The sequence below is a fragment of the Eupeodes corollae genome, chromosome 1, assembly GCF_945859685.1.
Source record: "Eupeodes corollae chromosome 1, idEupCoro1.1, whole genome shotgun sequence".
In the NCBI taxonomy this organism is placed as follows: domain Eukaryota; kingdom Metazoa; phylum Arthropoda; class Insecta; order Diptera; family Syrphidae; genus Eupeodes; species Eupeodes corollae.
In genome coordinates, this window is record NC_079147.1 from 238,484,119 (window position 1) to 238,698,577 (window position 214,459).

The window sequence follows — 214,459 nt, forward strand, 5'->3', positions numbered from 1 at the left end:
AGAGAGGCAGTTTAGACCGTGTTTCCGTTTATGTAAATTTTACGATAAAACACACAAACGTGGTCTGGTCGGGTCTGGTCTGGTATTGTGGTGGCATCGAATTGTTAATTTTATTGCATGGAAAGTCTTCTACTTGGATAAACTTTACCTTACCTTTCAAGCCTGCCCATATCATCCAAAAAGCAAGAAGTTTTGCTTTAGTTGACGGCAACGAACGAACGATGGTTCACGTTTGAATTGGGTTTCTTGAACGGCCAAGGAAAGAGAAATGCGCCAAGTATAAATAAAGTGATGGAAGTTTATATACCTAAATGTTTTTTTTAGCAGAGGGCAGGGAACCTATAAAATAGAATCAAAGACGAATACGATATGACGATGACGAGTGCCTCTTTGGGAAACTTTTTAATTACATTCGGAACTCGTGCTTAGGTTTAAGTTTATCTGGGTTAATTAGTTGAATCTTGAAAGGAAATGAACGTGGTACCTGCATATATCGTGCAAGGAAGCGATGTTTCTTTTATATTTAAAAAGTTAAGAACTCGTTTTTTTGGTATTATTGTGTTCAGGGCATAAATTATGGTGCAGCTCAGCAATATTGTTTTTACTTTGCTTAATATTTTGATTGCGTTGGTAAAAAAATATCGAATTGAAATTATTTTGTCAAACATTGTAAACCATAATACTCTTTCATTTTATTATATAAAGATGTACATATATCTGCCATAAAACTAATGTTGCTATAATTTATACTGACTGCAAACAGAACAAACAAACCCTGTCATAATTTTTTGACATTACATTGTGTTGTCAGTTGTAAACTTTTTGTATACATATATAAAATCACTAACTGCGAAACTTTAGGTTGCAATTTACGAAAATCAAGACGATTTTATTATAAAATGAATGAGAAAGTTGTAATTTAGCATTCAAACCTTCGTAAAATACAAAAATTTATAAGTTGGTAATTATTATCAAAAATCATAATTCGAGCTTGTTAAAATCAAAGTAAATTACAACTTTCGAGTCGCAATCTACTTCTTCAGCGGAATAATTTAATTTGACTACTCATTAATCTTGTTTTGCGAAATTTATAGAGTGATTTAATTTTTTCGTCTTACAGTAACACGATAAAAATTGTATTTCGGCAACGCTGGTGTCACCCGTTCTAGCATCATAAAACAAAACGGTTGTACAACACACGCAATTGCATTGTAGTGTATACACACTTATACAATCTTAGCATTTACAGCTATTTGACTTGCTTTGCACTTGGCTTCTGAATTGAAATTCCATATCAGTCGATTCGTTCGTAAGACAGTCGCGCGTGCGTTATTATATTGTGTTTGTGATCAGTGGTGTACAAAAATATAAAAAGTGATACAGAAAAGAAATTAATTGTTCTCCATTTAATTATTTGTTTGATTTTCTCGAACAAACCAAAGGTAATATAATTGTTTAGAAAAAAAGATTATGTTAAAAAAACTAAAACTACAAAGTGTTTGTGTACTATAATGAGTTCACTTGAAAAGGAAGGCTACTATCGACTTATAAAACCTTAGACCTGTCCCCATCTGACAACAAACAGTGGTTAAAAACACACTCCACGCAATTAGCCACCTTGGAAAACAAGTGGAAGACCACACAAAAGGAACTTGCTGAAGAAAAAGCCTTGAAAACAAAGGACATTTTAGGTTTAATTCAAGACTGGCCAGATTATAAAACCTCAGAAGTACCGCGATTGGTAATACCTACTAAAAATAAATAAAACTAGTATAATATATTTTAATTTTAAGTTTATAATTTTGTATTTCTAGAAATAAGTTTAAGAAAATAGAAATCTTTCAAATGTGTCTTTCTTTCATATATTTTGGATTTTATAAATTATATACATTCTAGATATGCGCGCACGCCCCTACAGAAGAGAAAGACTACAACACCAAAGATATGTTCTTCGAGCTCCTAGACAAAACATATGAGCAGTGCCCTAGCTACGATATTAAAATAGTCCTGGGCGATTTTAATGCCAAGCTAGGAAGGGAAGACATCTTCGGTGGAATAATCGGGAAGAACAGCCTGCACGACAACACTTCAGACAATGGATTCAGGCTCATAGATTTTGCTGCGGGGCGAAACGTCATGGTAGCCAGTACGCGTTTTCCACACCTCAACATCCACAAAGGAACTTGGACTTCTCCACATCAATCTACCGTCAACCAGATTGACCATATTGCGATCGACGCCAGACACGTTTCCAGCATTATATATGTACGAACTTTCCGAGGAGCTAACATCGACTCGGATCACTACCTCGTTGTAGCCAAGGTAGCACTTCGGATTTCCAGACCCAAGGCAAAAACAGGGAGGTGCTGGGAGAAGGTACTACGTCGAACGGCTACAATCGCAAGAGATCGCCAAATCCTTTTCCGACCGAGTAACAAGTAACCTCTCTCGAAGTTCTCTGCCGCCAACACAATGTATCGAAAATCAGTGGCAACATTGCAAAGATGCTTTCAGACAATCCGCCTCTGATGTGCTGGGCCAGCCAACAACAAGACAAGGAACCCCTGGTTTGATCAGGAATGTCGCACGCAAGGCGGTGCTGCATAAAAGGACGAGAGCTGCTCATGAGTTCTATGAGCAGAAGAGGCGAGAGGAACATCGACTTAATAAGAAGCGTGCGATCGAAGATGTTGAGAGGTTTCAAAGCAGGAATGAAGTTCGAAAATTGTATGAACAGGTGAAACCTAAAACCGAAGGCTGCAAAGAAGAAAGTGCAAACATCGAATCGGAACCGCAGTCAATGCTGAGGATATGGAAGGACCAGTTCTACAGGCTGTATAACGGCTACTACGAGCCAAACCAAATTCCACTGTCAGGCGGGATGATCCATTCAACATAGACGACGAAAACCAACAATCCCGTCCTCCCGACTTAGACGAAGTAAAAATTGCCATATCTAAGCTCAAATTTAATAAAGCCGCTGGAGCGGATGGCTTGAATGCCAAGCTCTTTAAAGCAGCTGGAGATAAGTTGGTTAGGAGCATGCACTAACGTATCTGTAAGATATGGTCGGAAGAAAGCATGCCCGATAAATGGAACCTCAGTATTGTTTGCCCGATCCTGAAAAAAGGAGACACTCTAAACTGCACCAACTATAGAGGAATAAGTCTACTTAACATCGCCTATAAAATCTTCTCTGTCGTAATATGTGAACGTCTAAAGCCCATCGTCAACAACCTGATAGGTCCTTATCAGTGTGGTTTTAGACCAGGAAAGTAGACAGTTGATCAAATATTCACACTACCGCAGATCGTGGAAAAAACCCAAGAACACCAAATCGACACCCACCATCTTTTCATCGATTTCAAGGCCACATGTGACAACATCTACAAGGACGAGCTGTATAGAGCCTTGTCATGCGATTTTTTTAACATCGTGCTTGAAAGAATAGTGCGAAGCTCACACGTCAACACTAGAGGCACTATCTTTCAAAATTCTGTCCAATTACTAGCATATGTTGATGGCTTTGACATAATCGGAAGAACTCAGCGTTATGTCAATGGGGCTTTTGTGAGTATTGAGGCAGAGGCGGCAAAAATGGGTTTAGCGGTTAATGAGGCGAAACAAAGTACATGCGGTTGTCAAGAAAGGATATACAACATCGACGTCTTGGTCAAAACATCACCATCGACGGACGTAACTTTGAGGTAGTCAAGGACTTCGTCTACCTAGGCACCGCTGTAATCGCAGAAAACAACACCAGCGCTGAGATCAAACGCAGAATAACTCTTGCTAACCGCTGTTTCTTTGGACTAAGAAAGCAATTGAGTGGTAAAGTCCTCTCTCGAGGGAACAAAGTGTTGCTATATAAGACCGTTATCATCCCCGTCCTGCTATACGGTGCAGATGCATGGGCCATGACAAAAGCGGATGAATGCACCTTGGGTCGCTTCGAGAGAAAAGTTCTTCGTGTGATCTACGGTCCCGCATGCATCGAAGGGGAGTAGAGGAGAAGATGGAACGACGAACTGTACGGGCTGTACAGCGACGTAGACTTAGCCAGAAAGGTATAAGTCCAACGACTAAGATGGCTGGGTCACGTAGAGCGCATGGAAACCAATGCTCCGGCCCGGAAAGTCTTCGAATCCGTACCCACAGGACAGCGCAGTAGAGAAAGACCGCGGATCAGGTGGCGCGCACAAGTGGAAGGTGACCTCACCCAACTTGGAGCGCAAAACTGGAGACATCTAGCAAGGGACCGAGCTAGATGGAGAGTTTGTTGGGTGAGGCCCTAGTTCACACAGGGCCCTTATTATGAATTACGAAACGAACGGCAGAAAAAAAGAATTTCGAAGAAACGAAAGTCATGGTGAAGAGCGATTATAAGATACGAAAATAGAAAGCAAAAAAAGTTGCCAGGCAAAAACGAAAAATGATAATTTTTTAAAGGAGCAACTAACTTCACTCCTATTAACAAATGTCAAAATATAAATAAAGTCTAGGAAGTTTCAAAAATAAATGTAATTTGCATAAATTCTATAAAATGTTTTTTTCACTACGATAATTTCCTTGAAAGCGAAGATGAATCCCAAAGAGGAAATGCGTATAAAAAGAAGAGAATTGGCAACGTGCAACCGTTTTGATAAATGTTCGATCAGCGTATTTAAGTCAGTCTTATTTGGGCAAGAAATTAAAGAGATTTCAGATATCAACTGAGGAGCAATGTCAAATTCTTTTCAGAAGTCGATACTCATCAGATACAGTTTCTGCTTCAAACATCTATTGCAATTTAAAGCGTATGGGAAGAGTGTCAAAAATAAGAAAAATACTTATCAACTCCCCATTCTTTAAGGAACACGCAGAAGACAGTTAAATATTCTTCTTTTAAACTTGTATTTTTTTATTTCTAAAGATAAACAATTTTTTGAATTAAAGGAAAAACATGTTCTAAGAACTAAAAATCTTTAATTTAAGAATCGAAATAATACCTTTTGACAAAGAGGACATGCCAATTAAATGGTAGTTCACGGAAGATAACAAAACGAAGCATTCATAAAAGTTCCAAAAGAATATCGTTTCCATAATACAGTACACTTATAAAGGGCCTTTAAAAGCGAACATTTCTGAAAACGAATAGTTTGTACTCTCTATTTTTGAAAGTGAAAGTGGACTCTTACTACGGATGGGCTTTTGACATTTATACGAGTCTCGAATGGATTTTATGTGATTTAGTTCTCAAATGTTGGTACGATTGATATTGCATTTATATCTCGATGGCTGTGTTCGTTGAGTTGTTGTGCATTTGAAATTATGTATGTGTTCCATTGGAGAAAAAATCAATCAATACTGTTGATATTATTTAGTTGTGTTGTAATGAAAATGGACTAACTGTGCTTATTTTGCAAGGGAAAACGATAGAAAAGATAATTGAGTTTTGGTAAGTTTCCACCAAAGGTTTATTTAAATAAATCTTTTTGGTGTTTCCACCGCAGAAGAAGATTTGAAATTGATTAAGTTTGACAGCACTTTCTAAAATACAAATGGTGTTTCGATGTTTCTTATGAAGAGTAAGTGAGATAGTAAAACAAAACTATATTTTTGTATACAAACATGCAAAAAAGACCATTATGCATTATCTGTAAAACAAACTCCTCCACACAGGGTTTTCTTCACAAATTTTGACTCCACTCCGATGTCCGACTGGAATCGAGTCGAATCAAGCTTATTTCAATTATATTTAGGTATATTAAGAATTGAGGCGAGCTTCAAGTTCGCTTTAACACCACAAGTTAATGTAGCAGTCTAGGAACAAATCCCCTTATTGAAGTTTTTATTTTATGTCAAAGCTGCAATTGTTACATGAACTTTTTTTTATAGAATCTCAAATTTCAGATGTTTTCTTACCATTTCTTTTTGAAAATTGTTCATTTTATAATATAATATAATATAATATAATATAATATAATATAATATAATATAATATAATATAATATAATATAATATAATATAATATAATATAATATAATATAATATAATATAATATAATATAATATAATATAATATAATATAATATAATATAATATAATATAATATAATATAATATAATATAATATAATATAATATAATATAATATAATATAATATAATATAATATAATATAATATAATATAATATAATATAATATAATATAATATAATATAATATAATATAATATAATATAATATAATATAATATAATATAATATAATATAATATAATATAATATAATATAATATAATATAATATAATATAATATAATATAATATAATATAATATAATATAATATAATATAATATAATATAATATAATATAATATAATATAATATAATATAATATAATATAATATAATATAATATAATATAATATAATATAATATAATATAATATAATATAATATAATATAATATAATATAATATAATATAATATAATATAATATAATATAATATAATATAATATAATATAATATAATATAATAATCCATATTATCCAGTGCATTGGAAGACCGCTGTGGTTCTCCCGAAAAAGGGAAAGGACAACTCCAACCCGTCAAATCTTCGGTCGATAAGTCTTCTTCCGAGCATCAGCAAAGTTTTCGAAAAAATCATTAATAGGGCTCTGACTAAGTGGGCTGCGGACAACAAAATAATTCCGGATAAACAGTTCGGGTTCAAGGCGGGTCATGTCACAATTCATGCTGCGTCTAAACTCGTTTCTGATATCCAATGGAATAAATCAAAACAACAATGCACAGGTGCTGTTCTGGTTGATTTGGAAAAGGCCTTTGACACCGTATGGTTAGAGGGTCTTTACCTAAAACTGAGCAGGCTTGGCATTAGCAAGCCATTGTTGTATATACTTTATGATATGCTTAACGGTAGAAACTAGAAAGTTTGTTGTCAAAAGTGGCAATGTAACTTCTACCACAACATTCTCAATTAAAAATGGTCTTCAACAGGGAGCGGTGAATTCGCCGATTCTCTTCAGCATTTACACCAGCGATCTGATAGGTAGTCTTACAAAGGCAATTGCGTACGCCGACGATCTAATTGCGTACAGAACGGCCCGAAAGGTTGAGGTTATTAGAATTCTCTTGCAGCGTGATTTCGACAAGATTCAGCGATATTGCGACGACTGGAAACTGAAAATAAATGTCCAGAAGTCAGAGACAATTCTGTTCCGGACTCCGTTGGCTGGGGCCACGAGGGATACGTGTAAGAATTGGCGCAAGATGGTCATCGTTGATCTTCACGGGCAGCCATTAGCGAGCAAAAGTGTAGTGAAGTACCTCGGTATCTGATTAGATCAGTATTTATATTTCGACAGACATGTAAATGCTGCTCTGACCAGGGCCAGAGGAGCCTTCGCTCTGACGAAACGTCTGTTTTTTAGCAGTCGGCTTGACCCCAGAGTGAAGGTAATTTGCTACATGGCCCTCATACGGCCAATGATCGTTTATGGTTGTCCTGTGTGGTTCAACGTAGCCCCTTCCCAGATGGAGAAGTTTCGGGTGTTCGAGCGGCAGTGTTTACGACGCTGTACCGGCTTATTTCGAACAGCCGAGTCTTCTTATGTGCATTACTATTCCAACGAGGTCCTATACAACGGGGCACGAATCAATACAATTGACAATTTCGTGATAAACTCGTTCGAGGTCACATTCCAAGAGCTATGTCTTCGACCAACAATTTAATTTTCGGGGCGTTCTATCCGAACGACGAGTATTTTCAAAGTGCACGCTTGAGCGACTTCATTCCACCAGAGGCATTCCTCTTTTTAGACAAATGCGGTCTCATACAGTATAGATTGTCAGTTCCGTTAAACTACCACGTCAGACGAAGAACCGTGAATAGACGACTCCCGTACAATCGAGACGTCATGGCACAGGGCTGTGCCCGAATGGGACCGAACTGATAGGGTGAAGCAGGAGAACCAGTTTTGGTTGCTTCAATCGGCACTTGATATTGGGTAGTCGGGATGGTTTTTTAAGCCTTGGCCGGCTTAAACACTTGTTTTATAGTTTTAGGGTTTAGTTTTAAGTACGAGTAGAATAGGCATGGTGGCACAAAAAATAATAAAAAATAAAAAAAACAAACATGGAATATAAAAAAAGAATATTAAAAAAAAACATAGAAAAAAAAGACAATAAAATACGAAAACAAAAAACGTTAGATTTGCATCTGTGGTTGTTCTAGTTTTAAGTAGTTTATAGGTAGAATAGGTAGTTTAAGTTAGTTTTAAGTTTTATATTAGGGACATTATTTTAAGTAGTTTTTAAGTAAAAATAAAAAGGATATTGATATTATTTTTTTAATTTTCTAATTAATACAAAAATGAAATAAAATTTAAATGAAGTAAAATAGATCTTAGGGCCGAAAGGCATTAGTTTTAAGTGTTATAGTTTAACTTAGAGTGTCCGTATGGGACCATTAGGTTAGTTGTAAGTTATGGATAATTTGGCTAGTTTTATGAATTTTTGTCTAGCTTTAAGATAGGTTTAAGAATGAATTAATAAAAATGAATTTAAAAAAAAAATTGTTCATTTTATTAGTTTTAGTTATTTTTTTTTTGCTGAAGTTAATTTTAACTTTTAATTTTGACGAAACTTTGTTCCATTTGTGTTTTTTTTATTATTATTCTGACAGGTCTACTTTCAGTTGTACCAATTTTTAAATACAAAAATGTGGCTACTGCCGATGGGTTTTCTTGAGAATTTTCTACTATACTATTTATACTATTTATAGAGCCCCAAAAAACACAGATAATGTTTGCTTTCCGTCCGTGCTTGTTTTGCTTCATAATTTGACACATCTTATACTAAATATTTCGAGACTCGAAATGAATAATCCGTAAATGGAAAAGTGTGGATTACTATCTTCCCCCAATTCGAAAATTGTAAGCAAATCCAATTTAAAATCAGAACGAAAAAAGAACAATTACAAAGAACGAATCCGACAAACAATTACACGAAATAAATCAAATATTATGGAAATGTGTGCTGAAGTTTATTGTTGAAAAACACTCATGACACTTTTTAACTCTTATTTTAATTGCCTTTATTTTGTCTTTTTTTATTTCTCTGCAAATTAATTTATTTGCTGAAATATTTATTTCTCCTTACATTAAGGTTTTATCCGTTCATATTTAATTCCGTTTTTAAATTATATGTAGAAACAAATTTTCCGTTTTAGAAAGTTTTTGGCATTCGGATAAGAGTTCCCAGGTACGAACAATCCACTTTCGGAGCTGTCATTTCGAAAGTACTAGATTTCATTCCGCTTACGGAAATGAGAAAATGTTCACTTTTGAAACAAATACAGACTCAATTTTCTGTACTCTTCAGAAACTATAAATATTAGTTACCGAATTCTTTTTAGTCCGCATTTATTGCATATCATTAGTCCAAAGGACAATATTTAAAAAGATCAAGATTCAACTCACAGTGTTTAAAAAAACTTAAGGTCTCTGTATGTCTGATATGGTTTATATCTGAATATCGCATTTAATCATCATTTAATTAAGATAAAAATCTAAATATTCCAACAAACTTATGTCAAACAGATTTCAACAAATTTCACAGACAATTAGTAACACTTCTTGCCTACGCCAAATTTAAAATTTTTCAATTCCCTAAAAATTAACAAACATTTTATTCATAAATAATACAACAAAACCATTAAAACAAAACAATAAAATCTTCTTTAGTATTTCTACATATAATTTCTAATCTTCATCTACCTAATTTAATTCAAGACTTTAGCTACGAGTATAATAATAATCAAACGCCCACTTACCGAAAATCAAAATTTATAATATTGCATCAGGTATTTAGAGGGGATATATGCTGTCCAATATATTTATGATGTAGTCTTGATTTTGTTCTTCAATAAAACACCTGCGGCACTGGTTTGCTTTAAAAAAGATTGGATTTACTTCTTTTGATGATGGAAAATTTAAATTTCTCTTAATAATTTTGTTTTATTTTTTAATAAAAAAAAAAACCGAATGACACAAAGTCGTACACTATTGGAATTTTAGAAAATGATTTTTTTATAAACTTTGTAGGTTTTTATTTTTGTTTTTACATATTTTTTCTTAACTCTTAATTTATTGTCTTTATTGCAGAAAAAAACCAAAGATTTCTTATAAAAACTTGTGGAGAGAGTTGTTTTTTTATGACACACAGAAGAAAATGTCATAAATATATCAACAATTATTTGACACTTTCAAGGAATTTTCAAAGTTGTTGCACATAGAAAATGTTTTAAATTATTTTTATTTTGTGTGTTTTTATATGATTTTTGCACCGAAATAGCGGTGTACTTCGCTCGACAACCGGTAAATAACTGAATGATAGTGTTTCGAAATCCGAAAAAGACAAGGTTTTTTCTTCTATACAATAATTGAAAAATGTAAGGTCGGCCTTAGGGGTTTGTTTCTTTTTTCACCAAATACAACAACAACAAAAATAAGCACTGCACTACACAACACTCAAAAAGTTTTCACATAAAATTATCATGAAGAAGGGGGGTAATGTTAATGCTCGAGAGGGGGTGATAGTAGTAGTTTTTTAAATTTACATTAATTTTTTTGTTTAAGTTTTAACTAAAACTTAGGCTTTTCTACAGGTAAAGTTAACGGTAAATACAGTTATTCTGTGTTATGTCTTTTGCTCTTTGTTATACCTTTTAACGTTCTTTATTCACGCGGGACTGAAAGTCTAATGAATATATTTTTGAGAAACATCTTTATGGTAAGTTTACACGCAATATATGTGTACTATTCATAAGTTCGGAAGAGAGAGGCCTATAGAGTTTTTACGGTTATTATCCTTTGAGCTGTATACACAATACTCTTGTAATATACATAGTTAAAAATAAAAGTGTGGTGAGTTTGTTTGGCTTTTCACCACTATAACTTTTGAGCTTTACTAATCCCTAGAATTAAGGTGGGTAGAAAAAATATTGTGCAAATAATTTGTTTTCAAAACATTTATCAACAACTATATTGATGTCACTGTCACCAGGTGCACTGCAATAATTTTGTATTTTTCATATTTATCTCTACGAACACTGCCAATCGAGTAAATGTGTATAGTTGTTTTTTTGTTCACATGGGATGTATGTACATTCAACTTAAATATATTCAATTACAAGTTAGTTTGTTAGGATATCTTACATTAGCTGTATTTTTTTGGGATTCCATACTCAACGATCCGCAGAAGTGCGTTTTTTTTTTATTTGAAAGTTGGTAGAATTGAGAATTGTAAAATTGTATGTTAAGATATTATAAGGAATAATTTTTATTTAATAAGTTTCTTATGTTTTCAATTTTGTAAATCGAAGCTGAAATGAAGAAGAGGAGTTCGTTCGTAGATTACGGTCTAAAGTACTTTTCACATGAGAGCGACCAACGAACAACGAATGAACGAACAAATGGGATTTAAAACGTTCCTATGCCAAAATTCTGCATAATATTCAGAAAAAACGATAAAAACCTTATTTATTTAAATGTAAAGTTAATAAAATAAGCATTTAAATTTTTAAAATCAGAGAAATTTGATAAATAAAATTATTCGTCGCTAATTTCAATTTTTTGTTACGAATTTTCAAACTCTATTCGCGTTCCACATACCATCCACACTGCAGCGAATGAATTGTTCGCCCGTGTTTAACCTCAAATTACTCTTCTTTTTGTTTTCTTCGTGGTTGGTCATGGCTGAAGAAAATATGGAAAAAAAGTAAATATAAATTGAAATACATGTATTAAAATAAATTTAATAATTCTAGGAATTTGACGAAAGATTGATAATGGAGGTTGACGCAAATCCATCAAATTATAGCAAGGCTGAGCGGTCCTATTCAGATAGATATAAAAAGGAGAATGTGTGGCAAAATATTGCATTTATTTTAAATACCGATGGTATATAAACAAAAATGTGTTAATAATTGCATCCAGTATTAAATTGAGTTTTCAGTGAAAATATGCAAGGAACGTTGGAAGAAGTTGCGGGATACTTTTGGAAAGTACTACAAAAGGGACAAAAATGTACCCAGTGGGTCGGAGGCACTTCCGAAGAAGAGACCCTGGCCTTATTTTAAAATATTGAAGTACCAAAGTAATAATGAAAAATATTCACCCTTATTGCGATAGTCGTTTTACTAAAACGCCAATTGTCGTTTTTGTAGTCGTGTCGTTTTTAAATCGGTACTGCGTAGCTTAAACGCCAGACTCCTCGTCGCTATTAAGTTCCAAATGCGATCCACTTAAACAGCTGACATTTTGACACAGACATTTTAATTAATTTAATTTTGTTTTTGTTATTTTGTGAAATTTTTGTTTACAAATACAAATTCTTAAAAGAATGTATAGTGTGGCCAGCTATTTTTCATGGAGCAGCAGAGAGGACGACGAGCAGCGAGAGGAAAAACGAAGAAAGAAAGATTTAGTTTTGCAGAGACGATGGATTCGATCCACAGCTAACCCAATGGATTTGCCTAATTCAAAGTACTAGTAGTTGTGCTCACAAAATTTTTACTGGAACTTCAATATTTAAAATATTTTCCAGGTTTAAAATATATTTCCGACTCAATAAAGAAGCCTTTCTATATATTTTAAACTTGATGGAAAGTAATTTTCCTGAGAGACGTTCTGTCTCAAATATTTTAAAATTAGCAGCCACCTTAAGGTTTCTTGCTGAGGGAGGTTACCAAAAAGGCGTTGGGAATGATTTTAATTTGGGACTAGCACAGCCTACATTTAGCATCATTCTCAAGGAAGTGATAAATTTTCTTGAGGAATATCTGTGCCCATTATGGATAAAGATGGAACTCTCTGAGGAAGAAAAAATTGAAGCTAAATTACACTTTTTCCAGCAGGCTGGAATTCCTGGTATTATTGGCGCAGTCGATGGGACCCATATCAAAATTTTGGCACCGAAAAAAGCAGATCAACATATGTACTACAACAGAAAAGGATATTTTAGTCTTAACGTTATGCTAGTAAGCTTGTAATTTTGTCACACCTAAACTTAAAAATATTTAAGATTTGTAATCATCGGATGCGCATAAGATACGCAGATGCAAGACATGCTGGAGCAAGTCATGACTGACTGGTTTGGAACTCAAGTGAGCTAAGGGGTACTTTGCAAAGGAAATATGACGGGGGAGAAAGAAGAACATGGCTACTGGGTATGTCATAATGTGATAATAATTTACAAGGGAAACTTGTTTTACTACATTTTAGGTGATGCGGGGTACCCTCTGGAGCTATTCCTCATTACTCCTTTTAGATCACCAGAAGTAGGTAGCAGGCAAAGTCTTTTCAACACCAAACACTCAAAAACTAGAAATATCATCGAAAGATCGATAGGAGTGTTGAAAAATCGATTCCGCTGTCTCCTCGCTGCAAGACAATTACACTATTCTCCGCAAAAAGCAACGCAGATTGTGAACACCTGTGCAGCTTTGCACAACATTTGTATTTATTACAAATTGGAGCTTCCTAGAGATCTAGTACTGATTGATGCTGAGCCTTCTCTAAGTCTAGATGAAGATAATTCACTTTACAATGATGACCAAACTGCTGTTCGAATACGAAACCAAATTTTGAATTGCATTTCATAAATTTTATTGTAGCGAACGATCTTAAAAATACTCTACTTCAATAAAATTTAAATAATTTATTAATAGTAATAACGAAATTGAATTTAATTGTTGTTTGTTTCCATAAGATTAATTTTTCTTTCCTCTGTATCCAGTTGTCTCTTCCGAATTTCCATATCCATAATTTTTAAACTATTTTCCTGAAGGCGTTGTTTTTCATCCCGCTCCATTTGAAGTCTCAACATCTCTAACTGCTTCTCTTTTAAATTGAAAAGTTTCCTTTGAAATCTGGCACTCTCTTTCAAATGGTCATTCATATTTTTCATAGAATTCTTTATTTCTTTAGATGAATTAACATTTTCTGTAAGTTTGATTTCTATGTTGTTCAAAGAATTTCTTATATCTGTGAACAATTTCTCTTGAACCACAGTTTGTTTTTCCAAAAGCTTTTGGAAAACATTTTCTTTTGGTGCGTTTGGTGTTTTTTGTCTCACATCTCTTAAGTCCTCTTCAATGTTTACATGTGGTGATGGAGGTGCAGAAAGTTGAGCAGCTTTGGGCGTTTCATTTAGAATTTCAGCCAGCTCCCCCGAAATTAGATCGTCGGCGTCGTTTAAAGTTGAAGCGATGATTCCTTTGGTTGGTGTGGACGAACAGACAACAAGTTTATGAGGCGCAAAATCATATGAACCACCTGCCACATATCCGGTTGGATTAACAATATCATTCAACGACAAAAGCCTTGCAATCGCTTCCTCAACGTCATTCAAACATTTTTGTTTGAAACCTCCTCCACCTGTGGCTTCGATTTCTTTTTTGTTGAATATCAGCTTTTGTTTGACCTTGAATTTGGCGTCAAACCAAACCTAAAAAAGCATTTTAATTCTTTAATCAAAAGTTTAACAATTTCTTACTTTCTGCCATTCCTTTCCATTTCGTGTGGGTGGTCCAATGCAATTTAGCTCCTTTGCCAAATCCTCCCACCCCAACTTTGTCCCTTGATTTGCGATTGCACCTCTTTTAAAATTTTTTGCGAGGTTTTCATTTGCCTCCATCAGCTCAACAAGGCGTTTCATTTGTTTTTGACTCGTAACTTTTACCCTAAAAAAACTTTGTATAACAATTATAAAAAACAAAAGAAGAAAACCTACATTTTGAGATTAATTTAAGCTCCGTGTCGTTTGCAATTTTGTCAACTTCGAAATTTGGCGTTTTAAGAGACGTTGTTGTTTTCAAAACGACTTACATAATACGAAAAATAACTGTATTAAGACAAACGTCACTAAATGATGCATTCCACATAAACAAAAACGCCAATTGACGTTAAACGCCATACGTAATTTCAAATTCTTTTGTCGTTTTTTGATACGTCGTTCAACGACTACCGCAATAAGGGTGATTATCTTTATTAATTGTTTTGTATTCATGTTTTTGTTGTTTTGTTTTATAGAACTCTCGGAAACATGTTAAATGAAAAAGAGAACGTTGCCATTGATCTCTCTGACAAAGAAGAAACTGATGAAGCACCAACATCCTCAAATAAGAGACTGAACGAGTCAATCCAGGCACCACAACCTACACCTTCGAAGAAAAAGAAGAATTCCGATTCAGATACCGATAGATTTTTGGCGGCACTGACGGAACTTAATGAACCTGACTCAGCACCATTGGAGAAGTTTTTCATGGAAAATGCAAATTCCTGAAGCCGAAAAAATGGAAATGCGGACACTTCAACTGTTTCATGACATTGAATTCGAAGATGAATAATTTTAAAGTGTGAGATCATTGTGCTGATCCTTTTTGGCTGTTTTTTTGCTCTGGACAATCTGCACAAATTATATAAAAAAAATACATTGGTAACAAATGTTACTATTATGTAAGTATTGTTGAACCTGTAGTTAAAAATTCTCTCCCGGTTTGAAAGTTTGTGCCCTGGGAACGGCCTTAGAATGATTGACTTTAATGCGAAACCCTCATCTCCTTTAATCACATAGGGTAATTTAGTTTTTGTTCCCAGAAGGGCTGAATTATCTGGAATATTTAATTTCTTAGGATTTGTAAGCCAAGCGTTTCCAAAAGGACTGCTGCTGAAAACACTCGAGTCGGCATTGCGTCCACCACAGCCATCAGGTTGTAGGAAAATGATTTTTTAAAATTAAAAAACAAACTTCCACTATTTTTTGGGGCAAATGTAAGGACATGTTTGCCGTCAACAGCCCCTAGACAATTTGGAAAGTTCCAGCGCATTAAAAAGTCCAAGGAAATCTGTTTTAAATCTTCTTTCGAAAGAGTGTTTGGGATAGCAATTTTTAAGCAATTGGAGATGACAGCCTGGATCGTTGTATCAACTATTTTTTTTGCTGTTGAAACTCCCATACGAAACATGTACCTATGCTAAATCAACGAAACTTGCACCAGTAGCAAGGAACCTAGAGAAAATAAATTAGGTAAAAAAAGTATAACGCAGCAAGAGAAATACATGTATCTTACCGTAGCGATAAAACAAACTTTCCTTTGAACAGAATATATCTTTTCTGAAGCTTGAAGGTTCCGGAACCAATTTTTTTTTTAACCATTTTAAATATGATATCAAATTTTTCCTTTGAAATCCTAAAATATTGGTACAATTTTGTAGGATATTCTCCTTCCATCTTTCGTGTTTTGTTAAGTGGGTGCACATGAAGTCTTTTTTTTATTTTTTTCATTTTTAAAAACAGCAAAATTCTTTTTTTTTAATAAATATTGTTTTGATCTCATTCTATAACACTCACTTTGAATACAAAATAATTTCTGTCGTTTGACAATTCTCATTTGTGTCATTCGTGAGAGTTCGCGACGAATAAAAAAAAGTCCATGTGAAAGAAATGTCAAAATGGACGAATGTTCGTTCATTCGTCGTTCGTTGGTCGCTCTCATGTGAAAAATAGTTAAGACACCTTTCACATGAGAGCAAACAGCGAATGAACGAAAGAACGAACAAACGTGATTTTACACATTTCAAAAAGTCAATTCCAAACAAAAACACATTTAAATTATAAGAAACCAATTGGCACTAAAGTTAGAATAATAAAATTTGCAATTTGTTCCCTAAAATAAGAAAATTTTGTAAAAACTATTTGGTAGTAACGAATTGCACTGACGTTGCTACGAACTGTCAAACTCTATTCGATTCGCGTTCCACATACCATCCACACTGCAACGAATAAATTGCTAGCGCGCAACATAACCTCAAAATTATACCACTTTGTTTTGTTTTTGTGTGAAATTCAATTTGCCGCTGTCTGCGAATAGAAATAAAGCCCATGTGAAAGAAAAGTCAAATTATGCGAAGATCGTCGCAGTTTCGTAGCTCATGTGCTAAAGCTCATGTTTTGGTTTTTATTCTGAAAAGTAGGCGTACTGATGTTGATGCGGAGTTGTCACAAGTTTTGAAAAAAATATACACAAATTGAAAAATGAAAGTGTCGCATGGAACCATGGGTTAATAAAATTAGACAGGTAATGAAACTTATAAACGTTGTCTTCTGGGATATTATGATTCTATGCAGCGCTATTTTTCAAAAAATGTCGACAAAGTTTTTAATTCCGTCGAGTTTTTGTGTGGAGTTTGGTTGGAGGGAAAACATATAATCTCAAAAATAGCAAACAGCAAATCAAACTATTTGTCATAAGTCATAATTACAGAAGCTTTACCATAACCTGCTTTGGTATCTCCAAAGACACAAGAGAGATCCATTGCACTAATATTTGTATTCGAGGCTCGAGCAAAAGTCAAACGTCAATTAACTAATGGACTCCTAAATGTTAAACCTTTCCTTATGTTTTTGCGATTTAACAAATTGACTATTCAATTTTATTAAAAAACTGACAACCCAACTGAAGGTTGCAACTGCAGAATTTACCATTTCCATCCACTGCTCTTTAAGATTAATTGTATAGATGTCACATGAAAAGTTAAATTAACCATTCCATGATTTTTAAAGCTACTAGGATGTTAAAATTGCTTAAAAAACTGAGCACATGTGACCGAGCCAATTTAAAAATTAGTAATTCACCGAGCCAAATTGACACAGAGTTGATCGGATACTAATCACTTGGTAGTGTGTGATCGACTTAATAAAACAAGCGATAACGATGAAGTAAGGTTAATAGTTGGACGACTGTCAAAATTTAAACGTGCCTATTCTACGAAGAATATTTTAATGGATTACGAAAAACAAACGATGATTTTATTTGGATGTGTCAACTTGCAGCAAAATATCTGTCATGTTTGGTGATTTTGACGTTTAGAGTGGTGGGTTATTTGACGAAAATAAAACGATTATATTTAACAAATTAGAAGCTACTTGATGTAATATTTATGTAGACAAAATTGAAACACTGGAATTCAATCAGTAAATAAAATTACTGTACATAATCGACTGACATTATTGTAGGTATAGGTTCTATAAGACTTAGCAGGGTTGTAGATTAAATCTAAGTAATAAAATAGAAAAAACAGAAAAAAAGGAAACTGAAGAAACAATAAAAATGTGTTGGAAATCGGGGGGGGGGGGGGGGGGCGGTTGACATAATATGAATGTGGTTATTATATTTTTATAATTGCCTTTTTTTATTACAGTTATTATGGTTTGTGTTAAGGGTGACTTTTTTTTGTAATATGCTTACCCCCAAGTTATATCTAATTAATTATATGAATCCATATGTTGGAAATGTTTGGTCTACATTCAAAAACATACATATACCACACTTGGTCTATACATAACACATCAAGTGAATGTCACGCGAACTAACGTCAAAATGTTCTTGTTGTAGTAAAATATGTATATGTACCTCTTTAGTATATTTGACAAGATGGGGTGAAGAAGTTCTGAAAATATATGACAAATGTTTAAACCCATTAAATGAGGGTAAATTTTCTTTTCTTTCATTCTATCTCTCTCCTTCTCTCTCTTAGGACACTAAACTTTTGATCAATATATAATACCGTTACATTCCATTTTTGACTTATGAATGAATTGTCAAAATGTGTTTTATTAGAGTGAGGGTGTTTTGTATGGTTTGTTATCTAAATTGAAAGAGTTAAACTAGAAATTAAGATATCATTGATTTATTAATCAATTACGTTAAACTGTTTTTTGATAATAAGGGTGGGCTTATTGAATGTTTGTATTTCTTATGAAATTAAACTATCTATACTTGATAGTGAAGTAGTTATATACTCGTAGATTATTTATAATTGTTTCTCACCTGTCACAGTCAAAGTCTTATTTGTTATTTGATTTGGAGTGATGGTAACGATCGTATTTATTTCTTCTCTGGGAATTCCATAAAGTGACCCCATATTGCATGATTTTCTCAAAATTTGATATAGATTGAATATCGAGAAATGGTGCCTGAGTAACCACTTAAATTTTGAACAAAATTTGATCCATCAGGCTTGTCTGGCTTGTCCGGCACTCGAAGTGTAACCGGTTTAAGACCGTTGTCACATCTGTCACTGTGGCATCAGCTATTTGGGAATTAATAAAATTTGTGTGACAAGTGACATTTTTAAGTATTGTTTACAAAAGTACTGATTATTTTTTTATGGTTTTACACTGGAGCAGCACCAATTTCCGAACATCGTGTTTTCTGACGAGAATGTTTTTTAAATTAAGAAACTTGTAAACTCAAAAGAATTTACTTAAAGAAACGTGTGTCATCAGTCTGTAACCAGTTGGCACCCGTAACAATTAATGGTTCGGTCCGCTGTGACAGTGGAAGGAAGCTCTCCAAATGTTAACATTGATGCTGGCGTTAAAGTAAATGTGACATTTTATAGGGAAAATAGCTTTCAGGCTGATTTGAAGTGTTGTGCAGACAAACACTTCAGTGGCAGACCTTGAACCAAATCACAAGGGAACCAAGAATTGTTGAAAAACAATGTTCCGATTCGTGTTTTGACCGTCTCCAAGTTATATTTGGGGTAAAAGGAGGACATTTTGGGCCGAAGTGAATAGATTCTGAATTTTTTATTATTTTTACGAATTCTGTTGATTGAAATAAATACAAATTATTTTTCAAACCCCATTTATGGACTTTTGAATAGGTTATACCTACTTCGAGTTCCGGACCATATTTTTTTTTGGTAAATACTAACTATGTCCTACTATATTAACATTGACCTAAACGTTCAAGGAAAAATGGTACACACATTTTTTAATAATGTTCGTTTCGGATACGTTGTTCAAGCATAAAATTGCTAATTTTGTTCTGCCATAGTTTGTTACTGACTTTCCATTGAAATTTCGAGAGGTTACAGCTGTCAGTGTCAAAATCATCTACTATATATAAAAACAAACCATCAAATGGACCACCCAGTACGTTCTAATATGAACAAAAAATAAAGTTTTTAAAATCAAACCATGTTTTTTTTTTATAAATTTTGTGTAGTAAGAATCTCGTAGCGATAGATTTTTAAATAGCGTCAAGAGAACCAAATGGTAGACATGTGCATTCAAGAGGACACAAACGTACACAGGTTTTTCTCAAAACCCACCTCTGTCTATCAACTCCTACTCTCACCTCCCCGAGGTGAACATCCTGTGCCTAGTGCCTCAACTGGAGATTGGGTTCTAACCCCAGTGGAAAGTTGTTGGGGGCAGCAAACGAGAGAGGGGGGAGAGGTGTTTCCACTATTACCACCTCTTCTTATCAAGACGGCAGCGGAGGAATTCCCGAGATGGAATCAACTGTTGCGTCTACAGTTCCAGTAAGGTTTAACTACCTAGTGATTCTTCGATTTATTCGGAGCCCAAGCCTATAAGGAGCGGTTTTATCCGGCTGCCCATCCTTGGAGTTATATTTAGGATCTGGACCTCCAGGTTAGGGGTTGTGCCGTCAGGGTGACTTCATAGTTGCGAAGCACCAACAAGCCTCGGATACGGACGGATTTACTGTTGACAACCAACGCAAACGAATAAAGGACAACGAACTTCAGATATGCACGTGGAATGTTAGGTCCCTTAACAGACCACGTGCGGCCGAAGAATTAGCGGAGTCCCTAGACCGCTATAAAGCAGACATTACCGCCATCCAGGAAATACGATGAGATGGGCCGGGCAAAAAGAGGATGAAAAACTGCGATATTTATTATGGTGACCAACAGCGCTTATCTGGATGCGGCTTTGTCATTGGAGCCAGACTTAAGCAAGAAGTCTTGAGCTATAGGTGCATAAAAGAGCGCCTCATGACCATACGAATCAAAGCTAAATTCGGCAACATTAGCCTGATATGCGCGCACTCCTCCACAGAAGAGAAGGATCACAACAACAAGGATATGTTCTTCGAGCTCTTAAACAAAACATATGAGCAGTGTCTTAGCTACGATATTAAAATTGTCCTTGGCGATTTTAAGGCTTAGATAGGAAGGGAAGACATTTTTGGTGTAATAATCGGCAAAAACAACCTGCACGACAACACTTCCGAGAACGGATTCAGGCTCATAGATTTTGTTACGAGTTGAAACGTCATGGTAGCCAGTACGCGTTTTCCACACCTCAAGATCCACAAAGGAACTTGGACTTCTCCAGATCAATCTACCGTCAGCCAGATTGACCATATTGCAATCGGCGCCAGAGACGTTTCCAGCATCATGGATGTCCGAACTTTTCGCGGAGCTAACATCGACTCGGACCACTACCTCGTTGTAGCCAAGATAGCACTTCGGGTTTCCAGACCCAATGCAAAAGAGGGAGATGCTGGGAGAAGGTACAACGTCGAACGGCTACAATCGCAAGAGATTGCAAAATCCTTTTCGACCGAGTTGCAAGTAAGCTCTCTCGAAGTTCTCTGCCGCCAACACAATGTATCGAAAATCAGTGGCAACATTGCAAAGATGCTTTCAGAGATGCAAGCAGCCAACAACAAGGAACCCCTGGTTTGATCAGGAATGTCGCACGCAAAGCGGCGCTGCATAAAAGGACGAGAGCTGCTCATGAGTTCTATGAGCAGAAGAGGCGAGAGGAACACCGACTTAATAAGAAGCGTGCGGTCGAAGATGTTGAGAGGTTTAAAAGATGAAACCTAAAACCGAAGGCTGCAAAGACGAAAGTGGAAACATCGTAGTGGAACAGCAGTCAATGCTGAGGATATGGAAGGACCACTTCTACAGACTGTATAACGGCTGCGACGAACCGAACCGAATTCCACTGTCAGGCGGGATGATCCATTCAACATAGACGACGAAAGCCAACAATCCCATCTTCCCGACTTAGACGAAGTAAAGATTGCCATATCTAAGCTGAAGTCTAATATCTAAAGCCGCTGGAGCAGACGGCTTGAATGCCAAGCTCTTTAAAGCAGCTGGAGATAAGTTGGTTAGGAGCATGCACCAACTCTGCAATTAGATATGGTCGAAAGAAAGCATGCCCGATGAATGGACCCTCAGTGGACAGTATCCTGAAAAAGGAGACCCTCTAAACTGCACCAACTATAGAGGAATCAGTCTACTTAACATCGCCTATACAATCTTTTCTGACGCTATATGTGAACGTCTAAAGCCCATCGTCAACAAACTGATAGGTCCTTATCAGTGTGGTTTTAGACCAGGAAAGTGCACAGTCGATCAATAAACACATTACGGCAGATCCTTGGAAAAACCCAAGAACACCAAATCGACACCCACCATCTTTTCATCGATTTCAAGACCGCATATGACAGCATCTACATGGTCGAGCTATATCGAACCATGTATAGTCTTGGCATCCCCGCCAAACTTGTCCGCTTATGCACGATGACCATGGAAAATTAACGGTAAGAAACAACTTAACAGAACCTTTCGAAGTCAAAAAAGGTTTTAGACAAGGTGATGCGCTGTCATGTGATTTTCTTAACATCGTGCTTGAAAGAATAGTGCACAGCTCACACGTCAACACTAGAGGCATTATCTTTCAAAAGTCTGTCCAATTACTGGCATATGCTGATGACATTGACATAATCGGAAGAACTCAGCGTGATGTCAATGACGTAACTTTTAGGTGGTCAAGGACTTCGTCTATCTAGGCTCCGCTGTAAACGCAGAAAGCAAGCAACACCAGCACTGAGATCAAACTCAGAATTACTCTTGCTAACCGCTGTTTCTCTGGGCTAAGAAAGCATTTGAGTGGTAAAGTCGTCTCTCGAGGGACCAATGTGTTGCTATATAAGACCCTCATCATCCCCGTCCTGCTATACGGTGCAGAAGCATGGACTATGACGAAAGCACCTTGTGTCGGTTCGAGAGAAAAGTTTTTCGTGTGATCTACGGTCCCGTATGCATCGAAGGGGAGTGGAGGAGAAGATGGAACGACGAGCTGTACAGCGACGTAGACTTAACCAGAAAGGTAAAAGTCCAACGACTAAGATGGCTGGGTCACGTAGAGCGCATGGAAACCAATGCTCCGACCCAGAAAGTCTTCGAATCCACACCCACAGGACAGCGCAGTAGAGGAAGACCGCGTGGAAGAGGAAGGTGACCTCACCCAACTTGGAGCGCGAAACTGGAGCCATCTAGCTAGGGACCGACCTAGATGTAGAAGTTTGTTGGGTGAGGCCCTAGTTCACACCGGACTATAGCCCCACCTTAAGAAAGTAAGTAAGTAAGAGGACCAAGTGCTGTCAAATCCTACAAATTAGTGTTACCAATTTAAAGTTCTCGAGTTGTTTATAAAAACACGAATCAAAAACAATGTTTTGATATGTCATTCTTTGACAAGAACAAAATTAATTTTAAAAAATACAATATTTTGGCAAAGAAATACACTCATATGAATACAACAGGTCTTTAATATGCAAGAGGAATAGGTACGTTATGCAAATAACGTCAACTTGTAAACTAAAGAGTCCCGAAAATTTCTATTCATGTTTAATAATTCACTGACGCAATAAATTACCCGCTGTTAAAACACTAATTCGGAACAAAAGAACCACTTTCAAATACCTAATAGTACGGAATAAGTCATTTCTCTAACATGTTTTAATTTATTATGAGAATTTTAGGCGTGAAAAACAATTTATTAAAACTACATCCTTTCACTGTTGGATCCGCTTCTTATATGTATTAGTTCCCTTTTGTATTAACCACTACCTATTAATAACCCTCTTGTACCCATGATTCCTATTTTCCTATATAAGTCCAAAGCGTATAAGCTCACCCCTTCTCTATAAAACACCCACCAATAAAAGCTATTATGACTTACAATGCCGCAAATAACCTATTATTAGCTTTATAACTCCAGTCGCAAAGTTCAAGGAAGTTCAAATTGTTTCTTAAAGGCTTAGAGAACAAACAAAAAATTGAAAATTATTTTTAATACCAATAAAAAAACGCCTTACATTTTCTAACGACCTTCACTCGTGAAAAGTTCTCACGAAATCACCATCATACCCGTTCCATACACCTCTAATCAAACCTACCTTTGGAAAACCCTTAAAAGTACAACAAGTCCGTCACGCTCAAAAGTCTCTATAATATCTTTAGAATGGTGTTTTAAAATTAATACTCTTATCCTGCTAATGTTTTTTTTTTAAATTGTTTTTAGTTCTGAGAAAAACAGAAAAATGTTGAAAAACTTTTGCAGAAATTTTAAACCGCTTCATAATATTCATATCCATAGAAATTTGCCAATAGATATAACTGCCTCTATACCATAACTTTAGCATAGCATTTAAGCAGAGTTGAGTGACACACCCTTGTATTGAAGAGAAAGGGGAATGTAACGGATGCGCTGTATATCATTTGCCTTCTTGTCATTTTTATTGACCATTGTCGTGCAAATGGTGTATAGCGTAGTAGCTTAATATTTCAACCCTCATGTAACCCCTATCACCCACAACTTCCTTTCAAACACCATCAGCAACCATCCCCTTTGAGTCTTAACAGTCCCTTATGTCGTGAGAACTAGCGCCGGCGCTTTTCTGCCTCAGTTGCTTTTTTCCTTTCCACAACATCGCATACTCATAAAGGGTATGAAAATCTTAACTTTAAAAATACCTCATGCAGAAAAGTGGCGCCAAACACATTTTTCAACTGCCCGCTGACACTTCGAATCCGGCTCACCACACCGCACCGTATCCCTTGAGCGTGGTGAAAAGCTTTTAATGAACACAGTCATAGTTTTCCATTTTCATATCATTCATACTTATTTAGGGGTGAGATTTACCCTAAAACTTTTGGGTGGGGCTTATACTGTGTAAATAAAAGAAGGAACAGAAAAAATAATAATTAAATGTAAGCAGCCTCAAGACAAGAAAAAATACTGTATGCATGATAGAAAACAATGATAAGTGAACCCTAATCTCGTTAGAATAAACTTTTTTGAAGAAAGGCTTTACATATAAATCTTAGTAAATATGTATGTATATATTTTTTCTATTGTACACATTGTGTTCAGGTACATGACGTAAAATGTATCACATACGGTAAAATTCGATATTACATATATTACCCGTGTTTTGTTGGAAAATCTATCAATAGTATAGTAGGATTTTATACGATTAACGAAAACAATATCCGCAGTATGAATACTAAAGATAAAAGTTAAAGTAGAATCTTACTACGGATGGGTTTTTGACATTTATACGAGTCTCGAATGGATCTAATGTGATTTCCTTCATGTTGGTACGATTGATATTGCATTTGTATCTCGATGGCTGTGTTCGTTGAGTAGATGTGCATTTGAAATCATGTGTGTTTTCCATTGGGGAATCTTTTACTGCTGATATTATTTAGTTTTGTTAGTGAAAATGGACTAACTGGGCTTATTTTCCACGAGAAACAAATAGAAGAGATAATAAAGTTTTGCTATGTTTCCACTAAAGGTTAATCTGAGTTTAGATTAAATAAATCTTTTTGGTGTTTCCACCGCAAAAGAAGATTTAAAAATGATTAAGTTTGACAGCACTTTCTAAAATGCAAATAGTGTTTCGATGTTGTCGATGTGTGAAGTGCAAGTGAGATAGTTTGATTCGTGATAAACAATGAAGAACTAATTAGTTCAGCACCATATAAGAATAACTACTCCATGTCCATTTTTTTTTGTAATTTGATTAAAACCAAATTATATTTTTTGCGCACAAACATGCAAATAAACAGACCATAATGCATTATCTGTAAAACAACCTCCTCCATACAGGTTTTTCTTCACAAATGTTGACTTGACTCCGATCCCCGACGGGATTCGAGTCGAATCAAGCTCATTTCAACTCGATTCAGATATATAAAGAATTGAGACGAGTTTTAAGCTCATTTCAACACCATATGTTAATTTAGTAGTCTACGAACAAACCCCCTCCTTGAAGCAATTGTTAAATGAACTTTTTTTTATAGAATCTCACTTACCAGATGTTTTCTTACCATTTATTCCTGAAAATTGTCAATTTTATTAGTTTTAGTTAGTTTTTTTGCTAAGTTAATTTTAACTTTTGATTTTCACAAAACTTTCTTTGCTTGTGTGTTTTTTTTTATCATTATTCTGACAGATCTTCTTTCAGTTGTACCGATTTTTAAATACTAAAATCTGGCACTGCGGATCGTTTTGTTGGCAATTTCTCACTGTACTTTATATGGAATTCCAAAAAAACCCAAAAATACTCCATTTACCAAGATCGGAATCTTTCGTACGTTTCACTCTCCAAAACCCGTTTCTTTACATTGTTGTATTTGTAATTTTGACAGTCCACGAATAGATGTGAAAACAAACGAAAAAAACGATGCCGTGGGTTAGCGGCACTTTGCAAAGCAAAAACAAAATGTGGAGGTTAATAAGTTTTTTTTTCAGATTTTTATTTTTACTTTTTTCGATAAATAACTCAGTTTTAAGCTTTAGTTTTGCAGTCATTTTGTTGATAGCGAACCAATGTACATTTTTGTCTTAAAAAAACATGTTCAACATCAGTTTATTATAATTTATTCACTCATTTACAGCAATCACTACGAAATTCTTTAAATTTCATAATTAACTTCGGATTATTGTATCAAAGATGCGTTCGAAGAACCATCAAGTTAAGGGGGTGAGCGCAATATATTGAATTCAAATATTTTTTTGCAAGTAATTAAAATGTGTATCAATTTATTTAATCCAAGTATATTAATAGTTTGTTTTTAATGGCTTAAGCTTGCAACTATTTTTCAATTCCATTTTGATTAATAAATATTAAATTTAAAAAAGAGAGCATCCTTGATTGATGGAAGCATGCATGTATTTGCTCTCAAAAAAAAACTATATGCATCAAAGAAACACCAATGTTTTAAAAAAATAATCAGAACGATTATAGAGAACCTGTTGAATAAATGCAGAGCAAATAAAAAGCAAATGTTGACGTTTATCACAAAACGAAAACGTCAACAAATCGTTCTGAATTGCACAACTCATTCAATAGATCATGTAATCCACATGAATGTTTATTGTTGACGTACAGAACTTTCTTTTATTGAATTCCCACAGTTTAACGCAAAATACAATTTTCATTCATTCATTAAAAATGTTTAGTTACCAAAGTTCAAGTTTACTTATTATTGTTTGGAGGGTATGTTTAGTAAAAATGATTCCAAAATCTAACTACAAACTAAATTCTAACTCTAACATAGTCCCTCAAAAAGAAATTTTCAGGAATATTTCTGCAACAAACAAAACTAAAGTTTGGTCTTGCAATTTCCGAACTGCTTAAATGAAAAAATACTTATCTAATTGAGGAATCTGAACTAGCTAAAGTTGGCGATGGAACTTCACAAGTATTCTTCTCGTAGCATTGTCTGTACAAAAAAAATACGGAGGCAACCGCGTATTGTTTCCACCTGAACTTCTAACTTCGCTAAAAAAAATCCTATTAGCTGCTATAAGCTGCTCCAAGCAAACTACACCTGAAAAATTGTTCTGTTTTGTAGTTTTACAAAGTATTGAGTTACACTTATGTCCAAAATAATTTAAGTAAACAAAATACAGCACTGATAAATCATTAAATATTTATTTGGTCAATCTTATTTTATTTAATATACATTTACAACATTTATATTGATTGAAATAAAAAAGCTATACAAATATTCCAATTTAAGACCATGTCAGCACTTCCGATTCTGTTGGTTTGGATTGTTTCGTTTTTGAACGAAGGCCAAAATCAAGCATTTAGATGTGCCTAGGGACTAAAATGAAGTATATTGATGGGCCGAAACACTTAATGTGAGAATGTGTTTGGTTTTTGCATCATTTCACGCACACTTCCTTGCATTTAGTGTGCAGTTAGCTTGTAGGCAAACCGAAAAATCATTCTGAGATTCCTATCTTGGTAATGGAGTATTTTTGTTTCCAAGTAAGTTTTTGTCTATGTACCAACTTATTGACATTCTTAACGGGCTGAGAGGTTAGACGAATCTGTTTAAATTTTGCAAACATGCTTAAGCTTATAGAAGTAGCTTTTAAGCGGTTATGTATCCATTTATGGCGATTGCGAATTTAATATTGAACTTGTTTTTATCTACTAAAAAAGTTTATTTTAAAGATTTTGTGGTTCACTGCAAAATTAATGTTTTAAGTCTCGAATCTCTCGAATGTAAAAACGAAAATAAAAGATAAAGAAAAAAAAATAGAGCTATTTAAACTCATATTTTTTAAAGATTATTAAATCGTGCATAACTTCCCGTTTAGTTCTTCTTAAATTGTCGAAGTCATCTGCATATGCAAGATATTGTGTGAATTTTTGAAAGATGGTGCCATTAGTGTTGACGTTTATGTTTTGCACCATTCTCTCAAGGACATTAATGAAGCAGCTACATGACAGCGCATATCCTTGTGGAAGTCTTCTGATGGTTTCAAAGGCTCGGTCGAGTCTCTACCAATTTTGACACAGCAACGAAAATATATATACAATAATGTCGACCAAACACTGACTAAACCGATAGACGTAAAGATTCGTGTTGATTTAAATAAAATTAAATATTGTTAAAGAGTTATCAAACTGCAGAATATTAAATTCACTTTTTGCCTGAAACTGAAATTGTTTTTTAATTTTTTCTGTAAAAGTCTACAGGGTTTGTCTTTTAATTAATTTTTATTTTCAGATTAGATTTGATTTATATTTTTCATAAATTAATTACTATGCGTGACTTTATATCCGTCTGCCAGGATATACTGTATACATTTTTCTTATTCGTAGTATATCTGATTTTGAACGCCTAGTTTATTATTATGTCTGTAATAATAACGGGCGGTTTTTTAAGAGGTTAAGAACTTTAAGTTGGCAACACTATTTAAACTGTGGCAGCCATTTTATAAGGTGTCAAATGATTTATCGCTAGTTTCGTTTGACATTTCAACTTGAATATACTGAAACCTGAGTAACACTTCCAACTTGAGAACATTTATTTTAAAAATCGTGGTTCTGTTAGATAGTTATAGATCTATGATTACTGACTTGTTCTTTCATCAATTTTACAACTTTGATTAGCAGGAGCTGTGGTTTCAACGTGTCACACAACTCGAGCCAGAATTGAAGTAAACGTTTGGTAATCCCCATAGGTTCAAGTTACGGACCCGTGAATCGGCCTCCAAAATCGTGAGACTTAACACCAGTTGACTATTTATGTATTAGGGATATGTGAAGTTGCTTATCTTTGCTAATAAGCCCGAAACGATTGACCAAATATTGTAGTGCGTAGGTCATGTAGATCGGATGGACATCAACGCTCCAGCCCGGAAGGTCTTTGAATCCAATCCCGAGCGACGGTGCAGTAGAGGAAGACCGTGACTCAGATGGCGCACCCAGGTGGGAGAGGACCTTAACCAACTTGGCGTGCGAAACTGGAGACAGCTAGCTAGGGACCGAGCTGGCTGGAGACGCTTGTTGGTTGAGGCCCAGGTCCACCCCGGACTGAAGCGCCACCTTAAGTAAGTAAGTAACCAATACAAATTGATTTTAACGTAAAACTAGCTCGCCTCGAAGAAGAGTTTCAACTGAAGTTCTGGGGACAAGTACAACAAACTGTAACAATAAAAAACAAAACTGTAACAATAAAAAATAATTTTATTTAAAACATTTTGTTCTTCTTTCACAACAAATTTAATTCTAAATACAGAACTTATGACTATTGCTTCTGCAACTTATTTGCGGGGTTGAGAAGTTTCTGAACGGTTTCGTGTAGGAGCAAAAAGGGTCAATTCCTTGTTCCAGATTCGTACAAAATCACACTCATCAAGAGCAATCACTGAAGCTGATGGGCTGCAATTTCTTCATGACTATCTCTTTGGCTTCTTCCTTTGAGGACTCGCCTGACTTGTCCAAAGTACTGAGGATTATGTTGATGTTGGCATCGCTGTTCATATTTTCTTTCATTCCTATTCTCCTCTACAAATGAACTTATCGCCTTTCTTATATCTCCCAAATTCTTGTGATTAAACGAAGTTACCGGAAAGTCTTTCTCCAGGTAGTAACATAATTTGTGGTTACGAGTTCGTAGACGTATCCCTTGGAAACGACATTACGAACTATTGTGAATTCCGGTTCCTTGCTTATTAAAAAGCGTTTGAAACTCTGGAGGATCATAAAAGAACCACCAGTGCCAAAAATAGTCACTGGGCTTTTATTCTAGATGTTGCGTTGACAAATTTTACCGCAATTTTTTCTGCTGCCACGCAGCTCCCCTAAAGTTTCCTTTTTTTTCTCTCTTCCATATTCTGTAAATAAAAAACAAAAAACAATAATTCTTATTTTGTAAGGAATTTGTATAAATAATAATACTTACCACGACCAAATTTTTATTCAGAATGATATATTTGTTTTGACAGCAGCCAACAACTGTTTTGTTTACATTAATTTGATTGCTGAATGTTTCGAAAGGTTTGTTTGTTAAGTTCAACTTTGGATTGCTACTAGTTTTTGAGAGGTTTTATATAAAACTTGTGGTTTACGAAAACTTGTGGTTTACCAAAAATGTATGGAAAAAATTGAGTTTTCGATGTAGGCTTCGGGGAAAACCTGGTTTTGGACTTGGTGTGAAAAACCTATTAGAAACTGATCTATGTATGTACAAAAAATATTATAGAAATACAACTTTTTAAACAAGTATAAGTCAGTTAAAAAGTTAGTTCATTAAGGTTTTAGATTTCTTTTAATATTCATGCGTACTTAGCCTTATGATGGTATCAACTTCACTACTAAACAGACCCATAAGTGTCCGTTCACATGAAATTTATTTCAATTCTTTCTTTACGTTTATCTGTCAATTTGTATTCTCACACAATACTGCAAATTAAAACATGAAGTTATAAGAAAAATTACTTGACATTTATTCTAGAATTTCAATCACTACAAACAGGTTCAAAATCCACGGAATAACTCTGAAGTTAGGAAAAAATAGAGCTGTCAAATTTATGCCCCAACTTTGATACAGATTTGTTCAGACTTCTATTCTTTAGAACCCGTAACGTGTGCAGGACTTTCATGCTATAGATCTTTCGCTCTCTAGCTGTACCACCTAAAGCTTTTAAGCGAGCACTGCTTCTTGAGAGGAATTCAACCATCCAAGAGTAATTCTTGTTAGGAAAAGTAGTTTTTCAAATAAGCCAAACGATTTTTATTCGAATATTGTCAATTAAAAAAAAAGTGTTTTTAACCGTTTCTAAAAAATACACCCTTTAGTTTGACTTCAACCGAACTGTTGCTTCTTTAACTTTCATGGATTAAATTTCCAACATTTGAAAGAAGCTTCAACTATAAAAGTTATTCATATGTTCAGTTCATACATACATATGTGTGTAGGTCCTGTAGCACCCTAGCTTATCTCATAATATCAAGGCACATGCACTGAACATTATAAATGATTTCCTCAAGGATATAAATGAATAGTTCTCCTTTGGCTTGTTATTATTCTGTTGTTCTTTTGTTTTTATATTTCTTCCTTTAAACGTGTATTTTTAGAAGCATAAAATTACATATCTACTCTTCTTAGTTTTCCCTTCCGCTTTTATTAAAAGGGTGTGAATGATTGTAGAACAGTGATGGCTTTGGAAAATATTCGGGCCCAAAGTCATAAAGTACGTTTTTTTCATAGAATTATTTCAATTCAAAACTCGCAGCCAAGAAAGGAATTAAGTCTTAAGCTAAGATGTAGGATATTTCTTATGAGGAACGTCATATATTATTTCTTACAGAGGAGACAAATAAATACAATTTGGCAAGCGTGCGAAATGAAAGTTGAGACATTGGCAATCTTCGAAAGCACTAACTTGAAAACAACTAACGACGAAGAAATAATATCGCGTGACTCACTTTATCAATCATCATGCAACTTTCACTCAAAACATTAAGCGCCTAAAAATGAATTTTATGCCTCCATATTGAAGAAAATCCAGTCCTGAATGCAGACACAGTTTATTTATGTACATCATATCTCCACACAATTAGTGTAATGAAAGCCCTCAATATAGTTTGTCAGCCCTAGTGTTCAGTTCATGTCCTAGTTCGTTTTGGTTATCCCTTTCCTTTTTGTTCTCTAAACTCATTGTGACATAAATGACATTATCTAATTAGCACCCAAAATAACAGAATAAAGTAACATTAGAATAGTATATACAGTAGCGAGCAAAAAAAATGCAAACAGTCACACCAAAATCAATTATTATTGCTTTATCTTTCGTAACGGTAAAATTTTGTTTTCCGTTTCGGATATGTGTACTCATTGTGTAGGCATTCTGTTTATAATAGCAATATGTAATTGGTCTCTCTCTAGTGTTGTCAAATTTACATTTAGTTAGAAAAACATAATTTTACTGAGAGCAAAAAAAATGCAAATGGCAAATATGACTAGGAAGTTAGGTACATAAAATTTATTCTTTGGTTTCAATTAATTAGAATATGCAATTAATAGAAGCAACTATCGATTGGATGCAAAAAAGCAATAATTAACGCTGCTAACAACGGAAGATTGATGCAGGATATCGCTTTGGAGTTTTGTGTAGCAACATCAACAATATCGCGTATTATATCCCGATATCGGGAACAAGGGGACATCAATCGCAAAGTGGGAAGTGGCCGTCCACGCAAAACAACTTCCAGATTAGATCGTGAGATCATAAGGCAGGTTAAAGTTAATCCCTTTAAAACTGCAGTGGAAGTTACTCAGGACATGAATGAACATTTTGATGTTAACGTAGGGGTACACACAGTAAGGCGACGATTAGTGGAGTCAAAACTGTATGCAAGACGACCAGCTAGAAAACCATACATCAGTTCCATCAATAGAAAGAAACGGCTAGATTTTGCAAAGCGCCATATGCATTGGACAAGTGAGCAATGGACAAGAGTTTTATGGAGTGATGAGAGCAAGTTCAACTTGTTCTCGTCAGATGGCATTAGGTACGTGCGAAGGCCCCCGGGACAAAGGTACAGCCCTAGATATCAAGTTCCGACAATTAAACATGGAGGAGGGTCAGTAATGGTGTGGGGTAAGCAATTTTAAATATTTATGAAATCAAATTTGTAGTTGGGCTTTTTCAAAGGCTCATTTTCTCGTCAAGGCGTGGGCCCTATTTGTCAAGTAAGCGGCCGGATGAATGCCCAAATGTATAAGGGCATTTTGGAAGACCATATGCTTCCACATTTGCTGACGAATATGCCTGAAAACAGCTTATTTCAACACGACAACGACCCAAAACACACCAGCCGTTTGGTAAGAAACTTCTTAGAAGAGAAGAGGGTTCATGTTTTGAACTGGCCAGCACAATCTCCCGACCTCAATCCCATAGAGAATTTATGGGATCGTGTAGATCGGGAGATAAGAAAGCGAAATCATTCAAATTGTACCGAGTTGATGGAACAAATAAGGACTGAATGGGAACAAATACCTGCGAGCTATTTGGTGTCGTTGATTGACTCAATGCCTAAAAGGTTACGCGCCGTTATTGCCAATAAAGGTTTCGCAACAAAATATTAAAATATTTAAGTACAAAATTTCTTCAAATAAGATGAATAAATCCGTTATTTTTAAAATTTTCCACGAATTTTCATTTTTTTTGCTTGGCTTAAGATCCAAGTTTAGGAACATTTTTTACAATAACTATTTTCATGGAGTAAGATTGGGTAAAATTCAAATCTGTTTAAGGAAAAAAATTAATTTGAACATTTTATGCTAAATTTCAAAGTATTATAATTTAAAATAACTTAGTTCTTGCTAAAGATTGTACCATACTTTTTCGGTTGCATTTTTTTTGCTCGGTACTGTATGTACACATGTATATACTGTACATGTATATGTACCTAATGAGGTCCTTGAGTAGTAATAATTTGCGTTTTCAAAACTTTAATGGGCGCAATGTGAGCGGAGTCAACTTAAAATTTAACTACTTTTATGTAGGTGCAGCTTGAGTACTTTAAGGAGTTATAAATATAATTTTAAGTTGGCTATTTATATGAACTATCAAGATAGTTCATTTCCAAAATTTGCGAAGATTACTCAAACGCAAAGTGCACGTTTTTGCAGCTGATGTATTTTGACGTTTCAAGGTCCCTTGAATCTAAATCTAGATGTGTGTATGAGCGTGTGTACGTACGTTAGGGATACTTTTTTGCTATTGTCATATCTCAAGAACCGGTAGGGATATCCGATCCAAAATGATTTTGTTTTACAGATGTTAACATTAAAAGATTCAGAAATGATCTTGTGGAAGTGAAAGACTATATTATATTAGTATGTTTCAGATTGTGTTTAGATTGTTATAGAATAATTCTCCTAGTTAGGTCTTTTGTTTTTAAGCTAGAGCAGGGCACATACAGAGGAAGTGATGAACTGTTTCTTCATCTTCCTCTTCCATACAGCTTCTGCAAACGTCATTTGAGAATACGCCTAGCCGCGTAGCATGCTTTCCTATAGGCAGTGTACGATTATGACACCGATTATCGAGCATATATGCAGTCCGCTAAGAGATATACAATACGAGTCATAATTTTAAGCGTCCAGATTACAGCCCTAAACTAACCAACGGTTTAGGATATCAATAAAATTCTTTATTCCTGTAAAAGTACATTGGATGCCATTATGTATGGAACTAGATTTCTTTTGCATGGCCACCACGGGCACGCTTGCATAGGTCCAGACGCTAAACCCAATTTTGTACGGTTTTCAAGAATAAATCGGCTGACACTGCTGCAGTTTCACGTTCGATATTCTAACGAAGTTCATCAATCGTCGCTGGCTTGTTGCCATAGACCATAGACTTGACGCAGCCCCACAGGAAATAGTTTTACTGGACCATTTTTTAAGATAACACGTTCTCCAAGCTTGATTTCCAATAAATTAATTGTGACATTCGCTGTGTGGTTTATGGCACCACATCATCTAATTGGGGTAAAAAATATTCGGTTATGTTCATCACGGAAGAAGTAGCTTCAGTTCTTCAAATGGTGTGGCGCAACAGTCCGTTGTGAACCAGGGCCTAGTGACTTACAACTCTCAACCATTCCTGTGTGCGAGTACTGTTGTCAGGAATGGAAGGGACCTACAATTTTAGGCCGAATCCGAACGGCTAGTTTGAGAAAGCACTTTTTCATGACAAGAATTACTCTTGAAGGATTTGTCAATTCCTCGCAAGAGGCAGTACCCGCGAAAATTATTTTTTTTAAATTAAGGTGGCACAGGCAGGGATTGAACCCAAGACCCCTTGCATGACAGTCCAACGCACTAACTATCATGCTACGGGTACTACAGTTCTTGTGTCAATTTAATATTGTAAGGATGTAGACCAACATCTTTTCGCAAAAAATCGCCACAACGACGTCACATAGATTCCCAACGCTTCAGATCGTTGTGTGAGAGACACATTTGGGCTTTCTGCAACTCAAGCCTCAGCGGCTATAATATTCTTTCTTTGTCTATCTAACCATCATGAAATGGCAAACCTTACTAAAGAGAAATGTAAAAAGAGCGGCAAGAAATATGGCGTCGTTTGCTGTCCCTGTAGCTCTATTTTTCTAGCGTCTCTGAACAACCCTGTACCTATAATATGCAAAACTAAAGATCGGTAAGTAATACCCGTGGCATGATAATTAGTGCGTTGGACTAATGGTCTTCAACAGGGAGCGGTGAATTCACCGATTCTCTTCAGCATTTACACCAGCGATCTGATAGGTAGTCTTACAAAGGCAATTGCGTACGCCGACGATCTAATTGCGTACAAAACGGCCCGAAAGGTTGAGGTTATTAGAATTCTCTTGCAGCGTGATTTCGACAAGATTCTGCGATATTGCGACGACTGGAAACTGCTACATGGCCCTTAAACGGCCAATGATCGTTTATGGTTGTCCTATGTGGTTCAACGTTGCCCCTTCCCAGATGGAGAAGTTTCGGGTGTTCGAGCGGCAGTGCTTACGACGCTGTACCGGCTTATATCGAACAGCCGAATCTTCTTATGTGCATTACTATTCCAACGAGGTCCTATACTACGGGGCTCGAATCAACAGAATTGACAGTTTCGTGATAAAACTCGTTCGAGGTCACATTGCAAGAGCTATGTCTTCGACCAACAATTTAATTTTCGGGGCGTTCTATCCGAACGACGAGTATTTTGAAAGTGCACGCTTGAGCGGGTTCATTCCACCAGAGGCATTCCTCTTTTTAGACAATTGCGGTCTGATACAGGATAGATTGGCAGTTCCGTTAATCTACCACGTCAGACGAAGAACCGTGCATAGGAGACTTCCGTACAGTCGGGACGTCATGGCACAAGGCGGAGCGGAGCTCCTTCGGTTCAGTAGGGCTGTGTCCGAACGGGACCGAACTGATAGGGTGAAGCAGGAGAACCAGTTTTGGTGGCTTCAATCGGCACTTGATATTGGGTAGTCGGGATTGGGTTTTAAGCCTTGGCCGGCTTACATACTTGTTTAATAGTATAAGGGTTAAGTTTTAAGTAGAATAGGAATGGTGGCACGACAAAAAAAATACAAAAAGTTCTAGTTTTCTAGTTCTGTTCTAGTTTTAGTGGTTTTAAGTGGTTTACAGGTAGAATAGGTAGTTTAAGTTAGTTTTAAGTTTTATTTAAGGACCTAATTTTAAGTAGTTTGTAAGTAAAAATAAAAAAGGATATAGTTAAATGTATATCAAATATCAAACCTAAGTCCGATATGAAATATAAACATCCGACTGTGATCAATGCTATCTGATGGATACATTCTCACGATTGAGTGTTTACATTTCAAAGTGATGACTTAGTATTTTTACTCTAGATTTTAAGTCACATAGAATATTTTTCAGTTTGTATAAGTTAGTTCTTAAGATCCGATACTCCGGCTAACATCTAGTTAGCTGTTAAAATTAATAAACTTTTTTTAAAAATTAAATCGTAAAACATTTAATTTAACTATATATTAGTTTTTTTTTAAATTTTCTAATAAATACAAAAATAAATAAAATTTAAATGTAGTAAAATAGATCTTAGGGCCGCAAGGCATTAGTTTTAAGTGTTATAGTTTAACTAAGAGTGTCCGTATGGGACCATTAAGTTAGTTGTAAGTTTTGGATAAGTAGGTTAGTTTTATAAATTTTTGTCTAGCTTTAAAATAGGTTTAAGAATGAATTAATAAAAATGAATTAAAAAAAAAGTGCGTTGGGTTCTATCCCTGCCTATACCACCTTAATTTTTTTTCACAGGTACTGCCTCTTGCGAGGAATTGACAAATTCTCCAAGAGTAATTCTTGTCATGAAAAGTGCTTTTACAAATTTGCCGTTCGGATTCGGCTTAAAACTGTAGGTCCCTTCCATCCCTGACAACAGTACTCGCATACAGGAATGGTTGAGAGTTGTCAGTCACTAGGCCCTAGTTCTCAGACGGACTGTTGTGCCATACAATTTATTTATTTTTTAAAGATTGGTAAAAATTGGGTTTAACGAAAATATCTCGGGAACAAAAACAAATATCGAAATCAAACTTACGTATGTATGTATCTCATGTGCAAAATATTGTTGCTATCTTTTAGTTAATTTTTCGAAAAGATCCAGATGAAAACTTTTGTAACAACCAATTGAAAACCTACAAAAACAGCTTAAAACTTATAAAAAATGGTTTTCTACTGAAGTAAGTCCTTATTTTTGGAATTCCATATATAGTACAGTGAGAAGTTGCCAATAAAACCATCCGCAGTATCCAAATTTTTGTATTTAAAATTTGGTACAACTGGAAGAAATCTGTAACAATAATAATAAAAAAAAACACTTGAATAGAAGAAAGTTTTGTGAAAATCAAAAGTTAAAATTAACTAAGCAAAAAAACTAACTAAAACTAATAAAATTGACAATTTTCAAGAGAAATGGTAAGAAAACATCCGGAAAGTGAGATTCTATAAAAATAAAGTTAATTTTACAAGGTGGGGGTTTGTTCGTAGACTACTACATTAACATGTGTTGTTGAAGCGAGCTTGAAGCTATTTATATATATGAATCGAGTTGAAATGATCTTGATTCAACTCGATTCCGGTCGAGGATCGGAGTCGAGTCAAAATTTGTGAAGAAAAACCTGTATGGAGGAGTTGGTTTTACAGATAATGCATTATGGTCTGTTTATTTGCATGTTTGGGTACAAAAAATATAATTTTGTTATAATCAAATTACAAAAACAAAAATGGATATGGAGCAGGTATTCTATATGGTGCTGAACTAATTAGTTCTTCATTGTTTAACATGAATCAAACTATCTCACTTGCACTTCACACCTCGAAAACATCGAAACACCATTTGCATTTAGAAATTGAAAAACGCCAAAAAGATTTATTTAATCTAAACTGAGATAAACCTTTGGCGGAAACATAGCAAAACTTAATTATCTTTTTTATTGTTTTCCCTTGTAAAATAAGCCCAGTTAGTCAAAAATTAATAATATCAACAGTAACAGATTGATTTTTTATTTGAAGTCGACAACTCTTCAATTTGCGAAAATCTGATGTGGAATAAGCCAAGGTGCAAAAAATTACAGTCAAACAAGTCAAATTTTATCTATGCACAGCATTTTCTCCGTTAAAAATAAGCAAAGTATAGGAGTAGTAGTATTTTGTAATTGGATTTTGTATCTAACAAGGAACTTGACAACTTTAAATTTAATTTGTGAACACACCCTTTTACTAATCATCGAACTGTCATATTTAATTTATTAAGTAAACTCAACATTTGTGTCACTACACGAACGAGCAACATCTGACAACTTAAAGAACCAGTGACACGGCGTGTTGGTCTAATAAGTCTCCGATACTTCCGTTTGAGCGGCCTAATTTTGCCTAAGGATCTTGGTTTGCAACCATACCAGATCAAGTCGCTATTCAAAAATTGAATCCAATGGACCATTTAAACCGAAAGCAAGAAATCAAATCACTCAGATAGTTTTGCAGCATACACATTCCAATTGATTCTCTTAAAACTTTTTAACTAAGCTACTTTTATAAATTATCCAAACTGCAAGCTTGTTCCAAAGCAAATGTTTCCAATGAGTGAAATAGTCCCCAAAATTAATCAAAGCTGTTGCATGTTAACAATTAAATGGAGAATGTTTATGGGGGTCCGCCCATAAACCTATAACTTAACTGTCAAATTTACCACCAAAATGTAGACTGTGATGACAGGTTTAGGGGCACCTTTCATCAAAAAATTGTCTTGTCTTCCTCAACGGTCAAAATACGCTGATGATCACGTGAACACAATCATGTGCTTTAAGACACAATACTTCATTCTCAAACGACTGGAAGATCCGATACAATATTAATTTGAACGTCACATACCCATTAAAATTAAATTCCTAACTCTTAAAGACTCGTGACAAAAATAAGTTTATTTTATTTTATGAAAGATAAACCTTTACACGCATACTTCTAAAAAAAACTATTTTGCATTTAATAATTATAATTTAAGTTCTTTATATTTTAACCGAAGGCCTTATATTACCTATATAATCATTTTGTATCTATTTCAATCTTTTCAACAAGCTATCAAAAAGAAGAGTCATGCAAGGACATTAATATATATTATATATGTATAATATCTGCAGTTTGTATAGTCTTTAAAAACAAGAACTCATGGTTTTTATCAACAAATTATTCGCCAAATTTGGTAAAAACGTTGCATTGCAACAAAAAAACATCATACAAACATGCAAACGCGTTAAATGACGTTAATAAACCCTTAATTACCTCACTAAAATTGATTAGACTTATAATGACACTAGCAGTTAATGTGACAGTGGGTGACTTTTTTTGGCATGGGGACACCAGCGTTCTATTTTACATACTCTAAGTGCGTACTCATATGTTAAGTGACACACCTTTTTCTTCTTCAAAAATATACCCTAGTGTCACTTTAGTTTATACTTAGAAAAAACTTACATGTTTAAATGTTAACTACGTTTAGCACGCTCAAAATGATGACGAAAAAAAACAAGGAGAGTGAAATTGTTGTTAATAAGACTTGAAGAATCACCAAATAACTAACCTTTAAGTACACCTACATTTATTTATACCTACCTACGATAGACCTCCTGACAACAGGAAAGAACATTGCGGAAAAATGTTTGTCGTTGTATAACTTAAGCCACGTTATTGTCAATGATGTATATCTGAAAGTCCCAGAGGTAGTTTCAAATGAACTTAGCAAATAAATCGTGGGCCCTATTAGCCTAATTGTATATAAGCCTAGTTGTGGCTTGTGGGTTTTATTTACTGGAGCATTCAAAGTATATGGAATATAACATGACATTACATAAACAGGTGTGACTTTGAGAAATCCCCAAACAAATCAACACATTTGAATGTTAATGGTCTTTAAGAGTTTTCAAGAATTTTGACAGCTCTTTCTTAAACTATTTTTTATCTTTTAAGGTATATATATATATATTTTTCAAAAATCTCTTTTATAGTTAAATCTTAACTAATTTCGCCATCTTCTCATAATATCACCCTTAAAATTCCATCGAAAACCAACCAGCATCACTCACCGGATAAAATTAATCTCATTGGTTCAAAATCAAATGTAGACATTGGCAAAAATATGAACCCTACGAAATTATCTTCAGCATCCCTTTAAATTGGTGATTGCGCGTCTTGCGAAAATTCATCAGCCACCCATTTTGTCGGACTTTTATTTTAGGGTGTGATGTCAATTTGAAAACAAATGGTTTCCCAAGTTTGAGTATGGCTCCTTATACGAATACTTCTGACTTCGTTATTTAGCTACGCTCAGAACTTAGGTAATTTAAAACTTGAGAATTAAGAGTTTTCTACGTATAGTTTTTTACATCGCTCAATAAACTGTAATTATATAACTTGATATAACTCAAAATGTTAACGAAGCAGCAGAAATATTCATATTATGATGCATTCTGTAAAAAGTTTCATATTAATGACATAAATAATGACTTTACGCATTGGAAGAATATATGCACGTGTTTTGTTGTAACGTTCTCAGTTCTATTGGTTTTGTAATTGAGATTTGACAGTTTTGAATTTAATTTGTGAACGCTCCCTTTAACAAACTATCAAATAGTTATTGTGAAATTATTATATCATTTTTAAGCACACCAATTAGTGATGTCTTCAAATTATAACAATTGTAACTCCGATTTTGGGTCGTTCTTCACGCCCTAAAGCGTCTTGCACATGAGCTACGAACTGCGAACTGTGGATGTTCGCATATTTTGACTTTTCTTTCACATGAGCTTTATTTCTATTCGCAGACAGCGACGAGTTGCCTATTTATAATTACCCTTTTTAATAAACAAAACAAGAGTGGTATAATTTTGAGGTTAAGTTGAGCGCGAACAATTTATTCGTTGCAGTGTGGATGGTATGTGGAACGCGAACAGAGTTTGAAAGTTCGTAGCAACCACACTGCAATTCGTTACTACCAAATTTTTTTTACAAAATTGTCTTGTTTTAGAAAACAAAATGAAAATTTTATTATTCTAACATAAGTGACAATTAAATAAAATAAATTGGGTGGCGCAACAGTCCGAATCCGAACGGCTAGTTTGAGAAAGCACTTTTTCATGACAAGAATTACTCTTGAAGGACTTGTCAATTCCTCGCAAGAGGCAGTACCCGCGAAAATTATTTTGTTTTTAAATTAAGGTGGCACAGGCAGGGATTGGACCCAAGACCCCTTGCATGACAGTCCAACGCACTTTTTTCTTAAATTCATTTTTGTTAATGCATTCTTAAACCTATCTTAAAGCTAGACAAAAATTCATATAACTAGCCTAATTATCCATAACTTACTACTAACTTAATGGTCCCATACGGACACTCTAAGTTAAAGTATAACACTAACTACTAATGCCTTTCGGCCCTAAGATCTATTTTAACTTCAATTCAATTTCAATTATTTTTGTATTAATTAGAAAATTTAAAAAACTAATATCAATATCCTTTTTATTTTTACTTAAAAACTACTTAAAATAATGTCCCTAATATAAAACTTAAAACTAACTTAAACTACCTATTCTACCTATAAACTACTTAAAACTAGAACAACTACAGCAGTAAATCTAACGTTTTTTGTTTTCATATTTTATTGTCTTTTTTTTCTATGTTTTTTTAATATTCTTTTTTTATATTCCATATTTTTTTTTATTTTTTTTTGTGCCACCATGCCAGTTCTACTTAAAACTAAATCCTAAAACTATAAAAGAAGTATGTAAGCCGGCCAAGGCTTAAAACCCCATCCCGACTGCCCACTATCAAGTTCCGATTGAAGCCACCAAAACTGGTTATCCTGCTTTACCCTATCAGTTCGGTCCCGTTCGGACACAGCCCTACTGAACCAAAGGAGCTCTGCTCCGCCTTGTGCCATGACGTCCCGACTGTACGGGAGTCGCCTATCCACGGTTCTTCGTCTGACGTGGTAGATTAACGGAACTGCCAATCTATCCTGTATCAGACCGCATTTGTCTAAAAAGAGGAATGCCTCTGGTGGAATAAAACCGCTCAAGCGTGCACTTTCAAAATACTCGTCGTTCGGATAGAACGCCCCGAAAATTAAATTGTTGGTCGAAGACATAGCTCTTGCAATGTGACCTCGAACGAGTTTTATCACGAAATTGTCAATTCTGTTGATTCGAGCCCCGTAGTATAGGACCTCGTTGGAATAGTAATGCACATAAGAAGATTCGGCTGTTCGATATAAGCCGGTACAGCGTCGTAAGCACTGCCGCTCGAACACCCGAAACTTCTCCATCTGGGAAGGGGCAACGTTGAACCACATAGGACAACCATAAACGATCATTGGCCGTATAAGGGCCATGTAGCAGTTTCCAGTCGTCACAATACCGCTGAATCTTGTCAAAATCATGCTGCAAGAGAATTCTAATAACCTCAACCTTTCGGGCTGTTCTGTACGCAATTAGATCGTCGGCGTATGCAATTGCCTTTGTAAGACTACCTATCAGATCGCTGGTGTAAATGCGAATCGGCGAATTTACCGATTTACCCTATTGAAGACCATTTTTAATTGAGAATGTTGTGGTAGAAGTTACAATGTCACTTTTGACAACAAACTTTCTACCGTTAAGCATATCATAAAGTATATACAACAATGGCTTGCTTATGTCAAGCCTGCTCAGTTTTAGGTAAAGACCCTCTAACCATATGGTGTCAAAGGCCTTTTCCAAATCAACCAGAACAGCACCTGTGCATTGTCGTTTTGATTTATTCCATTGGATATCAGAAACTAGTTTAGACGCAGCATGAATTGTGTCACTACCCGCCTTGAACCCGAACTGTTTATCCGGAATTATTCTGTTGTCCGCAACCAACTATTAATGAGAGAGCCCTATTAATGATCTTTTCGAAAACTTTGCTGATGCTCGGAAGAAGACTTATCGACAGAAGATTTGACAGGTTGGAGTTGTCCTTTCCCTTTTTCGGGAGAGGATGAACCACAGCGGTCTTCCAATGCACTGGATAGTATGCATTATTCAGTGCATTATTGAAGAGTGTGGTGTTAATGTCAATTGCTTCCATCGGTAAATGTCTTAGTACAACTTTGGATATACCATCGACACCTGCTGACTTTTTCTTTTTGATTGAATTGAAGATGAGCTGAAGCTCAACCTTCGTCACTAACAAGGAACCGCATGAAACCGCGGTTCTCAGATCGCCATTGTGTCATATCATTTCGAAGGTAAAAGTGATTAAGTAGGGCTCTGTTTTCCAGGCCGTGGTTGGGGCGAATGCTAACATTCACCTTGTACACTTGCTGAAAAGCAGCTCCCACCGCCTCCACTTTTTCCTGCGGATCTTCAATTATGTAAAAGTCATCGTCAAAGATGGCTTCCTCTGGATCTATTTGCGCTGTCATGAGTACGTCTCTGTTCTCTTCAGTTCTTTGGAGTTTAAGACACGGAAGGTCATTGTCGTTCTTTTTCCTGAAAATATTGTTGATTTCGGGGAACATACTAGGTTCATTGGAATTAACTGACCGGATCTTACGGTCCCAGTACGTGTTAATTGATAGCCTGTAGTTCTCCTTAATCAACAGATTGACATATTTTATTGACGACTTCAGTGTCCTAATCTGCAGTCCAACGCACTAACCATCATGCCACGGGTATTACCATAAGTGCCAATTGGTTTCTTATAATTTAAATGTGTTTTTGTTTGTATTTGACTTTTTGAAATGTGTAAAATCCCGTTGTTCGTTCATTCATTGTTCGCTCTCATGTGCAAGGCAATAACAATTTTTGTGTAAAAGTTTTAGTTCACATATTCGTTGTTTGATGTTGTTGGTCGAAATGTGAAGAATATTGCTGTCGTTCAGGCGTTCGAAGCAAACGATCAAAATCAGTCAATTCCACTGCAGCGTTAACAAGAATTGTACACCGCCCAGACCACATTATGGCGCATTTGCATAAGGATCTTGGTTTACACCCAACAATCAATAAAACGAGTCACTGCCCTAGCGTTCAGCTACGTCAAAAAGAAATCCGACAGCTTTTGGAGTTTTATTGGGCAGACAACATAAGGGACTTCATTTGCAGTCAACTTCATTCTTTGAACGTATATTTTGACCAAGGCACCTAGTTATTTTATCAAGTGTCATGAATTTCAAATTCAGAACTTTACTTCGCAAACCGTTACTTTAAGTTCAAAGTACAAAAACTACCAAAAACAATATTGTCTACAAAACACTCCTTTGGAAAGCTACAAGTACATCACTACTTTTATTTTGCATTATAAAGAAATTGACAAGAAACCCCCTTACAAAAAGCATTAAATGACGTTGTGCAAAAAATAAATAAACCATAGAGTCATAAAGTTCAGTTTTGAGTTGAATACAGACAAAATAGAAGTTGACTTGACTGATAGTTAGGGAGATTCTTCTTGACTAACTTTCCAGTCAACTTTCCATTGAAGTAATTTTTTGGAAGCTGGCCAATCAAATACTAGAAACTTTCCTAACTTTCAAGGCTCTTATGTCTGAACCTGCTCATTAACCTTGTTCTAAAAATCATGGCAACTCTTATTTTATTACCTTTCTTATGACGATTATAGTGAACAATGGCAGCAACAAAATTAGCAGCTGCAAGAAGAAAGAACGCAGTCTTGATTCAAAACAAACAACGAAAGTTTCTTTTGAATTTATAAAGTTGAAACATATGAGTTTAAGTTGACAATTATTCATCGCTTTATTTCTATTTTGACCGTTGTATTCTTTTTACAAATATGCATCTTCAATTTGCCTACGCCTTCCATTTTTTAACCCCTAGACTTGATTGCGTTCTGTTTAAACAACAACATATAATTCTATAGACGTCAGGGAACACGTCGGGGAAAATTGTTTCTCCTTCGGTGGGACCGTGTTCTATTTGACCAGGAAAGCCAATGGTATCAGTTTATATTTTTCGGATTTTATCCTTTTTGAGTTGTGTCTAAGGGAATTCTTGAGAAATCGTATCATAAACATTCTGTTCTCAGATTGCTGACAGAAAAAATGTAGAAAATAAACTAGCCAAAACAATTCTACTCAAAAATTGTAAAAACAGATTTTTGACTCGAATATCTCGTTAATAGATTGACTTTAAGATTATTTCATTCTATCAAAAATATTGTAATAAACACAAGCTAATTTCAATGAAAAAGTAAATACAATCGGTATTTTACTTATAAGAAATAAATACCTTCAATAAATGTCACTAAAAATTGGTAAAAAATTAGTTTTCGACTAAAATAACTTATTTTATCGTACGAAAAATGTTTTTATAAACTTTTTGATAATTATTGTAAACAAATCCAACAGGCAACTTTTTCTTATAGAAAACAAAAAACCTACAAAATAACTAGAAACTCATTCAAAATGGTTTTTGACTCAAGTATCTCGAGAACAAATAAATATATTCAAACTTTTTATATTTTACACAAAGTGTTGTAATTAGAATTTTGTAAAACTTTTAAAAATATAGACAGACGAGCACGAACGGGAAGTTATCAGTGTGGGTTGCTTAACAACCTTTTTTAACATTGGGTTTGTCAAATCCTCAGAACTTACAAAACACGGACGATTATAATTTTCTGCATTTGATAACTTCAAATTTCTTACAATGCACACTATTATTGGAATTTTTGAGAATCTAGTTTTTAAAATTCATTACATTGTTTTTCTTTAGCCTGGCAACCAAAGGCTGCCTTAAAGTTTGCTGGGAACAGTTACCAACTTAAGTTGCTTTTCATCAACTTCTTTGTCACTAACTTCGAACAAATTTCTGTTTTATTTCCTCATAAAATTAACAGAGTAGTATATATATAAGACATTAGTTGATTTGTGGCTATACTGTATTGTCAGATCTTTCAGTTAAGTATAATCTTTGACATTTCATGCAACTGTCGTGGAAGAAACTGCTCATACCGATTAATTGAAAATTCGATTCTGTGTTTGATGTTAATATTGCGTTGACTTTTGTCAGCTTATTTATTTTATGTACATAAAATGATATGTCAATTAGATTACCACATTCACCATAGCAAACAGAAATTCCATTTTGGTATTTTTGGAAATGATATTTTTTCTACAGCAAAGTTGCACGCCAAAAGGAAGTAGTTCTCTCTAAATAGTTGCTCAGAGTTTACGGCAACGAAATTCCACGAATACTTTCAAGCTACTTAAATTTACCAAAATACAATCTTATGTGCTTAAGTGGCAGCAAAAATATCGTTTCTTTTTAAATATGTTGAGATAAATGGGTCGAGATAAGCCCATTAAACGTCAAACTTAGCCTCCAGAACAGAGTCCAATTGAAAAATAGTGTAAATAACGAGTTATTTCAACCTATTGTCTGCTCAAATAGGAATAATCTAAATTTTACTGTAACAATCTTAATTTCTACAAAAATTATCGACATCCATGCAAATATCTTAAAATTTGAGAGATAAATAGTTGATAGTGCATCACTGCATCGAGCAATATTTTTCGTGAAAATCAAATGGACACTTTTATTTGCATTTCTATTTAAAAATATTAAGACAATACTTGCCTTTTTACCATTATATGTATATTAGAATGTGCAACAATATTACTTTTACTTTACCTACATATATTCTTGTCTCCATTTCTCCAGAAATTTATTAAAATTTCGCTTAAATAATTAAATGGACACATACTTTATAATTAATATAATAATTTTGTATTTCATTGTCAGATTGATGGCGCAACAACAGCAAATCGACATGAACATCTTCTTTATTATAAGTGCAAACAGCCTCTAAGGAATCTATTTTTCTGTCACGGCAACGCAAAATCTCGCTGTCATTTCCTTCGTTGACAGCTTTGTTTGTTATCTGTCACTGTCTCGATTCTCTGTCATTGGACATTTTTGTTTTGCTGTGTTTTCGAATCAAGAAAAAATTGTTTTCCATTGAAATAATAACATTTAAAAATTAATAAAATCAAATATTGCTAAAATGGATGATCCACTAAGACCCAAGGCAATTCCATTAGCCGCTGAAACAGTTCTATGGTTTGAATTCCTCCTCGATCCAAATTTATTAACAAAACATCTTCGCAAACCTAATGCCGGTAATTTTAATACAACATTAAATTGTAAATATTTATTTAATATAAACTATTTTTGCTCATTTTAGAACCCAGTCCAATGGACCTTATCAATCAATTCATTGCAATGTCACCAGAAATGCAACAAATATCTCAAATAGATCTCGTCGGAGATTCCACTGACATACTCCGTGGAATTCCAATTACTCCTGGTACAGGAAGTGTTATCCCATCGGTAGACACTATTCGTCTCACAAGGAAACAGTTTGCTTTAAAGATACTTACCTTAAAAGTTGCTACATTCCTTCGATGGGATTTGGGTAAAGTTTTATTGCAAGGGTTTTGTTATCTTTTTCTGAACTCGTTTTTGTCCATAGATCTCTTTGAAAAAAACCTCACAAACATCAAGCAAGTTTCTCTCCTGAGAGATTTATGCACTATAAGCTTCGGAAAGCCAGTTCCAATACCCATTCCTTCAGATTTTAACACAACAGTTGGTAAGTGCTTTAGGATGGAATGCAATAAGATTTTGAAGTTTCATTTGTTTTTCTTTTTGCCAACAGCCCCGGAAGGCAATGAAAAAGCAGCAAAGTTTGCTCTGGCAATCTACCATCGTTGGGTTCTTCGTCTGCAAATCATCAAAGACATTGCAAATAAGGCCTTGAGACCACAACTCCACAACAAGTAAGTTAATTAAAATATCATAAGTATGAATTCAATTTGTAGAGCATACAACTTTTATGTCAGTTTTGTTCCCATTGAGCCAATGCATCCTCATTTCGGAGCAGACATTCCAACCGAACCCAGCATCGAATATCTGAAACAACTATGTCAATCTTCCGAGTCATTCTATGTCTGTACCCATGACACCTTCGTTCTGATTCATCCCAATTCCGAGACCAATTCTCAGAATTTTGAAGGAATGAAACAAATCTCCCCAGCTGAGCTGAGAACTCAAATCTTCTTTGACTTTGTCAACTTCTATCTATACACAAAACAATATCGCAAAGCCCAAGAAGCAGTTATTGAGTGTCGGAAGAATCTCTTGGAGATGAAGTCCGAATACAATAAAAGGGCAAAAGCCGAGTTTATTTTTTGTCATTTAGATGAAACCGAATTGGAGGGATATCTGATGGCTTGTGGAGTCAGTGATCGGCTAGTATCGCTAATGGAAAAGTTTAGTGCTTCAATATTGAATAACTATAAGGTAAAGACAAAATAGATCCTATCTTATCTCTATGGAAACGAACAAAAGCATTTGTGTCTCTTTTCTTGCAGGACATCATTGAAATCCTTAAGGCTGATAATAAGTTTCGAGAAATTCCCATTGTCAATCGAAGAATTCTGGAGTTGGACATTGAAGGAGCAATTTCGCAAGGTCTTCTCAAAGAAACTCGTGAATTGGAGATGAAAGTTGCAGCTCTTAATGTCGTTCGATGTATTTTTGAGGATGGAAATATTTTTGGCAGTGTAGATTTCTTTGATAAATACAGAAACTTTAATTGCTTTACAGCTTTAGCTGATGTAAGGATAACCAAACAAAGAAGGACTTCTTAAATGCGACTTCGTTGATTATTTTTTCTTTGCAGGGAATTTTTGACATCCTCCCTCACTGTTCCCTCGGAGATCGAAATAAAGTCAAAGAATTTCTAGTTGACTGCATTTTGAAACATGCCAATGGAAAACATCTGCTTCAAATCGTCGAATCCATTGGTTTGTTCTCGAATTTGGAAATTGAAGATCTCAAGAGGCAGATAACAGAGGAAGAAATCTTCGTACCAATGCTGGCCATACAAACCGATTGGAAGATAACAGCCAGAAGTTAGTAGAATGTTTAAAATTGTCATTATATTTTTTGTATTTATTTGTGTTTGTTTGTTTATTTTTTGAAGACCGAGTGGACCCTGCAGCAGTGGATCGTATTGAAGTTGGGTCGTTAGAGAGACAATTGATATCCTGTTCAAATGCGAATGCAGTCCGCAAGATATTAGTCAAACTTGCTGCCACAAATCCAACGAAACCGCTGTTCACTGTGAATCCAAGCTGGCAAATACCAACTCCTATAAATTCTCTCCTCATGTCGATGCCAAGAGGATTTCTACAAGATTTTGCTTATGTTCTACTTGGAAAAGCCCGAGAAATGGCTGCAAAGAATGTACTTTTTCTACTATCATATCTTTGCACCATTTTTAAGGAACAATTGACTTTTTATCTTCTAGGACTACGTAGGAGCTGTCTCTATGTTGAGTGTCCTCAAATCAGAGACTCAACGTCAAGAACTATCAAACACATCGTCTGTTGCAAAGTTAGGCAAACTTGTAAATTGGGAAATTCTTCTTATACAAATCTGTCAGTGCCTAGAGGAGTGGAACAAGAAGACCTTGGACCTGCAATCTCTTGGTAATCGATGCAAACAATGCTTGAGTTCTTTACAGAGTGGCGATAACATTATACCCAGGATAGAAGTATAAAATATCTCTTTCACATTCTCAAGCTATTCTCATTCATGCGACTTTTTTGCTATAGATCATTGACCATTGCGCCATAATGCTTCTAAATCTCAGTGAATGGTCAGCCCTGATGTTCCTAGACAAACGATTGCCTCACCTCGAACTGCCACTAGCATTTGCCACAACTTTCCTTGACATGGAAAAAATGAAGGGAACAAAGAAGGCTTGTCGAGATGCTTGGGATATTGTGCTGCCGATGTTTAGCAATCAAAACAAACGAGGAGGTGGTGGTAATTCAAGGAACTCTCCCAATCTCGCAGTCAATTCCGGACTGCAACCATTTTTGAAAAGAATTCGAGATCAGGGCTTATTTTCGTTGGTTATTTCATTGCTTGGTAAGATTCACAATATACTCAAAGACGATGCTAACTATGAGCTGAATGGAGAGTACATACAATTGTGGCCAACAAGTATTAGCAAGTAGGTTCAGTTTTTTTAGAGAAGGTACAAGATTTGTTTCACGTCCTCTTTGTCTTTCTTGCAGTCCTCTGGGTTATAGCATCCGTTCAGTATCGGAAACACTCAATTGGCTCCTCAAAGAAGCTCTCAAATACTATCCACAAGCGATCACGTGGTTAAAGATGAAAGGTGATGTAGAATTGGGTAAGCGTAGGGTCTTTTTTTTAGTTTTAAATAAATTCAAATGATTTTAATTTGCGGTTCTCGTTCAAGCGATTGGTAACAATGAAGCAGCAATGAGGTGCTATGTGAATGCTCTGATCACCGGAACTGAATATTGTACATTGCCGTTGCAACGAATGATCGCTGATGATTTTGTGATACGGAAAATGATCAGATGTTGTTCAAATCTGGGTTGTTATATGCAAGCGGCTGTGTTGTGTCAGGTAAACGCATCTATCTAACAAATCAAAAGTTTGTGATTTTTTCTTTTTTTTTAAATTTTGTAGTTCCTTGATGAAATCGATTATAGTTTGGCATTTAAGAATCTTACTGAGAAATCATCGAATTTCACTGATGCCATGGATGCTTATTATGGTTGTATATGGGATACAACGCTGTTGGAGTTTATTGTGAACTTACATGCAAAGAAGGGCGAAAATACGAGAAAACTCGAAGCGGTAAGTAAATTTAATAAAATCTAGTTTAGTGAACCTGGAGGATGAAAAACTGCGATCAATACTATGGTGACTACTAGCGATAAAAACCAAGAACGCCTTTTTCGATGCGGCTTTTTCATTGGAGCCAGGTTAGGTTAGGTTAGGTTAAAGTGGCTGTCCGTGATGGAATAGGACACACTTAGGTTAGTATAATGGCCCATTGTGATACCACATGAATCTTGAGGCTTCCTCCTTACACAGCGTGAGAGGTTGATTATGCTAATATGATTTAGATCGTTAAAGAATTCTCCTAGGTAATTCTTGCGTTTTTGAGCTAGAGCAGTGCATGTACAGAGAAGCTGAAGAACTGTTTTCTTATCTTCCTCGTCCATACAGCTTCTGCAAGTCATTCGAGAACACGCCTAACCACTTGGCGTGCTTTCCTATTAGACAGTGTCCTGTTATGACACCTATTATCGAGCTTATATGCGATCTGCAAGCACCTTAATCGACACTTGGTGATGTTGTTCCACCTGGTGTTTGCCTTCTTCATAGTCATAGCGTCCTGCTTTAGCAATGTTTTACGAGTAGCGATTGGTATGCCAGCATTTGCGAAACGTGGTTTTTGCTGTACCGTTCCTAGCGAGTTCATCTGTCTTACAGTTACCTGGAATGTCTCTATAGCCCGGCATCCAGCAAATGTGAATATTAAACTGTGTCGTCATCTCCATTAGAGATGATCTACAGTAATGGACTGTTATAAAATTTGTAGAGACAGAGTCCAGGGATTTGATAGCGGCCTGACTATCTGAGAAGATGCGGATAAGAGATATTGATATCACGTTTTCTTTAGGCCAAGAAAAACTTCTTTTAATCGAAGGTAGAATGAGAGACATAATTTCACTAATTGGAGCCAGACTAAGGCAGCAAGTCTGTAGCTATAGTTGCATCAATTAGCGCCTCATGACCATTCGCATAAAGGCTAAGTTCGACAACATTAGTCTAATACGCGTACACCCTCCCACAGAAGAGAAAAATGACAACACCAAAGATATGTTCTTATAGCTCTTGAAGAAGATAGGAACACCAACTTTTCAGAAGCATGAGAAGCGTGCGGTCAAAGATGTCGAGAGGTTCAGGACTAGAAACGAAGCTCGAAAGTTTTATAAGCAGTTAAAACGAAATCCATAAACGTCGAATCGGAAGGCTACAAAGACGAAATTGTAGAACAACAGTCAATGCTGAAAATATGAAAGTATCACTTAGCAGACGAACAGAATTCCGCTGTTAAGCTGGTTGGTCCATTCAATATAGACAATCCCGTTTTCCAGACTTGGACAAAGTAAAGATTGCCAAATCTAAACTGAAGTCTAACAACGCCGATGGAGCAGATGTCCTGAATGCCGAGCTTTTCACATCAGCTGGAGATATTTACGCTAGGAGTATGCACCACCTTATCTGTAAACTATAATCGGAAGAAAGTATCCCGATAAATGGAACCTCAGTACTTTTTGCCCGCGAATACTAAAACAAAAGACCCTTTTAACTGCAACAACTAAAAAGGTCTAAGGCCCAACGTCAACAACCTGATAGGTCCTTATCAGTGTGGTTTTAGACCAAGAAAGTCCACAATCCATTATATATTCACATTGAATATCCAAATCCTGAAAATAAAAACCAAGAAAAACAAATCGACACCCACCATCTCTAAATCGATTTCAAGGCTGCATATGACAGCATCTATAGGACGAATTGTATAAAGCCATGTCTAGTTTTGTATCCTGCGAAACTCTCTCACTGATTATGTGATATCAAATTCCAAATACGGCAAAAATTGAAAATAAGTGACCACGAAACCTTTCGATTTGAAATTACTTTAAAAAACAATAACCAAACAAAAATTAATGCAAAGTATAAGGTTTTAAACTATGATAAAGATATTTTTTTCTCAAGTCTTTTAGCGAGTGATCTAATTGGTGTGGATATTGTCAACAGAAGTATTGATGTATTGGCTGATTTGTTGTGTGATGAATTGGATATAATTGTGAAAGGAATGATTGTTGAGAAAAACGTTAATAATGAAACATCAGTGGTTTAATAGAAAATTAAAACAAAATAAAATTTTAAAATATGAACAGTTCACGTTTGGCAACCAAAATTCGGTAAGGGATGAATATATTTTAGCAAGAAACATTTATAAAAGGGAACTTCGATTAGGAAAAGCTAACTTAATTCAAAAAAAGATTGACACATCGGGAAATTCACAAAAATAATGGAAAAACATAGAAAATCTAGTTTTAAATAAGAACCATTGTGTGACCCTGTCTTTTTGGGTTTCAAGAGGGCCTTCGAGATTGTTGATCGTAAGATACTTCTTGAAAAGCTCTCAAAATATGGTATCAAAAAAAATGAGTCGAAATGGTTTGAGTCATATTTAAATGCTCGAACACAGGTGCACCTCAGGGCTCGGTATTGGGGTGTTCTTGTTCCTATTATATATAAATGATATAAACTTGGCAGTTAAATGTTTTAAATTATGTATGTATGTTTGCTGATGACGCCCTTCTCTTTATTTCTGGGAAAGATATGCATGAACGTACGGAGAAACTTAATAATGACTTGCGATCCAGAAGTGAACGGCTGATTATTAATAAGTTAAAACTGAATGTGAAGAAAACAAAGTGGATGTATATCAATGGTTGTGCGGAACTGAATGTAATATTAAAAAAATTAATGGAGAAAATATAAATCGTTTTGATGAACTTAAGTACTTAGGAGTAGTAATTGAAAATAAAATAAACCTTCAACTTAAAGCTAATACCAAGTATGTTTGCAAGAAACTTTTGGCAAAAATATACTTTCTTGGCAGGATTAGAAAAAAATGTCAATTAATACTGCAATTAAAATTTATAACGCGATTGTTAAACCTTATTTTCAATATTGTTCTACCATTTTATTTTTATCTTCTCAAGGAGATTTGTCTCGCCTCCAAAAACTGCAAAATAGAGCTATGAGAATAATCTTAAAATGTGCGCGTCTTACCCATATAAGAACTATGTTGCAGAAACTTAACTGGCTTAGTATAACTCAGCTAATTAAACTGAATGTTTTATTGTTTGTATTTAAAATGAAAAACAATATGCTTCCAAAGTACTTAAGCAATAATTTAAAATATATCTGTGATTCCCAACCAAGAAGTGCTCAAAACTTTAGACTTGACAAGAAAGCAACCTCTAGAATGCAGAACACAATGATGTTTAAAGGGCTCCAATTATATAATAATCTAGTGAAATTAAATCTTTAAAAAAAAAAAGTAATTAAATATTTGAAATCGGATAATTAATAAGATCTATTAAAATTTATTGGACCAAATGGCTTTTTAGCCAAATCACAAAAAAAAAAAACAAAAATAAAGAATAAGCTTTAGACAAGGTGATGAGCTTTCAATTGAATTCTTTAACATCGCCCTTATATAACGTCAATAAAACAGTTGATCTCAAGCAACTAAAGTGTCGTTATATAATGCCCTAATCATAAGCGTCCTGCTATACGGTGCATAAGCTTGGAATAAGGCAAAAGAGGGTAAAATCGAAGAACTTTTCTCTCGAAACGACCCAAGGCATGATTTATGGTTCCATATGCTTAGAATCTGAATAGAGATTTAATTATGAGCTGTACAGCGATGTAGACTTATGCAAAAGTATAAAATTCTAACACCTGAGATGACTGCGTCACGCAGAGCGCACACAAAACCGATGTAGGTCTATTCTCGTCGAAACATAAAATTTCAGATACTTACTAAATATCTGGGTCTCTTCTTAGACAGAAAACTAGATTGGAAACGTTAAATAGAAAAAAGATCCAAGAAAGCTACAGTGGCTTCTTTTCCCTGCTAAACAGCCATTAGTAACAAATGGGAATATACTCAGCAAACAAATAGCTGCTATCGCCTTCCAACTTCACTACAATGTACTTGGGCACTCCGTAATTCTTATTCTTTAGAATCAATTCAAAATACCCAGACTACACTATCCGCAAACTACAGTCCGATACAAACTTCGAGATTTCCATGCCTTCCAGAACACTCTGGAACTCTTTGGGTATTCCTGGAAAAGAGTCAATCCACTTCTATATAGATGGATCAAAAACTAATGAGGAAGTCTAGCGTGTTCCAGGTTGAACTTATAGTGTTAATAGAATTCTTGTCTTGGCTTAAAGAAAACGTGATATTCATATCGGAAATCCGGACTTTCTCACATAGACACTGTCTAAAAGTAGAGCACTCCAAGGAGCGAGGCGTATTCTTAAATGCCTTTTGCAAAAGCTGTATGGAGGAGGAAAAAGAAGAAGTAGGTAGAAATATCTACCTAGGAGAATTCTTCTATAACGATCTCAAACACACTTTGAGGTCTTTCACGATTCATAAGAAAATCCAATTAAAACATTCTCCCATAACCGGACCCTGATATGAGAATCATTGTCTCCAGTATTCGGTTATGAGAGAGTGTACTGTATTTCAGTCCGTTTAAAGAACTGTCGACTGAGAGTCACATCAAGAGTTCATTGTTATCGTAAATATTATCGATTACATTGACTTAAATAACGTGCTTAAAATGTTTTGAAATGAAGTTCAAATGCAAAGCAAAGAGATGCACTTGAATACAAATTTATTATTTATTCATTGTATAAATATTTCTTCCTACATTGATTTTAAATTGAATGTATTTAGGTCAAGTATAAACTTTGTCATTTAAAATTTCAAGTGCCCGGCTAGCTCAGTCGGTAGAGCATGAGACTCTTAATCTCAGGGTCGTGGGTTCGAGCCCCACGTTGGGCGAAATATCCTTTTTTTTAAAATAAAAATAATTATAAATGGTTTTGTTTTAATTTCAGATAGCGGTTATGAGTACACTAGAACTAAATGCCAACAATAATGACGAAATTAAGAGGGAAGCAGCTGCCATCAGGAAATCAAAGTTTCTAAGGGCTCTTGCAAAGCAGTATTTGCTTTAAATAATTTTAATAGCGTATAGGTACTTATTGTTAGATGTTTTACTATTTTGCTTTAAGAAATAAACTAACAAAACAAAATTGAAAATTTTTCATTAAACTAACCGACCAGTCCGACTGGGCATGAATGGACAAGCCGAGACCCTAAAGTTGGTAATTTTACCGAGCAATTAGGAGCTAACTGGGCTGCCAAATTGTTGATAATCAAATTAGTTTGACTGAGTTCTTGCATGTTTATGAATATGTAGTGTCTGAAAATAGCCTTAGATCCACATGGCCCGTTCTTATATGGCCAATTTTAATGAAGCAATTCTCCAAAGCACCTCTTGGCGAACCCATTTTCTAGGGGCAATAATTATAAACAAATATTATCAATGTTAAATTGATGAGCATTCCTGGAAGTGCGAGTACTGTGGCTGAATTTGTGAAATGGGCAATTCTATAGAACATTAATTTGTAAAAATACGGGTAAAACAACGAAATACAAGAAACACCAGAAACACTGGCGCGGTGTTACACTGATGTAAATATTTTATATACAGTTCCATCGCCTATAATTTTTAAAGCTCTATTTTGGATTCTATCTAAGAGGCTTAAATTTGTTTCATGGGCGCTTGCTAAATATGCGAGTTATATTCAAGTTTTGAACGAATAATTTGTAAATTACAGATCATAAGGTGTGTTAATGTCCATTCGCTCTACATGACCCAGCCATCTAAGACGTTCTTTTAACCAGGTCAGTTCACTTAAAAAAAATAGTAGCTAAATATTTAGTAGGGCCTCCTTTATTTTTGATAACTTCTCCAATCTGTTTCTCATCGAAGAGACAAGCTTGGCGTTCGTATCTCGAGAAATTTTGTTCCATACGTCAAGTATGGTCATTCTTGTTGGCGATTGTATGCTGAAGAATCTTTTTTTCTAGGTGTTCAATAGGATTAAGATCTGGAGACTGAGCGTGGTGCTTCACATGCGTACTAACATTGGACAGCAACCAATTATTTACCACCTTGGCCGTATGTTTAGGATCATTGTCCTGTTAAAAAGTAAAGTTGCTGCCAAGACCCAATTTTTGGGCAATTGAATGTAGGCGTCCATCTGAACCAAAGATGTTAAATTTATTTTCGTCAGTAAATATAACCTGGTCCCAAAACGTACTTGCCTGCGTGAAACTGCATACTCCAGCCTAGCTTTTTTATTAGCCTTTCGAAGGAATGGCTTCTTACGCCACAATCTACCATTAAATTTCTCATTAATAGGTTTCTAATTTCTTTAGGGCGAGACATCAATCAATTTAACTTTCCTGCTAAAACTGGGGCACTTTGCTTGGGATCCTCTGCTATACTCCTCAACAATCTTCTCTCCGTACGATGATAAATCTTTTTTGGACGACTTGATCTAAGTTGGTTTGCGATTGTTTTCGTTTTTTTTTTAATAATTGTCTAATACATATTGGATTGAAGACCATGGTCTTTTGAGTACTTTTGAGAAATTTCACCCAAAGATGTTCCCTCATTTCACAAGTCAATGGGCAGGTTTAGGCATCATAAGGGACTTCATTTGAAGTCAACTTCGTTCTTTGAACGTACATTTTGACCAAGGCAACTAGTTAGTTATTAAAGTGTCATGAATTTGAAATTTAGAACTTTATTTCACAAACCTTTACTTTAAGTTCATAGTACAAAAAGTACCAACAAAATTATTATCTACAAGCACTCCTCAGGCAAGCTACAAGTCCATCACGATTTGTATTTTTTATTGTAAAGAAATACTAATTATTTCTTTTTCAAATTGACAAAGAAAGCCTTCTACAGAAAGCATAAAATGAAGTTGTGCAGATGCAAAATAAATAAATCAGAGATTAATAAAGTTCAGCTTTCTATTGAATGAAAAAACAAGATCAATTGTCATTCCGACATAAGTTGACTTGACTTGATAGTTAGGGAGATATTTCTTGACTAACTTTTCATTCAACTTTCCATTAAATTTGCCTTAATTGGAAGGTAATTTTGTGGCAGCTTGTCAGGTACTAGAAACTTGCCTTACTTTCAAGTCCCTTATAGATGCTGTCATACGCTTCTTTAAAATCGAGAAAGAGATGGTGGGTATCGATTTTGGAAGTTCCTGGGTTTTTTTACAAGATCTGCCGTAATGTGAAAATATTTTTTCAAGAAGCTACACTGATAAGGACCTAGGACTGAGGTTATTGACGAACGGCTTCAGACGTTCACATAATACGGCAGAAAAAAAAAATCTTATATGCAATGTTTATGAGATTGATGCCTCTGTAGTAGGCGCAATTTAGAGGGTCTCCTTTCTTGTGTATTTGGTAAACTATGCTGGGATTCCACTCATCGGGCTTGCTTTCTTCCGACCATATTTTGCAGATGAGTTGGTGCATGCTCTTTACCAAGTCATCGACTGCCGATTTGAGTAATTCGGCGTAAATGTAGACATTAAGAAGCGTTTTTTAACAGCTCCGTGGCATTGAGTTTTCGCAATATCAAAGTCTGTACAATATATTATCCTCCATTAAACAGTGTTGTTACGTTCAAAATTGAAAAGTCTATAATTTGATGCCGCGGAAAATGATCGAAATGAAAATTAACCCAAGAAAATCCAATCTCATGATTCCTGATATTGATATTGTAATATTGGTGCCAGGTGATTTTTGTTTCATTAAATATTTTCTGCATTTGAACCAAATCCACATCGTTTGGGAGCAGTTTTTAATACTACAGCGTTATTATTTAAATCAGTTTTTGTTCAAAAAAGTGTTTGAATCAAATATTGTACGTCATATTTATAATGACTCAATCAAAAAGAAGCATATACATAAATATAAAGAAGCAATAAAATACACAATTTTTCTTTGTAGTTAAGTTTTTGTATTTTAAAGAGTTATAACAAAAGTTTAAATTTCATCACATTTATCATAGAAAATATGACTTAGTTAAAAAATAAATATGTATCTCAAATATCTTAGATTATATTATTTCAAGAACATAATTATTTGAAATATTGAAAGAGTAAAAAGAAACTGTTTCCGATATTTTTACTTTGGCTTCCTTCCGCGTGGTGTTGAGGTTTTTGCTTTCTTGGCAGAACCCTTCTTTATATCTTCACCTTTTCGCTTTGGTGTTGCCATAGTTGATGGAAGAACCTTCAAAGACAAAAATATATAAGTAATAAAAAAGATTTATAAGAACAATTTTTCTTACTTTAAAAAAACTGTCAAGTCTGCCTTGAGTAGAGGTATTTTTCGATTTCAGAATCTTTTTCGCTCCTGTTCGAACACGATCTTCACTAAATTGCCGGTCTCCACACATGAACTTAACTAAACCTTCTTCATCGGGGTCTACCCATTTGAGCTAAAAATAATAATAAAAAATATCTTATCAATTACTTTGTTCTTTTATACAAAATCAATTGAACTTACATCAAGCTCCTCGGGATTTTTGACATCTGGGGTGATAAATAACTGCCTTGCAACCTCATAATTCCAATCCTCGGGAATTGTGTACTTTTTTCTATCGATATTCTCCAGAATTGTTTCGATATTTCTGTACGTATTGATCATCTCAATGGCGCGCTTTGGACCAACGCCCTTGATACTATCGCAGTAATCGCATCCAAGCAGAATGCAGAGATCTATAAACTGAGGAAACAAAAATAAGTAATGTTTTTGGCGGCATAAAAACGTGCCATTACCTCCTTCGAAGATAACTCAAAGCCTTTGAGAATTTTCTCATAGTTGTACTCCTTCACAGGCATCTTCCGTGCTTCACTGAAAGTCAAATGTCGCAGCATTACAGACGACCCAAAGGTCAAGGCATCCATATCCTCGGTAGCTGTAGCATAGACTTTTCCAGCTTTCACCATGGCCGCACACTGTGCCTCAGCTTCACATGGTGCATCTACATAGGGAACTCCCATTAGTTTCAAGAGTTGTTTTGCTTCGGCAGCGTGTTCCTTCGTCACGCGAACTAATCTCCTGTTGAATTTGTCCATATCAGCTTCATCGCCAGCTTCGGTTGCCTTATCAAGGGCTTTTTGTGCTTCTTCACGTCGTTCAGCACGTTTAGCCAGCTCTCCAGACTTTAGATCTGGTGGCTTGCCATCGAATACATATACCGGCTTAATTCCATTTTCTAGGAGACGAATAGTCCGATAGAACATTCCCATCAAATGAGACGTTGTCTCGCCATCGACTGTAGTCAACTGAGCACCTAAAAAGAAGCGTTTTGTCATGTTAAATATAATTCGATAGAATTTGTTTAATTTGCCTTCACTCATTTACCTTCACTTCGGACAGCAATTAGGAACTGATACAAGCACATAGAAGCATCGATGGCTATTTTACGACCTATTATTGAAATATAAACAATTCAAGACATTAATTAAAGTTTATTTTATTAAAGTTTTTGAGTATTTTTCTCTCATGTTGGAACTTACCAAAGAAATTCTTTATTTCACCTTCTTTTATGGCAAAGGGAGCTACGTCTGCTATAAGTTTCGATAGACCTAGAATTCCCATAGCGATTATTGTTTTCTTTTACGAATTAATTTTTAATAATAAAACTAAATAAAAAAATTAAAGACGGATGTATATTAATTTTCGTGTAACTAATTTATAAATAAACCGCCAAATGCCGAATGCGCTCTCAAAAAGGTGAGTTTGGTAATTTATATATATTAATTTTGACAGACAACATTTGGTAGGTTTCAAACAGACCTGAGGTCCTTTTAAGGGTGTCCACACACGTGTGTAGATTTCTTTTGGAATTACACCTGACACTTTACTTTGGGTCTGGGAATTTAGGATCGATATAAGTACAGAAGGAGAAATCTGCAAAAACATTTAATAACATTCTATTAAGCTATGGTAGTCTATTTTGCAAAAAAGTGACAAATTGTCTCTTATCCGAATGAAAAATACAGTGAATTTTTTCCAATTAAAACAAAAAACATTTACTGCAAATTTTCAAGCGGGATGATCGTTACCAATCTGTCTTTTGCACCTGATTAAAATTATGGCAGTCAATATTACAAAACATGGGTTTGCATGTTACTTTATTATTTCGCCTATTTCTGTAGTTAGGGTAAGCTTTAACCGAGGTTTAAATATTAATTTTTAATACATACGAATAATATGCGTATTTATTCAATCAAATTTAATGACTTTAATTAGATACAAATTAAACTTGCATTGAGAATCTGTCAAACGATTTGCAGTAGAGATTATGATAAAAAAAAGAACAAATTAGCCGAAAGATCACAGCGCCAGATCACCATCTGACGATTTACCAAACGTTTTCTGGTAGGTAAATAATCGAGGATTACTATAATCTACAATGAACATAGAGTGACACTCAGAACCATAAACATACTAACATACTAAGTAAGGGGAATTGTCGTGTATACTTATAACCAAAAACAAACACGTCTTATTTTTTGTTTAATATAATAACTACTAAATTCGCTGTCAAAATTATATATATATATATCAATTAACATCAGCAATAAATTGTAAAAATAAGCACTAATTTGAACATTTTACTCAAACAAAATAATGCAAGAAGGCTAAAAGCGTATAACAAAAAATTCAGCGTCTCTATCTATTTCTTATTTGTGACGCCTTCAATTCGAAAACACTTGTACTTTTTCTAGATTATAACTTTCGATTTCTATGAGTTGTTATTATTCAGCATGGAATCTATATATTATATCCGCAATCGTTCTAGATGTTTAAACCAGCAGCTCCTTCATTTTTGTCGTCTAATTTGCCGATCTGCTTTTTTTTTACAAGTTCCTTTTCAGCCATTTAAAAAAATGTGATTATTATTTAATTGGTTAATGGTGTGTCCAAATATTTAGAGCCCAGTTAATTAAATAATTCCTTAATTTTTATTGTTCGTAATGTCTTTTAAAAAAAGTTCCAAAATATATCTCCATATTTCCGCTGAATCTAAAAAGTAGGCTAATAGCGTTAATGAACAGATCTTAAGTTTGAATATCAAATGAAATGTGAAGGGAATTTTCCTTCAAGATGTAGTTTTAATACATTAATTGTTCAAGTGAAAAGAAACAAACTTATTGTACTATTTTCTCTTCTTACTTACCCTTCGGTATTTTAATTGTGTTATAATGAATCATACGCTGCGATCTTTATGTTGAGTGTTAATAGTTGTAAGAACTAAAACCGATTGGATGCATTTTGTAAACGAACAACACTTTTATAATAAAGCTCTATTATCTGTTTTTGAACTTTCCTTAATTGTTAAGTTAGCTGTGTTTGTTTAAAAATACATTAGACATTACGCTTCAGGGAAAATATGGAGGAACTTTTGTACTTAATTTTTGTATTTTGTTTATTTCATCAAACTTCATAATAATAGGCTTCCATTGTTTCTTTGACAAAAAAAAAATAAATGAAGCAAAGAAACAACCAATGTCGTTTGAAAATATTTTTAATTTTTTTTTGTATGACAATTAGTTTCCACTAACAGCCCAAACAGATTTGTATGTATGTCAATGACATTAGGTATTGTAGCTAGTTTTGATAAAAATATTGGTTACTGAAAAATTCGTGTTTTGAGATTTATTTTACCTCAAAATTATTTTATTGTTTCTGTTTTGAATTGGAAAAACTTCAAGACTATCTAAATACACACAAATTTTTGCGGTCTTGATGCTGGCTTTCTGAAGAATACGTTATATTACAGCAATTGACATCTATATAATTTTACTTTTGCAACAAGTTTGGCATGGATTTAAGCGCTACAGAAGCTTAAAACGTTTAGAGTTTAAATAGAGCTAGCAATTGTACCCACAATTGAAATTGAAAAACAATCAAAATAAAAGGTTTGAATGATTTAAATCGAGTTGTATCAACTCCAAGAAGGGTGAAAGTATGTAAAACAAAATGGATTTCAATGAGCTGAAAAAAGGATATACACGACTTAACCAATTCACTCAGAGACATTTGAACCGGTCCAATTGGACACGATCCAAATTTGCACAGCATACAAGACCAAAACACAACCATTTTGACAGATTGATTGTTTTATTTTTCATTAAAACACTAACAAATATATATTTCTGGATAATAATCAACTTAAAAAAGGGTTTTTATAAAATAAATTAAACATTTCCAGACGTTAGTTCAGAAAAATATCTTAAGATTAACATGGCCGGAAATAGCAAAACCATAAAAAGAGGAAAGCGGTCATTAAGAATTTGTATCCTTGAATTTTTGTATGAAATAGACTGAGATATTAGATAATTTTAATGCATCATTGATTTTTTACAAACGTCAGGGAAAAGCTTTGGTTCTTTAGCTTAGGCTAGTTGATTTGAGAACTAAAACATAAATCTAGATTTTCGAAAGAAAGTTAAATAGTAGTATAAAAGGGTAAGGTTAAATCCCTTAAGATATTCAATTTTTGGCTGCTGCTTACTAATGGTTTATTAACATGTACTTTCATATGAATTCTACAAAAAAGGGATGCTGCATATAAAACTAATGTTTGTGAGATAGAGAGAAAAGACCAAAGTGCATAAAATATTCCTATAAGTAGAATTAAAAATTATAATGAAGACAAACACGTTCGTCTTATAGCATTTTCACCTACATCAGTATTACTATAATTTTGGAAGTGTAACAACAGCTTTACACTTCTACTTTATTTTTAATTTGTTTTATTATGTTACATTTTGTTACAACGTTATTTTTATTAATGTCATTTAAATTTCTTTTTGATTGTGAGGTTCATACAACTAAATTTTAATCAAATAAATATTTTATTTTGTTTATTAACACATTTAACACCATTTTAATACTATGTCTTTGACAGCAAATGTAGAAGATAATGTAATAATAAAATCTAACATGCGTAAACGTTTCTTTAGTTATTTACTATTGTTAAGGCCAAATGACTGCATTACTGTAATAAAAGGAAAATGTTTTAAAAATTCGGTTTTATGCAGTTACATAGAGACTGTATAAATCCTTATGCACTCTCTAGTTATTCATTCATTTAGCCAACTATATTAAATAAATGAATGAAAAGAATAAAAATGAAAATTACTCATTTCTACATAATTTTAAACACTTCAAGGTGCAGCTGCATCGTTTAAAAAACCAATCAATGCAATCCTCCCACAAAATGTCCCTTTTTCGACCAATCAACCAAATATCCTCCCAATCAGCATTGCCCGTATTAAATTTTTCAATTTGCGTGTCAATTTTGGTCGCCATTACTGTTTTACTAGAAATTTCCCTGATACACTGGACAAATACAAGTTTTCGTTAACCATGTCGGCTGATGGAGAAAAAGACAAATCCATTGAAAATATGGTATGTAATTTAATAAAAAGTGTTTAAATGTCATAAATAATAACTAATGCGTGTTTGTGATGAGAAGTTTTATGAAATATCAACCGATTTTAGGCCAAAGAAACGAAAAATAATGTTCGAGCGCGTCACAGAACTACCATAAACATGGCGTCAGTTTGTGTTGTCAAAAAAAGTTCACGTATATTTTTCGAAGCGAAAAAAATTCCCAACTATTCGATTGAGCGAGAGCGAAATATAACATAACTTAACTGACGAAGACGATTTGGTTTTAACGCGGTTTTTTTCTTAAATAAATTTATCAAAAGTATTTTGTGTTAAAATAAAATCATTTGCAAATTTTAATTGCCAATTGCATTGATTGCGATTTTGAGTGGACAGCGGAGGTGCAACGTAGATTTTTGCTCACGAGTATTTCTTTTTTGTTTTTGGTTTCAGGAAAAAGAGAAAGCAGCAGGAGGAGAAGACTCAGCAACGGGAACGGATTCTGCAGAAGCATCCGCGGCGGCGGCGGCCACAGCAACAGCTAAACCTGATGCCGATGATAAGTCGGAGAACGAGAAGAAATCAACGGCAAGTGATTCGGCGGCGGAAGACAAAAAATTAGATGCCGATGGCGATGCCGAGGAATCAGGTAACTAGAGCAAAATCAAATAAGTTGCATTTTGTAATTTGCATTAGAAGGAAAAATGCTAATTGTGTTTTTGTACATTTTTGGTTTGAATTTGCATTGAAATGTGGTAAGTGCCGGTTTGGTGCTGGGCGTCTGAGGCTTGGGTGATTTTGCGATTTGACTCGAGTGATTGAGAGGTCCCCAGTTCGATTCCCGAATTTGTCACAGAATTTTAATTTCAATGTTTATATTTCTTCTCTTCTTTCCCTTGAATTGTTCAAAGTAAACCTGTATTTATAGGTTTAGTTTAGTAATGTTCAAGGAATAGCGAAAATTATCTCAAGTTTTTCATAGTTAAATTGTTATTTGTGTGACAATTCAACATTCCAGACTTGTGAACAAAATAATATTTTACAACTTAATTCTATATCGAAAAAGAAAACAAGTTATTGTCGTTTCCAATTAGTGAAGTGCCATAGGATTGTTTGTTATATGGAAATATTTCAAAGTTGTGGACAAAAAAGAGGAGAGGATTTTATTCAAACATCAAAAATACCTAAACATAAGATTTTCTTCCCATGTAAATAGATCTTTGCATTTTTCTGTGCATATATTTCAATTTGTATGAGCATATATTTTAAATTAATAAATTGGCAAGTACCCATACAAAATAATTTTTCATATTATAAATAATAATCAATTATAATTGTATTATTTTCATTTGTTGCAGTTTTCTAATAAGAAAACATAATTTCTTGTAAAAGAAAATAAATCCTAATTATGAAAACCATACAAATGCAATACCGGCTGCCGAGAATAGATCAATTTTCATTTTTTTTAAATGTCAAAGGGAAACATTATTAATAATAATTAATTTAATTTTCACAAAACAATTTAAGAAAATTTACTTGAAATACAATTGTTAAGCAAAGTATAAATAATTTAAAGTATCAAACAATCTGAAAGTGTACTTCCAATACCCTCTCTGGATCCTGATAGTTTTCATTGCTTATCTTTTCGAATTCGCACAAGTTTTAAAAATTAAGGAATAGGTATAACTACTTCTTTGGAAAGAGGTTTTGTTAAAATGTCAGATCTGATTTTATTCGATGGACAGAATTTTAATTGAGTGATCTTTTTCTAGTATCTTCTTCCAGGCGACAGATCTGTTGGTGTCCAAACTTGAAGCTCGTTCATTGACTTGATTTCCTCTTACATAGCTTCAATTGCGCTTCCCGACAAGTGGTCAATGCAATACTTACTCCCAGAATTCTGGTTTCGCGAAATTAAACGAACGAACTTTGAACGAAAGACATGCGAAATGGCTTTATTTGAACGATTTAACTTTCGATGTTCTTGATTTTCAATCTGTTTTCAATATCTTCACCTCCTTGGGGTACTGACTGTTTTTCTAAAACAAGGGGTTCATCTTCTTGTCGAAAAACTTGCTCTTAAGATCAGGTTTCCACATATGAACAACTCAAGTGGTGTCTTCTCAAGACTGGCTCTGGATAACCTATTCTGCAAATAGATTGCTGTTAACAGAGCTTCTCCGCAAAACGATTTGGAAGTTTGGCATTAAGTAGCATACACTTTGCTGCTTAAGTTAGGGTTTGGTTCTTGCGTTCTGCTACATCGTTTTGTTATGGTGTGTATGGATGATTAACGCCTTCTCTCTTCAATAATTATTCCAAGTCCTTAGATACATATTCCTTTCCATTTTCGAATTGTAAAGGTTGCTTTTGTATATTTTGCTTCGTAGGGAACCTAGACTGTGCCAGCTAGCCTTTAATGCAATAAGCACTTTATAAGATAAATGCCAGTTGCAAGATCTTTCACAAAGCTCTCGATAGCTACCGGATCTCTATGACCAAGTCGACGATGCCACTTTCACGGGACAGCTCGGTAGATTTTCCTGGGGGGTTATTATGAAAAACGAAACTCGCTCAAAATAACGCTTATTCGTTAAATTGCGATTAGAAAAAACGATTGTAGTGGCACTAAATCGTCAAATTGCGATTAAGAAAAACGAGAATCGTAAAAATGACGATACTCGTATTTTTATTTACGAGTGCCTTCAGCTCTCGTTCAGCTTTCGTTTTGTCAAATGTCATTTTGTTTTTGTTTGGTTGGTTTTTGTTTTGTTAAGTGAAAAAAATGTAAGTAAATAATAAATAAAATTGTCAAAAACATACAAATAAGTTATTTCTAACCTCTAGACCTACAAACAATTCTAAGCAGTTGGATTTGCTGGTAGCTTTTATGGAAACCAATCCAAACATAGCAAAAAATTACTTGCCGACGAGCCAAGCCAAAGCCAAATCCAAAATTATTTGGAAGGCTTTGACTGATAAGCTAAATGCATGCGGTCATCCAGAGAAACCAATGGATGGTTGGAAAAGTGTAGGTTTCCTTAAAACAAAACTTTGCGTTTATGATTAATTCTGTTCTTCGTTAGGTATGGAAAGATTTTGGGTACAATCTTAAGGGCAAAATGCGTGGAAATTTGCTTACTTACGTTGAACTTGGAAGGCTCATTGGGTTCGATGAATCTCTTAAAACTCTTCTTTTTATACGCATTTCCTCTTCTTTGTTAGTTTGGGATTCATCTTCGCTTTCAAGGAAATAGTCGCAGTGAAAAAACATTTTATAGAATTTATGCAAATTACATTTATTTTTGAAACTTCCTCGACTTTATTTATATTTTGACATTTTTTAATAGGAGTGAAGTTAGTTGCTCCTTTAAAAAATTATCATTTTTCGTTTTTGCTTGGCAACTTTTTTTGCTTTCTATTTTCGTATCTTATAATCGCTCTTCACCATGACTTTCGTTTCTTCGAGTTTCGTTTTTTCTGCCGTTCGTTTCGTAATTCATAATAAGGGCCCAGTTTCCAACTTCTAAAGACTGTAATTTCGATTTGACCACATAGCAACTTCTTCATTTTTATCTTCATTGCTTTCAAACCGTCGTTCATATTCGTCTAACATCTTACCAGTGACGTATTTAATCGTCAAATCGGCTGTATCACGAGCCTAGAATATGTTTCTAACAAAACTTCAACAAATTCTCCTTTTTCCAGAAGCTCTCTCTATATGCTATATAATTGTCTTCTTAATTAAAGGCTTCTTCCAAAAGTTGACCTCTCATACTTGTTAGAGAAAACTTCCCAAATATTGAATGCATCATCTAGATGAGCAATATGCATCAGTTGACCATCCTCGACGCTCAACGTCAGATAAGCTTTCGCTTTATTATTTTTTGTATGCATTGATCATTGATTTCTGCTGATCTCGGTTTGACTATAACATCCCAAAGTTCATCCCTTCTAAGGACAGCTTCAATTTTTGTTTTAAAAAAAAATATAATTTACTCCAGTTAAAAGATAAACATAACCATTTGTGATTAGTGAAAGGCTGAAAAAATTAAGAGAAAGGCTTTGGAAGTTAATGGCAAATTGGTATTGTAAATCTTTGGTTTGACGTATACCCGTGAAAAAAATCGCAGGATGTGAGGTCTGGCGACTGAGGCGGGTGCTGCATGGCCCTGGAATATCTCCGTACTTGCTGATCAGTTTTTTCGAAAAAAAGTCCTTAGTCTTTATACGACACACTAGCTTTGTGCAGAATGGTTGTTATTCCTTGAATGCAGCTGTTACAAAACTTGCGGTTATAAAATATCATCAATCATACGACAATACACCGGAGAAGAGACTCTCTCACCTTGGTAATTTTGTTTGTTAAAACATCTATCAACTGTGCTTCGTCACTATGTAAAATGATTCCAAGCGAAAGTGCTGTCCAAAAACGTTCCAGCATTTTTCTTGTGAAGAATATTCACTTTTGTTGAGATGATGATTAATTTGTATGTTGTACGGGTGGAGATTTAATTTCTTTTTCAAAATAACACATGTATTGTTGATTGTTTTATTCCTGTGGAGGCCGCAGTCTTCGTTGTCGATTAATCTGGATTTCGAATAATTTATTTTCGAACTTGAGACACATGTTCTGGCTTTGTTGCTGATTTTGATGGTTTAGGTAGGATAGCTCTATTGACCATTGTGCCTTTTTGCCTAAATCTATGTTTCCACGACTTGATCATCATTTAGTTGTCGAATATTAAAATGAGCACAAAAAGCGCGACGGACATGTACAAATAATTAAGCGCACTTCAAATATTTGCTCCAACTCAAACGTGTTGTGCATTACCCAAAGGAATTTCGATAATGGCAATTTAAACATGAAAAAGTGCCGTTGGACACCCTTTACTTCCTCTATCCTCTGGGTTCAGCGGTGTAAAATCTCATGATCTTGGTGCTCAGTTGATGTCGCTACGACGAGAAATAACGCGGCCAGGAAATGTCTCTTGCAATAAGCCGTATTTGCTCGAGTTGTGGGGCATGTGGCACCGTCATATTCTCTAAGTGTTGAAACCACATATTCTCTATGTCGTATTCTATAATAGCAGGAAAAAGGAAATTTTGTTTGAGTTCATCGCCTGTTGTTCAAGCGCCCATTCGATGAATCTACGACTTTGTGAACGGTCAGCTGGCTCCAGTTGTCGTGTGAGCCCGACCTTATATGGATTTAGGTGTAGATCCAAATGCAAAATACGCCATAATGTGCCATAGGACAGTCCTACTTCCCGAGAACAACGAGAAATCGACACATTTGTGTTTTCGGCAACATGTTCACTTACAAAAGCGATATTTTAGTGGTACGAGCGAAATGATGATGCCTTACAATATGGCTAACCAATCCTTTTTAAATTCTTCATAATTTTGCCAATTGATTGCGTAGTTGGATAATTATGTAAACCATAAACTCCTCTTAAAGCACGATGTGTGGCTGTGGCTGAATCACAATTTTTTTAGTAGGTTTCAATAATTTGCATCCGTTGTGTGATAGTTAAACCATCCATTTTGGCAAATGTCAGACTTTTAACTGAACAAACACATATAACAACTTAGTTTGACAGTATGTAGAGAAATATAGAAAGTTCGGCTTATGGATACTTTGTTGTAATACGATGGTTGTTACTTATACTTCCAGCCTAGGTAAATCTAAATGTTGCCAGGCGCCATCTGACATTTTCAACGGAAAGTTTGACATTCTTAACCATAAGCTTCTCTAGAACATGTTTCATTTGAGTGCGATTTGTGTTGTTGACAGTAACTTCAAAAATTCATTTCGGGCAAAAAATGCCATTAACTCGTGAACATTTTCGTGCGATTTTTTCTCATAACTTTCGATGTGGATTATCAAGACAAGAGTGCAGCGATGACCTTAGTTCTTTCTACAGCGATAAAGCACCATTTTAAAGCACTGTAAAAAACTCGTATAACGAATTCGATCATGGTCGTCGTTCTCTCCAGAACGAATTTCTTGAAGGTCGTTTAAAATCCAATGCTGTGAATGAACTGATAAAGCAAGATCGACATATTACATATCGTGAGATAGAGGCATCTTTGGGCTTTAGTATGACTAGCATCAATAAGATATTACATGGTTGCTGTTTATTCGGCATTACCGGTCACGTGGCGAAAGTAGTGTTAGAGCAACGCAAATCGGTCAATTCTGAATGGTATACGACCATTTGTTTGCTAGAAGTAATCGGAGAAATTTGAAAAAAGCAGAAGAAGAGGCGAAACATTCTTCATCACGACAATTCAAGCCCTCACATATGGACTCAAACAAAGGAATTTTTGACCAGCCATCCAACGGGTCATCCGCCGTACAGTCCTGATTTGGCCCCCAATGACTTCTTTTTATTCCCGGATGAAAAAAATGCGCGGACAACATTTTTCGACCTATGAAAAAGCTGTTGATGCATTCAAAAACTATGTTTTGAAGGTACCTCAATCGGAGTGGAAAAAGTGATACGAAAATTGGTACAAACGCATGCAAAAGTGTATTGCTCTTCATGGAGAATATTTTGAAAAACAACAAAAACCAATTTTAATCGTAGTTCTTTGTTTTTTCATTATTAGGCCAGTAGTAAGTAGCAACCCTCGGCAGTACTTTAATTGATACATCAACAATTTAAACGCCATGCATATTAAAAATGATTATCAAACTTAGGTCATATACCGTCCGTAAAGTATATGACCTCCGCTACTGTAACGCGTCATCGTGTACGGTTTCTGTAAATATAGCTCAGCTCTTTTTAAGTTAGTCATCATGATTCCTATTCGCCCGTTTTTCGTCAAGCACTTCTAGGCCAGCTCACTTGTCTACCATTCTTTGTGAGCGCTTGATCTGTTTTCGAATGAAGCTTAGCGGCTGAGCCAAGATGTTTTGAAGACATCTGTTTAAAAACGTTTGCAGCTTTCTTGTGATAGTGTCTATGGCTCTCAATTGTTTTAGAAAATATGACAATTGTTTCCAGCAGAAAAGAATTTTTCTCTGACCAAATCATTTTTATTAACAATTTTCTGGTTCTGTTGCTACTTAGTTCTAAACATGGGCTCTTTAGGAGTTTTTTAATAGCGGAAAGCAAAAGAGGCTATGGAAGATGTGAATAAATTGCGTATTCAAAGAAAAGAGTGTATATTTTTGTTTACCATTTTTGAATTGTATTTAATAATTTTTGTTAATAAGGTGTATACAATTATTTCCGCTGTCTAAAGAAGCATTTTTTTTAAATAATCCGAAAACTACACCAAGGGCTTTTAAAGCTTTTTGAAGGAATGATAGTTAGTTGGAAAGAGTTTAAATGGGAAGCAAATCGCTTTTGAGAATAAGACAACATAAATCCGCAATTAAAAGCGATCCATCGCGATACTAATACTGCAGTTTACGTCCCGCTCAGCTTCTTCATTTTTATAGACAATACTAACATATTGGAGATCTTCTACTGTATCTAACGGTTATACAGAATTATTTACATAGTCTAATAAGAAACTACCAAGGCTGATTAATTTTGTTTTTGCTGAGTTGAACACAATTGATTCGAGATGTTTGAGTTCGTACAGTCCATTGAATGCTCCCTTTTCCATTGGAGTTGTTGTTTGCATTTTTGGAAATCATAATCCAATTTCAGTGCTTCGCACTACTGATTTTGTTCTGCCGAACGATTCAGCGTCATTTATTGTAAAATATAATTTAAACACAACTTTTTATGACATCGTGTGTTATTTCAGGGGATGACGATAAAGTAGATGGACCAAGCGCATCAAAGAAAGATTCAACGTCTAACAATAAGGACAAAAAAGGTGCAGAAGACGATGACGCCGATGATGATGCAGAAGACGGTGTTGAGGCTAAACCTAAAAAAGATGACGAAAAAAAAAATAAAAGCGATGCTGAACCTGAAGACGATGATGAAGACGAAGAGATGAAGGATGAAGATGACAAAAAAGATGCTAAAAAAGAAGTAGTCAAAAAAGACGCAAAGAAAGAAACTAAAAAATCTGATGCTAAAGAAGAAAACGGAACCGACAACGCCACCGATGACAAAAAGAAAGCCAAGGACGATAAAAATGATGACGAAGAAAAAGAAGATGATGAAAATGACGAGAATTTGGTTTCATTAGCAGATTTTCCTAGAATCTTTGATAATATAAACAAAACAAGAGTTGATGGCTTACAGACGTTGCATATGGTAAAATGATGACAAATATATTTATATCGATGGAATAGACAACAAACAAATATATTTTTCTTTTTAGATTTGTTTTGGCAAACAGGGAAAAAATAATGTTGTAAAGAAGAACATTCGATCATTTGCTGGTTTTGAATTCGAAGCTGATTCAAGTGAATACAAAAAGAAGTTTGAAACGATTAAGAAAGTCGACACAAAGACACTTAAGAGTATTTGTGACATTCTTTCATTAGATCGTAAAGGTTTGTTTTGTTTTGTTTCGTTTTTTTTTTTGGTAACGCAACATATAATTAAAATATTATTCTTAAAACAAAAAGGAACTAAAGATGAAATCGCAGAGAGAACATTGAAATTCCTTTTGGAACCAAATGCCGATTTAATTGTTGAACCTGCTGAAGATGAAGAAGAAGAAGAGGACGAGGAGGAGGAAGAAGTTGCCGAAGAAGAGGAAGAAGAAGTCAGTGAGGAAGAAGATAAGCGCAAACGTAAACGACCAAACCAACGAGGTGCTAAAAATTCAACCAGACGTCCCAGACGTGCAACTGCTGGCAAAAGTAAATAAAAACAACGTACATTTTCTTCATTTTTGATAACTCCTTCCGTTAAATTCTCAGAAACTTCGGCTTATGTGGACTTTTCAAGCTCCGAGGAGAGCGTTAAAAAGGCTCCCGTCTCAAAACGCCGACGAAGGAATGACGATTCCGAATCTGGTTCAGATGTAAATTTAAATAAAACAAAGCTTTTATTCAAAAACTTTTTATTTAAATTGATTCTATCTTTTAGTATAATCCATCCGGTGCTAATTCTGAATCTGATGGTGGGCGCAAACGTCAAGGAGCTCGTCAAAGTGGGCGGGGACGACCATCGGCAACAAGAAAGGGCTCAATAAGATGGTTAAATTCTGATGAAGAACAAGATTTAGATTTAACCGATGGTGATAGTGATGTAAGTTTATTAAAACAATTCCTTTTTATTGATACTAAATTGTTTGAATCGTTTTTAATTTGAACTTATAGGCGGCACCCAAAAAGAAGCGCCCTGCAGCAGGTACACCTAAAGCTGGACGAGGTAGACCACCAGCTAGAGGTGGAAAGCGTGGTTCCACAAAGAAGCGTAATGATTCCGAAAGTGAAGAAGAACCTTCAGATGAAGAATTATCGGATGCCATTAGTGATAAAAGTGAGGTAAGAGTAAATCCAAAAAATGAATAAAAGCATTAAAAAAGAAACAGCAATTAATTGATTAAATATTGTCCTATGAATTTGTATTTTAGGATGATTCAAAGAAGAAGAAACCTGTCAAAAAACCATCAACGCCCGTATCAGCAGCGAAAAATAGCAAAACAAATAATAAATCCAAGACACCCTCAAAACGTAATTAAATTAGTTTGATAAACAATTCGATTTAACGTCTAAACTTTTTATTTTTAGCTTCTTTGGCTGCAGCTAAGCCGAAAAAATCGAAGAAAAATTCATCGGGTGATGAAAAAGATGAATCCGAAGATGAACCGCTGACAAAGAAAGGAAAATCAGCTTTCCCAACGGTAAGTACTTATGTTCTCTTCATCTGCAAAGTAGATGTGTTAATATTTAAATTAGAAATTGGAAGTCTTTAACATTGGTTCCGTAGTTTGAGGGGTCGATAATCGGCTGATATTACAAAAAAAAGAGTATTTTCCAAACAAAACTGGTTTGCTATTTCCTTTAGAATTTGTTTGGTATGCAAAACTGTGGATGGTTTCAGATTAGAAAAGATTGAGTTTCCTTCAAGACACACAAAATTAACATTCTACAATCCTGAAACCAATGTGTGGTATAGGTTAGGTTAATGAATTTCCCTAAAAGTGAGTAATTAAAGCTAAGGTATTTATGGATTTCCTTATTAGAGGCTTTGATGATGCCTTATGAGCTGATTCCTTTAGCATCTTCGAGTTTGTCAAGGCCTTGGAAGGAGTGTCTGCCTAAAGAATTATTATGGCAAAGCGTTGTCTCCTTTTTCTTGCTCAGCACTGCATCCTCTGCACATATCATTGGTGGTAATCTTTTTCTGATGATACAACAGGTTGCGACCTGTTATTATGCTTGCAAATAGTCGTAAAGATTTGTTGCATTACCGAGTAGTATTTTGTTTTGTCGAACTTGCGCAATTTAATCTTGCTCGGCTATCAATGAATAAGGTGATATAGGCTTGTGATAGCCCCATCATTGAGACTTGTTTTGTAGCGTATGTAAAAAGAAACCTGCTTATACTCCAGCTGTCACTATATATACATATATGTGGTGTGGATATTGTCGACTTATTATTTGTGAAACGAAACGTTGTCCAACCATTCATTCCTATAAGGAAGGATACTATTGAAGTTTAGACATAGTATTATGTAGCCTGTAGTTACATGTTCTCTATGCACTTTATTAATCTTTAAATTATTTTAATATACATTTTATCCACACGTCCTGACCAATGGTCTAAACCATCTCTCAAACGTTAGTATAGTTTCTTTCGCTGCGGTTACTTCAATTAAATGTTCTCTAAACTTCGACTTTTATTGTCTTCGCTAAGAAAAGCTGGCTGAAACACAAACACGCTTCGTCTCCATTACGATAGGCCTGCTTCGAGGTTGCTTTAGTGACATTTCTAAAATGAGAGACGTTGGAGTTCTTCAATCTATGAGGAATTTTTGGAAACTCATTCTCTGTTCTACAAAAATAAAAAGTTTTCAAGAAAAAAATGTATAATTATTCTATGATATTTCAATAATTTACCTTTTAATTTTTTCTAATAAATAATAGTTATCCCTCCAAATGCAAATGTATTTTGTTTGTTGACTTCTTTATAGCTGTTTAGCTTTCAGATAAAGCAAATGTTCAGCAAATTTGAAACGTGAGGTCAAAGCTTCATTAAGAAAGCATGCATTGAATTCCTATGGCTGAACTCGTAAACGTCAGGCAAAGCCGAAGCTGAAGAGTGTTTGTGTTTCAGCCATATAGATATTGATTCTTAAAATTGAAAATGACACAAAATTTCAAACAGTTCTGGTTTAAATTTGTCTTAATTTTAAACATTTTGAGCAACTCTTTTAACTAATGAAGGTTTTATCGTGACCTAGCGCATTTGTATGGTTTTATATGAGCTTATGTAGAGCATTCTATTGCAGATCGAAAGGACTTTGGTTCAAATCCGGGTATCCCCTTAAAAATTTAATTTTTTTTTAAAGACCTTTTTTCCTTTTTTTTTAACTGACTTTAAGCCAATTCACTTTTTCAACGAAGATTATAGATGATTTCGTGAGCATAAAATGATTTTGCGCGACATGGTAGGCCAACACTATGTACCACATTCGTTTTTGTTGGGCGGTCGGCCCAATGGAAGTTTGTTGAAATAATATATGGCTCAAAGTCACCAAGGTTGCAAATTTCAAGATTCTATCTGTCTGGTTCTATGACAAAAAAAAAATTGCAAGCTAAAATGATTACTTTTAGCTTATACTGTTTTAAATTTTGATATTGTTAAACTTTGACAGGGCAGCGCACAGAATTCTATACTTTATTAGAAATATTTTTTAGTATTAAATATCTTATAGAAACCATCAATTCGGGAACGTTTTTCTAAGTTTGATAAAATCAACAAAAACAAAACTAAGCACATAATTTAAGCTTTGATTTATAACATGGGTGTATTATGTATGTATATTAAATAAGCAATAATGAAAACAGTACATTCAAAATCTTCTACAAGGAAAATACGTCAATTGATTATTATATATTGATTATCAATGACGATTTCAAATAAGAGCGTCCTTTGATTATACGGCGGCCATCTTAAATACATATTTGTGTTTCTTTGTTTCGAGTCGTAAAAAGAGTTTTATCAATAATTAAATGTAATAAATACGTTCACGGAATGACGGACTATTGTTGTACGCTTTACGAATAATGAATTGAGAGGTACTTAACATTTAGATATAATTTAATTGGTGAAAAATACTCTGACAGCCGGCTTTGTTATTGTTCTCTTCCTCGACTGACGTTTGACACCGAATGGCTGGATTTACTTAAAATTATTTTTGATCGATTATCGATATGTTCACTGAAATCACTTGTGCGGTATTGGACAAACTATTTTAGCATTTTTTGAGTTAAAAATAAATAAAATTTTAGTATCCATTTCTAAAACTACTATTTGTATAAAAAATACGGTGTATTGAGTACTGACCTTACATTTTTCACTTATATTTTGGATTTGTTGTTGAAGATTGTAAATTAGGACGCGTTCCCGAAATGATTTTCTACACGTGTGTATTGATTTCATTTAAAATTCACCTTATTAATAAATTATATTGTTTGATGGACACAGAAAACAAGTTAGCTTTAGTATTTTATTCATTTTTTTTTTTTCAATTAAGTCAAGATTTAAGGCATTAAATTGCTAGTAAAGCCTATTCTGCAACTTGGTGATTTTGAGCCATATATCTATTGTATCAAGGGGTGGTTTAAAAGCTCAATATCTTAAAAACATATTTTTCTATAAATTTTAAAATTAAAAACATCTAATGGATAAAGTATACTTTAAAAAAATTAAAGAAGTATTTTACTGACTTTAATGTTAGGCGATTGCTTTAGCGTTAAAGTGTACTTTATATCGTTTAAAATTATAAAAGAATCAACCCTTATTCTAAAATTCATTTTTAAAGAAGGTTGTAAATATTTAAAAATTTGCGACAGTACCTTTTAAAGCAGGTAATGTAAAATTCGTGATTGCAAATGATGGCCAATGTATGTACATTCAAACTTCTTGAAATGTATGTATAAGTGTGTATCTACACTTATATTTCAATTTCACTTCAATTAAAACTAAGAGACAGGTTTGTTTAAAAAAAAACATACAGTATGAACTCCTCAGCAACCACATTGTGGTTTTCTTCGGAAGTACCACATTTCTTAAAACGGCTAAATGAGTAACATCATCCCATGCCTTTTTAAGCCAACTTCAAGCATCTAAAACATTAATTTTATCTGCTAACTCCGATACATTATTGGCTTCATCTATGTTTAAAACGAATATCTTTGATGTTGCCTTGATCCAATGGCTGGAGATGAGAAGTTTTGTTTAGAGGGAAAATCTTCAGCTCGACATTTTTTAACCACCTTCCACAAGGGAAGCCGCATTATCTGCAAAAAGAGGAAAACCTCGATTTTGCTTTTGAATTTTTTTTTGTCAAAACTCGTTACCGACTCCTGAAACAGAAAGTAGTTCATCCAAGCCTTTTTATTGCTTCTCTAGGTTATTTCAATTTTTAAAAGCTCTGGGCATAGCAGCTCGACCAGTTGGGCAAATAAAGTTAAATTCTGTAAAATTGATCATAAAAAAATATTTTCCAATGACCAATACTGTACTGCTGCAAAGCAATGCTACTATCAATCTTGCCTTTAAAAGCTCGAAACCACTGCATTCTTCATTTTTGAGTTGGAGTGACTTTGAAGGTGTTGCTTTAAAAAAAAATTGCGGTGTCATCCAAGTTAAAAATGCTTTTGGTTCATAACAAGTACAAATGGTTTTAAAGTTTTCTTAAAATCATCACAAGTAACAATGTCAATATCTGCGTCTTTTTCACTCAGGATTTTAAACAAAATGTTGTGTCGCTAAGCAAACCCACTTAAATGTCAAAGCATCGATTTCGACAAAAGATACACCTGAATTTATTCCTTTCCTTTTTTCAACCCAATACATTTTTCAGAAGATGATTTTATAGACTCCTTCGAGTATAAAATTTTCTGGGGCGTGATTATGAGGTGCGGATTGTTTTCAATTCGACGTATTTTCTTATTAACGAATTCGCGGCGGAACGAAAATAGTTCTTCCTATATTCCAGTGCTTTGACACTTTTGGTTTGACAGCTTTCCACAAATTTTGTTTTGTTTTGATTGAATTTGTTGCAATACTTTAATCTTCTGCATAAACTTGACGAGAGGCGAAAATTGATGTTGATTTGTTTGCTTGTTTTTATCGTTCCTTGAATGAATTTTAAAATTTTACTAGATTTTACCCGCGACTTTGCATTAGATAGTTTCTTTTGGATAGTAGTTTAAAAAAACCTGAGCTGTACTTTTTTGTACGTATGTTTGAATTGTGCCGAGATTGGATGAGGCCATACTAAGTGTGATTGTTAGGTTAAGTGACGAATCGAGTAAATCATTAATTATTAAACGATCAAATTTACATGACAAATAAAATATTTGCAGGATTTCTCATGCGTCAGACAACGGCGTGTGCCCGTTCGGGGAGATCCACTCAGTGATGTCCTCCCCTCTCTCCGCACTAACACTGCCACTACCTGCCTCGTCCACCGTGTGCGACCCGCGCACTCGCCAAGCGCCTCAGCCGAAACAGAATTATCAGAAGTGCAAGACAGACCCTGTGAATTATTTGTTGTACCTACATGGCTCGTGTTTGGCGATGAAAGGTTGAGCATAGCAAAGTTTAGGTTTAAAATTATTATTTGTGGAACTTGGTGGGAGCCACAGTTTGCTTCTAACATTGGGGGCTTTAGGTACGTGGCGCTCGAAGCCCGCGTTAATATACGTGTATGATAAGTTTAACATCTTCAACAACTTATTTCATGGGTTGGGAATGCGTTGTTTTTGTTTGTAATACCAATTTTATTTATTTTATTTTTTTGGTAATTTAGGAGTAAAAGCGATCAGATTCCCCGGAAAGTAATTTTTCCCATGGGAATGCGTTGTTTTCCCGAGGCCCAAAGTAACTCATGTCCTTTCTTATGTCTCAAACTATCTCCTATTTAAATCTGTTCTGCAGTTTGGGCTACAAAGCGATTGGCCCACCTGAATTTTTCCATGGGAATGCGTCATACCGGGGTAAAAAGTAGCCTTCCTTTTTCAGGTATCAAAATATCTACATACCAAATTTCATACAAATTGGTTTAGTAGTTAAGGCGTGATTGAGTAACAGATATAATTCGCCTTCGAATTCGTTAATTGTTCGAATTCAAAACGTGTCCCGATTAGCAGGTTTTACTGTATTGCAATTTTAAAAATAAGACAACCATTTTATATCAAGATATGGATATCTTGAGCAACAAGTCCTTAAAGTTTTGAAGCAGAATTATTTATGGTACGACTAAGTATATTGCCAAGTACATAACCTTGTTGACTTTGAACAGTGTAATTTTACGCAAACAAGTTATTATGATTGTTTCTATCGATAACATAATAACGGACTTTCTATCAACACGACAAAATCCAAAATAATGGTATTTACCCGTACACAAAGCGCTTATAATGGAAGAATATGGAAATATAATGGTACGCAATTGGAGGTAGCAAAAGAGATCAAATATCTAGGCTTGAAATTAAATCCAACATTAAATTTCAAAATTCATATATCGGAGAAAGCCCAAAGCTCACAAAGTTTGTTAAATTTAACATGGAAAAATATCTTTTCTAACAAACAAATTAATTTATCTACTCTCTTGTATGCTGCTCCTCAGGTTTGGGGATCAGTAGAATATGAAAATTTTTATAGTAATTTTATAAAGAAACTTTTCAACCTACCTTTGAATACGCCTAGTTATGCCATATATTTAGAAACAGGACTTCCAAAACTTCTAACAAGCACCTTGATTAAAGTCTTTCGAAAAAAAAACTTCTTTTATATGAGTTGAGAAACAAGGGCTGGTGGTTTGTAAGATGGCAATGAGTGTGTAGTGAGATTGGATGATGATTTCAGCAATTTAAATCATGTGAAAGCATGATGTACAATATCATAGAGAAAAATGAGGACATAATGAGGCATTCACTGGTAGAAGAAGCTCAAGACTCATTTAGTAGAATAATCTACAGTCAGCTCAGCTATATTGTTGGCGCAAGAAATTATTTCAAGGACTCATTGAGTTATAAAGAGATATCCCTAATCTTTTAAGCAAGATGTGAAGTTCTCAACTTAAATGGAAGTCCTTATAATGGTACTTTTAACGAATTCTGTACGCTGTGCAACTTAAAATCAACATTTCATTGGTATCTGTCCAATATTCAAAACTCAAAGACGCTACTTTTTCGAGAAAAATACTCTTACCCTACTAGAGAGACTATAAACATCCATAACGAGCATGATTGGAAAACATTAAGTACATTTTTAAAAGATATTTAAAAGTATAGATTGTTATTAATAACAGAATTCTATTAAATTCAAAAACTACACAAATTTAAATATTCTTAATTTGTTTGGCAACCTGGCTGACGGTATAGCCATAGCATCTAAATTCAAAAATTGTATTAAATTTTCGTAAATTAATGTAAATAAATGAATTATTTAGTTACTTACTTACTACTTACTAATAACGGTTTTGAGAAACCTCATTTACAATTCTCTTTCAAGATAACTTTGTTTAAAACCAACCTTTCCCTTTTATTCTTCTTCTTAGGATGATCAAATTAAAAATTATGTGAAAGAAATTCTAGACAAAGCCAATTTAGAGGAAATCACAATGAAAACGGTATGCAAGCAAGTGTATGCCAAATATCCAGATTTCGATTTAACAGAAAAGAAAGATTTCATCAAGTCCACTGTCAAAGCGGTAGGTTTTATTTCGTAAACCATTTTACTTTAATTTTAACAAAATAATATTTTTTCTTCTTCCAGTTGATTGCGGCATAAAATCAAACGTAATGTGTTTTTATTTAAAAAAAAACTTCCTTTTTCTATGTTTTATTATATATATATATAAACAAATGTTTCTTTGAACTGTACACACACACACATTATTAACAAACAAAATTAAGCGACACCAACATTTATATTTAAAAAACAAAACAAAAAATCTCGTTTCGATAAAATATTCTAACTATTATTTTTCTCTGGCTAGTACAAACAAAAAGTAAACGTAACGGTTAAATATAATACAAAAATATATTTTTAATATTTCGACACGCGCCAGAGATAAACAAAAACAAAACAAACAAAAAAAAAGAAGCGTATAAGAATAATTATTTTCTTTTTGTATGGTTTTAAAGAATTTATAAATTATTGATAACAAAACAAAAAACATACAAACTTTGTTTAGTTAAAAAGAAGAATCACATTTAAATAGACAAAACAAAATTAAATCTAAAATAAACATTAGATATTTATATATAACAAGAAACATTAATGATAATAGACTAGTTTTAATGTTAAAACAAGGAAAATGGTGTTTTAAAAAACAAAATTAAATTAATATCTTAAAATCAATGTGTAATATATATATATATATACTATGCATACGATATGCCGATAACATGCAAAACAAAAAGAAAAGTAAAACACAAAAATACTATAAACTAGTAATTAACTAGACCCACACAATAAACAAATAATAATCTTGCATTTTTCCCTCCCCTTTCTTTCTCGCTTCTCTCATTTATGTTTTTTGATTTTTAACATTTTCCTTGTTGTTTATTTTGGTAAAAGTATTTCTTTTTTCTATAGTTCATTTATGTTTAAAACGAAATATGATTGAATAAGAGAATAAAAACAAAAGAGAACGCTTCTTGGTGGTGCTCCCTCTCTTCAGTGTGTCAGCAGATAAGAAGTTTTTATTTTTTCTTTAATTTTATTAGTCTTACAACTTAGGTTTAAATTTATAATTATTTTCTTAAAATATTCTTTTTCAATTGCAATAGATTATTGTATAAAGAAATAAAAATAATTCCCGAATGAGTGTATGCAGTTTATCAATAAAACAAAAAACATACACACATAAATATTTGTAAAAGAAAAATAATAAAAAATAAAATATTTTGAATGAGAATGGATCAATGTCCTATAAATACAAACTTTTTCTCGTTGATGATTCTTTGTTTATTTTTAAAAGAAAGAAAATTTTCGATAAAAAAATGTCTTCGTATGGACTTAAAATTTATATATACTTTAAAAAAAAAAAAAAAAACAAAAATTATGCATAATTAAATGAAACAAAAAGAAGGTTTTTTTTTTCATTAATTTTAAATTAGTGATGTAAACATCGGATACAATTTGTTTTTAAGAAGTAATCCCTTATGTTTCTCTGAAATAAAATGGATATTATAATATTTATTTATTTATATTGCTTGCAGTCATCAATAACGGTTTAGAAATAAACTTATTTGAAGCAGGGAAGAACTGAACAACCAGCACAATTTAATTAATATCGATCTCTTGAAGTGAGAGATCTAAAAGAAAGAAGCGTAAGTATTTTATAAAAGCGATTTTGAATTATTCAATGAATACCTTTCTAACCGTTTGACACAATTTGTATCCCTAGTTAGATGTCTCCAGTTTCGCGCTCCAAGTTGGGTGATGTCACTTTGCACTTTTGCACGCCACCTGCTCCGTGGTTTTCGCTGAAGGATTTCAGACCAATAAACTTAACATCTTTTGTGCTTAAAATCTTGGAGCACATTCTTGATTACCATATTAGAGAAATCCTAGTTGGACGACCTCTCGAAAGCTCTCAGCGTGCTTATCTTAAGGGTAAATCTACGGAGAACAAACAATCCATTATAAAGAATTTACTCTTGTCACCTTCCTAGACATATAAGGTGCTTTAAACAACGTCCTTACAGAATCCATAGAAGAATCGCTCGTAAAGTTCGGGGTAGAAGACTTCATTCGAGAATGGATTTTTTCCATGTTCAGTGGTAGGAAGATTCGAGCCACTCTAGGCAATACAATCGCAACAAAACACGTGAGTAGGAGAACACCCCAGGTTGGTGTCCTTTCGCCTCTTCTATAGCTTCTGGTCATGGATACAATTCTCGTTAAATTAGAGAGATGTGGAGTGAAGGCGGTAGCCTACGCGGATGATTTGGTGCTATTGGTGTCAGGAAAGTACACCTCTGTGATTAGTGAAATCACGGAGTCAGCTTTAAGAAAGTTAGCAACTGGGCCACGAGTTGTGGACTAGGAGTTAACCAAAGTAAAACTGAACTGTTGCTCTTTACCACCAAAACTAAAGTACCGCCCTTCACGCTACCTCGACTCAACGGTCAAATCCTATCATTGTCTTCCAGTGCAAAATATTTGGATGTTATACTCGACCCTAAACTAAACTGGAAACAAAATATTTAAGTACGGGTTTAGAAGGCCTGTGTTGCCTTCTACGCCTGCAGCAAAACTTTCGGCAAAAAGTGGGACTTCAGTCGAAGATGATTTTATGGACGTACACAGCCGTAGTACGCCCAATCTTAAAATATGGTTCGATTGTGTGGTGGCCTGCTCTTAGCAAAGCCTATAATATTAATAAGCTAAAGAAGGTTCAGAGAACAGCTTGAGTGGGCACCACAGGGGCCATGCTTACTTGCCAAACGGACGCCTTAAACGTTATTTTGGATCTTCTACCAATCGACCTTTTTATTAAATACATAGTTTCCTGCAGCGCTATTAGGCTAAAGGAATCAAATAGCTGGTTGTCAAAACCTTATGGTCACAGCAACACTACGAAATTAATTCCCTCAGATATTATCTCGGTAGACACTGACTACTGCACTCCTACTTTGAACCTTAGTAAGAGTTTTTAGGTTATTTTACCATCGAGAGAAGATTGGGGAATGACATCGTGTCGATAGGTTTCGCCATTTCTACCTACCTACAGCTCGTCGTTCCATCTACTCGTACACTCCCCTTATACAGTGTTGTAAGTCTTTTTTTTATAATAAACGGGCACTCAAGGTGTTATTAATACCCTTAGCATGTTTAAAGGATTAAAGAGGAGATACCGATGCACATTCGTCTTAAAGTTTTGAATATCAAAATGATAGGGAAAAACAGAACTGGGTAAAGCATTCCGCATTCTCGATACGTCCGAAATTGATACTCAGACTTGTTTTAGGGGCACGTGATCAAATATACGAGTTATATTCAAGTTTTGGACGAATGAAGGCTTTGTAAATTACAGCCAGATCAGAAGGGGTGAAAAATGTCTTGCACCGTCGGAGAAATCCTAAGCACCTAGCAGCATTTTTGGCAATATCGAATATGTGATCATTCCATAAGAGTTGATTGGTTTTCTGCTAATGGATAGAGGCATCGGGGTGGGTTACGCTTTAACGATGTAAAGATTTGTTCCACTATTCGGTGAGATAAACCATGAGATCACCAGTGGACCTATTGCTACATAAGTCATACTGCCGTGCCGGTCATTAAAAAGCTTCCGTTCTTCAAGATATTTCTTAAGCTGATAATTAATCAGGGTTTCCATGACCTTGGGAAGAAGGAGCGGGAGGGTGACCAGACATTTTTACTACCTTTAGGACATTTTAGTATTTTTGCCTTAATTTCTGGTCATGCAAAAATTTTGTTCGTCGAATATGGCCGTTACAAGTCTTGTTTGTTTGAACTTATTCCGGTTTTCCTCAGTGGGGTTGGCTTTATGAATCCGGAAGCTTACATCTCTGATCCTAATTACCTCTTAACAGCTCGAACCAAACCATGAGTTCTCTATAGGTTTGATAAATTTTACCCTATTCGGGATAAAATGTCTCATTCCACAAAGAATTAAATTTGTAACCATATCTGCGCTGGAATCTACGTCACTATCAAGGAAGCATAGTGACCAGTTAAAGTTCCTGAAGAATTCATTGAGACCGTCCCAGTTGGCTTTCTAATATTGCCAAACGATTCTCATGGGGGTTTTTTATTTGACTGGGTTTTTTACACATGAGAAATTTGCATCTACGATACAGTGGTCTGATGTACCTAAGGGCGGTAATACACTGATTGTGTATTTATTAGGATCAGAAGTAAGAAACAAGTCTAGGGTGTTGGCGGATTGACCTGCAACGTCAGGGATTCGAGTTAGCTCGTCGACAAGCTGAGTTAATTGATTTAACTCAGCAAAGACCTCAACATCCGGTGTTGACTGGCCAGAATAACGAAGCCAAGAATAATTGTGTACATTGAAATCGCCCGCAATGACGATTTCTTTACGACAGCATGTATTTTGTTTTGTCCTCATTAAACGTTAAACCCATTTTTGCCACCTCATCCTCAATACTCACAGAAGCTCTATTGACATCACGCTGAGTTCTTTCGCTAATTTACTGTCATCAGCATACGCCAGTAATACCCGTGGCATGATGTGCGATGGACTGTCATGCGAGAGGTCTTGGGTTCGATCCCTGCCTATGCCACCTAAAGTTTTTTTCACGGGTACTGCCTCATGCGAGGAATTGACAAATTCTCATGAAAAGTGCTTTCTCAAATTTGCCGTTCGGGTTCGGCATAAAATTGTAGTTCCCTTCCATCCCTGAAAACAGTAATCGCAAACAGGAATGGTTGAGAGTTGTCAGTCACTAGGCCTTAGTTCTCAAACGGACTGTTGCGTCGCCCAATTTATTTTTATACGCCAGTAATTGGACAGACTTTAGAAATATAGTGCTTCTAGTGTTGACGAGTCAGCTCTGCACTATTCTTTCAAGTACGATGCTAAAAAATCGCAGGTCAAGAACTATCCGGTTGCCTTGGTCACAATTTACATTAATTGTTGTTGTTTATGAGCGCCTTCAAGCGCTGGACATTTTAAATCAACCCCTAGTGTTTCATTCAATTCCTGGTCTAAAATTTTGAAAAAATAGGTAGACAATGTTTCAAAATCTTTAATCGGTTTGCTAAGAGATCAACACTTAGCTGGACGTGCAATAGCTGAAGTTTAATTGGCTTTTATTCTTAGCTTAAAAATAAAGATTCTAACAGAAAAGACTTGGAAGAAGGTAAAACAACAATTTGGAAGCTATTAAAAACAACGTTATTATTGACGATGAATGAAATGTTTGCTATAAAAGTTTTCAAGACTTCTCAATGAGTTGGAGAAAGATTGGTGTAACTTGTTTTAAGGCGAAAAATAGTTTAATTTTGATTGCCCCGATGAGACCAACTTAAGAAAATAAAAAGGTTTTTAAAGAATCCTCAAAGAGTCGTTATGAGAGCTGTCTGTTATTGGGCCCTCTTTTTTTAACAACAATTACTCTGGCAAGAGCCAGTACCCTTCAAAAAATAACTTGTTAGTAGCACTGGAAGGGATTGAACCTCATGAAAGTCTTACGCACCTACCCATCACCCCACGGGGTAAAAATTATACATATTCTGTTTATGTCGCTCGGAACAAGTAGATCACTTCTGTGTACATAGTAGAATCCTTCAGTTTGAGCTGGGCAAAGTTATGAAAATAAGGCCAGACAATACTATTAGCTTCTAATGCCTGAGCGAAATACTAACTAAGCATTGCTTCAAGGACAAATTTTAATTAAACACAGCTAATTAAAAGTATCAATTCTCTTCACTAAAAAACTTCGGCTTTCTTAATTCTTTGCCTCCTATTCCATTCTTCTTGGGCATGAATGTACTCCCAATTATGCCATGGTCTAAATGTGTGAACATCATTCTTCCTTGGTGGTAGATAAGAAAAAAATACATTTCTTGGTGGTCCTTTCGTACAATGATATGGTCTTATAGCCACATAATAAGTACGTGCATCATTAAGAAGACTTTCTTTGAAATTATCTTCATAGATGGCCCTCAAGTAATTCGTCTGGAACAAAACCAATATACGAACTTTGTTAAGATTTTAAAGTAAAAAGTAACCAAAATATACCTTTTTAATAAGATACTCCCTGCAGCCATAGGAAACTATGCGTTTTTCAGACAGATCATTCACATGTGGTATTCGAACACGAAGTGTATTATTTCGTAAGACTTGAAAGACTCTTTTCGTTCGCTGAAAAGCCTTTCGTTTCTCTTCCCTTGTGTATGCCATTCCATAGCGTTTTCTAACCCATTCTCTGAGAGTTGGATATTTATGGGCATCGGGAAGAGAAGCTAAAACAAATTTCTTATTTTTCTTAATTTCGTTTAAAGCTTTTAAAAGTATCGATTGTATAAGTTTATTATCACGAGGATCAATGTGACGCGGGGTCTGATCGAATAGAATTTTGTCTTCTTTTATTTCAACCTGATCTGATTTTTGATCTTTCTTGTATTTGTCATTAAAATTCTTAACTGCCTGAGCCCACATAGCTTTGCAACATTTTTTTATTGCTCGGTTGTGTTCCATTGAAATGTTTCCGCTGCTATTTGCATCCAAGGCCAATTCTACTGCATCTTTGATAGGATTTTTAACTCCATAATCGAATATTTTATGATAATTGAATTTATATGGTTTATTTGTTTTGGGACCTTTGAAGTAAATGCATTTCGAGCTTATGGCAGCATCATGTCCAAAATTATATAAACTCAAGTTTTCGTCGTTGGCTTCTTGTGGAACTTGATCTTTTTCAGGGACATCAATACCTCCTCCAACCTGTTGTTTGCTATTTTCCAAATCTTCAGCAGTTTTGTTAATTTCAGAGTTGAGATCTTCAATAACCCTTTTATAGGATAACTATGTAAATACAAGACCCTGATTAGATAAGCTTCAGGTAGCTACAAAGGAGTTTTGTTTTTTACTTACATTTTTGAAATGTCGCTTAACATCAAAGTATTTTTCACAAGCCTTTCTTTTAGCGACAATTTGTTCATTTGCCAAAGTCTCTTTAATTGCTTGAACGGTCTTATGATGCTCACATAGACTTAATTTATGATCTTTTTGATGTTCTTGGGATCTCTCCTCCTCGAAGATAGTATCAATTTCATTATTTATAATCCCCTTAGCAATTCTTTCACTCTTCCCGAGTTCATATTTAGCAAACCAACGATTGGCTTCATTGGAAACTGTATAGTGTGGATCAAGATAATTTCCCAACTCCGAAAAATTTGTAACAGTATCAAGCTCATTCAAAATAAGACTCTTGCCATACAAATGGGGTCTTGGTTGCTTTTGAAAATAAGGAATCCCTAATAAGGTCGTTGATTTTCTCTTTCTCAAAGAAAACCTCTTCTTTTTTTTAGTTTTTGTTTCTAGGTTCTTTGGAAGCAATTTATCTAATTCTCTTAATGTTGTTACCGTATCCAGATAAGCTATAACAGTGATGATAATTTGTTCATTAACCGAATATTTCTTTCCATTACAATTAAACCGTTCACTGCGATAGTACATCTCCATTAGAAACCATAAGAATGCTATATCATTTCCACCGCAAAGTTCGAAGATGAACTTAATTTCTGAATATCCAACTAGGGGTTCGATACCGATTCTTCGAAGGGTATCCCATACTCGATGGGAAGTTGCTTGTTCACAATCATCTCGAATACAATGGAACAGGGAATCAGCAGCTTTTCGTTGAAATTCGGACAGGCCCCGAAACCAATCTGGAAGATCTATTTCTTTCATAAATTTTTCAACTATTTCTAGATCTTTATCTTTCTTCATTTTTGATTTTGAAGTAAGTTTTTCAATTAAATTGAATTCAAAATTTTAATTTAAAAATAAACTAAAAATTTAAAAATATTTTAAAATAAAATAAGGAAAGAAAAATCTGAAGTAAAGAAGAAGTGAAGTGAAAGGATGACTAAATTATTTTTATTTAAATATTTTAATGAGAAAACAAATTCGTTTTTATTTCTATATACATATACTCTAAAGATATTTTTAAACTTTGTTACCGAAACTTATCAAAATGTTACCTTTACATAGTTCGCAGAAGACTTATTGCATATATGACTTAAGAAGGCTTATGAATGAAACCTTGAGACATCCTCATACATTTTTACTTTAAAGAGAGGGGGTGAACAATTTAAAATACAAATAAACAAACAACAGGGCAAGTGTTTTGTTCGGCTCTGCTTGTAGGATCTATACCTTTAATCTGAAAAGGACTGTCCTACGAACGATACAGATTGTAAATAAAACAAGAATATGGTACAAAATTCATTTTTATTTTATTCTTGTAGGTATTATAATACAAAAATCAATGACAATTATATGTGAAAAAAATATCGGCTAAATGCTGGCTAAAGAATCTTGCACATGAGCTACGAACTGTGATCTGTGGATGTTCGCATATTTTAACTTTTATTTCACAGACAGCGACGAATTGTCAATTTACATTTACCCTTTTTTCCATATTTTTCTCAGCCATGGTCTTCACACAAAAATAACACAAGCTTGGTACAATTTCGAGGTTAAGTTGCGCGCGAACTATTTATTCGTTGCAGTGTGGATGGTATGTGGAACGCGAACAGAGGTTGACGAACTGTGTAGCAACCACACTGCTATTCGTTACTACCAAATTGTTTTAACAAGATTTTCTTGTTTTAGAGAACAAAATGCAAATTTGTTTGTTCTCATGTGCAAGGCCCTTAACTCTTAAGGCTTCTTTCCAATGGTCCATCTCCATATTTTCAATGACGATGGGGCATTATTTAAATTCAATGTCGTTAATATGATGAATTATCTTATTTTGCAGGTTCCGACGACATATAGGACTAAAAAGTAAGGCAATTTTTTATTACTTGATTGACCAGCTGCAAAAAAATTGCCTTATAATTAAAGTAACTTTATTGGAAAGATGACTGGAAAGTTAGTAATGAAAAATCTCTCTAGCTATCAAATCAAGTATGGTAAAAGCCATTGGACGAATTCACTTATGGGGTTACTTTGTAGTCAAAATTCAACTAGCTTTAGGTTTGTTGTTCAATAAGATTTATAACAGTTAAGAGTAGTGTAATGCATTGGAAGTTCATGAAAACGAAAACGACAAAATCTGTATACTACTTTGCAGGGCCAAATTTCAACTCATTTTGTAGTTGTATGTAGTAAGAACGACTTGACTTCATGACAATATAACCCAATGATACCACCAGACCACAAAGCATGCATAAAGTAGTCATTCTTTGTTGATGCAATGGCTTTTCAACAATTACTTACTTAATAATTAAAAATGTATTTCTACTTGCAGAATAAAATAAGGTTGATGAAGGCAGGTATTTGTCGAAGTACTAAAGTGGTAGAAAATACACCAGAGTGATAATTAGTTGTTTAGTTCTATAAAGCAATAGGACTTTATGGCAGTTAAACTTTTTCTGATTTATCCGTGTCGTGATGAATAGTGCGTAGGGCTGTCATCCGAGAAGTCTTGGCTTGGATTCAATCCCGTTGCCGCCTTAATTTTTTTCACAGGTTCTGCGTTTTGCTAGAATTTTACATATCCCGCAAGAGTAGTTCTTGTCATGAAAAGTGTTTCCTCAAATTAAATAAAAAACCATTCCATTCTTTTACCAACGTTTCGTAAGAATTCCGTACTTCTTCAGGGGATTTTTTTGTTCTTTATTCAATACTTGTATTAAATCACATTATAATTGTTAAAAACTCCGTATTGCATTCTTCCGACAGCACTGGCACAAATTTGAAATAAATAACAAATACAATATAAAATAAAACAAGCAAAAAAAATAAATTATTAAACTAGAAGAGAAAGACATTTATATCACAGCTTAATTTTGAGGTACTTGATGTTAAAATTATTAATGTCTCAGCATTTATAAAATAATCTATTGCTAAATTCAAATTAAAAGACAAACTATTTTAAATGATTATAATGTCACTATTTATTTACTGTGTAATCTACCAAAGAAAGCATTAAGCACCTTATAAAATGTTTTCCGCTGTCGGTTGAATGCATTCATTTTAATATCAAATTACTGTCACTTTTTGACAGTTGTCAGTGTCAAATCAACAGAAAAAAAAACGGCAACCGTACAGAAGAAAGACGAAGACCAAACGCAAAACAATTTCACAAGATTTTTCTAAATATTCCAAAAAACTATCTCAAAATATGGATACTGTAAGTCAAAACTAAACAAACCCTCATTCAAAAATAATCCTTAACAATTTATAATCTAGGAACTTCGTGGCAAAATTGAAGCCTGCTGTAACACAGCTGAAGAATTCACAAAACTTTACTACAAAAGTTTCGACAAAAGCCGACATGTGAGTATTTTTTTAAAAATGTGTTCCTTTCCCTTGTAATGTTTATTTTTTGATTTTTATAACCAGCAAATGAATCGCCTCTACCTTGACACTGGAGTCTTTGTTTGGAATGGCAGTGGGGCAATAGGCAAGGACAATATACAAAAACTTCAAATTGAACTGCCATCGTCCGAGCACAATCTGTACACTCTGGACGCTCAACCGATTATCGATGATGCTGTTGCCGGACAACTAACGTACGCCATCCAAACTGGAGGAACCGTGAAGTACATGGACAACCCAGTCAAACAATTCCAACAGACATTCATCATCACTGCCCAAGGTGATAAATGGAAAATTGCAAGCGACAGTTATCGCCTGCAAGATGCTATCGCAACTGCGGATAAATGATTTCAAACACCAAAGTAAAGTTGTTTCTTTTTTATTTATTTATTTCTACATAAAATGTGGTTCTTTATTCGGTCTTGGGCTTCTTAGCATCTGGTTCCTCAGAGAAAATTGGCTTTGGCTGCGTTTTGTTGTACGCCGGAGCAACCCAGTAGGGGTTCTCTGCTGCGTCCTTGGCATACTTCAAAATGGCTTCACGGGGATCCTGATCATCGTCGACTCTCTTGCTCAAACCTAGATTCCTAATGACATAGGAACTTAGCGTGCCGCCCGAAGAAGCAACACGACCACCCTGGCCGGAGGTGATTGGCAAATCTGGTCGCTTTGATTTGACTGGATCGAGTCGATCCTTCTCCAGCTTCTTGCGACTGGACTTGGACTTCTCCTGTCGGAACATTGGCAATGCATGTGGGGTGATGATCTGTGTGACGCCAATCATCTCAGTGTGCTTCTTCTTGCGATAAGTCTTCACCACGCAGAGTTTAGCTCCTCGGAAGCTTCTTCTTTCGTCGTAGTAACACTTGACCACCCCATTTCCGCAACCTACGAAAATCTGATTCAGCTTCGGATGCCACAGGGTCTTGATTATGTGTGATGTGGTAACGGGAATAGTTTTCACGCTCTGGAACGTCTGAGTATCAAAGAAATGAAGATTCGCCTCGTTCTGGCCTTTGGGGAGCGATTCACCAGTGACCAGCATTCGGTCGTCCGGACTGAAGCAACAGTCGGTGGTGTCGTAGCGGGAAAATAACCCCTCCCAGGCGTGAAGGCATGTCTTGAGCGAACGCAGATCCCACAGCTTCATAGTTTCGTCACATGATCGAGTGGCAATCTGGTGACCGAGATATGAGAACACAATCGAGGATATTTCGCTTCCTTTCTGGTGGGCGTTCCTTGCGCAATGTGTGGTATTGACAAACATCTTACGTGTGTCCCATGTTTGGATGGATCCATCGACACATCCAGCGGCAATCAGCGTCGCATCTCGGTTGTAAGTGCATGAAGATGGAATGGTCTTGAGTCCGCCTTGAGCCCGAGTCTTGATGACGATTTTTTGTTCTTTGGATCGGAAATTGTTCCAGATCCGAAGTGTGGCATCCATGGAACTCGTGAGGAACTCTTCACGAGTGAAGGGGTGCCAGCAGCCGGCGGTCAATTGGGCTGTGTGTCCCTTCGTCTTGGTCATGTCGGTTATGTATTGGTCGCCTTTGACGCACTCCATCTTCTCGAACCCGTCGCGATCGAGGATCTTTGCCTGTGAATTTCCGGACACCACCAAAATCATGTCTCCCGTCACGGAGTAGTGCAGAGCACGAATGGGGTAGTTTTCGCAAGGCTGTATTGTGCGGAAGCTCCTCATCGACGAATCCATTCCGGCGAAGTCCCAGAAACACATATCGTAGTCTATCGATCCAGAGACCACGCGTCCACCGGAGGGGTCTCCGGCAAGCGCGAGAACGGCTTTAGTGCCGTGTTGCATCTGCACTTCGTGTGTGTCTGGGATTTTGTTCTCGAGGTTGTCGTCCTCGTCCTCAGAATCATCGTCATCTTCTTCCCCATCCGAATTGGGCTTTTGTTTGGTCGAATCAGTCGGAGGAAGAGGGCCAATAGTGCCATCGTCATCATCGTTGTTGCCTTCTTGGCTCTTATCATCGCTGGCGTCGGGCTTAGCAGGGGCACTTTTGCGTGCTCTTTCAATCTCCGCCTGAAAATCAAGTTGAACAAATGAGAGTAAACTAAATTGGAAACTATCACTGGGAAGTTACTTACATTGATGTCAAATGTCTTGGCCTTCCGACCAAATCCAGAAATACCCATAACGTCTTTTAAATGCTGCGACTCTAGATCATCGGTAACGTTCTCGATGTTCCGTTGCATTTCATCTTTGCCGATCTTTTTGAAGCCACCTGAAAGGGAAAAGGCGACAATTTTTGGTCCATTTTGTTGGGTTTAGGTCGTTTGTGGGGTTTCGATCATCGCTCATGTTCAGAGAATCTTCTAAATTCAATTTTAGGAATTGCTCTTTTTGTATGTACCTTGAATTGATGCTGGTTGATCATTTTCAGTTTGGTTTGTTGAGGAAGGTTGTGCTTTGTTAAGATTTAAGTTTATCTTGCCAAAAGATATTTTAGGGCGGTTCATGATTGGTTTTTTGATTTTTCTTTTCACACAATTAATAACATTTCCAAAAACGATGGAATATGTTTGGGTCTGCTTTTTATTTGGAAGAAATGTTGCTTGTTTTTGATTTTAATTCGGTGAGGATGACAGAGCTCGATTTGTCATTTGCATTTGAGCCGCTGTATTGGTTTTGGTAAAAACAAGAAAAGCTTTTTTTTTATGGGTTTACATTATGCAGTAAATGTATGAGAACCAAAACTATCTCCGGTGGCCATCAAGATAAATAACCTCACAAACCATATTCAGTTTTGTTTTAAATACGGTGCAATGATTTTACAGTGTTTGGTATTTTAGAGTAGTCCGCAGCTTGTGATTAAATTTAGTTCACGTTGTGTGGAAAATGCAATTGATCTTGTAGAAACTATCCTCCAAGTTCCAAATTGAGGGATGTTGTCTCTCTAGCATTACGAAACTCTTTTTCTCGTCAGAACTCAAATTAGCCTAATCATCCAAAATAATGATCTGTCAAAATTTATCTCGTAATAATTGCACCGAGAAATAAAACGATACATTTTATCTTGACAAAAGTGGCAACTGTCACTAAAGTTTAGTTTGCTTTTTTTAAATAGTGCAAAGTAGTTTAATTTATTAAAGAAATAAATAGAAATAATGCAAGTATAATAAATTAAACTTACGGTTTTTAAATTCTTCGGTTGCGCTTGTCAAACGCCCAACCGAACTAACGCGTTGTTGTACTTTTGCTGAAAGACCAAAAATTTGCAAACAAATTAAAATCATTTTAATTTTAATAAATTTAAATGAAAACAAAATTTTTAATATTTCGAGTCTGGTACTTTAATGAATGTCTATAAATTTAAATTTAACTTTAAGGTCCTATTCCTCAAGTATGAGTCAACGATGTGCAATGGGTGCTTCAATTGGTTCAAAACTTGTTTTTAAAAAAAAACATAATGTCTTGGCTAAACATCTGCTTACACTTTGGAAGTTAGTTGTTAACAATTTTGTAACGTTGTTTAGCTTAAAGTGACTGATTTCGTTATAATATTAACTTTCTATCAAAATTTTGACCGGGAAACAGTTGTCAGAGTCAAAATAACTTGTGGCTTAAAAAGAAACCTCTAGATGGCCCACCACATTTGTTTAATAGAATCCAATGTATGTTAGATACTGTCACACCTTTCTGAAACTAACGCTTTAGTTGATGACTGATGGGTTTACCTGGGCATCTAAAATCAAACCGTTTAAAATAACTTTTCATGAAAAGAAAAAACAACATTTTCCAATATAGATCAGATTAGATAAAGTAAAAAAAAAGAAATACGTCCCATTATTATGTAGGCCCTAAATACCGTCTAAGTGCTTTTAGCGTAAAACTTCATACACACTTTCTGCCCTTAAGGAGCCATTTTAACTTTACGTAGCAAGTTTTATAAATAGAACAACTACATTTTGTTCGATTTCACAAGTCACAGGAATAAAAGTGTACATTTTTCAAGAAAACGTATACAGAAACTCAAAGTAAGGAAACAGGCCTTTTAAAAATGGAAACCGGAAAAAAGCTTTAAGAGCTTTTCCACTGCTTCTCCAACATGTTTGTTTGAAAAGCAAATGCAAAAAGCAAAAGGTAAAATCCAAAATTCCAAAACCACAAAACCAGAGAGAAACAAAACGTAGCCAGACTTAAAATCGTGCAGTCGTGTCCAAAAAAATCTTATAAGAACAAAAAAGAACTTTTCTGATTTTTTCCTAATCATCAGATTTTATAAATAAATTGATAAGACTCATTAATATTATAAAAATCACTAACAATGGCAGATGAACAGCCAAATCTCCTCGCAGGTCATCCTCCAGCAGGTAAAATATTTAAATTATTTATTATTATTTCTTTTTTACAACAATAAAAACAAATTTCACATCACATTTGGTGGAGTCATATTTCTCGTCGTAGCGTCGTGCGTCGTCGGTTTTAATTCGAAGTTCCAAGAACCCTCACGGCCAACGATGGAGAACAAGAAAACCTCAAACCTGCACGACGCAATAAAATTGGAATTGGTCAATTTGTATGCAGGTGTGAGAATTCCATAACAAAAAGTGGCGTCATCGCATTACCCTTTATTTGTCTTCTATTTTAAAGTTGTACCTAATTTTTAAATACATTTGGAGGTGGTGAATGGTGTCTTAAAGTACACACCTTTGATCTATTTTAGATCAGGATATTTCTATACACTTTGATACACACCACCATTCTCCCACGAACTAAATAAATCTTCGTTTGCTCCAATTATCGTTCTCCAAGAACTATTTTTGGAAACTTCTGATATACCTAGTTGTTCCCGTTTGGGGTCGTCCTAATAATTTTATTCCTCCATCGCCTATGCAATTGTTTGAGGTTGTTGACATTTCTGTAGGTACTTGCATAGAATTCCATTAGACACTAGACAGAAGACGGATTCATAGAATTCAGAAGCTTAACCGGTTACAGATAGAAGTTGGGCCCCTAGCAAAACAAGCAATTAAACAGTCTCTAATAGTCATAATCATAAGTAACCTGTTCAGGAATAATATTTTATTTTGTTCTTCTCCAATTTATGTATGATATCAAACAAAAAACAAAAAACAACTATCGATTTTTAATCTTTTTAGATTAAACTTCTTTGTTCTGCTTTTGTTTTTAAATTAAAATAATAAAATGATATTTTTTGTGAATAACAACACATTTTTTAACATTTTGTGTGTGGAATCTATTTTTGTTGTTATTAAAAAACAATTTCTGTTTCCCGCAGCTTTGTAAACAAGATAAAAAACGACTATCTCTAAAATATGGTTTGTTTCTCTCGGCATAATTATGTTTAAATGTATAAGTAGGTAGGTTAGGTACGTGCTTTTATTTTGTTGTTTCTGTTTAGTTCTTTTTATATCTTTTTGTTTGCTTTTGTTGTTTTTTTTTTATGTTATACCTCTTCTTAGGAAGGTGGGACTTTTTTGCCGAAAAATTTCCATTGGCAATTGAAATAGTTTAATCAAATTGATCAAGTTTAATCTGTATGATTATTTAATGTGAAGCATATCTTTTTTTGACTGCATTGCCACGCTTACCAATGATTGATTTAATCAAAGTTGAAATTGATCGAAGTTGCTCGTTCTTTTTTTATTGTTGATAAGAATGAAAGATTGATAAGAAACTGAACTGAAAATAAAATGTTAAACATCAATGATTAAAAACAGCAACTCTGATTTTTAATACTCATGATGTTTTAATTTAGAAACTTATAAAAGGACACGCATTTTTTGAACTACGATATTAATAAATTTACCATACTTTGTTTTTTTTGTTTTATACACATATTGTGCGCCTTCAAGTTATGAATACTCTTTTAATAATAAGCTATTGCAATGAGTGGAATATATAGAACCTGGTAAAGCATTTTACATTCGTGTAGTGTGTCTAAAAAAAAATAATCTTTGCACGTATCAGTACGTCCGAAATTGGTAACTGATGAGAATTCTAGAAGTACGAGTATTAGGTTTCAGTAGAGCATTCTTTAAAAAAATATCGATGAACAATGATAGGCATTAGATATTGCCCCTGTGTTCAAGAAAAATAAATGTGAGAGAACGATAGGGTGCCAGCCTAAATACGAGAATTGTGCTCGATTTCTTTGCAAGTTGTAGCCAGATCAAAAGGCACATCGTCGGAGAAAACCTTAATTGCTCAAACACAAACACTCTTCAGCTTCGGTTTGCCTGACGTTTACGAGTTCAGCCATAGGAATTTAATGCAAGGTATCACAATGAAGGTTCGACCTCACGATTCAATTGACAATCGTAAGAAAATAACGTAATATGACTCTAAACGGAAGCTCTACTTCAAATTTGCTGAACATTTGCTTTGTCTGACAGCTCAACAGTTGTAAAAAAGTTAACAAACAAAATTTGGAGGAATTCCCATTGTTATTATTGGCTGTGTAAGCTTCCGATATAATTTTAATTTTTTCGTTTTCAAAACTCAATTTTTTTTATTTTGAGAAAAATAACATCTGCTAATGACAGAAGTGCCATTTTAGAAATGTCATATTGGAAGAACGGTTATCAACCAAAAAAAATTTGTTGTCCAAATTTGAAAATAAAAATGACCACTTGTAGGTAAAAATGACGAACATAATTAGGTAATCCAAGTCCAAAAATTTGTAAGCACACATTAATGAATTCTTCAAATTTTTCTTAACATGTTTTCCATGTTATGCAGATGACATTTATTTTTTAATTACGTACAAATAAACTTCAAAATCCCTAACAAACTTAATTAAATTAGATTGGCCCATTCCATTACTTCATCTTTGGGATGACCCTGAACCAAGTTAGAAAAAAAAATGAATTAAAGATGAAATTGAAATTTCGAAATCCGACAAAAAACTTTTTGGAGTTATTTTGGTTACATTTCTTAAATTATTATTACTAAGGTTTAATTTAAATAACTAGTAGCAGTCTTTTTGAAAATTCTATATACATACAGCTGTCAACAAAATAATAGCAGCGCTAGTTTTTTCTCATTTCTTTTTATTATATTTTTTTTGCTATTGCTTTTTTCTCTCTCAACTTATGGTTTTTCTGAAACTCTTATTCTAAGCTTTCATTATCACCATCAATCATATCAATATGCACTATATCAATAAAATAACGGCACTTTGTTTAAAAAATTGCAAATTTTGGATACACAAAATAATAGCAGCGTTAATGCAAAAAATAGTTAAAATCAATAAAGTAAAGTATATTTCAACTAAAATCGCCAACAAACAGTAAGTATCTTCTGCAAATATCATTGTTTATTATTTTGCATGTTTTTTTTTGTTAAATTTATTAAACAGTGGGACGAGAACAATGTTTTGCGGTCAAGAGCTAGGCCAAATGTGGAGCGCCGGATAATCCTACAGGGAAATCCAAACAAATTTTAACGTTTCTGCAAACATGATCCATAATTCCATATATTTTGTGGAAAAAGTGGAAACCAGAAGTCAAAAACGCAAATTGGAGGACGGGGACCATAGGCCAATAGTCAAAATGTTAAAGAAAGACCCCTTTAAATCAGCTGTGGATATAAAAAAAAAAACTAGAGCTCAATGTGAGCGATGAGACAGTGCTTCGCACTATTCGCACAGCTTATTTGAAGGCATGCCACCCAAGAAAAAAGCTACTCCTCTCCAAACGTCATCTGGTTCAACGCCTCGCTTTTGCAAAAAAGTATGGTGGTTGAACACGAGAGAAGTGGCGGAACGTCTTGTTTTCAGACGAAAGCAAAATCATTCTTTTTGGTGGCACTGGGTCTAGAAATTTTGTTTGGCGTCCACCGAACACAGAGTTTCAGCTAAAATACACCATGAAAACAGTTAAGCTTGGAGGCAGCAAATTAATGGAAGTGATGCTGCCTTACGCTGCAGAACACATGCCTTTCAGATGGGTCTTCCAGCAAGACAATGACCCAAAGCACACAAGCCGTAGTGCGAAAGAGTGGTTCTCGCGTAAGGATATACAGCTTTTAGATTGGCCAGCGCAATCTCCAGACCTGAATCCCATTGAGCATTTGTGGGGGATGTTAAACGTGGCGTTGGCAAGCACAACCCCAAAATCAGGCATAATTGTGGACGACTGTACAAAGTGTGTGGAGGGGAATACCCATAAAGCAGTGCAATAAACTGGTGGATTCAATACCAAGAAGATGTGATGATGTTTTGAAAGTGAAGGGTTTTTGTACAAAATGTTAATGTGTTAAATAAATTATATAAATTATAAAAATTGATGAAATAATTGAATAAATGTCAATTTTTTGAATATTTATAAAACTGCTGCTATTATTTTGTGTGTCCAAAATTTGCAATTTTTTAAACAAAGTGCCGTTATTTTATTGATATAATGCATATTGATATGATTGATGGTGATAATGAAAGCTTAGAATAAGAGTTTCAGAAAAACCATAAGTTAGAGAGAAAAAAGCAATAATAAAGAAGATATAATAAAAAGAAATGAGAAAAAACTAGCGCTGTTATTATTTTGTTGACAGCTGTATGTATGTACATAAATAAAAATGTAAAGCGTTTGTTTTTACAATAATTGTATTAAAAGTAGAAAGGTATTTTGAGAATTTTTCCGGCTTATGTAATAAGTAGATCATTTTTTCTGTTCCCTAAGTCCAAATCAGTTTAAGAGTTTATATTTTTAATAAAGTTTGTATGGACACAAAGTAGCTTAAATAAGTGTTACCGTTGTTACTGTTTAGCCAAGTAAGTATATTAGAGAACGTTTTCGTTATTCTAATTGTGGAGCTTCTTTTTTCACCACTTCACCAAGTGAAAAAATAATAACAAAATTTGGTCACAGATGACCAATGTGGAAAGAAAATTTTGTAAAAACAGTTTGGTACTAACTAATTGCAGTGTGGTTGCTTTTAACTGTCAAACTCTATTCGCGTTCCAAATACCATACACACTGCAACGAATAAATTGTTCGCGCGCAACATAACCTCAAAATTGTACCGCTCTTATTTTTGTGTGAAAGATCATGTTCGAGGAAAATGTGAAGAAAAGAGTAAGCAGCTGATTGTGAAACGTCAAAACCAGTGTGCACTAACTTTGTAGCCGAAAAAAACTACTTCATAGGGGAAATTTCAACTACTTTTGTAGTAAGATTTAGCCAATCAGAATCCCTTGACTACGTAGCCACTAGCTTTGTGAATGCGACCATTCATATTCGATTGATCGCTGTCTGCGAACAGAAATTAAGTTCATGTAAAAAAAATTCAAAATATACGAATATCCACAGTTCGCAGTTCGTAGTTCGTAGCTCATGTGCAAGATGCTTTAGAAGCATTTTTGGGAAATGGCACGATTGGGTTGTACGACCTTGTTCATAAAGTCCGTGGCCATATTAGTAGACGCACTTTAGATTTTTTGCAAAATCTCAATTTTCAGCTATTTTAATCAGGTTTTCGAGTATTAATATGCATTTAAATTATTTTCTAAGTAGAATATAAACTATTTCCTACTTTTTTTATAAAAATAAAACAACTAATTTATAGATTTTATTTTTTATAATATTCAAAAATATTGCGTATAAATTAATAGTTATACAACTTCTGCAGTGCGTCTAATAACATGGCTAGGGGCTGTATATCCAAAGAGTCCCTTTAAAAATATTTCCTGTATTTTAATATTTAAAAATGCACCGACAAAAAAAGTTTGTTATCAAACATTTGATATCCCAAAAAAACCTCAATTTGTCCAACATTTTATATGTCGCAAGTAAGAAGTACAAGTTATACTCGAGAATATTGGTGGCTTCTCCATGTAACTTTTATAAATTCATTGTTTTTTTGTGTAAAGTTTTGAATTTTAAAATATTTATGGCTCGCATATGCAGAACAAAAAATGCCTAAAGCGGTCCTGCGAGTGAAACTGAAGTTGAAAGAACACTTATTTTAGAATGTATCGACGTGCCTGCGACTCTGCTGGCTTTGTAGAACATAAAGATCGAATACTACATGTATGTATATCAAATTTCGAAATAAAATTTTAAAATTCATTGGTTTTTGAGAAAACTGAAATCAAAATAACGTTTATATAGAAATATCCTTCTGGAGCAATACAAAAATATTTTTTTTATATTTAAAAAATCCATATTAAGAATATAAATGTTAGTAAGAATTTAAAAAAATCTATCGGTTTGTTTTTGAGAAGGTTCGAATTTTCTATTTTTGACCAAAAAATGTATAGACCCCATATACATTTTATCTGTTATCTGTAGGCTTAAACAAATTAAAGAAATGTTCAACGCGAATCGCCTCAAAACCTTAATTTCCAAGTTTGTCAATCGATCAAAAGTTTGGGCGATTGACAAATCGAGTTCAAATTTTGTTTACAAATTTATTACTAGTCATGTTGTTCCTATACATACATATGTCGCAAGTAAAAAGTGAATAATATGAAAAATTACTTTCAAAATACAGGGAAAGAGATCCCGAAGCTAATAAACAGAAAGTAATGCAGAAAATTAATTCTTTGCTCATCAATTATAAAAAATAAATTTAACAAAATTCGGATTCTGAAAAAAGTGTTGTGGTTGGCATAGGGAGTGTTATTTTGATGCGATGCAGTTTCTTAGAAACTTAGAGTAACAATTCACTTTGCAAAGCAGCATCGATAAAGATAGCATCACTCAGTATGTTGTCTACAATACAAAAGTATCAGCTTTCAGCTAAATTATTGTATAAATTATTGAATCGTCTGGTACACCTAGCCAATAAAGTTTCGCACCAATTAACGAAGCAAACAAAAAAATACTTCTGCTTTTAATTGCAAACAACGGTTGCTTTAATTCCCGTAACCGACCATTTGAAATTTTTCGCATGTTGTTTTTTTTGTCATCTAAGAATATTAACTTACCATATCCATTCTTTTAATCGAAAACTAATTAAATTTATTGGACCCATTTAGGACACATTTTATATCATTTCAAAGTCAAAGTCATCCATATTCCGTTTATAAAACAGTTCTACAAATCTATCTCTTGGAACATTTAAAAAAGTGTATTTGATAAAAAATCCTTTTAAAAGGATTCACTTTAAAAAACATACTTTTAGGCCAAATTAATAGACAGATTTGAATATTTTTCAATTTGGATAGCGTTCTAACACCATTGAAAACTATAATCTTTTTTCTAGTCAAAGCTGGTGGCATGAGAATCACGCAGCATAAGGCACCCAATACAGAGCGTCCAGCAAAAGATGCCGAAGATTGCACTGGATTGACTGTAAATATTAAATAAACAACATTTTATGCTAACAAAATTAAAATAACTATTTCTTATTGACTTTAAGCAACCTGTGAGCGTTAATAGTATGTCTGTAAGTGGTGCTCCTGTAAAGGGTAATTCCGATTACTCACCTCAAGCAGCTCAAGTTGCTCATTCACCAAAGCCCCCAGACAATTTTGCTGTTAAACAATCAATACAAATTCATCAACCAAGGAAATAGAGAGTTAAATATAAAGTTTAATAACAATATTACAAACAACAACAACAACACTAACAGCAGAAACAACAACATCAACAACAACAAACAAAAAAACATGAAATTAAACAATTCAAATATTTTTATACATCGCACAATAGGACCCTAAAAAAAAAACTTGTTAAAAAATTACTTTATTCAATTAATATTATTGTTCTATTGTTGACAACTAATTATTTGCATTCCTTTAACTGTATTTACTTTGAACATTGTTATAATTATTATAATTATATAATCTCAGTAAAATGAAATGAAAAAAAAAATAAAAATGATAAGATACAAAATATTACCGCATTCAAATTGTCTTTAAAAAATGAATAATTAAACGTGACTTAAATAAATATTTTTTTTAATTTAAAATAAAAAAAATAATTTCAGTTAATTTGATTTATTCTTAAAATAATAATAGGAACGTAAAAGATAGTATTTTTGTTTTTAATCGCACTCAACTTCAACACATCATCATATTCTTATAGTATTAACAATCAAAACTGCAAGCAACAGTGAAATTGAAACGGATATTTTTGAGTCATCACGAACTGGGTATGTAATTAATTTTTTTTTTTTAAATCTCTCTTTGGTACACGAAAGAATTGCGTTTACTGCGTAACAAAAGAAAAAAGGCATAAACAACTTACCTCAAAACTCAGTCTCCAATCAATCTTCTATTTCTAATTTTGTATACGCTAGTTAATTTACTGATATGAGCAACTCTTTAAAGGAGATCCCTAACAAATTTTGGAAACTTGGAAACTTAAAAACAAGAACCTTTCATTAAAAAAATGTTTATATCTGTAACGCTTTCGCAACCGTAAGTCATTTGTTAATAGCCCTGAAGTAAATTTTCATAATCTTCTCTCCTTTTCGCAAACTGACCGTAGTCATATCCCTGTGCTACAGAGTACGGTCCTAGATATTTTATTCGTGTTGAATGATGACTGCTTAGCCAGTCCTGATGGTATTCAGCCAATAGTATTAAAAGAGTTGGAAATGTTTTAGTTGAACCCCTTCATATTCAACCTTTCTGTAAAAACAGGCAAAATTTCTCAGTATATGAAAGAAGTTATTTCTCGTACCAATTTTTAAGAAAGGCAACAAGGTGGACATAACAACCAGCAGGCCCTTGCTTTCTTGCATTCCCAAATTGTTTTCGAAAGTGTAGCCTTTTTTAGTAAGAATCTCATTCGCGAACAACAACTAGGTTTTGTGAAAAAAGGTCAATCGTTTTAAATCTTGCATTTGAAGTTGACTGTGTATACACTTACTTTTCTAAAGGTTTTGACCAACTTATCTTATTTTATTTAAACTTAAAGCTTTTGGTTTTCCAACATTTTTCAAATCATACCTTAAAAACACATCCTATAAGGTAAAATTTCGAAATTGTCATTCAAAACCTTTTGTTGCTCAATCTGGTGTTCACCAAGGAAACCATCTTGGTTCTTTTCTGTTTATCATGTCTAATAACGACGTAACGTCAGATCTGCGCTCAAGTGAAGTTTTCATTTTTGCTGATGACATGAATATTTTTAAAATAATAAAGTCGACATTTCACACTTTGTGTGTGGAAAAAATAACCCTGCCCTTAACCCTTTAAAATGTCAGACGATAACTTTTACTAAAGAATGAATCGGAAGTGTATTTGATTATTTTTTTATTTGTACAATCGCCATTTTCGTCCTTATCTTGAATATGCTTGGCGAGTATGGGCTACCTATTACGAAATGCATAGAAAACGTAATGAATTATTTCAACATAATTTTATTTGCTTTTCCCTAAAGGTTTTCCTTGGGATGATCCTTATGATCTGCCACCCTCTGAACATCGTATTCAGCTTCTTCAAATGCGATCACTTCATCAAACACGTATTAATAGTGACTTAACATTTGTTCGTCAACTTAAATGGTGAAGTTAATGTACCTTATTTGCTATCTTGTGTACATTTGACTTAACTAGGCGGAACTCATCACATGCGTAAATTTGATTTTATATATGTATATAGACTTCCATAGAACTAACTATGTTAAGAATGAAGCTTTAAGTTGAATGGCCATTTTAGATAGATAGATAGAGAAATTTCTTCATTACAATATATAAGTTTTACATTCTATTAAAACTAAGAACATAAGGACATGGCAAAGCTGCCGTCTGCCTGATAGATATTCTTTTAAACTAAAATACATATAAGTAAAATATAAATGTTTTTTAATCTTTAATAAACAGTTTTTTATATTTTGTATTTATTTTATCAACTTATTTGACTTTTAAAAAGAAAATTGTTAAAGAAAAAGCGAATTGCAGAGAGTACAGATTTGTGATAAATCGGATCTATAAGCCACAAAGTTTAGACCATTTTATATAACTTAAACTGTTCATCGATAGATTTAAATCTAAGTAAGGTGGGATTTAAATCATTGTTTAGAACCAGTGCTTTTTGTTAAATCTTTTATATAGCGCGTTTAATTGTAAACAGCACTGTTTTGTAGGATTAATATGTCCTGAGCCTCGCCCTCAAAGTTTTCTATCATATGTATAAAGTTTTCAAAATATTCCCCTCTAAAAATGTTAAAAGCAATCAAAAAAAGGCTTTTTAAGGCTAAGGTAAAACACAAACATGTCACTTAACAACTTATTTTGTGTTAATTTTGCAAAGTATAAATCGTTGTCTTCTACAATGTAAACCATTTAAGCATCTCACTTAGTTTTTGGAAATTTGCATTAGTTTTGATTTTGAGTCTTGATTTGACTCTATATGAAGTTTTGAGTAAACCTTAAATTTATTGCTTAGGCCGCAAATTCACGACACAAAATAACTGCGCAAACCCCCGTTTGTTGTGAATGGGGTTGTTTGAGCGGTTTGTGCAGTTAACTGTGTAAAAATTAAAACAATTTTGATATTTTTGCTCAAGTCTTAAATTTGTGTCGTAAATGTCAAAAACTGTGCAACAGCTCAGTATAAAAATTGTATTTACGCCAGTATACATTGTTTTTTTTTTTTTTATAATGGCTGATGAACAAAAGTTCTGGAGCGAGTTCCTCGAACTTTATAAAGAACATCCGGCTCTATGGAAAGTAAAAAGCCCGGAATATAGCAACATGTTCAACGAACGAAAACTTTTTTAAACTGAGAACTGTGCAGCACTTGCATCGTGTTTTGCACAAACCGACTTGAGTAAAATTTCAGTTTGCGCAGTTATTTTGTGTGGTGAATTGGCGGCCTTAGTTTTGAAAAATACGTTTTAGAGTTTATATTTTGTGCTGATTTTGAGTGGAAGCCTTTTTCAGTATTATTTTTTAATATATTTCAGATTTGTTTTAGACAGATGCTTTAAAAGAACAAAATTTACTTTCAGACGGTTTTACCTTTTTCTGTTAAAAACAGTTTTAGTTAGGCTAGTGTTAACGGCGTTCACCCTCTTTACATTCTTTATATTGCCACTTGATCGAAAAAAAGTTAAATGATTAAAGTTTTAAACTGTCCCCTATGTTGGGAGTCAAACTGACTTACGTGTAGATGCAGAAATGCTATATGCCATGTCTGTAATCTGAATGAAAGCAGTGCTTACTTGCACCTCCACGTGGGGGCTCCCGGGGAGCAAGTTGTAGAAATCAGTGTAGCTCTATGATGAATGATACTGATCAATTCATAATTATTGAAAAAGGCACAGCTTAGAACTGCACTGACAAAATTCTCAACTTGTGAGCGAACGCAAGAAGCTATGGTTTGCTTCCTTCCTAAAATTAAATTTTACGATGGATGGTAAACACAGGACTGTCGTCCTTCCCTTGGGCCAGGGGTTGACTAACTGATAAAAATTGTACAAACCCAACAAGTATCAGTATTATACAAATTGATTGACTAAGTGCCATTGATATTTAATCGAAGTTTAAAAAAGTCTGGAGTAGAATTACAAATTTTTAGGAATGATGTACATTGTAGATAAAGCTAGGGTATTGATTTTACTTAACTCAAAAAATCAATATATAGATGGACAAAGCCAATACCAAAGGTTAACAAAGAAGTGAATTTGTTATGTCTTGGTAGCTTAGAAAGAGGAACTCACTGGAAGCACTTTGCCAAATAAGAGAGAGTAAATCTTTGCGTAAATCCTTTTGGTTAACTTTAAAAACTAAGTGATTATACGATGCGAGGGGCAACAAGTGTAAAAACTTGCCGTCAAATTAAGGCTCATAGCCAGATGTTGATGTTGTAAGCAATTATTCTCCATTATGTTTGACTTTTTATAGCAAAAATGTGCGAATAGACAACTTTTTTTATAATACCCATTCACTCCCGAAACATTCCTAGAATTGTCTTTTTTTCTACCTTTTGATCGCCTTGTTAAAAATCTGTCTTCTTAATCTTTGATGCAATCGGTAAAAAACTTCTTTATTTACATGTAAAATTTGAGTATCTTATTGATATAGTTCACAGTATTTTATTCGTTAACATTCTCATCACATCAAAGTCTTTTGTAGTCAAATTGCCCTACTGAGCTTCGGTGGTCCGGGGTGCAAGCTTCAAACTTGTAGTCGATTAACGTCGAAGTGGTTCGATTCCACCTGTAGGGCGAAATATAGGATTTTTCTTTATACATACATTTTGTATATAAATATGCGTACTTTATTTCCATTGTGAATAGTATTTTTAAATTATATGTATCGGTAGGTTGAAACAAATTAAATATAATATAATTTTAGGACCAAATCTATTACGAATTATAGAGCCAGATTAATAAAGCATCTGTTCTTTTAATACCCATATATAAGTATAACACTAATAAAGGGTGTCCAGCATCGTTCAACTTTAAATTGCGGCTATCGAAATAGTGGCTATTTGAGGTAAGCGGAAAGGGAAATTGCTATTCGTACGTGGGCGTCGCGCTTTTTGTTCTCACTTAATATTTCTTGACTAAGTGATAGGCTGACTATACTTTGCGAGAATCTTTCACAAGAACAATGCTGGAACGTTTTCAGACAACATTTACACTTAAATTAATTTTATTCAGTAACAAAGCAATTTCCATTTTTTTTTTAAATTCATTTTTATTAATTCAATCTTAAACCTATCTTAAAGCTAGACAAAAATTCATATAACTAGGCTAATTATCCATAACTTACAACTAACTTAATGGTCCCATACGGACACTCTAAGTTAAACTATAACACTAACTACTTATGCCTTTCGGCCCTAAGATCTATTTTAACTTCAATTCAATTTTATTTATTTTTGTATTCATTAGAAAATTTAAAAAACTAATATCAGTTTCCTTTTTATATTTACTTAAAAACTACTTACAATTAGGGACTAAAATAAAACTTAAAGCTAACTTAAACTACCTATTCTACCTATAAACTACTTAAAACTAGAACAACCCCATCAGCAAATCTAACTATCTAACTTTTTTGTTTTTCATATTTTGTTGTCTTTTGTTTAGTTTTTTTATTCCATGTTTTTTCAATTTTTTTTTTTAATGTTGTTTTTTTTTTATTTTTTTTCTGTTTTGTATTTTTTTCTATTTCTTTTTGTGCCACCATGCCTATTCTACTTAAAACTAAACCCTAAAACTATAAAACAAGTATGTAAGCCGGCCAAGGCTTAAAACACCATCCTGACTACCCAGTATCAAGTGCCGATTGAAGCCACCAAAACTGGTTCTCCTGCTTCACCCTATCAGTTCGGTCCCGTTCGGACACAGCCCTACTGAACCGAAGGAGCTCTGCTCCGCCTTGTGCCATGATGTCCCGATTGTATGGGAGTCGCCTATCCACGGTTCTCCGTCTGACGTGGTAGATTAACGGAACTGCCAAAAAAAGAGGAATGCCTCTGGTGGAATGAAGCCGCTCAAGCGTGCACTTTCAAAATACTCGTCGTTCGGATAGAACGCCCCGAAAATTAAATTGTTGGTCGAAGACATAACTCTTGCAATGTGACCTCGAACGAGTTTTATCACGAAATTGTCAATTCTGTTGATTCGAGCCCCGTTGTATAGGACCTCGTTGGAATAGTAATGCACATAAGAAGATTCGGCTGTTCGATATAAGCCGGTACAGCGTCGTAAACACTGCCGCTCGAACACCCGAAACTTCTCCATCTGGGAAGGGGCAACGTTGAACCACACAGGACAACCATAAACGATCATCGGCCGTATGAGGGCCATGTAGCAAATTACCTTCACTCTGGGGTCAAGCCGACTGCTAAAAAACAGTCGTTTCGTCAGAGCGAAGGCTCCTCTGGCCCTGGTCAGAGCAGCATTTATATGTCTGTCGAAATATAAATACTGATCTAACCAGATACCGAGGTATTTTCACTACACTTTTGTTCGCCAATGGCTGCCCGTGAAGATCAGCGATGACCATCTTGCGCCAATTCTTGCACGTATCCCTCGTGGCCCCAGCCAACGAAATCCAGAACAGAATTGTCTCCGACTTCTGGACATTTATTTTCAGTTTCCAGTCGTCGCAATATCGCTGAATCTTGTCGAAATCACACTGCAAGAGAATTCTAATAACCTTAACCTTTCGGGCCGTCCTGTACGCAATTAGATCGTCGGCGTACGAATTGCCTTTGTAAGACTACCTATCAGATCGCTGGTGTAAATGCTGAAGAGAATCGGCGAATTCACCGCTACCTGTTGAAGACCATTTTTAATTGAGAATGTTGTGGTAGAAGTTACATTGCCACTTTTGACAACAAACTTTCTAGTTTCTACCATATCAGCATATAAGCATATCATAAAGTATATACAACAATGGCTTGCTAATGCCAAGCCTGCTCAGTTTTAGGTAAAGACCCTCTAACCATACGGTGTCAAAGGCCTTTTCCAAATCAACCAGAACAGCACCTGTCCATTGTTGTTTTGATTTATTCCATTGGATATCAGAAACGAGTTTAGACGCAGCATGAATTGTGTCATGACCCGCCTTGAACCCGAACTGTTTATCCGGAATTATTTTGTTGTCCGCAGCCCATTTAGTCAGAGCCCTATTAATGATTCTTTCGAAAACTTTTCTGATGCTCGGAAGAAGACTTATCGACCGAAGATTTGACGGTATGGAGTTGTCCTTTCCCTTTTTCGGGAGAGGATGAACCACAGCGGTCTTCCAATGCATTGGATAATATGCGTTATTCAGTGCATTGTTGAAGAGTGTGGTGTAAATGTCAATTGCTTTCATCGGTAAATGGCTTAGTACAACGTTGGATATACCATCGACACCTGCTGACTTTTTATTTTTTATTGAATTGAAGATGAGCTGAAGCTCAACTTTCGTCACTAACAGGGGACTTGCTCCCGTTTGCTCGGAAAGCAATTTCCATATTGATGGATACATATATGAAAAAAAAAAAAACGAAATATACGGGCGTTAATTTTCTAACCAAGGTGAGACAGTCAATGCTCCGGTGTATTTCCGTATGTTTGACGAGTTTCTGTTACAGCAATTGAAGCCTTATTCATGGTATACAACAACCGAACAAATTTTTAACAGGAGGTTGCCACTCCGCTAGGGATGGAAAAGCAAATGACATTTTTTCTGAATAAACTGATCAGCAAGAACGGAGTCATTTTTTGGCCGCCTCGTTCGCCAGGCATCAAATCTTTCGATTTTTTTTATGGGGATACCTTCAATACTCTGCAGGAAAATATCGCCATACAATTTAAAGAATTACTCCATTGCTTTACCGTCGCGTAATCGAAAAAGAAAGGTTGCGCTTTCAAGAGTGCATTCAAAAATCGTTTTCAAAAAAATTGATACTCTGCAAAATTGAATTAAAAACAATGCAAGTTTTTTGTTTTTAATTTTATAGTTGAAAACATTCTGCTGCAGGGATGTGAATATAAAAGCACTATCATAAACAAAACCAATAACTTGATTAAAAAGAGATAATATATAAAAACAAAATTTGAAAAAGTATCGGACATAGAACAGGGTCCTGCGGCACATCAGAATTTATATTGAAGGCTTCTTAATTGAATCCTTACAAAATATCTTTTGTTGAAGGGTTTTAAAGAAGATTTCTAACCCAACGATGAAGAGATTCGTCGCCACCGTAAGCACCCATTTTCGATAAAGGAGCAAGATGCTAAACTATTCAGTGTTTTCTATAATATCAAGTGCAATGTAAAAACTTGTTTCACTGTTCATATGAACCATAAAGATAAACCACCAGCGAGAATGTTGCTGCGAAAGCCGATCTACGCTAAGATAAGCTTTCGTTCTTTAAGATATTTTTTAAGGGAGCTGATATTTAAACAGAGTTTCCATGACTTTAAACAGAAGAGACATTAGTCTCGAGCAAAATGTCTCAACACTCGTGTGCTTGGGATCTTACGACCAATTTAAATTTCCGAAGTGCTGAAAATCCAGATACCTTGAAAATTAGAAATCCACCCAGCGCAATCGGTTTCGAATGGTTTAGAGGCAAATTACTCGTGTTTTATTTCTACTATCAAATTACCAATTACGTGATTTTCATAATACAATTTTCAAATGTAGTGGAGTATTTTGGGTCATAGTTACAGAAGTAACTATGACTAGCCCTACCAAACAATGAAAGACTACACTATCTGTCTTATTTTTGTTTGTGCGCACAGAAAATGGGAAAACACAAATTCACTTTACTTTAAGCAAAATGAAAGTCAAACAAGGCTTACTCTTATAAATCATTCTATCGACCAAACAAAATAATTAATATACCTACTTCAAAAAATTATATACATACCTCACAATTATTTTCCTTCGAGAAAAACGACAACGAGTACCTGAAGATAATTCTTTTTTATTGTTCTTATTTATTAAACATAAAATTAAAAAAAATGTCAAGTTCTTTGCCAATAAGCGTAGAAGATTTAAATAATCTTCAAGAAGAGTGCCTCGGTCGTCTACAGAGTGATGAACTACATCATTTGCGAAATGATGCAAAGCTGCGAGCGGTTTGTACGAGCAAATCGTACGATGAATTCAAGTAAGAATGTAACAATTCTAAATTTTAATTTGTTTTGAAAAAAAAAATAGTGATTTTAGAAATTATTTAATAATTTTAAATGTTTAACTCTTTTCTATGTGAAGAGACATTGTGGATGCAGCTCATTTAACTCCCATCACACGTAAAGATAAGTCTGATGCCACAACCCGATCCAGGCTTTGGAATTCAGCTGCAAAAGAGACTTAAGAAGTGTTATTTGAGTATTTTGTGTGTTGTAAAAGAAAAACACATGCAAAATTATAAAAAAATTGAAATACGAATAAAAATGAAAATAATACTTCGACATGAATTCATTTATTTATCGGTTAATACTTTCGCCATACCTTTATGTGGGATAGACTTGAATCAGTTATGTTATTTTGTTATTTTGGTGATAAGCGAAGTGGTTGTGTTTTTAATCACTGAGCTAATATGCAGTAATTAAAGGCAAGCGCCACTTTTAAGAGTTTATTTGAAAACCGTCTCCTGATGGAATCATTTGGTTGGCATTTAATTTAACATCGATTTGTATTGCCAATGAAAATTGGTTAAACAAAATTGATTTGTTTTCGTAATTCGTAAATAAAGGACATTTTGATTTGTGGAGACTTGTATGTACGAGGTCTGTTCAAAAAATACTCGGAATTTTCGTTTTTTTCAAAAAAATATTTACTTTTTCGTTTACATTGATGTGGTCCCCTTCAAAGCACTCCCCCAAATAAAATACACTTATGCCAGCGCTTTTTCCAATCTTCGGAGCACTCTTGATATTCAGTTTTCGATATGTCCTTGAGCATTCTCAGCGATGCGGCCCTTATTTCTTCAATCTAGGAAAAACACCGTCCTTTCATGGGTCTCTTCAACTTTGGAAAAAGGAAAAAGTTACAGGGAGCCATATTTGGTGAATATGGAATTACGAATAAACAAGCATCGAAGAAAACAGTAAGCAAAACCTTCACATTTGATAGAACTTGACGTGCTTTTTTCGCTCTTGGTGACGTTGGATGCTTCCAAGTGGAAGTGATCATGCTTCGGTTTCGACATCATAGCCCTACACCCATGTTTCATCACCAGTTATGACCCTTTCAAGCAAACTTGGATCGTTGTTGACGTCATTTAACAGCTCCTGAGTGATGCTCATGCGATTGTTTTTTTTTGGTCAAAATTCACCAGTTTTGGAATGAATTTTGCTGCCACTCGTTTCTTGCCCAAAACATTTGAAAAAATGTTATGAGATGAGTAAATTGATATACCAACTTCATCAGCAATTGCTATAATTTTTTTCCGCTTTTTTCACATTTTCATCGATTATTAACGTGCTGGGTCGACCGGACCGTTCGTCATCTTCAACGTGTTCGCGGCCATCTTGGAATCGCTTAAACCACTCGTAAACACATGTTTTTTTTTTCATAGTAGACTCACCATAGGCTTTTTGTAGCATTTTACACACTTTGTTACAATTTATTTCATTTAAAACGCAAAATTTAATACAAATTCTTTGACTATTCAATTCTTCTATTTTTTAAACAAGCAAAAATCGCCAAGCTTATATGGAGCGAAGTATGGAAGATTTAACGGGGCGTCAAGCGAGGTGGGGGAAACCATTTTCTTTTGAGTATGGGTTGCATCGACTTGTTGCGAGATGCCATTTATTCAGTAACCATGGAGCCACAGTCGTGCTGTTATGATATGATTATGAAGTGGGTGAATAGCTCTTTGAGACCAGTAACTGCACTAAGAAAGGCTCGAACGGTAAGGAATCCAGAAAATATTAAAAGAGTGCGTCAAGCAGTTGAAGCCAGCCGTCGTCGTCGTCCATCGGCTGTATGTCATACTCAGGCTCTTTCCGAAACTGAAAAACGACGTATGTAACAACTTGATTATTGTATGGTTTCGACATTGACTACTTGCCATACATCAAGATTAACAATGGGTTTGTTAAGCGAACAATTCCCTGGACGTCTGATTTAATTGCGACGGTATGTGGAATGGGAATTCCGATTTTTGGAGTTGTCAACATGTGATTACTTTTTATGGGACTATCTCAAAGCACGAATATACCTTCCAAAACCACGTACATTCGAAGCCCTAACTGATACAATAACCCATGACATTTGAACAGTTGCACCTCAAACGCTTCAGAGGGTTATGCAGAACTTCTGCAGGTGTATTTTGACAAAAATGGACAGCACTTGACTGATGTGATTTTCATACCTCGCTGTCGGACCTTGTGCCCGATATATGAGTTTTTTCTTCTACTACTGTAATTTTTCGTTTTTATACTGATGAAAGTTTTCAGAGATCGGCTTCGGGGTCATTCTAGCGAAGAGTACCAATGGTTGACAGGCAACGATTGCTGATACTGTTTTTCACAAAGCACATTATCAAAAATAGCTTTGGAAACAACAAATATTTTGGAAGGGAAGTTATTATCCGCTGTGGATAAAATGGAGGCTTTCTAGAAAAAGTTGGAAATAAAGAAATGATTTTATCAAAAATATACAATACAAATAGGTTAATATAACGAATATTAAGAAAAATCATAAATTACAAATAGTTATTTTTTTCCAAGACGGAATTGGGTTTATACTTATTGGCTAAGAAAGGATGCTCAACTATAAATTTTATATAGACTTGCAACTTATTTTGTCCTATGCATGTGTTTATATTAAAATTAAATGAATAAAATTACAATAATATTAGGCATCATTAGCTAACATTTTGAAATTCTGACTATATCGTCGGCGGCAGCAAAAACTATAAACACAAAATAATTGGTATGTTTGTTAACATTAAATTTCATGCAAAGTTTTTTAAACTTGGTTACTTTTTCAAGTTATCGAGCAAGCATTATTTTTCATTTTGACATTTTAGTTACAGTATCAGAGTAGTAAAAATAACTTTAATGATAATCGTTTTAACAGTGCGCATCTGCAGTAGAGTGCTTTTTTTGTCAAAGTGATTCTTATTACATATGATTTTTTCTCTTTATTTGTTGAAAGTTACCGTTAAGATGTGAGTAGTGGTTTGGGGAGTCAACGGTTCTTATTTTTCCCAAAGAACGGCGAACGCTACAGACAGCTGTTAAACGAGTTTTTGCGGCCAGAATTGGTTCGTCAGAGGAAACTAAAACGTACCTAGATCCATCAAGACGATGCGACGTGCCATACGGCCGGCAAAATCATGAATTGTTTACGCAAAATGTTTGGCAACTAATTAATTTCGCGTAGCACAGAAATCGTCGTCGCAATTTGAAGTATTTAAGCGACTTTTTTGTATTAGGCTTTTTAAAGTCCAAAGTGCTTCAATTTGACAACATTCTGCTTACATTTTAACTGTTATGTTTAGGAAAGTCTTTATAAATGATTAAAAAACACTGGTAGGCAAGGTTTTCTTTCTGCCAATAAAATTACACTTTTTTTCAATGGGTTTCGATTGCCTCAATTTAAATCTGACTTTAAAAATAATTTATTTCGTCAGATTTTTGAAATACAAGCTCATTCCAATTACAGGGCCTCGGATATGAGTCCTGTATTGTTATTTTTCGTCACTACCTCCCGAACTGGGAGTGGTTTACGCGCCTACTGCCTTCCTTAGATGTGGTAGCCGTTTCTCAGGCCCCCTCTCCGGAATCGAACCCTGATTTCCGTTACCCGTAGCAACCATGGTAGTCCTAGATACTACCATCAATAGTTGATAGGGCAGACATTTGAAAGATCTGTCGTCGGTGCGAGACCATACGATCGGCAAATTATCTAGAGTTCAACCATTATAACGATTTCCGAAAAAAACGCTTGGTTTTAGCCTAATAAAAGCACACGTTCCATAAGGTCTACCAAATAACGTTTTTTTTTTAATGCTATAAAAACATAGAGTGTAGCTTCGGCTGTGTGGCACGTAGCGTCGTCCTGTTGAAACCAAATGTTGCCAATATCCTCCTCTTCAATTTTTTTTTAACAAAAATTCGTTCAACAGGCTCTATACCGATCGCTATTCTCTAAACCAATATCCGTACCAAATAGATAATTTTTTGGTAAAATCCGCATCTTCACTAAGTGGTGTTCCCAGCGTTGTTCAAGCTTATGCACAACCATATTCGTTCAGCGGAAGGATAAAACTAATAATCTGTCAAATCGAACATGAGCTACATATGTATGTATGTATGTACATAATGTGTGTAAGTGTTACCATTCACGAAATAAGCACTAGTTAAAAAAAAACGTTAGATGGCGGACCTTATATTACAACGCGTATATACTGTGGCTCACAGCTTATATGACCCACTCCTTATTAATACATTCAACTGAGTATACTTCCTAAACAATAAAATGTATTAAAAAAGTACAAACGCAGGAACTTAAATTAAGATTTAATTTTTAAAATAACCATTTAACCAACTTATTTTATTTTGAAATACTAAATTTTACCTAAGAAAAACGAAATAATTAGATTTTCCAATGCCACAGCTTCTTTGACCCACTGTGTTTAAGGAGCAACTGCTCAATAAAAAACATGGGAATATCGGTATTTTTTGTGTCAGTCTCTAAGTTGTTATATTTTTTTCAAATAAAATTATTATAAGTTTCAGTTATTTTTCATAAAGACAGCACGTTTTTTAAACATGGGAAGCAAACAACTATTGAACAACGTGAAATTGTTCTCTTTCATCATGGACTTTCTCGGAGAAAAATAGCGGAAATTGTCAATATTCCAGACGGCACGGTCAAGGCCATAATCCACCGTTTTGTTTTTGAAAACCGTGTGGAAAATAAGGGAAGAAATGCTCCGAACAAAATATTTACTGCGTCAGATGAAAGATACATTGTGCGCAAAGTGAAGCTAAACCCCAAGTTATCGCCACCAAAACTGACTAGTGAGGTGGAAAACGAGCTCGGAAAGTCTTGCTCTCCCGAAACCATAACATTAACAAGAAAAACCGAGATAGTCGTTTAAGGTTAGGAAAAGAACACATTAAAAAAGATGCTAGCTTTTGGGACCAAGTTATATTTGCGGACGAGTCAAAGTTCAACATTTTCGGATGCGAGGGGCGATCTTATGTAGGGCGCAAACCAAATACAGAGACAAAAGTTTCAGAGCAACTGTAAAGCATGGAGGTGGTTATGTCATGGTTTGGGCCTGCATGTCAGCAGCCGGAGTTGGGAAGCTAGAGTTCATTGAGAGTACAATAGATAAAATGGTGTACCTCAATATCCTCAAAAAAGAATTTGCTCCAAAGTGTAGAACAATTGGGAAAAAGACGCTCGTTTTGGTTTTATCAAGACAACGACCCGAAACATACTTCAGGAATTGTCCAAACATGGCTGATTTATAACTGTCCCCACGTCATAAAACCCGCAGCACAGTCTCCAGATTTTAATGTTATAGAAAACCTGTGGTCCATCAATCATCATACAATTTTTATTGTTCAAAGATATTTTGAGTTGTAACTTAGGCTTAAAAACCCCGTTTCTATTTTAACATTTTTTAAGGGTGAAAATTAAAAAAAAACTAATGTGATAGAAAAAATGTAAAGGCGCTATTCGAATTAAGGACACCTGAATCATTTAAAAAAGTATTGTTTTGTTGGTGGGACAGTACAAAAACATAATTTTGTCGATCAGTGAAATCAGGACCGTATCTGAATGACTTTATTTTAATAACCTACAACCTTTCGAAATAAATAATTAAATTTAAAAACCAATGATTCTTCTCAGTTTTCAATGCAGCAAAATTTGTTTTTCTAATTCCATTTGAAATTGAGTTATGATTTTTTGTAAATTCTCTGATGCACCCTTTTATCCGTTGGTCCAATGGAAAATGCAAAATGTTATTTAACAGTTAAAAATTATTTCCTATTCCTACAGAATCATAAAAAAAGGCTGGAATGCAACCCACACTGATATCTTCCCATTACGTCTGTCTATTTGATTTGCTTAAAAGTTTGTAGGTTTTCGTGTTGGGTTAAAAAAGTTATTAGTTGAATTATTCTTACAAGTTTTAAAATTAACAACAATATTTTTCATATAAAGAAATAGTTTAGTTTTAAAATCTAGTTTTGTTTAATAGATTTTTAGTCGAAAAATTTGTTTAACAATTTTAGTAGCATTTCTTAAATTTGTATAAATTAGGTAAATGAAATTATTTTAAGAGATATCAACAACCGAACATTAATTTTTACTAAATTTGCGTACTTTTTTGTAGATTTTGTTTTTTTTTTATGAAAAAACGGACTGTTGGACTTTAAAACAGATTTTCCTCAACATTTTACTGAGTGTTGAAAACCAATATTTTTTAAAAGATAAAGTAGTTTTAAGCTAATATCTCACAGTTTTGAAAAGATATTTAACCGAAAATGAATTTTAATTTGTAGATTTTTATTTTTTGTAAAACAATAGATTTTCCTCAAAACTGTACTGAGTGCTGACAATAAAATTTCTTAAAAGATAAACGTAGTTTAAAGCCAATATATTAAAGTTTTAAAAAGAGATTTAAGTCGAATTTTTACCAACTTTTGCTAAATTTTCTTTTTAGTTTTTTTTTTTTTTTTTTTTTGTAAAAAAACTGCCAATTTGATATTTCTTAAACATTTTTCGAATGTTGAAAACAATATTTCTTATACGTTGAAATTAGTTGGAAACCATAATCTCAAATTTTTGAAAAGACATTTGAGTCGAAAATGAATTTTTACCAACTTTTGTTAAATTTTCTTTTAGTTTTTATTTTTTGTAAAAAAAAACTGGCGATTCGATTTTCTCAAAATTTCATTGAATATTGACAACAATATTTTTTGATAGATAAAAGTAGTGTAAAGCCAATATCTCAAAGTTTTGAAAAGATATTTGAGCCGAAAATTAATTTTTACCAACTTTTATTATTTTTTTTTGAAAACTGTCGATTAGATTTTTCTCAAAATTTCTTAAAATATTGAAAAACAATATTTCTTAAAAGTTAAAATTAGTTGAAAGCCATAATTTCAAATTTTTGAAAAGATATTTGAGTCGAAATTCAACTTTTACCAACTTCGAGTAATGTTTTTACAGGTTTTTATTTTTTATAAAAAACACTGTCAAATTCGATTTTTCTTAAAATCTTACCAGATATTAAAAACTTTATTTTTCGTTGCACAAAATTGTTTTGGAGATAAAATCATTTTGTATTTTTCGAGGGGCAACACTTTTTTCCAGTTTTTTTTGATTTATAAAAAAAATGTAATTGGATTTTTTTCATATATATACTTGATTGGTATCACGTTAAAATATATTATATACAATTTAATTCAAGTCTCTAGCGTTTTTGGTTCTTAACATATTTAGGGTTAACCAAAATGTTCAAGTTTTTCATGTTCACGCAACTTTCTTGAGAGCTCTTTCTGCATCTTTCTGCTTTATTATCTGTGTAAGAAAATTCATTCGATACCTCTTCTGTTCTTGAACTATGGACGACGAAAGAAATGTTCCGAACTTGCAAACGCATGCACAGACATCTTTCTAAAAATCTTTTATTTCGACTCTAGGGACCTTATAACGTCGAGAAACGTCAAAATTTTCAATTTGACAAATCGGACCCATTACAATAACTTTCTATGGGAAGTTAATAATCTCAAACATAAATTTAATTAAAAACAATGTTTAACAATATTTGTGTTTTTAAACTTATCACATAAAAATAGTTAAAGGTTGCCTCAGGTGCATTTCAAAAAAACTATTTTTGTTTGCAACCATCGAATAATTGACTCACTGTATATCAATCTACATTCAACTTACAGTTTTCAAGCGCAGAAAGGTATCATTTAAAAATAAATCTACCACCATACCGACACCACCCACTACACTTTCCTGATTGGCGCCTGGTATAATTTCTCTTGACATTAGAATTTAAGGTTTTTCTTAATTTGAATTTCTTTTCATCATAACTCAGCTCAGTTTCTAGCAGCACACAAACCTACATATCTATGCATCTACATACTTTTTGGCTGGCGTGAGAAATCGATTTTTCAATTATGACGGGAAATTCTAGAGTAAACTTGAAGGAAAAACCAAAACCGAATTTAAATTTAAACAATTTGTTATTCAAAATAAATAACACGAATACCAAATTGTCATCATCGATTTAGAACTTTTCTAAGTATTTTTGAAAAGTTCAATACCTCCTCTCTCTTCGTTCTATGTTCTTTATTACCTACCAACATGTTGTGTACATTAATTTTTGCATAGCTAAACCAAAAATAGTCTTATTCAAACATAAAATCTATTGCGATTTCAAATCAAATCGAATCGAATCAAAATCAAAGACCAACACAACAAAAAAAAAAAACAAAAAAGCTCACAAAACTGCCGGCAACACTAAATTCAAATGTAACATAGGGTAGGTAGTACGAGTAAGCTTGAGCTATATTCTAGTTAATTCACTTTTTTCCTATATTAGGTACTACATGGTTAGGATATGTTTAGACACAACCAACACCAACTATGTACCTTTTACCTAGAGAGCAACTTTTAGGTGCATTTTCGGTTCTTTTTCAATTTTTCAACCGAAAAATCAAAGAGAAACTTTTCTGATACAACAAAATAACGACAACAACAACAACTTTCTATTTCTTCTTCTTCGCAAACTCAAACTTTTAGCAACCCTTAGATAGAATATACAAAGCGCCACACATGGGCACACATTGCGCTTGTCAAGAGAAATATTGGAACTTCATGAGAAAAACTTAGCAATTCATATTTTAGTCCACTACGGAATGTTCTAAAAAACGGTCGTGAAAATTTATTCATACGCATATACAAAGTTTTGAAAAACAAGGCAAAAGAAAAAAAACTGTGTGTTTTCTACTATTACTTTTTTTCCTTATATAAAACAAATGAAAACTTCAACCTTAAATATACGAAATATCCTACACCTTCGTCCTTTTTTGTCTCCCTTTTGAATTTAAATTATTGCGTCTTCCTTTTTAAGGATTAAATAATAAAACAAAAATTTGAAATTGATAAAAAGAAATAAATAATTTTCCATTGAACATTGAATTTTAAATCTGCACATTTTACATTTTATCGTGAATTTATTTATACCTCAACTGTTTGCAAAGTTCACATAGAACATTGTACCTAAAGAAATCCTTGAAATTACAAAACTTCTTCTTTTTTTTTTGATGAAAATAATGATTTTGTTTCCTGTTGAAAATTCAGGCTAATTCATTTTTGGGTGGATGGGACAGGACTACAGAAACCTATATGTTTCCCTATGTACATTGTACGTAGAAGCCCAACCACCTTCTGTACTAACTACATAATGTACTTGAGCTTCACATTCAAACTTTGTTTATCGATCCACTTTTTAAAGGATAACATTTTCTGTCTTATATTTTTGGGGGTGGTTTTTCGTCGTGTCGTCGTCGCTCGTAGTTCGTCGTGATGATGATGATGGTGATGATAAAAGGTGGTACAAACAATTAAATCGGAAATTTAAAGGAAGGGCTTTTGATAAAAAAACAACTAAATTTAAATAATTAAAAAGTGAATTTAAACAACAATGGATACGGAATTCGTTGTTAAAAACAATTAGTGTCAGAAGTTAAAAGTTTTGGTGTTCTTTTCTTTTTTTTTGCTTTTCATGTAAAATCCGCTTTGCGCAAGGGATATAATGGAAAAGTGTTTTTGAAATCGGTCAAATTGGCTTATATAACCGAAGACCGACCGACCAAATTTACACAAGACTTTTGTCCATAGAAGGTTCTGAAGTACAACAAATTTCCTCATGTCATATCCAATAATAATTCAAGTGATCTTTCTTTTTCGGGATTTTGCCAAAAAATAACTCACGATTTTCCTTTAAAAAAAGAAAAACGAATTTCAATGTGACGGCACTGCTGTTGTAGATAAATTATTTACATACGTCACGAAATTATTTATACCTAGAGATACATAAATCTTTGCACATAGAAAACATTCGTGAGAATGTTTAATAAAAATAAAAAGAAAAGAAAACAAAAATTGAAATAACATAAACTGCTTATGTACTATGACGCAAGTTTAAGACCCGTACGTAGCATAGGAAAGTGATTCCTTGCAAAGATTCAAAAATTACAAATGAATCATTCATTAAAGTTTTTTTTTTTTAATTTCATTTGTGTAAAAGATAAAGGTTCAGATAAATAGATACATTTAGTATCTTTGAAGCCAAATATTACGGCATTTTTCGGTGTGTCGGTAATTTGTTTAAATTACAAGCAAATATTGATCAAACAAGAATTATATACCTTTTTACATACTACATGCTTCTGTAGATACTTTGTATATGCAAAAAACATTTAACGACAAGTCATTAGGTTCAAATGCTGAATAATGAAACTTAAGGTTGCAATTGAAGAATTTTAAAGCTTTTAACAGTTTACGTTTAGGAAATTCCATGATTTCTTTTTGATGTTTTATTTTCGTGGATGAAAAATGTGAAATGTGCAGATTCGACACGAATGGGAAATAAAAATTATAGGAACAAAAAAAACTCACGTTTCGCGGTGTGTCAAGTATTTTTTGTTTGTGTTCTTTCTAAAGAAACAAACAATTAATAACAAAAAAATAAAAAAAAATATTTTTTCCCATAACAGAGAGCTCAACCAAAACAAAAGTGCAAACAACATCAAATTGTTAATCAATTTTAAATAAATTATATGTACAATACGTATAAATAAATAAATTTTGAAAAAAGAAAAAAAAAACAAGAACTTTTGATGGCCGCAACGAAAATTATAGACGTCCCTAGTGGGCCTAGAAATGGCCATGAAATGGCACCTCTTAATACCCGAGCACGAGGTGATGGTACCCATGGTGTTACAATTGTCCTTACTGCTCCACAAAGAAATTCTGTCAGTTCAGTGGATATACCGGGTGAACCGGAGAGGGCGGCATGGTCTGGAAAAATGCAATTCTTTCTTAGCATTATTGGATATTCAGTAGGATTGGGAAACATATGGAGATTTCCGTATTTATGCCAACAGAATGGGGGTGGTAAGTAAATATACATAAATACCTTTACTTTACTTTACCTATGTATATACATATAGACCTTATGTACATATATGTATACCATATTGACATTGAATTGCAACATTTTAATCTAACAAAAAATAAATAAAGAAAAATGCAATAAAAACAAAACCGATACAACAAATTTATACTTTTTCTCTCAACGCATGACTGATTTTTTAAAAATTTATTTTAGTTGTTTTTTTATAAATTATTCTATTTTTGAATTTTTGTTTGTTGTCTTTTGTAGCATTTTACATTATTTCTACCTTTCTGATGCTATATAGCGAAAATTGTTTAAAATAAATCTATTAAGCACGTGATTGGCGCCTGTAAGCTTTAATGCTTAAAATGGAATTTCCAATTAAGTAATAAAAATATTTACAGCGCAACACACAATATACCTAAAAAGCAGCATCAGATATTCCAAGATGCATCTCTTATTTAATGTTATGAAATCCTTGGTATATGTTGGTATATATTTATATCTAGATATGTATATGCAATTTTATTAAAATATATCTTTGTAAAAAGGTATGAAGTTTCGATACGATTGATCTCAGTTGACTTATCGTCATTGCACTTGATTGTCGTTCTCAATGTTCAATTCACTTTATGCATTGATTGAGCGCTAGAAGAAAATGTCCAGGAGCGTATTTGTGCTTTGTAAAAGAAAATTATATGGGCTCTATCGATTTAGGTTTTGATTTGAAATAAAATGTAATTTTAATTATTTCAAATACTTCCAGAAAAGATTGTATTTCTTAGTTTCAGTCCAATGTAATTTTAACCACTTTTAAGTATAAATGACATAAAATCGCCATTAGCAATAAAATAATCAGGCCTCTTCTGCTATTCATCGGGGGGATTCACTAATCATTATTTTGCTATTCATTCGTAATGAATCTGTGTATGTCGGTAACGTCGGTAATACTGCGCGGTATTCTTCTATTCACGTGAAAGCATTCATTCTTTACAATTAAGATCCGATGATGTCTGGTTTGTTAATTTTTTGTAAGCAAAATGTAAGTGAATACTAATTTATTGCTAAATTTAAAATATTTGTTTTATAAATAAAAGAATATTAACATTTTTAAGGGGAAGGAAGACACTTTTTCACATTTGTCCAAAGCTCTCTGTTTGAGGATTCTCTTATTCCACTGCTTACAATTGGAATAAAAAGTCCAATACTGTCCATTTTCAAAAGTACACAAATTATTGTGTTTAGGTGGATTAATTAAACTTAATTTTTGTATGAATCAAAAGAATTTGTCCAACATTCACAAGATTTTTACATGAACAACTGTTTATTTGAATGTCAAATTTGTTTGGGATAATGTAGTTCACCCGATGGATAGCAGAATGCAAAGGCAGTGTGAAAGGGAATCGAATGGATGTTTCAAATATACGATCCACGTGAAAAGGAGAATAGGGCTGATTAACTTAAAAAATAACTGTTTTTGGTTTATTAAATTAATTCTTAAATGCCTTGTTGTAAAGTTGTCCAATTCAATTTTTTTGGGAAAATGTGTACTAAAAACTTAAAACTCCAAAGTGTCCTTCCCCCTTAAACAAGTTCAAGGGCAAGCGCTTTAAAAGTAAGGGATGTACTTTTAGATCTATTACGTAGATCGAGTTCCAAAAAAAATTGGGAATGCAACAAAATTGATTTAAGATTTAAAGTTCGCATATTTTGGAGATGACTAGATCATTATTAACTTTATCTTATGTTGTTTTTTGTTGGCAAATGTGCTTCTGGCAAAATGAATGTTATTGCATTGAAGTACATTGACATTTCCGACCGATTGACTTGAGTAAAAACAAATTTGAAACACCATTTAAATAAAAGTGAATTGATTTAGTAGCGTTTAAAATTAATTTTATTTGCTTTAAAGTTTTTTAATTTCCAGAGAATAACCAAAGACTTATGTATATTAGTTATCCTATGAACAAAAAAAAAAAACGATTTAGATCGAAGGCAACAACTTTCATACAATTTTTTTTCTAATGTTTGGTTACTTGTTAAACGTTAACTGTCGCTTACCTACCATTCACAACACAAACTAGTTATCTCATTTTTTTTTTTTAAATTCAGTTTTATTAATTCAATTTTAAACCTATCTTAAAGCTAGACAAAAATTCATAAAACTAGCCTAATTATCCATAACTTACAGCTAACTTACTGGTCCCATAAGAACACTCTAAGTTAAAATAAAACACTTAATACTAATGCCTTTCGGCCCTAAGATCTAATTTACTTCAATTCAATTTTATTTATTTTTGTATTTATTAGAAATCTTGAAAAAAAACTAATATTAATAAAGTAGACACTTAAAGCACTATTCACATGAGCACGACCAACGAATGAACGAATTTTCATCGATTTTGACATTTGTTTCACATGAGAATTCTTAATTCGTAGCGAACGAACACCATTCACCACCGACACCAAAACAAGAATGATTTTTTTAGGTTAAGTACGCGCGATTATTTTATTCGTTGCGAGTTTGGATAATGTGGAACGCGAATAAAGTTTGACAGTTCGTATCAACTTCAATTTTTTTCGAGACAAATAAATTTGTTTTCTTAAATTTATTAATATATGATAATGAAAAGTAAAAGTATGCATCATAAAACAAATAGAAACTATATTGCTATCGTTTTGTTAAGAATTTGTGCGAAAATATGTCTTTAAACGTATAAAAACTCACATTTTGTAATTCATTCGTCGTTTGTTAGTCGCGCTCATGTGAATACTGCTTAACTGCTATAATGAAAACTAAGTTTAAGGTTTCAGAAATTAAACCAGAGTCATTTCGTTTTCTAATTTCTTTGATTTCAATGTTCGACAAGGTTTTCTTACTTAGCAAAGAGATTGCACTTTTACAATGGAATTTGATGGCTTCAATTCAAATTCGACTTCAAAATTAATATATCACGTCAGAATTTTGATATATTACTTTTTAAAATTTGAAAAACGGCTTTTTGTAGTTTTTTTTTTTTCAATAAAATTGGTGATGGTTTTCCGTATCTTTAATCCCTTTCTTCAATTTTCAAATAAATTGATTCTTGTTTTTAAAATTAAATTCAAAATCAACACTACAAATTATCTCAAAAATTATGAAAGTATTAAGGTTTGCTCAAAACTTCATATAGAATCAAATAACTAATGCGAATTTCCAAAAACTATGTAAGATATTAAAATGATTTAGATTGTATCTAGAAAAAAAAGATTTGTACTTTTCAAAATCATTATTCAATTTACTATTAAGAGATATTTTGAGTTTTAACTAAGTTTTAAAAACCTAGTTTTTGATTGTTTTTAGCATTTTTAAAATTAACATATTTTAAAAACCTGTCGGATAGTAAAATATAAAGGCGAGATTAAAATAGGACATCTTAATTCATTAAAAAGTATTGCTTGGTTTGTGCTCCCGAAAGAAACCTTATTTTATCGACCAGTGTTTTCTATTGGTTCAAAACGCTTATTACGCCCTTTTAAATGAAAAAGGAACATAGTTCTAAGCAGGTAGATATGGTGGTTGTGTAATGGTATACATCGAGTTTTTGAGGAAATACTCACTGAAGAAATTGTGCCTTTTTAGCACCAAACTAGATCTTACTTTTCTTAAGTCCAAATAATTTTTATTGAAAATTTCAATATTCAAAGTAAGGTTACGGTTTGTCAATTGACGATTTTGTAGGTCAAATTCTTTGATTTTGGTGACGTGTAGCTTGTTTAAGGCTTTTTGCAATATTTTCACATTAAATTTTATTTTACACACATAATAACAATGTAACTACGTTGTTGAATAGCATAAGAATCGTTTCGTGTATCTGAAATACTAATGAATATTTTGAGGTATAGTGTAAAGAATTTAGTTGAAGAAGTCTCAAGATAAAAAAAAATTCAACAAAATGTGATTCATTTTCAATTTAAATTCATAAAATTTAAGCAAATTATAAAAAGGGCCCTATTCCGATGAAAACAAACCCGCACCTGGCGATGGCAGTCCTTGCATTAGTTAATGCAGCCCTGACTTTAGTACACTACAAATAATGAAATGATACAAATTACATTCTACGTACGTATACATATACATGTATGTACATTGCACATATCTTTAGAAAATATCAAAGAGAACATATTGTTTGACGCGTGCTCAATGATTTGTTTGGTATGGCAGTCTAGTTTATAAATCAAACACAAAAATGTGAGTCGATTGTAGGTAAATATCTGTGTTGATGTTTTGTTTTCAAATTGAAATCAATTTATTGTTTAATAGATTTCTATATAGCAAACAAATTAGTTTCGCAAAAAAAAAAAGTAACACAGGTTTGTCCTTATAAGATTTATGACTGCGATTTTAATGTCAAATAATATATACATTTGCACAAGATGGTCGTATGAACTTGCCCTTAGCTATCAGTCAATCCTTTCCCAACTAGTTTTAAACATTGTCACTTATTTAAAACTGTTCATCTGAACACGCTTAAATATTGACAGTTTATGAAAAAAAACCAAAGCAAACAACATCAATCTGTCAAACAGGCCTATTAATTCTTTTAGCCATTGACTTATTAGGTCTGTTCCCAACAAGAAATTTCTTTGGAGAGAAATTGTTCCTCTGTCAAATGTCATATTGTTTTACGGGTAAATTGACTTCCTGTCCAAAAATCTTGATGGTCGTCTGTCCATTTTCAAATGTTATACAAAAACACTTAAAATAAAAAACAAATATCATTTTTCATCGTTTTTTCATTATCAAGTGATTGCAGATGTCACTACATTCTATGTCAGTAAAAGCTTATGACAACTAAAGACTTGTTGTTGTCGTTTCGAATCGAGGAGCTAGTATAGATAAAATACAGTTGGATCTTGTCCATTTTGTAAAATATAAGAACCATAAATTGTCTAAAATTAAGAAAATCAAAGCTAACATTACTAACTAAATCGTTTGAAATGTTCAACCAATTACTTGTTATCTCCAATACTTTAAGCCGAACCAATAAATAACCTTTATTTCTAGTTGGTTGCAAGTTGCAACCGTTTTGTAATTTAAATACCTAGTTTATGTTTTGAAGTAATTATTTTTTCAAACTACACTTCAAATAAAGCAATTTGTTATCGACTTGCAAATAACTTTGGATCTAACACGTTTCTTTTTATTTTTAACAATACATTAAACTTTAAAACGGTGTTCTACCGTATATTGGTTTATTTTTATTTTAATGAACAAGTTATTCATTTAAATAATAAGAAAACATAAAATAAAACTATGAAATGCACATTTTTTCACACATAAATGCATTTCATAAGAATAAGTTAGATTATGCTAACAATTTTGAGATGATATCGATATTTCTTTAAGTTTTATATAATATTAATAAGAATAACAATATTTTGTGAAAGATACACACATTTTCTTTGTTCTCAAGATTCCTTAGTTGAAACCCATTTCTTAGATGTTTTTGTAGGTTTTAGCGTTAGTTTTTAGTAAAAGAAATAGTCAATAAGATTTTTCGAAAAAAAAATAACTTTAAGTTAACACACAATTGTTTCATATGATAAAACAAGTTCGACCTCAATGTCTGTTAATGTCCAAGATTTTTTTTAGAAAACTATCAATGGACTTCAAAATTTTAAATCTTTCTTTTCATTTTGCTAACTAGTAAATTGCTTATTGCCTTTTATTAAAAAGCGAGCATCCAAACATGTCTAAAAAGTGACAGTTTGTGAAAATAAAAAAAGCAAATAAACTTAAACGGACCTATTAATTGGAGTTCGCATTTGTAGACTGCGCCATTCCATGCTTAAAGTTAAAGTAGCAATTTTAACCAATAAATTGCTAAAAATGGCTTTAATATTTCACTTAACCGGTTTCCTATGAAAATTTAAAAACGATTGCATAATTATTTGACGTTAAGCAAAAAGGACTCTAGTCAGAAACTGGTAACGAATTTTTTAACTGAATTTTTTGACTTAACACATTTTTAGTTTTTAACTAACGTAAAATAATTTAAAAAAGAAAAACAGAGAAGCACTTAATTCTTAAGATCATGCAAACGTAATTTTCACCAAAAAGTCCGTTCATGTCCGATCTTTCCGACAAATAAAAGATTTATAGCGTTGTAGGCGACATTTAAATGTTAATTTTGTATACATGTTCCAATGGCTGCGTTCAATCTCAGACAGATAGGCTATCCGGATACCTTTTTGTTAGTGTTTTACGTGTAAAATAACAGCTGATCAAAAACAGCTGAGATGTCAAAAAAGGAATCCAAAGGTATCCAGGAATTTCTAGGGTATGTGGGTATCTGACAGAACAGATGATGGTTGAATTTCAAGAAACTTGACAACTGATTTCAGCCTTTTGTATTTTTTGGTAAACAAAAAGATACAAAATGTTAGTTGAAGTTGTATTTGAGGATGTTCTGTACATAATTGACGATGAAGAAGCTATTCACCTCCGAATTTTAGAAGGTAATTATGATCTATTTTTTTTAACTTCAAAATTGACTTATTTTGTTCTCGTTTTATAGATGACCAATTTGCTAGGTTGTTTTTATTTTTTGACAACAATCCTAATACAGCTATCCAACTTGTTCAACAAGGAATCTAAAAATCCACCTATCCAATACGAGATTGACCACAGCAAATGTGAAATGGATTCCTTGTTGAACTCCTTAAACTCTTTTGAAGCGACTTATATTGCCTTATTTATTTTGCTCCCAAAATTTGTATTTTTAAACAAAAAATTACTGTCCACTTTGCCACTTTTTGACGCTGAAATGTGAAGGAGATATTATTATTTTCGAGATGTCAAAATAAGCCGCCTCAAACAAGCCCGATCTGGAAACCGTTAATAAAAGTTAAGTTTTTCATTCATTTGATGGCAAAACATTTAGAAAGTTTAATCTCTTCAAAAAAGAAAATATATAAAAAGAACATTGTCTTTGAATTTATGTAATGTGTATTTTTTATGTGTTTTCTTTGCTTATGACTGAATATATAAAAATATTTTATTTATTAAAGAATCCGTAGTATTCGTTAAGGAAACGAATCCGTTGACATTGGGCAGGTTCAGGCGACATAAGGGACTTGAAAGTAAGGAAAGTTTCTTGCATCTGATTGGCTAGCTGCCAAAAAATTGCCTTCCAATTAATGCAACTTTATTGTAAAGTTGAGTTTAAAGTAAGTCAAGGGAAATTTCCCTAACTATCAAGTCAATTCCACTTGTGTCAAAATGACAGCTAATCATAGTTTCTAATTCAAGTGAGAGCTGAACTTTATTTCTCTATGATTTATTTATTTTCTTAAAGGGTTCTTTGTCAAATTGAAAAAGGAATTAGTAATATTTCCTTTAAATACAAAATTCAGGTCGAGATGGAATTGTAACTTGTTTGAGAGGTGTTTTGTAGACAATTAAGTTGTTGGTAGTTTTTGCACGGTAAATTGGAGGTAGAGGTTGGTAAAGTAAAGTTCCGTGTTTGAAGTTTTTGACACCACTTTCAAAACTAACTAGTTGCCTTTTTACTTATTTTGCAAAATGACAATAAATAGAATAAAAGACATTTTTACAAAATTGTTCAATTGAATTTAATTTTTAATTTTCAAGAAATAATAAATCAAATCAATCGATGTCAAACTGATAAAAATCGACAAAAACTTTATTAAAATATTGAATACCAAAAACACAAAATCATTCTAATGCTTCATATATATGAAGATTTTCAAATCTTAAATCCCACAAAAGATATTTTCAAATGCAAAAACCAAAAAAAAAAACAAAACCATAGATGTATTCATTTTAATTTGACAGAAATATTAATATACATATTTTATTTTTAGAATTTTACATTTTTACAAAGCTTTCCCCTACTCCAAGACCAATATTAATTTTTACATAGTGTAATTATACAATTTGCGCATTTAATAAACATTTAAAAGCATTTCGATTCTGCGTTTCGAGGAATGTTAATTTATAATATTTCTATATCAAAGTATTTGAGAGCCATCCAAACCAAATAAATTATAATTTTAAAGGAAATATTAGAGAAGGTCAATTTTATTCCAAAATCTATTTGTATAATTTTTCTTTTTTTTTTTAGTTTGTTTTTGGACACTCTCTGGCAATAGTTTTGACTCATAGAAACATTTCTGATTTATTTATTTTTTAAGCATTTTTTTGATACAAAGTTTTGGAATTTGAAATTTAATTTTGTTTAAATTTTGTACCATATCTTTATTTAAATCACTTTCTTTCTTTCACCTCATTCCATTAAATTGGTTCTTAGTTTTTAGAACAGTTTAGAATTTTGAACGATTTAGTAAAATGTTACAGCCATTTTTTAGCAATTTACTATAATCTTAAAAGATGAATTACCAAATTTTAAACGATTTTATCTTCTTACTATTTTTTAACAATTTGCTAAAGTTAAATCACAGAATGGCTGCCTGAACTTAAAGTAATTAGCCAATGCCATATGGCTTCTGTCATTTTACTTTAAGAGTTTAATTGTTTGTTTTAAGTAATCCGTTAGCTGCAATTGCAATTAAAAAAATGTTTTCGAAACATAAAGGTTTCGAAACATTTGAGCCTTTTGCTTTGTGGAAAAAAGTGTTTTTAGTCCCGAGTAAAGTAGTATTCACATGAGCGTGACTAACGAACGACGAATGAATTACAAAATGTGATTTATATACGTTTGAAGACATATTTCCACACAAATTCTTAACAAAATGATAGCAATATAGCTTCTAAATATTTGATTTACGATACATACTTTTACTTTTCAATATAATATATTAATAAATTTAAGAAAAAAAATGTATTCCTCGCGAAAAACATTATAGTTGATACGAACTGTCAAACTTTATTCGCGTTCCACATCATCCACACCCACAACGAATAAAATAATCGCGCGTACTTAACCTAAAAAATCATTCTTGTTTTGGTTTCGGTGGTGAATGGTGTTCTACTGTGGCTTTATTCGCAACGAATTAAAAAAACTCTCATGTGAAAGAAACGTCAAAATCGACGAATATTCGTTCATTCGTTGGTCGTTGGTCGTTGGTCGTGCTCATATGAATAGTGCTTAAGTCCTTTCGAGAAGTTGGATGACAGAGAATTTCACTCTGGATATAAATTTGACAGTTCGGTTCTTGGTTAAAAACCTAAACACTAAAAACAAATTTACAAATCGTAGGTTGTAGCCATGTTCAATTAATCGTGTAAGAACATTCTTAAGTTTTGAATGTCAGTTAATAGGTCTGTTCAAATTTGTTCGCTTTGTTTATTTTCACGAACTGTCACTGCCATCTGTTTTTTAATAAAAGAAAATTATTATTTTACTAGAAAGCAAAAGAAAAAGAAAGGTTAGTAAATTGTTAAAAAACTAAGGAAATTGCGTCTTTGAAAATGTTAAGGCCTTAAAAATAGTTAAAGCTTAAATGTTTAAAAAAAAAACTTAAAATGTTATAGTTGTATATCTTTGCTTCAAACTTTTGACAGAGGGTGTAATGTATATATGTTAAATATGAACCATTTATAATTGCATTAGACATTTTGTGTTGATGAAGAAAGGGTGATTTTAAAAAGTGTATGACGTTTGTGTTGTTGAATCATAACTTGGGAATAAGCTTATAGTATTCGTACTATATGACTATGGACTTGTATAATTTTCCTACACCAAACCGTCGCTTGACAGTTCCTATTTCTACACATAACCTTTGTCAATAAGAGATTTTTGAATGAATATAAGGGTGACACATTGTACAACACACCGGCTATTTTTCAAATTTCATATGTACATACGAATAATAAATGTAAATATGCTTTTAGAATTTTCTAAGTGGTCTAAAAATAAGCAATTAGTGTAATGTTTTTCCATTTTACACCCCAACAAAGAGTAATTGTTTTGAAAGAAGGGTGACTAAGTTTAAATAGAGCTTTTGACATTAAGTTTTTTTTTTTTGTATGACCATCAATTTCAGCTGTTTTCTTCGTATTGTATTATGTATCTTCAACTTTGACATCACGGTCAATAAGGTACACGAACGCGTTACAAAAAATACCATTTGACGTTATTTATGTCACACGAGGTGCGTTTTTCTTTCGTTTAATGACAAAACATATATTTAGAAAGTATAAAAAAAGAAATTAAATAAAAATAACATTGTCTTTGAGTTTATGTAATGCTTTTTTTTGTATGTGTTTTCTTTGCTTATAACTTAAAATATAAAAATATGTTATTTATTAAAGAATCCGTAGTATTCGTTGAGGAAACGAATCCGTTGACATTGGGCAGGTTCAGGCGACATAAGATACTTTAAAGTAAGGAAAGTTTCTAGCCAAAAAATTACCTTCCAATTATTGCAACTTTATTGTAAAGTTGAGTGGAAAGTAAGTCAAGGGAAATTTCCCTAACTATCAAGTCAATTCCACTTGTGTCAAAATGACAGCTAATCATAGTTTTTAATTCAACTGAGAACTGAACTTTATTTCTCTGCGATTTATATATTTTCTGCACAATTCTGAAATTGTTAAAGGGTTCTTTGTCAAATTTGAAAAGGAATAAGTAACATTACCTTTAAATACAAAATTCAAGTCGAGATGGAATTGTAGCTTGCCTGAGAAGTTACTGGTAGTTTTTGTACATACAACTGAAGATATTGGTTGAAGAAGTAAAGTTCCTAGTTTGAAGTTTATGACACTTTCAAAACTTCCTTGTTGCCTTTTTATTAATTTGCGTTCAAAGAACGCAGTTGCCTGCAAATGAAATTCTTTATGTTGTCTGAACCTACCCATTGATGTTCGAAACGGATTGGGGAGACCCAATTTTTACGCTGTTTCGACATCTTAATTCAAATTACTTACAAAAACTTGGTCTGTTCAATTTCTAGAACCCAGTGCGTACTGATTGATTTCAGAGCATTTTATAAAACTGATAAAATCTTTACTTTATATTTTGTTTTTGTTTGCTAGATTAAAAAAAAACTGCCATCATAAAACTGTCAAAATAATTTACAAAATGTAAAAATAATGAACAAGACCATTTTCGTAGTTTTTTTCAATAATTTTAGTTTTAGCCTTTAGTGCGTTTTCTTTTTGTTCAATTGCGTTTGATTTTAAAGTGACAGACGATATTTTCTCATTTGTACAAATTTAATACACTCTATTCGATGAGAAGGAAATTAAAAAAAAATTAAAATCCTCTCGTATAAAACCTTCAATCCACGTTATTCATAAAAACATGCAAAACAGTAGAAAGTGGACTTTTAAATGCATAGACTGGTTAAAACTAAACTGGAATGAACAAACCTCATCCAAACCAGTTCGAAGAACAGCGATGCACCAAGTTTACGAACATGCCTATCATTGACAACTGATGTCAACGTAACTGCTGGAGAAAAGTTCAGCTACTTTTTGAGTTGGGTCCGGTAAATTAGTTGCTTATGGGCCGCTTCTGATAAGAACCCGCTTAATTAATTGAGCTGTCAGTTGTATAAGATGCCGCAACTAAAGAGTGGGATCCTTTATTTGTTTTACTTTTCACTCTATCGCCACAGGTTTTGGAAATATTACCGCGACTGGTTTTAGAAATATTACTTTTAAATAAATGTAAAGATTTAAGAGGCTAACTAAAACTATTAATAATATTATAATCCTTACAGTCTTCCAGTTAAATTTAACCTGTCTGACATAAAAATAATAGAAACGCTGAAAAAGCATTTATGCAAAAACGGTTTTGAACAGGAAAAAACAAAACGATTTGAAATTAATGTTTGTGTTTGAAACAAATCTATCCTCTTAACAAGGCTACAAAATCAAGTTTTTGAAATATGTTGCACAAATATGTATAAAAAAAATGAAAACGTATATTTAAAAAAAAAAACAAGTTACTTAAAAATGTACAGTGAACCAAAAAAAAATGTATATAGTCAATTTTTTTTTTGTTAAAATGCAATTACATATCTATGGATTTAATTGCAATAAAAAAACAAAATGCTTACCAAAAATAGGGTTTTTTTAACCTCCAGATTAAGTAAAACACATTTTTTTAAATCAATTATTTTAATAAAAAAACAATGAATAAAGTCAGTTTTATGAAACCAAAAAAAACTTGTTCACTTTATAGTTACAATACTGTATAGAACCGTTATCCAGTAGGCTTTATCAGATCATCTCTGTTTTGAAAGGTTCAGTTTTTTCATGTTAAATTAAAAAAAGGGGAAAACGAACAAACTTTACTTGTTACAAAAAAACTTATTGTTAAGTTGTGGGACGAACAGAAAAGTCTAAGACAAATCGCTGATATTGCGAAAAAGCCACATTCCCCAGTACAGTATGTTATTAAATCTTAAAAAAAACGAATTTTTAAAAAGACCAAGTGGAAGTGGGAGACCGAGAAAGATTGATACTAAACAAACCAAGAGACGTATAGAAAGAATTGTAAAAATTAACCCCAAAATTTCAGTGAAATAGCGGAACACCTTAATAGAATCAAAGTTGTCCAAGTTCATCCATAAAGGGAAAGCAATTTTTTACATTCGGAAGAGTTTAGAGGTTTTACGCCTCGAAACAAGCAACTTTTATCCGTCATAAATGTAAAGAAGCGCCTACAATATGCCAACGAGTATATAAATAAGCCGATAGAGTTTTGGTATTCCGTTATTTATACCGACGAATCCAAATTCAACATTTTTGGATTCCATAGTCGACGTTTTGTTTGGAGAAAAAGGGGTTCAGCGTTAGATCCGAAGAATGTAAATAGCACAGTAAAACATGGCGGTGGCAGCTTTATGGTGTGGGATGCGATGGGAGCAAATGGAGTTGGAAATTTTCAATTTCTGGAAGGGACAATGAATAAGTTTGATTACCTGAATATCTTGAAAATAATTTAAGAAGTATTTTCCAAAACTAATAATCAAATCAAGCATAAACATCAACTTGGTCAAAATTATAAATCATTGCAAAACTAATAAAGCTTCATATTCAAGATTTCTCAAAACTTCATATACAGTCAAATGTAGACTCATAACTGATGAGAATTTTTAAAAACTAAGTAAAGTACTTAAATAACTTTAACTAAATCTAGAATCTTTATAAAATAAATATGCAGTTTATTGTTTAGGGAAATACCGTTTTTGGTTGTATTAATCATATTTTAAAACCTGGGGCCTATTTCCTCAAACTCCTCTCACTTTGCAACTTTGCAAACAAAATTAATATCCTTCAAAGTAAAAGTGCAAAGTGAAAAATTGCGAGGCTATGTCTGAACCATTTTGTGTCCAGCAAAATGGTGTTAGAGATAAATTCTTTAATGACACTCCTTGAACTTTGTTCCCAAGTCAATGTAGTGTACACAAAAGTTGTTACAAGGGCCTTAATTACATATCCCTTTGGTTTTCAAATTGTGGTTTATTTCAATGTAAGGCAAAACAAACTTGATGGTGCTTTTTGTTAATCGAAAATTTCCTTTTCTTGAAAAATCATTTCCGATATCAATGTTGATTCTTAGTTTCACTAGTTTTCGGTCATTATTATTAACTTCTCCGTCTTCAAAATTAATCTCATTTTTATAAATTATTTTACTGCAGCTTTTCAGAAGAAACGTTTTTTTGCTTTAAACTGTCAAATTCCATTATAGGATGGCTACGATATCGATGGATTCCACAAAAAAAATACAAAATCAGACATTTTTGAAATTGAGATCAGTCAACGGGTTAACCCTAAAATTCAAAATTCATATATTTTTGTTATTAGTTTTCAATAAAAATTGCAAATAAAACTTTCTCTTTGCATAATACTGAAAAGTTTTTGAACTTTCTAAATATAATTTGCGAAGTTAATTGTTTGGTAAAACAGTACTTTGCAAAATAACAACATTTTTCAATTTCCAGAAAATTCAAGTTTGATTTTGCTGAAACTTATTTTGCAAAGAGGAACAATTTTCAATTTAATTTCCAAAATTTGCGTTTGGTGAAACGTAATTTGCAAAGTTGCAAGAAGACAATTCTTCAGTAAAATAGGTCCCTGGTAAAATCTAAGAAACGGTTTTTTTTTTCAGAAATGAAAACCAAAAAAACATTGCTTAACAAATTGGTAGAAACTGTCTTTCGATTCGAATATTTCGAGAATGGATGAAGATACTGACTTTATGATAGATAGATACTTTATTTTTCATAGATAAGGCTTTACAAAAATTTGCACAGAGATTCGATATTTAAAATATATCTTACAACTAAAAAATGTTATGAAAGTTAATAAATACATTTGAATTAAGAAAAACTACATTTGAAGGAAAACTATGATAAAAAACCTTCATTCGATATATTTTATTATAATAAAAAAAATGGCTGCATTAAACTTACAAACTAAAGGAACTGGCTAGTTGGTATAAAGTTATTTTATAATTGAATTATACAATAATACTATTTAAGAAAAATGGTCAAACAAAAACAAGTTAACTAGTTATTATAATTGATATTAATTTAATAAATAAATATATAAATAAACAAATAATTAAATAACTAAATAAACAAATAAATAAAAGAATATGTACATAGATAAATAAATAAACAAATAAATAATTATAGTTTCGATTTTACAAACATTGTTATTACTGACTTACTAAATTTTGTATTAACATATTATTTGAATCACTACATCTTATATAAAATCTTTGATGAACTCCAGTTTGATAGTGTAAAAGTTGCCAAGGTAAATTTGCTATCATTTTTAATGTTTTGCTCTGAGAAACTTGTGATTTTTTTTAAGTTCCCCATAATGGGCATGTATAAACATTAATTGCTTTACAGATAATAATCTTATTGAACTTACTGAGCCGTGATTTCCTACATATACATAAGTGTGTATAGAATTTTAGTGGCAATATTTATTTTGATAAGGGTATTTGAAATATGGTCCCTAAAAGTTGATGTCTTGTCTAAATATACACCAACATATTTGACAGAATCAACCCACGGAATATCACAGTTATTTTTCTTTAACAGATTAAGTAGTAAAGCACAGGCTTTTCTTTTCCCGGTGAAAAAGATTGCCTGTGTTTTTTCAGCATTTAGATTTTTTTTTTAATTGTGCGCGCACTCAAGGGAATATGAATGCCCTTATAATGATTATGCACAGTGCGAGCAATTAGGAAGGGAGGACAGGATTGGAAAGGAGATACCGATGCACATTGGTTTTGAATGCCTGCACATTGTATTGAGTGGGAAATATTGAGTCTGGTAAAGCATTCCACATTCGTGAAGTGCTACTAAAAAAATAATCTCTGTACTTTACTGTACGTCCTAAAATTCCTAAAAGAACGGGTATAAAGGTTAAATTGTTTGAGGGGATGAATGCAACTGGTTATTTCACTAGAACATTGTTTAAGAAAATAGCTATAAAATAACGACAGACTACAGACATGAAACCTTACGGCGCGCGACGCGGCGGTGTCCAAGAGATATAAAAGCTTTAGTTAAACAATGGTCACCTATGAATTTTAAAGCTCTTTTTTTTTTTAATTCTGTCCAAGAGACTCAAATGTGTTATTGGAGCACCTTCCCATATGTGAGAATTGTACTCGAGTTTCGGACGAATATAAGCTTTATAGATTGTAACCAGATTAGAAGGGATAAAAAACTTCTTGCATCTTCGGAGAAAACCTTAACACTTAGCAGCATTTTTGGCGATGTCAAATATGTGATCACTCCACAACAAGTGTTTTGTAATGCACATACCTAAGACTGAAAGCTGTTAAGTCTCCTCAATGCAAGTACCAATCATGGATAGCGGCATTGGAAAGGCTTACGATTGTGTGACAGTAGACAGCATTGAGTTTTCAAAGCATTAAATTCTACACGGTTTTTGATTCCTAATTGGACAATGCTGTCAAGATAAGAATTTAATGAGCTTATCATACGCTGCCGTTGAAAGTTTAAAAACGAATATGAGAAGCTGAGGGCACTGTTATCAGCAAAACAATTAGGTGGGTTAGAAGATTCAGACAAAAAATCATTTATAAAAATAAGGAAAAGTGTCGGAGACAAAACGGAGCCCTGGGGCACACCCGTCCAATACTACTTGAATTGAACGGTCCGAAAGGTAATTTCTAACCCAACGAAAAAGGGATTCATCAATACCAAATGCACGCATTTTCGATAAGAGAGCTTGGTGCCTTTTTTAGGAACAGGCTGGACAAATGCAGTTTTCCATCAAAGAGACCTGTAGAATAGGACAGATGAAAAAGCTTACGAAGTGGTTTTGTCAGCGTTGAAGAACACCTCTTCAGAACAATAGCGGGGATACTATCGGGGCCAGCGGATTTGTGTATGTTAAGATTGTCATTAAAAACAAGCGTCGGAACCGATGAAGACGTAGTGTTACGCACATTTTTTACAAATGACCAGACATTTTTACTACCTTTGAGACATTGTAGTATTTTTTGCCGTAATTTCTAGTCATGCAAAAATTAAGAACGTCGTATATGTCCGTTACAGGTCTTTCTAGCTTGTTTGAACTTATTCCGGTTTTCCTCGGTTGGGTTGGCATTGTAATTCCGGAAACTTACATTTTGATCCTTATAACGTCTTTACAGCTCGAATCAAACCATGAGTTTTCTTTAGGCTTGATAGATTTTACCCTATTCGGGATAAAATTTCTCATTCCACAAAAAGTTAAGTTTGTAATCATATCTGCACTGGAATCCATGTCACTATCGAGGAATAATAGTGACCAGTTAAAGTTCCTGAAGAATTCATTGAGACCGTCCCAGTTGGCTTTCTCATATTGCCAAACGGTTCTCGTAATGGTTTTAACTTTAACTGGCGTTTTTTGGCAGGAGAAATTTGCAGATATGACACAATGGTCTGATGTGCCTAGAGGCGATAATACACCGACAGTATATTTATTGGGATAAGAGGTAAGTAACAAGTCTAGAGTGTTGGCGGATCGACCTGCGACGTCAGAAGTCCGAGTTGGCTCGTTAACTTAATTAGCCAGGTGGTTTAACTCAGCAAAAATCTCGACATACCTTCCTTCGGATGTTGTCTGACCATTGAAATCGCCCGTAACAACGATCTCACTGTGCGGAAAATGGGATACAATTCTCTATATAGGGCGGATAGTGCATAGAATTCGTCTAAAGTCGAATTACTTTCCAAACTTGTTTTGCGAAAAAATAAAACAAGTATGAATGATGCGCCTTTGAACAGTAAATTTGAACCATATATAATTAAAATTTCTATTAATACATTGGCCATACCGTGGCAGAAGCTGGTAGGCAACATCATTACGAACGTAAATGGCTAGACCATGGTGATAAAAGAATAATGCCACAAAGCTATAACCATGAAGGCTAAACTCCGTATCCTGGATTTCACTTAGTGCCAGAACAGCTGGCCTGTTTAAAACAGTTAGAACTTGCTTTCCATGTTATGAAATAATCATGAATTTTATTTAGAGCAAATTGCAAGTCATTTTTAATTTCATACCCAATTCTACTTGATCGGCAAACATTGCTATTCTCCAGTTCCATACTTCTGGAAAAACAGCAACATACGTAATGTATAATAATGGACCTAATACTGACCCTTGAGGTACCTGCGATGTTATATTTTTAACGGAAGAGTGTATTATATTTTATTAATTTACTTGAAACTGCCTGTTTCTAAGGAATTTTTTTATTCGTTTTATTATATATAAAGGACAAACGAATAATTTTTGTTTATGAAGTAGACCATCATGCCATATGCCTTTTTAAAATCCCGAAGGATAAGACCCGTTCATTCTTTTGCATTCATTTTGTCTTTAACCTTGCCTGAATCCAAACTTTTGGTTTGGCACAATATTGGAAGACTCGAGAAAATCAAGGAGTTTATTTTTAATAATTTGTTCTAGTATTTTGCTAAAACTGCTAAGTAGGCTTATTGGTCGATAACTATCAGGTATGTTTGGTGGTTTTCCTGCCTTGAGGATGGGTGTGATTTTCGCAGTTTTCCATTTGCTTGGAAAGTTTTTTATCTTTAGACAAGGGTTAACAATTAAATATATAAAAGATACACCATATCTTTTTCCCGAGTATCTACTCCTGGTGTATTATGTGTTATTCCTTTAACATCATTGTTTGTGACAAAAATATCTACTGTATTGACTTTAAAATTATTTAAAAATATGCAAAATACTGTTGCTAATGGTAAATAATAGTAAGAAACAAAAACTTCTAAAAAATGCTGCTGAAATTGATAAAAATTAGTTTAAAAATATCGGGAAAGAAAACAGATATTGAAATCAAACTTATTCGAAATATATGTGTCTAATAACTTTTTTTATTTTTTAAGAAAAAATCAAATTTTTACAATAAACGAACACCTACAAAACAACAACAAAAAAACGGATAAGAAATTATTTTCTGTTCAATTCAATATTATGGAACAAAAAAAGATATTGACTTCGAATTTTGTATCTCCCCGAAACTTTGTTATTAATATTTTGTTAAAATTTTAGAAAAATCGATATTCGTTCCCATATGGGAAGTTATATGGTTATAGTTATAAAAGTGTGTCCCGCATCCCTTCTTCTTCTTTTGTTTTTGAATCAGCCTATTGTGCATATGTATGTACATTATTAGTTGCTTTTTAAAAAATCTATTGTTTCCATCTGGCTTTTTTTTATATGTTTACTTAGCCTCTAAAGTCAAAACTTTCTTTTCCCAAATGTGAAATTGCCTCATTTGTAACCTACAAGAATTCTTTCTTATAATTAATTGATGTTTGTTTTTAAAGCCAAAACAACAATTAATCACAAAACCGCTCTTGTTTTCGATGCCTTTTTTTTATATACCAGTACATAAAATAAAAACCATACGGTGCCAAACTTATGCAGAACTTACTTAGGTAGGTATTTCCTTTTCCCCACACATGGCCTCTGATGGATGTTGCGTAAAAGTTTCATACATTTCGAAGTAAATGTCTAAAGCGTATCCTTCACGAAGTGGAAGTGGGTCAACAGCAATATCGATAGGTCAAAATATTTCGGTATACTTAAGGTTATTTTATATTAAGCAATCAACGAAGAAAATACACATAGATCCTTTTTCAATGTCTTGCTTTTAAAATTGAACTTTAAAGGTCAGCAACCTGCAAAATTTCTTTCTAGAATGAGTAACTTTTTTGTATTCATGTTATTGATAAAAATATCCCTGGAATCAGGATATTAAAATTACATCGCAAAGTAAATTCAAAACAACAAAATCCTCGATGAACACTCAAGACTATAGGTATTCATTTATTCAATTATTTGTTTCAAGGACAACAATCTAAAGCACGATATGATGTTTCTTATTCTATACCAAAAAGCAAAAGCACTCCCAATAGAACAAACAACCTTAGTTTCCTTATTCTATGGTTACAAGAGTACAATCGCAACAACAACAAAAAAGAATGTCTGTATGTTACCATTCAACCCCATTTCCTTTTATAAATGAAAGTCTTTTTTTATTCCAAGGGACATTATGTAATTCTACCCTTAAACGAAAAATGTGTTCTCTAAGGAAAATACAACTACAACACAACCAAAAACAACAATTCCCTTCGATTTTTTCTTTCTTTTCAAATATTTTTGGTGAGGTTTTGAAACCGAACAACATATACACCATTAATTCTACAAGCTCTAGCTATGGGTAAGGTATTCCCCTTTAACTTCTGAAAAGGTGAATTCAGGTATCATAAAAATAAGCATCAGGATGTTATGCAACAAATGCGTAGATAGTTCGCAGTACCTATAAATACAGGGCAGATGTTTTGTATTTTTTTTTTGTTACTGCTGGGTTATGTAATTTTTAAAAATTTTCCACTCCTAGCAGGTTTTTTTTTTGAAGTCCTTAAAATATTTGTGTTTGCAGAAAAAGAGAGATAGATGGATAAAAGGGTTTCTATATAAGTGTTATTGAAATTGGAATAAATCAAGGGATTCTCTTTGTTGAATTGGAAAAAAAAGAAAAAAAATGGCAACTAAAGTAGTTCAAAACCAAAAAAGGATGAAAAAGATTTTTAACAGCTTTCCAATAGGTTATCCCAAATATTTCACTTGACAAAATATGGTGTGATATATAAAGGGAGAGAAAAAAGTAGGTTACAGCGTTATACAACAACTTTTGTAAAACTCTTATTTACCATAGAAATATAACGTAGGTGGGTGTACTATTTATGGGCACAAGTTTTGTCTAACTCAAAAAAAATGTACGACGTTGAGATTGAAATTAACTACCCATGACATTCCGATGAAAATAAGGACTTTTTTTTTGTCTGGCCTAAAAGGCTGTATGAATGTTCCTACGTAATGTTGATGTTGATTACTGCTTCATCCTTTGCAAATGACTGTGCTTACTTTTTTCCTTTTATGATTCCGGAATTGTGAATCAAATTTTTCTGAAAACTTAGTTAAGTGAAGGTGGGTAGTTAATTTTGAGTTTACTTCCGCAACATTGAATTGCATTTGAAGTCGAATTAGCTTATTAAAGCCGCGGTAATTGGTGTATGACTTTTTAACAGGAATGGCATGCTAAGGGTGGTAATAAACACGTTATTTTGAACAATTACTGGTTGTTTTTTAAGTTGATTTAATTATTTTGCAATAACTTTTTTCCCATTGATTCTTTTTATTAATCATAATTTAGTTTTATTTTTTTTAAAAATAGTAATTACTAAGTCACATTCTATTTAAGAAATGAATTATTGACACCCTAAGGGGTTCAATTAAGAATTTACTACAGAAATAGATTTCATTCAATGCTATGTGGGTAATCACAGCTGATGTAGTTCAGTATGAATAAATGTGCTTATTTAAGGACAAATTATATATTTTTAGAAGAAATAAAAAACAGTTTATAAATGCTTAATGTATCAGACGTCACTGACATTTTATACACTAGGGACTTAAATTCTGTGCATATTGATTTTTTATAGAGAAGTTGAAAAATTATCCACGATGTCCTTTGCTTTAATTGGGTTTCCAAGTTTTTAGTTCTATCAAAAATTCGATCTACAGTGAATCCAAAAAGTATTGGAAATTGCATTTTTACTTGCGACATAAAGGAACTAGGCAAGTTTTGCATTCGTGCAAAATTTCGAACTCGAGATTTTAATCAAAAGTGGGTCCCGCGATTCCGTCCGGTCTGTTTTGTATGTCTGTCCACGCTCCTACAGCCTAAACCATTGGGTCGATTGAGTTCAAACTTGGGAGGTAAGGTTTTGAGCAGATTTGCGTTAGGCGTTTTTTAATTTTTTTTAAAGATCAAAACTAACCCCATCTAATTTTTTTGGTCAAAACACGAAAATTCGAACTTTCTCAAAAACAAACCGATAGTTTTTTTTAATTTTCTCTAAAATTTTATTTTTTAACTTGGTTTCTTTTAATAAGAAAAACATATTTTTGTATTGCTCAGGACAGGTACCGTTGATAGAACAGTTAATTTGTTATTTAATTTTCTCTGCAACTTATGAACTGATTTCAATTTTTTTCGAATAAGCTCTTATATTGCCTTAACAATATTTGATAAAGTGCAATTTGTTATTGTTTGGATTTTTAAAAAAAATATTGAATTTTTTTTTCAAAAATTCACGTAAAATTTATTTCACGTAAAATTTTGAATCTTAAACTAGTTTTTTTTTTTAATTATTTTAGCTGTGTTAAATCTAACCCTCTCCTATCTCGCCAAATCGAATCCTGTGCATGAGCCCAAAAGAGCGCATTATTTTAACAAAATTTTAATTACATTTCTATCTTTTAATCAAATTAATGCATTTGGTACATATTTATGTATTTTTATAATTATAACTATTTTTAATGCCAAAGATGACCGTCTAGCGCCACTGCATCGGAATAATGAATATGATATATTTAATCAAGAATCTATTTTAAAGTGTCTATCAAGAAAAATTATCCTTTTTCCTTTGTATATATGATTTTAAAATATTATTTTCTAAGAATAATGTTGTTTTACACATATTTAACTTGCCTTCGCCTATATAAAAGAATAAATACTTAGTACAAGTTAAAGAAACGGGCCAGAAAGAGTATATGTATTTTCTATCAGAATCACTTGTAGGAAAGAAGGAATGTAATTGGATTGAATTAAGTACCTTCTACCTACCAATAACATTCCATCATTATCATCATAAACATGTCATTATCTATCTATCTGCATAAAGCTGAGCATGCTAATGAACTATTCTTTATCCGTTTTAGAGACCTAACTAACTACACAGCCAATAGGCCATCGCTTTACAATTTAAAAATACATACATGTTCTGCCTCTTTCTTATCTTCAGATAATTTATTTTCCATCCTGTTTCTTCTAATATGAAATTCAAATAAAGCTTCGAACGAACTAGTTGAATACACAAACAATTGTTTTCGTTAAGTATTTTTACAAGTATTTTTCATTCCGGGATGAGTTGTGTCTTGGGATGAAACTAGCTTACCGACAAAAAATGGTGTATATTCGATAAGTTCATTCAAATACACAAACCATTTCCCCTAACATAAAATTTTCCGAGTATTTCATATTTTTAAGAAAAAATGGAATATTTGTATATATGAAAAAATTAATTTAAATAAAACCGTTGAAATTAAAACATTGAGTTTTTTTGACATATCAAATGGTATTATATAACTTTTAAGACAAACTTATTTTACAGGTATATTTTTAAATCTTATATAAGTACTTTTCTAAACAGACTCTTTACATAAAGAAGTTAGTTCGTGCGGGTTGGGTTTCAAATTTTAATTATATCAAAAATTTGATCTTCAGTGAATCAAAAAGGTATTGGCAATTTGCATTTTTCCAAATTGTTTGCAATTGTTAAAGGAGTTTTTTATAAACAAAATGTATATATACTCGTACATTTTGCGGTTTTAAAAGTTAACGTAAATAAAACACATGCAATATTTTTGTTCATGATATTTCTTTTTTATTATAAAGTTTGAACATTTTCAATATGTTTGAAACAACACATCATTTAAATGTTCATTACGCGAATTATTGCAAGCGTCGATTCTTTTGTGGTAGTTTAAGACCACTTATGTGTCAAAAAATTATAAATAAAATAATAGGCACTATCTCAGCCATAACTTGACGAATGTTGGTTTTTAAGTGCTTAAAAGTTAAAGGTCTATCTGCATATATACGACCTTTTGCGTAAAAATAACGTGGCCACAAAATGTCTCTTGCAATTAAACCATGTTTGCTCGCGTTGTGCATTTGGCACCGTCTTGTTGAAACCACATACATTTTCTGCATAGATAGCTGCGTTGCTTTGTTTTTGTGTATTGTGATGGTAAGTTTTGTGTCGAATATAGCAACATTCGGGGGCTAAGAAAAAATCTTTGTTCTGTACACGTCCATATTGTTTTATACAGGCCAGCTGTTATGGCACTAAGTGAAACCCAGGTTGGCGAAAGCACCGATCATAAGGAGTTTAACCTTCATGGTTATATATTAGTGCCATTATTCTTTTCTCCTGTTGCCTACCAGCTTCTTCCACAGTATGGCCAATATAATTATGCAAATTTTAAATACATGTGGTTCAAATTTACTGTTCAAAGGCTCATCATTCATATTTGTTTTATTTATCGCAGCCCAAGTTTTGATAGTAATTCGACTTCAAACCAATTTGATGCACTGTTCGACTCTATCCAGAGAATTGTATACCACTTTCCGCACAGTGACATTCACAATTCTTCGTGGCTGCGCTATTCTGGTCAGATAAAATCCGAAGGAAGGTATGTCGAGGTATTTGTTGAGTTAAACCACCTGACTCAGTTAGTTGACGAGCCGACTCGGATTCCTGACGGTGCAGGTCAATCCGCCATACACTCTAGACTTGTTTCTTACCTCTGATCCCAATAAATATACTGCCAATGTCGCCTCTAGGCATATCAGACCATTGTGCCATATCTCCAAATTTCTCATGCCAAAAAAAAAACGGCAGTTAAAGTTAAAACTTCTACGAGAACCGTTTGGCAATATGAGAAAGCCAACTGGAACGGTCTTAATGAATTCTTTAGGGACTTTAACTGGTCACTATGCTTCCTCGGTAGTGACATGGATTCCAGTGCAGATATGATTACAAACTAAATTTTTTGTGGAATAAGAAATTTTATTCTGAATAGGGTAAAATCTATCAAACCCAAAGAAAACTCATGGTCTGATTCGAGCTGTAAAGAAGTTATTAGGATCAAAAACGTAATTTTCCGGAATTTAAAAGCCAACCCAACTGAGGAAAACCGGAATAAGTTCAAACAAGCTGTAACGGACATATACGACGCATTTAGTTTTTGCATGACTAGAAATTACGGCAAAAAATACTACAATGTCTCAAAGGTAGTTCAAATTTCTGGTCATTTGTACAAAATATGAGTAACACTACGTCTTCATCGGTTCCGACGCTTGTTTTTAATGACACTTCTTTTGTAAGGAGTACTAGAGTACTTAAAAATCTTAAGATGCACAAATCCGCTGGCCCGAGTAATGTCCCCGCTATTGTTCTGAAAAGGTGTTCTTCAACGCTGGCAAAGCCACTGCGTAAGCTTTTCCATCTGTCCTATTCTACAGGTCTCTTCCCAAGTGAATGGAAAACTCCATTTGTCCAGCCTGTTTCTAAAAAATGCTAATCCTCCTCACCATCTAACTATCGTCCAATCGCACTTACGTCCCTTCTTTCCAAGGTCATGGAAACGCTGATCAATTGTCAGCCTAAGAAATATCTTGAAGAAAGGAAGCTTCTTAATGACAGTATGACTTTCGTTGCAATAGATCCACTGGTGATCACTGGTGATCTCATGGTTTATCTCATCGAACAGTGAAACAAATATTTATTTACATCGTTTTGGTGAAAGTAAGATTATTCCACATGATATTTCAAAGGCATTTGATAGAGTTTTGCACCAAGCTCTCTTATCGAAAATGCGTGTATTTGGTATTGATGAATCCCTTCTTCCTTGGGTTAGAAATTACCTTTCGGATGTTTCAATTCAAGTAGTATTGGACGGGTTCAAATCTGATAGTTACAAAATAAACGCTAGTGTTTTTTATAAATGATCTTTTGTCTGAATCTTCTAACCCGCTAAATTGTTTTACTGATGACAGCTTCTCATATTCGTTTTTAGATTCGCATCCTTGTGCTTCGGATGTGGACTTCTAATGGCAGGGTATGATAAGCTCATTGAATTCTGATCTTGACAGCATTGTCCAATGGGGAATTAAAAACCGTGTAGAATTGAATAGTTCGAAAACTCAATGCTGTCTACTGTCACTAAAGCGTAACCCTCCCCCAATGCGACTATCCATGAGTGGTACTTACATCGAGGATACTGAACAGCTTTCAGGTTATGTTCACTAAAAAACACATGTTGTGGAGTGATCTTATATTTGACATCGCCATTTAGGACGTACAGTAAAGTACAGAGATTATTTTTTTAGTCGCACTTCACAAATGTGGAATGCTTTACCAGAATCAATATTTCCCACTCATTACAATGTGCAGGCATTAAAAACCAATGTTCATCGGTATCTACTTTCCAATTTTATCCTCCCTTGCTAATTTCTCGCGCTGTGTATAATCATTATAAGGGTATTCATATTCCCTTGAGTGCGTGCACAATATAAAAAAACATATTCTCCAAGCATCGTATTCTTCAATAGCAGGAAAAAAAAAGCTCCGAATTGACGGTGACAGTCTTTCCATTCTCGTTTTCGAAGAAGTAAGGTCCAATTAAACCTCCGGACCAAAGGGCGCACCAAACAGTGAATTTTTGTGGATGTAATGGCCCACGTACCGTACATACCCACCGAATGAGATATGTGCTTTTTTGCTGAAGAAAAGATTGTTCAAAAAACCGCCGTCCACCGCCTATTGTTCAAGCACCCATTCGACGTATCTACGATACGTTGTAAATGGTCAGCTGCCTCAAAAGTTGTTTGAGCTGGACAGAATCGTTTTAATGAATAAAAGGTCAATTACTAATTACTTGTGAGATTAAAATGAAAGTTGAAATAAATTACGAACATTTTTCTCTATTTCCCAACTTTGATTTGTATCATTTTTTCTTAAAAGTACAAGTAAATAACATACGATACAAAATTATAAATAATTAACAGTTTACTGATCGTCAAGAAACTGATGCCGATACTTTGGGCAAAAATAGTCTTTGAATGTAGAACAATTTTCTTTTCAATCTTTTGATGACAAATTTATTCATAACGTATAATCATAAATTGAAAAATTTTGAGGTCGTTAAGGAAGTCCAAGCGAGATAATAATAGAGTTTAAATGAACCAACTTGTGGCTAGGAAAGATCAGTGTCACAAGTCACACGGTCCGAAAAATAAGACACGTTTGCTGGTCATTGATCCTTTCTATATTAAAATCTAGGTCTACATAGAAAATATTAAAATCTATTGTAAAACAATACGTTTTAAAAACAAAGCTACGTTTAATTTTTGAGCTTACTTAAAACTGACTATGAAAATATTGAAGACCTAATTTAATGCTTTTATCTTTGAAACTATCGATCTTTGGCTAAGAAGATTGAAATTGAAAATCTTATTTTTTTGAAGCCGCAAAAATAATTTTCTGATAATTTTCTTCGAACTACTCCGGAATATTATTAAGTAGTTTACAGAAAGAAAAATTAAAAAATGGCCAATTTTGTTTTAAAACCATTTCCTTCAGGGTTGAAAAAAACCTTTATTTTGTGTGACTCGTGGTGGGGATCGAATGTTGGCAAGTGGTTGTTTTGTCTTTAAAAGGTTGTTAATCAATTCTGAAAATTTTAAACTATAAGTGAGTTTTTTTCTATATTTGATTTCGCGTTATCATTTCTTATTTTCGTAAACTGTTTTGTTTTCCACAAAACTTACACATATGTAACATTGTAAACTTTGTGAATTCGTAACTCAGTGTAGAATGATGATTGTTTGAAATTCTTGATTAAAAACCTTGAGTCATTTTCCACACGAAACACATAACCTGTCATAATATTATGAGAGGAATTTATATAAGAGCCGTAAGTCATAAAATCATCCGTATTCCTCGCCCACAAATCCCTCGACATAACTTAAGTAGCTGATGCACTCGTCTGGATAATTATAATTCCTAATCCAATACCACTTTAAAAGCGACACATTCTTAAATGACATATATTTATATGTACAGCACACATATGTACATATGTACATTTTATTAGACTGATTCAAAAAAACTAAAATTACTTAATTTGTTGATCCTGACATGCTTTTTTATTCGTGTACTTGTTTTGAAGTTATTAGGGCCCATTTACAACTATCATTGGTTTTCATTGTTGAGACCAATCATTGAAATATTTTTGACAGTTTGTTTGGTTAGTTTTCGTCTGTCATTGATCACAAATTTCCAGATTGGAATCAAGCACTTGAGGTTAGAGTTTATCATTTGAAGTAAAACTGACAGGTTGGAATACAAAGAAAATATAAGGCTTTCAGTAGAACGATTATGTTCCGAAATGTGAAATCAACAATTAGCTGTTCATTTCATCATTGAAAACAAACATTGAAATTTTTTGACAGGTCGGTTATAGCTATATCATTAAAAATTTCTGTCATTGAAACAAATTTCCTGATTGAAATCCACCGAAAAATGTCTACAGTAATCTGTCATTGGAATTGTGTGAAAATGGAACGCAAATCAGGGGAACTCTTGATTTCACTTTTGGACATAAAAGTATCAGCTGTTCAGGAAAATGAATTTCCGTCCGGAAAATAGAAAAATACATTTTTAGAGAAAAATAAATGCACAATTATACTTAATATTTTTAAAAAAATTCTTTGTGTGATTTCCGATCAATTAGTTATATAATTTTCATTTCTTATCAAAGGCAAACACCGTCAAATATCGATTCAAAAATTGGTCCGGATCGATTTCAATGATAGCTTTAACTGGTCCCTATATCATTGACTAAAAGAAAGGCTCTGGGTTAAACCAGTCACTTTTTTTTAGTAAAACCAATACTACAACTCATTACCTTCAGTTTAATACCAAACAAAAAATAGTTAACTTTACTAATAGATTTTACAAAATTTTAAGTAAAATATACAATGGTGAATACCATGCCCTTTAAGGTTTAAATTAAAATCCTACAAATTTTCAGCTAAAACATACCATATTTTTGAAATGAAAATATTTATTAAAAGGTAACACTTGCCCATTGGACAAGCTTGTCAAAGAATACAATCGTTTTGTCTGGCTTCAATATAAAGATTGTATTCATTCATTCACTCATTGCAAAAATTTAAGTCCCATTATTTAGGTAAATACTTAATGTTGCGACTTACATTTTTGCAATCACCAAACATTTCACCTTAAAAAGACTGCAATAATATTTTCAGCAATCATTTCACTGCAATCAATCGGTTACAATCATTTGAGAATTCATTCGTTCTTTGCATCCACTCGCGGGGTTATCGTGAATACAATTTCCCCTCGGAATGTTTTGCTCTTTCGAACATTAGGAACCAATAATACTTAAAAGTTTCCCTCGGAACTACTTGCTATCGGGAAACAAATTTCAGGGAATTCGATCTGTTGTTGCACAGAATTTTTGTTCAAGAGAAAATTATTTCCAGAGAGATTCCCAAATAAAGGAAACAAATCCGTGGAACAAAACATTCCGAGGGAAATAAAATTTCCAGAAAGATTCGCGATAGGTCCCTGGAAGTCTTTGCATCACTTGAAGTCTTAAGGTGAAATCAATAAGTGCAATCTTTAAGTTGAATTCATTAAATGATTTCTAATGGTTGCATTCCCAAAAGATTGCATTCTTTTACAATCCTGTTCTCGGAGCGATTTTTATGAAAGATTAGCTTTTTTCTTAAAAGTGAACAAAAAAACTAGAAAAATTGATGTTTTTATTTTCTGTTCATTTTTCAAATTGTTTTGACGCTTTTTCTAAAACAAAAATTGGTTTGAAAAGTAAGTTTTATATTTCGCAAAATATTTGTGTTTCATGAAGTTGCAACGAAGAAGTAAAACGGCCAAAAGCTCCCAAACAATTTGTAGGAATATTGAATATAGAAAAACGCTATAAGCGACCTCTAAATATCAATCTCACCAAGCTCTAACTTAAAAACTTTTTCCATTGAAAATCGAAGACATTTTAAAGTTTTTGTTTGAGTCAGTCTCATGTATAATATTCTAAGTGTAACCTTTAAGCCTTTAAGTTGTTAGCTTAACTATACACAATTATTTCGTCGTTAAGGACACACTTAAGTTGTCTTTTTTTTTCTTATTTTTAATATTTTTGTGTGTTCGTTGTTTATTTTGAAGTACATAATGGTAACATGATATCTTTTTAGAAGGGCTTTTTATTTCGCAGAAGGATAAGGCTATGCAAATTCCCATTAGATCTATACAGAAAATGGGTTTCAACTGCACAAATCTACACACCCACGACGCTCTTTCTGAAGCCATTCACTAAAAATTGCTTAAGAGATTTGATGTAAATTAAAATTTTATATATGTTTTCATATAATAGATATCTAGATTATAAAATAGAATATTATACTAAAGTTTATAGTATGTTTCTATATATGGATGCAGATATGTACCTCCAATTTAGCTTGACATTAAGAATTTATGCGAGTAGAAATACCTATCTAATAAAACTGACATAAATTGAATAAGTTTCCTCTTGTAAGTTGGAAGTATGTACGAATAAGAAGAAAATTCCCAACCAACTGAACTGGATGGACTTGAAATTATTATTTTTATCTTCAACAGTTCTCTCCTTGTAATGATGGTTGTGTGCTCTGCTGTAATGACATACAATTGCGAGAAAAGAATTTGATTTCCCTTGTCCATTTCATTGGAGCGCTGCTGTCACATTTTCAACGGATTAGATAACATTATATTAGGTAAATAAATATGTATGCTCTAATCTGCTCAGGGCCAAGCGGAAGCCGAATAACATAGGGTATACGGATACGGATACGCCTTCTGTATGTTGTTGGCGCATCATCACAAGTCATTTCCGCATAATCCATAGTAGAAGGAGTGAATTTTAAACCATTTTGGACGTTATAATTTTCTTGATGCGGGTTTCGTCATATTTACATATCTGTTCCTCAAAATACGATAAGAACAGTACAACTTTTTAGCAAGTAATTTTGCTTGAAATAATTATAGAGCGAAAAAAAGGAAAATCAACGCCTGTTAATTTGAATAAAATTAAAACTGGCAGCAGAATAAGCAATAAAAAATCTAGAGATGAATTTATTGAGAAGAGATACATTAAGTAAAGGGTGATTTTTTAAAAGCTATAGTAAAGTTAAAAAAAAAACACATAAAATTCAGAAAAAAAATCATGAAATCTTTATTTGAATCCATAGTACGGTCCATATAATTTAATGTTTGAAGATTCTTTCATGCAAATGTTGACCTTGACTGCGCCTCAAATGGTCCATCCGATTAGTCCAATTTTGGCATGCTCTTTCCAACATTTCGGCCGGTATCTCACGAATATATGATTCAATGTTGTCTTCCAATGTGTCAATTGAAGCGGGCTTGTCCTTATAGACATGAGCTTCAACATAGCCCCACAGAAATTAGTCTAAAAGCTTTAAATTGCATGATCCAGGCAGCCAATTGACCGGTCCCGAACGAGAAAGAAGATGTTCACCGAACTCGCCTCTCAATAATTCCATTGTTGCTGTGTAGCATGTATCACCTTCTTGTTGAAAACAAATGTTATGCTAGCCAAGCTCTTGCATTTTCGGCAAAAAAAAGTTGGATATCATCAGACGGTAGCGCTCACCATTCACAGTTACGTTACGATTCGCATCATCTTTGAAGAAGTACGGTTCATTGATGCCACCAGCCTATGAACCGCACTGAAGTGTGTCTTTTTCTGGATGCATTGGTAGCTCTTGCAATGCTTCTGGCTGATTATCGTTCCAAAATCGACAGTTCTGCTTATTAACGTACCCTGACCATATTTAAAAAAGAGACCCTCTAAATTGCGCCAACTACAGAGGCATCAGTCTCGTTAACATTGGATATAAGATCCTCTCTGCCGTATTATGTGAACGTTTGAAGCCATTCGTTAACAACCTGATAGGTCCTTATCAGTTGTAGCTTTAGACCCGGAAAGTCCACTATAGACCAAATATTCACACTACGGCAGATCTTGGATAAACCCAGAAACTTCAAATCGATACCAACCATTTTTTTATCGATTTTAAAGCCGCGTGTGACAGCGTCGATAGAAAAGAACTCTACTGAGCAATGTCTTCTTTTGGTATCTCTGTCAAACTTATCCGTTTGTGCAGAATGACGATGGATAATGCACGCTACTCTATCAAGGTCGGAAAAGATCTCACCGATACATTTGATGTCAAAAAAGGTTTTAGACAAGGCGATGCATTGTCTTCAATTTCGTTCTGGAAAGAATTCTGCAGAACTCAACCGTCAACAGTAGATTCACAATCGTCCAAAGGTCCATCCAATTACTCGGATACGCAGATGATATTGACATAATTAAAAGATCAAAGAGTAATGTCAGTGGAGCGTTTTTGAGCATTGCGACGGAGGCGAAAAAGATGGGTTTAGTGGCCAATGAGGGCAAGACCAAGTATACGCTGTCAGCAAAATAGGACATTGAATAACGACGTCTTGGACAAAACGTCACCATGGACAGCTATAACTTTGAGGTAGTTAAGGACTTTGTCTACCTAGGCACCGCTATTAATGCAGACAACGACACCAGCGCTGAAATCAAACGAAGAATAACTCTTGCAAATCGCTGCTTCTTTGGACTTAGAAGGCAATTGAGAAGTAAAGTCCTCTCTCGAGCATGTAAAATCACCATCTATAAGACACTCATCATCCCGGTTCTCATTTATGGCGCTGAGGCCTGGGCACTGTCAAAGAAAGATGAGAGCGTCTTAGGATGCTTTGAGTGAAAAATTCTCCAAGTGATTTTTGGTCCCGTATGCATAGTTGGAGAATGGAGGAGAAGATATAACGATGAACTGTAAGGATTGTACAGCGACACAGACCTAGTTAACAAAATTAAAGTAAAAGGGATTAGGTCATGTAAAGCGAATGGACATCAAAGCTCCAGCCCGGAAGGTCTTCGAATCCAATTCCGCAGTACAGAAAGACCGCGACTCAGGTGGCGCACGCAGGTGGTTGAAGACCTCAACCAACTTGGCGTGCGAGACAGCTAGCTAGGAACCGAGCTGGCTGGAGAGTCATGTTGAAGTCCATAAAATCCAAGGATGCTTTAGTAGGAAACAGGCGCGGAGTTTTTAAAAAAAAAACATCAGCGAATCATCCACGAAACTTATTAAAATTTCAATACAAAATAATGCGAATCCATTAAAAAACGGTTTTAATTTCAACAGAAATTGGTTACAATTCAACACTCAAATAATTGATTTCGAAGAATTAATTCCGATACAAAATTAATAGGATAATACGATAAGTGGAAAGAATATAATGATTTTTGATACCATAAAACAGTGATGATATGGTTGCATAATTATAATTTAAATGTTACTAAGTGAATATATATTTATTTATCTATTAAATAAAAATTTAAGTCGAATAAAGTATAATTATTTAATATGTCTATCCAACATCGATTCCTTTAAAACCTTAATTGGTTTTGTTTATGCAAGTCATATTATAATGTATCAATATTTCGATTGTCAACTATCACTTAGTTTAGTTCAGTTTTATTGGATCATTAGGATCTCGTAGGTACGAGTCCCGCTTCCCGTGGTATTTTTTTTTTTATTATTTTTAATTTAAATACATTTTTATCTATATTTTTTTTAACACTCCTTCGGAAATATGGATTGCTACAATAAAAACTGCTAAGAGGGTGCTAATAATAATCCTCTATTTGCCTGTTTCGGACCCTGTGGTAATCTTTACCATGCAAAATGCGTTGGTTCAACCAACGCTTTCATTGAAAAAATTACCAATTCGAAATTTGCATACTGGTACTGGTACGACTGCCGTAAGCTCTCTGTATATCAACTAGCTTTTAAAATGTCTTCTTTTAAGGATGAAATTTTAAGACTTTCTAAAGATTTTGAAGAGCTACTGAAGTCTTTCAACACTGCAGTTTGCAAATTAAATGCATACTCTGTAACCAACATCATGGTCGATAGTTCTACTTCCACTAATGATTTGGCACAGTCTATTCCCACTACTTTCTCTTCTACATGTGAAGATATTCTCGCGCAATCAGGTTCTGGTATTAATAACGCCGAAAGTGTACCTGAAAAACAAAAGAAAAAGTCTAAGAAAAGAAGCCGAGAAAACTCAGAACTTGCTAGAAATTCTACCCCACCATTAAAAAGAACAAATATCAACATCACCCCAATACCTACAGATCCCACCGGAACTCCCAATATACCTCAAATTGTTGCCTCAGATTTAGATTCCAATAGTGACACCGTTACAGGAACTGTAATAAACGTCATCCCTATCAAAGCTGTCTCGAAACCAAAAATAATTTTTATATCTCGTCTGGACCCAGTTACTACGCCAGAAGATAGAACTTCCCAATTAGTATCTACCAAGAGTATACCTTCCAGCTCATCTATCAGGTGCACTAAGATCAGTAAACCAAAAAGCTTTGTTTCCTCTTTTAAATTAATAGCAAATCCCACTTACTTTGATTCTATTTGCAACCCAAATATATGGCCCGCAGAGACTTTAGTCAAAGAATTTACTCAAAGTCAAAAGCAGGGTGTTTCTTTGAAAAACAAATCAAAAAACTTAACAGGCTTGCGCTCTTCTACCAAAACGTAAGGGGACTTCGTAGCAAGACTACTGACATTTTTCTTAACTCCCAATCATTTCCACACGACGTATTCGTTTTGACAGAAATGTGGCTTAATTCAAGCTTTTCGGACACAGAACTTTTTAGTCAAGAGTTCGAAGTTTACAGAAACGATTGTTATGTTGGTAATGCAAAGGATTTAGGTGGAGGTGTTCTCATAGCGGTAAAAAATACATATTTCTCTTCTTCTGTATCTTTTCCATTTGTATTATCAATTGAACTTATATATATTTTTTTCATTTTAAACGTTTGCATTCCTCCAAAAAGTTTGGAGTCTGCTTATAACGATCTCTCCTTGGCATTAGACTATCTTATAATTTTGTCCAGCTCTGACACCAATATCTTACTTCTAGGTGACTTTAATTTACCACACATTGACTGGATTGCACCCGAAGATGAATCCTGCCTTGAAGCCTCTCCTTCTTCTTCACAAATGGAACTATCTCTTCTCGATAAAGTCCTTCTTACTGACTTCCAGCAAACAAGCTGTATTAAAAACTCAAAAAATCGAATTCTTGATTTAGTCTTTTCTTCTAACGCTATTAGTACTCTTGTTCTAGAATCTAGATCAGGAATTACTAATATTGACAAATACCACCCCTTTTGGACATTTTTTTTGACTTAAGTATTCACCTTACTAATCACAGTAATTCTTTTGATTGCTTATATAAAACAGGACGACGCGACGGCCGGCGTTCTCCTCCACCCAATAAGAAGTTTAAAGAGCTTTGTAAGACTAAAAAAAGTTATACGCTGAAAAGCAAGCAATCTGATTAGCATCTTGTAAAAACTCCGCTGATTTTTGGAAACTGGCTAAATCTTAAAAATCCTGAAATAACACCAAAAAAGTGGCAATTCGCAGCACTTGGATTTGTAGTCGTCTTTCTGGACTGTGCAGTGTGCATTTCCATTTAGCGTGTTGGAAGAAACGCTGGAGACGCTTAAAGATGGAGAAACAGCCGGATCGAATGATATGCCAGTGGAATTTTTTAAGTACGGGACTGTCGTGCTCAAAGAACACCTTTTAAAACTTTTTAAATACAGTTTTGGGGGAGAATTGTCGCCGATCGTTATTTGATGCAGCTAACTACAGAGGGATTTCTTTTTTAAATGCATCTTACAATGTATTTACAACGATGATGCATAAGCGTCTTGTTAGTTGGATTGGAACCGGAAGCTTGCTAAGGGAGTTCCAGACTGGATTAAGGCCAGGGTATTCAGCAATAGATAACTATTTTATATTCAGGAGCTTTGCAGAGAATTTTTTGAAACAAAGGAAAAAGCTTTATGTATTTTTTATCGGTTTCAAAGCAGCTTTTGATACAATCGGTAGAGATGCACTAATCTATAAGCTGTATAGCCTTGGAATATCATTGAAGTTTGGTCGCGTTCTTGAGCACCTATATAAAGGAACAAGGGCGTCTGTATAGACAGGTGAAGAACTCTCGCACTGGTTTGAAACCTCATCGGGAGCGAGACAAGGTTGTGCATTACGCCCTACTTTATTTGCGCTATTAATAGATGACCTTTTAGACTTCTTATATATATATATTAAAAGCGGTGGTGGACGTAAACGTAATGCATCAAATAAAAAATGGAGCTTTAATCGCGAAAATATTGAATAAGTGCGAGACTACAAATACTTTGGCATTACTATTACAAATAATTTAAATATGAAAAAACACTTGAAGGAGAAATTGGTTAAGGCAAACCTGCTATTTATATGACCTGGAAACAATGCGTCATGAATAAGTGTATAGCACATAGGAGCAAGTTTAAAGTATTTGAGGCAGTAGCTGAGAGCATACTTTTATATAGATCGCAGGTATGGGGATGTAAAAAGTACTATTCAGTTGAAGAACTCCTAGCGCACTTTATAAAAAGCATATTTCATTTGCCAAAAAATACGCCGAACTACGTAATAATGCTGGAAACGGGTCTTTCTCCTTTGTTTATAAAAACATTGCTGTTGCAAGCAGACTCCTTGCATGACGTTTTTAAATGAATGATTCACGGATCGTCAAAAGAGTGGCCATAAAAGCCATAAAAGTTTAAAACAGGTGGTATCGATAATGGCAAGATCTTGCTGATTAATGTCAAATTAATTTTAATTTACCATCAAATATATGACAACGGCTAAAAACATCTTTTATGAAGTTATTTTAAAGATTGATGAGAAATGTAAAGCTGAATATATTGCTGAAGCATCTAATTCCTTGTACAGAACAACTTACAGCAGATTTAATCATAACCTTACAAAGAACAACTATTTTAAGGATTCCAATAATGTTCGTTTGATTTCTATGATGGTCAGGCTACGTAGTGAAGCAATGGATTTGAATTTCATTTCACACAGACCTGATTAACCCCTAGAGTGTAATATGTGCAACCTATCTGAAAAAGACGATACTGTCAACTTCTTGGGAAAATGCCCCATTCTCAGATAAACCAGAAGGAATGTATTTAGAAAAGACTTTTTTGTTTCATATTTTCTTCAGAAATTCTTCCAGTTTTGGTTTAAGGGTATTCACGTGCTCTTTAGCTGTAGCCACCATATTGACTCCACATTCCGACACCAGTTTATTGCATTCTTAAACACATCCTCCTTCATTTGACATTAAGTGCATCAATACTATTTTTGGTATTTTCTGCTGATTTATAGCTATATAGATCAACAGTCCCAGATATTTGTACTCCTTGACAATTTCTAGATCCTCTCCTTAAAACGCCAACTTTTCGATTCGTTAGTTTTTGCCTTCACTGAGTCTTAGGATCATCATTTTCGATTTGTCCAGGTTATCAGATAGATTCCAACTTTTACAATACCTTTCTAATTTGTTTATCATTTCATAACTGTCTCTTCGAGGAAAACTATGTCATCTGCATATAGTAAGCCTGAAATTTTTGACCGAAGGAGCTTAATTCCTCCTCTATCTATAATATCGTTTATATATATGTAGGTAAAGTGTAAATAAAAGTGTACGAAGAACACACCCTTGTCGTACTCAAACTGTTGTTTCGAAATCTTCGGAGAGACATTTTCCGTCCCAGATACGAGCTGTTTTATTATGGTACAAAGCCTTCAATACATTCAAAATTTTTGAAGACATTCCAAATGAATATAATTTGTAGAAGAGAGCTTCTCGCGGTATAGAGTCAAAGGCTGGTTGAAAATCTACAAGGAAAGCATAAAGCTTTTTGTTCTTGTTTTTATTGATCTTTGCTTAGCTTACCAATGAAATAGTAATAGTCGAATATCCTCTCCTGAATCCAGAAATAAATTGATTGATATTTCAACATATGGTAAAATTTTGAGAAAAATCGAATTGACAGTTTTTTTTACAAAAAATAAAAACCTAAAAAAAGTGAATAAAAGTTAGTAAAAATTGATTTTCGATTTAATTAACTTTTCAAAACTTTGAGACATTGGCTTTAAACTAATTTTATTTTTTAAAAATTGTTGTTGTCAAAATTAAGTGCTTTTTTGAGAAAAATCGTGGCATTTTTTTTACAAACAATTAAAAACCTAAAAATAATTAACAAAAGTAGGTAAAAATTGATTTTTGATTTAAATATCTTTTCAAAATTTTGAGATTTTTGCTTGAATGCAATTTAATCTCATGAGAAATATTGTTTTAAACATTGGGTAAAATTTTTTGAAAAATCAAATTAAAAGTTTTTTATCAAAAAATAAAAACCTAAAAAATGCATTTCTAAAAGTTGGTTAAAATTGATTTTCGACTCAAATGTCTTATCAAAAATTAAAAATGCTAGTTTTAAACTTCTTTTATCTCACATAAAATATTGTTTTCGACATTCAGTACATTTTTGATAAAAATCCAACAGTCCGTTTTTTCGTAGAAAATTAAATCTATAAAAAACAGTACTAACATTTGGTAAAAATGATGTTCGGTTCTCGATATCACGCGAACAATAGAAGGTTTTGACTTTAAATTATTATCATTCATCCAATTTGAATTTGTTTGTATAAGAAATAAAAACTTTTAAGAAATGCTACTAAAATTGTTAAAAATTGGTTAAGACTAAAAAATCTCGTTAACAAAAACAGATTTCAAATCAAACTATTTCATCATATGCATCATATTTTTTAGAATAATTCAATTGACAACTTGTTTAACAAAACACGAAAACCTACAAACTTTTAAGCAAGACAAATCGACAGACAGGATGGGAAGTCATAAATGTGGGTTGCATCCCAGCCGCTTTTTTTTGTTGTAAATTGTAACTACTTTAAAAAAGATAAGTTCTCAAAAGAGAATTATTCACATCCATGACCTTAAAGTCTGCTTCACTGCATATGTATACTATATTTAAAAAAAACTAAGGAATACCTTGAGTCCGAGATAAGGTACAGGTTGGTTTATGCAATCATTTTAATATGCCTCCATTTTCCACCGAAAAATAAAAATAAAGAATAAATGTAGAGGGTCCTTCTGTTATAAATCAAAGCGATTTGAACTGTCAAATTCTAGAATAATCCAAGGGCGGATCCAGACTTTTCATCAGGGGGGGGGGGGGGGTGTTCACACACTTAGATGAGTTTTTACTCTCCCCTTATAAATGTTCTTTAATGTTTTGTAAAGGAGGCTAACAAAATTTAAGTAACATAATGTGTACAAGTATATTAACCTAACCTATACACATTTTAATTGCTAAAATGATAACTTTACCTATCAAATTATTTTAGAACACTGTTGTCCAGCAAAGTATGGTCTAACTATTTAATGTGTATGACTCCCTACATATGAAAGCATTCCCAGATTCCAAAAAATTTCTAAATATGCCATATTTAAGAGCTATAACACAATAGTTTAGAGGGTTTTTGTTGCATTTTACGCAGAAATTTTTTTGCAACGTAGCTTTTTTTCCAAAAATAAATATACTGTTTCTATTTATGCTAAGAACGCTAAAAAAAATCAAAAATCCAGAAAGTGAGAGAGGATCTGATATGAAGGCTTTTTTGACGAAGTTTTTTTCGAACTCTATTTTCGGGAGTCTATTATCACTATCGCTATCAGTCTGCTAACTCGTATTTTGATCTTTAAAGAGTCAACAAAACTTAAAAATTTTAGAGAGAAAAATATTTGGTTCTTGAATTTAAGTAAATAAATTAAAAAAATTTAATCAAAACAAATTGAAGTAAACAAATAAGTTGCAAAGAAATGTTTGTGTGGCACTCGCAAATTACACGTTTCAGAATCTCTTTTCACTTTAAATCTCAAGAGATTCAAAGCTTGTATATCAATAGATAAGACCCGTGTATTATGTTTTTCAATTAGCCATTAGTTAAACAAAAGTTTCACTTTTGCTGTTTTTGGGACATTTATATTATTGAATTTCGTGTTTAAATATTAGTTCTAGAGCATCCAAAGCAAATCCACTTCAAAAGTAGATTTATTTAATTTTTTTAAATCTTTTAAGATCTTTTGTATTCAACAGAAAACCAATTTTGAAATAAATAAAATGCACGCTATAACTTGCTAATTTCTTCCAAAAAGTCGTCTGTTTAAAAACATTCCCTATATTTTAAGATATAAAATGTACCTGCAAAATAAGTTTTTCTCAAACATTTAAATGCCATTTTATTTTTCAAAAAATCTAGATTACTTTATTTTTTTTCGAAAATCATTATTTAAATTTTGTCTTAAAAATAGTTTTGCTAAGCACTAAATAAAGAGCTTATAAATACATGTACATTTTACATTTAAATTTCGTCAAAAAAAAATACATTTTTGATCATAAAAATCATCATAAATTTGATCATCAAAAAGAGCTTGCACAGAAAGAGAAAATTATTGAAATCGGTCCATTAGTTCTTGAGAAAATTTAAACATTTTATTTGTTTTTGACAGAAAACCACTTTTTGGTAAATGTCATTAAATTACTTATAAATCTATAGATGAAATTTTTACTTATACATGACCCTACGGAACCCCCCCCCCCCATGGATCCGCCATTGGAATAATCCTTTATTTTTCAATACTTGCTCATTATATAAATAGACCAATTCTTATATCCAAATGGCTAGTGTTTTTGTCACCATAACAGTATTTAGTTGGAACTAAACAGAAATATTGTATTTCGATTGGTAAACTAGAAAGAAATATCCATACATAGGTATAGATATTTCTTTCTTCTTAATATTTGAAAAACTGCAAACAATTAATACTTTTTGGTAAACTGCCAAATATAAATATTTTTTCCGATGCACTTACAATTGAACCATATGCATTGCAAAGTTGCAGCATATATATTTAGGGAGGTTTTTAAATAAACAAAATTTAAATGCTTGTCAAATTTGAATAGCTTAAAAAATACCTTGAACTACAAACCCGCCAAAGAATAGTAAAACAGTATTTGTCCCATGGTCTGTTTATTTAGTTGAGTATTTTTGCTCATTCCCAAAGCGTCTAAGAACATAATATTTGTGTATGTAACATTATTGGGAAAACAGAAACACTATAAATGACGTTTCTCAGTGAAGCTAACATGAAAAGGTGAAACAGTAACGTGGAAAAAAGTTTCAACACCATTGAGTTAAACAAATGTCAAATGTCATACCAAAAATCAAGACTTCTTGGTTACTCACCCAAAACTAAATAAGTTTCGTTGTTCATAAGTTTTATACAGCAAAACCTATTTATAAAAAAAAGTCAACTTGTTAAAGTCTTTTTTCTTTAAAATAGTTTTTCACATTAATAAAAATCCACAATAAGAAATTCAAATGTCAAATTCGTTGTGAAAATTTGTTGAAAGTGGAAAATGGAAAAGAAAAGAAAACGTTCAGCGAATTGTTTGTTCTTTTCGGTTTGATTTTTTTTACATTCAAGGAAAAATATAAAATGTAAATGAAAATATGAATCAGGTGTCCAGGTTTTTAATTTAAGCAAAATGTTTAATAGGTTTTTCAAACCAAACGCATACCTGAGATTTCGGGTTCAAAAAAACTCGGGTATCGTTCACACTGAACATTAACATGTTTTCGTTTGACATTTCAATGTTTGCAACATCGAGTGTCAAATTTTGTATTGATGCTAAATTTGTAAGTAAAAGTTTAGCCATTCAATTTTTATTTTCAAAAATAAAATGTATTCTGACTAATTCAATTTGAACAAAATTTGAAAATTAAAAGATAAGATGAGTGGAATCTCAGCATAGTGTGCCCTATACATAAGAAAGGAGACCCTCTAAACTGCGCCAACTACAGATGCATCAGTCTCCTTAACATTGCGTATAAGATCCTCTCTGCCGTATTATGTGAACGACTGAAGCCATTCGTCAACAACCTGATGGGTCCTTATCAGTCTGGCTTCAGACCAGGAAAGTCCACTATCGACCAAATATTCACACTACGGCAGATCTTGGAAAAAACCCAGGAACTTCAAATCGATACCCACGACCTCTTTATCGATTTTAAAGCGTATGACAGCATCTATAGAGAAGAGCTCTACAGAGCAATGTTTAGTTTTGGCATCCCTGTCAAACTTATCCTTTTGTGCAGAACGACGATGGAGAATGCACGCTGCTCGATCAAGGTCGGAAAAGATCTTACCGATTCATTTGATGTCAAAAAAGGTTTTAGACAAGACGATGCACTGTCATGCGACTTCTTCAACATCGTTCTGGAAAGAATTGTGCAAAACTCAACCGTCAACAATAGAGGCACAATCTTCCAAAGGTCCATCCAATTACTCGGATACGCAGATGATATTGACATAATTGGAAGATCAAAGCGTAATGTCAATGGAGCGTTTTTGAGCATTGCGACGCAAGCGAAGAAGATGGGTTTAGTGGTCAATGAGGGCAAGACCAAGTATATGCTGTCATCAAAAAAGGACACTGAACGAAGACGTCTTGGACAAAACGTCACCATGGACAGCTTTAACTTTGAGGTAGTTAAGGACTTTGTCTACCTAGGCACCGCTATTAATGCAGACAACGACACCAGCGCTGAAATCAAACGAAGAATAACTCTTGCAAATCGCTGCTTCTTTGGACTTAGAAGGCAATTGAGAAGTAAAGTCCTCTCTCGAGCATGTAAAATCACCATCTATAAGACACTCATCATCCAGGTTCTCTTTTATGGCGCTGAGGCCTGGACCCTGTCAAAGATAGATGAGAGCGTCTTAGGATGCTTCGAGAGAAAAATTCTTCGGGTGATTTTTGGTCCCGTACGCATAGATGGAGAATGGAGGAGAAGATATAACGACGAATTGTACGGGCTGTATAGCGACACTGACCTAGTTAGAAGAATTAAAGTCCAACGGCTTAGATGGCTGATCATGTAGAGCGGATGGACATCAACGCTCCAGCCCGGAAGGTCTTCCAATCCAATCCCGAGGGACAGTAGAAGAAGACCGCGACTCAGATGGTGCACCCAGGTGGGAGAGGTTCTCAACCAACTTGGCGTGCGAAACTGGAGACAGCTAGCTAGGGACCGAGCTGGCTGGAGGCGTATGTTGGTTGAGGCCCAGGTCCAGCCCGGACTGTAGCGCCGCCTTAAGTAAGTAAGTAAGTAAATAAAAGATAAGAAAAGCTTTAATTAAAGCAATTGGAAATCATAATCGACAAAGAAATATGTATGCGGAAAAAGGTTAAGAAAGTTAAATTAACTACACTCTTTTATTTATATTTTAACCTCTGATGTTGTTGAATACTTCTTTTAACAGCAGGCATTAGCTGTTAGTTTACATTTAATCGAGCGCTGAACATTTGGAAAGGTTGGTTTGATTATTTTATCTTTGAATTGCAACTAGTTTTTGACAGGTTTTATATAAAACTTGTGGCTTACGAAACTTGTTGCTTACAATTAAACTTTAGTTTGCGAGGTAGGTTTTCGCAAGAACCATGTTTCGGATTTGACGTGAAAAGTCTATAAAAGAATAAAAAAAAAGTGTTTCAAATAAGGGAATTTTTCTACAAGCCCTAATGTTGAAGATGTAGTACCCGTGGTATGATGGTTAGTGCGTTGGAGTGGCATGCCAAAAGTCTTGGGTTTAAACCCGGCCATCTAAAATTTTTTTTCACGGGTACTGCCTCTTGAAAAAACCTCCAAGAGTAATTCTTGTCATGAAAAGAGCTTTCTCAAATAAGACGTTCGGATTCGGCTTAAAAATTGTAAGTGCCCTAAATACCTGACCAAAAGTACTCGCACACAGGAGTGGTTTAGAGTTGTAAGTCATTAGGCCCTATTTATCAACGGTCTGTTGCTTCAGGTGGCGCTACAGTCCTGTGTGAACTAGGCCCTCACAAAAAAAGCTTCTCCGTCTAGCTTGGTCCCTAGCCAGATGTCTCATGTTCCGCACTCCAAGTTGGGTCGGGCCACTTTCCACTTTTGAGCGCCTCCTGATCCGCAGTCATCTTCTACTGCTCTGTCCTGTGGGTGTGGATTCGAAGACTTTCCGCACCGGAGCATTGGTTTCCATGCGCTCTACGTGTCACAGCCATTTTGGTAGTTATACTTTTACCCTTCTTGCTAAGTCTACGTCGCTGTACAGCCCGTACATCTCGTCGTTCCATTTTCTCCTCCACTTCCCTTCTATACATAAGGGACCGTAGATCACACGAAGAATCTTTCTCTCGAAACAACCCAAGGCGCTTTTATCCGCTTTTGTTATACTCCATGATTCTGCACCGTATAGCAGGGCGGGGATGATGAGGGTCTTATATAGCGACACTCTGGTCCCTCGAGAGAGGGCTTTGCTACTCAATTGCTTTCTTAGCCCAAAAAAACAGCAGTAAGCGGATGAGGTTTTTTCCAGGATATGCCATTATGTGAATATTTGGGCTTTCCTGGCTAAAACCACACTGATAAGGGCCTATTAGGTTGTTGACAATGGGCTTTAGGCGTTCAAATATAACGGCAGACAATATTTTGTAAGCGCGATGTTAAGTAGACTTATGCCTCTATAGTTGGTGCAGTTTAAAGGGTCTCCTTTTTCCGCAAACGGATTGTTGCGCCATCTAATTTATTTGTTTTAAAGTCCGAGATGAACTTCGACTTTAATTAGAGGGATTTTCAAGCAATCTTTGTGTCCCCACTTTCATGTATCCTGAAGTCATCACCTACGACCGTAGATGATCAAGAGAATTTGGGTCAAAATAGCGTAAAGTCGAGAAGGCTTTGGGATGAGTAATAGCACCAGAAGTCTGTAGGTTCGTAATTCCTATATGATGACTTGACTATTCCGTGCTATTAAATTTTGCTGACAGTTTCTAAGAAATCTTTAAGAAATCTCTAGAACATTACAAATATTTAATTTCCTTTAAGATTGTACATTTTTCAAGTTAATATTTTCTTTTCTTCTTTTATTTCAGGTGCATTTCTAATTCCCTTCATGGTCATGTTGATTTTAGAAGGAGTACCGCTGTTTCTCATTGAATTGGGGATCGGTCAGAGGATGAGACTAGGAGCCCTTGGTGTCTGGAACACTATTCATCCGTGGTTGGGTGGAATCGGAATATCATCGTGTATTGTAACGTTGTTTGTAGCATTATATTACAATGTTATAATAACTTGGGTTTTCTTTTATTTATTTAACAGCTTTCGGGTAAGTTAGCCTCAATCTATCAAGTTACTGCATTCCAAAACTAAACGAATTCATTTTTTTCCCATTTAACAATAATATTATAGTATCCATTGCCTTGGGCATCATGTCCCGGAAATGAAACATACGAAGTTGAAGAATGTGCCCGTTCTTCGGAAACAGCATACTTCTGGTATCGCACAACACTCGATGCCGCACCGTCCATGGATGAACCTGGAGGCCTAAAATGGTGGATCGTCTTATGCCTGATGTTGTCATGGACAATTGTCTTCTTCATCGTTATGAAGGGTATTCAGAGTTCTGGAAAAGTTGTCTATTTCACATCATTGTTTCCCTATGTTGTCTTAACTATTTTCTTCATTCGTGGAATCACACTGCGTGGTGCTAGTGCCGGACTGATGCATATGTATACGCCAAAAGTTGAAAAACTAGCCGATCCAACGGTTTGGCTAGATGCTGCCACACAAGTATTCTATTCGTTTGGTCTGGCCTTTGGATCTTTAATTGCCTTCGGAAGTTATAATACGCCGAAAAATAATTGTGTTCGAGATGTGATATTGGTGTCGGTTTGCAATGCTATAACGGCAATTTATGCCAGTGTTGTTATATTTGCCATTCTTGGTTTCAAAGCAACTGTCAATGTTGATCGATGTATTGAAGTGTAAGTAAAATAAAATAAATTCCGACGACGTATTCGGTGAAAATTGAAAAGCCTATAATTCGAAATTTTCCGAAAATGATCTGTAAGTTTAAAAGTGCGTACAACGTACGCTTATCCCGTGAATCTCAATAAAGTTTAGCAACTAACATAGACAATATGAATTGACAATAATTAACGCCTGTGATAGTTAAAACTTTTCAAGTTTCATCGAAACGGTATACAAAATTAAGAATATTTGAATAGTGTAGGCAATCCTTTAAATTTAAATGGGAAACGCTTTCCTTTGATTTATTTATTTATAAATAAGATTTAGAGGATTTATTAATAAGATGCTTCATTTTAAATAGGCCACTGGCGCCATTTAGGCAGGTGTCACTTTTGAAGCTGCCATCTTTAGACATTTAACAACTAAGTATAGGGTCTGTCGTATAACGCTTTTTTTCACCTAGTGCTTATTTCGTGAATGGTAACAATTAGCTCTTGTCTGATTTGACTGATAATTAGTTTTCCCCCGAACGAATGTGGTTGTGTTTACGCTTTTTTTTACATGAAGCTCATTTTGATCTTGGCATACCCGTAAACAAGCAAAATTGTCGCATTTGGGGTACAGAAAACCCGCAAGTATACATTGAAAAGCCAATACACCCAAAACGGGTCACTGTTGGTGGGGATTTTGGTGGCCGTTACCGTCAATGGCGATCGGTATCGGGCCATATTGGACGAATTTTTGTTCACAAAAAGAGGAGGAGGATATTGGCAACACTTGGTTTCAATAGGACGGCGCTACGTGCCCCACAGCCGAAGCTACACTCGATGTTTTTATATAGCCTTTTTCAAAAAAAATTGGCGGTACCTTTACTACTCCATTACTAAAAATGGAGCTATTTAACCGCTTAACAATGCATAAGTAAGTGAAGTACTTTGGGCGGCAATCCTGCATTGATAAGTCTCAATATACCCTCGGAGGTTACGTTAATAAGCGAAAAAGTAGGATTTGTAGCTTAGAAAATCCAAGAGTGAGCGTTGGAAAGTCTCTTCATACTCAACGTTTCACTGTTTGGTGCTGTTTTTAGGCTGGTGGTGTGAATGTAACTTTTTCTTTCGTAAATGAGTATGACGAAATTCTAACGGGTGACGGATTGCCACGCTGAATCGCGTGAATTCGAAAACTTTGCGGACCAGAGCATTGGTTTTCATGCGCTCTATGAGACCCAGTAATCTCAATCGTTGGATTTTTATCCTTTTGGCAAAGTCTATCTTGCTGTACATCCCGTTCATCTCGTCGTTCCTTTTTGATCCATTGACCTTTTTGAACACAAATTTTTCGTTTGATCTCAGGACTATTGTCAAATTCTGCACTCAAATCCCAGATGGACAAGGCCCTTAACTACATTAAAGTAACGTCTATCAATGGTAGCGTTTTGACCGAGACATCGATGATATTTGTGGTCCTTTCTTCATGACTTCGTGTATGTACTTCGTTTTCCCTTAGTTACCGTTAAACCTATTTTAGCCGTCTTGATGTTAAAGAAATCGCATGACATCTAATCACTTTGTCTCAAGCTTTTGTTTTTTTTAGAAGGCTCGGTTTTTGGAGCAGCACGGATTCTCTAATACTTCACAAACTGACGAGAACCTTTTGGCAATACTAGAAAGCCAACTAGGACGGTCTCAATAATTATATTTTAGGATCTTTAACTGGTTACTATGTTTCCTCGGTAGTGACGTTGACGCCAGCGCTAATATGACCTCAAGTTTAATTCTGAGAGCTTTTATCCCGAACAGGGTTAAAAGCAGTCCTAAGGAAAACACATAGTTTGATGCGAGCTGTAAAGAGGTTATTAGGGCCAAAGTGGTAAGTTTCCATTACCTTAAAGCCAACCCTTCTGAGGAAAGCCGGAAAAAGTTCAAACAAGCCAGGAAGGCCTGCAACGTCCATATTCGACGGACCAAATTCATACATGACCAAAAATTACGGCAAAAAATACTGCAATGTCCCAATGGCAGTACAAATTTTTGGTCATTTGTAAAAAACATGAGGAATTCTTCCTCTTCCTCGGTTCCGACGCTCGTTGTCACTGAGACTCCTTTTGTTAGCTCTTTAGAGTCAGCTAATCTCTTTGTTAGGCAGGTCGCTAATTTAACGCTGCCAGAGAGTGTTACGACTCCGCCTATACTTGAGCGAGTTATTGATTCTTTGGGACCAATCTTTTTTCGCACTCGTACTGTGGCAAGAGATCTTAAAGATCCAACATTCATAAATCCGCTCGTCCTGATGGTATCCCCGCTATTCTTCTGAAGAGGTGTTCTTCAACGCTGGCAAAACCACTGCGTAAGATTTTTCATCTGTCCTACTCCCAGGGCTCGTTACGAGCGGATGGAAAACTGCATTTGACCAATCTTTTTTCGCACTCGTACTGTGGCAAGAGATCTTAAAGATCCAACATTCATAAATCCGCTCGTCCTGATGGTATCCCCGCTATTCTTCTGAAGAGGTGTTCTTCAACGCTGGCAAAACCACTGCGTAAGATTTTTCATCTGTCCTACTCCCAGGGCTCGTTACGAGCGGATGGAAAACTGCATTTGTCCAGCCCATTCCCAAAAAAGGCCAATCTTCCTAAACTTCTAATGACCGACCGATTGCACTTACGTCTCTTCTTTACAAGGTCATGAAAACGCTGATAAATTATCAGCCCAAGAAATATGTTGAAGATCAAAAGCTTCTTAATGACCGTAAGTACGGCTTTCGAAGCAATAGGTCTACTGGTGATCTCATCGAACAGTGGAGCAAATCTTTACATCGCTTTGGAAAAAGTAAGATTATTGCACTAGATATTTCAAAAGCATTTCATAGGCTTTGGCATTAAGCTCTCTTATCGAAAATGTGTGTTTTCGGTTTTCATGAGTCCCTGCTTTATTGGATTAGTAATTACCTTTCTAACCTTTCAATACAAGTAGTATTGGATGGATTCAAGTCTGGAAACCTCAAAATAAATGCTGGTGCGCCCCAGGACTCTGTTCTATCTCCAACACTCTTTCTCATTTTTATTAATAATCTTCTGTCTGCAGCTTCTAATCCAATACATTGTTTCGCTGACGATATTACTCTTAGCTTTTCATATTCGTTTTCAGAATCGCATTCCTCACCTTCGGACGTGGATCTGCAGTGACAAAATAGGATAAGCTCATTAAATTCTGACCTAAACAGCATTGTACAATGGGAATTAAAATACCGGGTGGAATTTAATGCTTTGAAAACCTAATGCTGTTTTGTATCGTTAAAGCGAGATATACCCCCCTTGCCATTATCCATAGATGGCACTTGCATCGATGAGACTGAACATCTCGGTATTCTCGGTATGTGTGTCACCAACCACCTCTTGTGGAACGATCACATACGCGATGTTGTCAAAAATGCCGGAAGATGTTTGGGTCTTGTAAGGCGATGCAAGAAGTTTTTCTCCCCCTCTGATCTGGCTGTTATTTACAAGACTCTTATACGTCCAAAGAGCTTGAGTATAATTCCCATATCTGGGCTGGTGGTCCTGCAACTTACTTAATCCTCTTGGACAGTATTGAACGTAGAGCATGCAGATTGATTGGTAATAATACCATCATATGATCATTATCGTCGTATCACCCTCTTTTATTGTTATTTTAACGGTTTATGTTCTAGAGAAATATCCAGCTGTATTCCTAACCTTAAACAATTCAACAGTTCGCGTTTCTAGGAATGCTCATCAGTATACCCTCGAGTCCAACTTCAGTCGTACCGTCAAGTACAGAGATTCGTTCTTTAGCCGTACTACGCGAATGTGGAATGCCTTACCACACTCTGTTTTTCCAAGTCTTTGCAATATTCAGGAATTCAAAACCTTTTTTTTGTAAATACTGTTTTACAATTTTAATAAGAGTAAACTTAAAAAATCTTTCGAACAAGTCCGCATCAATGTTTAGAATTTCAAACAGACCATTGTTTACTTAAAAATTCAGAGTTGTTAAAAGGGTTGTTCCTTGCGGTACACCGTCTTTAATTCCCTTAAGTTCTGTTTTGGTTTAAAATTCATCGTTTTTTATTCACTATACTAGCAATTTCTTGCCAATCTTTGTTTCTATTTTCTAAAACTCTTAAGTAAGTTTTTAAGTCTAAAACTCTTAAGTATTCCGTTTTTCAAAATTATTCTCTTAACTTAAACGCATGTTTTTGTTGGAACTTTTAAAATATATAACTAAAAAAACAAAAAGAGTCTCTCAACATCCTCGTGTTGATTTATGGAAAATTAAATACACATTAAATAACCTTTACCCTCCACATATGAACGATACGCACTTTCCACAAAAGTCCATTTACAAACAAAACAAAAAAAGAAGTCAAAAACTCTTTACAAACAAACTTTCCAAGTCTTGAATATTATATTATGTAGGTAGGTAGGTACTTTTGGACATAATAGGTATACATATACATAAGCTGTTATGTATGTACATCTTTTAAAGGATTAAAATTAAATTTCTCCTTATATGCCTACCCATGCACACTTAAAAGTTTTAAAAGTAACTTTTTTGATCCTTTTTTTTTAATTCAACTTAATTTTGAAATAGAATAATTTGTAAGTCTTCAACTTTCCCTTATGCCTTCAATATAACACGTTCATATATTAGCATACTTTTTGTGTGCTCACTTTTGAAAAAAGAACATAGGTTTTTTTTCCGCGTGCTTGGAGATCCATTTGGGAGTTTTCTAGGCTAAACGATAACATAATAAAAGCAACAACAAGTAATTAACCAAGCGGAAATGATTCCGGTTGCAAAAACTTAAGCGTGGGTAAGAACAAGAACTCACGGTGGGGCTTTTTACTCCCAGTGTCCTTGATTTCGTTGAATATTTTATTCGAGCTTGCAAAAAAACACTGCTTCTGAATTAGATTCATTTAAAAAACACAGCAATCATACATAAGTGAACACATACAACAATATCGAAAAAGCATCTAGATCTAAAACAAAAACATCTCTTTCCTTTCAAAAAACAAAAAGCTTAAACATCCTCTTTATGATGTGTTTTATATTTTCAGAAATAAGGAAATTCTTTTTAAACATTCATACTTGCCATTCAAAAACGTAACTACGGAAGAATACGAAGCAACCATGCATAAAATCAGTGCTAACGTCTCTAAAAGTCTAGAATTGGAAGAATGCAGTCTATCAACTATGTTAGATAATGTAAGTTATGTTTTTGATAGAATTACAAAACGAAAATTTATGAATTTTTGAATTTCAGGCTGCCGAAGGTACAGGACTTGCATTTATTGTCTTCACACAGGCCATTGTGGAATTACCAGGTGCTCCATTCTGGGCGGTTCTGTTCTTTACGATGTTACTCTCGCTGGGTCTAGGCTCACAAATTGGTATTCTCGAAGGAATGCTTTGTACACTGTTTGATATTGATATAGTTAAAAGGGTCAAGAAACAGCACGTAACCGGTGTGGTTTGCCTATTCTGCTTCTTAGTAGGATTTGTCTTCTGTACAGGAGCTGGTGAATACTGGTTGAAAATGTTTGATTCATTTGCTGGAACTATTGGATTGGTTGTTGTGGCGCTTATGGAAATGATATCAGTTGTCTATATTTATGGACATGCAAGGTAAGTCGAAATGAATGTGTTCATAAAAGCTTTACCTTTACTAATTTATCGATGTTTAATATTTACATAGGTTCACAGAAGATATCTATCAAATGACTGGATATCGACCAGGATGGTACTGGCAAGTGACGTGGCGATACATTGGACCTGCTATCATGGCTTGTATTCTGGTGTCGTCAGTGATTTTCATGGTTATCAAAAATCCCACATATGGTGCATGGAATAAGGAATTGGTATTAAAAAAAATATGATCTTTACTTCAAAAGTCTGGAAATTTCATCTTAAACATTTTTATTCATTCAGGGAATGGTTAAAGAGGCAAATTATCCAAACTGGGTCATGGCTATTGCGCTGGCAATGATATTGGCCGGAGTTCTGCCTATGCCAGTGGTATTCCTTATGAGAAGCTTCCAATGCCTTAAGGTTGACTTTGACATTCATCAAGGCTCAATTCGACGAAATGAGACTACAGCATCAACTAAGGAAATGATCGATGATGATGATGTAAGTTGTAAATTATTTTTATTCAATTGTCTTGTATAATTTCTTTAGTTTATTTTTAAGTTGATTTACTTTAATATTAAAAATATAGATATACAAAATTTTAAATTAATTTAAATCATTGCTGTTTGATGGTTTGAAATGTTGTATAATAAGATTTCTTATAAATTAACAAAACAAAGATTATATTAAAATGTATTTATTAATTGTAAACTTATAAAGTACATAATATACATACATTTATTTTTTATGTTCTATGTTTGCACTTCTTTTTGTAGAAACAATTAATATTGTATTTAAATATTTTTGTTGTTTTTTTATTATTTTTGTATTATTGCAAATTAACTAACATAAATCAACATTATTATATATAATAACTTGTATATTTACCTAACCAACTAACAACTACAATCTACAACAATGCTAACATCTTGTTTTGAAAAATAATAACTAATTAAGGCTATGAGCCCGGATTTACCGCCACAAGATTCATTAGCAGCAACACGCTTTACAATTGGAGATTTCGATGTAAGTTGATTTTTGCTTTTCTGATTTAATTTTTATTATTTTGTTGATGTTAATCGTAAGCACATAAAATTTATAATAAAATATATTTTATTTATTTTATACAAAATTAATCGATTACGGATGGTTTTTTAAAAAACAAATGAAAATTGTTGGTAATTTATTAAAATCTAAAAAAAACGCTTTAACAGAAACGATGAAGAAGCTTTAACTATTTAGGGAATTTTAAAAATCTTGGTCTACTAGCATGATGGATTTTTGAATAATGTTTTTTTTTTTAGAGTTCCTGATGCAAAACAAACAGAAGTCACATTAGTTTTTGTTTAACACTTTAAGAGAAATCAAATGGTCTTGTATATTTTTTTAAAACATGGCTACAGGAAAAGCACAATTTTGAGGCATCGTTATCCTTAAGAACATTATTTTAGGGTTTTTATTTTTGACTGGAATTTGGAAATTTCTTTTATCTTGGAATTGTTTCTTTTTTAATAATAGAATCATTTTTATCGCTTATCGTTAAGGATTATATTCTTAGATGCTGCACGATGTTCATATTTTATTTATCTGTAGATTTATCTTTTTTAATTGGATTTTTGACTCAGGAATGAATTAGACTTCAAAAAGAAAAAAGAATTAATCTTCCCTTGCTTGCTCAGGTTGCTTTTAGATATTTTTCTCACCTATTTAAAAAAAAATGACAGGCAATTGGAAAAAAAATAAACATAAATGTTAAGGAATAGCTTTCCTTGAACAAGTAGCATATAATTTTTATCAAATTGGACAATTACATAAGTGCCACTAAATCCGAATAGTTTAAAAACTGTAGGTATCAAAACTAAATAGATATAAATACTTATTTTCTATATGAATTTCGAGCAAGTAAATGCGTTGCTTATTTTTTAGTAGAGTACATCTTCACGAAATATCACAATTTGAATGTTATGTGTGGCATGTGGCACAGTCTTGTTGAAACCACATGTCATGCAAGTACAGCTCTTGCATTTTGGGCAAACAAAAGTTGGATATCATCTCACGATAGCGCTCACCATTCACAGTTTCGTTACGATTCGCATCATCTTTGAAGAAGTACGGTCCAATGATGCCAGCCCATAAACTGCCGCAAACTGTGACTTTTTCTGGATGCAAGCTCTTGCAATGCTTCTGGCTGATATTCACTCCAAAATCGAAAATTCTGCTTATTTAAGTACCTATTGAGACAAAAATGGGCTTCGTTGCTGAACACAATTTTTTGGTAAAAAAAAGTAGATCTTCGGCCAACTTTCCAAGAGCCCATTCACCAAAAATGTTACTTTGCAGTAGATCGTTCTACTTCAATTCTTGCACCAGCTGTATTTTGCAAGGCATCACACCTAAATCCTTCCCCAAAATTTTCCACGTTGTTGAGTTACAGAGGCCTACTACCTACTTTACAAAAAAAGGTGTTTCAATCTTTATTTGTACAATTATATCAGCTCTAGAATATGAGCCATTATACATACAAGGTTTTTTAGGAAGACCTATTATAATGTATTCATTCACTGTATTTCTAAAATACCATCTTGCTAACTAATATGCTAAGTACGTATCCTGTATTCATTCAATTGTTGCTATGACATTCTGTTATACACTTTATACATACACATAAATCTATGAAAATCTGTTATATACATTACACATACGACGTACACTCATTATTGCTAGTTTTTCAGTTCATCGTCGTCTGTGAAAGAGGTTGGCCGTTTTTTCAATTAGAATATTTTCCATAAAGAATTTTCTCGAATATTAAATAATAATATGTATTTTCTTTCAATTTAAATTGTATGCATTATAAATAAAACATAACATTTTGGCGACGAGATAAAAGCCGAATTATGGACGCTGCACAATTTAGCCAGTTTCTCCAGGCTATGAGAGATATGATGAGCTTACAAAACAACGTTGGTGCTGCTGCACATGATTCCAGTTCAATTTCAACGACGATTATCGCTTCGAATTTTGAGGTTTTCAATCCAGATAATGAAAATTTTCTACAATATATAGAGAGATTCGAGAACTTTTGTGCTTTGCAGAATTTAACCGACCCAGTTATTCAGAAAAGGACATTCTTGAATTCAATCGGACCTAATCTCTACGACAAATGTAAGCATTTTCTAGCACCAAGAACCATTGAAGAATCCAGCTATACAGACATTGTCAAAGTTCTCAAAGTGAAGCTCGCACCTTCTGTTAATGTTCTCGTGGGTCAGCATCGCCTCTTGATGAGAGTTCAACAACCTAACGAAAGTTGTTCTGAGTACGTGGCTGCATTGCAAAAACTAGCCATCGATTGTCAATTGAACTGCTCATGTGGGTTATCCGTCACTGACTTGTTTTTGAGAGGACATTTTATTCGAGGACTTAGAGACAATAGCATTCGAGAGAAACTTTTAGAGACCGATTTGGATTTCAGTGCAGTGGTAACAAAAACTTTAGCTTATGAGACAGCTAAGATTAATGCCAACGAGGTTGCTCAATCTTATACTTCAATCAATTCAGCACAGACGAACATCAACTTAATTTCAAAATCCAGACGTGAATCCTCAAAGAAAGCCGGGTCACGAACACATTCCAGAAGAAGAAACACTTCCAGCAAAAGAAATGCCAATTACAGAGTTAATTTTAGAGAAATCGGAATTGATGATCTGTGTATCAGATGTGGTAGGAACAATCACATGTCAACAGATTGTAGGGTAGCGCCTGACAAACTGAGATGTGGTTCCTGTCACAAACAAGGGCACGTGTCAAAAGTGTGCATATCTACGCTTGTCAAGAATAAAAATCACCAGTCAACATCCAGAACTGTATCAAACATCACAGATTACGCTGATTTCCAATCAAATTTTGATCAGAGCGATCTAAATCTCAACCATATGGAAGTCGTTGATTTGTTTTCCACAAATTTAACAACACAGAAATATGAAGTTGAAGTATTTATAGCCAACAAAGCCGTGAAGTTTGAAGTTGACTCGGGTTCCGGATATACCCTGATTCCCATTAATAAATTCGAACAGCTGAAGTTGAATATCAAACTCCAGCCATGCTCTTTGAAGTTCAGAACGTACGACGCCGGTATTGTGTCACCTCTAGGAGTCATCGACGTTCCAGTGAAATTCAACAACATCGAATCTGTTGAACAACTGTTCATTGTACCGGAGGGGTTTTCATCATTGATTGGTCGAACGTGGATTCGGCGTCTGCATATAAGCCTTCAAGAAATAGACAAAGTCATCAATCAGTCAATCAAAAATAATATTCAAGATGTTTTCCAGGTAAAATCAGTTGACCAATTTGTGAAATTATTTCCAAAAATTTTCGAGCAGTCAGTAGGCAAGATTCCAGGTGTCAAGTGCTCTTTACAGCTAAGAAGTAATGCAAGGCCAGTTTTCATCAAAGCAAGAACCATACCGTTTGCTATTCGTGACAAAGTCGAACGTGAGCTTTCCATGCTGGAGAAAGACAACATAATCACAGCCATCGACAAAAGTGATTGGGGATCACCCATAGTAGCTGTGCCAAAACCAGATGGAAACGTTAGGTTATGCTTTGACTATAAAGTTGCTGTCAACAAACAGCTCACAGACGCGCACTACCCGATTCCCCGAATTGACGAAATAGTGAACAACCTCAGGAATTCAAGATACTTCTGTAAATTAGATCTATACAAAGCATACCTTCATATTGAAGTAGATGAAGTAAGTGCGATGGTTCAAACAATTTCGACGCACAAAGGCACATTCAAAATGAACCGCTTAAGCTTTGGCATCAAATCAGCTCCGAGTGAATTTCATCGAATCTTGGACCAAATTTTAAACGGCCTAACCGGAGTTGTTTCATACTTCGACGATATCATCGTACATGGCGAATCCCTAAGAGAATGCGAAGATAATCTATTGAAATGCTTCCAGAGACTTCAAGACAATGACTTGCATATAAATAGATCAAAATGTAAATTTTTTGCAACCAAGATATCGTACCTTGGTTACCTTATATCGTTCAAGACAATTGCTAAAGATCCAAAGAAAGTTGAAGCTATTCTCGATGCACGAAGACCAACTAATGAGAAGGAAGTAAAACAATTTCTTGGACTAGTGACTTACTATAGTAAATTCATCCCCAACCATTCAACTATCACAGCCCCGATTCGCGAGCTACTCTGTAAGGATTCCGGTTTTTTCTGGTCAGCGAAATGTGAAGCAGCATTCATCAAGCTTAAACATTTGATCGGAAGCGAACAGACGCTTGTTCCATATGACCCTTCACTGCCAGTCACTGTTGCTTGCGATGCCAGCCCTGTGGGAGTAGCCGCTGTTCTTTCTCATATCATCGATGGAGTCGAGAAACCGATCTGTTTCGTATCAAGGTCCCTTTCAAAGTCTGAGATGAATTATAGCCAAATTGATCGCGAAGCCTTGGCTATTGTATTTGCACTTGACCGACTTTTTACTTATTTATATGGTAGAAAGTTTACGCTCATCACGGACAACAAACCTCTGGCAAGAATATTCCATCATCATAGTAATTTGCCACCCATGACAGCCGCTAGATTGCTCAGGTACGCAAGTTATTTGTCTAATTTTAACTATGAAATAATTCATCGAAACGGCGACCGAAATGTCAATGCCGATTATTTCTCAAGAAATCCGGTCAGTAAAACTTCCAAAGAACATTCTACAATCGATGATGAAATCTTTCAGCTCCAAAACAATTCATTCAGCTACATATCTTCAACCAACGTCACTAGTCAAATGATAGCACAAGAAACATCTAAGGACCCTGATCTGACAAAAATAATAAAAGAAATCAACGCCGGAACAAGCTATTTACAGGAATATACACTGCAAGGTAACATTTTATTCCGAGATTCACGAGTATACATCCCAAAAATTTTTCAAAAGACAATATTGGACGAACTTCATGTAACACATCCAGGCATAGTTCGCATGAAATAGCTAGCGAGAAGATACTGTTACTGGCACAATATTGATCGAGATATTGAAGAAGTAGTACGGTCATGTCAAGCCTGCGCCCTGAACCAAAAATCTCCAGCAAAAGCACCAACACATCATTGGGAAGAACCACAGGAAAATTTTCAAAGAGTTCACATTGACTACGCTGGACCCAAAAATGGTAATTTCTACTTTATATTAATTGACGCGAAGTCTAAATGGCCCGAGGTTAGAGCAATTAAGAAAGCACCGGACACGTCCACAACAATGTCTCTTCTAGAGGACATATTTTCCTTTCACTGTTATCCAAATTTCTTGGTATCCGACAATGCAACGATTTTCAAAAATCAGATATTCGATAAATACTGCAAGGACCGAGGCATCACTCAGATATTCATTGCGCCAGGACATCCTGCAACCAATGGACTTGCAGAAAGGTTTGTCCAGACATTAAAAATAAAGCTTGAAAAGATGGAGAATAACTCGGATCATCTAAATCAAATACTACAATTATTCCGAGCCACACCGTTGTCTTCTGGGAAAAGTCCAGCAGAGCTGTACCTGCATCGTCAGCTACGTATTCGTTTAGATGCGCTAAGACCTACTAAAGAGTTACCATCAACTGTTCCACAAAATGGTACGATACGTAGTCTCAAAACTGGTGACCGAGTAACTGTTCGAGTTTACAGAAACAATAAACCAGCATGGGAACTAGGATTCATCACGCAAAAGTTGGGCTCATTACATTACATTGTTAAATTAGACAGTGGTTATATATTTAAAAGACATATTGACCAACTCAGACTCGTGAATGTCCCAGCTCCGAAGCCAACAATCCAGAAGACTCCAACTCAACAACCTATCGTACAAGATCGTCGGACAGTTTCATTTTCAGATCATGATGTGATAGTGTGCCATCATCCGGTATCTCAAGCACCATCATCAACACAGGCTGCAACTGAAACTCCAACTTCACGTCCTCAAGCATCAGCAGAAGCTGTAACTAGAACTGTACCTCCACATCCAGAGGTCCACACTCCACGACGTTCAGGAAGACAAACCAAACGCCCTATTAGATTCCAATATTAAGTTTTTTTTTTAATAATTAAGTTAAGTTTTTTTTTTCGGCCAGGCGGAGAGTATAATGTATTCATTCACTGTATTTCTAAAATACCATCTTGCTAACTAATATGCTAAGTACGTATCCTGTATTCATTCAATTGTTGCTATGACATTCTGTTATACACTTTATACATACACATAAATCTATGAAAATCTGTTATATACATTACACATACGACGTACACTCATTATTGCTAGTTTTTCAGTTCATCGTCGTCTGTGAAAGAGGTTGGCCGTTTTTTCAATTAGAATATTTTCCATAAAGAATTTTCTCGAATATTAAATAATAATATGTATTTTCTTTCAATTTAAATTGTATGCATTATAAATAAAACATAACACCTATAATGTTTTTAGTAATTTGAAAAAGGTGAACTCTACGTCCTTTAGCTTTCTTTAAAATCCAAAATGAATGACTTTCTAGAGGGTGTTAGGACGTAAGAATGAAGCTCTCCACCGAAATTCAGCTTTGTTGACGAATTTTTGAATTTGTTAATAGTAAGACCATTTTTTTTCTTTTATTTTTATTTTCATATAATATATTTAACAGAATTAGTTTAAAAGATTAACATCATGGCTTTAGCCTTCTGCCTAAAATGCAAATTATATGAATTAAATAAATACGTTTAGAGAGAGTACAGTTTATGAATTTCATTAAACAGTTAAAATATAAACCTAATATCAATGAAAAGAACAGTCGAAAATAAACATTATACAACAATTTGTAACTTATGCAAAGTAGAAGTTTTTTTTGAGTCAACTGAATAGGGACAAAAATTAAAATTGGTATTGGAATGGAATGAAACAAGGTTTTGTTTAAGTTTAATAGTGGCTACTTCCACCTTTATTTTTAATTACTTCGTAAATTCGATCCGTCATGGAATCGTATACTCGTAGCTTTTTAATGTAATTTAACGAAATTTCGCTCCACGCTAATTTGATTGCAGAAATGAAGGTTTCATTGTCTTCGAACTGACGACCACCCTCATAAACTTTGCGTACTAACCATCCCCAGACATTTTCTATGATGTTTAGATCAATTGAGTACGGCGGCCATTGAAGCAACTGCACTTGTTGCTCCTCTATCCATGTTTTTATTTTGCGCGCTGAGTAAATAGGCGCATTATCATGTTGATAGGTCCAGTTTATGGGCCCAAAGATGTCAGAAAATTTAGGAAAGTTTCTTTCCAAAATTACTTTATACCCAGCTGCTGTCACTTTTGATGTTACAACCTCGAGCTCAACTGTTCCATAATAACTGACTGCTCCCCATATCATGACACCTCCTTCAACCCTATGATGGCGCTTTAAAAACCTTTTTTCTTTTCTTAAGTCGTGAAAATAGAAGTTGAACCCATCAGGGCCATCGAAATTAAACTTTTTTTCATCTGAGAAAAATCACGTGATACCATTTTTTTTCCCAACTCATGTGAAGTCTTGAAAAATCTAATCGCAACATTTCTCGTCTCTCGTGAAGTGGTGGTGTTTTCTTAAGTTTCATTCGATTAAGATGGCTTGGGTTGTGAGTTGTTGATTACTCTTAAAATTTTTCAAGTAAGAATAAACAACATTAAAACTTCGGCCAACTTTATCAGCTATTGCACGTCCGGTTAGGCCTTGGTCTCTAAGTAAATCGATTATAGCTTTTTCAACACTATTAAGACACATAGATCTACCCATTTTTCTTAAAATTTAAAATCAAGAATTAAATTTTACTGAAAACACTAAAATCTTATAAAAAACGAAGAAAATGGCGTTGTATCTATTCATTTGACTCAAAAAACTCCTACTTTGCATATTAAACACTTTGCAAGTGGTTGAAGAAAAACTCAAGGTTGTTTTTGGAAAATTCTTTCGGAATTATCTGCTTAATATCTTAAGGCAATAGTTAGCATCAACAGATGGCATAATAACCATCACTGTTTGGAAAAATGGATAAAGTATATTAAAAAATGTTTGTACGTATTCAGTTGACGAGGAGTGTACATATAAAACTGAAATCAAACAAAGAGGAAATCTTTGTTACGGTTTGGCTTCGAAACTTCTTATCCAATTGACATGCAGTTTTTTTTAAATGAAAAAGGGTATTAAGGAGCAGGTTTAAGGCAAAGTCCGATAATGTTAGTCAATAATTTGTAATCTATACATATAAAATCCAAATATCACCGACTCACTGATCTCCCGTTTCGATGGGAAATATGAATACCAAGTGCAATTTCTGTCGTGCATTCAAATAGCCTAAAGAACCACAAGCTCTCTGATGTTCAGGAGGAACATTTTTTATTGGCAGAAATTGCTGATCCACCGGAACATTATCTTGATATGATTCGTGTTTACAATTCGGCTTTCCAAATGACGTCATTCGGTGCCAATGAAATCAGACATTGAGATTTTATGCCTATATGTAAAGTTCAGGGTCAAGTCTATCATTTAGCTGGATCTCTTTTTCCAAACAACCCTGACTACCCAAATTTTTGTAAATTTATTTCATGGGTTATTCGGTCAGCGAAGTACAACGGCGAATGTCGATAGCCCCAAATACTAACAGAGAATTATTATTGTTACATTGTCACAATCCTTACGTGCGCAGCTTCAAGAGTACCTTTGAAGCAATGCCATCGAATATAGAACATTTTCAAGTGGTTATCAGAGCTGACCGTGCGCCACAGACAGAACACAGAGAATCGTTATAATAAACCTCAAGTTGAGGATGTAGCCGTATTTATTATTGGACAAGAATTTACAAAAAGGGATATCGTTTTGCGAGCACGAGATAACAACAAGATAACAAGCTAAGAGCACCCATTTTGTCATTTTGTTTTCTCGAAACAAAGCTCACTTGCTAACGTGCTTAAAAAACGATGTTTATTTTGTGGGACGATTCGACTAAAAAAAGGTGAGCCTAAAGCTCTGGATCGTACACTTAGAGATTTTAAAGCTGATGAACGTCCGATGGGAGGTGTTGCGATACTGTTTGCGGGTGATTTTTGGCAAACATTGCCAGTTGTGCTAAGAGGTACAAAAAGTGATGAAATAAATGCTTGCCTAAAATCGTCGTTTCTGTGGGCTTCTGTCAAACTTTTAAGATTGGGTATTGATAATAATGCAGCTTAATTTTTAAGAGCTCTTTTGGATATAGGAAATGGAAATATTTTAAATAATGATGGAGAAGTACTAATAGAACCTACATTTGCAACTAGCGTCACTGGACAACCCGAATCAATAGCTAATAATTACCCGCAAGTCGCCCAAATTTCAGAGAAAATGGATGATTGGTTACGCTAACGAGCGATTTTAACACCTAAAAACGATAATGTTACAAGCATAAATAATAAAATTCTTTCAATGTTTCAGGCGCATTAACCAACTTATCTTTCTATTGATAAACTGAATGATCAAGATAATTCTATATTCCAGTTAAATTCTTTGAATACATCAGGACTTCCTCCGCATAAACTAGACTTGAAAATTGGGGCTCTAATAATACTTATGAGAAATTTAAATGCACCGAAATTATGCAATGGTACTAGATTACGGATAGTAACAGAGGAACGTGATTAAAGCTAAAATTCTTTCCGGATCAGCCCAAAATTAAGTTGTTTTCATTCCCAGAATACTGATGATTACTAAAGAATACCCGTTCAAATTTAAACTAGTACAATTTTATAAAAAGCTTTGTTTTGCTATGTCTATCAATAAAGCACAGGGACTGTAGGATTTTTACCAGATTTGTATAAGATTTATCACAATTCGTTTTTTTAAAGAGAATTCTACTTTTTGTTTAAGTTTTCTAGGTTTTTTTATTCAACGGTTTAAATTTCTTCAAGAAATCTTAAAAATAGTCTGAACGACTTGGATAAACGTTGTGCTGTAATTTCATCAAAATGATTTAAAATGTGTGCTCAAGAAATTCATAAATTTTCATTGTGGTAAATTGACCTTTAAAAACAATTAATTGATATAGATTTAAATGCATAATTACAAGTTGAACAGTTTAAACAATTTTACAGCGGTTGAAAATTAGTTCTTTTACTGAGTTGGATATCCTCTTTTACCAAAGATCTAACCAAGTCATTTGTACAAACGCGATTTATTTCTTTCCACTTATCTAAAAGCCACAAATTTTCAATTACTCTGTTTTGGGGATTGAGGATGCGATAGCATAACATAAAGGCAGTTCCAAATCAACCAAAACTGAATGATTTCAGATTTGCGTTTGGGGTCGTTGTCTAGATAAATTCGGAAATTATATTAAATTCCTTTTCAAAACATCCAAATACATATTTTTGTCTATGTTTTCTTCGATAAATACAACTTAACAACTTGACCTAGTCCGTACTTTAGAGAGCCATATACATTCTTGGGAAAGAGCTTTGTGTTTGGCTGCCTCTAAACGAATGCCTTTCCATCCGATCCATGAATGTTGAATTTACTTTCGGCTGTGAAAACTACTGCATATCAAAACGTTTCATCGTTGTTAATATTATATCGGGCAAATTTCATCCTTGAAAATTTGTTGTTTTTTTCTTCTTCAGGAAAATCGTCATCTCTGAGCATTCTTCGAATTGTGTCGGCACTGTTCTTTTTGTTTACATATGTTTCTGTTATTTGAAGTGCGAACTTATGCATCTTTCTTAACTATTCTTACAATTCATCATCGGTCGCTTTCAGAAAATATGTTATCAAGACCTTCCCTTCCTTTGATGACGATTTTCGAGTATATGTATATCGCTCAGTAAGTTGCTGAACAGCTGAACTTTTCTTTGGCTTATTCCTATCTTTGTAGTGTTCAACAACTAACTTTCGACTTTCTAAGCTCCTTCGCGTACCCATGTTTGAAATAAGAAAAACAAAATTTTGACTTAATTGACTTTACAAATTGATAAACTCAAAACAACAAATAATAATTATGTATGTCGTTTTTAAGCCTAAATCAGTTTTTACCTCAGGATTTGAGTGAAAAGAATAATGGGTTATGTTGCATATGAATAATTGCTTTCTTAGTTCAGTTAATAAAGGTTTTCACCTCAAAAAGAATCCAACAGTTTTGAAACTTGGCACACTTACTACAGAATGTCTGGTGATGACCCAAAAAAAAGTTTCCAAGAATCCGACGTGAGCTCTAGCGGTAGTTAAGAGAATCACAGAGTTTGTTCCAGTTTTTGACGTTTATCTCGAAAACTATTTGTCGTATCAAAAAATTGTATTCCACAAATTGAAGCTCATTAAATTTTATAAAAATAAGATTAGATGAATTTTTTCCTATCTCTTATAGTTTATAAACTAACTCTAGCGGCAGTGAAGAGAAACATACGGGTTTTTCGGTTTTATCTTGAAAACTATTTCTCGTATCAAAAAATAATCTTCTACGCCTATTAAATTTTCTAAAGTAATATGATGCTAATTTGTTTGATCTTGTTTTAGTTTGTAAAATAACTCTATCGGCATTAAAGGAAAACATGTGATGATTTTTTCAAACACGTTGATGACGATTGTGTACTTAAAACCCTAAAAACGTTTCTGGACAGTCTTATAATTAAAACGGACATTGAAATTTGAAAAAGGAAGGGCATCCCAATAGGACAGAACATTATATCAGCTGTGCGTCCCAGATCATTCATTTCACTTGGTACAATGCTTATTCTCTAGGCATGCAGGCAATGAGCCATATAGTGGGCTAACGAGTTTCAGAAGTAAGAAGGGACATACAAATTGAATACAACATTTTTTTTGTGGACAATTACAAACAGGAAAAAATGCATACCATATTTTTTTAGGAAAATTAATAAGCTTTCTTTACGTGAGAAAAAGTCATGTTTTCCTTAAATGCCGATAGAGTTATTTTACAAGCTCAAGCAAGTACAAACAAATTAGAATCATATTTTCTTGACATTTGATAGGCTTTAATTTTGTAGAAGATTATTTTTTGATACGCCAAATAGTTTTCAAGATAAACCCGAAAAACCGAAAAAACCATTTGTTTTTCTTCACTGCCGCTGGAGTTATTTTATAAACTATAAGAGATAGGAAAAAATTCATCTGATCTTATTTTTATAAAATTTAATGAGCTTCAATTTGTGGAATACAATTTTTTGATACGACAAATAGTTTTCGAGATAAACGTCAAAAACTGCAACAAACTCTTTGTTTCTCTTAACTGCCGCTAGAGCTCACCTCGGATTCTTGTGAACTTTTTTGTGGGTCATGATCAGACATTCCGTAGTAAGTGTGCCAAGTTTTAAAACTGTTGGATTTTTGTGAGGTAAAGGCAACAGAACAGTTAAAAGCAAGCATTTTTTACTTTAGAAGCGGGAAGTCTATCTCCCTCCGTTTAGGCGGAAGGATCAATTTGAAAAAGCATCATCCATAGGTGAAGGGAAGAGTATAGGGTTGAGAAATTATTTGTTTTTATTTTGAAATGATTAATTTTTGTTTGTGCTCGATTAATATCACATTTTATTAAATTAAAAATACAATCAACACTTTCTCTCATAATATCACCTTTGATTTCTTCCTTCTTTTTATTCCACAAAATTTCAACAGAATTAATATAAGCTTAAAAATCCTGGACAGAAAAATGAATTAAATAATCAAACAAAATCAACGAAAAACAAAAAAAGTTATAAAAACTCAAAATGAGTTAAATAATACAAAGTCAATATATAAAACAAAAACAAAAAAAAATATAAAAAAAAGATTTACTTTGCGTTCTATTAACCTTTTTTTTAAAGTAAGAAATAAAACTAAACTAAACTAAAGTGCAAGTTGAAGAATATCAACGATCAGATAATTCACCTCAGCACAAAATTAATTTTTATGAACGAAAACATCCAATATCTAAAATTAAAGAAAAATTGCAATCACTAACATTTTTCTTTTTCATTATGTAATTAGAGAAAAAAAAGTAACAAAAAAAAAATAGAATTAAAAGAAAATTGAAAAACCATGAATGAGATTGCAACCACCAAAGCGAGCCTTCCTCAAAAACAGAAAATAATTATATTATTATATGAAATTTCATCCATATTTTAGATATATTTAAATCGACAAAAACAAAAATATGATAAATAAATGCTTCAATAGTATAAGAAATTATTTATAACAATGGCTCTTCAATTAAAAAAAAAAGGACATAAAAAGTTACTTACACAAAAGTTGAAATTATAAGAAACTAAAAAAAAAACTAAAAATCAAATATATATGTTATTTTATTACATAAAATAATATATTGCTTAAAAAAGAACGTTTTTGTCAGTGTCTTACGCATTAAAACGATCATTAATAAATAAAAAGGAAAAATATTCTCCGATTTTCAAAAATGGGGATCTAACTAATCAACCAACAACATTAATTAACACTTATTTAATTGTACGTAAATATTTTGTAAATACATAACTAACCTATTTATTGTACCATAATGCACGCTTTTTTTTTAAACTTAGTTTTTTGCTTGTATATTTAAATATTTTTAATTTCAATTTAAAAACAATCTAAATTTAATACAACTTTGCATGGTTTTTTTTAAAGGTACGTCATTATTTGATCCTCTTAGAAATGGGAGTTTTCTGAAAATTCTTAATACAAGTTAGACATTTCGTTATTTGTTTTTTAAGAAGTGATTTTTTATGAAATATTAATTTTACCGACAAGCCTAATAATTGCTATAATTGAAGTGTGAGTTGTAATTCAATAACGCTTTGTGATTCGCAAGACTTTATAATTCCGAATGACAATTTTAAACACACTATAAAATGCTCGCGCTGCTTCGCGGACTTCCTCTGCTGCGCTGTCCTGTGAGTGTGGATTCGTTTACGTCGCTGTACAGCCCGTACAGCTCGTCGTTCCATCTTCTCTTCCCTTTTATGCATACGGGACCGTAAATCTTTTCTCTCGAAACGAACCAAAGTGTTTTCATCCGCTTTTGTTATAGTCCATGATTCTGCACCGTATAGCAGGACGGAGAAGTTGAGGGTCTTATAAACCGATACTTTGGTCCTTCGAGAAAGGACTTTACTACTCAATTACTTTCTTACCCCAAAGAAACAACGGTTAGCAAGAGTTTTTGATCTCAGCGCTGGTGTCGTTTTCTGCGTTAATAGCGAAGTCAAGGTTGACGAAGCCCTTGGCTACCTCAAAGTTACGTATGTCGATGTGACCGAGAGGTCCGTGTTGTAGGTCCTTTCTTGACGACAACATGTAATGTTTTTTGCCCTCATTAACCATTAAACCCAATTTTGCCTCAATACTCTCAAAAGCCCCATCGACATCAGGCTGAGTTCTTCCGATTATGTCAATGTCATCAGCATATGCTAGTAATTGGACAGACTTTTGAAAGATAGTGCCTCTAGTGTTGACGTGTGAGCTCTACACTATTCTTTCAAGTACGAAGTTAAAAAAATAGCTAGACAGCGCATCATTTTGTCTTTTCCAACCTTTATGGAGCAGAATCAACGCAAACAGTTTTATTTAAATTTATATTACACTTGTTTATTAACACAATTCCACAATCCAATAAAACAACTTTTGCACACTTACACACTTACATTTGTTGTCACATAAGGGGGGGGGGGGTTAAAAAATTATAGATACATGAATTACATGTCAAAAAAAAATTTAAAAAGTCAGCAGATTTATAGTTCTCGGGCGTTCATTCACGGTTGTCAATGTTACTTTTGGTATAGGTTTGGGAGAAGTGGTGTTTAGCCTCGGTAGAAGGCTGGCACAATGGCAGTGTAGAACAAGACTGCTTCCTCGTTGACCATGATTATGTCTGCCCCATGCAGCATGCTTACAATGAACACTCCTTATATAGTCGAATTGGTTAAGAGCTTTTGACCTTCATAAAGTAGATACGAGTATACTATTTTGCAACAGATGACGCTGTAAAAGTCTAAAGCTTTGTGCTTAACAATATACGTGCTTTCATATTTGAGCATTCAGCACCAAGAAAAAAAACTGTAAAAATAATTAACAAATCAAAATAATTGAATAATGATTAAAAAGACTCATAAATTCTTTGAACAGTTGGCATAAAAACGTACACTTGGAGATCAAAGTGAGAAAAAACGTTGAAGTGTGGTAAATTCGGAAGATTAATTAGATAATAATTTAAATTATCACATCCTGTGACAGCATTACAAATCCGTCATTCGTTCAAAACTTGAATATAACTCCCATATTTGAGCAGGTGCCCCTAAAACAAATTTAAGTATTTTGGACAGGATCCCAAAATGAGCTTTGAAAATGATAGGCGATAGACATTGACATACTATACATGGACTGCTAGTAGCCAACTTCACGATGGTTCCGCTTTTAATGGACAAAACACTAGCGCAAAGAGGGCTATGCGGAAAACTTGTGTAACGTTTACATTTAATACTCACATCGCACAGTCTGCTTCTGCTTCATTTTGCACGGACTGTCAAAATTTTTCAATAACATGTAAACATTCGTTTGTCTTCCACAAATTATACTAGATGTCAAACTTTCTGTGTCGGAAAAAGCTAATCTCAACTAAATACAAACGGATGTCGCTAAATATTTCATAACTTTCTTGCCACTGTGCCTGGAAGGGCTAGTGTAGCTAATTTGAAGTGGAACCATTTTTATTCAAATTTTGTATGGAAAATTCACACCACTATAGCAGTCCATGTAATTACGTCACTCGAACACTGCCGCAATGTTTCATGCCTTTCGTTGCTCTATCAATATTTTTATAAACAGTGTTCTGTCGAATTAGCCAGTTGCATTCCCCCTCCCCCTCAAACAATTCAGCCGTAATACTCGTACTTCTAGGAATGCTCATCAGTTAACCCTTGAGCTCAGTTGACTTAATGTCAAGTATAGAGATTCTTTTTTTAACCACACATCGAGAATGTGGAATGCTTTACCCAACTCTGTTTTTCCTATCATTTTAACAGTCAAAACTTTAAGACCAATGTACATCGGTATCTCCTCTTTTATCCCTCCCTATTTTAATAAAGCTCGCACTGTGTTTAAACCTTAAATATTTTAAGAGTATTAATAACCCCTGACGCATCAATACGACTCAGTTTCCGTGACATTGGTTTGCAATTGATTTTTGTTACTTGGGTTGCAGTTAGGAGCCTAAATGATTTTGATGTCCGCTGACTGGGGTGGGGTCTTGATCTGGTTTCTGGCATTCAATTTTTTGCGGATTGACGCATATTTCTTTTAAGAAATGAATTCAAAGGTTTCCGTTCCACTTGCAGCCCCTCTCTGTAATATGACATTACTTCCTCCCTGTTTAATAGTGTCACGCAAATTCCATTTACTCAATTGAACATTGGGCTTTCTTCAAACAATTTTATTCTGTCAGACCTAAATAAGTTTATTTAAATACATATGATTAAAAAAAAAGAAAGTAAAAGAATTTTAACTTCATTTTTTAATTTTTAATGTGAGTTTATGCTCAATTTTGTAATCAACTGTATAAACACAATTTAGTATACCGCTATTTTTAGACAGATCCCATCTTTTCACACTTAACAAGTCAAAATCACGCCATTTCTAGAAACTGATTGATACACGATCTAGCAACGTATTAACTTTAAAGTGTTGTATCTGATTTTAATGAATTTTATACAAAAAATTTTGTAGTTTATCTACAAAGTCTACAATTGATTAGCTTCATTTTGACACCAAACATTACAAATTGGACTCTCTTAATCCTTTTTAAATCTCGAAACATTGTGCAGGTTCAGACTACATAAAGGACTTAAAAGTAAGGCAAGTTTCTTGTATCTGATTGGCCAGCTGCCAAAAAATTACCTTCCAATTAATGCAACTTTAATGGAAAGTTGACTCGAAAATTAAATAAATAAATTAGGTGGCTCAACAGTTCATTGTGAACTAGGGCCTAGTGTCTTACAACTCTCAACCATTCATGTGTGTGTGTAAAGTTGTCAGGGATGGAGTTGACATACAATATTAAGCTGAATCCGAACTTAAGAAAATGTTTTTCATGACAAGAACTACTCTTGGAGGATTTGTCAATTCCTCGCAAGAGCCAGTATCCGTGAAATATTTTTTTATTAGGGTGGCACAGGCAGGGATTGAACCCAAGACCTCTGGCGTGACAGGCCTGCGCACTTTTTTTATTCATTTTTATTACTTTAATCTTAAATCTATCTTAGAGCTAGACAAAAATTCATAAAACTAGCCTAATTAAGCATAACTTACAATTAACTTACTTCGCATACAGACACTCTAAGTTAAACCCTGCACACTTACCACCACGCCACGGGTACCACTGACTGGAAAGTTAATCAAAATAAATTTCTCTAACTATCAAGTCAATTCTACTTCTGTCAAAATGACAGTTGATAATTTGTTTTCATTCAACTGAAAAGCTGAACTTTATGACTCTATGATTTAGGGTGAGTTCAAAAATGAAACTAGTTGCACAAGCCATGCCGACAAAATTAAGGCAAGAATGCGGCAGATATACAATATCAAAAACCAATTTTATAATACCTAAGTTTTTTCTTTGAGTTACGCGGGTTTTGGGTTTTTACTGTCTCAGCCAAATTCTTTTAAAATGTTCAAAAAAAACTAGAACTTATTTTAAATGCTTTGAATGAAACAAATTCATTCATTAATTCATTTCTATGAAGTATAAATATTATATTTCAACTTATTATTAACCAATCATCTAGTTTTTTGACAAAAAAATTAATAAATATTCAATTATTTTACATACTCATCTTGTTCTGAGTACCCGTGGCATGATGGTTAGTCCGTTGGACTGTCATGCAAGGGGTCTTGGGTTCAATGCCTGCCTGTGCCACCTTAATTAAAAAAAAAAAATAATTTTCGCGGGTACTACCTCTTGCGAGGAATTGACAAATCCTTCAAGAGTAATTCTTGCCATGAAAAAGTGCTTTCTCAAACTAGCCGTTCGGATTCGGCCTAAAATTGTAGGTCCCTTCCATTCCTGACAATAGTACTCGCACACAGGAATGGTTGAGAGTTGTAAGTCACTAGGCCCTGGTTCACAACGGACTGTCGCGCCACCCCATTTGATTTGATTTTGATCTTGTTCTGACATATTCCTTTAGGTTTGATCGCATTTCAGCTGTCAGACTGTGTTTTTTTGGACAGAGTTGCCGACTGCAGTAATGCAGTGTATTTACATTTATGAACCCAAATCTTGCATTACTCCTGCATTTTTAAATTAATGAACTTACCCTTATTTAATTTCTGCACAACTTCATTTAATGTTTTCTGTAAAAGTGTTACTTGTCAATTTGGCAAAGAAATAAGTAATATTTATTTACAAAACAAATACAAATCGTGATGCACTTGTAACTTGACTGAAAAGCCTTTTAAAGACAATACATTTGTTGGATATTTTTGTACTATGAATTTGAAGTATAGGTTTGTAAGTAGTGTAAGTAGTTCTTAATTTGAAATTCAGGGGAGTCATTCCGTAATTTCCGAAACGATAATCGTCAAAACGATTATCATTAACGATATCGTCAATAATTTGCTTCACGTAACTTTATCACTATCGTCTCGTTCAATCGTTTTCAGTATAAATTCTTTGAGTATATTATAATATGACTAAAATGTCAAAATGAACTCAACGAAAGATAATGCTTGTTCAATAGCTTGAAAATGTTATTAAACTTAGCTTTTTTTCTATGAGAAATTTTGAAAATTTGCAAAAAATGTATTGTTAATAAACATTTTATTTTCATTTTGTAACAAAACTAAATTACACCGACGTTTTTTTTTTGTTAAATTTGCTTAGTTGTCAATGGAAATTAATAGCAGACTATACCTACTTAGGTATCGTGCAAACGCTATCGTTTTGACGATATCACTTTGACGATTATCGTCTTACGTGAAGTGAGACTTTCGTCGAAACGCTATCGTCTAGCGATTATCGTTTTAGGGAATGACCCCCCAGGACACTTGAAACACCTACTAGGTGCCTTGGTCAAAATTACGTTCAAAGAATAAAGTTGACTACAAATGAAGTCCCTTATGTTGTCTGAACCTGCCCATTCAATGATAAAAACCATTGACAACTGGGGCTAGTTTTAGCTGTCAATGGTCGTAAACGTCATACTTTCCTCTTCACAATTAAATGGATATTCATAGATATTTTTGTTTGAAAGTTCTTTTTAGAAAACTCTGAAAAAATGCTTTTTGACAATAATACAAAATTTTGCACTCTTGCTTTTATCTTAGAAATATAAATTGTCCAATTGCGATAATGAGAATGGCTTGAAACATAAATTCAAATTCAATAAATTCACACAAATGTACTGAAATTAAATGAAAATAACAAACAAAGCGTTGACTTATTTGTGTCATGTCACACTAGTTTCGGCTTCACATTCTAAAAGCATAGCCTTTGAAGAGTGTTTTAAAGCCTTTTTTAAGCTATTAAAATGGTAACTAATATTTACAATTTTTAAAAATATCAAATTACACTTTGCTTTTTCGCTTTTTGTTATCACTTATTTTATATATAGTTTGAATGTTTTGCTAATTTTTTAAAAGTTAACGGCTTTAATATTTATAATAATTAATAGTTCGACAATTACATTCATTTTTAATATTTCTGTTGTACCACCTTTAAATATATTTACATTATTTTAAATTACACAAGTTAATAAGTTTTTATCAAAATAAGTAAAATTGTTACTATTGTAAAATTAGAAAAAGTAGTTATTTTCTTCTTACAAGAAAATAGAAAGTTAAGAAAATTATTCAAAGAAAATTAAATTTACATTTTTTAATAAATTTAAATTTAGGACGATGAGGATTACAGCGGACCAGCAATGGGTGGCCGCGTTAGTACCCGCAGTGACGATTCAGACGACGACGAGGATCTGCCAGTTACTATGAGAAATATATCGTTATTGAAGTCACCCGCAACAGGGAATAATTTAGCAGTGCCAACAAGTAAGAAGCCATTTAAAATGGAAATTGTTGATTATTAATTAAATAAATATATATATAGAAATAAATTAAAAATTTAGACATAAATAAAAATTGTAAACGAACAAAAAAAAAAAAGAATTCGAACAAAACAAAAAATAACAATAAACTTATTTTATTTTTGTTTGTTTTTATTTTTCTTAATTATCAAAACTTTGTTACAGTCTTTCTTTGTATCATAAAAATAGTTATAAATAAAAATTATTCAAAAAGTAATAAAACAAAAAAACAAAACGTATTTATAAATAATTCAAACTTAAATATATGTTCCTCTTTTGTTATAGAAATATGTACCTAAAGGAACCATTTCCAATAGAATATAGTTAAAATAATAATTTAGCGTTTGCTTAAAAAAGTATGGAAGGTCGTTTTTTAATTTAAACAAAACAAACAAAAACAAACAACATGTTCAAAAAGGCTTTAAAAGCTTCACAAAAACATACTCAGAAAATTGAAACACGTACATTTTTTTAGAAAGTTAAATTAAAAAAAAAATACAAACATTTTGGCATAACTAAATTTCTTATATTTTAAAACATTGATATTCAAAAAATAAAGATGGATGAGGATACGTGCGGGTACTTACGTGAAAAGGTACAAGAAATCATTTATTTTGAACACGAGAAAAATAAAAAATAAACCAAAACCAAAAAAAAAATAATAAACATGTTATCCACAGATTTTAAAATATGTGAAATCAAAATGCTGTGAATAGTTAATAGAATTGTATATGTAAAATGTAATATATATAAATTATTATGTAACTTATATTTTCATTTTATTATTTTCTCAGCACCATTTACATATTTAACAAAAATAAAAAAATAAATATTTAAGAATATGTGCGCATATTATAACAATAAAATGTTATATGTTCGTGCAAATGTTGTTAAATAAAAATAAAAATATTAAATCAGGAAACGTATATAGTTAAGTAGATCTTAAGAAGACCGAGTTGAATAAAAATAAAATTAATTAATTAAGAAGAAAAAATTTAAGTATTATAGAGACTAAGTATATCTAATAAATACACCATAGCATTTGTTTGATATTGTTACTATTAAACATTGAAGTAACTTCAATTTAAACAAAAACAAAAACCAAAGCTTTTATTAAATATTTTCATTTGCAATAACCTTTCTATTTAAACAAACAAAAATAAACTTAAAAAACAAAAAAAGAAAAAAACGGTACAAGACAATAACTCTGAAAATGGTAACAAAATTTAAGAAAATAAAACAAAAAACATTCAGAAAAAAAGGGAAGATAAATTCAACTACTTAAAGAAAATAAAACTATGCCTACTTTTTTTTACTTAATTTATGTTTAATAAACAAAACAACAACAAAAAAAACTATTTAACATCTTTTAAAAAGAGAACATGTAGGAATTTTGTAAATAAATAAAACTGCATAGTTTAAAAATGTACCTACCTAACTAACCTACATATTATATTAAAACAAACAAACAAAACTGAAAACCCATGGATTTTTCGGATCTGCAATATTGTCTTCAAGTTGGTATTTATAACAAATAAAATAATAATATTTTATTTTTTACTTAAACTTTAAATGGTGTCATATAAAATAAAATAAAATAAAATAAAAACACATTTAACGTTGTATTTTCAAATACCTGAGCTGTTTTAGTGAAACTTTCAAAACAATGTATGCAAACTTATAAACAAAAAAAAATAGTTCTTTAAGTTAAGTTAATGAATTTAAAATTACTGAAACCAAAATATTACTTAAAACTCAATTAAATTGAAAATAAAATGTGTTAATATCGACTACCTACAACCTAAAAATTGATTTCTGATCTTTATTTTAAACAAAAACAAAAATATAGCTGAAAAAAAAATAAACGAGGTTTTATAGAAATTGTTGATGAATTTTGTTGATATGCCTTGACTTTTTTCTACTGATTTCTTTTCTCTGAAAGAGTAACACACATTATTTAATCTTTAAAAGGTAAGTTCTGAGCAGTCTTCGACCAACTTCTCTCGCAGTCGGTTGTAGTTTTCAAAGTTTTGTTTACTAAATGCAATCTTGTCATAAAACGTCCCAAAAGTACTGCGGTTATAATTTCGGTCGACATAAAAGTAGTGTTGAGTTATTTGACACTTAAATTCAGGGGCCTGATTATGAGATTCGCGGCGAATCGTTTTGCTAGCGCGTTTGCCATTTTTAAATTATTGCTTTCGCTTTCGCCTTTATCGTTTTGAATTCGACCATTTAACGAATTTGAAGGTTAATTTGAAATGTCATAATGTCAGTTCATGGCGACTTGAAATCCGACACCTTTCTTCACTGTTCGATTTCATGGATTTTTTCTTGATTGTAATTATATAAAAATGTGAGTTAGTTTTATTTTTTTTTCTTATAATTTATCCACAACCCACAATAAAATATAAAATATTGAATAAATCACCACAAATTTCACAAATTCAATCAAAGCTGTCAAATCACTGGAATATAGGAATAAATGTCAAACCAAAAGTGTCAAATCGCTGGAATATAGGAAGAGCTATTTTCGCTTCGCCTCGAATTCGTTAATAAGAAAATAGGACCCGAAACGAATGTGAAAGGTCGAATTGAAAACGATCCGCCGTAAACCTCACAATCATGCCCCAGTCTTTGACTAAATTCTCTCGCAGTCGGTTGTAGTTTTCAAAGTTTTGTGCTAAATGCAATCTTGTAATATAACATTCCCAAAGTATTGAATCTATCGAGTGCGGTTATAATTCTGGTCGACATAAAAGTATTGTTGAGTTATTTGACATTTTTATATTCAGGGACCTGATTATGGGATTCGAGGCGAATCGTTTTGCTAGCGCGTTTGCCATTTTTAAATTATTGCTTTCGCTTTCGCCTTCATCGCTTTGAGTTCGACCAATTAACGAATTCGAAGATTTATTTGAAATGTCATGTCATGGCGACTTGAAATCCGACACCTTTTTTTTGGCGGATTCACAGGTCAAAGAGTGTTCTGTGTTCGATTTCGTGGATTCTTACTTGATTGTAATTATAAAAAAATGTGAGTTAGTATAATTTTATTTTTCTTATAATTTATCCACAACCCACAATAAAATATAAAATATTGAATAAATCACCACAAATTTCACAAATTCAATCAAACCAAAACACAATTTGTGGAAAGCTGTCAAATCGCTGGAATATAGGAATAAATGTCAAACCAAAAGTGTCAAATCACTGGAATATAAGAAGAGCTATTTTCGCTTCACCGCGAATTCGTTAATAAGAAAATACGGCGCGTAAAAATTTGAGAGGTCGAATTGAAAACGATCCGCCGCGCCGCCGCACAGTGGGGAAAATGCGGACAAAACCTATTTTTCTGAAAGTAGGATTTATTTTTAAACAAAAAGTGTTTCTTATAGTTAATTGGTTGTAGAATCAGAAAATGAAAACTATTTTTCAAAAAAAAAAAATTGTACACCTGTAGATTTTCGCTCAAAGTTCAAATATCGTGAAAAATTATAAAATATTAGTATTCTTTAAACGATCAGTATATTGTGAAATTTGAAATTTTTAAACAATTTTTTCTGCTAAAATAATTGAAATAAATTGAAAAATAATACCGTATGTTATTTTTTGAAAAAAAAATGGACAAGGTATTTTTTGACGAAGAAACACTTTATTTCAGTGATTTTTTCGTTCGCATAAGGTTTTAACTACTTCCTCTGTTTGCCTCTGTTTGCAAACTATTTTCAGTAGATAGTGTAGGGTCTCAGCAATATTTTCCAGTAAAAATCTCATCCGGATACGTCCGGATGCGGTTTTTAGGGCAATTTTAAGTTGGGAATTCATACAAAAAATAACAATGAATTAATAATTTAGATTATGGAATTTTATATTTATGCCTTTGAACCAGTTCTGACGATCTTAAATGGTAAAAAGACGCTTATGTGAAAACACTCTTAATTAACCCAGCACTGAGTTAACAGAATTATATCAACAAGTTTCGTATAAAGTACTCCTATTTTCTGAAATTGAAAATGAAAGTGTCGGTTGTAGTTTTTAAAGTTTTGTTTACTAAATGCAATCTTGTTATAAAACGTTCCAAAAGTACTGCGATTATAATTTCGGTCGACATAAAAGTATTGTTGAGTTATTTGATATTTAAATTCAGGGACCTGATTATGGGATTCGCGGCGAATCATTTTGCTAACGAGTTTACCATTTTTCAATTATTGCTTTCGCTTTTGCCTTTATCGGTTTGAATTCGACCAATTAATGAATTCGAAGGTTAATTTGAAATGTCATAATGTCATGTCATTGCGACTTGAAATCCGACACCTTTTTTAGGCGAAAGAGTGTTCAATGTTCGATTTCGTGGATTCTTCCTTGATTGTAATTATATAAAAATGTAAGTTAGTTTTATTTTATTTTTCTTATAATTTATCCACAACCCACAATAAAATATAAAATGTCAAACCAGAAGTGTCAAATCACTGGAATATAGGAAGAGCTATTTTCGCTTCGCCGCGAATTCGTTAATAAGAAAATACGGCGCGTGTCGAATTTGAATGGTCGAATTGAAAACGATCCGCCGCCGTGAACCTCATAATCAGGCCCCAGTCTTCGAATAAATTCTCTCGCAGTAGGTTGTAGTTTTCAAAGTTTTGTGCTAAATGCAATCTTGTAATATAACGTTCCCAAAGCATTGAATCTATCGAGTGCGGTTATAATTGTGGTCGACATAAAAGTATTGTTGAGTTATTTGACATTTAAATTCAGGGACCTGATTATGGGATTCGCGGCGAATCTGCTAGCGCGTTTGCCATTTTTAAATTATTGCTTTCGCTTTCGCCTATATCGGTTTGAGTTCGACCAATTAACGAATTCGAAAGTTAATTTGAAATGTCATAATGTAAACAAACATTTTTTAATAGTGTGTTTAGCCACCTTTCTGCTCCAAAACTTCACACATCCTGTTTGAAAGGGATGCATACAAACTGTCGAAATAATTTAGCGAAATCGAGCTCCAAGCCAATTCGATGGCTTGGGTTAGTTCGGATATAGTTGAATATTGTTTTCCTGGTCCGTATACTTGACGTGTCAGCCATCCCCAAACATTTTCTATGATATTCAAGTCCGGTGAGTAGTCCGGCCAGTTTAATAGCTCCACATTTTGGCTCTGTATATACGATGTTGGTAAATCCAGGGCGTAGGTCCAAAAACTGTTTGAAAGTATGGAAAGGCCTCTTTCAATATACCATTGGGCAGGTTCAGCCAACATATGGGACTTCATATGTAGTCAACTTCATTCATTGAACGTACATTTTGATCAAGGCAACTAGTTAGTTTTTCAAGCGTCATGAATTTTAGATTCAGAAATTTACTTCGCAATTCTCTACTTGAAGTTTATAAAAAGAACAAAAAGTACCAACAAAATTACTGTCTTAAAAACACTCCTCAATCAAGCAACAAGTCCACCACGGTTTGTATTTTGTATTGTAAAGAAATATTAGTCATTTATTTTTCAAATTGACAAGGCATCCTTTTACAGAAAGCATTAAATGAAGCTGTGCAGAAAATAAATAAATTATACATAGAGTAGAAAAGTTCAGCTTTCAGTTGAAGGAAAAAACATGATCAATTGTCATTTTGACATGAGTAGACTTGACTTGAAGTTAGGGAGATTTTTCTTGACTAACTTTCCAACAAAGTTGCGACTTGCTCTAACACCACTTTTTCCCTGATTTTTAAGTGAAAGTGTTCTATCATTACTCCAATTCATAATACGGAAAGTAAACAGGATTTTTTAAACTATCGCCCAATTTGTAAAACTAATAAAACTCTAAAATGTTTAATACACTTAAATATTTACGAAAGATTAACGACAATTCTTAAAAAAAATATTATTTTGGACCTATTGCGAGTGTCGTTTTTCTATCATCCATTTTTGAAAGACATCTGAATTTACCAATGGAAAACCCCATTAGTAAATTGCTTTCACTTTTATTTAATTAATAAATGTTAATGAAGCCATTTCTTGGTTTTAACTTTAGCAAAATGTTAAGAGATGGTAAGATTTTAAAATCGTTTTAATTGCTAAAAATGTATAACATTTTACTAAATCATTTAAAATGTTGCGCCAAATTCGTAAAAAAAATGCGACCGAGTTAGTCATGCTCATGATATACTCGTACTTAAGAAAAAACTAGGGTGTGATCGGCTAAGGTGATTGTTGATAAATGACAATCAAAATAATCGAATTTGATCTGTTTAAGGAAATATTGATTGAAAGCTGTCAAAACAAAAATGTTAAAGTCGTTTTCAAACAAATGGGCAGGTTCAGGTTCAGAAAGTTAGGTAAGTTTCTAGTATCTGATTGGCCAGCTGCCAAAAAATTCCATTAAATAAGGCAACTTTAATGGAAAGCGAATGGAAAGTTGACTGGAAAGTTAGTCAAAAAAAATCTCCCTAACTATCAAGTCAAGTCTACTTCAATTAAAATGACAGTTGATAATGTTTTTTCATTCAACTGAAAGCTGAACTTTATTCCTCTATGATTTATTTATTTTCTGCACAACTTTATTTTATGCTTTCTTTAAAAGGGTTCCTTGTCAATTTGGAAAAGAAATAACTAATATTTCTTTCCAATACTAAATACAAATCGTGGTAGACTTAAAGTTTGCCTGAGAAGTGTTTTAAAAACAGTAATTTCGTTGGTACTTTTTGTTCCATGAACTTAAAGATTTGTGAAGTACCTAAAGATCTGAATTTGAAATTAATGATGCTTAATTTAATACAATGAAAGTCCCTTATGTTGGCTCAAACTTCCCAATATGTGTATTCCGAATAGTGCTACCAGACGATTACACAAATAGAGGAAAATTTTCTTACTTAGCTCTTTTTCATTAAAAAAAACACATCTTTGTGACCGACAAAGATTACGACATTCGAAAAAACAAGAAAAGTAAGAATGTTATTCAAACACAGCCAATTTTATACTTTTATTTAAATATTTTATTTCACCATGGTAACAATTAATTTTGACAATTCTAATCTGAATTTGTTTAATCGAATTGAATTGAGTTGAATCATCTTATAGGGCCCATACACTACACAAATTGTTTTAGCAAACGAATGTATTTTGTTGTTTTTGAAAAATGTTTGTGCAAACTGTTTGAGTAGTGTGTAGCGATGATACGTGTTTGCGCAAGCGGTTTGAACAAAATCAAAAAAATTTGAATTTTCCGTGCCTGCACAAATATGTTTGTGTAGTGTGTGTTGAATTTTGCTCAAACCGATGCCAATTTTCATAGAGTTAACAAGAGGAACAACATTTTTGGACACTAAATTTTGGGTTGCCTGTTTTTAACTTCCCATAGGATGTTATTGTAATGGGTCCGATTTGTCAAATTGAAAATTTTGACATTTCTCGACGTTTCAAGGTCCCTAGAGTCGAAATAAAAGATTTTTAGAAAGATGTCTGTGCGTGCGTGTGTACGTACGTTCGTACGTCCGTACGTCCGTACGTTCGCGACGTTTTTTCGTCGTCCATAGCTCAAGAACCAAAAGAGATATCGACTTCAAATAAATTTTGTTATACAGATAATAAGGCAGAAAGATGCAGAAAGGGCTCTCAAGAAAATTGCGTGGGTGGTTTTTTTACCATAGCAGTTTAAAAAAAAGGTGAAAATTTTGGTTAACCCTAAATATCCTACGAACCAAAAACGCTAGAGATTTGAATTAAATTGTATATAATATATTGTAATGTGATACAAAACATGTATATTTTTTGAAAAAAATCAATATAATGGTTTTTTTTTATAAATCAAAAAAACTAAAAAAAAAATTTGTAACCTCCAAAATTTTGCGACTGAAATATGATTTCATCTCTAAAATAATTTTGTGCAACGACAAATAATGCTTTTGACATCTGATAAAATTTTGAGAAAAATCTAATTGACAGTTTTTTTTACAAAAAATAAAAACCTAAAAAAAAATTATAAAAGTTGGTAAAAATTGGGGTGCCAGCACGTAACTTGATACAATCGAGGATTGTCGATCGTCGATGAACTCGAAACAAATTATTTTTGACAGCACGTAATTTGAGACGAGTTCCATTGTGACTTTTACTTAAAAAAGTCATTGTGAACTATAAAATGAAATGTCAAATGAGTTTTCTTTGAAATTATTCCATTCTAGTTTCAATTATAAGTTTTTTCGAAATGTTTTTCTTTGATTCGGAGACTGAAAGTGAAGGCGAAGAAGTGTCCTATGCCAAAATAAAAAGAAGATATTTGAGAGATAACAGCAACCCATTCGAATTGAGTGAAAATGAGTAAATATTCAAAAAGAAAAGAAAGATTATGTATAACATTTGTAAAACAATTTTTTTTAGCTTTGTACAGCAGTTTAGAGTCAACAAGGAATGTTTTAAAATGATACTCAGCTCGTTAGATCTTCCACAAGACAGAAGAAGAACATCAGTTCCACCAGTTCTACAGCTCTGTGCAACATTAAATCTCCTAGCTAGTGGGAGTTACCAAACCAATGTTGGAACAAATGTGTTGCTAAGTATGGCACAGACAACAGTTTCCAAGTTCTTTCGCCGAACGTTGAGTCTCCTGGAAAATAAGTTTTGTCCGCAATGGATTAAATTTGATTGCTCTAAATTTAGAGACAGCAAGGAGTACTACTATAGGAAATTTAAACTACCGGGAATAGTGGGCTGCGTTGATGGTACTCATATTCCTATTTTAAGACAAAAAGAAAACGAGCACATCTATTTCAACCGTAAAGGGTTCCATAGTTTGAATGCAATGGTGGTAATATTATGAATTCTATTTTACATACTAAAATGTACATATCAATTTGTCTAGATTTGCAATCATCTAAACGAAATAATAGTCAAAATTTCACATTGTTTTTTATTTATTGACATATTTTGTTTTTCAATATTTTGTTTTTCCATTTTTCCGCACAAAAATCACTGCCGACGATAACTTATTTCTGTCGAGTGAAAACTTTTGTTTCAAACGTCAATTTGAAGTTTGTGTGCTGCCAAATCTTTCGAAACAATCGAGGAAGCTCGATTGAACCAAAATGTGTGCTGCCAATGCTCGATTGTATCGACTAAACTCGGTTGTATCAAGTTACGTGCTGGCACCCTTGATTTTCGACTCAAATATCTTTTCCAAACTCTGAGATATTAGCTTTAATTTACTTTTATCTTTTAAAAACTATTGTTGTTAACATTCAGTAAAATTTTGAAAAAAATCGAATTGATAGTTTTTTTACAAAAAAAATAAAAACCGAAAAAAAAATTAACAAAAGTTGGTAAAAAATGATTTTCGACTCAAATATCTTTTAAAAACTTTGAGATATTGGCTTTTATTTACTTTTATCTTTCAAAAAATGTTGTTGTCAACATTCAGTAAAATTTTGAACAAAATCGAATTGACAGTTTTTTTATAAAAAATTAAAAACCGAACAAAAATTAACAAAAGTTGGTAAAAATTGAATATGGATTCAAATATCTTTTCAAAAACTTGAAAGTCAGACTTCAAATTCATTTTATCTTATAAGAAATATTGTTTTAAGCATTCTGAAAGATGTTGAGAAAAATCGAATTGACAGTTTTTTTTACAAAAAATAAAAACCTTAAAAGAAAATTTATAAAAGTTGTTAAAAATTGATTTTCGACTCAAACATCTTTTCAAAAATTGTAGATTTTGGCTTTTAACTACTTTTATCTTTCAAAAAATATTGTGTTAACATTTAGTAAAATTTTGAAAAAAATCGAATTGATAGTTTTTGTACAAAAAATTAAATACCTAAAAAAAAATTTAACAAAAGTTGTTAAAAATTGATATTCGACTCAAATATCTTTTCAAAATTATAAAATATTTGCTTCAAACTAATTTTATCTTATAGAAAATATTGTTTTCAACATTCGATAGAAATTTGAAGAAAATCGAATATACGGATGGGAAGTTATCAGTGTGGGTCGCATCCCAGCCTCTTTTTTTTTTTAATAGCCAAGGCAATAAGCAAAGCTGCACATGCTAAATCACTCATTGCTCCGTGTCCGTAGGTAAAATGAAAAACGTCACGCAACTAATATCTCTCAAACATGTTTGTGCAGTGTGTGGCGAAACTATTAGCCGCCAGTTATAGCTATCATTGGCTGCGTTCAATCTCGTGTTGGATAGGGTATCTTTGATAGGTGGATTTTTAGATACCTTGTTGAACGAGTTTGATAGCTGTCAAAAAACACTTTCAGCTGTTCACAAAAAGCAGAGAAATATTTAAGCTTCGAAGTCAAAATTGTTGTAAGATAAAACATTTAATGGATAATTCAAATGATTCATCGGACGATGATGAATTGATAGGAAATCTGTAATCTATGTTAAATTTCCTCTTAGCTCAATTGGAATTCTATACGATTAATAAATTATTTGCGAAATCTTCGGTTTTAAACTATTTACGTTTAACAGAAAGCTATCCTAGTAGACACGAGGACTATTATGAAGTGACAATACTTAGATATAGTTTGGAAGAATTTCGATCTCATTTCCGAATGAGCAAAAGTTGCTTTGCGGTAAGATTTTGAACAGGTTTCTTCACAGTAGATACATTTTAAACTTAATGGGGGGACCCAGGCAAGAACTTTTGTTGCTTGATATATCCGTCTGGTTATCTAACGCTTCTTTAAAAACCATTCAAGGGGAACCATCAACTAAAATAGCCAATAAAATGTGAGCAAACTAGTCTTGATATCTATAATGAATTGCTTATTAACGATTTCAAATTATTAGGATCTCTTGCACTAAGTTCAGCAAAATAAAAGAACTTTTAACTTGGAGGAAAAACTGATGTTTCTTATCAGTTGGAGACAAGTTCAATTTATCTAAGAGTTCTGCTCATTTTGCATTCAGCGAAATTCTGCAAGTGGTATGTTCATTGCTCGGAGACCAACTGTTCAAAATTACAACATTTTTTTTTTTAAATCAGACATTCCACTGCTTCTTTTTCTTGAATGTAGACTATTGCTCTCAACCGAAGATGAGGTCGAGTGCGAACTCGGATAGACCCCAGAGGATGGCACAAGGGAACTTATTGTTTCGGTGTCACTAACTTGTGCCTCGATGAGATAAATTTCAGCCATCATCTCAAAGTATGGTCCATTCATTCAGTTAGACCTAGCAAATTGGTCCTCTACAAAACGAAAATAAAATAAGTCAATTTTGAAGTTAAAAAATAGATCATAATTACTTTCTAAAATTCGGAGGCAAATAGCTTTTTCTTCAACTAACATTTTGTATCCTTTTGTTTACCAACAAATACAAAAAGCTGAAATTAATTTTCAAATTTTTTGAAATTCAACCATGTGTTGAATCAGCTTTTCTGTCAGATAACTACATACCCCAGAAACACCTTTGGATTCCTTTTTCAACATCTCAGTTCTTTTTGATAAGCTGTTATTTTACACGTATAACACTAACAAACAATTATTCAGATACCCTATCGATCTGAGATTGAACGCAGCCATCGAAATTGATCCGGTAACATTTTTTAATTTTCCCTCTGATTAGAAATGAAAATTATATACTGATCGATCGGAATCGCAAAATTAATTTTGTTTGAGAAAAAAAGCTTAACTACGAATTTATTTTTCTCCAAAAAGATACATTTATAGGAAAATTAAATTTTTGTTTTCACAGCTTTATAGGCATTAATATTACGACTTTACTTACATAGATGAAAATCAATTATTTTGACTGTCATTTATCAACAATCACCTTAGTCGATTTCACCAATGATTTGAGTTTCAATTTCACACAATTCCAATGACAGATTTCTGTCAGTAAAAATTTATCGGTGGCTTTCAATCAGGAAATTTCTTTCACTGACAGAAATTTTTAATGAAAGCTATAAACGACCTGCCAAAAAAATTCCAATGTTTGTTTTCAATGATAAAAACCAAGGATAGCTATAACTGGCGCCTTACACAGACGGAATGAAAATGATAGTCAAATTTTACTATCAAACATATGATAGTCAATTATCACCTTAGCCGATTCCACCCCGGAATAAATTTGGATTCCACTCTAACTGCACATGAGAGCAAACAACGAATGAACGAATGGATGAACAAACGTGATTTTACACATTTCAAAAAGTCAATTTCAAACAAAAAACATTTAAATTATAAGAAACCAATTGACACTTATGTTAGAATAATAAAATTTGCATTTTGTTATCTAAAACAAGGCAATTTGTAAAAACAATTTGGTAGTAACGAATTGCAGTGTGGTTGCTACGAACTGTCAAACTCTATTCGCGTTCCACGAATAGAAATAAAGCTAATGTCAAAGAAAAGTCAAAATATCCGAACATCCACAGTTCGCAGTTCGTAGCTCATGTGCAAGATGCTTTAATGTTGCTTTTGGGTGTTCCTCAATACCATAGACAAACCATATATGGTTTGTCTATGCGCAATACAATAATCTAGGTCCTCCTTCTTTCTTGCTATTTCTCAATGACATTTCTAATACATTTTGAATTCCAAGTGTCTTAAATATGCGGATGATTCGAAAGCCTATCGTTGCATATAAACTGATCGTGGTTGTCAAACTGGTGTTTTATTAATTCCTTACATCTTCATATTGCAAAATTTCAAAGTTTAACCTAAACAGTAAACACTTTAAAAAAAGACTTTGGTGTGATTTTGGAACTTAATTCAAAGGTAATTCAATGCTGAGTTGTTGCGTAATTCTCTGGACTTTAGTGACTCGAATACTTTAAAATGTAGGTTTTTTGCACTTGTTAGATCGGAAGGCTATCGAACCCTATACGTAAAGTTTACGCTCATTTTCAAAAACATTTTACAAGAGATTTAAAGAAAAGGTTTCTCTGGATGCCTAGAATTTAATGTTCCATTTCACAGAACAAATTATGCTGCTAATGAACCATTGTCCAAGTTTTTAAAACCCTTCCATTTGTAAAACAAAATTATGGTGTTTTTCATGGGTAAGTTTATATTTGATTGAAATTGTTTTATTTTTGTCTTTGTATAAGTGTTACTTCGTGTTCAAGTTGACGTGTGGTAAAGCGGTCAAATTTCCAGTTAAAAAACTTTCAAAAATTATATTAGTATTGCTGCAAAGAGGCGTAAATCTGTCACATAGATCAGCAGTCACAACCTCATTAGCTTCAAACCTCGAGCGTTGATTGTCAATTCTATGACATCTTAGATAAGTATGTACATACAATATGTACCTACTTAATTGTAATATTCAAATAAAATTAAAACTTTGAATGTACTTAAATTGATTTTTTTTTAAAAAATCATCTTTTCAATATCTTCAGTTCTGTCTAAATTCACAAAATTCAAAAACAGTTTTTTTTTTTCAAAATTCAAGCGTTCTAAATTTAAAAAAAATGAACTTAGTTAACGATCATAAAGAAAGAATCCGCCGGATAATGCAACAGATAGAAAACGAACTATCGAATGTAAAGAAAATTGCTCCTAAGCAAATTTATACCAGTGTTATTAACACCTCAAGCAAGAACAGTAGTTCCAAGTCAAATGAGTCCCAGGCCAGCAATGACAAGGAAACCCAATTAAATAACGCCTACAAACAACGTGCACTCAAAGCCTATAAGCAAAATAAAATCTTCACAGTTTATGGAAATTATTACACCGTTCGAAACGCCCTCATTAGACGAGGTTGGATTGAAAAGCTTTCCCCTGGGAGATTTCCAAAACTTGAGAGACTCTCATTGATTCGTCTATTGAAAGGTGCTCGAAAGGGCAATAATTTCGAAACCGTGGTACTCTCAAAAATTGTCCAGCCCTATCAGGCAAATTTCATCTGGCAACCGAAATATCTCAAAGATCAATACTCATCGGGGAATCCATATAGGAACAGAGTTCGTCGGGCGAGATGTTTGGACTTTTCAACCAAGGTAGGACTTATTGGATGCTTTGAGAATTCTCAATGGCACACAATTGAGAATATAGCTGAAACAACCTGCATACCGTCTTATAAGCTTAACAACAAGGACGAAGAATTGCATTTTAAACAAGACTTTCAAATAAGCCAGTGCATTGGTGTGTTGGTTTATTTGCTAGAATCTGAAAAAGAAGGTCAATTGTTTAACCAATATGGAATAATTCCCATGAGTTTTCTTGAGATAACAATTGAAATGTTGGAAAACTATTGTAAGAAACAGAAGGAAGACTTTGTAGAAGCCCCATCACCTGAACAGCAAAATGATTTTAGCAAATGGGAAGTCTTTACGGCCAATACTGAACTCTTGCTAAGAAAAAATCAACACATAATTTTTGGCTCCGAAGAAGAGTGTTCAAAAATATTGACAAGAATTCGGGAAGTACTGGAAAAAGTCCAACAGTATAAACCGTTTTTGAATTCATATGGCTACAGAAATCTGTGGATTCTCAAACCGGGCTTCCAATGCCGTGGTCAGGGAATTTTGATCATGAGCAATTTCTACAACATAATCAACTATGCTGCATCTAGACCAAAATCAAATTATATCGTTCAGAAGTATATCGGTATATCTATCCCAGTTTTGAATTGTGTAGGATAATGTTGTAAACATTGTTGTTTTCTTTTTCAGAAAAGCCTTTACTCATTTACAAAACTAAGTTCGATATTCGTCAGTACATGGTTGTGGCAATCTTCGACGACATCTCTATTTGGATGTACAAAGATTGTTATCTACGTTTTAGTTCGAGGGAATTCAGCTTATCTGACTTGAGAGAGGCTATTCACATTACAAATAATAGTATTCAGAAAAAGTACAAAAATGGAGAACGTGATGTCAGGCTTCCAAAGCATAACATGTGGCATTTGTCTGAATTCAAGTCTTATCTTTCCGATCAGAATAAAAGTGGAGCTTGGAACAATAAAATATATACTGGATTTAAGAAAAACCTCATTTCTATTGTCCTTGCAAGTCTGGAAGAAACCGATCTCACAAAGAACTCTTTCGAATTGTATGGATGTGATTTTATGCTAGACGAAAGTCTAAATCCCTTTTTGATTGAAATCAATTCCACGCCAGATTTATCTGCCTCAACTGCTGTCACAGCGAAAATATGCCCAACTGCTCTTGAAGATCTTATGAAAGTAGTTCTTGACTATCCAAATAACCCGAAGGCTTCAACAGGCAACTTTGAGCTTGTTTATCGGATTCAATGTTCACATAACTGTCAGAGTGCTTGCGATTTGGTTGCCATTGGTACGGCAAAAATATTACACCATCCTCCTAAGATTTTGAGTAAAAAATCAAAGGTCAAGAAATTCTTTCGAAGAAAAGTTTTACGAAAACGAAGTGAGAATTTAAAAGCCCCATCAAAATAAGCTGAATTTGAATTAATTAAGTTTTTGAAAATAAAAGTTAGTTATCCATTTTTTTTTTAATAATTTTCTATTTTCTTAAACTGTCTGGATTTGTTTATTATTATATACACATTCGTCATCTGTCAAAATATGACCTAATATCTGATTGTTAAGGGCCTTGCACATTGAGCGATCAACAAATGAACGAATGGACGAACCAACGTGATTTTACACATTTCAAAAAGTCAATTTCAAACAAAAACACATTTAAATTATCAGAAATCAATCGAAACTTATGTCAGGATAATTAAATTTGCATTTTGTTCTCTAAAACAAGACAATTTTGTAAAAACAATTTGGTAGTAACGAATTGCAGTGTGGTTGCTACGAACTGTCAAACTCTTTTCGCGTTCCACATACCATCCACACTGCAACGAATAAATTGTTCGCGCTCAACTTAACCTCAAAATTATACCACTCTTGGTTTGTTTGTTGAAAAGAGTAATTATACATTGACGATTCGTAGCTGTAAATGAATAGAAATAAAGCTCATGTGAAAGAAAAGTCAAAATATGCTAACATTCACAGTTAGCAGTTCATAGCTCATGTGCAAGATGCTTTATGAACCGTCAAACATAATTCGCGTTCCACATACGATCCTAATTTCAATTCGCGTGCGTATCAAGGTTAGGTTAGGTTATAGTTGCTGTCCAAGATGGAAACGGATACATTTAGGCCAGTTTGATGGCCCATTGTGATACCACATTAATCTTGAGGCTTCCTCCTCAGCTCAATGCAACCAGCTTGAGTCCCTTACAAAACGTGAGAGGCTGATTATAACGATATGATTTAGATCGTTAAAGAAGAATTCTCCTAGGTAATTCTTGCGTTTTCGAGCTAGAGCAGGGCATGTGCAGAGAAGATGAAGAACCATTTCTTCCTCTTCCTCGTCCATACAGCTTCTGCAAAAGTCATTTGAGAATACGCCTAGTCTCGTAGCGTGCTTTCCTATTAGACAGTGTCCGGTTATGAAACCTATTATCGAGCTTCGATGCGATCTGCTAAGAGAGAACAAGCACCTTGAACGTTTTAAATCCAGTGTTGGACAGATGTCTTTTGTGACTTGACACGTGGTGATGTTGGTCCACCTGGTGCCTGCCCTCTTCATAGCGTCTGGCATTAGTAAGATTTTACAAGTAGCGATTTGTATGCCAGTGTGTGCCAAACGTGGTAGAATGGGCTGCACTGTACCGTTCCTCACGAGTTGATATGCCTTACAGTTACCTGGAATGTCTCTATGGCCCGGCACCCAGCAAAGGTGAATATTAAACTATTGCGCCATCTCCATTAGAGATGATCGAAAGTTATGGACTGTTATAGAGTTTGTAGAGACAAAGTCCAGAGATTTGATAGCGACCTGGCTATCAGAGAAAATACGGATATCAGATGTTGATATCACGTTTTCTTTGATCCAAGACAGGACTTCTTTTATAGCCAAAAGTTCCGCCTGGAACACGCTACAATGATTGGGAAGGCGGAATGAGAGACTTAATTTCAGTCGTTCTGAGTACACACCTCCACCAACCCCTTCTTTTGTTTTTGACCCTACTCATCCTCCAAGAATGTCTGGAAATTTCTGTCGAATTGTAGTTGGGGGATGGTGTAGTCTGTATGCCTTGCAATTGATTCTAAGTACCTTAGAATTACGGAGTGGCCAATGTTGTAAGTCCACTACGACGAAGCATTGAGGCGACTAGCATTGCTTGCAGCTATTTGTTTGCTAAATATGTCAAGAGGTGTAAGGTAGAGCAAGGTGTCCAGTGCCGTAGACGGATTCGTGCGAAGCGATCTGCTTATACATAAGCAGGCTGAACGTTGGACTTTATTTAGCTTATCCCTGTTTATAGCTTTCTCTAAAGCAGTCCACCATACTGCCACACCGTACGTTAAAATCGGTCTGATTACCGATGTGTATAGTCAATGCTTGATTCTGGGTTGTAAACCCCATTTATTACCAATATCTTTTTTGCAAGAAAAGAGAGCTACAGTAGCTTTTTTGACTCTTTCCTGTACGTTGCGTTTCCAATTTCCTGTACGTTACGTTTTTTGTCTAAGACAAGACCCAGGTATTAAGCCTCGTCTGAGAATTTTAATTGGATTCCTTTAATATAGGGAGGGTTGGCAAATGGATCTCCTCGAAAATAAGACCAAATCGGTTTTGTGTGGGTTAACACCCAGTCCACACCGATCAGCCCAAAGTATTAGTCTGTCCAAGGCATTTTGTAAGAGTTCTTTTAGGATGTTAAGATCCTAAACCCTCCGCATCCAGACTAGTTAGGATTTCATTCACCACTAGGTTCCAGAGGAGAGGGGATAGAACACCACCTTGCGGTGTCCCTCTACTAACGAATCGTCTACTAGAAGAGTTGCCTAGTTTTGAGTTAATTATTCTGCTAGTAAGCATTAAATGAATTAAATCTTGAAGCGTACTCTCTACATTTAGAGATGTCGGTGCAGATGTGATTGCAAATGTGTCCACGTTGTTAAAGGCACCTTCGATGTCAAGGAAAGCAACCATAGTGAACTCTTTAGGATGTAGGGAATATTCGATGGTGCGTACTAAAGTGTGTAACGCTGTTTCCACCGATTTACCTTTACAGTAGGCATGTTGATATCAATCAGTCTTTCCAAGGTCTTAAGAAGGAATGATGATATACTTATAGGTCGTAGATCATTAGGATTGACTTGGGAGCATTTACCTGCTTAAGGTATAAAATTCAACTTTAACTTCTCACCATGCCGAGGGAGCATGGACCAGGTAAAGACAGCTGGTTAAAATTGCCTCGTGGATTGGAGCAATTATATCAGAAGTCTTTTGTAATTCGGCTGGTAAATGGTTTGAAGCTGTTGAGAGCCCATTGTAGCTTATCCCTTGTGATCAGACCTTGAGGATATGTTGTATTTGACCTTGAACGTATATAACTACCAGGAAAGTGAGTGTCCAATAGCAAGTTCAGCGATTTATTACTTGAATTTGTCCAGGAGCCGTTTGTATTTTTCAAGCAGCTTGGCATAGCTGGATTAGTTGAAAGAATTTTCCGTAACCTAGAGGCTTCAGAAGTTTCTTCTATCGTGCCACAGAAGTATCGCCAAGAAGATCGCTTGGATTTCCTTAGTGCCTTCTTGTAGATTCTTAGGGATTCTTTGTAGGAGTTCCAATGAGAGGCTAGTCTTGCAGCTTTGGCCCGGTTTAAAAGTTTCCTGCATTCCTTCCTGAGCGAGTCAAGTGCGTATCAATCTTAAAATGTCATTCTAGCATCTGTTGTGCATCTGCAATTCTGCAATTACGAATAAAAACAAGCTATAAGAAAGAAATGTCATAATAGACGTTCTCGTTACATGATCTCATGTAAGCAGTCCTTTATTTTTTTTTCTCTATGTGTGTTATTACACTCAGACGTTTTTAGAAAGCCGCAAATAAGTGCGAAAGGGAAAGCAGGTGAAATAGAAATACTTTAAAAAGTCTCAACCCGCAGTTGTGGAGTTGTGGGTTCAGGATTGTCTTGGATGTTGTTTGACGTTTCTTTTTGATGCCTTTAATCGTTTCTTGATATTGCTTTATTATTCTTCCTAGTGTTACCGAGTAAACAAGAAATATGCTGCCGGACAATTTTAAGTGGAGCAAAAACCTTATTACCGAAATAATTTAAACTAAGGAATGATTGAGAAAGTCTAGCTTGGTAGTTTAAGCTTTTGAAGGTTTCACCTATTGAAATAAAGTTATACCCAACTTTTGTCTTTCTCGAAATTGTATTTTTTTTATTGTTTATTGTTTTCAATGATCGACAAAAGCAGGGTAAAAGTTTCTTCATTCATCCTTATATAATTTAAAAACGATGGTTCATCATTTTATTTTAGTTCGTTTGTCAAGAAAGTGAAGGATTCTCTCCAGATTTCAATCCAATTCTCTTTTTTCTT

General features: G+C 33.7%; 12 protein-coding genes, 2 long non-coding RNA genes, 2 other non-coding genes and 1 pseudogene across 18 annotated transcripts; 12 read left to right on the forward strand and 5 right to left on the reverse strand.

Annotated features, from left to right (window-relative positions):
- Positions 1-12,657: 12,657 nt before the first annotated feature.
- LOC129949305 (putative nuclease HARBI1) lies at positions 12,658-13,919 on the forward strand (annotated as a pseudogene).
- On the reverse strand, positions 13,681-14,917 carry LOC129949314 (uncharacterized). Its single transcript, XM_056060704.1, has 4 exons — positions 14,790-14,917; positions 14,553-14,739; positions 13,832-14,504; positions 13,681-13,691 (listed from the first exon to the last, which is right to left on the reverse strand). Coding segments are annotated over exons 1-4 (873 nt in total). The 5' UTR covers positions 14,792-14,917.
- A 32,531-nt stretch (positions 14,918-47,448) lies between these two features.
- Positions 47,449-56,313, forward strand: LOC129941973 (integrator complex subunit 8). Its single transcript, XM_056050760.1, has 14 exons — positions 47,449-47,684; positions 47,750-47,980; positions 48,038-48,157; positions 48,224-48,344; positions 48,408-48,867; positions 48,939-49,184; positions 49,250-49,481; positions 49,553-49,815; positions 49,880-50,125; positions 50,187-50,590; positions 50,655-50,773; positions 50,843-51,015; positions 51,079-51,249; positions 56,122-56,313. The coding sequence occupies exons 1-14, from the start codon at positions 47,570-47,572 to the stop codon at positions 56,239-56,241; spliced, it is 3,021 nt and encodes a 1,006-aa protein (XP_055906735.1). The 5' UTR covers positions 47,449-47,569; the 3' UTR covers positions 56,242-56,313.
- Trnak-cuu (transfer RNA lysine (anticodon CUU)) lies at positions 55,993-56,065 on the forward strand. The gene has a single exon. It is a non-coding gene; the product is annotated as a tRNA-Lys (tRNA).
- Positions 56,314-59,100: 2,787 nt separating the features above from the next.
- LOC129938973 (flap endonuclease 1) lies at positions 59,101-62,438 on the reverse strand. 2 transcript variants are annotated; one of them, XM_056046815.1, is made up of 7 exons: positions 62,358-62,438; positions 60,691-60,759; positions 60,536-60,601; positions 59,947-60,464; positions 59,675-59,893; positions 59,457-59,606; positions 59,101-59,398 (listed from the first exon to the last, which is right to left on the reverse strand). In XM_056046815.1, the coding sequence occupies exons 1-7, from the start codon at positions 62,389-62,391 to the stop codon at positions 59,291-59,293; spliced, it is 1,164 nt and encodes a 387-aa protein (XP_055902790.1). In that variant the 5' UTR covers positions 62,392-62,438; the 3' UTR covers positions 59,101-59,290. The 2 variants fall into 2 exon arrangements, with proteins under 2 accessions (XP_055902790.1, XP_055902791.1); XM_056046816.1 differs by lacking the exon at positions 62,358-62,438 and having other exon boundaries at positions 60,691-60,917.
- A 2,023-nt stretch (positions 62,439-64,461) lies between these two features.
- Positions 64,462-82,631, forward strand: LOC129939522 (protein DEK). The gene is made up of 12 exons (XM_056047564.1): positions 64,462-64,594; positions 65,030-65,225; positions 72,344-72,804; positions 72,872-73,046; positions 73,122-73,358; positions 73,419-73,522; positions 73,588-73,749; positions 73,821-73,988; positions 74,078-74,177; positions 74,235-74,347; positions 81,242-81,394; positions 81,460-82,631. The coding sequence occupies exons 1-12, from the start codon at positions 64,553-64,555 to the stop codon at positions 81,472-81,474; spliced, it is 1,926 nt and encodes a 641-aa protein (XP_055903539.1). The 5' UTR covers positions 64,462-64,552; the 3' UTR covers positions 81,475-82,631.
- LOC129939524 (uncharacterized) lies at positions 67,454-67,891 on the forward strand. The gene is made up of 2 exons (XR_008780549.1): positions 67,454-67,607; positions 67,663-67,891. It is a non-coding gene; the product is annotated as an uncharacterized LOC129939524 (long non-coding RNA).
- A 98-nt stretch (positions 82,632-82,729) lies between the features above and the next one.
- Positions 82,730-83,819, reverse strand: LOC129939523 (uncharacterized). The gene is made up of 2 exons (XR_008780548.1): positions 83,065-83,819; positions 82,730-83,006 (listed from the first exon to the last, which is right to left on the reverse strand). It is a non-coding gene; the product is annotated as an uncharacterized LOC129939523 (long non-coding RNA).
- A 3,198-nt stretch (positions 83,820-87,017) lies between these two features.
- On the reverse strand, positions 87,018-89,275 carry LOC129939885 (uncharacterized). Its single transcript, XM_056048066.1, has 3 exons — positions 88,280-89,275; positions 87,425-88,210; positions 87,018-87,361 (listed from the first exon to the last, which is right to left on the reverse strand). Exons 1-3 carry the CDS (start codon positions 89,135-89,137, stop codon positions 87,113-87,115), a joined length of 1,893 nt encoding a protein of 630 aa, XP_055904041.1. The 5' UTR covers positions 89,138-89,275; the 3' UTR covers positions 87,018-87,112.
- Positions 89,276-91,426: 2,151 nt separating this feature from the next.
- Positions 91,427-92,105, forward strand: LOC129939887 (NTF2-related export protein). The gene is made up of 3 exons (XM_056048069.1): positions 91,427-91,550; positions 91,610-91,696; positions 91,763-92,105. The coding sequence occupies exons 1-3, from the start codon at positions 91,542-91,544 to the stop codon at positions 92,084-92,086; spliced, it is 420 nt and encodes a 139-aa protein (XP_055904044.1). The 5' UTR covers positions 91,427-91,541; the 3' UTR covers positions 92,087-92,105.
- LOC129939886 (gastrulation defective protein 1 homolog) lies at positions 92,102-94,352 on the reverse strand. Its single transcript, XM_056048068.1, has 3 exons — positions 94,120-94,352; positions 93,854-93,990; positions 92,102-93,788 (listed from the first exon to the last, which is right to left on the reverse strand). Exons 1-3 carry the CDS (start codon positions 94,223-94,225, stop codon positions 92,151-92,153), a joined length of 1,881 nt encoding a protein of 626 aa, XP_055904043.1. The 5' UTR covers positions 94,226-94,352; the 3' UTR covers positions 92,102-92,150.
- Positions 94,353-95,893: 1,541 nt separating this feature from the next.
- Positions 95,894-103,577, forward strand: LOC129942011 (death-associated protein 1). Its single transcript, XM_056050803.1, has 3 exons — positions 95,894-96,079; positions 102,936-103,024; positions 103,092-103,577. The coding sequence occupies exons 1-3, from the start codon at positions 96,034-96,036 to the stop codon at positions 103,245-103,247; spliced, it is 291 nt and encodes a 96-aa protein (XP_055906778.1). The 5' UTR covers positions 95,894-96,033; the 3' UTR covers positions 103,248-103,577.
- Positions 103,578-107,766: 4,189 nt separating this feature from the next.
- Positions 107,767-107,853, forward strand: Trnastop-uca (transfer RNA opal suppressor (anticodon UCA)). The gene has a single exon. It is a non-coding gene; the product is annotated as a tRNA-Sec (tRNA).
- A 4,077-nt stretch (positions 107,854-111,930) lies between these two features.
- LOC129941853 (coiled-coil domain-containing protein 103) lies at positions 111,931-112,540 on the forward strand. The gene is made up of 2 exons (XM_056050607.1): positions 111,931-112,245; positions 112,350-112,540. Exons 1-2 carry the CDS (start codon positions 112,097-112,099, stop codon positions 112,450-112,452), a joined length of 252 nt encoding a protein of 83 aa, XP_055906582.1. The 5' UTR covers positions 111,931-112,096; the 3' UTR covers positions 112,453-112,540.
- An 8,425-nt stretch (positions 112,541-120,965) lies between these two features.
- On the forward strand, positions 120,966-196,946 carry LOC129943459 (sodium-dependent neutral amino acid transporter B(0)AT3). Of its 2 annotated transcripts, XM_056052926.1 has the most exons (10): positions 120,966-121,064; positions 122,849-123,248; positions 167,501-167,733; positions 167,817-168,391; positions 173,461-173,608; positions 173,667-174,028; positions 174,099-174,261; positions 174,332-174,532; positions 174,989-175,057; positions 187,705-187,820. In XM_056052926.1, exons 2-10 carry the CDS (start codon positions 122,972-122,974, stop codon positions 187,708-187,710), a joined length of 2,034 nt encoding a protein of 677 aa, XP_055908901.1. In that variant the 5' UTR covers positions 120,966-121,064; positions 122,849-122,971; the 3' UTR covers positions 187,711-187,820. The 2 variants fall into 2 exon arrangements, with proteins under 2 accessions (XP_055908901.1, XP_055908900.1); XM_056052925.1 differs by lacking the exons at positions 174,989-175,057; positions 187,705-187,820 and adding an exon at positions 194,949-196,946 and having other exon boundaries at positions 120,971-121,066.
- A 6,368-nt stretch (positions 196,947-203,314) lies between these two features.
- LOC129940647 (putative nuclease HARBI1) lies at positions 203,315-204,272 on the forward strand. The gene is made up of 2 exons (XM_056049039.1): positions 203,315-203,448; positions 203,509-204,272. The coding sequence occupies exons 1-2, from the start codon at positions 203,336-203,338 to the stop codon at positions 203,945-203,947; spliced, it is 552 nt and encodes a 183-aa protein (XP_055905014.1). The 5' UTR covers positions 203,315-203,335; the 3' UTR covers positions 203,948-204,272.
- A 4,181-nt stretch (positions 204,273-208,453) lies between these two features.
- On the forward strand, positions 208,454-210,559 carry LOC129940478 (tubulin glycylase 3B). Its single transcript, XM_056048827.1, has 2 exons — positions 208,454-209,691; positions 209,757-210,559. Exons 1-2 carry the CDS (start codon positions 208,554-208,556, stop codon positions 210,500-210,502), a joined length of 1,884 nt encoding a protein of 627 aa, XP_055904802.1. The 5' UTR covers positions 208,454-208,553; the 3' UTR covers positions 210,503-210,559.
- Positions 210,560-214,459: the final 3,900 nt, after the last annotated feature.

Excerpts from the sequence above, each read along its gene's own strand:
- LOC129949314 (XM_056060704.1), bottom strand. Across the intron at positions 14,505-14,552 it reads ATGGAAAGGAATGGCAGAAA|GTTTGGTTTGACGCCAAATT; the intron begins GTAAGAAATTGT and ends ATGCTTTTTTAG.
- LOC129941973 (XM_056050760.1), top strand. The coding sequence starts at position 47,570 with ATGGATGATCCACTAAGACCCAAGGCAATTCCATTAGCCGCTGAAACA. Across the intron at positions 48,158-48,223 it reads AGATTTTAACACAACAGTTG|CCCCGGAAGGCAATGAAAAA; the intron begins GTAAGTGCTTTA and ends TTTTGCCAACAG. Across the intron at positions 50,126-50,186 it reads ACATTATACCCAGGATAGAA|ATCATTGACCATTGCGCCAT; the intron begins GTATAAAATATC and ends TTTTTGCTATAG.
- LOC129938973 (XM_056046815.1), bottom strand. The coding sequence starts at position 62,391 with ATGATTCATTATAACACAATTAAAATACCGAAGG. Across the intron at positions 59,894-59,946 it reads TTGAGTTATCTTCGAAGGAG|TTTATAGATCTCTGCATTCT; the intron begins GTAATGGCACGT and ends TTGTTTCCTCAG. Across the intron at positions 59,399-59,456 it reads GACTTGACAGTTTTTTTAAA|GTTCTTCCATCAACTATGGC; the intron begins GTAAGAAAAATT and ends TTGTCTTTGAAG.
- LOC129939522 (XM_056047564.1), top strand. The coding sequence starts at position 64,553 with ATGTCGGCTGATGGAGAAAAAGACAAATCCATTGAAAATATG. Across the intron at positions 73,989-74,077 it reads CCATTAGTGATAAAAGTGAG|GATGATTCAAAGAAGAAGAA; the intron begins GTAAGAGTAAAT and ends TTTGTATTTTAG. Across the intron at positions 74,348-81,241 it reads GAAAATCAGCTTTCCCAACG|GATGATCAAATTAAAAATTA; the intron begins GTAAGTACTTAT and ends TCTTCTTCTTAG.
- LOC129939885 (XM_056048066.1), bottom strand. The coding sequence starts at position 89,137 with ATGAAGAAAGATAAAGATCTAGAAATAGTTGAAAAATTTATGAAAGAA. Across the intron at positions 88,211-88,279 it reads TTAAGCGACATTTCAAAAAT|TTATCCTATAAAAGGGTTAT; the intron begins GTAAGTAAAAAA and ends GTATTTACATAG. Across the intron at positions 87,362-87,424 it reads GGGAGTATCTTATTAAAAAG|ACGAATTACTTGAGGGCCAT; the intron begins GTATATTTTGGT and ends GTTTTGTTCCAG.
- LOC129939887 (XM_056048069.1), top strand. Across the intron at positions 91,697-91,762 it reads GTTTCGACAAAAGCCGACAT|CAAATGAATCGCCTCTACCT; the intron begins GTGAGTATTTTT and ends TTTTATAACCAG.
- LOC129939886 (XM_056048068.1), bottom strand. The coding sequence starts at position 94,225 with ATGAACCGCCCTAAAATATCTTTTGGCAAGATAAACTTAAATCTTAAC. Across the intron at positions 93,991-94,119 it reads TCAACCAGCATCAATTCAAG|GTGGCTTCAAAAAGATCGGC; the intron begins GTACATACAAAA and ends TTTCCCTTTCAG. Across the intron at positions 93,789-93,853 it reads CCAAGACATTTGACATCAAT|GCGGAGATTGAAAGAGCACG; the intron begins GTAAGTAACTTC and ends CTTGATTTTCAG.
- LOC129942011 (XM_056050803.1), top strand. The coding sequence starts at position 96,034 with ATGGCAGATGAACAGCCAAATCTCCTCGCAGGTCATCCTCCAGCAG. Across the intron at positions 96,080-102,935 it reads CGCAGGTCATCCTCCAGCAG|TCAAAGCTGGTGGCATGAGA; the intron begins GTAAAATATTTA and ends TCTTTTTTCTAG. Across the intron at positions 103,025-103,091 it reads AAGATTGCACTGGATTGACT|CAACCTGTGAGCGTTAATAG; the intron begins GTAAATATTAAA and ends ATTGACTTTAAG.
- LOC129941853 (XM_056050607.1), top strand. The coding sequence starts at position 112,097 with ATGTCAAGTTCTTTGCCAATAAGCGTAGAAGATTTAAATAATCTTCAA. Across the intron at positions 112,246-112,349 it reads AAATCGTACGATGAATTCAA|AGACATTGTGGATGCAGCTC; the intron begins GTAAGAATGTAA and ends TTCTATGTGAAG.
- LOC129943459 (XM_056052925.1), top strand. The coding sequence starts at position 122,972 with ATGGCCGCAACGAAAATTATAGACGTCCCTAGTGGGCCTAGAAATGGC. Across the intron at positions 168,392-173,460 it reads GTTGATCGATGTATTGAAGT|AAATAAGGAAATTCTTTTTA; the intron begins GTAAGTAAAATA and ends TTATATTTTCAG. Across the intron at positions 174,262-174,331 it reads GTGCATGGAATAAGGAATTG|GGAATGGTTAAAGAGGCAAA; the intron begins GTATTAAAAAAA and ends TTATTCATTCAG.
- LOC129940647 (XM_056049039.1), top strand. The coding sequence starts at position 203,336 with ATGTTTTTCTTTGATTCGGAGACTGAAAGTGAAGGCGAAGAAGTGTCC. Across the intron at positions 203,449-203,508 it reads TTCGAATTGAGTGAAAATGA|CTTTGTACAGCAGTTTAGAG; the intron begins GTAAATATTCAA and ends AATTTTTTTTAG.
- LOC129940478 (XM_056048827.1), top strand. The coding sequence starts at position 208,554 with ATGAACTTAGTTAACGATCATAAAGAAAGAATCCGCCGGATAATGCAA. Across the intron at positions 209,692-209,756 it reads TATCGTTCAGAAGTATATCG|AAAAGCCTTTACTCATTTAC; the intron begins GTATATCTATCC and ends TTTCTTTTTCAG.